Source organism: Grampus griseus (genome assembly GCF_964374135.1).
Source record: "Grampus griseus genome assembly, chromosome: 16".
Classification (NCBI taxonomy): domain Eukaryota; kingdom Metazoa; phylum Chordata; class Mammalia; order Artiodactyla; family Delphinidae; genus Grampus; species Grampus griseus.
In genome coordinates this window covers 23997443-24230409 of record NC_139010.1, presented here as the reverse complement: position 1 = coordinate 24230409, position 232967 = coordinate 23997443, and the positions used below count along the sequence as shown (strand labels likewise).

General features: G+C 49.1%; 2 protein-coding genes across 3 annotated transcripts; one reads left to right on the top strand and one right to left on the bottom strand.

The window, feature by feature from the left end:
- Window positions 1-14583: 14583 nt before the first annotated feature.
- FAM241B (family with sequence similarity 241 member B) lies at window positions 14584-142094 on the bottom strand. 2 transcript variants are annotated; one of them, XR_014297904.1, is made up of 5 exons: window positions 142044-142094; window positions 140753-140902; window positions 139745-140036; window positions 132955-133094; window positions 14584-14646 (listed from the first exon to the last, which is right to left on the bottom strand). XR_014297904.1 is itself a non-coding variant. In XM_082674078.1 (3 exons), exons 2-3 carry the CDS (start codon window positions 140843-140845, stop codon window positions 139767-139769), a joined length of 363 nt encoding a protein of 120 aa, XP_082530204.1. In that variant the 5' UTR covers window positions 140846-140902; window positions 142044-142094; the 3' UTR covers window positions 139276-139766. The 2 variants fall into 2 exon arrangements, 1 of the variants encoding a protein (XP_082530204.1); XM_082674078.1 differs by lacking the exons at window positions 14584-14646; window positions 132955-133094 and having other exon boundaries at window positions 139276-140036.
- Window positions 142095-181196: 39102 nt separating this feature from the next.
- Window positions 181197-181844, top strand: NEUROG3 (neurogenin 3; the record flags this gene model as incomplete). The annotated part of the gene is made up of 1 exon (XM_082673691.1): window positions 181197-181844. The coding sequence occupies one exon, from the start codon at window positions 181197-181199 to the stop codon at window positions 181842-181844; it is 648 nt and encodes a 215-aa protein (XP_082529817.1).
- Between the last annotated feature and the right edge of the window lie 51123 nt (window positions 181845-232967).

Here is a 232967-nt window from a genome sequence, read left to right as displayed (position 1 = left end):
CCAATGGGCCAGGCAGTCCTGCCGCCTGCCAGTCCTCATGCCTCCTCTTCTTGTCTGCCATCGACCTGAGACCTGTTCCAGCCCTCCGCTGTCAGACCAGCCTGCCCCAAACATCACAGCCATTAAAGGTGAGCAGTTCTCTCCTCTGCTCCCTCCTGCTGTCATTTCCTATGCTCCAGCTGAGAACGCTGCCTGAAGGGCATTTTGTAGCTTCCTCTCTTCTCTTGTCACCTCTCCCATTTTAAGTAACATTTGTATCCCACAAGACTTTATCTCCTTGCACCTCTTGACATTCCTGCGGATGAGGTGATGGGACGGAGTTTATGGAGAAAGCCTACTTCCCAGGAACAGTGCGGGGGCGGGGTAGGGCATAAAAGGCGGGTCCCTGAAATGGAAAACTGAGGTGGGTAGGGTGACAGGGGTGTTTCTGTGATTCCATTTTATAATAACAGGGTTGCCAATTTCACGTTTTATATATTGACCTGATCAGGCTTAATATATAATCCAGTATCACAGCACACCTCAGAGTGTGGCATATTTAATAGAGTAACATAGCAACATAGTACTTGTATCATAAATAATAAATGTTACAACACTGCCTGCCAGGTCAGTTAGCCACTAGGGAGGACTACAGGGATAGAAAGTGATGCTGCGGAAAGGACTGGTGGCCAGGAGCTCTGGGTCAGCTCCAGCTCTAGCATTTCCTTGACATGGGACATTGGGTAAGCGTGCCTGTTTCCTTACCCTGTGAAGGATATCTCAATTGAGCTGTAGAGAGTAATCCTTGAGAGAACACAGTGGTGTTGATGACCACCAGGGGACGCCAGAGAATTTCTGCACTGAGAGGTACAAGCCCCGGGATCCAGGGACTTTGATTTGGCTCCACCTTCACACACACCCCCACACCCCCGGCAAGGGTAGCGGGAATGGAGGAATTAAACTAGGAGGGTAGTTTCATTCCTTCCTTATTCCACAAGCTGATCTTTTCCCTTTTAAGACTTTGGGACCCTCAGGAATGCTACGGCAGTGAAACCTAAAAGATTTGGGGCTATAGCATCCTCTGTGATTGGGAGCTGAAGGGGGAGGGTGCAGCAGTACTAGCCTGACCCTTGCATCAGAAGTGACATGTCTGGTGGCTTCCCTGCTGGCGCAGTGGTTAAGAGTCCACCTGCCAATGCAGGGGACACGGGTTCGAGCCCTGGTCCGGGAAGATCTCACATGCTGCGGAGCAACTAAGCCCGTGCGCCACAACTCCTGAGCCTGCGCTCTAGAGCCCGCAAGCCACAACTACTGAGCCTGCGTGCCACAACTACTGAAGCCCGTGTGCCTAGAGCCCGTGCTCCGCAACAAGAGAGGCCACCGCAATGAGAAGCCCACGCACCATAAGAAGAGTAGTCCCCGCTCGCTGCAACTAGAGAAAGCCCGCGCGCAGCAACGAAGACCCAACGCAGCCAAAAATAAATAATTAAAATAAATTTATAAAAAAAAAAAGAAAGAAATGACATGCCTGAACCCTGAGGCATCCAGGGGGCTCTGGGGTCACAGAAACTCGGGAATTCTCTGTCAATGTTGGATCAATGTTCTGTCAATGTTGGAGTTAACATCTCTAGAAAACAGAATTTCTTGCTTGTAGCAAGAAGATAGACTTTCAGTGCTAACCCAAAGAGTTTGACTTTAATCTGTGGTCATGATTCCACTCCTAGATAAAAACAGATACTCTTGGGTGCCAGAATGGAAAGCTAAGAAAAAATGTCCCTGCACACACAAGCTGTACTGTTCCTAAAGTACTTTCTGTGTTTTTCTGCTTCCACATATTTGCTCATGCTGGTCCCTCTGCCAGTGAAGTCCATCCTTCACTCACCTGTTCTCTGTACCTTAAAATCCTGCCAATTGCTCCAAGTTGAGTCCCTGTGGCTCTAGTGGGGTTGACCCCATACCTGGCTCTAGGGTATGTGAACTAATCTAACCAATTAGCATCTCCATCTCTCCTGGCTACAGTGATTGGGCCCAAGATGGGTATGTGGCCCAGTTCAGGCTAAGGAGAATCAGGCTGGAATGATTGAGAAGGGAATGCTATTTCTTTGCAAAGGGTTTTCTTAAAGAGTAACAACTACCGCAGTGGGCAACTTGCCTGTGTTCTTAAAGATCCTGCCTGAGAATGAAACCAACACAGGAGGCAAGCAGAGGCGGAGACACTGAGTCATGAAGACAGTATTTGAACCCTTGGATCAAGTCCCGAGTCACTACTCATCTGCCTGTTTGTTTGGCCCTCAGTTCATTCTGCCTGGAACTGCTGTTCTCTTTCCTGTGCATATAGGTTCCTACACAGGCCCCATGGGACTGCATGGTCTGTGAGCACCTGACACTGGGTCTTGTTCCCACCAGGAGCTCAATGGTAGGTGTGGACTGACTGATGGATCAGTGACCTGCACCATCCCTCCCCTCAGTTGCAGGAACACAGAGTTTGGGAGGAGATGTGAACTCTTGTTCGGTCTTTGCTGTATGTCCCCAGTCTCTGCAGCTATGATCATGGCAATGATGGGCTGTGTTGAGTACCGACATGGCACTCAACATGCACCATCGCATCCAATACTCACAGTGGCCCTAGGAGATAGGAATTGTTCTCCCCATGGTTCAGATTTTAAAAGCAGGTGCAGAAGTGGTTAAGAATCCACCTGCCAATGCACGGGACATGGGTTTGATCCCTGGTCCAGGAAGATCCCACATGCTGTGGAGCAACTAAGCCCGTGCGCCACAACTATTGAGCCTGCGCTCTACAGCCCACAAGCCACAACTACTGAGCCCGTGTGCCACAACTACTGAAGCCTGAGCACCTAGAGCCCGTGCTCTGCAAAGAGAAGCCACCACAATGAGAAGCCCGTGCACTGCAACGAAGAGTAGCCCCCGCTTGCCGTAACTAGAGAAAGCCCGCGCACAGCAACAAAGACCCAACACAGCCAAAAATAAATAAATTAAATTAAATTAAATTTAAAAAGCAGGAGCAGAGAGGCTACACAATTTGCCCAAGATCACACAGCTAGTAAACAGTGGAGCCAGCACCTGAAACCACTCAGAACAGCCTCCAAGTGAGCAGGAAATGGGTTCCAGAGCTGTCCATGAAATGAGGCCAGGTAGGAGATTTGTGCCGAATTATTCTTGAACCACCTGAGACCAGAGGGATGTGAGCTATTTGGAGCCTCCAGCTGTTCCTGCAAGAGGTCATCAGGAGAAAGCTGGGAAGGGTCTGGGAAGTAGAGTGGACAGTTGGGCATGACCTTTGCTAACCACAATATTCCCCAAATTCAACTTTTTAGGGTCAAGTGATTCTATGGACAGGTCCACTAGCCCACCCTACCAGGCATTCTTCTCAGGCTGGGGTAGACAGCTACATCTGTGGATTCCATCTGGAACCAGGTTCATAGGTAGGTCCCTCCCCGACAAGAATCTGGGCTTGGCCAGGTGACTCGTTTTGGCCAACGAGACATTAGCAAGTGTCACACAAGCAGAGGCGTCATAAACACTTGCCACTGGCACTTGCAATCTCCCTTTGAAAGCCAGCCACCATGCTATAAAGAAGCTCGGGATAGACTGTGGGATGATGAGAGGCCACCTAGAGTGGCCCCGTGGGGATGAGAGGCCATCTGGAATGTTCCAACCCCAGCCAAGCTCCCAGCCAAACCTCCACAACACAGCCTCAGGTGTGACCTCAGCTATGTTACTTGGAACAGAAGAATCACTCCACTGAGCACTATCAACTCACAGAATTGTGAGAAATAAGAAATCATCCTGTTTAAGGAACTAAGGCTTGGGGCCATCTGTGATGCTGCTATAGATGCCTGAAATACTGTCCTGGTTACTGCACTCTCTCTCCTAGGCACGGTTGGGGTCCTGACCATTCAGAAGCACGCACACGTTCTCATACACACATCTCGACCAAAGCAGATTGTCCACGGGTAAGTCAGCACACACCCGTTCTGGGCACGTGTACGTACGGGTGCACATCCTCATCCACGCACACGCTGGGGGTGGCTTGGAGACAGCCCAGTTGTGCTGTGGGGCAGCTCTGGTCACCCACAGCATTTGCACTCCCCTGCATGTACATCCTTGTATGTGTGTGCAGAAATGTGCATGATCTCATGTACCAAAGCACAGGAGCAGAAAAAGGCAGGTACACACAGTGAGACCCTAGGTTGAGGGAGCTGGGGGGGGTGGTCACACCCCAACACACGTGCACACAATCATTCATGGCCTGAAACCGTAAGTATCCAAACTCCTCCAAGTGAACAGGGTCCCCCAGCGTTTTCATCAGCGTAGCCTCTGCACTTGGCTCTGCTCTCTACTTAATGAGAGAGTTTGTTTTGGCCCCAGTTAACAAGGCTCCCAGGGCCTCCTGGGCAGGCTGGCCCTCCCCCGCACATCTGCAGCCCCTGTCCCTCGACACCCATCCTCAGCTCTGCAGAGTCACAGCCCGTGAGCTGATTGGCGTGGCTGTGTGGGAAGGAAGTGGGGACTCAGGAAAAGGCATTTCCAAATGTCCTATCTGCAACTCCAAGCAGGGGCCTCGGGCTGGCCCCCAAAACCCCAGTGCACTCTCCTCAGAGACACTGCATGCTACTGTCCTCTAATCTGGGGCAAACTAATTTAATCTCAGAGCCTGTACAAGGGCAAGATTGAGAGCTTGAGACCAAGAGAATGCCTGCCTTGCTCACCTTATTCCTACTCCAGGCCTGGCCTTGGTTCATTCTCTTTGGGATCCCCATCTGGTGCAGGTCAGTACCTCCCAACGCCCAGCACAGGGGCAAAGCCTCTTCAGTGGCTCCCCTTTGCCCTCAGGACAAAGTCCAAATCCTCTGTCCTCCTCAGCCCCTGCCCACCTCTTCAGCAGAAGCCCCCACCCTGTCCCTTTGCACTCCACATTTCAGCCTCAGTGAACCACTGACAATTTCCCCCAAACACCACACTCTTTCTCCCCTCCAGGCTTTTGTACAGGTAGGTTCCCCTGTTTGGTGCGCCCTCCCTGCACCCCTTTATCTGATTAACTGCTCATCCTTCAGGTCTCATCCCCCGAGCACCCTCTCTGTCCTGCATTGTAGCTCTTATCCCTGTCGGCCTCCACCATTAGTCTGCCTTGTTCACCACTGTGTCCCCAGCACCAGCACAGGGCTTGGCAAGTGCTCCATAAATATTTGCTGAATGGATGAATGTTTGAGTTATGAAGACCCTTATACATCCCAGTTCTCCTTGCCTTCCCTTGCCCATCAGTTTCTAAATCTTACAAAAAAAGGAAGTAGATGCCCAGGTTAATGGAGCTGAGAGAGAACCAGAACTAGAATCCATCCATCCATCCATTCATTCATTTGCTCATTCGCTCATTCATTTGCTCATTCACTCATTCACTCATTCAAACCACCATTTCTTGGGCATCTACACTGTGCTGAGTACTGAGCATACAGAGATAAATACGGTCATCCTGATCTCTAGAAACTCATAGCCTAGGGGAGGGAAAAGACACAGGTCACAGTTAGGACATGATTTAGCCTACACAAGACAGACTAGGATAACAGTGGCTCAAATGAAGTAAGTTACTTCACTCGTGTGAAAGTCTAGGCTTGTCTGTCACCTCAACTCCACAAAGTCACCAGGGGCCCAGGCTCCTTCTATCTTGTTGCTCACTACATGCAGGAGTCAGAAACAGAGCTGAGAAGCAGGGCTGTGATGCCCATGATCATAAAGCCTGGGAGAGAAAGAAGGAACAGGGAGTCTGCAGTGTATGGGAGAGATTATGGTAGGTCCCCAAACCAGGCCTCCTTGGGTGAGGTTTCCCAGTTGGGGCTACTGTGTGGGAGAGTTGGACCTGTTTAGAGGACTGGGCATGGGGCAGGCAGCAGAGCAGAGAAATCCAAAAGGAAGGACAGATCTGAAAGAAACTAAGCAGGTGGAATCTACGGAACGTGATCCCAATTGGATGAAGTGGGTAAGGGTGAGGGAAGAGGTGAACATCCAGCCTGAGCCTCGGGACGATGCCTATGCCACAGACCAAGGGAATGAAAGCCAGGCAGTGCCAGGGGAAGCTGACTGTGAGGTGAGGTGGTGGGGGAGGACAGCACCGAAGAGAGCTGCCAGAGGCAGCTGGAGACACGGGTGAGAAGTGCAAAGACCGAACAAGAGTTCACATCTCCTCCCAAACTCTGTGTTCCTGCAACTGAGGGGAGGGATGGTGCAGGTCACTGATCCATCAGTCAGTCCACACCTACCATTGAGCTCCTGGTGGGAACAAGACCCAGTGTCAGGTGCTCACAGACCATGCAGTCCCATGGGGCCTGTGTAGGAACCTATATGCACAGGAAAGAGAACAGCAGTTCCAGGCAGAATGAACTGAGGGCCAAACAAACAGGCAGATGAGTAGTGACTCGGGACTTGGAGAAGGAGAGAAAGGTGGAGACTTAGAGTTGGGTGAAGGTGCAGGATGGCTTCCTGGTAGAGAAGTGAGTACTGAGCAGGGCCCTTGAGCATGGCAAGATCCAGACAGAGGAGAGGACTGGGATAATAGAGCAAAAGTTCCAAACTTTTGTGGTACATCCTTGCCAGAGATGCATCATGTGACCACCTGACCCCCAACAGCCCTAACCATCTGTCCCTTCCATTCCTCTCTTCTCAGGTGGCATGGTCTGGTCATGTTTGGCATACATACCAATACTCCCATTCCCACATCATCAGCAGACATCACTAATCAACTACAGACCACCACTCCTAACACACACACAAAAACACTCTGCTTAGGCCTCTCAAAGCAGGAAGCCATTATCAATCTATTGAGGTTAGCGCTTGGGGTGAAACCATTTTGCTGACTCAGGCTGAGCTAAAACAAAGCACCATCTTTGAAATCCAGAAACGCTGAATCCTGGCCTCTCCATCTGCCAACTGTGTTCCTTTCAGTTAGTGTCTTCACCTCTCTGGATCTCAGCCTCCTGCCTGGGGCAAGAGAATATTAATTCCTACTCAGGGGAGTGCTGAGAGACTCAAACGAGACCATGTGTGCAAGACTCTAGTAAAGCACAAAATCCAAAAGAGATGACGGTGATGGCCACGTTGCAGCCAGACATCAGAAGCCTCGAGCAAATGCATCCATTAAGGCCCCATTTGCAGCTTTTTGGAGGAAGAACAATCATTTCAGGAGTGAGAGTGAGACGTAGCCCCTCTGAGCTGTCAGCCCGTGGAAACAGGGCTTGGAATCTGGGCCTCAGCCTAGGGATGGTGGAAGGGCGCCCCAAGCATGTGCTTGGAGAAGAGGCCTAGGACTCAAGCTCTCCCTCACAGGGAGAAAGAGGGGGGAAGAACTGTCAGAAAGGCAGGCAACTGTGGGTTAAGAGACAGATGTTTTTGGTTGCTGACAGATGGGTAATGAAGAGCACAATTAGTTTACTGAAGCAGATCCTTGTTTACCAGCATCTGGGAACTGCAAGTTATGGTGTTGTATCTCTGCGTGCTCTCCTGTCCCCAGCCTTCTGCCCACCCCCATCGCTGTGGAATTCTTTGTCTTGACCACGGAGCTCTGTCTCTAAGCCTCAACTTAGGAGTGGCTCTCCTGGATTGAAGGGGAGAGTATATCCCTTGCTCAGAAGAACCTTTATAAACCCCCCAAGCCTCCACTGGTATATGACTCCTGCAGAAACTGAGCACAGAGAGGTCAGAATGTGGTCCAAGGTCACACAGCATACTAGTGGCAGCGCTGGATCTGGGCCAGGTCTCTTCCCTACCAGGTATGGCACAGCCCCCAGGTTCAAGTCTGGCCCAGTGTCTGGACTGCAGCTGATGGCCAGTAAATCCAGGGGAGGCTTTGCCCTCCCCACAGAGCTTTGCTCCCTCTTGTTCCTTCACCAGCAGTAGCTGTGAAAGCAGAACAGCCTGGAATATTTGTTCCTGTAAACTTCATTACAAAGGCCTTCTTTTTCTTTCTCCTTTTCCTAAAGCCTGTTGCTTTGTTAAGGTTATTTCTAAAGTTGGGAGGGAAATGCCCCGTTTGTCTTTCCTATATGTCCCATCAGGAAATGAGGGCTCTTGCTTTCCCTGAGTGATCCGTTCCTGACGCTAGCTCGCCAGTGACAGTTGGGTCTGCTGTAGATATATTGACCTGAGTCTTCCTTTGGCTTTATATGGCTCTCGGACAACATCTGGAAACAGATGTTTGCTTGGAGATGGAGCAGGGGCAGGAGGCCTGGATCCAAAAGCAAGCCCCACCCCCCAGAGAAGGGGGGCAGACGTGCTGAGGGCTCCTACAGGCGCAGGCCATGGGCTGCTGCGGGAATTCTGCACACTTGAAGGAACGGCGCCCTCTCTGGGCTAGGCACAGGCTGCTGCTACGCTGGGCCTGCCCAGGGATTAGGGTCAGTGCTTCAGAGGTGCTGGACTCTGTCCCCACAGCTCCCCTCTTTGCTCCATCCCATGGCCAAGGACTAGCAGTCCAGCTCCTTGAACATGTCAACTTTCTTGTTTTCCAGAGATGGAAAATTCCTGAAGGGCTGGAGACTTCATCAGATGCAAATTCGTTGAGGTTCCAAATGTGAAGTGCAGGGCTTGGCGCATTATAATCCTCAGGGCGAGAGTGATGATGGTAGGAATGGTAGTGATGGTGGTGGTGGAGGTGGTGGCAGAGATGACAGGGGTGGTCGTGCTAGGTGGGATAGGTCAATGTGGATACACACTAGGTTATACACCTGCTCGCCACGTTTCTCCCAGTTGCCATGTCTGTGCTTGGCACATGACCAATCTGGGCTAATCAAAAGAGCACACATTTCTAGCCATTGTGATTGGCCCAGAAGGTAACCAAGCTGAACCAACCAGGGAACTTCCCTGGGATTTTTCAATCTGAGCTTCAGAGATGAAAATTCTTTTGCTTTTGGGTCACTGAGCAGCCAGGATGTAAATCCCTGGCTCCCATGGACAGGTGTCTGTCTACAGAAGAAACTTAAATGAACAGCAGAGAGAAGCGGAGATGAGAGATGGAGCATCCTTTTGGTGTTTGAGTCCCTTGGGAACAGTCATCCCTAGGAAGGTCTTGACCTTTCCAGTTAAGCTAGTTGACTTGGGTTTCTGTCACTTGCTACCGAAGGGTTCTGACTGACCCTGAGCAGAAGGTGATCATGGAAGTATAAAGACGATCATGTGAGAGGGAGCCTAACGGTGATAAATGAAAATGAAGGCGGCAAAGACAACATCAATGATGGAGGTGGTTATGGTGATGCAATGGTGCTGCCAAAAATGGAGGTGGTGGTGATGACGGTTCAGATTTGATGGTGACATTGATGGAAATGATATTGGTGATGATGGCAGGAATCATGTAGATCGATCATGATGCTGCTGCTGAAGACGCTGAGGCATTACCGACCTAATCTGGGTACATATCTTAGAAGCATAGGCCCAAAAGACGCAAGAAAGGATTATAAAAAAGGGTGGGAGGAAGAACAAACTCTTCCAGAATGTCAGATGCTGTCCTTTTCCTTAGCTAAATAAGTCCTAGCTGAACCTGGAGAGGAGGGTCCCAGAACGTACCCCATAGAACTTCAGAACCGTGTTGGAACCTTCTGGAATAGAAAGACCCAGGGTCCCCAACCCCATCAGGTCCTTTTGGTCATTGCAAGTGCCTCCAGGGGTTCAGGCAAGAAGAACTTGAGGTGGGACAGCAAACGTAAAAAAGCACTGCGTCTCCTGTCTGGCCATTTATACTTTGTTTATATCTGTGACTATTTATTCATCGTGATCTACTTGGTGAAAATGAGTTACTTCTGGAGAATAATAGCAGCTAATTTCTGTTAAGCATTGACTGTGTGCCAGGGGCTGTTCTACGTGTTTTATATACCTCATCTCACGTGATGAAATCACCACAGCCATAGGTATTTCTATCCCCCATTAAACAAAAGAGAAAACTCAGGGAGAAGAGGCTATATGAATCACCCAAAGTCACACCATCATAAAGGCAGGGTGGGAAGCCAGGCAGCCTGGTCACCGGGGCCCATCCCCTAACTCGTTACACCCCACTGGGAAATGTGCTCAGGGTGGAACCCCACCTCCAGCAATGCTTCCGATCCAGTGCCCTCCCTGGATGCCTCCTCTTTCACCCCCTTCTACCCAAGAAAGCATTTTCCAGAGACAGGACCTGGGGCCAAATGGGGAGGAAGTGAACTGCTGTGGGTCCCATGGAAGAGGCCACCTGCTGTAGGGAGCTGCCTGGTCCTGCTGCCCCCGCTGGGGAGAGCTGACTGAGGAGAGCTGGGTTACTGGGAAGCGCCTGCCTCTTCCTTGGGGTTCAGTTCCTTTTCCCCAACAGAGGGCTCCTGCCTGCAGTAGTGAGCACACAGCTCTCTGCTTCTGATTCAGGCATAAGACTGTCAGTGTGGCGCTGGGGTCAGACAAACCTGTGTGTAATTCTTACTTCACCACTTTGGGCTGGTAACTACTTCTCTGAGACTTGATTTTCTCCCTTGTAAAGTGCAGATGAGAATTCCTACTTCCCAGGGTTATCGGGAGCATTCAGTGTATAAAGCACACAGCCCAGTGCCCGGGACCCAGTAAGCGCTCAACGAATGTCAGCCAGTGGTTTATAACGTTCTCGCTACTGTAATCCCTGGACTTCAGTCCTCTTGGTCATTCTCCTTCTCGTCCATGAGCAAGATCCCTGCTCTGCTACAAGGCAAGGAGAGAGGCCTAGGAGGGAGGAACCCAGGGCTAAAGAAACCCAGATCCGCCTCTAGTACAGGAGGGTCAGCACTGGTATCCTGAGCCGCCTCCCTCCCCCAGAAGTTATAGATCCCTGTGGCTGGGTTTCTAAAAATAAACACATGCCATTTCCACAATGGAAAATTTGCCTTAAGAAAAAAGAAGGAAAGTAAGTAAAACATTCCTTTGTCATCTCCCTTGGCCAAAGAGAACTAAGCCTTTTAGAATGAAGCCTTTTACACAGACATGGGAGGTTCCAGCTCTGGGCTCCACCCTGACGTGGTTCTGGTTTTGTTGGAGGCTCCCAAGGCTTCAGGAGCACCCATCCCAGTGCCCCTGGGAGGCCAAGGGGGGAGGGGGGTGGTTAACAGAGGGAATGTGGTCTTTGGGAGGGGAGTCCCGCTCCCTCCTCTTGGTGGTGCCCCCTGCAGGCAGCCAGCACCACGGGGCCGAGAACCATTATCTACAGCACGCTGCATGTTGGTAACCCCACCCTGAGGATGCGCCAGGTAAAAAGACTGAGTCCGAGGTCACCCAGCAAGTAAATGGCAGAGCCAGGACCAGAGGGAAGTCTTCAGACTCCTGGCCTGGGAACTCTTCTTCCATACCAGCCACTCTGCCCCGTCAAAAGCACATGCTCCAGAAACTCTGACATGAATCTGTTGTTCTGGGGTGTGGTGAGAAAAGCTGTGAGTCTGGAGTCAGAAGCCATGAGCTTTATCTGCCTGCTGTTTGCCTTCTGAGTAACCCAATAAGTCACCGCACAGCTCCGAGTCTCCCTGGTCTGTTCTGCAGGAAGGAGTACTGAGGCTACCGCATGGGGTTTTGTGGGGTGGGGCATGAACCACCTAGTACATGGAAAGGACTCAAAACATATTTTCAAACTCAAATCACAAGAAACCATCATTGCTTCTCATGGAAAGATTTATGGGTATTAATTAACTTGGCTGTTCTAAATTTTCCTACTATGAGCATATATTCCTTCTCTAACAAGAAAAAAAATTCTGCGTTTAAATAAAACACAAACCCGTTGTCTGTGCTTTTCAACTCCATTTCCTTTCCACCACTATTACCAGGAACTATTACACCCAGGAAAAGAAGAATTGGGATCGGGCCTCTAATATCATGCCACGTAGACAACCACCTACCTGACCTAGTGTCATTTGTTGGGTGGGATCCCCAAAGAGACAGACTTTGAGAAAGAGATTTGCATGCAGGGGGTATACTGGGGAACCAGGGCAGTGGGACAGGGCAGGGGAAGAAGTTTAATTGCACAGCAGTAGTAAGGGGTCTCTGTCAACCCCATGGAAAGCCGGGAGTGGGGATGCCCGGCAGAGTTGCCCTGAATTGAAGGAGGATTGGTCTCTGTACCTCCATTCTCCCTCCAGTCCTGGGATACAGGCTACCCCCCAGGGAGGGAGTATGATCTTGGGTGACGCTGTTCCCTTTAGCCAAGTGTGAGCCATCAGCAGCAACGCCCCTGTGGCTGGGGAGCCAGTGCCTCTGTCCTGGAGGGGATCTGGGTGCTGCATCCCAGCATCCACTGCACCAAGGTTAAAAGCTAACCCTGCAGAAGGCAGACTCTTGATGAAAAGACGCCAGTCCTTCTCTGAACTGTCAACTAAGCACACACCTGACTCCTTGCCATCATCTACGTGGCCACCAAGACAGGGAAATTCAAGAATCAGGCATTTCATGGAACTTCCCTGGCAGTCCAGTGGTTAGGACTTTGCCTTCCAATGTCGGGGGTGTGGGTTCGATCCCTGGTCGCAGAGCTGGGGTCCCACATGCCTTGTGGCCAAAATGCCAAAAACAGAAACAATACTGCGACAAATTCAATAAAGACTTTGAAGATGGTCCTCATCAAAATAAAAAGAATCAGGCATTTCAGTGGTTGCATCTAAGCGCCTCCCTTCTCCTCCCCCCCGATCTGAGTCCAGAGCTCCATCCACAGGGTGCCTGGAGGTGCAGGCACATAGCTGGCCAGCGACAGAATTCTAACCCACTTGCCAGGCCACAGAACCTTAAAAGAGCTCTGTATGTCGAGCATACTCCCAGATACCCAGGAACACTGGAACTCTAAAGGAAGGTCTGCGAGGCACTCTGAGGGGAGCCACCCTCCACCTTTTATCTGTCATGACACTCGGAGTAGACAGCCTGTTTACAGCCACTTCCACAGGCTGCCCAGACTTGGAAGCAGCTCAAAAATGTTTAGAATGTTCTGGGTTGCAAGTAATAGAAAGTCTGATTCAAACTGGCTGGAATAATAAAGTGAAGGTACTGACTCACGTGAGTGAAAAGTCCATAGGCGGGTCTGGCTTCAGGTGATGTTTGATACAGAGTTGCAGCATCACTAAAGACTCAGTTTCTTTCTTCCTTCCCTCCCTCCCTCCTTCCTTTATCTCTCTCTCTTTCTTTCACTTTCTATTCCTCTCTCTCTCTCCCTCCCTCCCTCCATCCCCCACCCCTGCTTCTTCTGCTATGACACCCTCAGCCTCACTTCCTTTGTGGTCCCAAGATGGCTGCCCACAGCTCCCAGCACTACATCCTTTCTCATTCATATCCTGTCAAAGAGAAAGAGCATCTTACCCTAGCATTGCCAGCAAAAGTCCTGGTAATGAGGTTCATTCTAATTGGACTGGCTCGGGTCATGTGCTCACTCTGGACCAATCCCGGTGGGCAGGAGGAGGGAACGTGCTAACTAGTTTCACCCCTGGTGTGGAGTGAGTGTAGGGTCCACCCTCCTGAATCATTATCCTCACACAAAAAACAGGGTTATGAGGCTTCCCTGGTGGCGCAGTGGTTGAGAGTCCACCTGCTGATGCAGGGGACACAGGTTCGTGCCCCGGTCCGGGAAGATCCCCCATGCCGCGGAGCGGCTGGGCCCGTGAGCCATGGCCGCTGAGCCTGCGCGTCCAGAGCCTGTGCTCTGCAACGGGAGAGGCCACAACAGTGAGAGGCCCGCGTACCGCAAAAACAAAACAAAAAAACAGGGTTATGGGGAAGTGCAACCAGGTCCTGGCAGGCAACCAATAAATGTCCACATGGTTCATGGTGCTGTGGACCCCATAACCTCTTTATCAGTAAAAACACATTTAAATATTTTAATAGCACAAAAAGTTTTGTGCTTCCTCATGTAGATGTAGGTGTTTCTAGGACCCTAACTGCACACCCATGTAGAATGGATTATGGGCTGCTGATAATGTGGTTTTCTCTTTAGTTGTGTGCTGGATACTTGTTTCTGTTACATCTTATGATCTCCCTATGCTCCTCATGGAACCAGCACCCCAGATTTCCTTGGGGGAACAATTTGTCCTTTTCACTCTGTGTCCATGTGATTTTGAATGGGACCATGCAACGTAGGTTGACCATGTGATCCAGGATTAGCCAATCAGTGCAGTTGCACCCTCTTGGCTTCAGTGATTGGTTCAGGGATAGACACATGACCCAATCTGTGCCAATGACGGCGAGGTGAAAACATTGTTTTCCATAATTAGGGGAGGAAAAGCTCCTCTTTTCTGCTGAGTTTGAGTCTGGGAGAGTGTAGCCTGGAGCTGACAATGGCCATCTAACCACAAGTTGGAGCCTGATTATGAAGACAACCAGAAAAGAATAGGACTGAGAAATGGACCAAGACTGCTTCCTAGTGACAATCTGAAACCCTGGAACGTGCTGCACCTGAAGCCAGAGCTATCTATGTTGGATTTTTCAGGAACATGCCCTAATAATTCTCTTTTTGTTCAAGCTCAATGAAATGGGTTTTCCGTCACTGGCACCCCGATGTGTCCTAACAGAGTATGTGTTTGACTTAGCCCCAACCCCACTCACCGTGGACTAAAAGCTCCTGATTCATCTTGAGCAGAGCCCAGGCTTTCAACGAGGACACTATTTCCGTGTCAAATGCTTCTGCTCCGGGGTGTCGAAACATGGGGCCTGTTAAGAAGAAAAAACATTTGTCTACAGTGGGTCCAAGTCACAGTGTCAGGCCATCATTACTGTGATCATTACTGTGAAATGCTGGAGAAAGAGGTGCTCCAAAGGGAGAAGAGAAAGGCACCCTTACAGAGGCATCTCAGGAGGCCTAGAGGTCACTCCCCAGGGAAATGAAGCCCGGCTGGTGGGAATGTTTCCCAAGAGATCGTGCATGGCTTTGCTGCAAACTCCCACTCATGCCTTTCCTCAAATGGCTAAATAATCTGAAGAGCTTTGCCACGTATTTTTCATTCCACATCCATACTCTGCCCGCCTGTCCCAGGCAGCTAAGTTCAACACGACTGAGACGTTCTTCTTGTGGAATTCAAGTCAACAGAATCCCATAACTCGTGGGACCGTGTGTCAACTCTCCCACTGTGTAGATTGATTTTGTCCAATTCAGTAGATACCACCGGGTGTCTTCTCCTGCAAGGCCTGGGTTCGGCTGGGCCTTCAGTAAGCACGGATGTGAATTAGATGCAACCCTTGCTCCTCAAAGAACTCAGTTGGGGGAGGTAGGATGTGAAAAGGCAGGCTATTATACAGGCTAAAAGAAATAAGGGCAAGGGAGAGTTGGAGCCCTGTGTTTTGAGAATGTGCAGGAGAAGGCGGGGGGCGGGGGGAGACAGGCATGACAGGACTCACTGGGCCTGCCTTGGTGCTTACCCTTCAGCAGTGGGGGAACCCCACTCCAGAGAAAGAAGGGAGGCTTTCTAGGGCCAGGGAAGAGTGGAGCAGAGACTTAGAATGATACAAGGCCACATGTTCATCTTTGCTGCTGCCTTCCTTAGGCCATGTCTCTGCATCTAAAGCTCACTGGGGTTTACGAAAACATCGTATCCAATGGGTTAACTGTAGGAACTGAGCCTTCATGGTCACATTACGGCCTTCCCTCTTAACTAACTTCTTGCTTTTTTGGCCAGGACTTTCCTTTCTTTGAGCCAATCTGACAAGCTCAAAGCAAAGCCAAGAATTACGTCTTGGGCTTCCCTGGTGGCACAGTGGTTAAGAATCTGCCTGCCAATGCAGGGGACACGAGTTCAAGCCCTGGTCCAGGAAGATCCCACATGCCACAGAGCAACTAAGCCCGCGTGCCACAACTACTGAAGCCCGCACACCTAGAACCCATGCTCCGCAACAAGAGAAGCCACCGCAATGAGAAGCCCGCGCACCACAACCAAGAGCCCCCACTCGCCGCAACTAGAGAAAGCCCGCGGGCAGCAACGAAGACCCAATGCAGCCATAAATACATTAAATAAATAAATATTAAAAAAAAAAAAAGGATTACGTCTTACGGCATCATGGTGGTTTCTAAATCACCTCCTACATGAGAACCCAATGGCACAAACTATAGCTGCAAACTTTACCTGTCGCGAATTGGCTGCATTAGATCACGAGCCGCTGGTTGTTGCCATTTCCACGTTGTAAGGGTTTGGTTTTTGAGTGCAAAGGATTTGAGAAGAGCAGAGGAATGAGTCAGTTTCCAAAAGAGGTGATGATGGTGGAGGATGGGAGCATGGGCTAAATGAAGATATGGGCCAGGAAGGAGAGAGGTGAGGAAGAGTGGGGGAGCAGATACAGGAGCTCTATCTGGCAGCATAGACACTGAGTATTTACTGCTCTGTGGTTTGGAACCACCATTCAACCCCCCTGTGCTTCATTTAGGAAAGATAAAAATATTGGAACTTCTTAGAGTGGGTGACTCGCTCCTTTGCTCAGGGGTGTGGGGGGAGTGGAATTCCAGCCCACCATCTCAGGAATGACAGAAACAGAACTGTCCCCAGTCTTTGCTACTCTGTTTCTATTTCAAGGCCTTATTCTGCCACAGTAGTAGTGGTATAATCCCAGCCAATTTGGAGTCCTCTCCTTTTTAATTTCCTGGAAGCTTAAGTGGTATCCAGGCATCTGGTCTTCACTGTCATTTGTGATGTCCATCACTATGCCTGTCCTTGTTCATTGGTCCCTCAAGTTGCTGTGGAGATGGCCTTTGTCCCCTTGCAAGACCCTTGCCGGTCTCTCTCTCTCATCTGGTGCCGTGCCACTCTTGGGTCATTCCTGTTCTTTGGGGCCATCCTGGTGTGGGGGAACTTTCTGCAAATTTGAGGAGTGGAAACATTGCTCAAGTTTTCTTCTGAATTTTGCTGGTGTGAGCCCTTTATGCTGCCTTATGCCCAAGAATTTTCAACTCAAAACCAGGAAACTCCTTTCCCTGCCTTCCGAGATCACAGTCCTCCCCTGAGACAACAGCACAGGACAGAATTTGGGTGCGGGTGAGAGGAAAGGAGCAAAGTATGGAAGGGGGAAATACTAGAGAAGTAAAACATTAGTTAATATTTCAAAACACTAATCTGAGGTGTTGCCAAGGCTCCCCTGAAATTCAGAGAGGTTTAAGTGACCCTATAAAGATAACACCACGCTAGTCACAGATCCAAAATGAGAATCTGGAACCTCTTTCTCCAGGCCAAAATGCAGGATTCGATCATGCTCAGGGATGGTGAGAAAACTTAAAAGACCACCAGTCTGACTGAACCATCCTGGGAGAGAAAGAACTGGAGAAGTTTCCAGCAATCACCCATAAGCATTAGGTGGTTGTGAGTTGCTGGCATTCATCTAAGCACTTTGAGCGCTCAGAAGAAAGCCACGGGGCCAGGTCACAGCTGAATCTTGAGGACCATTGTTTTCTTGAAGGAAATCTGGAGGAGAAGGTGGCTCTGAGGAGGGGTCAGAAAACCCTGCTATATGAGGGAGGGTGAAGAAACAGGGAAGATTTATTCTAGAGGAGAAACATCTCTGAAGGCTGTCAGGTGGGAGAAGGACTTGATCTGGGACTTCCTGTAGGACCTGAGGGACACAGGGAGTCAGACTTCGGCCCTGCTGAAGGAAAAGACCTAAGGATTGGATTGAAAATGGAAAGACTCTCCCTAGAGGTAGTGAGTGATCAGGCAGAGGATGGACAAACCCTTGATGGTAAGACAGACTTTTGCATGGAACGTTCAATGAGACCTTGGAGGTTCCTGCCCTGCCTAGATGTCATGATTCTCCACACCCACTGAGCTATGGCATCTCCCACCCTCATACGTTTCAACCCCACTAATCCATACCTTGTGGTAACTCAGACAGGTGCTATCTGAAGACATCACCAACTATGAAAAATGAGTTTGCTGAGAGATAGAAAGTGAAATTAGATTACAAGGGAAGGGCTTGCCCTGTCTATGAGAACAGACTGTTTCCAAGCCTTTCTGCATCTGTAAGCAATCACCATGGTAAATGACATCACTGTTCACTCTCTGCTCGCTGTGACCTTGCCTCATACCTGAGGCCATCAGCTACGAGTTCTCAATTCCCAGGCATCCTCACCCTCAGGTCTTGCACTAGTCAGACGTCCTGCCTCCCTCACTGAATGCCTCAGAGGATGAGGTGTCTCTCTGTGTAAAGGCAAGCATCCCACCTGTGTCTTTGACCTCTAATTCTCCTGCCTCCTCCAAGAGGCTACCCCATCCGTCATACTGTCCTCTCCTGGATCGTCACCTCTTCCGGTCCACTGGCTGCTTCTCCTCTGCCTAAAACTCTACTCACGCCCCTTATATTCCCCAAAATGAAATCCTCCATGTCCTCCTCTAGCCTCTGTCCAAATCTCCCCTCCTTCTCATCCAACCTTCTCAAAAAAGCTGTCCACACTTGCTGTTTTCCAATGGCTCACCACCCACTTAAACCTCAGTCCACTGCAAACTGGTCAACTGAAGCTGCTCTTAATGTTCTTACTGACCCTGACTGACAAATCCAATGGATATTTCTCAGTCCTTAGCTACTGGTTCTCACTGTTGTCTTGAAAACTATTAAACACTTCTCTTCTGGAACTCTCTCTGTTGGTCTCTGTGATATCAACCCATCTCTTTTGATGTCTTCTTCTCTGTCTCCTTCAAGGGCTCTGTGGTGGCCAGTCTCCAAGATGGCCCCCAAAGATTCTCACCTCCTGGAGTTCATGTTACATAATCACTTTCCACATTGTACCAGGGTTGGACAGTGTGGCCAATGGAATATAGCCTAAGCGATGGCATATCACTTCTGAGATTAGGTTATCAGACAGCGTGGCTTCCATGTTGGTCTTCCTCTCATTCTCTCTCTTGGACCACTTACTTTGGGAGAAGCCAGCTGCCATATATTGAGGACTCTCAGGCTATCCAAGGAGAGGCCCACTGGGTAAGGAACTGAGGTTTCCAGATGATAGCCAGTGAGGAACTGAGGACTTCAACCAATAGCCCTATGAGTAAGCCTTTGTGGAAGTGGATCCTCCAGCCCAAATCAAGGTTTTAGGTAACACAGCCTCGGCCAACAGCTTGGTTGCAACCTCTTGAGAGATCTTAAGCCAGAACTACCCAGATAAGCTGTTCTCAGGTTTCTGCCCCTCAGAAATTGTGAGAACATAAATGTTTGTTGCTTTAAGCTACTAAGTTTTGGGGCAACTTGTTACTCAGAAACTAAGACTCTCTTTCTTTGACCACGTATATGGAGCACCATGAAATGTTAGTTGTCCCCAGGACCCCACTGTTATGACCTTGTTTCTCACTCTTAGTGCTCCTGGGGTGGGGTAAACACTATGGGTTGCCTATCCAATAGTCTTCCCACAAGCCCTATTTCTCCCCTGCTGGTAGAATCCATCTCCCATAATTGAGGCTCAAAATACCAGACACCAGCCTCCCTTGCAGCTAGAATTTGGGCATAAGATCCAATCCTGGCCCATAGGACCTGAGGAGTAGTCTGTTGGGTGTTCTGTGAAAGGTTTCTCTCCCTGATAAAGAGGAGATTAGTGAGAAACTCTCCTTTTGCCTTCCAGCTTTTAAATGTCTTGTGTGAAGCATGATTCTTGGGGCAATAACAACTGCTGTTCTGAGAAGTGCATTCCATCTCCCATCCCATTATCCTCCTCAGCCACATCTACAGTGAGCACTGGAGAATATGCCCTCCTTGGGGGATGCGCAGTTTTCTCAGCCTGTTTCCTGCCTGTAGAATTTTGCACTCCCAAGAATTAAAACTTGAACAGTCACAAGACTTTTCAGTCCAGAATTGGGATGAGTTTGACAGTACAACTCAAAGACATAGCAGTCTTCTTATCTATTTGATTCTAGACAACTCTATTTACCAATAGCCACATTTATTTATAGTTTTTATTTTAGATATACATTTTAAATTTGCTGAATTTCTTTCCTCTCTTATTCCCATTGGCCTCCACTTCCTTTAAGACACTAAGTTTTGGGGTAATTAATCACAGTTAAGTTGGGTCTCTCAGGCTTAGATGGGAGAGCACCCCTTCAAGTCTCTGTTCCCTGAGTCAGTTTGTCCATTTGAAAAGATTCACCTCTTAGTTCATTCAGAGTTTTCAACAATGGGTATGACAGCCATGTCACCAATTTGATCCTTACCACAGGCTAAGATTTTTCTGGGCCTGAATTTAAGGGTTTCTTTTTTTTTGCTTCACATTGGTTTTCAGCAATTTGGTTGTGATGTGCCTTGGTGTGGTTTTCTTTGTGTTTATCCTGATTGAAATTCATGGAGTTTCTTGGATATATGGATTTATATTTTTCATCAAATTTGGAAAATGTTTGGTCATTATTTTTTTTCAAATACGCACACCTTCTCTACTCTTCTCCTGGGACTCTAATTACAGGTATGTAAGACCAGTTGTCCAACAAGTCACTGAAGCTCTGTTAATGCTTTTTCTCTCTTTGTGCTTCAGTTTATCCTGTCTTCAAGTTCACTGATCTTTTTTTTTTTCTGTCATGTCTAATTTGCTATTTAGCCTATCCAGTGAAATTTTTATTTCCTATACTACAGGTATTAGTCAGGATTCACCACAGAAACAGAACCAATAGGATATATCCCTATCTATCTATGTATCTATCTAGGTATCTAGGTATCTATCTAGGCATCTATGTATCTATCTATCTATCATGAGATTTATTTTAAGGAATTGGCTCACACAATTACGGAGGCTGAGAAGGTTATGATCTGCCATCTGCAAGCTGGGGAGAACCAGTGGCCTGAGATCCAGCAGCACTGATGCTCTAAGTTCCCAGGCAGGCAAAGACTGCTGTCTTAGCTGGGCAGTCTAGTGCAAAGAGAGAATTCAACCTTTTTTGTCTCTTTGTTCTATGTATTTGGGCTCTCAGTGGGCTGGATGATTCCCACCCACACTGGGGAGGGTGATCTGTTTTACTCATTTCACCAATTCAAATACTAATCTCTTCTGGAGACACCCTCACAGACATATCCAGAAATAATGTTTAACCAGATCTGTGATATCACATGGACGAGTCAAGTTGACACATAAAGTTAACTTTCACGCTGTATTTTTCAGTTCTAAAGCTCCATTTGGTGCTTTTCAAAAAAAATGTTCCATTTCTTTCCTCCTTATATTAATATTTTCCTTTAAATACTTGAATCTATTTATAATAGCTGTTTAAAATTCTTGTCTGCTAATTCCATCACATGTGTCCTGTGTCTGAATCAGTTTCTATTGATTGATTTTTTTTCCTCTTGGTTATGAGTGTCGTCTTTTGCTTCTCATATCCAGTGATCTCTGACTAGAAGACAGACATTTTGAATATTATCGTATTGAGCACTGACTTTTGTTATCGTTCTTTAAAGAGTGTTAAGTTTTGTTCTGGCAAATAACCTGGAGATCAGCTTGATCCTTTCAAGGCTTGTCTTTATGCTTTGTTAGGATAGGTTTATAATAGCTTTTACCCCAGGGCTAGTTTAGTAGACTAGTTTAGCTAGTAGTTAGTAGACTAGTCTAGCTCTACTCCTAAGGTGTGGCCTTTCTGAAGTTTCCACTAAATACTCTGGGTGCTCAACAGTCTCTCCACCTTGGTTAGCCTGAACTTGAACATCTCCCAACTGTTTCAGCTCAGAGAGTCGCTCAGTTTACAGCTCCCCAGTAATTGTTCTTTCTCCAGTATTTGTCACGTGTCCAACCTCATGGAGCCCCATCATACACATACACAGTTTAGTACAGTAAGTCCCCGACATACGGACGAGTTCCGTTCTGAGAGCTCATTTGTAAATCCAATTTGTTTGTTAAGTCCAACAAAGTTAGCCTAGTTACCTTACCTAACACAGTCGGCTATATAGTACTGTACTGCAATAGGTTTATAACACTTTTCACACAAATGATAAGTACATAAAAAACAAACACAAAAAATAATACATTTTAAATCTTACAGTACAGTGCCTTGACAAGTACAGTAGAACAGTACAACAGCTGGCATACAGGGGCTGGCACACACATCCGCATCTTTGAAAGTTTGCAACTTGAAGGTTTTTATGTAGGGGACTTACTGAATTTAGCCAAAGACTCAAAAGCCAAAGGCTCCTATGTGATTTTCTGAAGCTCTTTCTCTGACTAGCTCCCTCTTCTCCACTATTCTACTTTGCAAATTCCAGCTGCATTAGTTTTCTGAATTCTGATCTGTGTCTCCTCAAAACAGTGAGATTTCTGTGCTCTGCTTGGGTCCCCCTTCCCAGGGCCATGGTCTGGTAAATGCCTCTAGGCAGAAAGTCAGGTTGATCATAGAGTTAATCTTATTTTTCTTCCCTCAGGGAACACAGTCTTCTTCAGCTGGTTATCCAATGTCTGAAAACAGATGTTTCATATAAGCTACCCACTTTTCTATTTGTTTATGGTAGGTGGGGGCTAGTCTAGTATCTGTAACTCCATCATAGCCCAAAGCAGAAGTCCACACAGGGTAAGTTTTCATCAGCCTTTCTCACTGAAAGCATTTTTAAACTTTACCTTTTACTGTTTAGGGTTAAGAAGCAGCTGCCTCAGGGGCTTCCCTGGTGGCGCAGTGGTTGGGAGTCCGCCTGCGGATGCAGGGGACGTGGGTTCGTGCCCTGGTCTGGGAGGATCCCACATGCCGCGGAGCGGCTGGGCCTGTGAGCCATGGCCGCTGAGCCTGCACGTCAGGAGCCTGTGCTCCACAACGGGAGAGGCCACAACAGTGAGAGGCCCGCGTATCACAAAAAAAAAAAAAAAAAAAAAAAAAAGCAGTTGCCTCTTCCAACCCCATAAGTACTAATTAGCAGACATTTAATTCCCTCTCATTCCTGCTTGTCAACCAGCCAGTTCTTCCCTGAGCCTATCCCTTTTTTACCTCTTTCCAAACACAGCCAAAGGCAGGCATCACATCTATTAATCAATTGTTTTCCACCCACCTTCCCCTGGGTTCCAAGTCCTTTAGGACCCTCGTCTGTCTTCACGTTACTGCAGGACATACAGTTATGGATGGACAGAGGTGGCAGAGCTAAAATATATAAAGACCTGGGTCCTTGATGACATATTAAGAAGCAGCCCAGGACCTACCTCCAAGCTTATTAAGTGAAATAAATAAACGCCTTCATTGGTTTTAGCCACTTTTAAGTGTATGTCCTGTTCCTTGAAGCCTGGAGCACGCTGATGAGCACATGAATGATCCCACCCCCTCTGTGGTTTCTAATGCTCATGTCTCTCAGAGCTCTGCCTCCAGCCCGTATCTTCCTTCACAGGGGCAAACTCAAATATCCACCTAACTGCTGGTCTCTCCCTGACGTCCCACCCACAAGGTCCTCCAAATCAACATCAAACATTGATCCTATTTTTTCCCCTTCTAAACTGCTTTCCCTCAGAATTCTCAATCTCAGCTGAAGGTACCACCGTGTACTTTATAACCCAAGCTGCAAACCTAGCTGTCATTCCGCAATTTTCCTTCTCCTGCTTCTCTTTATATCCATAAATCACCAGGTCCTACTAATTCTGCCTCCTAAGCATTTCTCAAATACATCCCCTCCTCTCCATCCCTCCTCCTGCTACCAGGGAGAGGCCCTGCCATCTCTCTCTCCCAGTCTGTCCCAGCTGATCCCCCTGCTACCACCAATGCATCCTCTACACTGCTTCTTTTTTTTTTTTTTTTTCTGAAACACAGATTTATTTGTATCATTTCCCTACTCAGAACTTTTTTTATGTCCCCCCCACCCTTGTTTATATGATGAAGTCCAAACCCTTACCAAGGCTTTTAGGCCTCCAAGGTCTGGCCTCTGCTGATGACAGGTAGCAACTCTTGCTACCCCCCATCTCCATGTGACATCCTAGCAACACCAATCTGTGGTCGATTACTCTAGTCATCCTGCTTTTTTCCCCTGTGAGCCTTTGTGCATACTGTGCCCTACCTGAGATGCCCCCTGATGGCTCTGCCCCATCCCCCAGCTTTTCCCCTGCAGGCATCTATTCGTGCTACCCAAGTAGGAGGTCCCCTTTTCTTCCCTCTAGAAGTCTTCCTTGGTGACCCCAACCTCCACTCTTGTATGGTTGCTCTTTTCTGTGCTCCAGTAATCTTTGTACACATCACTCTCGCCACACCTACCACTCTGCTTTATGGTTATGTGTCTGTCCCCCGCTCCAGACTGAGCTCCTGGAGGGCAGACACTGAGACTTACTTAGCCTTGAATCCCCAGCCTCTGGCCCATGGTGGCTGTGCAATAAATGTTTAATGATTGAAGGGGTCACCCAATAAATCCCTTATAGCAGGTCCCCCTACAGACCATCTCTGTGGAATGCATAGTGGTTAGCTCACTCAAGTAAGTGTATTAATTTTAAAATAATAAAACTATGTTTCCTTAAAATCATTTTTCCACCAGCGCTTTCCTTCAATTAGTACAATCAAGGACAGAAGTGTGTTTGTGGTGAGGTTTCCATAGCACTTCTCTCAGAAGGGGTATTTACATGTTTCCAGAAGCAAAGAATCATGGCTTAGTAAGAGAAAATGTGAAAAGAGCATGGCGTGGGTATGAGAAACTGCTGGAAAACTTTTCTAGGCCATTATAATCAGAATGGGCCTTGACCATCCATGAAGGGGGTGACTACAGATGTGGATGTCTGATAGTCCCTTCTCCCCCAGGTGCTATGCTTATCAAAATTCCACCATTAGACAGTCACTCCTTTCGACTACCCTCACCCTCTCCTGTGGAACCCTTACAAGCCAAATTTCCTGTGGAAGGAAGACCCTCTCTCCTTCCAGGGATTGCTTTCTTCTGCCTGAAAATCATCCACCTCCTCCTCCGTCCACCCCCGTTTTTCCTATTCTTTAAAATGTATATGAAGTCCCTTCTCTCCCACCAATCCTCCCCAGATCTTTCTTTTAAGGTTGGGAGATCCTCAAGAGCAGAAACCATGTCTCATTCAACATTGTCTCCTGGGTGCCTGTCACAGGGCCTGGCACATGGTAGATGCTGAGTAGGTGAAGGGTAAACGGGCCTGATCTCACTCAATGCATAGTCATTTTCCCGTCTTCACACATTCTGGATGCTTCTATCAATGCTGGTTCACTGGTACGCTGGTGATTGACGGAAGGTCTTGTGAAAGGTCTATTGTTGCTCTAATGAGATGTTCTTTTTGAAGTGGATTTAAAAAAAAAAAAAATTCTTCCTGAATACAGATTAGTTTCCTCACCTGGGTGGCTCCAGGTAGGCAAGGGTTGTGCCTTTGCCCTTCTGGGTTTGCCCTGTGGGTGGAGATTGGGGCTGGGTCAGGGGGAGACACCTTGTGGACAGAAGTTTCCCAGCTTGGATCAGATGGTGAGGATAAAACTTCTAGTGTATAGTATGTGGGACACTATTTGTACTCTTATTCTAGACCCCCAAGATGATGGGGCAACCGTTCATGGGTACCCAGGGGTGGGTGATGGGAATTTTCTCACAGAGTCATCAGATAGGCACTCAACAAGGTCCAGTGGCCAGGGTGGTGGTTCCTCTCTGGCCTGATGATTGGTTCATAGGGATGAAGTGAAGTCACGTGCCAACTAGTGTTGGCCTGTGCACCAGTGATGGGAATTTCTCGCTCTTGGGTTGGCAGGTGGTAACTCAGAGCCCGTGTGGTTCCTGGGCCCTCAAACATGGCTCTTCCACGAAGTCTCTTGCCAGATCAGCTCACTTGACTCTTTGTGGGCCATCTGCCCCCACTCAGGTCCCAAACTTTCCCCATTTATACTTTTCCCACAGCCTCACCTGAGACTCTCGGGGAGTCCCTCTCTAATCCCCCTTCTGGTCTGAGATCTATTCTCTTCCATTCTTTCACCTAATAACCCTCAACTTCCCAGTGACTGAGAAACTGGCTTCCTTTGCTTGAAGATAGGGAGGCCTTAATCTCAAATCTTTAATCCTTAAATGAGGAAGGGAGGGGAGATATGTGCATTCAGTCCGTTCTAGTGCAATAGAGAAAGTGGGGGAAAGTTTAACTTCCCTGTTAAAGGGAGCTGAATCATTCTTTTCATGCTGAATTGGCTGATAGGTTCCTTGGCAGCCAAGCCTTGGCATAACCTCACCCCAGGGGAGAGCTTCTCTCTGTCTCTTTACTCTGGGTGAGGTCGTGTGACTTACTTTGGCCAATGGCTTCAGGCAGAAGTGAAAAGGCACTGGCTCCTTAGGGAGCTTCATGTTTCTCTGCTTCCCTCTTACACCTCTACTGCTGTCACAAGAGGAACAATGCCCTGCCCACCCCCTTGTCCCAGGAGGATAAGAGACACAAGGAACAGACCCTCCCCAGCTGACCCACAAACCTGCAGTGAGAAGTAGGGTAAGGCAAGCCCAGCTGAGATCAGCTGAACCTCTGTCAACCACCTCAGGAGTAAATGGTTAATGTGGTAAACCATTGAGTTTTGGGCTCTTTTGTTATGCAGCATTATTGTGGCAATAGCTAGCTGATATACCATCCTTCTAGAAGGCCAGAGTAAAGCACTGAGCACTTAGTGGTTGCACAGCACAGGATGAGTGCTTAGTGTTTTGTTCTCCATTGAGCCTTGCCAGCTGGCATCATGAAAGAATACAAAAATATCAGACCTGGAAGAGCCTTTAGAGAGGTTGTCTCCACTCCCTCTTTGGCCACATGGGGTAAGTAATCCTGGCCTCACAAAGGCACTATGAGGATTATATGAAATGCCGAAGGCGGAGCACTTGGCCTGCACCTAGTACCCAGGGCTTGTTACCTCTACCTTTCTCAAAACTCATTGTTCATGAGAAAGTAGACTTTCTGATCTCTGGTTTAGCATGACCTTGCAAAGGAAGGTTGATTTTATTCAAGGAAGTGTTGGCCCCATCCTAAAGTATGAAGTCTGAGAATGCTCTCTCCTGCTCCTCCCCTGCCTTTTCTGGCTCATTCCCCCTCAGGTGACCCCTAGCCCCTGTAAAAGTGACATCCTTTTTCTTGGAAACCCAGCATTCTCATGTTCTTTCCCTTCTTCGTAGCCAAACCCTGCCCTTGGAAGAAGGTCAGATGAGCCATTTACATTAAAGTGTAAATGACTGGTGTGGCTGGGGCTTTGCCTCTTGTTAGGGGTTGCATTTCGGAAGGAAACAAAGCCATCAGTGGGCACAGTGTTAAGAGAGTCCTTCGCGGGGAAAAATGTACAAATGATGGAGTCATTTGCAGGTTGGAGAGACCTCCCCAGAGGAGGGCTAGGATTCTGCTCTTCAAGACTTGTCTTTGAGCAAATCAGCTCACAGGGCACCTGGCTCCAGGTGACCTCAGCCCACCCCTCTGGCCTCTCTTGGACCCTCCTTCTGGTAGCATATATGGACCTAAGAGGCAGCTATTTCAGAGGCTCCCCAGGAACCCCACAGACCAACCATGACTCCAAGCCCTGCTCACGTCCCTACCTGAGCCACTGGCCCCAGCTGGCCGTGCAGCCCTCTCGTCCCTTTGCTCAGATCCCAGCTTCCAGGAAAACATGTTCTTCCTGGGGTTTGGGAACAAGATGGCCTGATTCATGCTAGGAGATTCTTTGTTTACATTCTCCAGGGCCTTTCTACCCTTAAGAAAAAGGAGAAAGAAAGAAATGAAAGGAAGGAAGGAAAGAAGGAAGGAGGGAGGGGAGGGTGGAAAGAAGGAAGGAAGAAAGCTTGTGCTTTGGTCAAAAGAGTTTAAAATGGAATTTTCCCTCTTTCTTTCTTCTTCCTTTTTTTTTTCCCCAGCAGTAAACTACCAGACTCTGAACTGAAAGGGTAGGGACCCCTCTGGCTGTCAGAAGAGACGGGGATGCCAGCCCCACCCGGGGGAGCGGGGCAGGGGGATGCCAGGACCAAGGCCTCGCCCACCTGCCCTCATGCAATGGACGGTGCGTCCCGCTGCGCTGAGCGGGCCCAGGAGGGACTTACACACCCCTGAGCATTCTTGGAGCCTCCTTGCTCCCACACCGCACTTGCATTCCCTGCTGCAGAGGAGGGGCGGGGAAGGGCAGTGTGCACCCCGTCCCCACCAGAGGCCCCTACTGCCCTTGATTTCTTCCCACCATGGCTTGTTCCCTGAGAGCACCTTGTTGGTTTATGTGGTGTTGCTGTCACAGAACGTGAGTTCCCTGAGGGAAGAGGTGAGGTCTTCCTCACTCACACTGTCACTGCTGTGCCCAGAACGGCGCCTGGCTCTGGGACCACGTAAATGGAAGGAGAGGGGGAACGAGGCAGCTCACCTGGGATCCTCGGTTCCACAGTCCTCCCCACCCATGCACACACGCACAAGTACACACTCATGCACACGCACAGGTGCCTATAATGGGAGGGTCTCTCTTCTTCAGAACTTCTGAGTTGGGGGGTGGAGGAGAACAGCGGGTTTCTTAGCACCTTGGGAACGACCCTGAGGCCAGAGCCCTGCGCTGGGGGCCTTGCCTGAAGAAGAGGACGGTGACTCAGTTCTGTCACCTGGGGAGGGGTGGGGGGTCCCTTAGCTCAAGGACAAAGGTGTAGAGCCACCTGAGCTGCTATGCCCCTCTTCCCAGAGGCCCAGGACGCTGGAGGATACGTAACTGTATCACTGCTTCCTAGCTGGCAAAACCTTTGGCAGCGATACCGAGCGATACACCCAAACCTGGAGGGCAGGGCGCGGGGAGTCAGGTAGTCTCCCTGGCCCTGTCAGCACCCTGGCCCGCCTCTTGCTGCCCTTGGCTGGCAGAATGACATTGTTCTGAGGAGAAAACGGGGTCTCTGCCAGAGGCCGTCTGGCTCAAGCTAGGCTGGGTTTGGGGCCCCAGGAGCCCCTGGCCAAGAGTTGTCTGGGCAGTCGCCAGCTTCTACCACGAGGGCGCTAGAGGGACTGGAGAGGTCCCGCCCCCTGCTACCTGCCCCCTAGCCAGCCGTCCTCTGCAGGATCAAGTTTCCCTCCCCAGGCTGAGGCCACCACACCCACTACTGGCCTTTGTTCAGTGGTTCCACGGTAGATCCCGGCTTGCTGAGTGTCCACTGCATCGGCGGGTTATCCCAAATCCTCCCAATGTGAATGTTGAACACAGGTTGTTTTACAGATAAGAAAACTGAGGCTTAGAGATGTTGTCATGTGTCCAGGGTTACAAAGCTAGTGAAGGGTGGAGTCTGAAGTCAGACCTGAGTTGGTGACGCCCCTTGGTCCACTGGCCTCCACCTACATAAGTGTCCCCCACCCCGTGGGAGATTTCACATCCTGCTCTGTGAGGCCCCTCCCCCAGCACAAGCTGAGAAGGGAGTGGGAGAAGTGTCCACCCCTTCCTGCCCCCATTCCAACCACACTGGGCCCAGAAGTTGGACGAGCCCCTTGGAGCCCAGCAAACATCTCTAACCCTGTCTCTCATCCAATACACCACAAGGTCCTGAAAGATAATCTTTCCTTCTATGTCTGCAAAACATAGATATACTCAGAAGTTTCTGGCCCCAGAAAAAAAAATGCTGTTTAAGCAAACAGATTCTGGCACAGCTCCACCCACCATTCCAGTCTCACCCCTGCTGGACTCCACTAACACTACCTCAAAGGATGAATGGACAAGCCCCATGGAAAGCGATTAAGACTAGGGTCTGGCCCACAAATGCTCAAAAGTCATGTGCCCCTATCATCATCACCAAATGACAACGTTATACAGTGAAAAGAAGGCCAGCTTCCGACCCCAGCCTTCTTCATCACTGGCTGGGCCTCAGTTTCCCTACTTTTAAAGCGAGGCTGGCTCGCTGGACGCTTCTGATGGTTATCAATGCTTCAGTGTACTCTGAGCTGAGCAATGCCTGACCCCCGGAGATAACATGTGTTCCAACCGCTGTAAGCATCTGTTTTCCCAAGTCAGTGTTTTCCAGACACGCTTTCCTCATCTCCACAGAGTAGGGGGGAAGGCAGGGACCAGGAGTTCCTGCTGACAATCAAAACAGATAGCTGCCCAGAGAGGTTATGTGACCTGCTCAAAGTCACAGAGCAGACCCCACACGACAACCCAGCTTTTCTTTCATTGCCTTGCAAGGGCCGTAGCGGTTCATTTCACACTGAGAACTGGGAGAAGGAATCACGGGCAGAAGAGTGAAACACATCTAGAGAAAGGAAGCCATGTTCGGGGGCTGAGCAACATCCTGTCCCCTCCCCCCAGGAGGACTGCTGGCTATTTAGGGGAGTGAGAGGAAGGCGGGCAGCAGGATAGGTCTGGGTCTGAACGCAGGCTTTCGCCAGGAACAGGGAGCAGAGAGCGCCTAATGACTCCAAGCTGTCCTGGAATGTTCCCCTGGCCGGGGGAGCCGCCTCAGAGTCTGACTGCTGTGCGTGGCAGCTGTGTGAAGCACTTGCTGGCTGCAAGCCCGGCCACCAGGGACCACCGGCGGCCACAGTGATGGGGCCACCGGCAGGTGGGGCCAGGGGAGGGCAGCTCCCTCTTCCCTCGACATACAGGTCTCCAGAGTCAACCTGGTTAGCGAGGGGCAGGAGGGGCAGCGTTTTGTGGCCAGAAGGGGTCAGGTCGGGCTCCTCCTCCCTTCCTGCAAGCTGACAGGACAGGCCCAGCCTAGGGCCAGAGGGCACTCACGGCACCTCTCCTGTCTCACTAGCCCTCAGGACCCATGCTGAGCCACAGGCTCCTGTCTTCCCTCCCATCAGCAGCTAAGTGCTTACATGTTCCACCGAGACTTAGGTAACTGTGGGTCAGGCCTTTGCTGGGTGGTCTATGTGATAAGTGCAAGGCCATCAGGGGGCCTTGGCAGAAATGGTCCCCTGCACTGGCCTCGGCGGTCTCCCTTTTCTCTGTGGGAGTGGAACCCGAGGCTCGGCCAAGCCCCTCTTTATGGTGTAACGACATTAATGATGATGATAATGACATTAATGATATCTAATGACGTGACCGATGATGGTAACAGTTAGCGCTCATTGAATGCACCCTATGACGAGCCTTGCGCTGAGTGTTGTATGTATTAACTTAAACGAACTCAGAGTCACCCCAAGATGTTGCTACTTTTATAGTTTCTATCTTATAGATGAGGAAACTGAGCCCCAGAGAGACTAAATAACTGGCTCAACTAGTGGCAGACTTGGGATTCCCATCCTGGCCATCTGGCTTCAGACCCATGAACTTTTTCTTTGGCTCATTTATACTTATATCTGTTCTGTAGTTTTTCACTAACACCTGTTTCCCCAGAAGCTTAGGAGTTCCTTGCCTGTGGAGACCTAGTCTACCTCCTTCACTGCTGTGTTGCAGGGGGGCCTGGTACCTGCAGGTACTTGTAGCAGAATATATCAGTGCCCTACCAATAGCTCCTGTGCCTTCCAGCACTTGTGTCGCTTTGCCTGAGGCTTCCCTCTGGCCACCGGAGCCAGCTCTGCCCACAAGTAGCTCTCAACCAGTGACTGACGGAGTTGTGGATAAACACCCAGGTCCCTCACCCTTGTGGGGAGATAACTCTGTGTCATGGGTCCTGCACAGGCTCCCAGAGTTCTCCAACAAGATGGAGCCCCAGCTGCCCAGAGTGATGACCTGCTGGAAACATACCCTCTCCTGGCTGTCTTCCACTCCCCATCTCACTTCCCCACTCGACTACTAATAAACCATTCCCAAATAAACCTCACAAATAAATCACATCCTTAACTCAGAGTCGGCTCCTAGGGGAGCCCAAACTAAGACAGTGCTTCACGTTTGTGAAACGATTGGTCCTACCTTACACGGTAGGGTTAGAGAGGGTAAACCACTAGCCTAATCGTTCTCTACAGTTTTCATTGTTATAAAAACATGTATTTCTTTTACCATCACATTAAAATATATTTATTTAGAAAACAGTAAACCCCACTTTATAAAGACAAGCTCCAGCCACAGAGAAGGGAAATCCCCTTCCTCCCCAATGAAGCATGATAAAGAACACCAGGAAGACCCAGACAGGAAGGTTATAAGTGTGTTCAGGGGAAAGAGAAAAGAACAAATGCCTGGGAGTGGCATGAAAGATCAGGGAGGGCTTCCTGGAGGAGACAGCAAGGGAACTGGGCCTTGAGAATGGTTTGGAGTGAAATAGATGGTGAGTGAAGCTTTCAGATGTCAATGAGGGTGTGAGCTCCCTCTACAGGAAGGAGCAAAGGAGAGGCGAGGTCTGCTTGTGGGGTCTTGGGAAGCCCAACTCTGCTGCTGACCAGATAGGTGACCTTGGGCACTAACTCAACCTCTCTGAGCTTCCACTCCTCATCTGTACAGTGGGCATCATGACTGTGCTACCTCAGGGGGTGGCTACGACGATTAGACAAGGTGATGTGGGCCAACCAAGAGCATGACACGGAGAGTGTGACCAGGGCCAGATGGTTCCTGGTGGTAGTGCATGTGGGGACACTGAGTGGTTCAGTCTGACCCACTGTCTGCACTTTGGACAGCTCAGGAGTTGCTGGGGTGACATCTGGAGAGGCAAGATGCCAGCTCTACTCAATTCCAGCCTCCTCTGTAAGTGGTTTCACCTTAGTGAGCCCCACGTCCCTCATGTAATCTTGTGCAAAACAAGATTTGAATTTCAGCTCCACCTGCATCCAGAGCTATAGGGCAGAACTAGAAGAAGAAACAGATGTGAACGTAGTTTATAAACTGTTAAGTGCCAATACTTTGGAGACATTAGAGTGACAGCCACAGTGATTCAAATTCAAGATGAGACTGGTCAGAGCAGAGATTTTATTATGGGGCAGAAGTTCCTAGAAGTTTCAAGCTGGAAATGATTCTAGATAATCAAGTTCAGCACGCCCCTCATGCCCCATTTTAAGATGCTCAAACCAAGGTCCAGAAAAAGGAAAGATTTACCCAAGTCCAGACAGCTGGCAAGAGGTGGGGCTGGGAATTGAACTGAGGACTCTGGTGGCCAGCTAGTCCAGGGCACCTTCCTCTTCACAGTGGCTGCCAGGAGCACAGCCACCTTCTAGGCACCCCCCCTGCACCCCACTTCCGTCCTCCACTTTGCCTTCCCAGGCTATGCCATCTGTCTGGCTTCGCTCTCTCCCACCGCCTCCTGTCCCCACCTGCAACCCACACACACTCTGCAACTGCCCCACCCCCTCCCATTCTCACCTGGTGACTTGGCTCCCACGTGTTTACCTCGGAGAAGCGGCATTGGCATGGGTCTCTGTTTGTAAAACTCCCCACCTCTGCTTACTGGTGTTTATCCGGTTGTATCCTGTCTACCCTCCTAGCCTGGAAGCCAGAACTGCTCGTCCTGCCTGCTGAGTGCCATCACCCACTCCCTGTGGGCTCGGACCTCTGCATGCAGCAGACACTGTGAGGTGGCCAGTAGCCAGCTGACACAGTGCTTGGGCTTGGGCAGGGCTCGGTGGCTGACACGGGTAGAGATGTGAGGACACCCCAGAAGAAAGAGGGCTGTGTTTCTGGAAACAGGGTCCAGATATTAACGATCGTATTCTCGTAATATAAAGTGTCAGTTTATTGCCTTTTACACTATGTAGAGACTGTACTAAGTGCTTTGCACGTATTGTCTTGCTTAAGCTTTACACCACCTGTCAATAAGATTAGTTATTGTTACTCTTATTTTTCAGATGAAAAGGTTCAGAGAAATTATATTTGCTAGAGATCACAGAGCTCATGGATGGTGGAGCCAGGATCCAAACCCAAGTCTTAATGGCTCCAAATCCCCTGCTTGTAATCACTGTATTATATTGATTACCAGGCACAACTAGAGTCCACCTTTCCACACTGCTGCCAGATGACTTCTCCAGAGGGCAAATGGGTCCCAGCCATCTCAGAGCAACCTGCCAGGGAGCCCTGGACCCGGTCAGGTAGGAGAACTGCTGCCTCAGACTATGATATGGGATTAGTGAGATGCTAAATTGATTCAGCCTTTTAGAGGGCAGTTTGGCAGAAGCTAGCAAAAATAAAAACTGTCACGCTCTTCAACACACCAATTCCTCTTAGAGAAAGTAATCACCCAGGGGTACAACGATACCAATACATGATGTTCATTGCAGAAGACCTATGTGTTCATCAATGGAGGAGGAGTAGTTATGTAAGCCCTTGGACATCCATAGGGTAGCTATGAGGCAGCAGTTAAACTGAATGAGGCCGACTTATATGAACTGATGTGGGAAGATCTTTAAGACATATGGTAAGCAGAAAAAAAGCAAAGTGCAGAACACTACGTGAGGTGTGTATATAAAATGCCCCAAACAAGTCCAAATGATATATATGTGCAAATAAATGCCAAGAAAATGGACAGCAATGATACATACGGAACTGTAAACAGTAGCTACCCCAGGGGAGAGAATAGGTTTGAGAGGGCGGAGGGAAAGTAGAATTGTTATTGTTTACTCTGTGCATTTGTGTATTTTTGTTTCTGAGGGCAGCTGGGGGCAGCTGAGCAGACGGTCCAGAGGCTGGACTGAGCCTGTGGGAGTTCCCTGCAGTGTCCCCAGGGAAACCTTGGCCTGACGCTCCCCAGGGCAGCTCCCTGTCACCCCTGCAGCGGTCTGCAGCGCCTTACGCCTAACCAGCCCATTGACTTTTGACCTTATTCGGCCTGTGCAACCTCTGCAAGAGGAGCTGCCTGAAACTTACGAGGCTCATTTGGTGGATGAGAGGACTCAGATCACGGCCGACAGGACCGGCCCAGGGGGATCTGGGAGCATATACTCCCACAGCAGGGGAAAAGGAGCAGTCTCAGGGACCACTGGGGGTGGCAGTCCCTGCTGGATGAGGGAAAGGGGCAGATGCACATGGGAAGGAGTGGCTTGGGAAGAGTGTCCCTTAGCTGGAGAGTGGAGCTGAGTATCCCTCACCTTCTCCAGGACCTTGTCCCTGCATGTCACCCCTCCCAAGAGAGCCCCTTCCTTGCACCACGATTTCCTGGTCCCCTGCCTGGAGCACCGACTCTGGAGTTGATCAGACCCGGGTTGAATCTGCCTCTTATTGGCTTTGCCTGTATGAGCAAGTCACGTACCTTGTGAGCCCCCATCTCCCCATCTGTAAAATGGGAAAATCATAGAAATGTCTCACAGGCCTGTTGGAAGGTTACAATAGATAATATTTATAAAGCATCATCACAGTGCCTCATGCACAATAAGAGCTTGATAAATGTGTTGATTTAATTATTCCTGGGTCACAGCTAAGGCCTGGGCAGTGAAGAGGGGCTTTTAAAAGAGACCTCAAATCCGGCACAACTCCAGACCTTTTTAAAAAAAAAATCTCCTAAAACCACAAATGAATTTCCCCTTCATTTCCAAAAACAGGTTGACAAACTCCTTCCTAAAACCCTTGTAGCTGGATGTGTTCCAGCATTCAGAACTTTTGGGGTTTGAGATGTCTATTTAAACACATGAAACCCCTAACAGCGTCTAGGGCAGCACCTCATGACCAAACATCATAATATTTTTGTGGCAAAATATGTGGATATGGGCTTCCCTCGTGGCGCAGCGGTTGAGCGTCCGCCTGCCGATGCAGGGGATACGGGTTCATGCCCCGGTCCGGGAAAATCCCACATGCGGCAGAGCGGCTGGGCCTGTGAGCCACGGCTGCTGAGCCTGCATGTCCGGAGCCTGTGCTCCACAACGGGAGAGGCCACAACAGTGAGAGGCCTGCGTACCGCAAAAAAAAAAAAATATGTGGATATTCACACCAGAGAGGATACATAAATTCAATAAATAGTCTCATATCAGTTTAGCTCAAGTCTTGCTGTCAAATGGGTTACAAAAAGCTTTGGTTCTCAGAGCTTCTGGAGGTTGGAACTATGGATGAGGGCTGGTGGACTGCTTTGTAAGTCCATTGTCCACTTCCAAAAGCTGCGCTGCGACAACTCCGAGAAAAAGGCATTTTTATCATCACTTTACAGATGAGAAAACTGAGGCTGAGAGGTGATGTGACTTGCCCAACATCACACAGCCAGTGAGTGTCAAAGTCAGAACTAGGATCTGGGATCTTGAGTTTCTGGGGACGGCAGAGAGAAACAGGGCTCAGAGGTGGGTGGCACGGAGGGCCTTCTGTCCCTTCCCCTGCTCCCCCTCAAGCCCCTAGGCAGCCCGCGTGAGTGCCTCTCCAAGACACGAGTGTGCTGCTCCTGGCTGGTCTGTGCCATCCTCCGGCACACGGAGTGCCAGACGCTGGCCTCAGAGGTCTCCCCCTCCATCCACGAGTTTCCCAGGAAGATCTTAATGAAAATGTAACAAAAGAGTTTCCATCACACCCATGTTTTCACTTCAGCCGTACAACCAAGATATTTTCTGGCATTTGGGTTCAGCTGCAGGTGGACTTGGGCGCTGGCGGTGGTGGAGGAGGAGGGGGCAGAGGGAAAGCAAGGCTGAGGCATCCCGTTCCCACGGCAGATGCGCCGGGAGCTATGGGGGCTGCGGCATGCACTCTCCTTGTCCGCTCGCTACCGCCAAGACCAGCCAGATGAGGTGGATAACCGGGGTGGCAGGGAGTGGGGGAAATAGAGTACAGAGACCTGTCACATTCAGTGGCCGTGCTGATCCGTGCGGGATGTTTGTCTCACGGGGAGGGGTGATTGTTCAGTGGAGGCGGCCAGATCCTGACCCAGAGTCTCTTGGGTAGATGGAGTTCCCAGGGATGAATCCTCCCTGTGACCTCTGAGCCTCAGGACAGTGTTTGGGTCTCTCTCTGGGAGCTGGGCAGCTCAGCTCAGCCAGACCTACACTCTCCCTGGAAGCTCCAGGAGGCTCAGACACCTAGTTTGGACTAAAAGCACTGGTCTTGCCCCAAGGGCAGCTGAACCTGTGCCCTGTGCCTGCCCTGTCCCAGCACTGGAAGTGACAACAGGCTTGGCTGCCCTGTGACCCCACAGGCTCTGGGGGTTAAGCCCAGCTCGTCTGGGAGGGTGCATCTGTCTTGCTTTACTCTAAACTATGAGCTGGTGACCCTGAGCCAAGGTCTTTACTAGCCCAAGTACAAGATGCCCTCCACATCCTGGTGTGTGCTCTCCCAGGTCCACTGACATTCACTCCGGCAGTCGGTGGCAGATGGTGTAGTGTAGTGACCAAATACACAAGCTCTGAACTTATACAGACCTGAGTTCAAGTCCTGATTGTGTCATGCACTGCCATGTGACCTTGAAGTTACCTAAATTCTCTGTACCTGAGTTTCCTGGTCTATAAAATGAGAGGGGAAATAGCACCCATTTACAGGCTTGTACGAGTTAAATGAGCTCATTTACAGTAAGTTCTCTATAAATAGAGGCTATTACAGAGAAACAAAAGCTGAAAGAGTTTCTGGAAATCTACTGGCCATTCCCCTCACCCTGCAAATGTGTCTCACTGAGACCCAGACAGAGGTAGGAGACCTTGTTAGTGATCAGGGATAAGGTCCAGACTTTCCACCCAGGCCTGTGTGTGCTCCATCTTTCTCAGCCCTTGGGTTGAGTCTGTCTCCATGCCTCCTGGTAAGGCTGTGTGTGTTTCATCTTCCCACAAAGCAGTGGTTATCTGCCATTAAATGAAAACAAACACACAAGGAAGTCTCTTTCTCTGAAAGAGTGGTACCATCTTTGAAAAAATAGACGTATGATATTACATATCTGCACATACTTGAAAAAAATCTAGAAAAAAAATCTAGACAGAAATACCCAGTTCAAGATGGAGTGAATACTCATGCTTATTCTTTTGTCATGGTGAAACCTTCCCCATGATTGTGCCACCTTTGTAAAGTGGATGGATGGATGGATGGATGGATGGATGGTTGGATGGATAGATGGATGAATGGGCAGACGGGTAGATGGATGGATGGATAGATAGATAGATAGATAGATAGATAGATAGATAGATAGATAGATAAAATGCAAACCTTTAGAAAGCCTTCAGGTTGTTGGTCAGAGAATGCCCAAGTCACCACCATGGCCCAAGGGCTGCAAGCTGAGGAGTGGGCTTTGGCTTCAGACAGGCCTGCATTCAGAATAACTAGGACTAGAGAGGCAGGGGAGAGGGACACGACCTGTCAGGGATGTGTCCAGGAGAGGACAGTGAGGGCTTTTGCCTAGCCTTTGCCATCGGGGGGAAGAAAACCCATCTTTACTCTCCTGGGTGCCAAGCAGCCTGGTCTCTGGCTGCCAGCCTGTTGGGTGTATTTACAGGGTTGACTTAACCAGAAACACTCTGGAACCTGGCTACTTCTGGGCACAGGTGTCACGTGTTCCCAGAACAGGTTGTAGACGGCATCGCTAGACTTGGAGGGGCTGGTGAGGGGGTCCCTCTTCCTTACCATTCTGCTTTTGACTTCCAAGCTCAACGTGTGGCTTGGCTCCTGTCTTATTTCTCAGGGTGGGACAGAGTATGCATGTGTGGGTAGGTTTTGGGGGGCTGAAAACTGAATCATTTCAGTGTCAGAAAGACATGTCTCCAAGAAACATGTAATTGTATTCCTGGGACCCAAGCTCAGAGGAAGGAATCTGAGGCAGGCAGCAGCTAGTACAACGCCAAGAAGCCATTGATGTCACTCAGCCCATGACTGAACACCTCCTTTGGCTGGAATCTCACTTCTGCCTGAGATGGCCCGTTCTGTGCTGATTTAACCAAGGACTTCCATTCCCCTAGAAATGATTCTACGTAGCTAAGAAAGGACAAGGGAGTCCAAGGTCCTTCCCCACCCATCTATGCCCAATTATTCTGCACCTCTAGGGAAAACACCATACTTTCCCCACTGTCCTGCCATGCTACCTGTATCATATATCAGAAAGGGTCTGGATGTGAGTCAAAAGATGCAAGTTCAAACCCTGACTTTCTCACTCTAGCTGTGTGACTGTTGGCACGTCTTTGAACCTCTCTGAGCCTCAGTGTTTCCCACCACCTATAGACGGTAGGAAGAATCTCTGCTTGTCTGTTTCATTTGGGTTGCTGGAAACTAAAGTCATTAAGAAATTGTAAAAATGAAAACATATGATGACAACGACAAAGATGATTCAGAGTGGCCAGACATGAAGGTTTCCTCCATTCTCAACACACAGGGGGAATGACTATTTCAGATTAGCTTAGCCTAGTGATCTGAAAGAACACCAGGGGTTACACAGAGTGAGGGAGGATCTATAGGGAGGAGACCCCAGGGAACAAAAACTAGATGGGGGTGGAAAGTCCTGGAGAGTCAGGGGCAAGTGGGTCCTGGTGCCTGTGATGGGGCAGAGGACCTGGAGTGGGGGAGAAGCCCCACCTTGAATGTTTGGTTGGGCCACAGCTGGGGGGGGTCAAGGCCAACTCACCTGAGCTTGGGAGGAGCCCACAGACTGACTAGGCAGCCCTCTCACCCTCCAAAGCCTTCACACAAAGCAGCCTGACGGACAGGCCTGCCCAGCTCCTCTGACCAGCACCTGAATTGTGAGTGGTTCATCTAGGCTTTACTACTCTGTATTATGGGATGTTTTCACATACCATCAGCCTGGAACTTCCAGAGTGTAGGAAGCATAAAGCCTGGCACACAGTAGGTGTTTAATAAATGTCTGATGGTGAAAAAAAGAATGAATAACTGGGGTTAAGCCACAGGTATGGGGATCCTAAGTTGACCTCACTTGGCCTCAGCACTGTCCATCCTGGATCTGAGAGGAGGTTTGTTTCTTCCTTTAAACATGAGCCACCTCGGGCTTTCTCCCCTGTGACTTCCACGGCACCGCCCTCCCCAAAGCCTCCTTTCTCCTCAGATCGGAGTGTCCATGCTCCCCTGAACTCTTTCTCCTGGAACCACTCTTTCTCTCCCCTGCTCTCTGAAATGGGCCCCCCCTTCATCTTTCTCAGCTCCCTTCTCCAGAAGCTTTCCAGCTCTCCCACAGTCTCCTCTCCCTCTCCCCAGGGTTCCTCTGAATTCACCCACTTAGTAGTTACCTATATGCTCAGCTGTGGGTTTAGTCAAAAGCCAGATCCTTTTGTTTCCCTTTGTGGGGTTGCCATCTGCTCACTGACCTTTCCTTCGAGGGAGGAGAAAGCCTAAAAACCTCCCCCCCATCCCCACCCGAACCCTGCTCTTGCACAACGGAGACCCCAGAGTTCTTTGCAGTGCACTGTGTCTGGAAAAATCTGAGCGGCCCACACACAAGGCCAGTGTTCCAAACTGGGAGAAACAATTTCCATCCTGTGAGCCACAAACCACCCCCGGTGCACCCACCACCCCCGGCACACAGAGGCCAGAGCCCAGGACATGGCCCGGCCCAGGATACGCTCCTGCCTCGGCCTGGTGGAAACGGAGGAGGGCGAAGTGGAGAAAATGGGGAAATTGGTGGTAGGGTGGAGCCAGAGAGAAACAGAGAAACACAATGGGAGCCCAACTTGCAAATATCAGAACACCGGGCCATAGCTGCCTGTCTTCACGCCCTCTACCTCCCACTCCCACTCCTGTACTAGACTGGCTCCATAATGCAGATTCCCCCACAGTATAATAAGTCCTGGAGGAGTTCCCTTCTTCGCTAGGAGCTGGGTCACGCCATATGCGTTTGCTAGATGCTCCAAAGCTATTTTCCAGGGCATCTCCGATGGGCCAAGCCTTCCTGTTCTAGGCTTCCTGTTTATAGACGGACCCCAAAATGTAGAAACACAATGCACAGAAATGTGCTTTTGTCTTATTACTAATCTAGAGACTAATTCTAAATACAAAACCTAGAGCCATACCTTCTAGATTACTCCATGGGGCCCTTCTCCCTGATTCCTCCCTGCAACCACTCATTCCATCAGTTACTTCGCAATTTGCCCCTCCCCCACCTGTTCACCCGTGCCACCTTTGGAACGACTGCTCAACTTTACATCAGCTCCTCCACCTGCCTTTGTTTAGAGGAACCTGGATCATAGCTCCCAGTGTGCCCTGAAACGCAACCCAGGCAGCCAAGAAACACAGCGCTGTCTGCTGCTGTAGGAAATTGAGGAAAGAGGTTTATGAGCCTTGTGTTCTGCTCAATTAAGCTGTCACTGGGTGTTTTGAAACTCTGGGCCAAATGCAAACACACACTTGTAATCACTTTGTATTTATGCTTGGCAACTTACTTTCAATATTACCATTATTACACTGGAAAATATTTTCCCTTTAAATATACAATTTAGTTTTAAAAAAAAAAGTCATTTCATTACATCTTGGAATCAAAATTTTCCCTCCAGAGGAATCCATCTCCAATTTAACAATTAAAGTCAAGGAAAAACTAGGGTACAATATGCAGAAACTACTCTTGAAGTTGATTTCCCTCCCTGCTAATGTCTGTTGCAATCATCCCTCCTCCCCTTTTATTCTCCAGGTCCTCTGGCATTTAGGGCCACCTGTTGTGGATTTCTGTAGTTCTAACACAACCATGAAATCCTGAGTTAAACCCCTGAGAGAAAAATGGTCTGGGGAAGAGATCAGAGTTCACGGTACTTTAAATGCAGCCCCCAAAACACAGACTCACGAGGGTCTGCAGTTGTCAACTCAGAGCTGGGCCAATACTGGAAGCTCATCCACCTCCAAGTAGACCACGATCTGTTTTTCAGAACGACCATCTCTTTGTCCTTCTGAAGTTCTCAGGAGGTACCAACTCCACAGGCACCTGTTGCAGGGTTTTGTGGCAGAGAACCCTTCTTCTACAACCCACTGCAATCTCTCCAGCTTTAGCCACATGGCTAGGGTTGCCAGATTTAGACAAAACAAAAACAAAATAAAGGACATCCAGATACATTTTAATTTCAGATAATCAACAGAAAAATTTTAATGTAAGTATTTCTCCTGCATTATTTGGGATATACTATGCTGATAATAATTTGTTGTTTATTTGAAATTCAAGTACAACTGGGTGTCCTGCATTTTATCTGGCAACCCTTGGCATGACCATATCTCAGGCTGACCCCAGCCCGTAAGTGCGTAACTCATGCCCAGCTAGGGACTGGCCTTGAAGCACTGACTTCCCACTGCAACTTGAAAGGCCCTACCCTGTCCCACAGGAGAGAAGCTGCTTCAGATGCTACCCCCTAGGCTGGACAATAGTCCACATCGGGGTCAGTGGAATTGGGGTCAGTCCACATTGAATTCAGAGTGAAAGGCCATGATCCCTGATGACTGATGGCTATCACATGTCAGGAGGGATGAGCGAGGGTGCTCCCATCAGCTGGGCAGGTCCTGGCAGCCAGAGTCGGACATGAGGCATTGGCCCTTCTTACCTGCACTGGTGACGAGATGCCACACACAGTGCACTGACAGCCCTGGGAAAGCCAGAGCAGAGACTGCCAAGAAGGGGCTAGGCAGGAAGCAGTAGCCGAGGGCCAGATCCCAAACAGGGAAGAGGGAAAGGGTGCAGAGAGGTGGGAGGAGCGGTGGAGAGGAGGGGGCAGAACCAGAGCAGAGCCCAGACTTGGGCAGCTTGGGGAGTGGCAGGAATTTCCCAGGCAGATGCTCTACAGTTGAAAAGGTCTAAGTGGGCTGCAGGCCTGGAAGGCTTCCCAGAGGAAGAGTGGGATCCGCTGGCACAGAGCTGGGTGGGCTGGAGCCCTACTCTTTGGATATAAATGTCCGAACCAAATATGGTCAGTTAATAGTGCTCTTTCCTGCCAGTCTGTCCAGGATGGGTTCTCAGGAGAGGTGAGGTTGGCCCTTCGCCAGCCAGTGAGTACAGAGGGTCTCAGGAGGCACTGAGTGTGCGGGGTGCTGCCAGGAAAGGCAGGGACGCTGCTAGTGGAGCGGTAAAGGCAGAAGGAGGAGGGGCCCTCTGAGGCCCCAAAGAGAGAAAATGTGGGTTTTTGTGTGTTTTTTTTAACACTTTATATGTTTTGGCTACTGAATTAGCATTCTCAGCTGCCAGTGAAAGAAACTCAAGCCAAGCTGGCTTAAACCACAAGGAGAATTCATTGGCTTGAAGAGGCTGGAAGGAGAGTTTGCCTTACGTCGATCTGGATTGAGAAGCCCAAGCAGTGTCAGCAGGCTGTCTCTCACTCTCTGTCTCCTGGATCTCTTTTTCAGTGTGTTGACTCATCAGATGCTGACTCCCTATGGCTCTGGGCTCTTCTATCAGCTCAGAAGCCCCAGGAGTGTGTGGACGACAGCCCCTGGGCTCAGTCCCTTGGTCTGGCTTGCTTCACGCACTCATTCCCAAACCATCATTAGGCCAGGAGGAGAGAACACACTGATTTGCCAGGCTGGGGTCAAGGGTGAGGGCCTGGGGGCGGGCTGGGGAGGTCAGCCACGCCCACCTCTGGGGCTGACTGTGAGAGATGTGGTCTCTCAAAGGGAAATTGGATACACTTAGCAGAAAGAGTGAGCGGTAAGGAATGGATGCTAGTCAGGTAAAAATCACCAACGTCCAAGCTAGCGAGCTTACATATCAATGCTGATTTCATCTGATCCTTGCAGTGAGGGTGCTGGGTGGGAATTATTCGCTTATTTTACAGAGAATGAAACTGAGGCTCAGAGACTGTGACTTGTCCAATATCATACAGCAAGGTGGAGGCATAACAAGATTCAAACTCAGGTTTCTGGGCCCTGACATGGCCACACCAACATAGCCAACCTAGCCAGATGCCCTCCCAGTGGAAACGTGAGGCCTGGTCCCTACCCTCCAAGGGCTTCACCCGCCAGTGCCAGACCACGCCCAGCCACTGTGAGAAGACCGCTTCCAAATTCCACGTAAAGGAGCGAGAACTTCTCAGCACAAGCCACGTGCATGCGGAAAGGGGTCCGGAGAGCAAGTTAGAGGCCTCAGAGAGAAACGGGGTGACTGCCGCTGGGTATTTACAATAGCAGGAACGTTTACCAGGAGTGGCAAAGGAACAGGGCCCCCTAGCTGGGGACCCAAGGAGTAGGGCTGGGTGAACAAGCCGCTCAAATGTGGGAACAGCTAGGAAGAGCTTCCTGTAACTCTTGCAGCCCTGGGAGGACCCACAAGACCTGGAGCCCCATCACCAGGGAAGTGGCCTGAGCTGCACCTACAGGCCAGGGAGACCTGAGGCTCTGTCCCGCCCCCATCCACTGTACGACCCTGACACATCACACCCTCCCCTGGGCCTCAGTCTTCTCATCTGTAAAATGAAGCATACAGACCAAATCAATGCCTCCCTCCCTTCCTGCCTGCCTTCTTTTCCCTCTCTCTGTCTCTGTCTCCCCCTCTTTCCTTCTTTCTTTCTTTCCTTCCTTTCGCTGCAATCCAAAGTAAGAAACACCTTTGCCACTGACTCAAAAACACCCACAGACAAATTTCACAAAACAATATCGATCCTTACCACAAGCACTATGCTCTGATATTTTCTAGTTCATGTACTGCATTTTTTTTTTAAGCTGGATTTTATCTGCTCACTCTTGGAAAACTACACTGGACTAGATGATCTCCAAGGACCTTCTTAGAGGCCAAGTCTTTTGGGCAGGGCTTTTGATGCTGCAATATCTGTTAGGCACTGCAGGGCACAGGGAGGAAACAGAGGTGGGCGTTGGAGGAGCTGATGCTTAAGAACCGCCCCCCCCATGCCCCCTCCAGTTCTCTCCTTTGCTCTTCCAGCTTCCCAGGGAGGCTGTGGATCAGAGGCGAGTCTAAAACACTTTGAACCTGGACAGTTCCCTTCCTTGGAGCTCCATTTCTTGACCTGTAAAATGGGCTAGTAGACAGTATAAGGCCGGATCGTGGCCAGGAGCACAGGCGGCTCTGCACTCTGCCCGACACGGACCTGTGACATTCTGGTCATCACAGCGACTCTGAGCTCCCCCGGCTCGGCTCCAGGCTCCCTCGTTGCTCCTGTCCATCCCGCCTCATGTGTCCCTGAGCGTCTTGTAAATGGTTTTAAGGAGAGCAGCTGCACTGCCGATATTTGACAGGCGGTTTAATCAGACTGCAGTTTCTGTTTGAAGAATGAGGGAGGACTCCAGAGGGAGGCCCAGCGAATTTGCAAGGAAATACCGACGGGTTGACTTTCTGTCTGTCAAAGACAGCCCTGCTGAAAGGGCTACAAAGCCTTAAGTGATCAGCTCCCAGCTTTTTTCTTGGAGCCAAGAGTCACTCAGGCAATTTCCTCCCTCTTCTCCCAGGGGCCCCCCGAGTTGAACTTTTTGGAGTAACAGGCCAGGTGACTGCCTTTGCTTCTGCAGTGTTGGGCTGGGTTGGGATTAGGCCAAATTTAGGTGTGCTGAAGCGGGCCTCTGATAGGACTTTTAAAAACTAACTTTTAATTACATAAGTGGTACATGAATACAGTCTCTTTTTTTCAGCCTTCCTTTGAAAAGTTAAAAAATTGCAGGTAAAGTCCAAGGCCCCTTTGAGTGTCACACCCAAGTCCGTTCCTTACTCCCACACCCCTGCCCCATAACCCCCTGTGTGTGTTTGGTACAAAAACAGAAACATGGGTGGGTTTTCTTTTCCATATAAATTTTACCTGCAGCCAACACTGTCCACCACCCACTCAGCAGGTGACGGCACCCATTTCCTCCCTGCTAATGAAACCTGGATGTACTCAAGTGGTCAGCAAAAATCTCCTGATATCAGGGAGAATAGATGAGAATGAATCATGATAGGCTCTCTGACTTCACACTACACTACAAAGCTACTATAGTCATCAAAACAGTATGGTCCTGGCACAAAAACAGACATATAGATCAATGGAAGAAGATAGAAAGCCCGGAAACAAACCTATGCACCTATAGTCAATTAATCAATGACAAAGGAGGCTAGACTATACCATGGAGGAAAGAGAGTCTCTTCAATAAATGGTGCTGGGAAAACTAGACAGTGACATGTAAGAGAAATGAAATTAGAACTTTCTTTAAAACCATAAACAAAAATAAACTTGAACTGGATTGAAGACCTAAATGTAAGACCGGATACTATAAAACTCTTAGAGGAAAACAGAGGCAGAACACTCTGACATAAATTGCAGCAATATTTTTTTGAGCCGTCTCCTAGAGTAATGGAAATAAAAACAAAAATAAACAAATGGGACCTAATTAAACTCAAAAGCTTTTGCACAGCAAAGGAAACCATAGATGAAATAAAAAGACAACCCACAGAATGAGAGAAAATATTTGCCAACGATGTGACCGACAAGGGATTAGCCTCCAAAATTTACAAACAGCTCATGCAACTCAATATCAAAAAAACAAACAACACGATCAAAAAATGGACAGAAGACGTAAATAGACATTTCTCCAAAGAAGACATACTGATGCCCGAGAGGCACGTGAACAGATGCTCAACATTACGAATTATTAGAGAAATGCAAATCAAAACTACGAGTTATCACCTCACAACAGTCAAAATGGCCATTATCAAAAAGTCTGCTCTAAACGATTTTTGACAATCTCATCCCTTTAAGCAGAAAGGTCTAAAGGTTAGTGGATGACCCAGTTCTTCATAATGAGATATCAGGGGAATTCTACTGGGGAGGGCTTCCCCTAACAAAGAAAAAGCCACAATTTTATGAAGAGAAAACCCTTTCACTTCTTCCTTCTTCTTGCCTTGAATACAAATGTGATGTCTGGAACTGCAGTAACCATTTCATGACATGAGGCAATGAGCAAAAAGGAAAGGCCAAGAGAATCCCTGAGATGTATTACTGAGCAGCTGACCCAACTCCAGCAATTGCTACTTTTAGACTCCTTGTTATTGGAGAAAAAATAAACTCCTCTTCCTTTAAGCTAGAGAAGGTTGGGTGCTTGGTTACTTAGGGCAAAAAGGAATCCTGACTCCTATGTCAATCTATGACTTGCTTTTTTCCCACTCAACAATGATTCTGAGATCTAGCTGCATAAGTATATAGGGATCATCTTTTAACTAGTAAACTGTGTTCTGTTGTGGAATAAATCATACTTCAGTGAGCTTTTACTGATTGGAAATTTAGTCTGCTTCACATTTTTATTTCACCATTAATACTGGAATGAACATCCTACACATGTGCTAGTATTTCTTCAATAGTTTCCTAGAAGCAAAATTGCTGGATCATACACGATGCACATTTTCAGGTTTAATACATTATTACAGCTGAATTGCTGTAGAAAGTGGTTGTACCAATTTACACTTCTGCCCTGGTGTGGATGAGTCCCTACTTCGCATCCTTATCTACCTTTGTTTGACCATTAATAAGGTTGAGGTTTTGCCAATATGATGATAAAATTATTATTGTGTTTTAATTTCCCTGATTACTAATGAGGGTGAGCATGCTTGACTGTATTGGACATTTGTGTTTCTTTTGCAAATTGTTCACAATTGCTCACTTTTCCATTGTGTCATTTGTAAGCATTCTGTTTGTAACATGTTATAAGAAACATTTGTGTATAAATGAAACATTACTGATTTGTAACCATTCCTGATATGTTATGGATGCTGATGCTTCCTGGGTTGTGTCTGTTTCAAGTCTTTTCTCCCAGTGAGTTACTTGTCTTAACCCCAGCCCTGGGGCAGTATTCCTGCCACCCATCCACGGGCACAGAGCACGCAGTGGTAGAGCAAGGACTTGAGGCCAGGTTACCTAACATGAAGAGTCTCATTCCCTTTCCCTCAGTCCTGCTGCCTCTGCCCCTGGTGCTCTGTAATAACGAGCTGCTTCTCCTCCTCTCCGACCTCCCTGGGTGCTTCCCTCTCCTTCTCCTTTGTCTGAAGGTTCCACCATTTGGGTCACTGCTCTGGCTTAGGCATCAAAGGAGAGGCACCATTTCCAGAGATGACCTTGAGTTTCCCAGAAGAGGATGAAAAAGCATGGGAAGGCCTAATGTGGGGGGATGGGGGAGCCCCTTTCTCTCTAGGGTCACAAGGATCTGGGGGGTAGCCTCACTGTCCACCTCCCATGGTCCAGTGAAGTCGGCTGCCCCATTTGTTCCTGGGGTCTTTGGCTGCAGCTCCCAGGACCACGGTTCCTGCAGTTCACTCCTCCTGCCTCCCTGGGCCTCCCCATCAACGATCCTTAGGGTCCTCTCAGGGGCCCTGCATGGGAGTGGGCTCTGGTCTCCATAGCCTCAGGTGTCACAGACATCCTTCTCTTCCCAGCCTAGGGGTCTCTCTAAAACTCTGTCTCAACAAGTGCTCCCACCTTTCCCTGAGGTATCCTCTGTGTTCTCCCCACACAGGGCAGTCGGCACAAGGACCCTATAAGAGCCCGCGCTTTGCAAACAAAAGCTTCCAAATGGGCTTCCAGCCGGCGCTGCCCATCAGGCCCCTATATAGCTTTTCCTCCTCGGCCCTACTCTCAATCCTCCCCCACAAGATTAGGGTCAAAAAAAGCTCCAGAATTCCCAGCTCTGGAAACTCTCCATTCAGTCTCTCCTTGGCCCCAGATTTGCTGTGTGCCCTTGGGTGGCCTGGTTGATCTCTCTGGCATCTCTGCAGCAGCCCCTGGCCTGGGTCTCAGTCCCAGAAGCAGCAGCTGAGGTCAGAGGCCTCACACCCCTGCCCTGCAGGAAATCCTCCCATGGTTCCCCGTCTGCTGAGGGTCCTACCGGGCTGCAAAGCTCCTGACCCTCTGGCACAACCGCCCCTCAGGCTCACCTCTGTGGTGAAGCACAGGCACCAGTCACACCAACGGTCCTGTTGTCCAGACCTGCCATGTGCTTTCACACCCTCAAGTCTTTCCAAGACTGTTTCCTCTTCCCCAAAGACCCTTCCAACTCATCGTGTCTACCTGGTAAACTCCTACTCATCTTTCAGTACCTTGATTCCCAATATCCCCAGCCCCAACAGTTAATCTTTCCTTCCTCAGCATCTCCAAAGCAGTGTGTAGAATCCTGGCCCTAACCACGCTGTATTTTATTATTTGTTGACCTATATGCCTAGATTAAGCTGAAGGCCAGAGACGGCAACTTTTCCATCTCTGTACCTCAGTGCATTCAAGAATATGGCACAGGATAAATCTCAATACATGTTTGGAGAGAGAGAAAGAGAGAGAGAAACATATACTTCTTTAAAATCCTCATGAAGTGGGTAAAATTTCCCCGAGTTTTCAAATGAGGAAGTGAGTCTTAGGAGGGCTAAGTCATGTGCCCAAGGCCCCACAGCTTGAGAGTGGTGGCAGCAAGGTCTGGGACCAGACAGCTTGACTCCAGGGCCTAAGCACTTGCCCAGAGTGCTCCACTGCTCCCATGGGCAGCCTTCTGTAGACTCCGGAGCCCTGGCATCTCCAGGCTTCTCTGACGGTGTCAGAAGGCATGATGTGGAGCCAGTCTCGTAAGGCTGTGTGTCCTGGGGTGAGCCACTTAAACTCTCTGGTCCAGCTTCCCCACAGGCAGAGCAGCAATAAGAATCTTGCATGGCCTTTTTCCCAGAGCCTTACTGGGTTCACATCGGATGCCGGATGAGACAGGGCCTTGAAGAGTCTGCAGGGCCAGACTCCTGTTCATAAACACACAGAGCAGAGGCGCCAAGCCCAGACTCTGCTTCCCCTTGGGGGACTCCACCTCCCCACTCCTCACCTGCCTGCTTTGGAAAGAAGCAGGTGGTGAAGCCCCGCCAGTGGGGGCTGGCGAGCAGCCTCCCTCCCCAGCCTCCTCTCCCTCCGTTAATGCACAAGTGTTGTCACATTCTGGGAGCAGCCTCAGGCCCCAGACACCCCAGAGGTTTCCACGGTCTAAACACTGTGTTAGCTAGCTGCTGAGTGGGGAGGGAGACAGCGTCAAACAGACACGCCCCACCTTGCTAAGGACAATGTTACCCCACGAGGCTCTGGCCAAAACAGGAAGGAGGACACTTGGACAAGGTCTGGGAGCGGCGTTTGACTGCAGTTCTCCACACCAGGGGCCTTGGGTCTGCCTTCTGAGGAGCTGTCTGTCCCAAAGCCAGCCTCCTTGGAGCCCTCAGGCCTGGGCTAACTTATTTCAGAAAGGAGGAGTAAGGAAGCATGGCCTCCTTCCTGGATAAGTGGAGGGGGCTGGGCAGAGATGGGAGGATGTGTTCACTTATGCAACGGACGTTTCTGGAACAGGCCATGTGTGCTAGGCTATGTGTTGGGCGCTGAGGGACAGGCACGGTCTCTGCACACAAACTGCTCTGGCTCCTTGGTTTAATTCTCAAGAATATTTAGGAAGGGAGCCCCCTCCTGACCTATCAGCAGCTCTGCATGCTTGCACAGTGTAAAAACAGACTCTGTACTTGGATTTGATTTTAGAGCACGTTCCCTTCACCCAGCTACAATCTTGCTTTATTCCCTGAGTGACCCTGTGAGAAAAGCTGGGCAGGCGATAATCCCCACCTGGTACCAGTTGATTGGAAACTGGAGTGCTGTGTTCAAAGAGATCCCGAGGTTACATTTGGGCTCAGTGTTACAGAGCGCTGTGATTGATGAGCAATGTCTACAGTGAGTGCAGGAAAGGAGAGGAATAGTACTGGTGTAATGGAGTGGTCATCCCTGTACCAGAGTGTATCTTCCTCAAGGGCATAGGTCAAGTCTTGTTCACTAATGGTCCCACAGTACCTGGTACGGTGCCTGGTACAAGGTAGATGCTCAATAACTATGCATTGTATGTAAGAGAACGAAGAACAGTGAAAATGCTGAGACCCAGAGTGAGGGATGGGACTTGTCCAAGGACACAAGGTGAGTCTGGGTCTCCTGATTACCCACCCTCTGCTATCTTGTCAATCCCCACACTCTCTCCATTCCCAAGGTATGTATCTGTACTTCCATCTGAGGGCAAGGATTCAAAGCCTCCATTCCCCATTCAACACGTGTCTTTGAAAGCCAGAGCTGCAGGTAGCCCAGGCTGGGGTAGAACCTGGCTAGAAGAGAGGGTCGCTGTGTCCTATGTTTTCAGGGTAGGGTACCAGGATTACACATTGGGTCAGCTCTGGGCCAGAGAGAGACCAGAAACCACAGACTGGTCAGCCCCTGTGCTGGGCTCTGCATCCAGGAAACCTGAAGAAAGGGAAGGCCATCCTCCTGGGTGTGTGTTGGGGGAAATCCATCCCAGGACACCATCTGCCCCGATCAGAAAGGGGGCAGACCTTCTCTTCTTTGCACAGATCACCAACAAGTATTTCAGGGGGTATCCAGGCCCAGATTTGACCAAAATAATCCTAAAACTGAATTTTTAGAATTCAAGACTTTTTTAAAGAATCCTTCCCAGCAGCTAAGGGGTGGATCCCTATCCCCCAACATTGTGTTAACGGGCATCTCTTGATGGGGTTCTTTATTCTTCTCAAAGTGCTCTCATAACCACTCTCTTAGATAGAAGAGAATCACAGGATGTTAATACTGAAAGGATCCTTAGGGATCCTCAGAAGCTGAGACCCGGTGAGGGAAAGTGACTTGCCCAAGGTCACACAGAGGTGGGTAGAGCTGGGCCAATTCCTGGCAGGGGCTCCCAGGCGTTTTTCATGGCTGTGACCAGGTGACAGTGCTGAGGAGTCAGGCCTCTCTGGGAAGGTGGGAAGGACTGGGAAATGTGACTAGAAGGAGGGCAGCTGGAGAGAGCCTTGGGGTCAGGCCCCAAGCCCACTCAAGCGTTTAATCCCCAGGGTAATGCCCTGTGGCCACCCCATCTGCCCCAGGCCCTGTCCGTGCTACCCACAAAAATTTCTCATTCATTTGCTTATTTTTAAACATCTTTTTTGGTTTTGTTTTTCCAACCTTTGTGTTTATAAGGAAAGCTACATAAACAATCCCAGAAAGAGGCCACCAGCTCCAACCAGCTGCTTGGGTTCAGGGACGAAATCAGTATTTTTGGGAAATGGGTCTTTCCTCTGCCTCTGCCTCCATCTAGAGCTGAGGCCCTGATGTTTAACTCAAGGGCAGGGAGAAGGGGCATGCAGGGAGGGCTGTGCTCTACACACTGGGTCCCAATGTCCCTAGAATCACCCAACACCCCCATTTTGCCACTGGGGAAACGCACTTGCCCAAGATCACATGACCGGCAAGTAACGGGTAGATCTGGAATTCAAACCTAGGCAGTCTAGAGTTTAAATGCTCGCCACTTTGCTAAGGGGCCTCCTAAAATGAAGACGGGCTACAGGGAGGGGGAGGGAGGTGGGGGATATGGGGAGACAAGTGGGGAGAGCAGGGCTGCAGTTTCCTTCTAAAGAAGGGCCCACAGGGTGGAAACCCACCCCCGTCCATGTCCTGGGAATACTGCACAGTGTGTATACACATTCATGCAAACCCACACGCACGCATGTGAGCACACACACATGCTCACTCACACGGAGATCAGCCCCACTGCAGCAGGGCAGGGGCTGCCCGACCAGACCACATCCTAGGACACATTCTTTACCCATCGACCTGAAGAACGCAGACCTGTGGGACCAGCTCTCCCACAGGCAGCTCGTAGATGCTGGCCCAGGAAGCTGCTCACTTGCCCTTCACTTTGACAGATCGTCCCTTCTCATTCTGGTGCCACTGCCCACTGGCCACGTGCAGTTGAGAGAACAGAGATCAAACTGGGAAAGCAACTTATCTAAGGCCCCACAGTGAGTCTGTGGTAGGCCCCTGCCCACCCGGATGCTTCCTTTAACCATATTTTAAGACTTTCTAGCTTGGGATCCTCCCTGGCCTAGTTGAGAAGGATTAACAGATTCCCTGGCAGTGAGGGTGAGTCGGGGGCCCCTGTGAATGTTTGCTGAATGAAGGAGTGAGTGAATGAATGAATGAATGAAGAGATGAATGGATAAGGGAGTGAATGGATGAATAGATGGATGGATGGATGAAGTGAGTGAATGTGCAGGGAAGGAATGAATGAATGAATGAATGGATGGATGGATGGATGGAGGAATGAATGAATGCATGGATGGATGGGTGAATAAGTGGAGTGAATGAATGGGGGAAGGAAGGAAGAGAGGAGTGAATGAATAAGTAACATATTCAGGCCCTCCAGGGCTTACAATTCATTCAACTGGAAATAGCAGACACAAGACTAGACTCTGTCCTCATAGAGTTTGCATTTTCATGGGGAAATCTGAAAATTTTTGGAAAATGTACATAAGGAAAAAGGGCCCACAAAAGGCCACACTCCACAGCATCCTGAGAGTCGCCCTTTTGGGAAGATCTCCAGGTAATCACCCCTGCCACCATCATACTAACCTGGGGTGGGGGCAGGGGGGGAGCGCTGTCTCCCACTTGGCATCTGACCCAGGGGGCGGACTCACTATTCCCTTTTAATTTCCTGTAGTGCAATGAGAGAAGGCTCTTTTAAATGAGACTTTACTAAAGGCTTGAGGGTAACAGTAGGAAAATAAACCCAGAGGTCCAGCTCCTGGCATTCATGTCCCCTTTCCCTGTTCCCAATGCAGACATCACTAGCTGATCTTGGCACTTCCTCCCTGAGCACAGGATCCTTCTCTGAACCGTGCTCCAGGCAGCCACGAACAGTCAGTGGGTGCTGACATGTGAAATGATGCCTAGTTGCCCTCCCTGGGCTACAGAATCTGGCTGTGGGGATGTTGCTGACATATCGTCCTCTCAGGGAGTCCTTGGAGAGGTCTCCCTGTCTACTTTTTCCCTGCTCAGCACAGAGGACCATACATGAACCATGCACCTGGTGGGGCTTGGTCAGTGGATGAAGCAGGAGCCCTGCTGTTGGAACAGAGTGCCAAGGACAGAGTGGACAAGCAGCCTGGCCAAGCTCCTGACAGGGACTCTCCAGCCCAAGACAGCAGTGGGGCCAGAGGCTGGGGAGGTTAGATGTCATCGCCTTCAACTCTCACTTTACTGAAGAGGCCCAGAGGGGCCAGGTGACTTGCCCGAGACCACATGGTGAGTGACATAGTTGGGTCTAAACCCAGAACCCCTGACTCTCATGGTGCAGGCCCCAGATCCTCGCCTATGGCCCTGTCATTACTCCACGCTGCTTTCCTTTCTTTGGAACTTAGAGAGATAAAGAGTTCTGTCCATCTATCCTGAATTGCATTTGCTGGTGACACCTTCAGTTGCCTCCTAGTTTTTGAAACTGTCTTTCCAACGAGGTTTTTCAGTAGAAGGGGTTAAGAGGTATGGAACCCATCTCATGCTCTCCCAGTAGGGCAGTACTTGCACTATAAGGGGGAAAGAAGCAGTTTCTTCAAGTGCCCCAGCCCTACCTGCCCTGCTCCTTTGAGACCTGAGTAGAAAATACCTCTGTCCAAGATGAGGCCTCTAATACAATTCTTGGACAGTCCCAGAAGAGCTGGTGAATCACATTTATTAGCGCCTGAGGGGCGTTGGGTCCAGAAGTAGTGGCTGTGATTTATGAAGTGTGGGCTGGGCATTAGGTAAGTGGGCAGGTGGTCGGTTAACGTGGATGGGCAGCGAGGGGCTATGTGGGCAGGTGAAGTTGTCTGGGGGAGGTGACGGTGCAGAGCAGGCTGCCCAGCAGTTGGGTTGGTAGGCTGGGTGTCAGAAATCAACAGGCCTGGTGAAAGGTGAGGAGATACAGGCCAGAGATGACCCAGGTAGGGTGTGGATTCAGGGCAGGCCAGCTGGGAGGCATGGCTCTGGGCTTCAGTGAGTAGGGTCAGCATTGTAGGTCCAGATGGGGGTCAGGAGTGTGTATTCTGAATGTTACGTGGGCTGGGTACTAGCTGGGTGGCTCAGTAGTGGCACGGGAGGTAAGGGGTTGGCTCCTTAGGTGGGTGGGTGGGTAAGCCAGTGGTTGGGAAGAGGTTGGGTATACAGACAGGGACAGGGCTTGGGAAGGCAGTTTTAGGCTGAAGATCTGTAGGCTCCACTCCATCTTCTCTTGGCATTTGCTATTTGAGCCAAATGCCTGGCTCCCCTGTGGCTCCTTCAACTGCAGACCAGCTTCCAGCCCTCCACGCCTCCCCACCCACCAATTAGCGGACCCGGGCGGGACGGTGGCTATTCAGAGCAGTGGTCGGGGCCCAGCCTACTTGGGCCAGCCCAGAGTGACCTCTGCATGCTTTCTGGAAACCTCTGGCAAGTAGCCGCCCCTCTCACATTGCACAGGCTCAGCTGTTTGGCCTAAAAAGATCCACTCGTGTAGATCCTTTACAAAAGAGTTCAGATGTGAATCTGGGCCGGCATGGGCTTTTGTATCATCCAGGGAGAAAGAGTAGGTGGAGCCAAACTAGGACTAACAGGATGACAGAGGGACCACGGAGCTACCTAAGAACCCAGAGGCAGTCTGCATAATCGCTCCGGAGCAGGGGCCATGCGGCTAACCTGCAGATACGCAAACCCCACCTCTGCTACCTCCTGGCTTTCCTCACTTTCCTCATCCATGAAATGGGGATAATGTGATAATACCTACCTCATAGGGTTTTGAAGATTAAATGAGTTAGCATGTGAGAAGTGCTAAAAAGAGTGGCAGGCAAATGGTACGTGGTATATGAATTAGCTATTATTGTTGTTACTTTATTGTTAGTATTATGGAGACAGACTTGCCAACCACTTCTCATTACCCAGCTGCCCCCTGGGCTTGTCTCCGCACTCATCTTTCCAAGGGGAGGCCCAGGGACAGCCCTGGCAGCTCTGTTAGTATGGAGTCAGCCACTGAAGAACTTTAGAGAGCAATGAAAGTGCCTTTACTCATTTAGATATTTCAGGCAGAGCATATTTCATCGAGCCCTCCTCGGCATCAGGAATGATCCCTTCGTTCCCAGTATCCACCCCAAGTCAAGGAGCATGGGCAGAGGGGGACAGAATGAGAATGAATGGTGCTTAATGGAGGAGGCCCTTCCTGGTTTGGGGGAGACTAAGGAAGAGAGCAGGCTCCTGCCAGGCCCCTGTCCCCAGGCATGCCAGGGGACAGGTGTGGAGACCACACGCCGCTGTGGAGTGACTGCAGGGGCGTGGATGAGGGCAGTGGATGGCCTCATTGCCAGGCCCTCTCACCCTGCAAAGGCCTGGGCATCAGCTGTCCCGCCAGAAGTGGCTTCAGTAGAAGGGGCTGGCCGCCGGAGAGGAAGCCCAGTGCGTGCCAGGCTCCCCAGGCTGCAGGTCAGGGGCCAAGGCGGCTCTCAGGCCACAGCTGCTCCACTGGCTCATTCCCACCCCGGGAACTGGCAAGTACACAGTCACCCCAGCTAGGAGCCGGCTGCTCACTCTGGGGTCTTGCTCTGCGCCCAGCCACTTCCTGCTTCTGGTCTTGGCCCTTTTTCTGTCCCTGGCTGGGCCTCAGACAAAGGACAGACCCTGGGTCCTAATGACCTGACTCTCAAGGCTTCTCAAAGGCTCGGGGAACAGGGGTGTGTGGGGGGCAAAGGAAGCTGAGTGAGGGCAGGGCAGCGGGATGCACTGTCCTCTTCTCAAGACCAATGTGGAACCATGGACAAGTGAATTCACCTCTCCATGCCATCTTGCCCTGAGCTCTAAAGCTATGGGTGAACTTCTTTCATTGGGATGGTGGGCTGGGGGGCGATATTAGTAATGTCTCAAAAGACTGAAATCAGGGCTTAAACATGAGCTGATTATGGAGTCACAAAACAACAACTTCCATTCCCTCTATTATTATCACACACAGAGCCACCTTCACGGCCAACACAAGCATACCACTGCCTCAGCACAGGTCCGCCCAACTCCTCCAGTAACCTGGGGTGTCTTCTTAGGTATCAGGTATGGAAAAATGTAACTGAATTGGCAAAACTGGAGGAGTTAAAGGGAATACAGACTGGTGTGTGTGTGTGCGTGTGCGTGTGTGTGTGTGTGTGTGTGTGTGTGTGTGTGCGCACTTTGGTGTGTGTGCTGGGTCTCAAAGCCACATCATAGGGCTTTGGATTGATCTGTCTATCCTGTAACACTTGTAGCACCTGAAATCTATAACACAGTTGATCGTAACTCCCATCATTTCTCCTCCCCTTAGAAGCGGGAGAGTGAAGAGGAAAAGAAAAGACCCAAGCATTTTTCTTGCAATTTTCCCAAAAAGAAACTCGGGCCCAGAGAAGTTAAGTGACTTGTCCAAGGTAACCCAGTGAATGAGAACTAAATCCAGGCCTGGAAGCCAATCTGAGTCCCTTACTGGACAGTTCCCAACAGGAGGTGGGGTCAAAGGCTGCTGTTGGCCCGCCTCCTTGTGTCTCTTCCTGCTTCTGGGGCATCTCAAGGGGCGTCCTCCCCTCTGCTCGGCCGGGGCCCCAGGAGGAGGGGCATTGGCCAGTGGGCTCCATGTCCTGCTCGATGGGCCTTCCCTGTGGGACTTCACAGATCAGGAATGCTCGAGGCCCTGGCCTTCCTGAGCACAGGCCAGAAATAAAGCCATGAACTAGACCCACCCAGTCCCTGCCCTCATGGAGCTTACGAACAGTTTCTCACTCAAGGAGTCTTGCCTTGACTTCAGAGCAGGGCAAATGAAGGGGCGAGGTGAGGGGCAGGACAGCCCCCAACCCCCAGAGGGGGCATGTGAGGGCTCATCCCCATCTGACAGCAAGGAGGGATGCCGGAGGCAGTGACAGCTGGTCCCGGCTACACTGTGGCTGCAGCAGGCAGGCTGAGCTCTGCAGATGCAAAGTGTGGGACAGTGGACCCCTCTGGTCACCGATGGCCCGAACTGAAACATCTACCTTCCTCCAAGGCCCAGGTGTGTCTCCCAGGCCGACCAGACCCTACAGTCACTGGTTCACAAGCTACAGAACAAGGGGGCCCCTTCAGGTGGTCTTGTGCAAACTGTTCACCGTACAGAGAAGGACATGGGGTCCAGAGAGGAGGAGAGCAGAGGCTGCAGCCTTGGCCCAGACAGCCATGTGGACAGCCTCACAGGAGGCCCTTCCAGAGGCAGGAAAATTGCTGGCGCCTGCATCGATGTGGAGCTGTCAACCCACACTGGGGAAGGGGCTCAGTGCTGGCCTCATTCAGCTCAGGACAACCCAGAACCTTCTTAACCATAGGAAGCTGAGGTGGGGTGGGGCATTCTAGGGTCCCACAGACAGTTAGTAGGAGAGTCTAGGTGGAACCAGGCCTCCTGATCCTTAGTCCCTTCTGCCATCTATCCCCTCCTCCAAGAAACAGCGTCCAGAAGGAGGGAGGAACCCCAGGCACGAGGAGAGACAGAACTCAGAGAGTTCTAGGGTTCACCTTCTCTCAAGACCCTTCTGTGCCTCAATTTCTCTCTCTGGAAATAGAGCCAATTTTTCTTGACATTCTCCTGGCTGCGTGTTCTGGAAATGATTCATTGCAGAGCCCTGGCGATCTCTCCCTCCCTGCTACACCCCAGCCATGCTGTCTTGGCTCAGCCTGGCCAAGCTTCTGCCACCGCAGAGCCTTTGTCCGTGCTGTCCCTCTGCCTGCAGCACCGTGCCCTCTTCTCCCAGGTGTCCCTGATGGATGAGTGTAGCGGGGAGACAGGCTCGGGACAAGCCCTGGGCTCCAACATCAGATGGGAAGGATGGGGAGGCAGCAAAGGAGAGCAAGAAGGGCGAGAACTGGAGAGAGCAGTCCCAGGAGCCGGGCAAAGAGAGTCACGGGTCAAACAGTAGTCAGTGGCGGCGGGGGCAGGGGGGCTCCAGCCAGATGCCCTGGTTTAAAGTCCAACATCCTGTCCTCCTTGCCCATCACCCCAGACCACAAGATGATGCTGGTGAAGGGTCTCGAGAAGAAACAAGGATGTGGACTCTCTGTGCCACTCACCTCTGAGCCTTTGTTCAGCCAGTTTCTCCCTGGAATGCCCTCCCCACCCTATGTCTCCTTGCAAATCCAGCCCATAACTGAGAGCCGAACCTGAGTGCCTCCCCTCCCTGGCTACAAGGCTGTCCTGTATGCCCACTCAGTGGGACCTTTCCCTCCTCTGAGCCAATATCCTCCTTCCAGGTCCTCTGTCCCTCTCCCCTGCAGGATCCAGAGAAAGGAGGACCCTGAAGCTCTATCTCCCAGGCTCCCTCCGCATTCTCTCCCTAAGTCCCTTCTGGAATGAGATAAATATGGCCCGTGAATATCTGTCCAGGCTGCCCGCCTCCCCACACCTCTGCCCGCCCTGGGTCCGGCTCACCGTGTGGCACTCGTGGGTCACACAGGGTCTTCCTGCCTTTCGTCTCGCCCCTCTGGATTTCTCTCTTAATCAGCACTGTGATGCTTTCGCTGCAAACCCTCAATGACGCCCCACTGCCTGTAACTCTGTGGGGACACCCAAGGCTGCTCCTGCCCTAGCTCCAGCCCACCTTTCTGGCCTCGCCCTCCCAGTTGGTGGCCCGAATGCTCTGTCTGCTCTTCCTCACACAGGCCCTGAGTTTTGGGCTCCTGATTCTTGCACACACCGGAGTTCCCGCTCTCCAGCTGGGGAAACCACTCTCCCTTCTACAGCCACTTCAAGTGTGACCTCTTCTGCAAGGCCTCCCTCGGATGCTTCCAGACCTTCCTCCCGCACATGAGGCAGACAGCTGTGTGAGGACATCCACGGATTGCTCCTTGTGCTTCCAGCTCCCCTGCTCCTTGAGGCCAGAAATCTCTTCTTGTGCATGCCCTGCCCCAGAGTGCGGCTGTCCTAGATCTTGAGACATGTTTATGGAATGGAAAACCCAGAGCAGCCTTTAGAAGCAGAGCCTGCCTCTCCCAGGACCACAGAGCCCAGGAAAGCCTCCTCACTTCATTCCTGGCCTGTTCCCTATATCCCCTTCCCTGGATGATGTCTTAAGAGGGAACACAGGGCTTCCCTGGTGGCGCAGTGGTTAAGAGTCCGCCTGTCAATGCAGGAGACGCGGTTCAAGCCCTGGCCCAGGAGGATCCCACATGCCGCGGAGCAACTAAGCCCGTGCACCACAACTACTGAGCCTGCGCTCTACAGCCCGCGAGCCACAACTGCTGAAGCCCTCGCGCCCAGAGCCTGTGCTCCGCAACGAGAGAAGCCACCTCAATGAGAAGCCCACACACCACAATGAAGAGTAGCCCCCGCTTGCCCCAACTAGAGACAGCCTGCGCGCAGCAACGAAGACCCAACGCAACCAAAAATAAGTAAATAAATAAATTTATAAAAAAAAAAAAAGGAGGGAACACAACAGGGAGAAGGAAGGCAAATTCTCACTAGGGTGTAAATGGCCGATATCCAGCTGCTCTTGAGAATCTGTCAGGTCCTACAAGCCTGAGGACTCCAGCGGGGGCTGGGGAGGGAGGGTGGAGGGTGTTGTCCAGGGCTGGTCAGCATCCTGGCCACAGCCCTGAGTGCAGTGTCCCCCAGTGGCCCTGTGATTCTGGCTCCAGAGCCTCCTCCACTGATTCTAGGGGGTCCCTGGCTCAGCCTGCAAGGCCCAGCTTGTGGGGGAGGGAGGGTGCTGGGCAGGGACACGGAGCCCAGCTCCTTTCCTCCCTGTGTAAACAGATGACTTAAAGGCTTAGGGGCAGAAAAATAAATAGCCCTGCTGGCCACAGCTGGCCTTGGCCCCAGGGAGCTCACTTTTCCTTCAGGAAGCAGCCTCTGCCTTGGACGCTCTGGGACACTTGGCACCCACCCCCTCCCCAGCCACCCACCAGCCTGGGAGGAGGGCCTGGCTTGGCTTCCTACTACTCCCCCTCCCTAGGTTCCAACGACAAGGAAAAGGGCCCTTCCTAGATTCCCATCCTCTCTATGAAAAATCTCACGTATGCAAATGATGTTGGGGAAAAGAAGGGCACACTGGGACTGGCCCCTAGAAATCACTGGGGGTGCACATGAGATGGCATAGGTGTGCAGGGGTGACCTGCACCGGCTTCCGTGTGAGTCCAGCACTGCCACTGGCTCATCGGGTGAGCCTGGCCCAGTGACATGATCTCCCTGCATCTAGGCTGCCTAGAGAATGGGGACAGTAATAGTACCTGTCCCACAAGGTTGTTGCCAGGGTTAAATGAGATAATATGTGTAGAGCACAGCTGGCACGTAGTGAGTGCTCCACAAATGGTAGCTATTACTGTTATGATTGTTAATGCCACCTGGCTGCTGCCCTTGGGATCTGAATCCTACCCAAAGAAGCCAGGCCTGGCCCACTTCACACCCTGGGGTGGGAGGCTGAAGACCCCAGGCTCACCCCCATGCCCAGCTTTTTTTTTTTTAATAGATCTTTATTGGAGTCTAATTGCTTCACAATACTGTGTTAGTTTCTGCTGTACACCAGAGTGAATCAGCCATATGCATACATACGTCCCCATATCGCCTGTCTCTTGAGCCTCTCTCTCACCCTCCCTATCCCACCCCTCTAGGTCATCGCAAAGTACTGAGCTGATCTTCCTGCGCTACGCTGCTGCTTCCCACTGGGGCTAAGTGAGAGTAGCATTGACATATATACACTACCATGCCCAGCTTTGTGCGAACACTACCCTGAATCTCTGAACAAAATGCACCCTCTCCCCTCCAACATCAACATAACCTCCACCCAGATGTCTGCTCTCAGTTGACACCCAGCACTGAGCTTTGAAAACATCTGGATGGTGTGTTTTGGCTCTTTCTGCAAAGTCCAGATGTTTGGGCAGCATGTGAACTCCCCTTTCCGGCCTCCCCGAGGAGTGGAGTGGGGGGCTCAGCATGAAGTGGCGGACATCTGCGACCGCAGGGAGCCCAGCCCTCCCCTGCCCTAAGCCGGGCCTCCCGACCGACCGGGGCCCTCACACGGGAAGTGGGGATGGGGTCAGTCTGCCTGCTGTGGGCCACCCCCCTGCCCAGTGTGAGAACCAGATGGCCCCCTTGCTGGGAGTCTGGGAGGCAGGCCAGAAGGGGCGCTTAGGGCTGGCAGGGGGCAGGAAAGGGCACAGGGTCTCTGCAGACCTGAAGCCTGGGGACCGGGAGTGAGGAGACCTGGGTTCTAACCCTGGCTATCCTATGCAATTGCTGTGTGACCTTGGGCAAGTCACTCTCCCTCTCTCGGCCTTGGTTCCTGCACTGAACAGTCAGGGGCCTGGGCTAGAGCAGGTTACTAAGTCTGGCTGGCATTGAAACCCCCAGAAGGCCTGTGAGATCCCAGCCCTCCCACCCAGTCACCACCCCCCACCACCGAGGTTCCAGTTCACCAGGTCTCAGGTAACAATTCCTGGGAATTTTTAACAAAGGCCCCTAAGGTGTGCCTCCAGGTATGGGAGCCACTGGCCCAGATGGTGTGTAAGAACCTGCTGACCTTCTGGTGGCCTCTGCGTGATGTCCCCTGGACCTGGTTCTCACAGTCACTCTGGAAGGCTGACGTCAGCCTGCCCTGGCCTCAGACAAGCACAGAAGCAGAGCCCGCAGTCGGGCTGGGCAGTGTCAGCAGGGGGTGTGCGCTAGATGAGGCACACGGCTGTGGGTGTGTGGTGGGAAAGGGCTGTGTGAGTGGGGAGTGAGAGTGTGTCTGTCTAGAAGTGTGTGCTGCGTGTGCATGTCATCAGAGTGTGTGTGTGTGTGTGTGTGTGTGTGTGTGTGTGTGTGTGTCCACTCAGCACCCAAGGCTGGGTTCTGCATAGCGAACTGCTCTCCTGTCACCTCTGTGTTTCTGGGGATGGACAGGTGCCGAAATGGCCCAGGAAGGTCCTCTTGCCCCTTACCTGCCCTCCGGGTGAGAGTGAATGCTTGTCCCCAAGGGGAGTTGCAGAGCTGGACACTGGCCTGGAACGCACTGCGGTCAGTGGCTAGGAGGGGGCAGGGGCTGGGTCAGGCGAGAAGCAGGCTGGACAGCCAAGCCCAGCTATTCAGCTCACCCTGCACTGAGGCCTTGACAAAGCTGGAGACTTGGGGAGGCAGCAGATCTACAGAGATCCCCCTCCCACAAGACTTCCAGAACTTCTGAGTGGCCTTAAGCCTGGGCAGAAGTCCCATGGATCCTTCAATTCTACCTGTTTTCATTCAACTCACTAATGGTCTGAACTGAGGGACACCTCCTCCAATATCCAGGCTGCTGTTGCTATCTTGTCCTCTTCATCCTGTACGGGACCCATTTGCTCTTTCTTTTCCCCGAGATGAGTCGGTCTCATCCAGCTAACACACACACACACACACACACACACACACACACACACACACACACACACACACACACACACACACACACACACACACACCTCTGCAGGTAGGGAAATCCCAGGATCTCCTGTTTTCAGACCCCCCTCTCAGCCCCTGGCTGGTAGGCCTTCTGCTGTCTCCTGCTGGGGTATCACAGAGCCCCAGCCTGACAAGGCACGACAGCTCTGAGTCAGGAGATCAGGTGTCTGCTCCCAGCACAGGCTTGGCATTGCTGGGGGATTCTGGGCCAGAGCGGGGCTAGGTTCAGTTGCAGGCAGATCCCAGCAGCCTCCATGGAGATTAAGCAAATAGGAATAACAATTAGGATCTCACTGAGCATTTCCTATGTGCCAAGCACTTTACATGTAATGGCTAAGTTGATGTCACAAGGACTGTGAGAGGTAAATACTATTATTATTCCTATTTTGCAGGAAGCCACTGAGGCCAGAGAGGTGAAGCAACTTGCCCAAGGTCACACAGGAAGTAAGCAATGGATATAGAATACAGAGCCACCACGTAAGTCCTTAACTGCTGAATCAGGTTACTTAACAGCGCCTTTTTCATTCCTGAACAATAACAATGTGCCAGGCCTGTGCTGAGCACTTTCCATGCATTCACTGATTTTGTGAGGGTCCTGCTTCTTTAAGGAGCAGAGCTAGAGGAAGAGGAAGCAGGAAAGGATGCGAAGAAAAGCTTGGGCAAAGGGCTGTGGAAAGCTAAGGAGGGAAGCTCAGGATATGGCAGCAGTTAGCAAACTTTCTCTGTAAAGAGCTAGACAGTAAACATTTTATATGGTCTCTGTTGCAACTACTCAACTCTGGCTTGCAGTGCAAAGCAACCACAGACACCATGTAAGCGAGGGTGACTGTGAGCCAATAAAACGGTATTTATGGACGATGAAATCTGAATATATGTAATTTTCACGTATCACAAAATAGTCTTATTTTTTTCCTACCATTTAAAAATGTAAAAAGAATTCTTAGCTTGTGGGCCTTACAAAAACACGGGTTGGGCTGGATTCGGCCCATAGGCTGTAATTTGCCAACTCCCGTTTGGGTTTAGTTCACAAGGGCTGTGCTCTGTGGCTCTGTTGGCTCTGTTGGTTCCTGCAATTCTTCAGGCAGGTTGGAGCTCCTGTCCCAGGACGCTGCATCCTGACATCGAGCTGATCGAGCGTTCTGAATGAGAGTTGGACAATGGTTACTCCTGATCCTGAGCTGGCATCCAGATCTAAGCCAGGAATTCCTTTAAGGATTTGAGTTTTCAGCACCACCATTTCCTGGCTGAGTGATGTTGGGCAAGTTTCTTACTCTCTGAATTAAATGGGATTCCCTTCAGGTGCAAAGGAGAGAATTTCAACTCAACTGCTTAAGCTAAGAAGATTCATTGGCTCCTGTAATTGAAGAGTCCAGGAGCAGACATGAGAGCTTCAGGTATAGTTAGATCCAGGTGCTCGAATAACACTTTCTGAAGCCTGTCTCTTTCTACCTCTTGGTAGAAAGAAGATTCATTGGCTCCTGTAACTGAAAAGTCCAGGAGCAGACATGAGAGCTTCAGATATAGTTAGATCCAGGTGCTCGAATAACATTTTCTGAAGCCTGTCTCTTTCTACCTCTTGGCTCTGTGTTTCTGGGTTAACTTCATGCTCCATTATAATCACCCTAAGAGATGGTAGAAATGGACACCAGAGAAGCTGGAGGCTCCATCCTGTCTGCTTATCAACCCCAGCTGAAAGCAAACTCTACTTCTCCTAACACTTAGCACATTTCCAAAAGATGCTCACAGGCTCTGGTTGGCCAGGTCTGCGTCACGAAACTCCTGCTGAATTAATCACCATGTCCAGAGGAAGTAGAATCCTTGTTTGCCCCTGCAGCCAAGGGGCAGGGTTGGCCCCCACTGAATCAGCACACACTGAGAGTAGGGTAAGGATGGCTTCTTAATGGAAAAACCAGAAGGAGGTGAATGGAGGCTGGGCAGGCAAGAGCAGCAGCTGCCTGCCATAGAATCAGAGGCTCAGCGTCCTCTTCTATAGCAGAGGAATTATGACCCCGCCTCACAGTCAGTGTGGCAGTGGGAAACCAGAGCATCATGACAACCTAAGCCACCGTAGAGAGGAAGGAAGGAAACTAGGTGCGTGTGGTAGGCCTTTCATCTGGAGGCCCTCTGACATTCACACCACAGCCTCCTACTAAAGAAAGACCCACAGAATGTAATATGGTGCAACTGCTGTGGGAAATAGTATGGCAGTTCCCGAAAAAATTAAAAATAGAATTACTGTATGATCCAACAATCCCACTTCTGGGTACACACCCAAAGAATTGAAAGCAGGAACTCAGATATTTTTACACCTATGTTCACAGCAGCATTAATCACAATGGCCAAAAGGTGGAAGCAATTCAAGTGTTTGTGGATGGAGGGACAGATAAACAGAATGTGGGATATACACACAGGGAATATTATTCAGCCTTAAAAAGAAATAAAATTCTGACACATGCTACACCATGATGAGCCGTGAGGACATGATGCTGAGTGAACTAAGCCAGTCACAGAAAGGACAAGTACTGTGTGGTTCTACTTCTAAGTGCCTCCTCTAGGAAGTGATCAGACTAGTCCGATTCGTAGAGACAGAAACTGGAATGCTGGTTGCCGGGGCTGCAGGAAGCGGGGAGAAGGGGTTACGGTTTAATGAGTACAAGGTTTCAGTCTTGGGGGAGGAAAAATTCCTGCAGATGGATGGCGGTGAAGCTTGCACAACAATGTGAATGTGATTAATGCCACTGAACCACACACCTAAAAATCATTAAAGTGGTAAATTGTTTGACCACAATTTTTTTTAAATGTTTAAAAAAAGAAGAAAGTTCCACAGAGGACAATTCTTAACTCAAAGATGATTAACTCAAAACTCCTTTCAGCAGTCGAGTGAGGATGTCACTGGGGTAGACTCCTGGCCAGAGCCTCCAAACCACGCCAAGGGAGCGGCTGGGTGCCCCCCTGCAGACCAACGGAAAGAAAGGCTAAAAGCCTCTCTGTTCTGCATTTTAGGGCCAGTGGAGTTTGTCGTTGTTGTCGTTGAACATTTTCCCTCCTTCCCTCTCCACAGACATAGAACAGAAGCTTCCAGCACTGCCGTTTTCCCCACCCAAGATTGGGGGTCCTGCCTCTTGCACCCCTCCCACAGGGCCTCTTGCCTGGGTAGAGGCAGGAGGTTCAGGAGGACGAGCCTGGGGTCCCACACCTGTTGGTGGCAGAGCCGGGCCTGGACACTGAGATAGCCTTTCAAAGGCGGCACTCAACTACCGCAATCTATTCACGGGGTGACCATTCTGACCTTGAAAACTGCACCTCGACTAAGGTCACTCCTGCTTCGAACCCTCAGATGCCTCTTAGAATAAAATTCAAACTCCATCCCACCCAGAAGATCCTCAGGCGCTGGCCCCTGGGGCTCTCCAGCCTCACCCCAGCACCTGCTCCAGCCGCCCCAACACGTGAGCACCTGAGGGCCTCTCTTTGCATTGCTGATTCCACCGCTGTGAATGCCCTTCCTCCAGCTTTCCTTAGGGCTCCATCTAATCCTTCAGGCCTCAGCTCAAATAACATTGTCCCAGAGGCCTTCTCAGATGCCCCATCTAAAGTGGTGTTTCCCAGTGACGCTCTGGCTCTCCCCGTTTGTTTCCTTTTTAGCTCTCATCAGCTCAGCCTCCCAGAGGGGTGATGGTGGGTGAATAGCCAGCATCAAGCCGGCCACAAAGGAAACTATGGCAGCCACCGTGCTCAGGTTCAACCCCATAGGACTCACCAAGCTCTGGCTTCCCCAGCAGCTGCCAGGAGGGGCCAGGCAATACAGTCCAGAATTACATAGCAGTCAATTACATGGTGGATGGGGAAGGACCAGCAAAACACCATCTGTTCTTTCTCCCCCCCGGCAGAAGCTTGTTCTGAGACACAGTGGTTCCACAGGACCTCTCCAGGGACAGTCCGCATGACTGAGCAACCAGCTGTGTTTTCTGAGAAGCTGAGGTCAGCTCGGTAAAACATCACCTTGGTTTTGCTTTCCTTCCTCTCTGCCTTACTTGCCTCCCCTCACTCTTGCTTCCTGGGATTGCACCCCACAATCAAGCATTAGCACACAAGCACTGCTGCAGGCTCTGTTTTCTGGGGAACCCAGGCTAAGGTGTTTACCTTGGTAAAAACCAGTACAACACCTAGCAAAAACATGTGCTATAGAATGTTGGAGGGATGGGTGGATGGGTGAGTAGATGGATGGATAAGGGGGTGGATGGATGGATAAGGGGGTGGGTGGCTGGACGGATAGAGGGATGGATAAAAATCTTCACTAATAGAGCACAATAAGGAACTTCTTCTTAGAGATGCAAATGTAGATACCCACATATTCAAGCTAAAAACACTAATGCACACAACCAGGGAAACACTGCCCTATACATGCCGTTCCCATTCTCCTTCCATATATTAAAAACGCACACTCAGACATTCCCCCCTGACCTGTGTATAGTTCTGTCTCCTCCAGAGCAAGCCTCTTATGAGTGAACCAAGACTGCATTTGTAGATTTGGAACAGAGGTCTCTGACACATAGAAAAACTTACCAGTGCATAGACAATGCTCTTGAAAAATGAGATCAGGCTGAACACACGTGCTCTTGCATTCCACACACTGCTCTAAGAGCTCTGTGTACAAACTCACTGGATCCTCTCAGCACCCTCGGGGGTAGATACGATTACTTCTTGCCCCTTATAAGAAACGAGGTAACTGAGACACAGAGAGGTCAAGTACCTTCCCTAAGTCACCCAGCCAGCAAGAGGCTGAGATGGGATTTGAACCCATGGCTGTATTGCTCCAGCAGCTGTGCTCCTACACACTGTTCTTCTAGGGAGTAGAGACAATTCTGTTGTTCTTCTTCACCAGCCCAACCTAGTGATCCTGGTTTCCCCATCATCCCAGCCAGGGCAGCCTTTGAGTAAGCCGAGCAGGCACTTGCAACATCTCTTAAAGGTGACCCTCGCATATCCATGTAACAGCTGGCTTGGAGGGGAGACCCACCACAAATAACCACTCACAGAAAGACCTGAAGGACTCCTTCCTCTGCCTGGGTCTACCCTTCAGTCTGAATGGATTTATGAGCCTCCACCTCCGTTCTCCAGATACGCCACTGGGGATTTTTCTCTCAGGTGAAGGGAAGTAGAGCGATGGACTAGGGAAAGGGCAAGGAGTGATGAAGGGAGGCCAAGAGTGGGAGGTGGCTCACCCCTTCCTGGCCCGCCCAGTGTGAGGACACCCATGTCATTCAACTCAAATGTCACCTCCCTAGAGACGCCTTCCCTCACCACCGTCTACAGCGGCCCCCTCACTTCCCCACACCCAGGGCTCTCTGTAATTGTCTACCCTAACCCTCTTGGACACTGCCTTGCCTCTCTCTCTGCCTGTCTTCTTATCTGTCTCCTCGAACTCTAATGCACACCCCGTGAGAGCAAGGACCTCGGCTCAGCTGTATCCCCGCATATCCCATGGTGCCTAGCCCATTGTAAGTGTTTAATAAATATTTGTTAAATGAATGACTGGGAATGTCAACAAGCCCTTGTTGAATTAAGTCTCAGGCAAAAGAAACCAACAGTAGAACAACCTTCCAAACTTAGGAAATGACAAAAGGGGGAAAATCAGATAAGTGTTATTTTGTTTTTTCATTCTTGTTTGAGCTGGTTGATGTTATACTTTTTTTTCCTGCTTTGCATAAAGTCAGGAGATGGAGGTTAGGTGGGTCATAAGCAGGCTAGGTTATACAGCTGAACAGGTTGTACACTGCACAACTCCAGGGAATGCCATCCACGGTGAAGTCTTGGGAAATAGCACTCCCAAGGGTTGTGCAATACGCAACCTGTGCACCTGAGGGGGCAGCCCTGATAGCTGAATGGGAGAGAGGAAGATGATAGCAAGGGAGAGACAAAGAGATGATTCAGTTTATGGAAAAAAGCGTTGGAACAGACCTGGGTGATCATCCACTTTAACTGTTCTCCCTTTCATTTAAAAATAAGGAAAATGAGACCATGAAAAGTGAAATAACTTTACAAAGCAAGGAAGGAACAAAGTCACTCAGAATTCCACAAAATGCCAATAACATCAATACCATCACATCTCTGGTTATATATTTCATCACCTTGTGGTGGATAAAGGAGACCTTTCAACTCCATGGAGAGAAAGCAGGGCCCTGGTCTAAAGCTGAGACTGAGAATTTAAAATTCTCTAGGGCAGCAACTAAATCTCCAACTGAATAAGCTACAAAAGGTCAGATCCCATATCTGCCTAGTACACCACTGCAGCCCCTGCCCCCTCCCAAGCTCAAGGCTGAAATGCAATAGACATTCAAATAATAACAGCTACCCTTTACCAAGCCCTCACTACCTGCCGGGAGCTGCTTTAGGCACTTTATAAATATCAATGCATTGAATCCTCTCAACACCCTTATTAAGCAGGTTCTGTTATTACCCCCATTTTACAAATGGGGAAACTGAGGCACAGAGCAGTTAAGTAACTCACACACGGTACACAGCTAGTAATGAATAAATAAGTGAACAAATGAATCTGTTATGTCACCACTGAGTCTTCCTAAAACATCCCACCCAGGACCTCAGGGAGTGCAAAGCCCACCCCCAAGGGATCAAGGTGCTCCTCTCCCTGCAGGAATCAGCATGTGCTACGGTCTGGGGAGGAACTTCAAGAGTGTCCCAAGATGAGACAGGACTGGAAAGGCTGGTGGTCAGCGGGACCAAGAGCGGAGCAGGGAACAGGCTGGTGGAGGAAGTGTATTTTGTTTGTTATTTGGAGGTGCTAAGTGGGAAGGTGGCAGGGGCCTTATACACACACTCACACACACACAGTGTCTGGGCTGACAGGAAGAGGAAATGCCTTGCATTTTCCAGCCGCTTGTCCCCAGGCCAAGCCTAAATGCCAGCCCTAAAAATACTGCCTGGAAGCAGAGCTATGCTAACAGCTCCCTCCTGTCTCTGTCACCCTCCTCCCCTCCTCTCCACAGGTTTATTTTTGAATGAGGACGTTGTGTGAAAGTAACTTGATGCTGGCAAAACCTGAACCCTTTGCTTTCATGTCTCCTTCCATTCACGTTTCTGGAGGGGAAGAGAAGGAAAGGAGGGAAGTATGACTGCCTTTGGGTTAGGAGGAAAGCAAAGGGGATGGGACAGAGAGGGACACATACAGACCCTTTCTGCAAGATTCTGCAAGATTCAGTGACTTGATTGGCAGCTGAATTTGTCAAGCTGACCAGCCATGTTAGGAACAGTATGAGGAACCAGAATCAAATATACCATCTCTGCCCTCAAGGCACTTGCAGTCTCCATCAAGCATGGACCAAAACAGGGGAAAGAAAAGCACACCACCCAAGGCTAATTCCAGGGTCCTCCAACCAGTCCTAAAATGCTACCCCTTTGAGCTTGTCCAAAACTTACCAGGGCAAATAAAAGCCAAGGATGAGTGAAAGACTGAATACCTCCCTGCTATGATTGGAAAGAAGGCAAGGAAGCCCACTCTTACCATTCCTATTTAACATGGTACTGGAGGTGAAGCCAGTGCAATTAAGCAAGAAAAATAAATAAACAGCATCTAGATTGGAAAGGAAGAAGCAAAACTGTCTTTATTTGCAGATAACATGATCACTTACACAGAAAATCCTATAAAACCTACAAAGAAGCTACTAGAATTAAAAGTGAATCAGAAGGTTATAGAATTCAAGATCAAATACACACAGGGAACTATACTCAATATTTTGTAATAACCTATAAGGGAAAAGAATCTGAAAAAGAATATATATATATATATGTATATGTATACATATAACTGAATCATTTTGCTATACACCTGCAACTAACACAACACTATAAATCAACTATGCTTCAATTAAAAAAATAAATAAATATGATCAATATACAAAAATCAAGTGTATTTCTATATACTAGCAATGAGTAATCAGAAATTGAAATTTAGGGACTTCTCTGGTGGTCCAGTGGTTAAGACTTCACCTTCCAATGCAGGGCATGTGGGTTTGATCCCTGGTCGGGGAGCTAAGATCCCACATGTCTCATGGCCAAAAAACCAGAACATAAAACAGAAGCAATATTGTAACAAATTCACTGAAGAATTTTAAAACACATCAAAAAAAAAATCTAAAAAAAAGAAAGAAATTGAAATTTAAAACACTGCCATTTACAAGAGCATGAAAAAGTATGAAATACTTAGAGATAAATCTGACAAAAGATGTGTAGGACCTGTACACTGAAATCTATGAAGCACTGCTAAGAAAAATTTACCAAAAGAACTAAATAAATAGAAAGATATGCTATGGATTGGAAGATTCAATATTGTAAGGATGTTGATTTTCTGCTAAACTGATTTATAAATTCAGTGGAATCCCAATTAAAATCCCAGCAAGCTTTTTGGAGAAATTGACAAACTGATTCTAAAATTTTACGGAAATAAACGATCTAGAACAGTCAAATAACTTTGAAAAAGAACAAAATTGAAAGACTTACTCTGGTTTTATGATGTATTATAAAGCTATCATAATCAATGCAGTATGATAGTGGTGTAAAAGATCAATGAAGATAATAGTCCAAATATGGTAAATGAATTTTGACAGAGGTGCCAGGCAGTGAGTAAAGTATAATCTCTTCAACACACAATGCTGGAGCAATTAGATACCCATATTAAAAAAACAAACTTGGATTCATAACTTGCACTATACACAAAAATTAACTCAAAGGATCATAAACCTAAAAGTAAGAAATAAACTTACTGAGCTTCTGGAAGAAAACATAGAAGAAATCTTAGTGACTTTGCTTTTGTCAAAGATTTCACAAATAGAATGTAAAAGTACAAACTATAAAAGAAAAAAATAAATACACTGGGCGTCAACGAAATCTTAAATGTTTGCTCTTCAAAAGATATGGTTATGAAAATGAAAAGGTAAGTCACACACTGGGAAAACTATTTGCAACAGTTGTCCAACAAAGGCTTTGTATCTAAACTATATACTATATAAAGAATTCTTACAACTCAGTAAGAAGACAACAAACAACTCAATTCTTTAAATGGGCAAAAATTTGAACAGACACTTCACCTAAGATCTGGAAGACAGATAAGCAAGTGAAAAAATGCTCAACATCACTGGTCATTAGGGAAATGCAAATTAAGAGCAATAGGAGATACTACTACCTCATCCACTGGAATGGCTAAAAATTACCTAAAAAGACTAATCATACCAAGTGTTGTCCAGGATGTGGAGCAACTGTAACACTCATACCCAGCCGGTGGGAATGCAAATGGTACAACCATTTTGAAAAACAGTTTGACAGTTTCTTTCCATTCCTAGGTATTTACCCAAGAGAAATGGAAGCATATGTCCACACAAATACGTAGTTATGAATGTTCATAGCGGCTTCATTTGTTATAGCCAAAAACTAGAAACAACTCAAACGTCTATCAGCAGATTCATGGATATACAAACTGTGGTACATCCACACAATGGAATACTACTCAGCAATAAAAAGTAATGAACTACTGATACACACAATAACATGGATGAATATCAAAATAATTAGGTTGAGTGAAAGAAATTGGACCCCCCCAAAAAGTACATACTGTATGATTCCCTTAATATAAAATTCTAGAATGTTATAGTGACAGATAGCAGATCTATTTTGAGGGTGATGGAAATGTTCATTATCTTGAATGTGGTGATCATTTCACAGTATATACACATGTTGGAATTTATCAAATTGGACACTATAAATACACAATGTATAGTTTATTGTCTGTCAGTTATATCTCAGTAAAGCTATAATTAACATAGGTTTTTTGGGGGAAAAAAGTGCTAAGGATAGGCCTAGGCAAGGATTCTTAACTACTTTTTGGATTATAGCTCTCTGAGAATCCAATGAAAACCACAGAAAGTCCCACATGCAGAAAGTGGACATGATTCCGGGTGGGTCTGTGGATCTCCAGAGACCTGTGAAGCCCACACTCAGACCCCAGCTTTCATATCCCCAGTCTACAGCAGCATCGATTACCACATGTGTCCACGTGCTGATTCTCAACCCCAAAATAATGCTGGATGGACCCCTTTCCCTCAGTATTGCCCACCCTTGCCTAGTCTCGAGCATGTGTTTGTGACAAAGCCAGCAGAGATTTGTAATCTGGGCCCTGGGCCCTGAGATGGAGCCAAGGGGTTGGGCCCTCCGTGGGTCATGCCCAGGGGGCTGGCCTCTGATGCACTGTGCACTGATCCCTGGACCCTCAGTCCCTAAGTATGGCAAAGAGCTGGAGCAGCCATCCTGGGAGAGCTGGGGGAAACTGGGCAGCTCCACTTGCACTGTCTTCCTCTCTCCTGCCTGGGTCTCCCAGACACAGGGCTCGTTCACCACAGGCAGACGTGTGGCCATAGCCTATAATGAGATGGACCTGGCCACTGGTGCCTCCCTGGTTACTAAGCCTCAACCCTGGACACAGCCTGACCCCTACTCTGCCAGGATGACCCTGGACCCCAGCCATTGGCTGGCCCCTGGCTCCATACTGAATTCTAACTCCCATCGCTGCTGATCCTGACGCTGACCCCACACTGACCTCTGTGTGTTATAAACCACAGAGGAGTCCAGACAAGGAGCTGTGGGTGCTCAGAGCCGAGCCCCTCTTGGGGACACAGAGCAAAAATCAACGTTTCCAGTCCTCTTACCTCTAAATATGAGCCACTGCATGTCACCTGATGATGATGGTGGTGATTATGATGATAAGAATGAAAAGGTGGAAGAGCCTTGGCATGATTTCTCTGTGTGAGCATCGGGAGACAGAGAAGAGACACAGAGCAGCCTGGCCTGCCTTGATCTTCCCCCGTTTCGAGGGGTTAGAGGAAGCGGGTCTCAGCACCCCTTCCCACTGCACCCTCCCATCTTGGGTCTCCTCTTCACCCTGGGAGTCCCCGGGGAGAAATAGCTCAAACCTCCCAGCAGAGGGCACCCCATGCCTTCTAACTCCACACAGTAGCCTGTTTCCTGGGTGCCAGGGCGGGAGTCCTTTGGCACGAACTGATGCAGCTGGGCTGCCCGGCAGGAGGAGAGAGCTCCTGACAAACGGCTCTGTGGGATCCCCTCCCAGCAGCCAGTCCTTCAGGTTCAGAGATGCCTTTGGGCTGGGCTGTCAGGCATGGGTGCTCTCCCTTGAGGCTCTTGTCTAAGCATCCTCGGACATGGTGCTGGCCCAGTGACTCTCAGCCCTGGCTGCCCATCAAAATCACCTGAAGAGCTTTTTAAAAATACCAGTGCCTGCATATGATATCGCTTATATGTGGACTCAAAAAAACGGTACAAATGAACCTATTTACAATACAGAAATAGAATCACAGATGTAGAAAACAAACGTATGGTTACCAACAGGGAAAGGGGGGCGGGTGGGATAAACTGGGAGATTGGGATTGACATATACACACTACTCTGTATAAAATAGATAACTAGTAAGAACCTACTGCATAGCACAGGGAACTCTACTCAATACTCTGTAATGGCCTATATGGGAATAGAATCTAAAAAAGAGTAGCTACATGTATATGTATAACTGATTCACTTTGCTGTACACCTGAAACTAACACAACATTGTAAATCAACTATACTCCAATAAAAATGAATTTTAAAAATAAATAAATAAAATTAAAAAATAAAAATACCAGTGCCTGGCCTGCCCACGGCCAATAAAAAAGAGACTCTGAGGGTGGGGCCCAGGCATAGTATTTTGTTGTAAGCTCTCAGGGTTGAGAACCTAGGGGCTAGAGGCTCTGACAGATGCCTTGGTCCTCGCTGCTCCAAGTGTGGTCCAAGGGCCAGAACAGCAGCATCACCCGGGTGGCTGGTCAGGCCCCACCGCATCTCAACGAATCCAGATCCCATTTTCACAAGATCCCCAAGTGAATCGTGGATGCATTAAAGTTTGGGGAGTGCTGATTTAGAAGCAAAACCATGGCTTCCTGACATTGAGAGGTTGATTTTGTGACTGGGCTGCTGGGAGGCAGGCCAAAAACAGATGCCACGTGGCATGTGAAAGAGGGCCAACGGAACAGGGATAGTTGTAGGATGTTCAAAAGTGAGTGCCCCTTTAGGGCTTCCCTGGTGGCGCAGTGGTTGAGAGTCCGCCTGCTGATGCAGGGTTTGTGCCCCGGTCTGGGAAGATCCCACATGCCGCGGAGCGGCTGGGTCCGTGAGCCATGGCTGCTGAGCCTGCGCATCTGGAGCCTGTGCTCCGCAACGGGAGAGGCCACAACAGTGAGAGGCCCGCGTACCGCAAAAAAAAAAAAAAGTGAGTGCCCCCTGAGTGCCTGAGTATTCTGAAGGCTTCTGGGTGGAGGTGGGATTTCAGCAGACTTGAAGGACAGTTTGGTGGAGAGGAGGAGGAGGCAGGGGAGGCAGTTGAGGTGGGTGAATGGCTCAGCAAAGGCCCATGGGGGGGAGGCACATGGCTTGTCCCAGGCACAGTGAGGAAGCAGCCTGGTGGAGGACAGCCTCCTTGGAGATGAGGAGGAAAATCCACCTGGAGAGGCAGCTTGGAGCCAGTCCTAGAGAACAGTGACCAGCGGAGGAAGTGGAGTACTTCCTGTAGCAAATGGGAACCCTTGCAGATTCTTGAGCAGCAAAATAACCTGTAAATAACAGCCTAGAAAACCTGGAAGAGCATGCAGTATGAAGTGGAACAGAATGCCTTGCTCTCCCCATGGCCCCAGGAGGAGTGATTAATAATGAAAATAATAACGAGGAAAGGAATAGCTGAAATCTGTTGGTGCCTACTGTCTTCCCAGCATGATTCCAGTATACACTGGCTTTGGTTACAAGTAAAGTGGACGTTCAGCTGGTTTGTACTGGGCAGGCTCCTGGGTGGCATCTTAACTGAACGGGCAGGGTCCCCAAAGCCCCGGTTGTCAAACACGTTGATGCCATTGCTGGTTACGTCCAGGCTTTTGTCAGACAGATAGGGTGCAATCCACAGCGCAGTCATGCGGCACAGCCACCTAGAGCCTCTGTTTCTCTTGTGTTAAATAGAATGACAGTAACCGCACTGCATGGAGCTTTAGTGAAGATTGGATGAGATTGTTTATGGGGAGTGCTTAGCAGAATGTCTGGCACATAGTAGGGTCAATAAATGGAGCTACTGTCACTTGGCGCGGAGACCCAGGTGTGGGGTGACGCTCGAGGCCGGAGACTAGGTGTATAATCTGCACCCCAGTTCAGACTTGTGTGCACTGCCCGCCTCCCCAGCTGGCCGTGGGAGAGGCTCCAGGCCCAGTCCCACCCCATCCCCTTCGCGCCAGCTGAGCAGACCCATCTGCTCAAGGATGGCACCCTGCTCCAGGACGTGCGTGCCTGAGTCTCAAATCTCCCTCTGCCTTTCACATGTCACTGGACTTAGGGCCTTCACTAAAACCAAGATGACCTCATCTCGAGATCCTTAGCTTAATTACATCTGCAAAAACCTTTTCTCCAAATAAGGTCACATTCAAGTTTCTGGGGATTATGATGTGGATGTATCTTTTGGAGGTCACCATTCCACTCTCTACACCTCTGTCCAAGCCAGAACTTCCCAAACGGATTATGGAACTGCTCCCCCACCCCCCCACTCCATGTTTTTCATGAACATTTGCTAATTTATAAAGCACAGTCTGGAAAGTGCTGTCACATATCCAGGAGGCCTGGAAGCCGGTATCTGGATCGTCCCGGCCAGCGCCGACTCCAGCGGTACAGATGGAGTCAGCGAGGCCTGGAGAGGGGCTGCTCCTCACCTAAGGGGGGCCGTCTCCAGGCTAGGACAGCAAGTCCTGACAGCCAGCCCGCTGCACCCCACTTCGGTGTTAATTCCTGAAAGGTTACCTCACTCCCCAGCCCCAGATGAGCCTCCTGTGTCTCCTCTGACCCAACAGGCCCAAAGCCCCTTCACAGTGGTCCTCTCTGAGGACAACGCCAGCGGGGCCATCCGCGTGCCGGGACAGCTGCCGGCTGGGTCTCCAGGAGACCCGGGAAATAAATGATGAGGATGGGCTGGGGGACTCGAACCCCCGGGGCTGGAGATTGACGTGGCTGCATGCAAAGCAACATAATGGGCCTTGCGGGCCGGCCAGGCAGGAGATAAAAGGCCAGGGACATAAATAACACAGGCAATAAAGGGTGGGAAGCTGGCCCAAAGGAATAAATCCCTGCTTCTCGACAGGCTCAGTGTGGGAGCTGGGGCAGTGCTGGTGGGCAGGGGAGGGGTGCAGGAGCCAGGGCAGTAGGGTGGGCTGCCAGCTGCCCCCTGGGGCCTCTGGTCACACTCACCCCTCCCACACACACAACGCTCACAGAGGCAGTGGGGGAGGGCGAGTCCTGCTTGGATCACCAACTCACACAACTGGCGGTCCCCCTCTCTGCCTCTGTTTCCTCCTCGGTAAAATGGGGTGGGGTCCTAGGCCAGCGTTTCCTGAGAGGGGTCTAAGGGCCACCTCCATCAGTATCACCCAGAAAGCTTGTTTAACATGCAGTTTCCTGGGCCCCACCACAGACCTATGAATTAGGGTCTCTCTAGAGGGTCCAGGATCAGCACAGCTAATAAGCTCCCCGGGTCTGAGACCCACTGGACCCTTCCACCATATAGATTAGATAGATAGATAAATGCATGAATGGATATATATATATGTATGCATGGATGGAAGGATGGATGGATGGATAACAGATGTTTGCCACCATTTATTAGCTGTTTGCTATATACTAGGCTGGATGTTTTGCTTGTGTTTGCCCAATCCAATTTTTACTTCGTTGCCCCTACTTTGCAGAAGAAGAAACCAGCTCAAAGGGGTTCCATGACCCACCTAAGGTGAACGCAGGGCCAGGCTCCTGGCCACCACAGTGCGCGGCCCCCATGACGTGGGGACATTATATACGCATGTAGTGGTGATCCTCTGGTCAGCAAGCACTACAAGTTTGTTGTCCTTAGGACCCTGACATCCTTTAAAGTAGAACCTGATCCCAAGAGCCCCGTCCCCACTCCACAGGGTCCTTGCTCTCTCTCTGTGCCCAAGGGCCTGGGTGAGAGTAAGAGGACCCTGGAGGTGTGGCTGAGCTCCCCTCTCACCAGTCTGACAGTGAGGATGAGGATGAGACTGGGGCACTTTGAACGCTTGCCCTGGATGACCTCGTGGACGGTCCTCACAACTCAGGTGGAGCAGACACTCTCACTTCCCCTGATGCTCATGTGCCCTCCCCTTTCTTTTTAAATGGCCCCAAACTTGCTCACTTCCCTAATTCTCCAAGGAAACAAAACACATGCCAAATCCACTGTTTTGCCCTCCCCTCTAGCACGGGCCTACGTGCTTCCAGGAGGTCGTGGGGAAGAGAGAGCAGAGGGTCTCTCTCTGAGGAAGGATTCCCAGGGGATTGAGGATAGAGGGTGGCCTGAATCTGGCCTTCGGAGCTGATCTTCCAAGAGATCCAAAGAGAAAGGCTCTGCTCAGCTGGGCCTGCAGCAGAGGGAAATGGAAACCAGATGTGTGGGCCTTGGGGGGATCTACTCAAGACCGGGGGCGCTAGCACCTCATTCCCACTGTCCTCAGCCATGGCATGGGGTCACCAGAGGGGAGCACGGCCTTCTGTGTGGAGGGGACCCCCAGCTGCCTCTTTCACTCAGATGAGATGGGGGGAAGAGAACACCCCTGAACCGTGGAAAGCTGCAGGACCTCTGGGAATTCTGGGCTGAACAGACAGACCAAAACAGGAGTTCTGTTGCTCAGGGCCAAGACACGAGGCCCGAGGCATGAAATCACTGGAACAAGATCACAGGCATCGCTATTTGGACAAGGTATGACCCGGTCGTTTATTCTTCCCAGGAGTTCTGCCATTGCCATTCCTCTGTGGCCAAACAGACCCCTGGTGAAAAGGCAGACGCTCCTGGGAAGAGGATGATGTTAAACCGTTTTCCAGCCATTCCTCCTTGAGTGCCAGTTATTTGGTCATGGCCCAGCATTTGAAGGTGGGGGACCATTTTCCACAATCCAGCCCAGTGGTTCTCAATCCTGACTGCACATTGAAACCTCCTGGGGGAGCAGTAAAGAAGAAAGCATGTGAGGGCCCCAGCCACTGCACAGAGATGCTGATTCAATGACAGGTGTGTCTTTTGAAGCTCTCCATGTGATTCCAGGGAGCAGCTGCACCCAGCCTCCAACACAGTGGTCCTTTAAGGCCAGCAAAGCCCTTAGCCTCCCCACCCGTGACCCATGGACCAGCAGTGTGGGCAAACCCTGGAAGCATATTAGACGTGCAGCCCTCAGTCCCCACCGTAGCCCTCCTGATCAGAATCTGCCCTGAGCAAGACCCCCAGGTCATTCGCAGACACATTCAAGTTGGGCAAAGCTCGGACTTACAGGAAATACAGGCCTTTGCTCTCGCCTTATTCCTGAGATGGCTGAGCAGAGCAGACTTCACATTCTCTCACCCACCCCCAGAAGCACCCCGACTGCTCCACCTCCCCCCCAAATCCTTTTCAGCTACAGAGGCGGCTCATCTGTGGTGGGAAGGGGCATGTTTGTGTGGAGCGCCCCCTTTCTGCTCAGCCCCAGGAGGCCCTGAAACCTCGTGCCCCTCAGAGAGAGCGTGTGGGTGATTTACTGCTTCAGACACTGGGATGCAGGGACCGGGGTGGGGTGGGGGGGGCGGGGCCGGGAGACAGGTCAAGGGCTGGCAGCCAGCCTGACCAAACACACGAACAGCGGCAGCCGCCTGGGCCCTTGAGGAGCCACAAGCCTCAAAGATGCGTTAAGTCTACACAGAAAAAGATGGGCTGTTTGGTTTTTCTCCTTTAACAAGCGAGGCTTGTTCCAGGGACTGTGAGCATATGTTGCCAGGCCTGTTCTGATCAGGGCTGCACCTGCTGACTCTGTTCTCAAGACCTAAACACCCCCGATGTGTCCCCACCCCAATTCTACCCACCCCTGCCTCTGTCTCCTTTCCCTACAACCTCATGAGCTTCTGGAGTTTCAGGAAAGGAAGCCTGGACTGGAGCTGAGGCTGCAGGTAGATCCGTGACCATGTAGAGGAGCAGGAATGGGCTAAAGGGGGAGACAGAGACCCAAGGTCCAGAGTGGCCCTGGGCCCACTGAAGTCCAGGTCATGGGCAAAGCCAAAAAGGAGCCTTCCCCTCACTGGGAGCCACTCAAAACTGGGTCCTGTGAAGCCAGGGTCAAGCATAGCCATGCCAGAAGGAAGGGCTGGCAGGTGAAGAAGAAACATTTTGAAAGAGGGTCAATGAGTTAGAGATGCTTTCTCAACTACGTCACTCCTGAAAGGGAAGGACCTTCTCTTGTTCTCTCTGAAGCATCTTGCAGGGGGCTGGGAACAGTATGGTGGGCAATAGAGAATGAGTACGGAATACAGAAAAGGTCAGTGGGTGGACAGATGAAAAGACGAATAGAGAATGAATGACCAGGACTTCTGATTCCAACATTATGGCAAACTAGATACTGGGAAAGGCCTTCTTGCTAAAGAACTGAATCCTGAATAAATTATAACACACATTTTTGAACACATTTCTGAGCTTGCAGAATGATAGGGAAATATTCAAAGGAGGAAAACACAGTCACAAGACGCTGAAACCCAAAGGTGATATAGACCTGAGGGTAAATATATTTATTGGCAACACCAAAGGGAGCCGCCTGCAGGCTGGGGGGAGCTGAAATTGGTACTCCTAAATTAAGTCTGGGATTCTTGAAAGGGTTACCAGGTCGGTACCAGACCTTGAAAGGGTCTGGATTCCAGACAAGTACAAATCCTCTCTGGAGAAAGGTGTTCCCAACAGAGACCTTTGGGACTGATGCCCAAAGATTAAGAAAATGTGAACTCACAATCAAAAATTACCAAACACACAAGGATATGAGTCACCACAGATTTACATTCCTAAGGACTACAAATGTTGGAATCCTCAAATATAGACAATTAAACAACTGTTTTCAGACACTGGACAATATGAAACTCAAGACTGAGAGGCGAAAGGCGGGAAAGTGGCGGGGTGGGTGGTGGTGGTGGGACAAATTGGGAGATTGGGATTGACATGTATACACCAATATGTATAAAATAGATAATAAGAACCTGCTGTATAAAAAAATAAATAAAATTAAATTAAAAAAAAAAAAGACTGAGAGGCAAGAAACAAATGAGATCAAACCAAACTGCAATCTTCTGCCTGGAGGGAATTTCTGGAATGCAGAGCAGGGTGGGTGAACCCAAGCAGAGTTCAGTAGCCTCAATGAGTTGAAGAGATAGAATTTGGAGTTTGGAGAGGCCAAGGTGCCTAGAATTTGCAGGACAGAATACCAGAGAAAAGAGAGTTATGAAGAGAAAGGGCTTCTAAAATCTGCATGGTCCCCTTAAATCTTTGGCTGGATTTCAACCTATGCAGCACAGAGTAAATACCCAAGGCCGAGAAAAGAACATCTGGGAACAGAACAAGTACCAGGGAGCTGTATGATGAAAAATTCCCAGAGCCTGCACAGGAATCACTAGAGTTGTTTGTTTGTTTTTCACACAGCTACCCAATTGTTTTAGCATCTTTTATTGAAAAAGATGTCTCCTATCATTATCTCTATTCAAGATTTTACTGGAGGTCCTAGCCACTGCAATAAGTTAAGAAGACATAAAAGCATCCAGGCTGGAAAAAAAGTACAACTCTATTTTTAGGCAACACAATTGTGTACATAGGAAATCTTAAGTTACCTACAAAGAAGTTACCAGAGTGATAAGTGAAGTGAGCAAGTTTGCAGGATACAAAGTTAATATATTAAAATCAATTATATTTCCATATACTAACATGAATAGCTAGAAATTGAAGTGGAAAATACCATTTACAATAGTACCCCAAAATACTTGGAAATAAATTTAGTGAAGTATGTGTAAGATCTGTACACTGAAAACTGCCAAACAAAGGTTGACTATATCACGCTCATAGGTCAATACTGAACATATGTCAATTACCCCCCAATTGATGATCTACAGATTTAATGCAAATCTAATAAAAATCCCAAAAGGCTTTTCTTAGGGATAGAAATTAACAAGCTGATTCTAAAATTTATATGGAAATGCAAAGAACCTAGAATAGACAAAAGTATATTGAAAGAAAGAGCAAAGTTAGAAACTTATACTACCTGATTTCAAGACTTATTATTAAACTATAGTAATCAAAACATGTAATACTGGCATAAGGATAGACGTATTAGAAATTCCAGAAGTAAATCGACACATATATGGTAGTAAGTATGTATTTTTGATTTGACAAAGATACAAGGTATTTTAATGCAGAAAGACTAGTCTTTTCAACAAATGGTTCTAGAACAATTGGATAGCTATATGGAAACAAACAAACAAAAAAACCAAAAACAAAAAAACCTCTCAAACTCCGTATACAAAAATACTCAAAATGGGCAAAGACCTAAACATAAAAACTAAAACTTCTAGAAGAATTGTGACTTTGAGGTAGGACACAAAAATCATGAACCATAAAAGAAAAAAATTCATAAATTGAACTTAATTAACATTGAAAATTTCTACTCTTGGAAGGACCCCGTTAAGAAACTGAAAAGTCAAGCCATAGACTGGGAGAAAATAGTTACAATATATATTATACCTGACAAAGGATTCACATCCAGAATATATAAAGAAGTATCTAAACTCATAAGATAAGCAACCCAATAAAATATGTGTAAAAAAGTCAAGCGAACATTTCACCAAAGAAAATATGCAATGGTCAACATGTACATGAAAAGCTGTTTAACTTCATTTGTCATCACATCAGAGAAATGAAAATGAAAACCACAAGTTGAGTTACCACTACAGATTTGCTCAAATGGTTAGAATTAAAAGCTTGACAATACCAAGCACTGATGAGGATGCGAAGTGACAGGAGCTCTCGTGATCTGCACATGAATGTTACGGAAGGCTTTATTTCGTAACAGCCCCAAACTGGAAACAGCTCATGTGTCCACAGCAAGAGAATGGATAAACAAATTGTGGTATATCCATACTATGGGATACTATTCATCAACTAAAAGGAGCAAACAGGGACTTCCCTGGCAGCCCAGTGGTTAAGATTTTGTGCTTCCACTGCAGGGGGTGCGGGTTCCATCCCTGGTTGGGGAACTAAGATCCCACATGCTGTGCGACATGGCCAAAAAAAAAAAGAAGAAGAAAAAAGGAGCAAATACTTATACACACTGCAGCATGGATGAATTTCCTATCATCATGCTGAGAGTTGTGGGTTGGATTGTTCCTCCAATAGGATACATAGAAGTTCTAACCCCTTGTACCTGTGAACGTGACCTTATTTGGAAATAGGGTCTTCGCAGATGTAATCAAGTTAAGATGAGGTCATAGTGGATTACAGTGGGCCCTAAATCAACATGACTGGTGTCCTTATAAGAAGAAAAGAGACACAGAAAAACACAGAGACACAAGGAAGAATGCTACGTGAAGAAGGAGGAAGCAATTAGAGTCATGTTGCCACAAACCAAGGAATCCCAAGGACTGCCGGCAACCACCAGTAACCAGACAAGAGGCATGGAACAGATTCTCCCTCAGAGCCTCCAGAAGGAACCAACCCTGCCAGCACCATAATTTCAGACTTCTGTCCTCCTGAACTGTGAGAGAATAAATTTCTGTTGTTTGAAGCAACCCAGTTTGTAGTGCTTTGTTACGGCAGCCCTAGGAAACTAATACAGTGAGCCAAAGAAGCCAGGTACAATAGAATATATACTGTACAATTCCAATTTTTATGAAACTCTAGAAAAGACAAATCTAATCTATAGTGATAGAAGACAGATCAGCGGTTGTCTGGGACTGGGATGGGGGTTTATGGGAAAAAGCCATGACGGAACCTTCTGGGGCGATGGAAATGTTCTCTATCTTGACTGTGGAGGTAGTTACATGGGTGTATATACATGTGTAAAAACTCAAAACTGGTACCCTTAAAATTGGTGACAGATCTGCAAATGAACAGATTGAAATTTTGGAAACAAAAAAAGTATGTATAATTGTCCAAATTCAAAACTCAGGGTATGGACCCTGTTGTGCTGGGTTGGAATCTGAGATATTGGTATAAATGCACATTTATTATAATATAGATGGATGGATGCAAAGATATATAGATGTAGATAGATGTGTGAATACAATGGATTAGTATACATGCATACACTTCCTAGCTCTGTCCACTAAGAGAATCTAGAAGCGCTGACACTCAGTAGTAATAAGCACACTTCATGCCTAGATCTTGGTTTCTAAATATCATTCTCCAATAAAAGGAACCAGGCTCCTTGATGAAATGCCTGACTCTACGCTTGGGGCAGGAAAAATGCAAAATGAACCTAAAGCACCTTGTGGTGCCAGGAAGTAAGAAAGTGCTTTTAAAAAAGTCAAAAGTCAGAGTCGTCAAACTGAAAGAACTTCCGATGGCCAAAGCTACAACAGTTTGACCAACAAAACAAATCCCCATGAAGCCATAGTGACATAAATAAGGGACACTTTACAATATGCCTGACTAGTATTCCTCAAACGTATCAACACCATAAAGGACAAGGAAAGACTGTAGAACTGTCACAGATTAGAGCCTAAGGAGACATGGTAATTAAATACAATGTGGTATCATTGACTGAATCTTGGAACAGAAAAAAGACATCAGTGGAAAACTGAGAAAACCAAATAATGTCTTTGGTTTAGTGAATTGTATTGTACTGATATTAATGTCTTAATAACCGTACCATGGCTATGTAAGCTATTAACATTAGGGGAAACTGGAGAAAGGGTATAGGAAATTCTCTGTACTATCGTTGCAACTCCTCTTAAGTCTAAAAACTATTTCAAAATAAAAAGTCATTATCAATTAGGTATAACTCTTGAAATACATATATAAATGAGGCATAAGCGTGAGATTAATCACCAGGTAGTCTGTATTCAGGTAAAAGCAGATGATCACATATATTCCTAGCATTCTCTATCAGCTCCCAATGTAATAGGGGAGAGTGACTAGATGGGGAGATGTGAAATAGCTTATACTTTAGCATACTATGAAAGCTACTGTTACTTCACCCTTAAGCTAGAGTACATTGTGGCATTTATTCTACATATACAAGTATCCCCCACTTTTCAAAACTTGGCTTTACACCACTTCACTTTTTTTATTTTATTTATTTTTTTTTTTTGCGGTACGTGGGCCTCTCACAACTGTGGCCTCTCCCGTTGCGGGGCACAGGCTCCGGATGCGCAGGCCCAGCGGCCACGGCTCCCGGGCCCAGCCGCTCCGTGGCATGTGGGATCCCCCCAGACCAGGGCATGAACCCGTGTCCCCTGCAACGGCAGGCAGACTCTCAACCACTGCGCCACCAGGGAAGCCCAACACCACTTCACTTTTATGAAAGACCTACATTAGTACCTGGTTTCACTATCTGAAAGAAATCTGAAGAGGATTTTCGCTTTTACAAAAAAAAACAAAAAAAGCGAAAAGCGAAAAAGTGTTTAGCATTTGGTTTGCAGTGAGCCGTAACAGAGGCAGTGTGCACCCAGAGCAGCGAGAGTAGCACTGCCAAGCTCCTTACCCGGGCACCACACTCAGCATCTCAGCATCAAGTCTCCAGAGATTTGAACTGTCTGTGAGCATCTGTGCTTTATCTCGATTTGTTTTGTACATCTTAGGCAAGATGTATTTTAAGGGAGTTGCTTCTTTGCTTTACACCATTTCTGCTTACAAAAGGTTTCATAGGAAAGCTCTACTTTCGGATAGTGGGGGAAATCTATATCTGAATTGTCCTTTAATCTTTCGTTCTTCAAACTTACAGATTTTTATATTGTTTTCCCAAATAGATTTAAACTCCACAATGCCTAGAGATTATGTTTTAGTTTTAGTACCTTCTCCTATTTATCTAATCGTAGCTCTAGGTTCATACTTACATACCAAGAAGGGATATGTAATCTTGCATGTGTCATGTATTAAAAGTATCACTTTAATTTTCATTGTTATATGGATTGAATTGTGTCCCCCCAAATTCATGCTGAAGTCCTAACCCCTAATGTGACTGTAGTTGGAGATGGGGCTTTTAGAGGGTAATTAAGGTTAAACAGTTAAGGTCATATGGATGGGGCCCTAATCCGATAGGATAGGTGGCCTTATAAGAAGAGGAAGAGAGAGAGAGATGAAAGATGGAGGGGGCTGTCCCAGACTGGAAAGGAGGCAGATGCAAGAAGAGGTGGCCTGGTGCTGAGATTATAATCTCTTTCTTGGCATTCTCCTTTACTGTGCCTCCATCTGAACCTCCAGCAATAGCAGTTCAGTCCATGACCATCTCTGAGCGCTCCCAGAGGCCCTCTGAGCCTCCATTTCCAAGATGCTACCCTTGGAAGTCCAACAAAGGAAGTCGTGTGTGGCTCAGTCGCCTGATGTTCTCAGAGGGGCAGGTGTGCACACACACGACCACAGGCAGAAGCACAGCCCCCATCTTTCTGGTTTCTGATTTTTGGCCATGCCATGCAGCAAGCAGGATCTTCGTTCCCCAACCAGGGATCAAACCCACGCCCCTGCGCCCCCTGCAGTGGAAGCACGGAGTCTTAACCACTGGACCTCCAGGAAACTCCCCCCATCTTTCCTTCTCTGCATTTACTTGGGCAGCTGGAGCAGCAGGTGATCCAAGCCATGTGGCTGAAAGGACAGGTACAGCATCAATAGGAGAGACGTCATGTTTGAGAGTCACTGCAAGCACTGTCAAGTAGGAAATTTAAAACCAACTGCAGTTCTGCCGCTGCCTCTGCTGGCCACTTACCCCCAGGGAAGTCTTCCTGACAGCGTTATCTTCTGGAGGGATTCCCTGTTTTCCTGGGAGCCTGTTATCCTCCTCTCTGCCAGCAAGGAGGCCAGTCAGTGGAACAGTGAATGGTCTTCCTTCCAGGTAAAGGTGGACTGTGAACATGGTGGAAACTCTGTGGGGATGTTTCCCTGGGAAGCTGGCAGCAGGTTGGGGGTGATGGATGCCTTACAGCTTCCCAGCTTAGAGTCTTCCCTTCTGTCATCTCATCCACCTTTTCTGAGGGGTTTGAGATTTTTAAAAATACAAATCTTGGGCTTCCCTGGTGGCGCAGTGGTTGAGAGTCCGCCTGCCGATGCAGGGGACATGGGTTTGTGCCCCGGTCTGGGATGATCCCACATACCGCGGAGCGGCTGGGCCCGTGAGCCATCACCTCTACCTGGTTCTGATCTCTTTTAGAGCATTATGTGCTCATTATTAAAGAGATGGGGGGGATGGGGGCTTCCCTGGTGGCGCAGTGGTTGAGAATCTGCCTGCTAATGCAGGGGACACAGGTTCGAGCCCCGGTCTGGGAAGATCTCACATGCCACGGAGCGGCTGGGCCCGTGAGCATGGCCGCTGAGCCTGCGCGTCTGGAGCTTGTGCTCCACAACAAGAGAGGCCGCGATAGTGAGAGGCCCGCGCACCGTGATGAAGAGTGGCCCCCGCTTGCCACAACTAGAGAAAGCCCTCGCACAGAAACAAAGACCCAACACAGCCCAAAACAAATAAATAAATAAATTTAATTTAAAAAAAGAGATGGGGGAGAAAGTATCAATATAAAGGAGGAAGTAAAAATTACAGAAAATTCCACTCCCTGGGGATAACCATGAATAATACTAAGGTGACAGCTCCCAAACAGTGCACTGAGGCATCAGGGCACAATAACAGATCCACTAAGACACTGCAAGGGTATTTTAAGTTTTGAGGGAAGCACAGTGCCATCTGTCGGGTGCTCAGCAAACTGCTGGCTCTAGCAGTCCAGTTTCCACATTAGATTATGAGGCATTCCTTCCAACAATGTCATATCTTTGTGAAGTTCGTTTTTTGGTGGTTGCTGTGATTAAAAGCAAATGCCACGTGAAAACCACTGTGGCGCAGGACACGAGTGATGGTGTCCAACATGGCTTCAAGGTTTGAGAAGCTGTGCAGCGCCCCAGGCACATCCATTAGTAAAGAACTGTGGTTATTTAAGAATGAAATATAAATTTTTTCTTTCAATTTATGTGTACTTTTCTTAGATGACTGCAAAATAGCCTTTGACTTATATAGACATAACTACTTAATCAAAGGATCTCTATGGTATTTCTTTTGGCCTAAGTGCACCATAGAAAATTATTGACTCTAAGGGTGCTACGAACAGAGAAAGTTTGGGAACCGCCGTTCTAGGGCATCTGCTTCTGGCATTTTGGTGTATATAAACAAATGTGTATATTGTCTTCATAACTGAGCTCATATGTATACGCAGTTGTATAATGGGTACTACGATCCATCATTTTATAGTTGAAGAAGCTGAGCTCCAAAGGGGAAGCAGTCACACAGCTAACCAGGCCCCTCTTTGTCACACCCTGCTGCTTGCCTCTCTGAGACCCCCAAGGTGGTGGCCCTCTATGGTTCTGACAAGTGCCAGCCTCACCAATGAACGCTGGCAGGGCCTCAGGCTGCTGGCATGGAGTGGTGCCTGATTTGGTGATAAATCCCAAGTGCCCCAACCTTACCTCATTACCCACTTTGCTGATGCCTAAAAATTCATCTATGCTTTGACATAAGATTCTCATAAACAGCAGATGACTCTGGGAAAGGGAAGCCACTGAGCTATTATCAACCACTGGTACCTCCATGTGATTGAGACTTTCTGAACCTTTCCTGAGAGAAGTTTTGATAAGAAAAAAGAGGTTTCTGAGAGAAGTGGGTAAGGTGGGTGTCTCAGATGGGGTTCCCTGGAAAGACTGATTCGGAGAGCTGTGCGCAGAAAGTATTTAAGGGAGTGTTTGCAGGAGATACAAGGAACTGAGGAAGGCAGGACTGGGCAAGGGGGAAGTCAGCCTGCAGTATGTTTATAACTGAGGCGTCAGCCAACCTATGGAGCGCTCTAGAGCTGAGCTGGCCCTTCAGAGTTGTCTCAAGTCGAGGCAAGCAGGCTGTGTCTCTGTATCCCAGCATTAGCCAGTCACTGTCTACGGGTCACCCCTGGAAGGACGTGTGACCTGGAGTGCGCAACTCCCTGCAGACCAGGCAGGGCACAGTGAGGGATGCAGTTGGGAGCCATTTGTGGCTAAGAATCCCAGCAGATGGACACTAAACAAAGAGTTAGTTACAACTGTGCGAAGTGCCTTGAAGGAGAAATCTAAAGAGGTTGAGTGTGTGTAATAAGGGAGAAGAGTAAGTATCTTAACTTAATCTGGAAATGTGGGGGTGGGAGGCTGTGCACAGCTTCGAGGAAGACTCCCCTGGAAGAGTGACATTCAGACTGTGAGGGCTTTCGCTTAAAGGGTTGCACAGGTAGAGCTGGGGAAAGCAATAATGGACAGCATGTGCAAAGGTCCCGAGGCAGAAGGAACAGCCTTTAGCTGAGGTTGGGGCGTGAGGGACCATCACAAATCGAGGCTGGCATGCAGCCTGGGTCAAACAGGGCAGGGGTGCGGGGAGGATGTGGGACCTTATCTCAATGGAAGCCACTGACCAGGGAGGTGGGTAATATGATCAGATCTCTCATTTCCTCTCTGGGATCGTTTCTCTCCCCTCAGGCTGCCCTTTGATGATTAGACTAACCAATGTCACCTGGATGTAAGTGTGGTTTGTCCTAAGTTCCCTCTGAGCCTCTCCAGAGAGGTCCTACCCCAGACAACCCCAGGGTCTCTGTGGCAGCCAGCAGCCTCTCCCCTGGAGCTACCCAAGGCCCTGGAAAGAAGTGGCTGCCCTTGTCCTCCTCCCAACACCCTTTCCTGTCCAGAGCAGACAGAGCTGCTCCCGCTAAAAAAAGCCTTGGCAGGGGAGTGAATAATCCCTTTGCCAAGCTCCCCCAGAGGAAACAAGGCGGAACGAATTAGCAGAGCTCAAAGGTCCCATCTGGGAAACCACTCAGGGTTTCCAGGATCTGACCCCATGGCAACTCTGAGGGCACCTGAGCAATCCAGGAAACACTGGCGGCGAGTCCTCCGTCTGACGTCTCTCACCTCCGTGGGAACTTCTCTTGGAAGCCCTGGTTGGGGGTGGGGGGTTGGTGCTGGAACCAATCTGATCACACTCCAGCCTCCCCACGGGCACAGAGGTGGCTGGCCACCCCATGCAAGAACGACAGCGTGCACCACAATCTGATCAGTATTTCTAAAAATATTCCAAACAGTTCAATCAAATCTACCAATTGCTTTGACTGTGTTTCTTTCTGACTCATTAGGATGATGCCATTTAATCATTCCTTTAACCAAGGCAACCATTTAAATCAGCTAATGCATGGTGCAGTCCTCAACAAATAGTCAGCCAGGACAGGGTGGCCTAGCGCATGACACTGATTTATTTAGCACTTCTTACATGCCAGACATTGTTCTCTGTGCTTGACAGACATTCGCCCGTTTCATCCTCACAATTCTGTCAGGCAGATAATATTATTGTCCCCTTTGTATAGATGAGGAAACTGAGGCACAGAGAAGTTCCTGGGGTCACAGTTGGTAAGTGGCAGACCTGAGATTTGAATGAGAGTGTAGTTCATGGTTTGTAACCCGGGCCCAGAGGCACCTCTGGGGCTCCGTGGAACCCGTTCAGGGCAGCAGGATGGTTACCTCCAACCCGTTCCCTCAGATCAAAGGATCTGTTTCATTGGTTTTCTCTCTAGCATAAAGATTTTTTTAAATAAAAGATTCCAAGGCTCTGAACAGATTTGCAAATCACTGGCAAGTGAGCTTTGTCTGAAGAGGCAGGAGAATTATCATCTCTTCTCTGAAACTCTGATTTAAAGGTCTAAATTAGAACTCAGAAATGAGCATTTAATAAACATATCAAGTGATTCTCATCTTTGGACAAATTTGGAGGAAAAAAAAGAGAGACTTGCCTTTGGGTTCCAGATCCTCCTTAACTTCAGTGGGCCTAAGGCAAGCCTTGGGACTCAGTTCTTTGGCTGTAAAATGGGCACAATTCCTGCCCTGCCTCTTTCCTAGAGCTGCGATGAGGTGCAATGAAATCAGCACTGTGCTCTACAAGGTAAGGGACTGTCACAACATCAACAATGATGGGTCCCTTCCAAGCCACAGCTGTGGGCTGGGTCTGCTCCTGAGCTTGTGATAAGGACAAAACAAAAAAGTAGCTGGGGAGGGATGTGCTGGGGCTGGGTTTATGAAGAATCCAGACGTTGAGATTATGGAGAACACACAGGCTGGAACAGAAGGTTTTGACAAAAGCATGTGTAGACCCCGGCTAAACACCGGGGTCTGAAGCTAAGATGGTTAAATACACCTGTGTCCCCCAAGGTGGGGCAGTCCAGGGAGGGGAAGGGAACCTGCCAAGAAGGGAGGGCATGCAGAGTGTGGGCTTGGGAGTCAGATGCCGGTTTGCAACTGGATCCCTGAGACGTACCAGCTCTGTGACCTTGGGCAAGTGGCCCCGTGCCTCTGTGGCTCAGTTTCCTCATCTGTAAAATGGGAGGAATCACAGAGTGTGCCCCATGGAGCTAATCATGAGGATCAAAGGAAACATTACCCGGGACCTGTCTGTGAGTGTCAGCACAGCAGGAACCAGACTTGGGCTGCAGCTAGGCTGTGCAAGGCAAAATAATTCACCTTTCCATAGTGATTTAATCTTGGGCTTGAGCTCCCCCACTCAGCTGTGGGGATGGACGCAATCTCAGAGAGATTGGGGCAACCCGCTAATGTCTCCCAGGATGAGTCTGAGTTACGGGAGCTCATATAACCCCAGGTACTGGGGGAGTTAGTGTGTCTCCGAAGCATTTGCCCCATGGGGTCCTCTGGGACATCTCTCAGTGGAGCCCTCGAAGAACAGGTATGAATCCATGAAGCATCTCCAAGACAACCCTCATTCCTGCGTTTTCCTGCCCTTGCCTGCAAGGTGCCAGGGCCCGGGGGCCATTTCTCAGGTCTGGGCCTCACCTGGGCATGGAAGCCAGGCAGAGCCTGAACTTGCCACCAGCCCTTCCCTCCCAGGTCTTGCTGTCTCCTGGAGCTCTCTAGGGAATCTCTCCCTTCAGTGGCCATGCCTGCTCTCACTCCAGACCTTGCTCCATTTCCACTAAGCCCCTGCATCCTCTCATTTCTTCAAAGGTCCAGGGCTGGGGGGTGGTCCAAGCCAGGCAAGCTCCTTGTTTCCACCCACCATCTGTCCCATCCCTCATCCTAGCCACACAGGCCCAGTGTCTTGAATGCAGAGCACAGAGTGAACTCCTGGGAGAAAAAAGTGATGTCTCAAACAAGCGCATCCCACCTCATTTGCTGAGACCATGACCATTCCCTAGCAGAGGAATGTGACGCTGTGGGGACGTGGCCCCAGCAGAGTTTGAGCAGGGCTGGAAGGATGGGGTGTCTGTCTCCGGAAAAACATCTTAAAGAAGAAACTGGTGAGCAGGGACCAGATGCTGGAAATGGAAGGAGAGCTGGGGGGATTCAAAGTTGCCCACTGTGACTGTGCCTGGGACATCTGGGTATGGACTGTTGGAAAGAGCTTCTGGTGCTTTGTGAGGGAGATGGGGCTGGACAGGAGCAGGCAGAGGGAATTCTGACTAGGTACACAGCACCGCCCCCCCAACACACATATACACACTCCTCAAAGTGCTCAGACCTCTGGGGCTGCCTGGGGCCACAACTGGTCCTTCTTCAGCCCCAGACTTCCAAGCAGCACCCCTAAAGGAGAAACAAAATAAGTTCATATTCCCTCCCTGTGCACAGCAGTTGCTTTGATGGCTGAAGAGAGGGCAAAAGGAAGGGAGTAGAAGGACAAGAAAATGGAACTGAGGTCAATCGGGCTCCTCTATCCAGGACCCCTCCCCCTCACCACTGTTCCAAAATGTTTTACAGCTCGTGCTCCCATTACACCCTTGAAATTGCCCTGCAACATCCTGTGGGTGTCCCATGCTAGCATGCTGTCCCAGCACCCCAGGTGAATTCAGAGAAGTGACAGAGGTGTGGCCAAGGGCAAGATCACAAGGCTATTAGACATCCAACTCCAAGGAGGACCTTCCCTCCCTCTGACCACACTTGCTCTGGAGGAGAAGGGAAGCTCTGGCTTGGCTGGGTATCCTCACCCACTCTCTCCCTTTGCCCACGAAGATGCTGCTGGAGAGGTTCCAGGGGCTGTGGAACCCTGGGTTCCAGTCCCAGCTTAGCCACCAGGTCAGGGGCCCTTCCCCTCTCTGAGTCTCCGTGTAGAAAATGGAGATCCGCAGCCCTTCCAGGACCAAGATTCTAAATCACCACCTGCTGCAGCCAGATGTCATCACTGAGAGCAGACAGGGAGCCTGCTTTGATCTTCCAAGGCGGGGCAGGACAGGCTCTCAGAGCTACGTCAAGGGTGTGGCTTGGTGGAGCCAGGAAGACAAGCTGGCGGGGAGACCGTGCACATGGGAGCATTCCAGGTGCCTGGCACTGCAGACATTCACGCCAGCTCCTGGGCACGGGTCTGTGACAGGATGGACGAGGGGTAAAAGCTAAGAATCCCCAGGACATGGTTCAGTCAAGGGCTCAGAAGTGGATCAGCTGTGCCTCTGCGACCAGACAAGCCTCTGGGCTGGAGGTGGGGGGGGGAGGGGCTGGGCGGGAGTGCAAGGAGTGCAAAGAGCCTGGGCGGGCACGTGCTTGTGGATTTCGTGGGCATCTAGAAGTGCTGGGTGTCCAGGGAGGGCATGTACACACACACGCGCACGCACGCACACATCTGTGTATGTGTGTCTTCAGGTTTCACAGTCAACAGAAGCCTTTCCAGGAAAGGCAGAGGCAGAGTTGAGACAGGCTCCAACCCAAGGTGAAGGTTCAGCTGGGGCCTCCAGGACCGCCAGACTGGCTGCTAAATCATTAAAATACTTTAATACCAGGGTAAATAGGTGCAGCCCCAAGCCCCTGGAGCGTCCCCCACTCCCACCCCAACCTAATACTCCAGTCCCAGGACTAAAGACTTCCCATAGGCCTGCAGCCAAAGGGTGAGCACCGGACTCAGCAGGGACGGACGCCAGGAACCCACTCCAGTGCCACGTCTGGCACCCCCACCGACCGATCGGCCCGTTTGTCACCGGGGATCACGTATGTGGATCAGCCTCCCCGCTCCCACCCCGGCTCCCCTCCCATCTCAGCTGTCTCCTGCTTTGCTTTCATCACATCCCTCTTAGCTGCAGTAGGAACTCTGGGTTTAGGAGAGAGGGTTCAGATGGCTGCGCGTTCCCGCCTTGAGACCTGGGGTCCCAATGCCCAGGCCAGACACTCAGGAACTGCTCCAGAGGCTGCAGCTGGGCTGAGGGGCAGACAGAGGCGTCTCCCACACTCGGGCCACCTGCCCCCCACACCCCCTTACCCAACAGCCCATGAGCTCCCGGCCCCTCCAGCCAGCCTTCTGATGAGTATTCCACACCAGCTCAGCCCCCAAAAGCAGCAAAGGCAGCCCCTCCCTATGGCTGTGTGCTGACAACCAGGAAAGGGTTTTAATCTCAGAAACAGTCAAGGTGGGGAAGAGGAATGAGGGGCGGCTGGAGGGCCATATGGAACCTGTTTGAGGAGCTGGGTCAGAGCCCAGCTACACCTCCATGCTCTGGGGCACCAGGCCAGCTCTCGGCTTTGCCTGCCCAGCTACAGCCAGAGAGGGGAAGGAGCGTGGGAGAACAGACAGGCCGGCCATGAGGGGACAGGCGCGCTACGTGTGTTCACAGGGCTGTGTCCTGGAGGTGATGACACCCTGGTTGGCTGCCTGTGGCTGGATTGGGGCACTGGCTTTTGAAGGCCTGAAAGCTCGACCACATGCTAGGTTCACAGGGACCAGCAGAGTGGCATTTCGGGTCTCCTCGAGGCAGGCACAGGGGCGTGTGTGGGAATGTCACCCCTGCTCAGCCTGCCATTTCCTCGGCCCAGCTCCTTGTAGAGATGCTTCCGGAAACCCCCAACGGCACCATTTCGTCGCCACTTTGGCTCCCCTGCCTGCGCCCGCCGCCAATCCTCTGTCTCTTGGTCTACCCGGCGAAAACCCAGTCCCATGACCGGATGTTGGGCCCACGCGACGCCAAGTGGCTGGGGGGACGTTATGTGTATTTGACTACACTGCTTGGACCTCAGCCTCACCACACTGATCTCGGGGCTGATCCGGATTTGGGACTGACCTTGCTGGATTTGGGACCGACCTCACCAGATTTCCAGCTCACCACCTCAGTACTCGTGAAGCCTGCCTGAACTTCTGTCTAGACGCCCAGGACTTCAGGATGAACCGATCAAGCTTCCGATTGATTTTGCAGAAGTCAAGACAAAACCCGACCTAAAGCAGTGTGGCCTGAGCTTCCCAAATTTTCAACGCACCTGACTGGATTTCTGAGTTTCCTGAATTTTCAGCGCACCTGACTGGACTTCTGACTGGTTTGACTGAAAAGTTTTAACCGACTTTACTGACGGTTATTTGAAAAGCTGAGCTTCTCCAGCGTTTGAATGAGCTCTCGGGATTCTCTTACCCTGAACTGGCAAGATGATGGGGGTACTCTCCGAACCAGACTAAATAACAGGAAATCGTGCAGAGAGCCAGCTGAGCCATCTGCAGCCCACCCCACCTCACACCCACGTCGCACCTGGAGCCAGCCCATCTCGTCTGAAGAGGGGACGTGACAAGAGGTGCCCTTGGTCCATTAACCCCCCTCTGGAAACATCTAACAATCTAGCACCTGTTTCTTTACTGATGCTTCCATCAACCGTTCTCTGCCTTCTCCTTGTTTCCGACATTGCCCCAGCTCTTGGAACTGGGCATCAGCAGTTCTAGGAAATGATGCTCTGGAGTCAGCCTGATCTGAGCTCCCATGTCCTACTAAGAAGTCATATAAAACAGAGCTCAAAACCGAGGGCTCCGCGTCAGCCTGCCCAGGCTCAGGGCTCAGCTCTGCCGGTTCTAGCAGTGCCATCCTGGGACATGTTCATAACCTTTTCTGGAGTTTGGTTTCTTCAGCTCCCAAAGGAACTGGCCAGTCATTTGTTATGGCGTGGCTCTATATTCTTTGGGGAGCACTGAATAGCCAAGGCCCTCCCAGCTGCCCCCAACCCCCAGCCCAGTACCAAGCAAGCCGTGGACGTTTTCAAACCCTCCAGGTATGTCAGAACCACAGGGCTAGTTCTGCTTTTTGGGACCTTTGTCCATCTCCTCACATCTGGTCTGATTTTATCATGAGAACTTCCTGGGTTTCTTTACTGACACTTTAATGGGAACTAGATTTGCAAAGCGTCCCCCAGTCCATAGGGTGGGTCGGTGATTGCCAGGCTGTGGGCTGTGAGGTGTGGACAGTGACAGTAGAGAAACTGAGCCCTGTTCGTGACCGTGAGCGATGCCAGTGGCAGCACTGGTTTTCTTGTCTCTCCAGGGTGGGAGAGGAGGCAGGCGCTTGGGGAGACGTGCAGACGATAATATTCATTCCTCACTCTAAGGGAAGTTCTTCTTTCACGAGGAGAGTGGGTGAGAGGTGCTGTGGGCTGCCCTGTTCAGTAGTCTCTGGCTTGTGTCCCTGTGTGCCTCTATTTGTGTTCCATCCAGACAGATGCCTCTACTCCCCTTCATTCCCACTCTTCCTTGCCTTTGCACGGGCTGCTCTGTTCCTCATTTGTCCTCCTCCTTTATACACTCATTCAGCATTCATTGACCATCTTCTATATGTTCAACGTGATTCAGAAGCTAGAGGCACAAAGACACAAGCCCAGTCCTCAGTGGCTCACAGTGGCAGAGACATGCAAAGTATCAAGGGATCACAGGCCTGAACACCTAGGCCAACGGGGGCAGGACAGGGGAGAGAATCAGGAAGGACCTCCCTCCTGCGGGAGGGAGCATGTAACTAGACTCTGTCTTGCCTACTCATCCTTCAACACCCTGCTCAAGGAGCACCTCTTGTCTGAAGGGCTCCCAAATCCCCACAAGCAGAATAAATGTCTCTCTCTCCAAAACTCCCTTGGCTTTGCACATAAAAGAGAAAGCAGTGACCATCACATTGTTTATGCCAATTCTGCCCACCCTGCCCTGGACCACAAACTCCCTGAGGACAGAACTGGATTTGCTTTTGCATTGCCAGCGCCCTAGAGCAGTTTAATAAATGTTTGTTCAGAGTAAGTCTGTGTATCCACATGTATTGTATCCACAAGTGTATGCACGTGTGTATGTGACCACACATCTGAGAGAGGGGCAAGATGGTCACAGGGGTGGGGGGAGTTCTTGGGTCTCATTCCTCAACATATCTGCTTCATTAAGATCTCTCAGCTACTCCCCATGACTCCCTCCTCTCCATGTGGACAAGAAAGATAGTGAGCTCCCTCCCTGGTGTTTACAAGTTGAAAGATTGATTCCCAGGGGAGGATGAGGGGGCTAGGACTGGGAGACACTGATGCACCAGCCTCCTCAGCCAGCAGCCAGGCCTCGGGGAGCACACAGACAACTGGCCCACCTTAGCCGAAGGGACCCACCTCTTGACTTCCTACCCCTCTGCGCCCAGAAAAGGCCTCCACTGCTCCAACCCACAACTGAAGCTTGGTGGGAGGGTCCCAAGGGGCCTTAGTGTCCTGACCATTGAACATTCTGAACAGAGACTTAAGGCTGGATCATAGGTTAACTTCCATGTAGAAACTCATATCCCAGCTGAGCCCTTCCCCACCTGGGGAGAGCTCAGTTGTATGAATTGTCTAGTCCAAGCTGGGCCCCAACCTGACAGGCTCAGACGGCAGGGAGAAGGTCCCCCAGGTACAGAAACCCCACAGGCTGCCCAAAGTACCCCATTGCCTGGGTCTGATGGTAACAGTCCTCGCATCTATGTGGGCCTTTGTAATTTCCAAGGAACCTTCCATACATTGTCCATCCGATTAACATTTGTTGAGACTTTACCTTGTGTCCGGAATTGCGCTTTGCTAATAATAACATGAATGGGTGCTGTGCTAAAGCCTTTCACATGTATCACTGTTTGGTCCTCCCACTGACCCCTCTGTAAAGATGAAGACAAGGAGACTCAGTTTATCCATTTCTCAAGGACACACAGTGCTAAACAGTAGAACCAGGGTTTGAATTCACCTGTCTCAGGTGACCCAGACCCCCCCACACTCCCGCACTCCCCCATCTCTAGCCTTTTCACCTTCCCCCAGTAACACTAGACAATCTAGAGCAGGTATCAATGTCCCATCTTAAAGATGAGAAAACTGACCCTTGGTGGGCTTAGGGGACTTTCCAGAGATCTCCCAGAAGGCTGGGCCGGAGTGCCAACCTGGCTCCAATGTCCCCACTGCCCGCAAGAGAACACTCATCCCAACACTGCCCTCACATCCAAGCCCACGTCTAGTGCCCACTCTGCCTGGCTTTGCCCCGCACCCAGTCTCCCTCCCAGACCCTGCTGTGCAGGATGCCTTGACAGGCAGGAGACAGGCTCCCAGGAATGGGGATGTCACCCACCACGACTGGCCCATGAGCCATCAGCATTGGTGGCCAGATGGGCTCCGGAGCAGCCACCCCCCAAGTGCTGGCCCTGCGGGCTCCTCTCCCCACAGGCTCCCTCCTCCAGGGCGGGAATGACCAGCCTTCCTGGAGGCTGAGGCACAGAATCACTCTGAAAGTTCTTGCCTAATCCCCACCCACCCACCCATGGGCTTTGGGCTCCATGACAAGGTCAATAGTTGCCCAAATATCATCAGATCAGATCTATTTTCAGTCTTCAGACTGGCCAACACCAACTGGCCTATTTCTCATCCATCCGTTCCCACTAAAATGCTCGTGTCTCTCACTCAGAGCTAAGGACTCTCCCCGCGCTTTGAGACCTGCTCGGGGGTAAACTGCCCCCTAGAGCAGGGTGCAAAGTTCCAGGAGGCAAACACGAGGCAGGGTTTCCAGATCCCTGAATTCCACCCCCAAATCATAAGAGGGTCAGGTGAGTCCCAGGGAACCCCCAAGTCCATAGGCCCTTGCCCCCTGTCCACTGGGGGAGGTGGTCCCATCGTCCAGCCTAGTCCCATAGAGGTCAGCTTCTCTTGGGGCCTGGAAGTTTGAAAACTCTAACTATTCAGAAACTTGACAAGTATAGAAGAAAAACAGTTGCAGTAAGACTTGAGTTCAAGTCCCAACTCTGGCCACTCATAGTGTGGCTCTGGGCAAGTTTGTTTTGTCCCCCAATTTGTGCCCATAATTATTTTGACTACTTCACAGGTCACATAGGGCTTTACCAAACAAACAGCCACTGATCAAATGGGCTCTGGGCACCTGTTTACCCACTGTTTTAATGAGAGGCCAGGACTTGGACTCTGAATATAATTCTAGCTTTGGAAATGGTCACATTCTTCAACATGACCAATCTAGGAACATCCTTCTGATGAGAAAGTTTTTGTTTTCAAGGCACTATTCTATCATTCCATCTACCCTCCCGTTATCTCTGACAACACATGGAATTAATTATCTGTGTGCTACTTAGAGGAACAATCAGACGAAGAAGAGATCTGCCATTTATGGAGCACTTACTATGTGCCGGACCCCCTTCTAAGCGTGTTCTCTACGTACTAACGCACGTAATCCTCCATCTAGCCTGTAAGACAGGTGCTATGGTTATGCCGCCTGGAGACTCAGAGATGTAACACGACGTGCCAAGTGCGTGTGGGTAAAAAGCAGCAGGCCAGGCTTTGAAGCTGGGCGGCTGTCTCCAGAGCACTCGTGTTTAATGACCGCGCCACATGGTCACAGCGAGATGAAAGAGGCCCAGCCCAAAGGGAAGATAGGGCTTGTCCATACATTTTTCTAGTGCAAGTTGGGGAAGTGATAAGTGACCAGAGGGAAACAGATAATGTCCCCTGGGAGTTCAGAGAAGGGCAACATTGCTTCCAGCTGGAAGGAGTGGGAGGCTTTATGAAGGAGGTGACATTGTAGCCGAGCCTTGAAGGACAGGTAGGATTTAGAACCATGGAGATTTGGGGAGAGGGAGCAGTAGGGTTCGAGTTTAGGAAGAGCTGCTCTGCCTGGGAGCAACAGACAGCAAGGAAAGCCGCAGATCAGAGAAGAGAACATCAGCCACGTTGCGGTGGGTTGTAAACGCCCCTCTTACACTGAATGAGGACAACGAGAGGCCAAGGTGTTTGGGATGGGAGAGACACGGTCAGGACTGAGCTTTGGGAATGGTGTGCAGGCAACAGAAGCCGGGAGGGGAAGAGCCTGGAAGCAGGAACAGCAGGAACACTCAGGGCTCTGGCAGGAGACAGTGCAATTCAGGGGGCTCAATCCATGGGTGAATGAGCCCACTGCTCAGGGAGGGGTGGGTGGGAGCGATGAGGGATGAAAAGGCCCCCAGAGATGGGCAGCAGCGGGAAGCCTTTACCCCCGTTAAGCTAGGTCTGCCGGGCGAGGGCAAGAAACTGCATCACTGGCCCTGGTAAGAGCCGGAGGTGCAGAGCTTAGGAATGCAATCGTGGCCAGAAACTTGGCCCCAGGAAGGACTGGAGCAAGAAGAACCCATCCTCAGATCTCCTCCTGGGGCTCTCCATGGGCAGAAGCCAGAGCCACTGGCAAGACATGAAGGAGACTGCAGGGGTCGGTTTCTGGGGACACGGAGCAGGACAGAGAAGGATGGAGAGAAGATTGGGGTGCGGGGGGAGACAAAGAGAGGAGACTTACCAGCCCAGATCAGATTTAGAAGCTGTTGTCATGGTTTGGGAAAGAGACACTGAGAGACTGAACCAGGGCAGTTGCAGAGAAAAACGCAGTGTTGGGGACAGATGTAGGGGAGTTTAAGGAAGTAAGACCGGCAGGATTTGGCGAGCAATTATCTGCAAGGCAAAGAAGAGCTTAGGTACCTGCTACATGCCAGGTGTACATGCTGCCGACCTTCTATATGAATGGGGGAAAAAACACACAATGATCTGTTCGGGCATGTTGTTAATGAAACACTTGAAATCAACCCATGGTGATGAATGATACACCAGACAGGTTCTCACGGAAAGGCCAGGACAGCAGGCTCTCCTCCGCGTGTGGTCACAATCACCTGGCACGTATCCCTGTGCCTTGGCTTCTTGGGTGAATTACCGTCCCCATTCTGCAGAGGCGGGAACTGAGGCCCCGGAAATTCCAGTGGTTTGGAGAAGATCACAAAGCAAGACTGCCACAAGGCTGAAATTAGAAGCTGCCACAGTCTCCACCCCCGCATCGGTCCCCACCACCTGTCTAGCTGGTGTGTCATAGAAGATAACAGTCAGCCCAGTCCAACGAGGACTGGGGAAATCAGGGCACTTCTATCACCCTCTGCCTGCGATGGGCTTCGTCCCCTCTATACCCACCCTCTCTTTACCCAGCTCCTTTGCATCCAGGGCATCAAGATCCTTGCCTTGGAAAAGACATGGGAACTAACCAAAGATGGTGCCGGCCAGGCATCCCGAAAATGAACTCCCGGCTCTGGGTTTCTGTGGCGTTGTCGCCATTCAACAGGTAAGCGGGGCAGCAGAGTGCAATGACGGACTGGGAAGGAAAGATACCACTCAGACCCTGTAAAGCAGCTTCATTATCCTGCTGCATATTTTTGGCAATTCCTCAAGTCTGGCTCGTTTTATGTCTAATTACATATCACCATGCATATCCCCTGTATGTTATGTTTCACATAATAAATACACAGAAAGTTATTCTCTTTTTCTATTAGCCCCTGCCCAGAAATAAACCAATTTCTGGTGAGTGCTTAAGCAATAAAGAAGCAGTTGTTCCAGACACTGTGACACTTCATAACTGAATTTTTTATGGGCTCCCATCGCTCTGATTCAGAGGGCTTGAGAGAGGGACCTGGGTTTTCCGCCTCCTGTTTCTGCTCTGGAAGCAAAGGCCACTTGTCAGGAGCAATGTCCTGGGATGGCTGGAAACCCAGCCAGCGCCTCAGTCTGGGGAGACAAAGGACTGTCGGGCTATTGCAGGGAGACGTGCTGACTTCTGGAGATGAGGCTTGGCTGCAAGGGCTTTCCCGTAGCTGCAGTGTCACAAAAAATGCCAGTGTCTCCTAAGTATTGATCAGTCACAGGGTACCTCATCCAACAATCAGTCGACATACATTTATTAAGCACTTTCTATATACCCAGGTCTGTTCTAGATGCTGAGTTGGAGAGGGAAAGGGTAGAGCATAGGGAGGAGAATACCAGAGAGTAGAGGTGTAGTTATGAGAGCAGGATTTGGAATTGGACAACCTGGGTTCAAGGCCAGGCTCCACTACTGACCAGCTGTGGGATGTTGGACAAGTCACTGAAAACCTCTCTGAACCCGTTTATACATCCATTACATGGGGATGCCAAGCTATGGCCTCAGGGGGCTGTCGTGAGAATTACATAAGATAATTCAAGTCAAAGGGCTCCCTGTGTCTGTGGCCCAGAGTGTGTGCCCAGAGACTGATCATTATTATAATCAGTAATTATTATCTTTATTCTCTTATCATCTGCAATGGGGTGGCGCAGTGGCGGGTTGCAAACGCAAAAGAAGTAGAAGACTTGGCTCTGAAATTCACCGTCCTGGGTTGAAGCCCAGCTCATGGCTGGCTGAGAAGGAGAGCCTTGTGGCACACCGGGGACAATGGGGAAACAATTTGGTCGTGGGCTGGAACGAACTGTCATCAGTACAGAAGGGCTGGGCTGCTGCGGGTTGCAGCCCATAAAGACAACAAGACCTGGGAAAAGGATAAAAGCAGAGCGTGGCCAAAAGTGGGAAGAAAGAGCACAATGTTTTGTGAGGGCATAAAACCATTGATCCTCATGCTTCAAATGCCTATCGAGCATCTACTGTTATGAGTACTTAGTAAGCGCCAGGTAGCCTTCGAGGCATGGGGACACACAGCTCCCTAGTGGGGTCACAACCACACCGGGAAACTGCAGGACACTGACCTCTATGCTAAGTAAAGCCTTGCAGTGCAGGGGGGCAGGATGCGTCATGGTCAGGGTCAGGAAAGGGGCAGAAGGGTGGCAACCTTCGACCTGGCCCACTTGACTACTGATGAGAACGTGCACTGGGGGAAGGAGGTCAGGAGGGGCAGATATTCCAAACTAAACGGCCCTTCCAACTTTGGGCCCAACAGCCCTGATGTCACCCCTAATACCATGACCCACTGCATGTTAGTTTCGTGAGGGCAAGGACTTTGCCTGCCATGCCTGGACATTAGTTGGCACACCACAGATGCTCAAAAAATATGTACTGCGTGGAGGAATTAATGGTAATTGAATCACATCCTGGCCAGTGACATCTGTTTGCCCTTCCAGGTCCACTCTCTCCCTGTGTCCACCTTGCTCTCTGCCCAGGAGACTTATGGGCATGAACCACCTCAGTGGGCTCCCCTGCCCTCTGGGTCAGTGGGGAGCCCAGGTAGGAAACTGGAGGGAGGGAGGACAATGGGATCCGCGTGCTTGGCTACATCACTACAGAATCCCCTCTGCTGGCTGGGGCCCTCCACAGAAGTTCCTCTATTACACAAACCATGACCTCTCCTGGGCACTGGCAACCTCTCCCTCTTATCAGCAAGCCTAGGGATGGTAACCCAGATTCCTGCACCATCCATGGTGGTTCCCCTTCACCCTGGCCACACCTCTGTAAATATCTCTTTGTAAATTAAACCTCCTCGAATTCTCCTAATTTGTGTGCCATCTGTTCCTCCTTGAGACTGACATAATTCCCAAATTTCAATTTCTTACAGCAAAGTTCCAATATAGTGCTCTCCTTTTCATCTCAATTCCAGCAGTTTGGTGGAAGATGTAGGTGTCTGATGGACTCTTGACCAAGAATAACCTCCCTAATTCAACCTTTTTTTACTCCACAAATACTACAGAACAGAAGAGGACCTCAAAATGCAAAAGTAGAACGTGCAAAGAGAATTCAAGTGAGCGAAAGCGCTCGGCCATGCTGATTTTGAATCTTTTCTTCCTTTCCCCTTTGTTCCACTGGTAGCCTCAGGGGCCAACCCCTGCCCACATAAATGGCAACAGAAATCAAAGAACATAGAAGAGGAGCTCTGAAAGGAAACCTGAGACCATCTGGACCAACCCCTCCCTCACCACCACCTCTCCTTCCATCTCCACCCTCACCAGCTCTACTGTCCCCACCACCTCCCTGCCCGCCACCAACACCTCCACCACTCCCTACACCACCTCCACAACCATTACGCCCAACCTAACACCAGCACCATCCTGCCCAACACCATCACCACCACCACCTTCATCATCCCGTCGACCACAGCTACGATCATCTCCACCGCCATCACCATGTTCAGCCCTACCATAACACCTCCAGCATTCCTAACACCCGCACTGCATAGATAGAAAGAATGAGGGCTGGGAAGACGTGATTTGCAAGATAGGACACTTAGTGGCTTAAACAGAACTAGAGCTCAAATCTCTTCAGTTTTCACCAAAGAAGCTGAGTCTCAAGGAAACAGTTGACTTCAACCACAATCTAAAATTTAAAACAAAAGTAAGTTTTGAAGAGGAGGACAGAATGGTATTGGAAGACAATGTTTGTCTCATGTTGACTTTTTAAAAACAGACTTTACTTTCTGGAGCAGTCCTACATTCACAGCAAAATTGAGCAGAACGTACAGAAAGTTCCCAAATACCCCTAAATATGCAAGCCTCCCCCACCCACTATCAATTTCCTGCACGACAGAGGTACATTTGCTACAACCACTGAACACATGGACACATCCTTATCACCCAGGGTCCACGGTTTACATTAGGGTTCACTCTGGGTGTTGTACATCCTATGGGTTTGGACAAATGTATAATGATACGTAGCCACCATTAAGTATCAAACAGAATAGTCCTTAAAAATCCTCTGTGTCCCACCATCCGTCCTTCTCTCTCCCACAACCTCTAGAAACCACTGACCCTTTTACTGTCTCCACAGTTTTGCCTTTTCCAGAATGTCATACAGTTGGACTCATACAGTAAAGTAGTATTTTCAGCTTGGCCTCTTTCCCTTAGTAACATGCATTTCCGTTTCCTCCACGTTGTTCATGGCTTGATAGTACATTTCTCTTTATTGCTAAACGATATTCCACTGTGTGGATGTACCAACAGTTTATTTATCTGTTTACCTACAGAAGGGCATCTTGGTTGTTACAAGTTTTGGCAATTATAAATAAAGTTGCTATAAACTATAAACATCCATGTGCAGGTTTTCATGTGGACATAAGTTTTCAATTCATTTTGGTAAATACTGAGGAATATGATTGCTGGTCATATGTCAAGAGTATATTTAGTTTTTTGGGGTGTTTTTGTTTTTGTTTTTAATTTTTATTTATTTTTGGCTGCACTGGGTCTCCATTGAGATGCGCGGGCTTCTCACTGCGGTGGCTTCTCTTGCTGCGGTATGCGGGCTTCAGTAGTTGTGGCATACGAGCTCAGTAGTTGTGGTGCACAGGCTCAGTAGTTGTGGCGCATGGGCTTAGTTTCTCCGCGGCATGTGGGATCCTCCCGGACCAGGGCTCGAACCCGTGTCCCCTGCATTGGCAGGCGGATTCTTAACCACTGCGCAACCAGAGAAGCCCTATGTTTAGTTCTGTATGAAATTGCTAAACTGTCTTCCAAAGTGGCTGCACCATTTTGCATTCCCACCAGCAACGAATGAGAGCTCCTGTTGCCTCACATCCTCATCAGCACATAGTGTTGTCAGTGCTTTTGATTTTGGCCATTCTCATGGGTGTACAGTGGTATCTAGTTGTTTTAATTTGCGATTCTCTAATGCAGTTCTCTGTGATATTGAGCATCTTTTCATATGCTTATTTGCTGTCCATATATCTTCTTTGGCAAGGTGTCTGTTCAAGTCTTTGCCCATTTTTTAATTGGATTATTCATTTTCTTATTGTTGAGTTTTAAAAGTTCTTTGTATATTTTGGATAACAGTCCTTTATCAGATAGGTCTTTTGCAAATATTTTCTTCTAGTCTGTGAATTGTCTTCCAACTCTCTTGTCCGTCTTTCACAGAGAAGGAGTTTATAACTTTAATGAAGTTCAACTTACCCATAATTTCTTTCACAGATCTGGCCTTTAGGGTTATCTAAAAAGTCATTGCCATACCCAAGGTCATCTAGAGTTTCACTGCTGTTATCTTCTAGGAGTTTTATAATTTTGTACTTTACATTTATATCTATGGTCCATTTTTTAAACCATATTGTTTTTTTTCAATGATTTACCATCAGATTGTCTTCAAAGGACAAAATTGGTATTAAAAACCACAGAGTCCTATATTTCAGTTATATGTTACCTAACTCTGGTGAGCTTTTGTATAACAATCACAAGTTGGTACAGTCTTCTAGTTATGTTCCAATTTCCAAACCTAAGCTTTATTTTCTTCAAATTCAGTTTTCTGCCTTGATTGCAGGGGTTAGGTTGTGGAAGTAAATAAAACGTTCTTCCTTGGGTTGAAGTATGAGCTGTTAAATTCACACACAAGTTTCCATCAAGAATGGTCACAGGCATAATCCTCAGAGGTGAATCGCGTTTGGCTTGATGTGTAAGTACAAGTAACTTCAACTACTTGCCAAGTAATAATACTACTGGCTTGCTTTTATATTTTTCAAAGAACTTTTATATCCATTATTTTATCTGCTCCTCAAAATAATCCCAAGAGGATGCAGGTGAGGGACTGACATGAGAATGCTCGTGGTCACAACACGAATCAGTGGCAGAGACAAGCTTAGAGCAAGACCGACTATGATGACAACAGTGATGATGATGACGATGACAGCTGACGTTTGCTGAGTGCACCCTCCGTACTGAGCACCTCACCTGCCTATCACTGTTAATGAGGACCGGGTGGTTTGTCTTTTTTAGTTGCCCTGAACCCATATAACAACTGTGATAGTCTGCCACTCATACTGCTAAATCAGGCTCAGCCCAGCAACTCTGGGTCCTGTGAAAACAAAGAGCTACAAAGAACTCATGAGTGGGAAGCAGAAAAGTAACAGGAGTGGGGTTGACATTGCTTCTAAAATCTGTCTTGATTGCCCTTTGCCTAAAGAGATACCTGCTGATTTCTTTCAAAGGAGCACAGAAGTGAGAGCCAGGGCTCTCTGCCACCTTCTAGCCATGTGACAAAGGAAGACATTGACCCTCTTGGGGCTTTGCTGAAACCCTATGATGAAGGATACAATGAACCAACTGGTTCTGTTTCTCTGGTGAATCCTGACTGATACAAGGACATTTCAGGCAAATCAGCTCCATGAATGAGAATAAAGCCTGGACCCTCTCTCTGGTGAGGACCCTCAGGTCCAGGTGTGTGTAGAAAACCCCACATTCAACCCTAAGCTGCCTTTGAAAGGCTTTGACCAGGGTCCTTTTCTGCAAAATTCTTCTGTTGACCCTGATCAAGCTGCCCCTGCCCAGACAACATGGACCACTCCCAGCCACTGTGCTGCCTCCCTGGACTCCAGAGTAGGAGAGGTGTAAGCGTGGGCCTCCTTCCAGAGGCAGATCTGTCACTCTCTCGGGCTTGGTCCTCCCCACGGCTCTGGCGAGCTGTCTGAGGCATCTCTGTATTGTCCCAGGTCGGGCAGGACACACTGAGATCCATCTTCCCAGCGAACGCTCTACGCTCACCGAGTCTAGGCGGTGCCAGCCATCAGGCCAAGGGCTCCAGGGGCTCAGCACAGAACCGCAGGGGCTTGGGGAAAGCAAGAGAAATGTTCACGGTACGTGGGGGAGATTGGGGAGCGCCAGGAGCTGAGCGGGCACATACTCCCCGGAGTCACAGCTGCCCACCTGAGTGCCCTCAGCAGGGAAGGAAGGTGGCTAAGAGCCTGACAGCCAGGGCTGGGCTCGGCACCCCACCTGGCTCTGGACCTAACACACTGATCACAGGGTATCCATATTGGGTTCGGCAGCCAGGACCTGCTACATGCCAGGGACCTTGCTAATCCCCTTGCGTGAATTTGTAGCAGGCACCAATCTCACACAGTCCATAATTCAAGTGGGTAAGAAATACTTTCATTATTTTCTATGACTCAGCCTTATTTTCATTTCGAATCCCCATGCCAGTGGCAGCCAAATCTTGATCTCAGACAACTCAAATTTCATGCCATTTTGCCCAGGAGGATGTCCCAGTTCCCATGGGTGAGAGTAGGGTCATCATTAGAGACAAGAAGACATCAAGTGAGACCACGATGTCATGAGTCCACCTGGTCACCACGGAGGTGCCCTGTGATCCTGTCTGCATGATGCCTCCAATCTGGGAGGGGATGCAGGGTGTGGGGGGGTGTCTCTCCACTTCTTCTGGGCCACGGTTACCCCTGGGACCCATGTGCTGCTTCCACATCCTGATGGGGCAGGAGAACTCACAACGGGGCTGTTTAAGGCCATGACCTTGTCACGCTGCACAGTCCTTTCCTTTCTCTGGCCCTCATTGCCTCCCCGGGTTCTCCCCGGGAAGGGAGCCTAGGTCCCCTCTGCTCCCAGATCCCATACCTCAAGTGGAGCCGTGGCCCTTCCCCAGGGCCCAGCCTCGACTCACAGCTCCATCTCCTCAACCCCGCCCAGCCATCCTCCTTTTCCTCCCCATCAGGGAGTGGTTTTATAGTTGGTGGTGTGGGGTTGCACTTACTCACTCAGGATGTTTTTTTCCTAAATCTTTTCAGTTTCCCCTACAGCCAAGGCTTTGCACACAAACGTCCGGAGGAGACCCTTTCTATTTCCCTTTGCCTCCTTCTGTCACATCCTTTCCCTGAGGCAATGAGTACAGAAGAGGCTGGCTGCAGGAATGGGAGAAGGGTGGGGAAGGGAGGAAATACAATGGGGAAGAAATACCAGTCCATTTTTCAAAGTGCTATGGGGCGGCTGGTAGGTCATTAAACCGCAACAACGTTGTGATGTAAATATCAACACTACCATTATGCCCACTTTATAGATGAGGAAACCAAGGCTTAGAAAGAGTAGGGGACGTGCCCAAGGTCATCTGAACCCCGGTGCTTTGCCTGGCCGGTGCCCCTAACCCCAAGGCCATACTTCCTGCCTGCCGCCTGCTCTCCTGCCTCCCTGAGGCTTCCCAGGGGTGTGCAGGCAGCAAGAGCAGGGTCTGCAGGATGTCTGGGTCTCCTGCTGAGTCCTGCAGGTCCCGAGGGGGAGGTTCAGAGCCCAGCCCACAGGCACTAACACACCATTCTTCTTAAGAAGCAGATGTTTGATCTGACTGGGACTTCCTGCCTGGGTCACAGCCAGTAATCAATAAGACAAATCTTGGCTACCATTGTTTGTAATCTCCTTTGGGCCTCGCAACTACCTAGTGAGAAAGCTATTCTGACATTCTGTTGACAGAGGTTAAATTACTCGCCCAGGTCACAGGCAGGATGGCTGCGCTGAACCCTAGCTCCCTGGCGGAGCTGTGTCTACCACCCCAAGCAGCACCCAAAGATGGAGCCACTCGGGGTCATCCTTCCCCGTGATAAGGCCACCAAGCTGCCCCCCTCAATAGCCCTGGGTAAGGGAGGGTCATCTCTCCCGCATCCCACACCCCCCAGCAGGGGATTCCCTCTTTGGAAGCCTTTGCTTTCCGTGGCCTTCCAGCAAGGACAGACCCTTGGAAATGGGACTGTTGGTCCCCTGGGTCAGGGAGAGTCCCCTTCAGGCCTCAGGGAGGATCCTCCCACCCAAGCTGCCGGGAGCCCTGGGCACTTTGCAGACTGACCTGAGGCTCATTCCTCCCCCTCCCAACCCGCCTCTGACTACAGAATAATCAGGTGGCAGGTTCTGCCAGGGGAGACCTGGCAGCAACGGGGCTTGGGGAGGTGGAGAGGGGCACTGCCACCAACCCCTCTCAGACATCCCAGCTGGCCTCCCATGTGCTCCTGACAGGGTTTCCTGGCCACTGTGGGTGCTCGGAGAACCTGGAATCTGGAGCTGCCCCTGGCCACAGCTGTGAGAAGACCCTGCCTCCAGCCTCTCATCAGGCCAGACTTTAGGGGCTGGTACTTTGGCAAAGCTTTCCCACAGAAGGCTTTGGCCCTCCCAACCCACGCTGCTGCTCAACTGGGAGGGAGATCTCCTAAGGCCTTTCAGAGCTGAGGTCCCTGTCCCAGCTGCAACCCCTCCTGCCTCCCGCCACTCATCTCCCCCACCCCCGTTGCCCATCATGCCCAGGCCAGCCTTCCCCAGAGGACAGAGGACGGCCCTACCCAGCGCCTCGATGCAGGCTGCTCCCAGCCCTCCCTGCAAAGCACCAGTCCCAGATCAGTTCCTCACAGGCCACAGGGCCAGGCAGTGGGCTGGAAGGGAGCTCTGCCGGCCAGAGGAGCTCCCCAGTGGCATCTGTGACTCCGCTCCAGCCCTCCGTTGCCAGGTCTTCTGATTTTTCAAGAGAAGCTAGAAATCTAGATTTGTTTGTAAAAGATTCTCCAATGTAAGTGCCAACTGATAACTCAAAATGAAAACAAAATGAACAAAAATATTACCGGGTGGGCCTATTAAAGATAAATTTTGTGCCACAGGCTACTTACCAGTGGAGAACCTGGGGGGGACCCTCAACAGCCCTGAACCCATAGCTTGACCCAAGCACCAGCAGGGGCCTTTTGTCCCTCAAAGGGGCCTGAGCCACTTCTCTTCCAGAAAGCTCAGTGGACTCTGGGAATGGGACCTAGCCTTCCTCCATCCCTCTCCCATGCACCCCACACACCCCTGTGCTTTACCCCTTGTGAGGTAACGGCTTCCCTTGGCAGAAAAGGAAGGCCTGCTGCTTTCCCACCTGCCAGGGGAACCAGCTAGGGGGCGACAGATCCTGCCACCATCCTTGTCCGTCCACAGAGTGCAGGGTGGGATGAGAACCCATGGCTGGGGGTTCTGGGTCTCCCCACTGCGCACATAGGGCCACCAGGACATCAGTCCCTGACCTGGTCACGTACCGGAGAGGCTTCCCCATAGGCTGGGGAGCCATATAAGGAGCCACATTGCAGAAGTGGGGGTTAGAATCCAGCCCAGCCCGCCCCTGACACATAGAATTCTGTGCATCCAGCGTAAGCTGGGTGGCCAGCCCCGCCACTGCGGGTCCCCAAGCTGGCTGTCATCACCCCCACACCACACTCTGGCCGGACAGCAGTCAGAAGGGGCAAGCACTAACTACCGGCCCAGCCCATCTAAGGCCCCAGGAGAGCCCCTTGCAGGCGGACTGGGGTCCTGGCACAAAGGATGTTTGTCTATATCCAAGCAGCCTGGCAGCTTGGGTGTGACGTGAACACATGGCAGGGCCCTGCAGCTCCTTATATAAACCGAAAAACTGCAGACTGCGAGACAGAGCTTTTTCAGCGAAAGCAGGACTAAAGCTTGCCTCTGATAAGCAAACACTTTCTGCTGAGAGTCCAGATCCTTACAAACAAGATCCTCAGAGGGAAGATACTTACAGATACTATGGAGAGCAAACAGATTGTAAGCACTCTGACCCAATAAAAAAGCCTCAATTACCTTCTTTTTTTTTTTAATTGGGGTACAGTTGTTTTACAATGTTGTGTTAGTTTCTACCGTACAGCAAAGTGGAGTTCCCTGTACTATACAGCAGGTTCTCATAAGTTATCTATTTTATACATATATATGTCAATCCCAATCTCCAACTTCATCCCACCCACCCCCTTCCCCCCCTTGGTGTCCATACATTTGATCTCTACATCTGTGTCTCTATTTCTGCCTTGCAAACTGGTTCATCTGTACCATTTTTCTAGATTCCACATATATGCATAAATGGACGATATCTGTTTTTCTCTGACTTACTTCACTCTGTATAACGGTCTCTAGGTCCATCCATGTCTCTACAAATGACCCAATTTCGTTCCTTTTTATGGCTGAGTAATATTCCACTGTATGTATGTATATCTTCTTCAATTACCTTCTGATGATATTTTTAAGATGAGAATGGCAGCCATTCTCTATTTCTGACTCACATCCTTCAAAGACTGTGAGTGCCTTGCTTGACTATGTCATTCAGTGTATTTTCTTTTCAACAGGACATTCTCTAAATCAGACTGACCTTCCTTTCTGTTAGTCAGTCAACAAATATTTTGGGAGCCTGTCCAAATGGCCAACCAGGGAGAGGTCTGTTGACCTACTCACCCCTAGCCCGGGGCCTACTTTGCAGAGACTTCCTGCCAGCCACCTGCTGAGAAGACACATGTAGTTCTGGAGCCTGCAGGTCTCCCCCTTCTGCAGCCCCAGAAAGCTCTAGAATCCCAACCCTCCAGCCAAGACAGGCAGCTGGGAGGGCTGGTCAAGTGGTTCATGAGAACCTGATAGCTGTGCGGCTGACATCTGGGAGCGGCCATCCGGGTGCCGGGCACCACTCGATCCCCGGCCAGCCCCTGATGAGGCCAGGGCTGCCACCTCATCCCTTGACCAGCCTTTGGCTGGTCTGGCCCACACCCGCCCCCGGCCTTGGCCCCTTTCACATCTTTATGTCCCAGGAGCTTCCTTTCCATTCGGGCCTAAAACACACTACAGAGCCCCCCATCCCTTGCAGCGCCGAGCTCTGATGCTGATTCGGCAAGGCAAGAGGCGATCTGGAGTTTGTCTGCTCCTGAGGGTCAGCCTCCACTCCCCAAGGCTTTATTACGGGCCTCCAGACCAGACTTTAGGCATCTGGAAGAGCGGCCTCCTGGAGTGCTTAGCAGGGGCACACCTATCTGAGGAATCACAGGAACCAACAGGAAGAGATTCAGGGGCCTCGATCAGGGGAGGGGTCACTTGGTACCCAAAGCCCTAAGGCCAAGTACGGCTGGCCTGCAGCCAGATGGAAGAGCTGCAGCCGAGGTGCTCGCTGGGCCTGCAACACCCTGAGCCCTCTCTGAGCCTTGGCTTCCTTATCTTTAAATGGGATAAAGTCTGGAGCAGTGGGGTAGACTTAGGCGGTAGAGCCATACAGGCCTGGATTCAAACCCCACTTTTGAGCCGTGATCTTGCATGAGCTCCTTAACCTATCTGAACCACAGATATATCATCTGTAGAGGGGGAAGGATAACAGCGCTCACCCTCTGTGGCTGTTGACAGTGCTAGAGGACATGTACATAAAGTACCTGGCACAGAGCAGGGCTCAGTAAGCAGGAGTTATTATTACGTCATAGGCCTGTTTTGAGGATTAAGTCCAATGAGATGATGTGTGTGCAAAGGCTTGGTGAAATACAGTGAACAAATGGTAGCAATTACCACTTATCAGTTTGTCCTCCTCTCCCTGGGCCTCTTCCCCCTCCTTGCCTTTTCTCTGTCTGGTTTATTTTTCCTTCTCTGCCTTAACCTTCTCTTGGCTTCTCTTCCTCTAGTCCCTCCCCCCTCCCCCTGGTCCCACAGACTTAAAAACCAGCCTCCAACACCAGCCTCATCTTCCCTCACTCCAGAACCTACAATGGCGTCCCAGTCTCCCCAAGCCCAAATTCAGCAGCACCGCCATCCCTCACCACCAATTTTACCTCACATCCCACCCCATCAAATTAAAGTAGTGGTTATGGGAAGGAAATCCAAAAAAGAGGGGATATAGGTATACATCTAGCTGAATCACTTTGCTGTACAGCTGAAATTAAAACAACATTGTAAAGCAACCATACTCCAATAAAAACTAATAAAAACATTTAAAAATAAAAGAAAATGGAAGTAAAAAAAATTAAAGTAGTGGTTTGTAAAGTTTCTAGCATAGTGTTTAGTACACAGAAAATGATTAATAAATAGTAGTGACTTTTGTCATCCTGGTTCTTGGGCATATAAAACAAAGCGACACAGGCAGGCAGGGAGTGTTAGGTTTTTGCTGTGCATTTAGCGATCCTTTGGTTAAAATCAGTCAACTCTCACTCATCGAGTGCCTGGCCAGGCTTCCAAAGCTCCGTGTCACAGTATCCTCAGAGTTCCAGTCATTCAAAACTCACTTACAGGGCTTCCCTGGTGGCGCAGTGGTTGAGAGTCCGCCTGCCGATGCAGGGGACACGGGTTCGTGCCCCAGTCCGGGAAGATCCCACATGCTGCGGAGTGGTTGGGCCCGTGAGCCATGGCCGCTGAGCCTGCATGTCCGGAGCCTGTGCTCCGCAACGGGAGAGGCCACAACAGTGAGAGGCCCGCACACCGCAAAAAAAAAAAAAAAAAACAACTCACTTACAGTCGACCCGTCTGTGCAGGGAGTTGTGCTAGGCATGGGACAGGGGTGACACGGGGGGCTGGCACAGCCAGAACAGGTTCACAGAAGGACTGGAAAGCAGGTAATAAGGACCCAGGCCCCCATGCCACCTCGGAACACAAGGGCACTGGGTGGACTGGGACACGACCCAGCTTTCTCTACACGGCCTGCCCTATCTACCCTGGGGCGGTCCCTTCTCTAGGCCCCAGTTCATTCTCCCAGCCCTGGCACTCCCTGCCCTTGCCACCCTGGCCTCCCTTCTGTCTGGTAAAGGAACAGCTCTGGCCTGGCGTGGAGTCTTTGCACATGCTCTTCCTCCTGCCCAGGATTTGCTTTCCAGCCTAGACACCTCCAGAGGTGTAAGAACTCCTCCTAGAGCCCGCCTCTGCCCATGCTTGTGGGATGGCTGGCTTTCTTTTAGGTTGTTATGAAAAGAGCTGGGTTTGAATCCAGCTCTCTCACCTCCCAGCTGGCCTTAAGCAAGTGGCAGCCCCTCACCTACACCAAGGAGTCCCATGACCACACATGTCAGGGCATCCGACCTAGGCCAGGGGCCTAAAAACAGCAGCTGATGATGAGAGACAGGAACACACCCCATTTTAGAGGCTGGAAAGGGAGGTGGGAATCAAGTGGCTTCAATGCCAGTAAAGAGCTGGCTCTGTAGCCCAAGCTAGAGGGACGCAGGCAGCATTGAGGAAGGTCAGGCAAGGTCTGTACAGGATGGATCCTTGGAGAGAGCAGGCAGGACCCCATGCCCAGATCTTTAGCCAAACGCTCTTCACCCTATGGTCCACGGGTGCACCCTTATCTTCTGTACCAGGTCAAGGGCAACTTGGGAGCAGAGGCCATGCCCCATGCCTCTGAACGCCTCTAAGCTCTAAGGCAGGCTGGGCACCCAGGAGGTGCCCAGTAAAGACTGTCACCAGATGCTGTGGTTGCATGGTTCTCAGCAGGCCACCTGGCACGGGCTTTCCGGGGTCTCTAACTCCCCTGCCCAGCATCTCTCCCAGTTAAAAAGATGGTCCCTTCTCCCTGCAACCCCACCCCTTTGCTCCCCTCAATTAGATTATGTCTGTAAAGCACCCTGAGGTAAGTGGGCTATAAATACAAGGCATTTCTATTAGATCCAGGCTAGGGAAGCTGTGAGGAGGCGGGCAAAGGACAGGGGCTCCGGGGAGTCTGCGCCAGCTGAACTGAATAGGGTTTCTTGTGGCCCAGATGCCATTAGTCAAAACTGACGGCTGCCGCCGGTTCCTCGGAGTTACTAGTAACCAGGGAGGGCAGAGTTGGCTGAGATTCGAGCATGTTGAGTGCTTCGGACTATCTGCCTAGTATTTGCAGCTGGAGTAAGTCCAGGGACCGTTCAGCCGAGCCCCTTTAAAATCCATTTCTCGGCCCACATGAATTTAAGGGTTTGGGGGGTTCTCCGGGTTCTCACTTTGCAGACTGTTCTCTGAGACCCCTTTTGAGACGGGACTGTGATGTGCTGGACCGAGGCTAAAAGGCCCCACAAGCTGGAACCTGACCCCAAAGCTGGGCAGTCGTGGGTCTCTGGCTGAATGCTTTCAAGCACACTCCTCTTCCCATTCTCTCCTTCGATGACCTCTCCCTGGGACATAAGGGGATCTACAGTCCTCATCAATCCCCTCTTTCCTTACCAGCCTCTGAACATCACTGTGGCTTTTTATCCTTGCTGGTTTGGTTCCCCACTATGGGGTACACAGCACATGGGAGCAGGACATAAGCCGGGCGTTCAACCCATCTCGTCTTCAGGTAGACGCGCACAGTAGGAGGTCCCGCCAGCTGACTGATATCCACTGGTAGAGCTGAGCGTGACCTGGCAGGTCTCCCGATGAGTCCCTCCTTAGCTGACCACCACAGATGCAGCCACACCCCTGTTTACCTCCCCATCACTGCCTCCACCACCTCACCTCGCCCACCACCACCTCCCACCTCCCACCCTCAAGGAATAGTCAAGATGCTGATGAAGTCAAAAGGAGACCTTTGTCAGGAAAACTCCACGGAGGAGCAACTGAAACCAGAGATTGCAGATGATCCTGGGAAATTTAGAGTCCGAACAAGATCTGCAAAGGGTGCAAGCGGGCAGCCAGCCCTGTCCGTGAAAGGACTGAATTCCATGTCTCCTATTTCACGTCCCCCACAGCCTGAAGGTTGGCAAAGGCCGGCCTGATGGATCAGTGAACAGCCATTCACAGTGTGCCTGGATTTCGAGCAGCCCTTTGTCCTCCAAGAGGAAGAGGGGTGGAATTATTCATGGTGTGCCCACGAGGATGCGCCCTTTCCTCAAGGAGCTTGTAATATCTCGGAAGAGACAGAGTATAAAAATAGTAACGGCAGGAATAAGTATAAAGTTGAATGAAGGAAAGGTTGGGGTGCTGCAGGAGACGGGGAGAAGGGGGTCTGACCTCACTGGGTGTCTGGAAAGGCTTCTCTGACGGAGCTTCCCGCCTGAGGCCTCCCCTCTCCTGTCCCCACGGCCCTGGCCCTTTTCTGAATGCCCTGCTCCATGGCCCTCCTACAGGTACCATCTGCTCTCGAGATGCCCACAATTGAAGGCTCCCCCCAGCACCTGGACATCATGCTCATCAGATGTCACAACCGGAAGAGGCCTTAGCAGCCCACTGCCTGTGATGCAGACTCTCCTAGCAACACGGGAACTCTGTGATGAACCCACTTAACTTCTGCACGCCTCAGTTTTTTAATCTGTAAAATGGGCCTGCCTTAGATGATTAGGACGTTTAAGCAGGACAAGGGCAGTGACAGTCCTCTGTGGGCTGGGGGCATCGGGGGTGAAGTGTTTCTGAGGTCTGAAGGCAGCAGATAAAGGCCAGGACGATTTTCTTTCAGACAACTCCACCCCCAGAGGCGCCAGTCCCACTCAGGGATATCTCTGACTCAGGAGTGTGACCTCAGTCAAGGTTCGTGGGATCACACGGAGGGTCTGCGGAGGGTGGCGGGGAGGAAGGGGCTTGTTCCCATCCTGGGACGGGCCTGGCTGACTTTCCATCAGTAATGGCTTCAGGGTGCAGACAGCTGGAGACAGCGAGGTGGGGGTGGCTGGGAGAGCGAGAAGCCCAGACGGGGGACAGGAAGGTGAGCGCTCAGTGCTGTGGCACGGGGCCGGGCCCCGGCCCCGCGTTAAATATAACCCCGGCCCATTGTTTTCTCAGTTATTGTATTTTGCAGTTTTCCCTCTTGAGAGGCAGCCTAAATGAGGACTGGCCGAGTCAGGGGCCGCCTGGAAGTTCTAAGAACACAATTGTTTTCGTGATGAAAATTAAAATTGTATATTTTCTAAGCTTAAAAAAGCAAACACTCCAAGGTCATACACTGGACCTGTGCCTCCTGGAATCCGGCTGGTTTGCTATTTGTCCTCAAGGTGCCTGAGTCTGGGGGCCCAGAAGGGTGGGTCAGCAGGGGGCCATCGCCTGGAAGATGGCTGAGAAATACACCCAGTGGGACACTCAAGTCCTTAAGAAGCAGCTCGTCCTGGCCCGACAGCTCGTAGGCACCACGGGAGGCTCAAAGGGCAAACAGGCAGATGAGTCCGGCTCAGAGCCCTCATGCTGGGAGACCTACTCACTGCCTCACTTCTAGGGACCCAACTGCCAAGAACAAGGCTTGCTGGCCTGGGTGACCAGGCCTGGAGGAGGGGGGATGCACCTCTACTTCGGGGCTCGAGACCCAGAGCTCTCCTCTCCTGGAGCAAGTGTGCAGCAAGGGGGCGTCAAAGCCCCTCCAGGGGTGCACCTGATCGTGCACGGGGTCCTCGCGCTTCTGTGTTCTCTCCCTTTCTCTCTCTCTCTCTGCTCCCCTGACTCTCTCTGCTTCTGTCTCTCTAACTCTCTTGCTCTCCCTCTGTCTCTCGGTTTCTATCTCTCTCTCATTCTTTCTCTCTCTCCCTCTCTTTCTCTCTTGCTCTCACTCTCATATTCTCAGTCCTCAGAGAATCTCTGTTGAACTAAGGAGCCTTAATCCCACTTGACAGATGATAAAGGAGCCCCGAGGGATCCCTGAGAGACCAGCTTGGGGTCAGCCAAGGGCAGGACCGGGCCAAAAATCCAGGGCTTGGGTGTCCCAAGTGGTTTGAGCACGCCACCTCCCCGCCAAGCGGGTTGGCCCGGAGGAGGCTGTGGAGACCACCTAGTGAGTCGCCATTCCCCCCTCCTTCCCTTCCCCACAGCTCTCCGTGGCACGGCCCCTTCCTACCACGGGGGCGGGGGAAGCGCCCTCCGTTCTTTCCCTCTACTCCCAGCACCCACTCCTCCCTCAGCTGGGGTGGTATCGGCCTACACGTTTACCCTCTGACCCTCCCTCTGACAACCTTGGCAGCCTTCCCCAGCTCGGCGCTCCAGGGAAAATGGCTCAGTGGTCGGACCAGCAGATCTATGAGGCTGAGTTCCCAGCAACCACAGCTATGTGCTCCTGACCAGAGTGGGTCCCAGCTCCATCAGCGCTGGCTCACCCTGGCCTGCTCCTGGGGAAGAGGTGAGAGGAGGCTGGGTGGAGTGGGTCCCGGGAACCCCTCCCGGCTTCCAAACACGGCAGTCCTCTTTGTGTCACTGGGCAGCCAGAGCCTGGACGGGGCAGCTGGGGAGGCCCTGACGTGAGCTGGGAAGCTGGAGACAAATTTTCACCCTAGAAGGGCGTGCGTGTAAATAATAACAGCAAACCCTTGTGTAACCTGTTCTAAGCAATTTGTGCATTAGCTTGTTTAATCTCCACAATGGCCCATGATTATCCCCATTCTACAGATGAGGGAACCAAAGTCTGGAGGGGTTAAATGACTTGCCAAGATCCCAGGACCCCAGCCCTGCTGGCTCCAAAGACTGCTCCTGGGCACTTCCCCGGGCCTGCTCAGGGACAGTCTAACAGATCAAGCTCTTTCCAACACTGAGATGCTGCGGGATGTGCAACCGCAGTCACACCAGGCCCAGCCCACGCTGGTTTAATGCTCTGCAGCTGCCATCCTGAAATTCTGAGTAATTTTTGAAAAAAGGGCTCAGCGTTTGTATTTTGCACTGGGCTCTGCAAATCATGTAGCCGGTCCTTGGAACAGAAACCATGCCCCCAGAGGTCATTCTCTGAAGGGAAAGCTGGCCGCTGAGCTCTGCCTCTCCACTTCTTGTTCACTGGTCTTTGCTTGGACTTTCTCTAGCTCCTTCTGGGTATATGCTGGGGGCCAGGTGAGCTCTCAGTTTGTGTCTTTCTCTGAACAGTGCCAACCCGAGAGATCCGAAACACTCCATACCTCTCACCAGCCCTGGAGAGAGAAGCTGGAGCAGGGAGCAGCCTGGGCCGAGGTGACCTGGCCCCGGTCCCCAGGGCAGCTGGGAAGGGAGGTTTCTGGAGCTATTCTGTTCCATTCCACCTCCTGCTGATGGATGTGTATCTACAGCTCTCCTGAGCCTGGGGCAGGCTGCACGGCTGTGACCTTGAGCTCAGCCCAAGAACCCCCCACGCTCAGAGCCAGGTGGTGGGCTAAGCTCGGCCCCCTTCTAGGTGTTTTCTTTCCCGACACCCACCCTCTTGTGGGAAGTGATTCCAGGGTCCAGGGCCCTGGGAGGCTGGATTCCAGGCTGCAGTTTCCACAGTTCCAGCAGGCAGAGCCCTCTCCCCTCAGAGAGCAGGATTCCTTGTGATTTAATGCCTGAATGTTTAGACCCTGGGCCAGTTTCATTCCTGCTGAAGCTGAGAAGCTGGACAGGGACAAGAGGAGACCCTGGGTACAGTGGATAGAGGGCAGGGGCACGCAGGACACTAGCGTTCCATCCAGCTCTGCCACGGCATAGCAGCGGGACGGGAGGAAGCCAGGCAACCCTCTGGGCCTCTGTTCTCTAGTCGGTCACATTAGAAGACTGGACCTGAGGGGCTTTCTTTGAGGTCCCTCCTTGCTCTGAGAGTCAACACTTTGAGGACTCAAGAAGATGGACTTTTTTCTTTTTCTTTTTTTGGCCACGCAGCATCTCAGTTCCCCAACCAGGGATTGAACCCGTGCCCCCTGCAGTGGAAGCGTGGAGTCCTAAGCACTAGATCGCCAGGGACTTCCCTGGACATATTTTAAAGCCAGCCCACTAAGACCAGAATTCTTCTGATTGGGAAGCAACCCTGACATGATCCCCAGCCTCAACTAACATCCTATCATCTCAGCATCCCCAAGACTCCAGCAAAGGCCCGTATGACACCTTCATTCATCTTGCTTGGGGTCAGAAGCCAACTCTTGAGTGAGCGCCATGGGCAGAGGGAAGGAACGCTCTGGTTGACCAGGCTGGTCCCACCTGAACGGCCAGGAGTGAGCCGGCAGTGCGGGAGGCATAGCTCTCAGAGAGAAGTCAGGGGGAGGGGAGTCAAAGCTGCTCAGCCATCATGACAACGAACATTCGCGCCGCACAGCCTCACTGACCACCCAAGAGGGGCCACCCCTCCTCTCTGGGGGCACAGAGCCCTCCACGTACCCCTCTATCGCAGCACGGCACACGTGCCCACCTGCATCCTCTCCAAGGCAAGGGCTTCTCCGGGGGGCCACCCCTCCTCTCTGGGGGCACAGAGCCCTCCACGTACCCCTCTATCGCAGCACGGCAGACGTGCCCACCTGCATCCTCTCTAAGGCAAGGGCTTCTCCGGGGGGGCCACCCCCCCTCTCTGGGGGCACAGAGCCCTCCACGCACCCCTCTATCGCAGCACGGCAGACGTGCCCACCTGCATCCTCTCTAAGGCAAGAGCTTCTCCGGGGGGCCACCCCTCCTCTCTGGGGGCACAGAGCCCTCCACGCACCCCTCTATCGCAGCACGGCAGACGTGCCCACCTGCATCCTCTCTAAGGCAAGGGCTTCTCTGGGGGGCCACCCCTCCTCTCTGGGGGCACAGAGCCCTCCACGCACCCCTCTATCGCAGCACGGCAGACGTGCCCACCTGCATCCTCTCTAAGGCAAGGGCTTCTCCGGGGGCCGCACCTCATTCACCTGACTGTCCCAGCGCACTGCTGAGGATCTGGCACAGTCGCGGCTCAGCACGTGTTTGCTGGGTGACGACTCGAGTCAGAGGGCTCCAGAAAATAACGCTATGGAGTGTGTCCTAGAGCACATGCTTCAAGACCCATCTCCAGTGTCACCTTCTTCAGGGAGCAAGAGCCTCCATCACTTCGGACTTCGTGTTGGAAGTGACAACAATGAAAGCTTTCTCAAATGGATTAAACAAAAAGGGGATGCAGTGTTCACCTAAGGCGGCAAGTTCAGAAGTAGAGTGCATCTCAGGACTGGTTTGACCCAGTGGCTCAAAAATGTCACCAAGGACCTAGTTTCTTTCTTTTGCCTCTCTGCCATTCATGATGCTATCTTTATCCTAAGGCCGACTTCCTTTGTGGTCTCAAGGTAGCTTCCAGAATCTCCCCCAAACCACAGACTTCTCTCTCAGATCCAGAGAGAGAGGGAGTAAGCAAGCAACTCTGCCTCAGCAATCCAGGTAAACTCCTGAGCCTCACTCGGACGGACCACATGTCCACCCACCAACAAATCGTTGTGGCAGGGGACGGAACATGCTGACTGGCTGACTCCCAACAGGGTCTCTTTCTTCCCGAAGCTACAGTGGAGTCCACTGTGTCCAGAGAACCTCATAAAGATTCTCTGAGCAGGCGCAGTGGATGCCCAGTTGAAGACAGGGTCCTGTCGGGAAAGCAGAAGGGCAGGTAGAGGCAACCATCGAAATCCCACTACACCTGCCCTAACTCTGCTCACCCTGAGGCTGAGCTCCCAAGAACCCTGTTTCCTGCTTTATCTCTACACGTATCACACTAGACTGTAAAGTAGATGTTTACCCATTTGTCTGCCACATGAGACCATGAACTTGCTGAAAGCAGCCACCACATCATAGCCACCCCTAGGGCCTGTTTCAGGCCCTCACTCAGGGTTGCATACTCAACAGGTACTCAGTTTACATTTGTTCAGCGAAAAAGCTGCCCAGAGTAAAACTCTCATGAAACGGATGTCCCCCTGTCCAAGGAGGCCATAACAACTTCCTGTTTGTTTTAAAATAAGTGTGTGTAGTCTTTTCCTTGCATGATTTCTTAATGGGATCTCTTGCATCCGGAAGAATGGCGCCCGTAATTCCAGGAAGCAGGTTTGTATGTGCCACGCCGCCTGTGCTTCCTGTTGCAGAGACAGGAGGGGCTGGCACACGGGTCCTCCAGGTGCCTGTTCCCCCCTTGGGGTGGCGGGTGGACATAAATGTGCCCACTCACTGGTCCAGTCACCACATCCATGCACCAGAGGCGCTGGGACGGTCACAGGAAACCAGAGAGCTCAAAGCTCTGCACATCACAGGCCCGGACTGGGGGCTAAAAACGGCCTCAGGAAGACCAGCCATGGTGGATCAAAGAGTTCTTCCTGCTTTGGAGGAAACCCCCCAGCACATGAGCTCATCACACGCTGCTCCCAGGAGGATTCCAGATCTCCAGATGGGAGGCAGGCTGGATGACCAAACTGCCCTGTCTCCTTAGTTACGTTCTTTGTGTAATCCCTGCGGTTCCAGTTGTGACTGGAGAGCGGCATCTCGGCCCCCATCCCACCGGCCTTGCCAGGCCTGTCCCAAGGCCCAGGAGGACGGAAAGGACCAGGGTCCAGCTCCTAGCCTCTTCCAGCCCACCAAGCAAGGCCTCAAAATACAAGCGAGGATGCTCGGTCACGTGTCCAAGGGGACCTGCAGCTTGTGAAGAGCCACTGCCCAGACCTCCCTCGTGTAAACCAGCTGTGTAAACCTGCCCCTCTGGGGCTGGTTGGCGGAAACTGGGTCAGAGCACAAGAAACCGTTAGGAACCGAGCAGCGCGCAGCCCCGAACAACACTCCTGCTCTTCCTCAAGGAAGCTGAAGCCTCCACCTAAGAGTCAACACATCTTCGTTTTGTTGCTTGGAAAGTATAGACAGGGAGGGGCACCGCGGTGTGAACCCCAAGGTGGGGGAAGCAAGCAAGGGCTGAGTCTGCGGGAGGCCAGCAGCTGGAGCAGGGGCTAGTGGAGTCAGGCTTCCAGCTCAGCACGCCCAGCCCAAGCACACCCCATCCCTACCCCCTTCAGAAACCCACACAGCCAGGGCCTGTCGGGCCTTGCATTTTTCCTTGGAAGATTCCTTGGTTCACTTTGCGTTTATCCTCATGGGTTGCCAACACCCAACACACACAAACACACACTCTCATAACACATAATCATGAAACACACACACAAGCCCTTTTTAAACCTCTGTGGGTTCCCTTCCCTCCTTCCTAGTGTATACACATTCCTTTTAGACATTCCATAATTTTATGTATTATGTATAAACATTATATATGTATTTTTATTCTGCCCTGTCTACCTAATATATCACATACAGTATAAACATAGTTTGACGTATAAACAATGTATAAACATTGTTTGATAGCACAGCTACTCTAAAAGAGAACAAGTGCAGAAGGCCATGTATTGCGGTCTGAGGGTAGGGGTGGAGGGAGACACGAGAAGCCTGGAAAGCCAAGTCCACAGAGCTTTAAGCATTGAACACACAGCACAGGATGCACCCAGCGGCTCTGGCCTGGGGGACATCCCCTCGAGCACCCATTAAGCTCCTCTCGCCTCAGAGGAGGAGACAGACGGGGGCAGATCCCAGATCTACAGCTGGAGGGCAGAGGTTCCTTAAAGAAAAGAATGCAGAAATCCAAAAACAATAAATAGGTACAAAGGTGAAAACTTATTTAGAATGAGAAAATCAAAACAAATTACAAGTTTTAAAAAGCTGACAAACTCCACAAACATCACAAAACGCTATTCCAGACCAGCTTCTGCCTTTGCACAGTTCAAAGCTCATTTCCCTCCCCTCCACCTGCTCTGGGGCCCTTCACATCACCCCAGGAGGCACCTCTGTGCCAGGAACAGGGGGCGGCAAGAATGCACAGGAGCCTTTCCCACCCCAGGACGGCCAGCCACGAATGCCACAGCCGTGGTAACACGTCTCCTTAAAGCCAAACAGACTCCCCCCAACTCCGTGTCCCTTGAGCCAGACCCCAGTGATGCGCTGACAGGCCCCTGCAAGTGTCAGGCAAAGTGAAGGGAGAACGCAGTGGTCTTAACAGATTGCAGTTAAATTATTTTATTTATGCAATTATTACAAATACCTGTGGCCATGGCGACACATCGCAAGGGTCCCTGCTGGGCCTGGGAAGGCTCTGGTGCACTGGGGCGCCCTGGGTTTGAAGCCTCATCAGCTTCTGGTGGCACCACCTCTGCTAGAGACCTTCACCCTTCACCCTTCACTTTGCCTGGTGGACTTTGTCACAGTATAAATGTCACTTCCTCCTGAACCCCAACCTACAATAGGGCCTTGCTATTCTCTCTCGCAGAACCCTGCTTTTCCCCTGTTGAGTATTTTTCATAATTTGTAGCTATATTTTTGTGTGTCTATTGATTGGTGTCTGTCTCTCCCAGCAGATGTCATGTCCCAGAGGGCAGGGACCACATCTGTCCTGTCTACTGTGTGTCCCCAAAGTCTAGTACCCACTAGGCCACTATCCACAATGACAAGGAGAGTAAACAGCGTGCTGCCGCGCGGTACACTGTGTAGTGCCAGAGTGCCAAGCACCAAGGTGCTAATGAGCTCCTTCCTCTGCTCTCTGCCGGCTGAGTTACCCCTTCCCAGCAGCTAACTGCCTGCTAAGTCCAAGCAATGCTCAGAGATGCACAAGGCCTAAAATAAAACAAGAGAAAGAAGGAAACGATACCAGGGGAGGTTATGGGGACTCATCCACGGAGTATCACACCTCATATACTGTTTATTAAGGACATGAAAAATATCACACAAAATGTGAAAACACAAAAACAGTGTGTTTTGTGTGTGTGTGGGGTTGGTTTCTTGTTTTCTTTTGTTTCGTTTTTTGGGGAGATTTTTTTGTTTTGTTTTGTTTTGTCTTAGAGAAGGACAGCTTGACTGCTTTGCCAGGCAAAGAGGGACATAGCGGGCTCCTGCTGTCGAAAACTGTGTGTCCTTTGTGTGTGTTTTGTTTTGAAAAAAAATCAGAAAATTCTGGAAGGCTCAAAAGGAGGCAAGACAGACACACAAGATGGAACGGGTTAAACCTTTTTTGTCACACAAGAAACACATTACATCACAGATCCTCCTCGATTTACACAATGAAGTTACGTCCAGATAAACCCATTGTGAGTGGAGAATGCATTTAATACACCTAACCTGCCACACATCATACAATAGCTTAGCTAGCCCACCTTAAACATGCTCAGAACACTGACGGTAGCCTACAGTTGGGCAGAATCGTCTAATAGCAAGCCTATTTTAAAGTGTTGAATCTCTCGTGTAATTTATTGAACACTCTACTGAAAGTGAAAAGCAGAATGGCTGCGTGGGTACAGAATGGTTGTAAGAGTGTCAGCTGTTTATCCCCGTGACGGCATGGCTGTTGGAGCTGCAGCGCTGCTGCCCAGCATCACATACCGCTAACCCGGGAAAAGATCAAAATTCAAGATTCAAAGTTCAGTTTCGACTAAATGTGTTATCGCTTTTGCACCATTGTGAAGTTGAAAAATCGTTAAGTTGAACCATTGTAAGTTGGGGACCATCTGTATATGAATATTTCCTAGAAATATGAAATTAGGCTAGAAAACAGACTGGCCAAAGAAATAAGAGAGGAAGAAAGATTGAGGGATGGAGAGAGGGAGGAAAGGAAGGAAGGAGGAAGGATGGAGGAAAACAGGGAAGGAAGGAAGGAATCATTAAGACCTCAAAATTAGGCAAAATGAGACAAGTTACCTAAAAGACTGTAACGATTCTCAGCCTGAGCTAAAACTGGCTTGTCACATCTGCAGTGAAGTACACCTGATTACAGAACTTTCAGGGTGCACCACCAGTACCTGTGCCGTGCAGTGAGTTGGTTTTAGGGAGGGAGACCAGAGCTGGCCACCAGCCCTCACCCAACACCCCAGAAAGGGCTCCTGCCTGCAGTCACCAGGACTAAGGGAGGTCTGGCCATCACACATTCAGAGGACAATCCAGGAGCCTCCAGGAGTGGAGGACTGATACTCCTTCGTGTCCCCCAGACCTGTTTCCATGGTGACAGAACCCCTCATGCCTTGTAAACCAGGATGGGAAGCAGAGCAAGCTCTCCTCCTCCCCGCCCCCAGCCCCTCTGCCCCCTCCAGTAGGTCCTTTGTCTACAGCTGTGTCTGTAAACACCTCTCTGCACACCCCCTCCTCTAGCCCCCGCTTCTCCTGTCTGCAGTGTAGCACATATTCCCCACCCCCCAACTGATCTATTTGGGGAGAATGGGGGAAAACGACTCTTTAATTTCCTGCCTTCATTAATTATTGTAATGGCTTTCAACTTGGGGGAGGGAGGGGGCACAACGCACCTAATATGTTTTTATGTCGACAAACACATTCTCTCCTTGGCAGAGAAAGAGGCCTGCTTGGGGTTTGGGGATGTGGAGTGATTTACAAGGAACATTAACACCAGAGAAATTCTCCTGCTACAGATTCATGGGCTGGCTTTCTGTGTTGACTTGAACTCTCACCCTCACCCTCTCCCTCTCCCCTTAAGATCCCTGTCTCCTCGCCTCACTTTTCCCCCTATCCTAATACTCTTCTTCTCTCTCTTAATCCACCTCTTTTCCCCCATGTTCACATCCCTCTTTTCCCCACCACACCCCTCTTGCTGCCTCTCGCCTTCTCGCCAAAGCTGAGGACTCTTGGGGAACATGGCTGATGAGCGGAAGCTCTCAGGCTGACATCATTTGCTGCAAGCAATGGGGCCAGCGTACTGAAGGGCGCTGTGGGCAGGAAAGGTGGGAACCGGGTCTGCTTTGCCCTGTTTCTCTGTGGAGACCCCTCACCCCAGCCTCTAGCCGTGTCTTACTCTCCCCATTAGAACGGGAGAAGGTTACCAGGGGAACCCTGAGTAAACAGAATGCTCTCCAGGCCTTTGTGGCCCTGGGCGGGAAAGCCCACTGGAGAAGTCTTCCAGGTCTGCCATCAGTGGGAAAAAGCCCATTTGGGTTGGCAGAATTTCTGGAGAGAAGGAACGAGATGAAGCTAAGAAAAACAGTTCCACAAATCACTCTTCAGTGAGGTGAGTCTCCACAGCAACCTGCCCAGGGCTGAGAACCACAGAGGCAGGAGATGCACTGTTGCCATGGAAACCACATCCTAGAAACCCACTGGCATTGGTCCCTGTTTGCGTTTGCAGATAAGGTGCTGGGGGCAGGGGCTAGACCTGCAGGGTGCCTCAGAGGAACAGGATGGAGGAGAGAGGGAGAAAAGAGGGGAGAGAGACGAGGGGCAGGAAAGAGAGGCAAGAGGGGAGAGCAGATGGAGAGAAGAGAGAGAGAGGGTGATAGAAGGAAGGAGGGAGGAGAGGAAGGTTCTAGGAACCAGACAGCCTCTCAGGGGGATCCTGAGTTCTCTGGGCTTTGCCCAGAAGAGAAGGAAGCGCCCTGTGCACTGAGTATGGGCATGTACAAGTGAGCTGAGGGGAAGGGGACTGAGCTGAAGCCCAGGCTGAACCTCACGTCAGCCGAGGCACCCACTTGTCCTCATTGCTTTTACTCCATCATTGCTCAAAATGAGTAAATGAAGCATACCCTGGGGCGCCTGCTCACTGACCACAGAACAACCCCCCAAAGGGTCTGGAATCAGAGGAACCCCACGTGGGGCCTCCTGTCCCTCCTCCCCCAGGGTGCCCAAGCACAGGGGTTCCAGAGGGAAGGTGATTGGAAGTGGCCCCAAAGCCAGCCTCTTCCCTGATTACTCCCAGACACGGGTCTGTGGTTCCCTTTTTCTGGGAGTTAAGTGGCCACTGGGTGCCTAGCGCCACCTGCTGGTGACCACTGGGAGCAAGACAGCAGTGACTAGAATTGGCTGAGCCCACTGTTGCCCCCACCACTGAGCCTCAGCAACCTCTTCAAGCCAGGGGTGAAACTGGTACCCTCCTCCACGCCCCCTCGGACGGCCTGTGGGCCAGATGAACTCTTCAGTCAAATGAGCCACAGTCGCATTCGGTGTCTGATCTTGGCAAGTCAATTCCCTCTCTGGGCTCCCACGTCCCATCTGTGCAATGAAGGTCTAGAAGGGCTCTTTATGGCTTGGATACTCTGATTCCTTGACTCAAGCCAGAATTTAGCCCCTATCTGGAATATTTCTTTAAGTCTGAGGGGAGATACCAGAACCCCTCCCCCAATGTACTGTTCCTTGGACTGGGGGCTCTGTAAGCCCCACGTGGTTCAAGGGCAGCCTGGAAGGCACCAGAGTTTCCCCGTCACCCTCCCTTTACCAAGTGGGCCCCGCTGAGAGGGAAGCAAAAGCTTAAGCACCGTAACACACAGCACCCACTACAAGACATGTCCCAGGCCCTGCAATCCCACCTACCCCTCCTCTGTAGTCTGAGAAAGCTCCCGGGTCCACAAAGGCTCCTAAAAAGCTGTTAGAGGGGAAGGAAAGCTGGGGAACCAGCATGCTCCCAATCAGTGTTGGTGCCTACCACATCTGCAGGAGAGATGCCACTTTGGGACACGGTGCCAAATGCAGAAGGCTTCCTGAGTCCCTGTGATGGCATCAGTGCCTGCTGAGCTGTCTGCTGCAACCGAGAGAGCCAGGGCTGCCGTGGGGGAGGTCTGGAGGCAATGGTGGCTTCCCAGAAAGGCAGGAAGTGAGTGAATACAGGACTCGCGTCAGGAGAGCCAAGTCCAAATCACAGCTTTCACGTTTAGTAGTTCCATGACCTGGTGCCATTTTCCCATTTGCCAACCGTAGGTAATAGCAGTATCTACCTCCCAGAGTTCTGGTGAGGATTAAAATGAGATAATGCATGGGAAGCCCTTAGCACAGGGCCTGGCCCATAGCAGCACTCATCATTACAGACTCAATTCAGAAACTCTGGATTTGGACCAGGCCAACTCTGACTCATCATAATATTAACAACATGTAAAAAGTTCCTCCTATTAATAACTATTCGTGGAGCACCTACTATGTGCCAGGCACAGTGCTGCACAACAGGGCTAGAGCAACAGAGGAGACAGACATGATGCCAGACTTCATGGAGTTTCTAGTCTGGTGAGAGGTAAGGGAGAGTGGTAGACGGTCATCAAACAAATAATGACACAAAGAATAAATTACTCTCCATTCTGAAAGGGAAGCAAAAGTGCCAAGGGAGCATATGACTGGAGAGATGACCTGATCTGGGTGGTTAGGGATGATTAATCTTTGCCTCTCCCTCCTTCATGCTGACTGGAATGAGGACATGATGGCTGGAGCTTAGCAACTATGTTGGACCATGAGGCAGGGCTGCTGGATAAGAGGGACCTACATGCCTGATGACTTTGTGAAGGTGTCCAAACCCTCTCTGTATTGTCTAATTCTGATGTTTTTATTCATTTTCTTGACAGAAAATGATTTTAATCTTCTTTAAGAACAGTATTTTTTAGTTTTTAATTGTCCTTATCCTCAAAAAGCTCTGAACCACTGGACTGGGATTAGTAATGAACATGCTGCCTCTTCATTAGACTGTAAGAATGTTGGGGGCAGAGGGAGTCTCCAGCCCAGGGCTTTCTTCATAGGAGAGTGTTTGTAGAGTTTTGTTGAGTGGGAAGGAGTTAACAAGAGACAAAAATCATGGACAGATAAATTGAAGCTGGATGTAAATCTGGGGCGAGAAACCCAAACCATTTCAAGCAGTGTCTGAGGACAGAGCGAAAGGAAGGCGGCACAGAGAAATTCAGCAGCCAAGGACAGGACCTAGCAGAACAAGAGCTGAAGGACTTGAACCCAGGGAAAGAACTGACCGCCAGAACAAAATACTTTTGGGGTGTTAGAGGGCTCCTCAGGGATGGCTTGAAGTTGACCCTGACCTTGAATGTCATGTCTAGGGAAGACAGCAGAGACCTGGGTTTAAATCCTGCTGTGTCGCTTACTAGCTGGATGAGTTTAGATAACTTGCTTGGCCTCTCTGAGTTTCCGTTTACTCAAAGAACAGTAAAAATAGATGGAATGATATGTATGAACTCCCCCCGCCGGACCCCCGCGTCACTGCCTGGCATGTGGCACCCAATTAATCGTAATGATGTCCAACAATCTTTCAGCTGCTGTGGCGGATGGACTTTCAGGTGGCCACGTGATCTGGCCTCCTGATGTTCATGTTTTTCTGGGATCCCCTCCCCTCGAGTGTAGGTGGGCCCTGGGACTTGCTTCTAACCCACAGAGTGCGGCACAGGTGACCGGATGTCTCTCCCATGATTGTATTACATTATGTAAGACTCGGTCTTGCTGGTGGACTTGCTTAAGAGTCTCTCTCCATTGCTGGCTTTGAAGAAAGAGCTGCCACGAGTCCTCCAGTGGCAAGAAAGTGCGGTCTGCCAATAAATACCCCGAAGAGCTTGAAAGCGAACTGTTCCCGGTCGAGCCTCTAGATGAGAACCCAGTCCTGGGGTTCCTGTTTGCAGCCTTGCAGAAGACCTGGCTAAGCCATGCCCAGAAACTGAAGTGATAAACATGTTGCTTAAGTGCTAAGTGTTTGGTAATTTGTCACATGCAGAGAAAGGGAATACAGGTGCTATATCAAGAGTATTTTACGCAGTATTTAAGGAATGTATCACTTTACTTTCGTCAGCACATCAACTCTAATAGGGGGTATTATTACCCCTACTTACAGAGAGGAAACAGGCTTGATTTGCCAAGGTCACACGGGCAACTGGGGAAGAGGGAGCTGTGACACAGGCGCTAGAGACTACACAGTGAAGAGCCCTGTGACTGGCCTGCTGGCAGCATTAGCTTCACCCTGCACAGTGCTGTGCAGCTACATGAAGGCCTTTAGGCAAATGCTCTCTGCCCAGTTCTCCACAGACCCCACCCCTCCCTATAGCCTGGTCCCCAGCTGTTTCACATGGTTCTCTCAGCCACCTGCCAGGCTCCTGAAGGCATTTGAGTCTCCAACCCCGTATAACTAGGGCACTGGGAGTTAGAGGCCACATACAGCAGGTCCTGTTTCCTCAAGGGTTTGGGAGCAAAGGGCAAGAGCCGAACTACCCGGGGAATGGCGCAGAGAAAACAAGGTAGCAAGCATCCCCAGCGCAGTTCCCTTCCTGAGCTGTGAGGCCACAGTGCATCACTTTCATGACATCTGTGTATGGTGACGTCAGGGTCGCTGCACCCTCCACACCCCAGGGCTGGGCCTGGTTTAAGGACCCCACCCCAGGGAGCAGCGCAGCAGAAGGATAGGGATGCATGGAGACTACAGCCTTAGAGGGGACCCTCAGCTCCCGAGGCAGGGGCAGCGAAGGGGCCAGGGGACTCGGGGAGTCCTCATCTGGTGGTCTCTACGGGAGGGTTACTGCTTCATTTAGAGAAACACAGGGACACAGGCAGACAGCACAACAAGCCCCAGGAGCCCTGACTCAGGGCTGCACTTAGACTGCTGACCCAGGTTCTTTCCTTCCTTCCTTCTTCCCTCCCTCCTGCCCTCCTTCCCTATTTCCTCCCTCCCTCTCTTTCAACCACTTGTGCTGGGGGTGGACAAGGGGGGACTGTCTGTATTTATAACTTGAGAATTAAGGCCAAGTGCACAGGTGATAGTTTTTTTTTCCCGATCCACCGGAAGTCACAGGATCCACCCAGCCAAGGCAGGAAGGGTGAGCTCTGCCCTTGGGTCGCCCTTCTCCTTTCAGTTCGGCTGGTCGCTTGTACCTTCCCATGCAATTCACTCAATGATCCCTAAGCTCTGATTAGGGCCCAGCCTTCATCAGGGGCTGGGAGCACAGAAAAGAACCAAGTAGTGGGTGAAAGGACAGGCACCACAGACCCCACTCCCCATGGCGAGAGAGGCTTCTGCCAGGAGCAAGTCTGGCCAGCCCAGTCCGGCTTCCAGGGCTGGACCCCACACTGCAAGTTTTAAAGCTGCCCACCCAGGTGAATCTATTGTGCGGCAGGGGTTGAGAATCACTGTCACAGGGAAGGGAACACTCTGTCTCAGGCATCTGTGGTTGCCTTGTCCCTTCCCTTGCGGAAAGCATCTGGATTTTAGTCACTTCATCAGAAGAAGATGCTTTCTCAGGATTAGGTGAGCTCAAAGTTGCAAAAGAAACACCTCCCCTAGGCTGCAGCGGGCTCTAGCCCAGGCCAGTGCCTCAGAGGCAAACTTCGTAGCTGCTGTATACTGGTAACTGCCGTATTGGAAATGTTCTCAGTTTTTTTTCTCCTGGAATTTCAAAAGCAAATTACATTCTGAACACTGTTGGCTAAGGACAGCCAGTTTTCACCAACGAGCACTGCAGGAAGGGATCCAATACAAACCATCACCACGGCACGCTGCTACACACCAGGTACTATATACGTCTACCATCTGGACCTCACAACAGCCCTAAATGACACCTTCTCCCCATTTCACAGATGAGGAAGCTGAGGCACACAACTAGCAAGTGGGAGATCTGACTCCCTCACTCCTTGCCTCCTACGTAAAAGACAAGCACTACACAAGGGACACTGTGTCCTGAATGACACCAGATCACGAAATCACATTCATCAAAGGAAACTGGGCGGAATGAAGACAGGTGAGTGTGGAAGTGCTGGTGGGCACTGCACTGGGCGGGCTGCACTAGACACAGCTCCCCCCAGACCCTATCTAGAGAGAGCCCAGCCTTAGAGAACAAGTGAGTCTCTCTCGCTGGGGCCACCTCCGTGATGACAGCAATCCTGGACTAGAAAATCACCCAGTGTGAGACTTCTCATTCCAACTCCTACCCTGGAGGCTTAAGTACCAGGGGCTCTTCTTCAAAACAGGCCCAAGGCCCTTGGTGACAGAGTCTCTTCCTGGGGGCCTCAGCCACCCTGCACCCTCCCCCCTCCCCTCCCCTAGGGGTCCCAGCCCAGATCTGCCATCTCTGTGCAACCACGTGTGAGTTGCTTTAACCTCTGCAAGCCTCAGAGTCGCTATCCGTAAAAAAGGGAAAGACGTCTATTTTTCTTTGCGGGAGGATGAAACGAGACAAGAGTCTTACCCCAGGATGAGACCATAGTAAATTAATTCCAGTGGAATCGCATGTACTCTCCACGAGAAACCCGAGTTCTGCTATCACGGAAATGCAAGGCAATCGTAAGCCTGGGCTGGCTGAGCGGAGCACTCACCTGGGCCAGGAGGAAGGATGATTCGATGGAGGGATAGAGATCATGCTCCTGCAGAGACATTCCACCAGGTGGCGCCATGGTACAACATTCACAGCCCTTCAGGCCAACACACCAAGATCGCTGGGGTCTCCAGGGTCTTCCTGCACAAGAACAGGACTTCATTCAGTCAGAGCTAAAGAAAGCCTGAGGCTGTGTCATTCTTCACAGCTTCCCTCCATCTCCTTCATCTAGATCTTCATCAAAAGTGTGGTGGGAAGGGGGTGGGGGCACAGGGACAGTGACAGTGGCAATGCCAGGCCATGTCAGCAGCAAAGTCCACCAAGCACCTACTATGGGCAAGGCCCTCTGGCAGGTATTGTCGAGTTTTAGAGCTGAGAGGGGCCTTCAAGGAAATCCACCTTTGCCCCTTTGTTTTTCCAGAATGGAAGGAGGCCAGGGGAGGGTCACGCCTGTCTGTTAGAGGTGGTGGAGAGGCCTGCCAGGCTCACCTTAGGGTGCAGCCTGACTCAGGAGGACAGGTTTCAGGTGAGGCCACCTCGCCTCCTCCCCTCCTCCTTGCTGAGCTGAGCCAGACAAAGCCAGGGGAAGACAGGAAAGGCATCCCATCCGACTGCAAAGGGAACAGAGAAAATGAACTGGGTGTGACTTCCTAGGCTATTCCTGCCTCACCCTCTCCTGGGACACAGGACACTCTTCCTGAATGTCTGCTGAACAGACTGCAGACCTAGGACCAAGTTTAAACCATCCAGGGAGCTTCCTCCTCCAGCCCTGAAGAAGGGGGACATTTCTCTCAGGGTCCCCTCATTTCAGAGAAACAGCCCCATGGAGTGGTTCAAGGTCAGTGCTGCAAGGCCCTTGGGGGTCAACTGGGTCAACCCCCTGTGGTACAGATGATTCCGTTGAGAGCAAAAGAGGGTCAACAACTCACCTCAATACCAAAACTCTACAGAATGAGGCAGCTTTCTATGCACTAATATGAAATGTGTCCAGGATACTGTTAACGTAAAAAAGAGAGGGCAGAAAACGTATCTAATTTTCCATTATTTATATTAAAAAAGACAAAATTAGTATATTTGTGTTTGCACATAATTGCATAAATAAGTTCTGGAAGGATTTAAAAGATGCTAAAAACAGTAGTTATAGGGTTGGAGGGGGGATGCATGGATGGATGGATGGGACAGGGGAGGGAGGGAGACTTTGTCCGTATGCATTTGTACATCACTTGATCTTTGAACCACGCAAATGAATTCTGTTTCAAAGACTAAATTTTAAAAACAGTTTGCCCAAGATCATACAGTGTTTCCCACAGTTGTAGGTAGGATGCTTTCACATTGTAGGATGCTTTCACGTGAAATGATCTGGGGTGCACAAGGTGACTGTAAGCAACTCACAAACAGCACTGAATCATTCAGTGAGAAAGCCATTCCCTTTTCATTTCTCTTCCGTCTTCTGAATCCGTCAGGGGTAATGACTCAGTGAGATGCTAGTAGGTCTTTAATACCTTTCTAAATCCTGGTAAACTGCCTTTTTAACAAAGAAAAAAGGCATCAGGCTTAGAGCCTTGGTTGACAGCGGCAGCTAGCTAAAGGGTGAAAATGGAATCATGTTATTTTCTCTACACTCAATTTACTTGTACTAATATCTACTAGGAATGGCAAGTAACATTGGTCTTCAATTTGCAATAGCAATATGAGTCTTCCTTTTGGAAATATTTTAAGTAAATTGTATGTTGCTCTAAAGAAAACTATTACATAAACCCTAATGCCATTGCTTTGTGAATATGGTATTATCAAGTGCTAACCTTGCACCAGAAACTGCTAAGTGCTTCCCATGAATTAATATACTGACCCTCCCATCCCTGGGAGGTGCAGATGAGGACACAGAGAGGCAGGGAGGATGTGGACCTTGCCCAAGGTCACTGGTTGACTGGAGGTGGAGCTGGAATTTGAACCCAGGCATCCAGCCTCCTGTAGGGCTCAACACCGGAGGGACTAAAAGCTGGTGGCCCAGTGAATGCAGACCAGCCCTCCCCCCTCCAGCCATTGGCAGCCTGCACTTTAGGTAGTTGCCCTAAAGGCTCAGCCTCATTTGGACAGCTTTATCTTCCTCCTCCCAAGCTCTGGGTCCCTAAAGCCAAATGGTTTCAGCTCTCCCTCCACCCCCTAACCAAAGGATTATAGACACACGCACGCGCGCGCACGCGCGCGCGCGCACACACACACACACACACACACACACACACACACACACACGCCCTCTGCAATTCCACTGAAGCACTCCATCTGCTTCCTGAACTTTCTCGCTCTGTGGGGTCCCAGGCAGCAGCACAAGGAGAGCTAAGCTCTGCTTTTCCCACCGTCGTGCTCTGCTAGACAGGTTGCAGGCTTCTCTCTCCATCTAGTTTTGGGGGAAAAGCCCTCTGCCTCCCTCACCCTCACCTGTACCATCCTTCAGGGACCCTACATGAGGTAACTGGATTTCTCCCCTTGCCATTTTGCTGTGAAACGTCATGCATTCAGGAAAGCAGGGAAGAGGGCTGCACCCTATTCAATGGCTGTGGCCCAGAGCTGGGAAGCTAGGGAGGCCACCCAGCCGGGCAGCTGCAGCCAGCATCCTCACACCTACCCTGTGCCCTCCGCCCTCACAGAGCTGATCTAGTGGTCACAATGGGTCCCAGCAGGTAGTGAGGCCTGTTCCTGCCCTGTTTCTCTCCTCTCTCTGGGCCACAGGCACCCTCTGCACAGTCAGGAGATGAACTACCCCTCACTCACAACCCTCCATCAGAATCACTTGGAGGGCTTTGTAAGAGGCAAGCTCTGGAGCACATCCCTCAGCGCTTCTGAGAAACTCTATGGTGAGGCCTGGGAATCTGCACCTGAAACAAGTCTGGAGGTGATGCTGACATATACCAAAGGTGAACAGAGGCGTGGTCGAACATGTGGGCTTGGCCTCAGTCTGCATCCTAGCTCCACCCCCGACTCACCTGGGGGTGGGAGGGGTGCGGGAGTCCTGGGGGCGAGTCATAAATGCTCTACAGTGTGCTCAGCAGTGAAATGAGGAGGACAGTGATTGTACCTCGATCATAAAGTTCTAGTGACAATTAAATGACACCAAGTGCTTAGCATAGTGTCAGACACACAGCACACTTGGCAAATTCCTCCTGTCCTAACACTCGAGACCTGCAACAAGCCCCTCAGCTTCCAGGGGTGAGAGAAGCAGCTGCATTTCTTCTCCAACGGGAGAAGGTGGGTGGATGGTGACACTGGTCTTAGAAGCCCAGCATGACCCCAGCTGGGGGTCCTAGGAGCTTGGGACATGGTGGCTGCTCTGGCTAAGCCCACAGCACAGGAGCTGTGGTCCAAGGCAGAGCATCCGAGGAGGAGGTGCCGGAGCTGGAGCAGTCCTCCCCATGCCCTCTGTCCATCTCCCTCACCCACTGCACTGAGGGTGATCCCTGAGGCTCCGGACGGCAGGAGGGACCCAGAGGGACCATCATCCCTCCTTAGAGATGAGGAACAAGGCCCTAGAGACTGAGTGAGCTGTCCAAGGTCATGGACCCACAAAGGAGAGCAGGGCCTGCAAGCTTCCTCCAGGGTCCAGCCGGCCAGGGTTGGGGGGCCTTCTCTGCCCTCAAGGTCAGGTGTCCTTGGGCAGAGGCTCTGACCACCACACCAGGGTTTTTCCTCAACTCACAGAGCCAGAGTCCCCAGTCAGGGAGCCCAAGTCCCTGCCTCTGCCAAAAGGCCCAGGAAGAGCCCTGGAGGCAGCAAATCATGTAGCTCTCTCTCAGGCGCAGCGTCTCTTCTGGGGATATGGAACTGTGGACCCCACCGGCAGGCTAGCTGGAGGGCGGGGAGGGGTAGGGCGTGCAAAGCAAAGGGCTTGGAACTTGTGGAAGGAAGGGCCCAGGAGGCCGCTCGTCCTGGGAGATGGAGTAGCAACACGCAGTCGGACCCCAGCAGCTCCTCACCAGGTGGCCCCAACCAGGGAGTCAAACAACCCCATGGGGGGTGGGAGTTATTTCCAGCCCCATGGAGGCGGCGGAGGCCTGGTGTGAACCCCGCTGTGGCTCACGAGGCAGCCAGGCCGCAAATCCGACCTGACACGGAGACACAGGGCTCCGAGGATTAGCCCTAGAGATTAGCAGAAACCTCCCTTGAAATCTGCCCCCAAGGTGGCCCAGTCTGGGGGGTCCCGTCACGCAGCAGGTAGGGTGGGAAGGGGGGGGCAGAGGAGGCAGGGCCCACCCTCCTCAGCAAGCCTCCAGCTAGGACGCACACTAGGCCAAGGTGGCCCTTGGCCTCTCTCAGGGGCCCGTCGGGCTCTGCATCTGGCCACCCAGCCAGGCAACAAGCCTCTACCTGCTCAGAACATGCCTGCACCATGATTTCTGAGCGCAGGCGGGCGAGAGCCCACTGAAGGGCATTCACAAAAGAGGTGGAGACGCGGCCCCCAGACGGCTTATAGCAGCTCCACAGGCTGCACAACCCCAGGGGGCGCCTTCCCTCAGCACGCTGCTTCTGCCAAGGCAGACTTTCAGACCCTGGACCTTGAGAAGTGAGGCAGAGCATTGCTTAGCAAACTGCCCAGAGCCCGAGGGGGCATAGGGAAGGTTGGCTGAGGAAAGAAGGGTGGAGAGGTGGGCCCCTGGGCCCTCGCCCCGGGCCACTTCAACCAGCGCAGCTCTGTTGGGTCTGTGTCATGGGTGTCGAGCTCAATCAACAAAAAGCACTTCTTTCTTGAACAACTCACTTCGTCCGGTCCGAGCCCCCAGCTGCTTCCCTTAGGCTGGCTAACAAGTCCCTGGGGCGGTGCCCAGGGCTCCTCCTGCCCGCCAGGGCCTGCCCCAGTCTGTCTCCTAGTCAGAAGCAGGAAGGAAAGCCCTGCCTTCTCTAAAGCACCCTCAATTCTCCTCAAAGGCCTCAGGCTTTGGGAATGGAAACTGAATTATGGAAAAAGACACAGTTCTCAGCCCTGAATTTGTGGACTCAGATTCATACCCCTTCAAGGAATTTTATATATTGAGGGTCCACTTAAGATTTATTTCTTCAGAAAGTCCCACAGCTTTGCAAGGCAAAAAGAAAGGGAAAGCCCAGCCGCAGAGAGATGCACTGAAGGGGGATGTCAGGAGAGGGAGTGCTGTGGAGGATCATCCCTTCCCCCACGGCTGCTGGGCTAGAGCCACAGGAGCCTGGGGGTTGGGGGATGTGCTGGGCAGAAGGAGATGCCACGGGGAACAGCTGGGATACCAACCAGGCCTGGGCACCACCTCCCTTGCCCAGGCCCCAGAGGAGCCGCCGGGAGCCAGACCCTCCCTTCCCTGTTCTGTAGAAATAAAGACACAGAAAACCCTGAAATAGGAGTCCTATCTGAACAGTATAAAGCTTCCCCGGGAATGTCTATGATAAAGGCCGCCAGCCCCCTCAAGGGCAGCGGTGGGCACAAGGGCAGGGGAAGAGGGTTCTGTTCCCCCGGAGCACCGCAGGCTCTCCGGAGGGACGGAATCAACCTCCATCTCTCTCCCCCATCCTCCCCCCACATACACCCCATGATGGTTTGCTGCCCTGGCCCTGGCTTTCAAGAAGCACCTCTAAAACCTGCTTTCTTCCCCCAAACCACCAGACCCAGAAGGCTCTTAAGAGGAAGGTGAGGTGAGAAATCTGGTCCCTGAGCCGGGGAAGCCCTCCAGCTCACGCAGCCTCTCCCTGACCTTGAACTGTAGGCCCAGAGCCCTCAGCCATCCGATGCCACACCCCGCCGCCCAGCAGGGTCTCCACACAGACCCAGGGCTCAACCAGCCATAACTCAAGGCCTCCACTCACGGAAAGCAGGGCATCCTCAGCCCACGTGCACAGAGTAGTCAGCGCCAAGACCCCTGCTTTCTAAGGAGAGTGTGCCGAGGTTAGAGGCTATGAGAGCCTCAGGAGACTGAGCGAGGTTGAGCAGCCTCTGGTCAGAGACCCTGGGAGGGGAGGCCAGCACCCTGGCTGTCCTGACCCCACAGCCTCATTGGCCCTTCTGGTCAGAGAAACTCTCCCACACCACCCCGGACAAGGCCAACATCTCAGAGTAAGCCAGAGTTATCCAGGCATCGGTCAAGGGGCCCAAGCACAGGTTTCACCTGGCCCCCTGCCCCTGCTCTCAGAGCCCATCAGGAAGAGGTTAGAAACCACCCTCCAAGGTCAAATGCCCCCTTCTACCTGGTCCCCAATCCCAAACCACTTTCACCACGCCTTCCAGATCTACATGCAGTTGTACAATTATTTACGAATGTCTTTACATGGACTCACTTTTACTTAAATTTCTTTATTGAAAACGCCACCACAATAAGGAGAATACCAGTACCACCTGTCGTAAATAAAAGGTAGCCAATAAAAATATCCCATTAAAACAAAACAGAGCTATAAAAGTCTAGAAACCTTTCCCACCTGCCCTAAGCTCGAGGCCTACTCCCTAGTAACGGGGAAGTCAGCCCGTGTTCCAGACGCGCAAGAACGTATTGGCACACAGCAGACTTTCTTCGTGGCATAAAAGGGTTGGGTGAGAATTGGAAAGGGAATCCCTTTCTCGCTCTGACTTTGTGCTTAATGCCTGATACGACCGAAATGCATCTCCAGGGAATGAGGGTATCACCTGATCCTTTGGGAACGTTGGACTAGAGGCTCCCTCTGCCTCATGCTTAACACAACATGGAAACATGCTCTCTGAGCACACGTTCAAGGCACCAGTGAAGCTCCTCCCCAGGTGCCCGCTCTCACACCGAGGCCCAGCAGCTCCCTCTCCCACACACCTGCTCCAGCAGCCCCCGGAGGTCACCGCTGGCTCAGGTGGGACACCAGGTAGACGAGGCCCACCAGCAGGAGTCCACGCACACCAAGCAGCATGAGCAGGAAGACGAGCAGGATGGAGGTCACCGGCTCCACGGCGTGGTTGCCCAGATGCCACTGGGGGAAGCCCATGTTCAACAGCTGCCGGTTGAGGTCACTGAAGGGGGACTGAGCGGCACCCAGCCTGGCGCCCGCCTGCTGCTGGCGAGGGCCGGGACCCCCCAGTGGGGCGCCATGGCCCCTATTGAGAAAGCTCTGGAAGGTGAAGACAGAGAGAGACGAATGAATCCAGAGAGAGCTTCGCTGGAGTTGAGGCACCAGAGGCAGGAGGGAACCCTCTGGGTGGGGCCCTGCTCTCCCCTACGGCCACCCAGGGCCATGCCCTCCTTTCTCAGCAATCCTCACATGCCACCCGTGGGGATCCCAACCACTGAGTCGCAAGCTCTCAGAGCACAGAAAATGCCAGTCTAGGTTCCCTATGTCACGTCAGGGAGAAGCTGCCGGGGACAGAGAAGAGGAAGGGGGCAAGGACGGTGGGACTACACCCAGGGCACAGCATCTGAGCAGGCATTTTTAACACTCCTCACTCCTTCCTTTAAACTCATCACTGTGTGGCCGTGGGTTCCTCTTCTCCACTTACTCTCCAGCTTCCCTCTCATCCAACAGACTCTAAAAGATGCTGGCTCCAGTGGGGGTTGCTGACCAGGTTAAGGGAGAGAGAGCTCTTGGGTTTAAAGTCTGGGAAGGCTGCCTGGAGAAAGGAGAGCTGGGGAGGCAGGGGGCTGGGCAACAAATCTATTGGGGTTTTCCCCAAGTCTTAAACCCCCATGCTGCTCAGCCTGGCTCTCTGCAAAGAGGACTTCGGGCTAGAGAAGGTTAATCACCAGAAAGGGAGCTTCTGGGAGCTAAGGAGTAACGGGTACAGAGGACGGGAGGCCAGCTGCTCCCCTCCACAGGGGCGGGGCGACTACCTGTCGAGGAGTGCTGCTGCGTGGTTGGGTAGTGTTCCTCACACGGGGGTCATCGTCCTGCACAATTTCCCCATTGGCCAAGATCCGAACCATCCTTCCAGGAGCTATGGGTTCCAGCTGGGCTGCACCTTTCCCCAGACCTCGAAACACCTGAAGGAAAAAATTTACCAAAGTTAAAGAGATGCTTGCTTTCAGTGGGAGAAACTGCAATTCTGGGTGCTCACACTGGTGACCCATGCTGAGTAGGCAGTGTGTCTGACTAATAAAAAGGAGAGAAATAAATACAAGTTGTTTGCGAAACAAAAATCTTTCAGACTTCGAGTCCACTAGGAAAACTATCAGAAAGATTCTTGGAGAAGGAAGTTTTATTATTAACCACCACCTCCAGCAACAATAGGGATGACAACCCTTGCTGGGGCGCAGGCCCTGCGGAAAGTCCACCCAGGCTCATCTCACTTACACCTCCCAACACTCCTCCGGGGCAGATACAGCTAGGGACCCAGAGGGGCTTACTTCACTCACCCGGGACCATTCATCCATGGGCAGCAGAGAACGAGCACGAAGCCAGGAACTCTGGCCCTAGTAGGGAGTCCAGGACACCAGGATCCCCAGTGTCTCCATTTCCCTTCCGTTAAAAAATGGTCCAGGGAGATGCGAAGGACTCAGGCCTTCTCCCCGCAGGAGATCGGGGAGAGCTACTTTCCTGCAGAGGGCATACTCTCACTTGTCCCTCACCTCTCAGGTAACACCTGGGCGGGCGCGGCCAGCCTTCCCGAAATACGGTTTGAGGGACGCTGCGGAGGCCCCACTCACAGACCACAAGGGGGTCCACGGGCTGGAGATGGGGGCCTTTCCACGCCTCTCCCGAATCTGGGTAAAGGCCATCATTTTTCTCAGAAGATGAGGCAGTTTTCGTCTAAATTCTCAAAAGCACTCGTGACGCACACGCCAAAAGAGATTAAGAGCCCTTGTTCTCACGCCCGTGGCCTGGGCCGGCGGGTCCCTATTTTGAAGCCTGCTGGCCCTTGCAGAAGGCCAAGCGTGTCCAAAGGGTCCTCCGCAGTCCTGTTGTGCTTTGTTATCCCGCCTCGCTGGGTGGGCTGAGGGTGCGGCGGGCCCTCCCTGCACCTGACACTAAGGGGGGATGGGGGCGGGGAACGGGGATGGGCTGGGCTTGCTGCCGCGGTGGGACAGGCCGCTGCCCGGGCCGCGGAGCCCGACTCCGAGACCAGGCCCGGGGTAGGGGAGGGATGCGCCCTCGTTCCCCCGCGCCCAGGGCCCGGACACTCACCTACGGGCGACGGCGTCCAGTCCCCGCGGCTCCCAGGCCGCTTCCTCCCACCTGACCTCACAGGAAGCGCGCGCCGCAGCCGTACGGCCCCGCAGGTGGCGCAGCAGCTCCCTCTGTAGGCCTCTGGGGGAACTGCAGCTTCCGGACCCTGGGCGGCGCAAGGAGCGGGAGAAAGAGGGCGGGAGAAGAACGAAGATAGGACCGGGTGGACCACAGGGCAGGGAGGGAGGAGACGAGTGCGGAGGAAGAAGGAAAGCAAAGAGAAGGGAGAAGAAGAGGAGGAGGAAAAGCCTACGGGGTGGGGGCGCCTCTGGCCTGGGTGGCACAGGCTCAGCCCACCCGTATGAGTTTGCTGAGCCCGCTCAGCGGATGCCCCTTCAGTAGGACCCAGCCCTGTACTCAAGGAACTCCAGGTCCTGTTCCACTGTGGAACCTCCCAGTGGGGAAGACAACACATGAACCACAGGGCAAGTGCAACTAACTGCAACGTGAGGGAAGGCAGGCTTCCTAGAGGAGGTGGTCTTTGAACTGGGGCAAGAAGTGTAGGTAGGAGTTTACCTGTCAGGCAAATAAGGAAGGGCACCTGGCAAAGGAGTGAACGATAAACCTCTGCCTCTTTCCCAGTGTTTTCACCCCCCACCCCCGCCCACCTTCATAAGCTGCTCCCTGTGGACCTGTTCACCAGTGGAAGAGAATAAGCTCGGCAATCCCACAACTTGAGTCAGACTCTGGCAAGTTCCAGAGCTGCTCAGTCTCTTCATCTGCAAAATGGGGCCAAACATAGCAGTTACCTTCAGGATTGCTGTGAAGATTAAGAATAAGAGTCTCTGGCACATGGCAAGTGTTGATAACCATTTGTTATGATTATCAAGCAGTAGATGTTTCTGGGAGCAGATATTTATTAAGCATATATAGACCTAGATGCTCACTAGCCCCTGGGTGGGGGAACAGAAAGATTGAGACTTAGACCTTGCCTCAAGGGCTCATCTTCTGCCACCACGGTTTAATTATTTGATTATGAAAACTTATCAGTAAAACATGTTGAGCAGGACCCCTGATATCTGTACCTCATTTGTGTATTATTTAGTTGTTTGTTTATAAATTATACATGTGTGCTATGAGAGCAGATTGGCATTGTGGGTAAAAGGTGGATGCTAGAGCCAGCCTGGGTTGGAATCTGGCACGGCTGCCTTCTGGTGGTGTGATGGGCCAGTTAGTCAACCTCTCTGGCCTCCGTTCCTTCATCTGTAAAATGCGGATAATAACAGTACCCACTTCATTAAGTTTTTGTGAAGCACTAAGTGCTTAGTGTAAAGTGCTTAGATGAGAGCCTTAGATGAGGCCGCAATATGTTCTCAGTAGTCACTGTCATTGCTACTGCTCCACTACATTAAGTACTATATTGTAAAGCATATACATTAGAAAAGAACAGGATTTCAAATAAATATAAACTGAAATCCTAATACTTCCTTCCTACACTCTTGCTGCAGGTGGGTATAGTGCATACATTGAAGGGGTAATCCCAAGGCAGGATGCCCAATTTTCAGAGGTGGTCTGTGGATCTCAAAACTGTCTGCAGGGGCTTCCCTGGTGGCGCAGTGGTTGAGAGTCCGCCTGCCAATGCGAGGGACACGGGTTCGTGCCCCAGTCCAGGAGGATCCCATATGCTGCGGAGCAGCTGGGCCCGTGAGCCATGGCCGCTGAGCCTGCGCGTCCGGAGCCTCTGCTCTGCAATGGGAGAGGCCACAACAGTGAGAGGCCTGCGTACCGCAAAAAAAAAAAAAAACCTGTCTTCACATTGAAATTATCTGTGATGTTTAAAAACAATCCCAATGCCTGAGTCCCACCCCAGAGGTGACAGTGCCATTGATGTGGGATACAACCTGGGCATGAAGAGGTTTTAAAAAAACAAATTCCAGGTGATTCTAATGAACAGCCAGGACAGAGAACCACTACCTTCCATGAACTGAGCTCTATACATGGGGCTCATAACCCAGGAACCCCAAGAAGGGAGAGACCTCTGTGGGCTGGGGAAACCAGGGAGGAAATGAGAAGTTTCTAGGAAGGCTTCAGCCAGTACCACAGCTGCCAAATAGACACAGTCTAGCCAGAGGTAGCCGTGAGAGCCCATTGGAGGAAGTAAGTCCCTCCAGAGGGGGTCAAGAACCGCTTTAGGAGGCAGTAGTGTTTGACTGCACTTAGAAAAGTCCTATCATTACCAATTAAAACAACTTCAGGAGGCTGCGAATCACTTTTCCTACCTCTCCACTTCCTTCAGGTGTCTCCCCTACTCAGCAACCTGCAATGGTTCCCTATTGTCTGCTCCAATAAGACCCACTCATTGGCAGGCTCCAACAGCCCTCCAAATCTGGCCCCAGTACACTCTTACCAACTCCCTCCCTCAGCTCCGCCTGCCAGGGTCTCTTCACTCTCCCTGAAGTACATCACCCGAAGTCCTGCTCTGCTTGGGCCTGACTATCTGCCCAAAGGCCCTCCCCACCCAATCTAAATCCCACCCCATCCCCAAATTTTAATGCCAACAATATAAACTTCAGTTCTGATTGTTCCATGTCGTAATGATAACCTCTATGTGTACAGAGTCCTTACCACTTCCAAAGTGCTTTTCCAGAAACCACATCATCCTTTTCGGATTTTGAAATAGGAAAGGTGTAGGCTATTGTTCCCCTTTTGCTAATAAAGAGACTCAGAGGGACTCTGGGTGACCATCCCGCGGTCAGTGGCAGAGCCAGGATCCCCCCAGCTCTGCACTGTAGGCTCTGTATCTAGCCACCACCAAACAGCCTCCCCCAGCATTGTCCCATCTCTGCTGCCTCTTTACTTGGTGCTCTCCCATCCAATGCCATTGGCACAAGACTGGCCCCAGGTCATGTCTTACTCCCAGAAGGTGCCCGGTAAAAATGTGCTTTTGGTTTTCCTGGTCTTTGCAGGGTTACTCTTACATACACTGAAGTTTGACAAGCACTACTTTGGACCAGGGGCTTTTCAAGCTCTTTTGATGGCAATACATCTTACATCACAACCTAGTAGCCCCTCCCCACACACACACGAAAAAGAAGTTTCAAAAACAATATTATCCTTTCTATATTAGCTATACGGTGACATTTTCTATTTTGTAAGGGAAGAAAATGCCAATCGAGACCTCACTCGATTTCTCTATCCACTAATACAATGGTTCTCAACCCTGGTTGCACATTAGAATCACCAAAGGGAACTTTCATAAACCACTGGTGCCCAAACCAATTGAATCAGAACTTCTAGGAGGTAAAGCCTAGGCACCTCCATTCTAGGTGACTGAACAGGCACTCAAGGCTGTGAACACTGACGTGTAGTCATTTTTAAAACACTGTGGTAGATGCCCCTCAAACTTAAAGCCTCTTCGGATACAAAGCAGCAAATTCCACTTTGCTAACAAAGATTAACTTGTATAATAGCCCAGGCCCCAGACGGGGAACATTGCCCAAGGTACATCATCATAATTACAGTCACTTGCCTCCTTTGAATATCCAAATGCCAACAATAAAGACCAACACTGAGCCCCCAATATAGCTCCAATTCTTAAGGAGACCCTCCGGCTAGTTGATGGCAAGTTGACTTCACTGGGCCCCTCCCAGCCTGGCAGGGCCGGAGATTCCTTCTGGCAGGAATGGACACACACTCCAGGTGTGTGTGCCTTTCCTGCCTGGAGGGCCTCAACTAGCACCATACATCTTACAGAGTGTTTAATCTACTAGTATGGTAGTAGTAGACCAGTGGTCTACTACTGGTCTAGACCAGTGGTCCCATTTTACAGCAAAACAGGCGCAGGATCATGCTCATGACCATGGGATTCACTGGTTATATCACATATGTCACCGGCGAGAAGCTACTGGCCTGAGGGACTTCCCTGGCAGTCCAGTGTTTAAGACTTCGCCTTCCAATGCAGGGGGTGAGGGTTTGATCCCTGGTCAGGGAGCTAAGATCCCACATGCCTTGGAGCCAAAAAACCAAAACATAAAACAGAAGCAATATTGTTACAAATTCAATAAAGACTTTAAAATTGGTCCACACACACACACAAAAAGAATATTTAAAAAAAAAAAGAGGCTACTGGCCTGATAGAACACTACAACAGCCCACTGAAGGCACAGGCAAATGCCAGCTCAGAGGCAGTACTCTGCAAGGATGGGGTGTCATTCTCAAGTATGCATTCAATACCTTGAATCAAAGACCTTTACAAGCTGTTGTGCCTCTAATTAGAAATGGATTCAGGAACCAAGGGGTGGAAGCAGCAGTAACTGGAACCAGAGAACACAGCAAGAGTCCTGTCAAGCTAAGAGTGCAGCCTGAGTACTTTTTTTTTTTTTTTTTTGCGGTACATGGGCCTCTCACTGTTGTGGCCTCTCCCGTTGCGGAGCACAGGCTCCGGACGCGCAGGCTCAGCGGCCATGGCTCACGGGCCCAGCTGCTCCGCGGCACGTGGGATCTTCCCGGACCGGGGCACGAACCCACGTCCCCTGCATCGGCAGGCGGACTCTCAACCACTGCACCACCAGGGAAGCCCAGCCTGAGTACTTTGAGTTCCTATTTCTGGAGTCTCGCAGGCATGAAGAGGAGTCACTGTCCTGGCAGGAGAAACTGGTCCTGATCACCAGGGGAGGTAGGGCTGCTCTTACAAAATGGGGACAGGCAGACCATGTTTGGCACCCAGGTGATCCACTTGGATGTCTCTGGGTTCTCCTTTACCCAAATGTAATGGTAAAGGGCAGGTGCAGCAACTCTGTCCTGAGAAGGGCATGTGACCAGGAGCCCAGAGCCCTCAGGGACAAGGGTCTGGGTCATGCCACCAGGTGAGCCGCTAAAACCAAAAGAGGTGCTAGCCGAGGGGTAGTGGACGGACCATTTGCAGCTACAACACAGGGGACTATAGTTGGTCCCACTAGTATTTCTCAGAAAGACCCACCAGAATCCTTAGAAAGGAGATCTGAGTGGTACAAGAAGTGGACTGTGGGAGACATGAGGATTGCTGGCCAGACCCCCTCCAAGGAAGGATTTGTTGCCCTAATTTCTGGGAGGCCATCAGGGCAGCCTTCAGCCATCAGCCCCTTCACAGATTGCTTCACCACAGAGACACTTCACCCAAGGTCAAGCCCTTCCAGAGGCTGCCCACACTCAATGACTGATGGAGGTAGGAGGTATCCATGAGCCATTTCAGCTCCAGAGTTCCTCTTGAGGTTGGCTGAGGCTGGAAGGTGCTTTTGGAGAAACTGGTGCATTTTGTCGAAGTTGTCGAATTTGTTTATAGAGTTGTTTGTGGTGTTTCCTTATTATCTTTTTAGCGTCTGCAGGGTCTGCAGTGATATCCCATTCTTCCTTCCTGATACTGGTATTTGTGTCATCTCTCTTTTTTTCTTTCATTCTTGCTAGAGATTTGTCAATTTTATTGTTCTGTTCAAAGAAACAGCTTTAGTTTTATTTTCTCTATTGTTTTTTTTTTGTTTTCCATCTCATTGATTTCTGCTCTTTATTATTTCTTTCCTTCTGCTTGTTTTGGGTTTATTTTGCTCTTCTTTTTCTAAGCTCTTGAGGTAGAAGCTTAGATTATTTGTTTGAGACTTTTCCTATTTTCTACGGTAAACATTTTACTGCTATAAATTTCCCTGTCAGCACTTTTCATCTGTGCACCATAAATTTTGATATGTTGTGTTTTCATTTTCACTTAGTTCAATGAATTTTTTATTTTTTTAAATTTTTATTAGTTATTTATTTTTGGCCGTACTGCGCAGCATGTGGGATCTTAGTTCCCCAACAAGGGATTGAACCCGTGCCCCCTGCAGTGGAATGGCAGAGTCCTAACCACTGAGCAGCCAAGGATGTCCCTATCTATAGTACTTTTTATTATATCTCTTTATATATCTTATTTGGTGGTTACTCTAAATATCATATTACATATACATAACTCATCAGTCTTCTGGTGACATCATTTTACTAGTTTGAGTGAAATATAAGAACCTACTTTCTTTTATATCCATTTACCCTCCCAATTTTAATGTAATTGTCTTAAACATTTACTCTACATATATTTAGAACCACATCAGACAGTGTTATCATTTTAGTTTCAAGGGTCAAACATAATTTAGAAAACTTAAGAGGAGAAGGAAAGCCTATTTTATTTACCCATATTTTTGTTTAGCATGTTCTATGCATGGGCAATCCATGCTGGGGAGTCAGAGAGGCACCCACCAACAGTGAAATCAAGGGCTGACATCAAGACCCGCAGCAGCACAAGCCTGAGGAGAGACCTTCAGGTTTCACCTGCAGAAAACTGGTCAAAGCCAGCATGGAATGGGTACTAAAGCAATCGCTGGAGAAAGGGGTCAAACCAAGAAAATTTGCGAAGGTACATTAAAGATACTTATCACACACCCAGAAGGAAGATAAAGAATGGCTGTGCAACCCAGAAAAGAGCTGCTCACCCGGGGCTAAGGGATCCGTAATCCTTCTCCAGCTCCTCCGATTTAACAAACTGCCCTGACTTACAAACTCCTCAGGCTGCCTGAGGAGAGGGCCTTGACTGCCCCACAGCCTCCTACAGCGCTGACGAGCCTTTCCAGGTCATCTGACTATACCACTGTAGCCCTATCTTTAAAACTACATAAACCATGCTAAAAGAAAAACATACAATAGTGAACAAAAGATGCCAGAAGCAAAATGAACCTTACTGCATGGTTTCATTTATATAAAAATCAAAAGAAGGTAAAATTGAAGTATATTATTTAGGGATGCATACTTGGGTGATAAAAGTATAAAGAAAAGCAAATAAATCATTACCAAAATTTAGTGGTTAGCTCTAGGGGAGAGAGAGGAATTGTGCATGGCAAGGGGTATGCACATGGTAGGCAGCGGAGGCTATAAGGGGCTGACAATGTTCAACTTCTTGACCTGGTTGGTAGTTTCATGAACATTCACTTTATAATAATTTGTTAAACTGCACAGGGAAGTGGGGGGGACAGAACTGAGGAAGGAGTCAGTCTATCCAAGTCGTGGTCAAATGGGTCTATTCTTTCATTAGAGGCTGCCTAGGTATGGATTAAGCGTATGGCCTCTGGGTTCAGTTGACTTGGATTTGAATTCTCTGGCTTTGCTACCTACTTGCTGTGTGACCTTGTGCAGTTTGCCTAACCTCTCTGTGCCTCAGTTGTCTCATCTGTAAAAATAAGGATAATAATACTACCTAATGTGAAGATTAATAGCTCTCAGGCGTGCAGTAAACTGGGCATGAGCTTTGTTAAATAAGTAAAAAGTTGTACATTCATTCAACCTAAAAATTCCTCGAGGACCTGTGCTCTTGGGCCCATCAATAAGCCTTCACAGGCCCGTGGTCTTGGGCCCAAGAACTGGAGCTCCACCTTAGAGGCAATGAGGCCACCACCCAATAAAATCCAGACCAGATTGCTGGCCCAGGCCAGGCTGAGCCGAGGGGTTATCCAGAGGGTCCCGGCTTGGGGCACCCCTTCAGGGACTGGAAGCCAGGCAGGCCCTCACTGGCCTCCTGCTTCCGCAGCTGGGCTGGGCATGGGGGCTTCGGGCAGTCTGGCACCAGAACCAGCGGCCTCTTCTACTCCAGGGCTCAGAAGAGCAGAGAGAGGTCAGACTGTGAGAAAAGACGAGCAGGGAGAGTAGAGGAGCCGGGAGGGTCCTGGACGCCTTTCATCCCTTCCACAGAGGGAGCAGCAGAAACAGAAGTGCGGGGGTGGGGTGAGCAAAAAAGGAACCAAAAGCAGAGAATGAGGCCAGCCCAGCCAAGCGCTTTTTGTGGGGTCTTAATTAAGCCCATTGTTCCTTTCAGGGTAGAACATATGTTCAGGGCCTGGCTGAGGTTTGGGACTGAAATTTCAATGGTGCTGGGCCCTATGGCCTGCCGGGGAGGGGAGCCAGCAGGGGGGGAATTGAGGGGGACCATCCCTAAGCCCTACAAGAACCGACAGTGTCTCCCAGAGTCACCTTCCACTATTTCCAGAACAGGAAATAAAACAACCAGAAAGGGTAGCAGAGCCCTCACCCCAGTGTGGGGAAATGCCTGTGGGGTAGGACAGAGCTATGGCACCCGAGCAGGCTGTGACCCTCTGTGGGACTCAGTTTCCCAAAGTGTGCCATTCAGGTGAGGCTGTCTAGGACAGCAGATAGTCACCAGTACCTGCCATGCCCACGAGCAGGACCCACCCCACTCACCCACCCCCGACCTATCCCCATTCCCCCCACCTGGTCCCAGCAGCCAGACAGCCCAAGGGTGAAGGGCTGAACTCAGAGTCAAGCTTCCATCTGAATGCTCACTCTGCTGCTTGTCAACTGGGTCCCCTCGAGGGAGTGACTTAAGCTCTCTGAACCTGTTTTCTTATCTGTAAAATGGGGTGATAATTCCCATCCTCTGTGTTTGCAATGGAAATTAATGAGGATGAGCCTTGTCGAGCCCTTAGCACATCGTGCCTTGTGCAGGTTTACTGTCATCAGCAACCCATCATCACACATGTGACCTTCCCCTCCTGCAGCCCTGACACAAGCCCAGGAGGACACTCAGAGCAGAGTGAGGAAACAGACAGTAAAAAACGAAGACAAAGAAATTTCTGAAGATATGGAAGTGGACTGTGAAGAATTTTTAAGAGACTTGTAAGCATGCTAAGCATTTCCTCTACATTCTGGGACGTCAAGCCAAGTTAAGGGACCTCAGGAAAACCATGTAGAGTTTGACATGTGCTCCTTGGAGTTTGAAGGATGCAGGAACTGGTGTCCAACTCACATCTGAAAAGTCTAAAGAAAAAAGCCAGGTTGCGGCTGCCCTGGGATAGCTGAGGGGAGAAAAGCAGAAAGTGGGCAGGCAAAGAATCCGTGAGTTCCTCTGGGTCATATGTGGAATCTGAAGAAGGAAGCCAGGCTGGGTCACCTTGAGAGTGTGAAGGGACTAGGTGACCCCCCAGAAACCAAGGGGCAGAGAGAGGTCATATACAGAAACAGCAAATGGAGACAATGTCTGTGCCAAGGGAGCTATAGGTGAGAAATCCTTAGTGAGAGAGATGGTCTGCGAAGAACCCAGGAAGCTACTTCTAGAGTGAGATGATGAGCATTTGGAAAGAACCACAGCCACAGAGCAGCAGCACCAGGTGACAACTATAGCAGTCAGGCAAGAACTTTCCTGATTCTTCCCACTTTGGGGTAGAAACCAGCAGCTAGGGAGGTGGGCAGGAGAAGGAAGAGAGAAGTTGATCACACCCCCCATAAGCTCACGTGTCCCCCTGCAGGGCTCCCAGTCTGCTATAGGTCTAGGCTGAGGGAGGCGAGAAGCCCTAAGTAAAGTTGGAGTTCTTACAGTACACTGGACTGGACATTCTAAGATTTGGAAAAAGATGCTATTCATTACCTGTTAGTGATTGGGAAAGCCCTGAAAACAGCCAGAGATCTCACCCAGGAGCAAAGAAGAATAAGATGGGAAAGCCAGTTTAAAAGGGCTGGGGAGAAATGATATATACAGCTGCTTTCTATTTGCATCCTAGCAAGTCTAGCTCATTCAAAATCCAGTTACAGATACACAACTATGGAGTGATAGTTGCCAAGTGAAAAAGGCAAGGTACAGAACAATGTATAGAGTGGTGTCTTTTATCTAAGAAAAGGGAAAATACAAACGCAAACAACTAAATACATACATACATACATACATAAATAAATAAATTTCCTTATATATTTAACATGGAAGGATAAACCAAAAACTAATAAAAATGGTTTCCAATAATGGGAGAAGGAGACAGGATTGGAAATTAGATTTTGCTGAAAGTAAAACCCAACCATGTTGGCACCCTGACCTCAGACTTCCAGTCTCCAGAACTGTGAGAAATAAATATTTGTTCTTTAAGCCATCCAATCTATGGTGTTTTTGTTATAAAAGCCCAAACTGACTAAGACAGATGCTTAACTTAAAAATTACTAAATTACTCTTGATGAAGCTCAATATCTTTATTGCAATGATGAATTTTCAGTTTCAGGTTAACATATGATGATGATGTAATGTTCTGTTTCTATGAGCCCTTTTTTTGTCTTTTAGGCAATTGATCACACAGGGAAAGCTGCTGTGTTTGTCACACGTCATAATCACATTGATGTACTTTAAAGCTTAAGATCACCAGTGTAAAGTTACTACACACACATTCTTTGCTTCTAGCTCTTTATGCCATGAGCCCATATTCCTGTTCTTCTCCAGAGTCTGACATAAATTGTGTTTAGGGCTTTCTTAGAGCCCTGGGTTGTGATTTTCAACTGTATCCTGGACGCTTTGGCTATTTTGCCTGTAAAAGATCTTTGAAAGGTCACCTGTTGCTTTAGCCGGCCCAGCATGTGTTCTCCCTTCTTCTGATATCAGCAGGCCAGTTTCTCCTGAGTGAATGGGCCCTTCTCCACTGTTGGTCCATTTAGTTCAGCTGGAGCTAATCCCACTCCCAGGTCCAAAGGTGGCCATGTGGACCAGACCTGGTCTGACAGTATACCCTATCCTGCCAGCTCTGAGTCCATACTGATATAAATAAATGATTGAATAAATAAATGAATAGTAAGAAAAGACAAATTTCCCACACAGAAGAACTCCAAATAATTTATGTAAATATTTACTCCTCCAGAAATGGGAAGTTAATTCTCCGTATCATAAGTGTGGACAGCACTTAGTGACTTGCTTCCAAAAATTATAGTGTGGAAAGGAAAAAAGGAATTACAGCAGAGAAATCTGACAAACACTATCTCACCCAAATGATCGTGATTAATACTATCAGTGATAAACCATGCTGCTAATGTCATGTACTTTTGCTATGATGTGATAAGAATGGAGACGGCAGCAGAAAACATCAGGGAAATAAGTCAATCTAAAGAACAGAGGGAAAAAATACTGGAAAAATTTGAACAAAATCTCAGAGACTTGCAAGACAATAACAAGTCATTTAACATGCATATAATTAAAGTCCCAGAAGAAGAAAGTAAAATCGAGACAGAAAAACAATTTGAGGAAATAACAACCAAAAATTTCCCAAATCTGATGAAGAACATTGACTTGCAGATCCAAGGAGCTCAGCAAACTCCAAGTAGGGTAAATACAAAGAAAAACACACCTAGGCACATCATAGTCAAACCAGAGATAAAGTGAAAACCAAAGATAAAGTGAAAATCCTGAAAGCAATTTGAGAAGACACATTATGTATAGAGAATCAATGATATGAATGAAAAGTCATGTGACTTTTCATCAGAAAAAAAATGGACACCAAAAGACAATGAAATGACATCATTAGAGTGCTGAAACAGAAAAATAAAATGCCAACCAAAAAATCCTAAAGCCACCAAAAACATCCTTCAAGTTGAGTATAAAATGAAGACATTATCAGATAGATGAAATCAGGGATAATTTGTCTCCAGTGACCTGGGTTATGAGAAATGCTGAAGGAGGTTCTTCAAGCTGAAGGGAAATGATACCTAATGATAACTAATCTACAGGAAGAAATGAAGAGCGCCAAAAATGGTAAATAAGTAGGTAAATATGAAAGGCTATATTATCTTTTATTCTTGGGATTTCTTTAAAATAAAATAGACTGGGGCTTCCCTGGTGGCACAGTGGTTGACAGTCCACCTGCCGATGCAGGGGACACGGGTTCGTGCCCTGGTCCGGGAAGATCCCACATGCCGCAGAGCGGCTGGGCCCATGAGCCACGGCCGCTGAGCCTGCGCGTCCGGAGCCTGTGCTCCGCAACGGGAGAGGCCACAACAGTGAGAGGCCCGCATACCGCAATAAATAAATAAATAAATAAAATAAAATAGACTGTTTAAAGCAAAAATGATAATCATGTAAGATAGGTTTATAACTTATGTAGAAGGAAAATATATGACAAACATAGCACAAAGGATGGAGAGGACAGGTAAATGGCATCATACTTTTGGAAGGAAATAATAAAAGTAGTGAAAAGGTATAGAATTAAGAGGCCAATAGAACAAATGAGTTAGAACACTTAAAAACATTTGATTGACCCAAAAGAAGACAGAAAAGGAAAAATAGAGGAACAAAAAGTTGAAGGAACAAATGAAAAATAAGTAGCAAGATGATACACTTACACCCAACCACATTAATAATTACATTAGAGGTAAATGTATTTATGCCATCTATACCATCTATATTATAAAATAATCAGTTATCTAGGTTTCCACATTAAGAAGCTAGAAAAAGAAGTAAATAGAAGAAATTCAACCCTAAGTTAACAGAAGATAAAATAATAATTAAGGGCAGAATTCAATGAAATGGAAAGAGAGAAATAAAGGAGAAAGTAAAGACAAAAGTCTGTTCTTTGGAAAGATTAATAAAGTTGATAAACCCCTAGCTAGACTTATCAAGAAGAAGGAGAGAGTACAAAATACCAGTATCAGGAATGAAATGGGTGGTATCACTACAGATCCTACAGACTTTAAAAGAATAATGAGAAAATATTGTGAACAAATTTTAAAAACGAAATAATATCGATCTTAGACACTCTTTTGGAAAATAGAAGAGAAAGGAGCACTTCTGTATCATTCAGGGTCCAATCAGGAGACAGAAACTACATGGTAATTCAAATGGTAATTTGAAGTTTAATATAAAGAAATATTATCAGGAGGTTGGGGGGGAAAGGGGGAAATTGTCTAGTAAGAGTGCAAGAGAACCCTAAAGAATACTGGAATAGCAAACATAATGAGTAGCCGCTATTCCTAGGGGCTGAGCTAGGGCAATCATAAATATCCCCCTCCCTGGACTGAGATCCAGACTTCACTGAAGAGGACATGGCACAGCACACTGGACAGTGGAGAGGGCTAAGGTGCCCGAGGTACCATGTGACTTGATGGAAACCTGTCCTCTGAGGTGCAGAGGGAAGTCATCCACAGTGAGGTGCTGTGCCTTGGAACCTGCTACAAAGTTGCTGGGGTGGCCATTTATGGGGAAGTACCTCACCAGCACCACTCCACCGCCACCTGAGGAGGTACTCAGGAAGGCTGCTGGCTGCCACGTGCTGCAGGAACAGGAAGGTGGGGGAGCCACCATGCTGATCTACCTAAGCACTGGGAGCTCATGCTACAGGAAGAAGAGAAAATCCTTCTCTCCTCCAGTGTCCCTCGAGCATCCTCTACTGACTTAACGTGGTGCCTGCTGACCAAGGTGAAATATTTACATGACCATCTCCTTGATCACAGAGCAGGCAAAGAAGAATGGATTTGGAGTTGATAGGCAATAGACTGATAACTGGCACAGCCTGTCAATTCCTTCTGTCCATTTTCATGTGGCCAGAAAAACTCTGAAAACAAAACTGAAAAAACTTACAAGAAAATTACAGACCAATATCCTTCCTGAGCACAGAGGTAAAAGTCCTTAACAAAACATTAGCAAATCTATTACAGTAATGTATGAAAAGGATAATACATCATGACCAAGTAAATTTTATCTCAGCACTGCAAGGCTGGTTTAACATTTTTTAAAAATCAATCAATAAAATTCACCACATTAAAGAATAAAAGACAAAAAGTACAAAATCACCTTGATAGATGGGCAAAAAGCATTTGACAAAGTTCAACAGCCATTCATGATTTAAAGTCTAAGTGAGCTAGGAATAGAAAAGAACTTCCTCAACCTGATAAAGGCCATCTATGAAAAACCTACCAATAACATCATACATCGTGGTGAAAGACCAGAGCCATGGAAGGGAAGTAAAAAAAAACTTAGCTGGTAAATTTGCTGCTGGAGATGCTGCCTTAGATAGACAGGAAAGGTGAGAAATAGCCTGGTTTCTCTTCTTCCCACCCTTGAATCTCCCACCAGTGTCTCCTACTGGCTGATCCCAGGCGGAAACCACAGCCTAGGAAACATAACCCAAGGTCAGCTCCTTGCAACTTCGAGCAGAGCCAGGGAATAGCAAAGAGGGGATCTCAGGGAAAGCAGGGACTATTCCAGAGATGCTGCCGCCTGCTGGGAAATCGCCGTATCTCATGGCAGAAGAGGGCGGGCTTGGCCCTGCACGGCTAGGGCAGCTCGTGGTAGTCCAGCCATATCGTCTATCTTGGCTCTGGAGGGCCTCCTGCTGCTAGTATGGACCTCTTCCTCCTCCTATAACCCCTTTTCACATAGCCATCTATTGAGTCACCAAGTGACCCCAAGTCTGATACGCTTGGCAACCCAGCCCCACCCCACCCCATGCCCCCTCCTTCTTGCCTGACACTGAGATCACCCAATCAGCCACGCTACCATGTGATTCTGTCTGAACTCTGGGTCAGCCAGGCTCATCTGGATTTTCTGGCCAAGTCCTGTAATAACCCCCATGTTGCCAGTAGAACTTATGATTTGAGTCGTCTTCCCAGCCTGGAGACAAATCACCTCTGGCCCCTCTGTGTTCTCACCACACTCTGTTCACACTCTAATAGGACACTGACCATTCCTTCTGGTAACACTACAGTGGCTTGACTACGGGGGAACTCTTCCTTCCCATTCTGAGTCCATTTGATTCAGATGAAATGGACCCCTCATTTCCCCTCCCCATCCTCATACCCAGTATTCCAGGGATGGAGCATGTGGCCCAGGCTAAGCCAGTCAGAGCATCTCATTTCTCTTGTCCTAATAACTGGGTCAGAGATGGACATACAACCCCAGTCAGATATGAATCAGAGCTAATGAGACTCATAATACTAATTTGAGCTGCAAAGGAAGCAGATATATCTGGCAAGGCTTATCCTCAGACAGAAAAGAATGTTTCTTTATTGGGACATAGGCTTATCCCAACAGTCCCTAGAGCACATCTTTGACTCAGACCCATTAATCTGACCATTTTCCCTGTGACTTGCCCACAAATAGGAGAGGACCTGTAGGGCCCAAGCAGGGCAAGTCTATGGGGCATAGGACTATTTCTGTTGCTACCCTACTCCTTCTGCCAGGCCTGGGGAGAACTTGAGACAGAAGCTAACTAGCAGCTCTAACATTATCCTGGTCTATGGGGCAGGTCACTGTGTTTCTATTTCTCAGCTCCTTCTATACTCTGCTCTGCTGTGCTGGAACTGAGTGTGCAAACCACATACCTGCTTTACCTGCCAGCTTCCTGTAAGGTTTGACCACAGGGGTCACTAGAGGGAGACTGGCAGACAAGAAGAGGTGAGAAGGGACTTGCTTCTCCTATTTGCTGGAGTTTCCTATCAGCATGGCCCCAACAATGGCCCTGACAGTGGAAACTGATTCTAGGCAAGAAACTTCCAGCTTCCTTTGGCAATCTCAGCACCAGTCTCGTCACTCCTCCTTAGCCAGCAGTAGCAGCACCAGCCAATGCCCCTCCTCAGAGCTCTGAGCTCTGGCTTCAAGGAAACCCTGCTCTGAACTTGTAGATTCTAACCCCCATTCCTAGAGATAGTAGCTGCTTCCTGCAGTTATTACTCTGTGTTCCCTTGGCATAAACTTTTTGCTTTTTCACCTTCAGGTAATTTTTGCTTCCAACACCTGCTTGACCAATTTCCTATATTAAATTCCCTCAGCTGAAGTACCTAGAGTACTTTCTCTTTTTCTCACTGGACCTTGACTGATTCATCTGTTAAAACATGTCAGCAAACTTTCTTGTAAAGGGCCAGTTAGTAAATGTTTTAGGCACTGTGGGCCATAAAGTCTCTGTTGTGACTATTGAACTCTGCTGTTGTAGCACCTAAATCAATGAGCATAGCTGTGTTCAACAAAACTGTATTTACAAAAACAGGTGGCTGGCTATAGTTTGCTGGCCCTTGTGTCAAACCAAGATTTCAAAGGAGTCATAATAGGTCAAGTCAGGAAGCCAATCCTTAGACAATCTGGGAGTGATTAGATCCAGCAACTAACTCTGGGCAAGGCTACTCTTGAACTTTGGGGTCTTCATTTAAAAGATGAAGTGGTTGAGGTATTACTAGATTATCCTTACATCCCTTCCACCTCTAAAAGTTCAGTGGTTCTATTATTATCTCCAAAACACTAACTCTGCAAAGCGATGTCTCAAGTCAGCTTCCCCAGGCAACAGACTCTGACGTGGAGATTACTGTGCAGGGAGTTTATGGGAGAGTTCTCTTAGGACCAAACCTGTGGAGGGGACAGGAAAGGAAGAAAGCCTGACTGGGAAGAGGGTGAAGTTAGGCTGAGATATGTTCTCAACAAAGGTCTCATTCTACCCAAGAAAGCTCTGAAGCTGGGATGGTCCTTAAGGTTATCCCAAGTTGGGGTGATGGGGATGGATATCTATACCCCACTTTGATCAGTCATCAGATGCAGGCTGTGCAAGAAGGAAACATGACCTTGGCCATGGCAACTACATTGACCTGAGGCAATCTCTGAGGAGGGTTAACAGCCAAAGGCACTTCTAGCATCTAAAAGAGTAAATCCTTTATTGCTAAAGAGCAAACTGGATAGAGCATCACTGTAGCATCCACTACAATCTACCCCTTGTGCTGCTCAGATCTCAGATTAATTTCTTTAGATAAGTTCAGGGTGCAACTTCTCTAGAATTATGGGACGGTTTATTTACTGGGGGATAACTCAGAAAATGAAGGCATCAGCTAGAAGAAAACAATACCTGCTATGTATCTGATCTTGGGCTACAACTGATACACATAATCCCCCTCATTTTCAATCCATTCTAGATTTCCTTCCCCCATAGATATTATCTCTGCTGGGCTCAGTGGTTTACCTGATGGCATGACCCTCATCCCTGAGAGGTCTGAGCACCTATCACCATGCCCTACTCAGGTTGTGGCTGCTACACTTGTCCGTCTTTCACCAAGATTCATCCAAGTAGATCATCTGGGTAATGAACATATTACTCCCCGCCTCCACTTTGCATCAGTTGTCTACATCATTCTGGGGATTGAAATCAACTACTCCTGCCAAGATGATGACTCACCTTCCTGCTTCAAGGAGCTTGATATGCCAAGGCTGCAACCTAAACTTGTAGTTCCATGCACTCATGTTCTATCTCCTGTTGGAGCACTCTCCCTTTGGGTTTCTAGGGTCTGCACACCCAAAATGGTGGAGGCAGAGAGCTAAATTCCCCAAAAGGGTCATTGAGTGTGATAGAGAGTGGGGCTACTCCTGCCTCCACTCTATTGATTCCGGGACTTGTGTGTTCTATCCTACTGAGTATACAGCACCATATAGATTGTTGATTTAGAATGTACACTATGTCTGCCAAAGAAGACATACAGATGGCCAAGAGACACATGAAAGATGCCCCACAACACTAATCATAAGGGAAATGCAAATCAAAACCACAACGAGGGCTTCCCTGGTGGCGCAGTGGTTGAGAGTCTGCCTGCCGATGCAGGGGACACAGGTTCGTGCCCCGGTCCGGGAAGATCCCACAGGCCACGGAGCGGCTGGGCCCGTGAGCCATGGCCACTGAGCCTGCGCATCTGGAGCCTGTGCTCCACAGCGGGAGAGGTCACAACAGTGAGACGCCCACGTACCACAAGAAAAAAAAAACCATAACGAAATATCACCTCAGACCTGTCAGAATGGCTATCATCAAAAAGACAACAAATAACAAGTGTTGGTAAGGATGTGAAGAAAAGGAAACCCCCATGCACTATTGGTGGGGATTGTAAATTGGTGCAGCCACTATGAAAACCGTATGGAGGTTCCTCAAAGAATTAAAAATCAAATTGCAATACGATCCAGCAATTTAACTTTGGGGTATTTACCCAAAGAAGACAAAACACTAATTCAAAAAGACATATGCGGGGACTTCCGGGAAGATGGCGGAAGAGTAAGACGTGGAGATCACCTTCCTCCCCACAGATAAACCAGAAATACATCTACGCATGGAACAATTCCTACGGAGCACCTACTGAACGCTGGCAGAAGACCTCAGACCTCCCAAAAGGCAAGGAACCCCCCACGTACCTGGTTAGGACAAAAGAAAAAACTAAACAGAGACAAAAGGATAGGGACGGGTCCTGCACCAGCGGGAGAGAGCTGTGAAGGAGGAAAAGTGTCCACACACTAGGAAGCCCCTTCGCGGGTGGAGACTTCGGGAGGCGGAGTGGGGGAGCTTGGGAGCCGCGGAGGAGAGCACAGCAACAGGGGTGCGGAGGGCAAAGCGGACAGATTCCAGCGCAGAGGATCGGGCCGACCGGCACTCACCAGCCGAGAGGCTTGTCTGCTCACCCGCCGGGGCGGGCGGGGCTGCGAGCTGAGGCTCCGGCTTTTGTCGGAGCGCCGGGAGAGGACTGAGGTTGGCGGCGTGAACACAGCCTGCAGGGCGTTAGTGCACCGCGGCTAGCCGGGAGAGAGTCCGGGGAAAAGTCTGGACCTGCCGAAGAGGCAAGAAACTTTTACGTCCCTCTTTGTTTCCTGGTGCACGAGGAGAGGGGATTAAGAACGCTGCTTGAGAGAGCTCCAGGGACGGGCGCGAGCCGCGGCTAAAAGTGCGGACCCCACAGACAGACATGAGACGCTAAGGCCGCTGCTGCCGCCACCAGGAGGCCTGTGTGCGAACACAGGTCACTAGCCACACGCCCTTCCGGGGAGCCTGTGCAGCCCGCCACTGCCAGGGTCCCGGGATCCAGGGACAACTCCCCCGGGAGAACGCACGGCGCGCCTCAGGCTGCAACGTCACACCGGCCTCTGCCGCTGCAGGCCCGCCCTACACTCCGTGACCCTCCCTACCCCCCGGCCTGAGTGAGCCAGAGCCTCCGAATCAGCGGCTCCTTTAACCCCGTCCTGTCTGAGCAAAGAACAGACGCCCTCCGGCGACCTACACGCACAGGCGGGGCCAAATCCAAAGCTGAGCCCCTGGGAACTGTGAGAACAAAGAAGAGAAAGGGAAATCTCTCCCAGCAGCATCAGAAGCAGCGGATTAAAGCTCCACAATCAACTTGATATACCCTGCATCTGTGGAATACCTGAATAGACAACGAATCATCCCAAATTAAGGAGCCCTGTGGATGAAAGGCTCTTGGTGCTGCAGCCAGGAGTCAGTGCTGTGCCTCTGAGGTGGGAGAGCCAACTTCAGGACACTGGTCCACAAGAGGCCTCCCAGCTGCACATAATATCAAACAGCAAAAATCTCCGAGAGATCTCCATCTCAACGCCAGCACCCAGCTTCACTCAACGACCAGCAAGCTACAGTGCTGGACATCCTATGCCAAACAACTAGCAAGACAGGAACACAACCCCACCCATTAGCAGAGAGGCTGCCCAAAATCATAATAAGTCTACAGACACCCCAAAACACACCACCAGACATGGACCTGCCCACCAGAAAGACAAGATCCAGCCTCATCCACCAGAACACAGGCACTAGTACCCTCCACCAGGAAGCCTACACAATCCACTGAACCAACCTTAGCCACTTGGGACAGACACAAAAAACAACAGGAACTACAAACCTTCAGCTTGCAAAAAAGGAGACCCCAAACACAGTAAGATAAGCAAAATGAAAAGACAGAAAAACACACAGCAGATGAAGGAGCAAGATTAAAACCCACCAGACCTAACAAATGAAGAGGAAATAGGCAGTCTACCTGAAAAAGAATTCAGAATAATGATAGTAAGGTTGATCCGAAATCTTGGAGATAGAATGGACAATAGAATGGACAAAATGCAAGAATCAGTTAACAAGGACCTAGAAGAAATAAAGATGAAACAAGCAACGATGAACAACACAATAAATGAAATTAAAAGTACTCTAGATGGGATCAATAGCAGAATAACTAAGGCAGAAGAACGGATAAGTGACCTGGAAGATAAAATAGTGGAAATAACTACTGCAGAGCAGAATAAAGAAAAAAGAATGAAAAGAACTGAGGACAGTCTCAGAGACCTCTGGGACAATATTAAACGCACCAACATTCGAGTTATAGGGGTTCCAGAAGAAGAAGAGAAAAAGAAAGGGACTGAGAAAATATTTGAAGAGATTATAGTTGAAAACTTCCCTAATATGGGAAAGGAAATAGTTAATCAAGTCCAGGAAGCACAGAGAGTCCCATACAGGATAAATACAAGGAGAAATACGCCAAGACACATATTAATCAAACTGTCAAAAATTAAATACAAAGAAAACATATTAAAAGCAGCAAGGGAAAAACAACAAATAACACACAAGGCAATCCCCATAAGGTTAACAGCTGATCTTTCAGCAGAAACTCTGCAAGCCAGAAGGGAGTGGCAGGACATATTGAAAGTGTTGAAGGAGAAAAACCTGCAACCAAGATTACTCTACCCAGCAAGGATCTCATTCAGATTTGATGGAGAAATTAAAACCTTTACAGAGAAGCAAAAGCTGAGAGAGTTCAGCACCACCAAACCAGCTCTACAACAACTGCTAAAGGAACTTCTCTAGGCAAGAAACACAAAAGAAGGAAAAGACCTACAATAACGAACCCAAAACAATTAAGAAAATGGGAATAGGAACACACATATTGATAATTACCTTAAATGTAAATGGATTAAATGCTCCCACCAAAAGACACAGATTGGCTGAATGGATACAAAAAGACATATGCACACCAATGTTCACTGCAGCATTATTTATAATAGCCAAGATATGGAAGTAACCTAAGTGTTTGTTGATAGATGAATGGATCAAGAAGATATATATATACACACACATACATACACAATGGAATATTACTCAGCCATAAAAATGAAATTTTGCAATTTGTGACAACATGGCTGGGTAGAGGCTATTATTCTAAGTGAAATCAGACAGAAAGACAAGTATCTCACTTACATGTGGAACCTAAAAAAACAAAACAAAACAAAATAAAAACAGACTGGTAGATACAGAGAATAAATAGATGGTTACCAGGGTAGGGTTGAAATAGGTGAAGGGGATTAAGAGGTAAAAACCTCCAGTTATAAAATAAGTCATGGTAATGTCATATACAGCATAAGGAATATGGTCAGTAATACTGTAATAACTTTGTATGGAAACAGATGGTTACTAGACTTATCATAGTGATCACTTCATAATATATACAAGTGTCAAATCACTGTGTAGTACACCTGAAACTAACATAATATTGTAAATCAACTATATTTCAATAAACAAACAAACAAAAGAATGTATGCTGTGTTCTGGAGGATGGTATCCTATCCTTTCTGACTCATTGGTACCTTCAGCAGCCCATTCCAACACTCTGTTAGGCAGCAGCTTCTCAAAGATGCCATATGTGAAATAACCAGTGGATGCCATGAACCTGTATCCAATTCCTCACCTTCTTTTCTATGACATAAATCCCTTGATCATACACAATGCAATGCGGGCATTCTAAGACAGGAGATTTATGTTGGAGCTGAAATGCCAGGAAAGGCCTCTGGAGAAGTGGAAACAACTTTTTCCCCTAAGACACGGATTTGAAAAAATTGCATATTTTAATATTTCAGGACCATCACCTCCTGCTTTCTCCTAGGCTTTTCCCCTCATCCTCTGTCTCCAGACTTTTGTCCTCATGGCATTTCCTGAGGTGTAAAATATGGACCAGCAAAGACTGGCTAATGAAACAAGATTAGGGATGAATTCCATAGTGTCTCCCTGCACTGTAATGTGAGTTCTCACCACACACCTCACGTGGCTAGTCTCATGCGTTTGCAGAGCCCTCTGCTGTTTGTAGAACACTTTCACTCACAGCACTACATTTGTAATGACAATGCTTTCTTATATCCATATGGAACATTCAGCTCTCCCTCAAGCTGGTTCATACCTTGTGTCCTACTCCAGGCAGAATTAAGAGACCCTTCCCTTGCCTTCAGGACAACACACCTTCCTGGTGGTCCTCCTTCCTTTCTGGCCACTCCTCCTCAATCTCCTTAGCTCTTCCTCCTCTCTTATGCCTTTAAAGCCCGGAGTTCCTTAGACTCCCAGACCCTCCTATTTTCACTCCATGCTCTTTCCCTAAACTGTCTCATCTATTCCCAAACACTGGCTATACCCAGATGGCTTAACAAATGTGCATCTCCAGCACACACTTCCACCAAGACCCGTCTTGGACATCTCAAAGGCACCAAATGCAACATGTCTTCTGGTGATCTCCATCTCACTGACAAGGGCCCCATTATTTCTATTATCCCTTCCCTAATGCCCCATACTTGATCTATTGCCAGACTCTGCCCACTCTCCCTCTCTCAGCTAGATCCAGCCATTTCTCTCCATGCCCTGGCCCCAGTCAAGCCCCATCCTCTCACCCGTACAGGCCCCTTGGCTTCCCATCTGTGTACACCAATCTGCTCTTCACATACACACTGATCTCTCCATAAATGTACATTGTGAACATGCCAGTCCCCAGTTCAAAACCACTCAGTGGCCACCTACTGCTCTCAAGGTAAATACCCATGAAGCTATGCAGGGCCCAGCCCTACCAAAAGGAGCCCTGCCAGCCTTCCAGCTTCATCTCAAACCTTTCTCCCTCCTTTTCTGTGCCCCACCCACAAGGCCCTTTCACTAGATCAAATGTGCCATGCTCTTTCCTGCTTCAGGCCTTAAATATGTTGGTCCTTTCTCTAGAACACCTTCCCTGATTGCAAGCTTCCATTGCACTCTAAAGCTTGTCGCTCAGCTCTCACCAGGGTTTGTCATCATCTATTCGTATGACTGCTTTGTTAACATCTGCCTCCCCCAAGTAGACGGGCTGTCAGCCTGTAAGAGACTGTGTGTTTTGCTCTCCTGTGCATCCTTATCATGGACCCAGTGGCCAGCACCCAGTAACCCTCAATAAAGCATTGCCCTTGCTATGAGCTGGGCACTATTCTAAGTGCTAGACATCTATTAGCTCATTTAAAACAAGAACAATCTTGGATGTGAGCACTGTGGTTGCATCCATTTTTAGATAAAAGAATCAAAGCCAGAGAAATTAAGTAATTAGTCCAACATTACAAAGAGATTAAGATCCGTCCATAGCCTGTATTCAGACCTACCTAGCTGACTCCACAGTTTACTTTTTGTTTTTTTGAATTTTATTTTTTTTATACAGCAGGTTCTTATTAGTTATCTATTTTATACATATTAATGTATGCCTGTCAATCCTAATCTCCCAGTTCATCCCACTATCACCACCCCTCGCCACTTTCCCCCATTGGTGTCCATACGTTTGTTCTCTACATCTGTGTCTCTATTTCTGCTCTGCAAACCAGTTCATCTGTACCATTTCTCTAGGTTCCACATATATGTGTTAATATACAATATTTGTTTTTCTCTTTCTGACTTACTTCACTCTGTATGACAGTCTCTAGATCCATCCAAGTCTCAACAAATGACCCAATTTCGTTCCATTTTAGGGCTGAGTAATATTCCATTGTATATATATGTGCCACATCTTCTTTATCCATTCATCTGTCAACGGGCATTTACGTTGTTTCCATGACCTGGCTATTGTAAATAGTGCTGCAATGAACATTGGGGTGTATGTGTCTTTTTGAACTATGGTTTTCTCCGGGTATATGCACAGTAGCGGGATTGCTGGGTCATATGGTAATTCTATTTTTAGTTTTTTTGTTTTTTTTTTTTTGCGGTACGTGGGCCTCTCACTGCTGTGGCCTCTCCCACTGCAGAGCACAGGCTCCGGGCACACAGGCTCAGCGGCCATGGCTCGCTCCGTGGCATGTGAGATCTCCCCGGACCGGGGAACGAACCCGTGTCCCCTGCATCGGCAGGCGGACTCTCAACCACTGCGCCACCAGGGAAGCCCTATTTTTAGTTTTTTAAGGAACCTCCATACTGTTCTCCATAGTGGCTGTATCAATTTACATTCCCACCAACAGTGCAAGGTGTTCCCTTTTCTCCACACTCTCTCCAGCATTTGTTGTTTGTAGAGTTTCTAATGATGCCCATTCTAACTGGTGTGAGGTGATACCTCATTGTAGTTTTGATTTGCATTTCTCTAACAATTAGTGATGTTGAGCAGCTTTTCATGTGCTTCTTGGCCATCTGTATGTCTTCCTTGGTGAAGTGTCTATTTAGGTCTTCTGCCCATTTTTGGATTGGGTTGTTTGTTTTCTTAATGTTGAGCTGCATGCGCTGTTTATATATTTTGGAGATTAATCCTTTGTCCGTTGATTCATTTGCAAATATTTTCTCCCATTCTGAGGGTTGTCTTTTTGTCTTGTTTGTAGTTTCCTTTGCTTTGCAAAAGCTTTTAAGTTTCATTAGGTCCCATTTATTTTTGTTTTTATTTCCATTTCTGTAGGAGGTGGATCAAAAAAGATATTGCTGTGATTTACGTCAAAGAGTGTTCTTCCTATGTTTTCCTCTAAGAGTTTTATAGTGTCCGGTCTTACATTTAGACCATTTTGAGTTTATTTTTGTGTTTGCTGTTAGGGAGTGTTCTAATTTCATTCTTTGACATGTAGCTGTCTAGTTTTCCCAGCACCACTTATTGAAGAGACTGTCTTTTCTCCATTGTATATCCTTGCCACCTTTGTCATAGATTAGTTGACCATAGGTGTGTGGGTTTATCTCTGGGCTTTGTATCCTGTTCCACTGAGCTATATTTCTGTTTTTGTGCCAGTACCATATTGTCTTGATTACTGTAGCTTTGCAGTATAGTCTGAAGTCAGGGAGTCTGATTCCTCCAGCTCTGTTTTTTTCCCTCAAGACTGCTTTGGATTTTCGGGGTCTTTTGTGTCTCCAAACAAATTTTAAGATTTTTTGTTCTAGTTCTGTAAAAAATGCCAGTGGTAATTTGATGGGGAGTGCATTGGATCTGTAGGTTGCTTTGGGTAGTATAATCATTTTCACAATATTGATTCTTCCAATCCAAGAACATGGTATATCTCTCCATCTGTTTGTGTCACCTTTGATTTCTTTCATCAGTGTCTTATAGTTTTCTGAGTACAGGTCTTTTACCTCCTTAGGTAAGTTTATTCCTAGATATTTTATTCTTTTGGTTGCAATGGTGAATGGGATTATTTCCTTAACTTCTCTTTCTGATCTTTCATTGTTAGTGTATAGGAATGCAAGAGATTTCTGTGCATTTATTTTGTATCCTGCAACTTTACCAAATTCATTCATTAGCTCTAGTCATTTTCTGGTGGCACCTTTAGGATTCTCTATGTATAGTATCATGTCATCTGCAGACAGAGACAGTTTTACTTCTTCTTTTCCAATCTATATTCATTTTATTTCTTTTTCTTCTCTGATTGCCACGGCTAGGACTTCCAAAACTATGCTGAATAATAGTGGAGAGAGTGGGCATCCTTGTCTTGTTCGGGATGTTACAGGAAATGTTTTCAGTTTTTCACCATTGAGAATGATGTTTGCTGTGGGTTTGTCATATATGGCCTTTATTATGTTGAGGTAGGTTCCCTCTATGCCCACTTTCTGGAGAGTTTCTTACTATAAATGGGTGTTGAATTTTGTCAAAAGTCTTTTCTGCATCTATTGAGATGATCATATGGTTTTTATTCTTCAATTTGTTAATATGGTGTATCACATTGATTGATTTCCGTATATTGAAGAATCCTTGCATTCCTGGGATAAATCCCATTTGATCATGCTGTATGATCCTTTTAATGTGTTGTTGGATTCTGTTTGCTAGTATTTTGTTGAGGATTTTTGCATCTATATTCATCAGTGATATTGGTCTGTAATTTTATTTTTTTGTAGTATCTTTGTCTGGTTTTGGTATCAGGGTGATGGTGGTCTCGTAGAACGAGTTTGCAGGTGTTCCTTCCACTGAAATTTTTTGGAAGAGTTTGAGAAGGATGGGTGTTAGCTCTTCTCTAAATGTTTGATAGTATTCACCTGTGAAGCCAACTGGTCCTGGACTTTTGTTTGTTGGAAAGTTTTTAATCACAGTTTCAATTCCATTACTTGTGATTGGTCTCTTCATATTTTCTGTTTCTTCCTGGTTCAGTCTTGGAAGGTTATACCTTTCTAAGAATTTGTCCATTTTTTCCAGGTTGTCCAGTTTATTGGCATAGAGTTGCTTGTAGTGGTCTCTTATGATGTTTTGTATTTCTGCGGGTCCATTGTAACTTCTCCTTTTTCATTTCTAATTTTATTGATTTGAGTCCTCTCCCTCTTTTTCTTGATGAGTCTGGCTAAAGATTTATCAATTTTGTTTATCTTCTCAAAGAACCAGCTTTTAGTTTTATTGATCTTAGCTATTGTTTTCTTTGTGTCTATTTCATTTATTTCTGCTCTGATCTTTATGGTTTCTTTCCTTTTACTAACTTTGGGTTTTGTTTGTTCTTCTTTCTCTAGTTCCTTTAGGTGTAATGTTAGATTGTTTATTTGAGATTTTTCTTGTTTCTTGAGGTAGGCTTGTATTGCTATAAACTTCCCTCTTAGAACTGCTTTTGCTGCATTCCATATGTTTTGGATCGTCGTGTTTTCGTTATAATTTGTCTCTAAGTATTTTTTGATTTCCTCTTTGATTTCTTAAGTGATCTCTTGGTTATTTAGTTACGTATTGTTTAGCCTCCATGTGTTTGTGTTTTTTACATTTTTTTCCCTGTCATTGATTTCTAATCGCATAGCGTTGTGGTCAGAAAAGATGCTTGATATGATTTCAATTTTCTTAAATTTACCGAGGCTTGATTTGTGACCCAAGATGTGATCTATCTTGGAGAATGCTCCGTGTGCACTTGAGAAGAAAGTGTAATCTGCTGTTTTTGGATGGAATGTCCTATAAATATCAATTAAATCTATCTGGCCTATTGTGTCATTTAAAGCTTCTGTTTCCTTATTAATTTTCTGTTTGGATGATCTGTCCATTGTTGTAAGTGAGGTGCTAAAGTCCCCCACTATTATTCTGTTACTGTCGATTTCCTATCTTATAGCTGTTAACAGTTGCCTTATGTATTGAGGTGCTCCTATGTTGGGTGCATATATATTTATAATTGTTATATCTTCTTCTTGGATTGATCCCTTGATCATTATGTAGTGTCCTTCCTTGTCTCTTGTAACTTTCTTTCTTTCTTTCTTTCTTTCTCTCTCTCTCTTTCTTTCTCTCTCTCTCTCTCTCTCTCTCTCTCTCTTTCTTTCTTTCTTTCGCGGTACGCGGGCCTCTCACTGCTGTGGCCTCTCCCGATGCAGAGCACAGGCTCCGGACGCACAGGCTCAGCGGCCACGGCTCACGGGCCCAGCCACTCCGCGGCATGTGGGATCCTCCCGGACCAGGGCACGAACACATGTCCCCTGCATCGGCAGGCAGACTCTCAACCGCTGCGCCACCAGGGAAGCCCCATTCTTTATTTTAAAGTCTATTTTATCTGATATGAGTATTGCTACTCCAGCTTTCTTTTGATTTCCATTTGCATGGAATATATTTTTCCATCCCCTCGCTTTCAGTGTGTATGTGTCCCTAGGTCTGAAGTGGGTCTCTTGTAGACAGCACATATGTGGGTCTTGTTTTTGTATCCATTCAGCGAGCCTGTGTCTTTTGGTTGGAGCATTTAATCCACTCATGTTTAAGGTAATTATTGATATGCATGTTCCTATGACCATTTTCTTAATTGTTATGGGTTTATTTTTGTAGGTCCTTTTCTTCTCTTGTGTTTCCCACTTAGAAAAGTTCCTTTAGCATTTGTTGTAGAGCTGGTATGGGGGTGCTGAATTCTCTTAGCTTTTGCTTGTCTGTAAAGCTTTTGATTTCTCTGTTGAATCTGAATGAGATCCTTGCCGGGTAGAGTAATCTTGGTTGTAGGTTCTTCCCTTTCATCACTTTAAATATATCGTACCACTCCCTTCTGGCTTGTAGAGTTTCTGCTGAGAAATCAGCTGTTAACCTTATGAGAATTCCCTTGTATGTTATTTGTCTTTTTTCCTTTGCTCCTTTCAATAATTTTTCTTTGTCTTTAATTTTTGCCAGTTTGGTTACTATGTGTCTCGGTGTGTTTCTCCTTGGGTTTATCCTGTATAGGACTCACTGCGCTTCCTGGACTGGGTGGCTATTTCCTTTCCCATGTTGGGGAAGTTTTTGACTACAATCTCTTCAAATATTTTCTCTGGTCCTTCTTCTCTCTCTTCTCTTTCAGGGACCCCTATAATGCAAATGTTGTTGCATTTAATATTGTTCCAGAGGTCTCTTAAGCTGTCTTCATTTCTTTTCATTCTTTTTTCTTTATTCTGTTCCGCAGCAGTGAATTCCACCATTCTGTCTTCCAGGTCACTTATCCGTTCTTCTGCCTCAGTTATTCTGCTATTGATTCCTTCTAGTGTAGTTTTCATTTCAGTTATTGTATTGTTCATCTCTGTTTGTTTGTTCTTTAATTCTTCTAGGTCTTTGTTAAACATTTCTTGCATCTTCTCGATCTTTGCCTCCATTCTTTTTCCGAGGTCCTGGATCATCTTCACTATCATTATTCTGAATTCTTTTTCCGGAAGGTTGCCTATCTCCACTTCATTTAGTTGTTTTTCTGGGGTTTTATCTCGTCCCTTCATCTGGTACAAAGTCCTCTGCCTTTTCATTTTGTCTATCTTTCTGTGAATGTCCACAGTCTGCTCTTGATCACTCTCTGTAACTGCTCTTCATGAATGAGTGAGCAGTCTACAGAGGAGCTGTCTACAGTTCCACAGAGCTGGAGTTAGAACCCAGAGCCCAGGACTCTTCCTGCCACCCTCGGTTCCTGCATCTTTGCCTGCAGTGACCTCCTCAAAAGCTTATAAGCTAGTCATCTGTGGCCTGGCCCCAACTCTGGCTTCATATCAAAAGCACCTGGGGTACTTGTTAAATTTTCAGACTTCTGGGCTACCAGAGGGCCTGATCTGTGATAGTAGGCACAGAAGAGTTCTGTAATTCCTAGTCTAGGTGCCTGTTGTCTCGCCACTAGACTCTGAGCTCTTGAGGCAGGGACTAGATTTATTCCTAGTGCTGACCACAGTGCTTGGTCCACTTCAGGTTTCAGTGCATATATGCTAAATGACTGAGAGACCTTCATTTTGTTTTGCCAGAACTTTATTCAAAGCTCTTTATTCACTCAGAGCCTCAGCACATCTCTATAGAAGAGAAAAGAATTCTCAAAAAAAAAATTCAGAGAGATTGTATGACTTGCACAAAATTTCTCAGCAACCTTCAGACCATAGTAAATTCTTAATGCTTGGGGCAGAGGGCCAAGGACCCCTTGATGACCTAATGAAACTCAAATTTTCTCAGAAAGATGCATGCATACACGGAACATTGCCTACTAACTTTGGGGTTTCACAATCCTTGGGAGCCCCCAGGCTGGGGGATGGACACTACATTAAGGATCTCTACTGAAGTCCAAGGAGGAAAAGTTCATCTTTTCTAATAACTAAGTGTGATAAAGACTGTTGTTAATAGATTTCCAATTTATAACTAGGCATATGGTGACCTAGACTTCAGACTACATTTCCCAGCCTCCCTTGCAGCTAAATGAAACATGGGATTAAGTACTAGTTGATCCGAACATAAGCAGAAGTAATGTATACCACTTCCAGGTTGTGCCCTTAAAGGGAAGAATGTGCCTCCCTTTTTCTGCTTCCATCATCCCCACAGCCTCAGCTGCGTTACCTGCATCAGAGTTTACAACAGCAGACGGGGTCTGATCAGCCCCTTCCACTCCTTCCATATCCTGCCAACCTCCGGCTGGCTGCCCAGATACTCAGGTCTCACATAACCTTCACCTGCCTGGGCCCATAAAGCTGGTCTCTATTGGAGACCCACCATTTACAACATCCTTGCTAAATTCTCAACATGACACAGCCCCTGTCCTCAGGGAGCTCATCCTCTACTGAGGGAGACACAGGACAAGGGACCTCCACACACCAGGCAGAGAAGGGTGGGTACCAAATGAGAACAACACAGAGCAAGGGCTCTGGGACTTGATCATGGAATAATAGTGGAAAGAGACCTGAGTTCTGACTTGGCCACACTTGTAGTGTGACACTGGACAAGACAAATTTCCTTTCTGTTCCCAATCATGTGTCAACTTAGTGTTGGGGACCACATACTAGTGAAGGTATTCCTCAGCCCCAACCCTCTGGTTCTTGATATTTCTCACAACACCTAGCATATCATGGGTTTGTGCTATTGTTCTGTAATGCTTCAGAAGGGGACTGGTATTACTTCCAATTCACTCAGGTTAAGAACTATAGTAATAAATTCCACCCATGATCTTGAAGGACTTCTGTGGCAGGTGACTTGACTCCCCAAGTGTGTTCTATAAAACTGAATAGTCCCAGTGGAAAAGTCATGGGGATGGATACGGTCTCCTGGGATCATCCAGGCCATCCCCCTGCCTCTAAGCAGACTATATAACCATTCTATGCCAGGAATGGGAGGTCTTTACAGAGAGGATTCCACCTCACCTGAAGAGGACTCTTACCATGTTTATCTATTAGGGAAGACATGGTCATAAATAGCCTATATCCCTGCCTTTTCAACTCAAACCACTTCCCCTGAGTCTAATCTTTGTGACTGTAGGGAACAGCTGGCCACCACTGTCTCCTGATGACCCTTCATAAACATTTATGGGACAAAGGTAAGGTGTGCCCAATTAACCCAGGCCATCCTGGTATCTGGGCAATTGCATTGACAGGAATTTGATTTGCTGTTTCCTGTGCAGACTTGAAGCTCTGCATAAAAGTGCTCCCTTCTACACTTAACATCTGCAAAGTGTACCCCACCCACCAAATAAGGTCACATGCCAGGGGCCTCCAAGCCCACTACGGTTTCTGCTGGACATGAGTGAATGAGCCATATGCACACACCACCAGCTCATTGATTAGCCCACACCCCCTTCCTTGGTAGTTGTTCTGCAAGAGCCTAACTGGGTTGGGTTTACAACCAGCTCATAAGTGGGATCCACAGTGTAACATAGAGCCAGGGTGGACGAGGCACAGACGTGGGGTCAGAAGACTTAGATTCTTATTCCCATTCCACAGTACAAATTGGTTGCCCTTGGGTGAGTCACATCAGCTCTGTGAAGCCTCAGTTTCTTCATATGTAAAACGGGATTAAGATCTCTGACCTTGTGGCCTCACTGGTGTGGTGAGAAATAATAACGGGTGATAAAGTACCCATCAAATATAAACCTGTGTCATAACTGTTGATGATACTGCTACGGTGGCTGCGTAACACAGCAGCCTTCAAAGTGGGTTGCCTGGACGGGGGAGCATGAGGAGAGTCACGTATTAGGACTTCTAGTTATATTTATTTTTATTTCCTGGGTGCAAATTTCTTTGAAGGTATGTTTTATAAAGTACATATTACATTGTATTCATAAAGACTGAGCACTCACTACCTGCTGCTGTTGATCACTTTAAACAAATCCGATCATTTAAGCCCCATGAGGTAGGTACTCTATTATTATGCCCATTTTATAGGTGAGAAAATGGAGGTGGCTCAGAGAGGTTGAGTCAATTAGCCAAAGTTACACAGCTGCTAGGCACAGAAATCCAAAATGGAACCCAGGGTGTCTGGCTCAAATCACATTCTCTTTTCCACTACTTGCCCTGTCTGGTACAGAAAGACATCTATCATTTACAATAAATCATATTTTGCATATGCTTTATATTGTACATAATACGTGAAGAATTATAAGTAGCTAACATATCTTGAAGAGTGTGCCTAAAATAGTTTTCTGAGAGTGCCACATAATCAAAAAAACTTGGGCCCGTGGGAGGGAGGGAGATGCAAGACATATGGGAACATATGTATATGTATAACTGATTCACTTTGTTATAAAGCAGAAACTAACACACCATTGTAAAGCAATTATACCCCAATAAAGATGTTAAAAAATAAATAAATAAAATGATTTCAAAAAAAAAAAAAAAACTTGGGCCCACTTATTTTACAGTCTAAAGGGGGGACAGGAAGCTTATTGCCCTCACAGCAGGGCTGGGGCTGCAGTGAGGTTAAGTGAGGTGCCTTGGGCACACAAATTAAGAAGGTGCGCACTCTCAAGGGCCTGCAAGCCTGGCCCTGCCTCCGTAGCATTGCCAGGAGCTAGGGGAGGCTCTTGGAAGCCACAGGAAGACGAAGACAAGAGAGAAGGGAAAAGTCTGCCTTATTTATTGTTCTCAAACCCCTCAACTCCTGTGCCCCCAAAGCCCTGGCTGAGACCTGCCCATCTCCAAAGGGCTCCAGGGGGTGGCAGGATGAAGATCCTGGAGTGTGGGCAGTGGGTAGGGGGCCAGGAGGGTGACTAAATGAAGATTCCCTGCCAGCTGGCTGGAGGGGACACAGGGAAGAGGAGTTCCAGACTCGGCTCTATGACCTTGAGCTTCAGACTGGTGAGGCGTAAAATGGGAACAAGAAAAATCCCTTCCTGGAGCCCGCACAGGTTGTGTGAGAGGGTGCTCTGCCTCCTTCAAGGTTCTATACGGATAGAATGCTATTAAGTGCTTCGTAGAAAGCTGCACTGCATTACATTCTGTGGCTTCTCCACTGAGTTACTCTAGAATTAACTCTTGACCCTGCCCACCTTCTACCCCTGTCCCTTTATTAGGTTGCCTTCCCAATCTGATAACTGGAGGTGGGGTGAGTATCTCATCTATGGTGACCTCAAAAAGTGAGGTGCCCTCACCCCAACTCACAGCAGTTCTGACACCCTTTGGTTCTGACTGCTGTTGCCTATACAGAATCCCCACAGGGCTGGGGGTGGTTGGGTAGGGGACAGCAGGACAGGGGAACAGAGGGACCACCAGGCAGAGGGCTCCCCTGCCAGCACCAGCCCTGACTTCTACAAAGGAGATTTCTCCCAAAGGAGACTGCCCCCTGCCCTGGGCCAGTGGACCTCAGAAAGGTCAGAACCCCTACAGTCAAAAAAAAAAAAAAAACCACGCACACAGAAAATAAAGACAGTTTGTGAAAGGCTGAGGGAAGCTGTCTCTCTCTTTCAGAACGAGCAGAGTTCATCCAAGCTCACAATGGAGGTGGGAGGGGCATGTTCTTCTCCAAAAACAGGCCTGGAGACACTAAAGGGCTTAAGAGCCTTACATCCACCACCCAGCTTCCCAGCTCCATCCTGGCACTGGAAGAAATGAAGGTCTGAAAGCCTGGTTTCATCAGGCATGCCTGACTGTCACCGAATGTCAGTGGCCCAAAGGTTGCCTATGCCCTGAGAGTTGAAAGACAGAGGGACAGAAGACAGCTTCCTAAACCCCTCAGTGTCTGTCTTTCTCTACGACCAACACTGCCCTCAGCCACTCAAATGTTGGTGAAAGACTCATCCAACCAGAAGCTCACATCTGGGAACCAGATGGGTGTTGGGGAGCGGAGGATAGCTACACTGCCTCTGGGTTTCCTCCACTCACAGCCTAAGGCCCATTGCTATCCAAGACTTCCAAATTTTGCAAAACTTGAAAAGAAAATTACAAAGTATTTCCTTCACAGCTTTTTCCTTTAACAGAGGGGAAACCGAGGCCCGTGTAAAATAATTTGCTCAGGTGGCACAGGGATATTGGCAGAGCCAGGCCCCCTCTCCCCCATCCACTGCTCTCCTTATCATGCTCTGTTAGCGCACCCGCCAAGGAGATAAGTGGGCTGGTGAAGCGCGCCCAACGGACTCCTCCGGCCCTAGTGCGCCTCAGGTGGATGCCCACCCAGGGAATCCTGTAAGGACCAAGGCGTCTTCACCACTCAGGAGTTTAGAAGCCCAGCGGTCAAGTGAGGGCCAGAGGTCAGGCAGTGCCGAACCCGCACCTGCAGAGCTTCCAGCCCTCATCGCTTCTCCCAGGGGCCCCTTTCCTGCAGCATTTCCTTCTGCGCTCTGCGTCCACACCTTGCGCTCTCCTGGCCCCCAGCGCCGCGCAGTGCGCCACCGCGCCAAGGGGCAAGCGCGAAATTGGAGGCGCCTGGAGGGGCCTCACGGCCCCCCGGGCGATTTCCGTTTCTTCCTTTCTGGGGAGGGAAAAATCACACAGCCCTGTTTGTTTCCCCAGTCCGCGCGGGCGCGGAGCCCGGCATATGGACATTTCGCGCTCCGCATCTGTGTCATTTGTCGCGTTTTCTGTGGATGCCTGCGTGTGTGTATGTGTGTGTTTGAGGCCCGGGCGCTGGGAACAAACGTGCATCTGTTAAATTTGACAATAAAGTCCTACAGCGAAGCTGCCAAGACTGGGACAGCGGGTGGGGGCGGAAGGCAGAGAGGGTGGGGAGAGCTGGAGTCTCAAAAGGCTACGCCAAAGCGCCTGGCCCAGGTATTATGTCGGGAGAAGGTGAGGAGAGCAGCTGCTCCTTCTCTCGGGGTGTGTATGGGAGCGAGGGTGCGTGTGTCCCTGTGAAGAGTACACACCGATCTGCTCAACATATGTCGCCACAAATCACAGTATCTCTCCCTCCTCCCACCCCCCACTCCCTCCTAACTGAAGGCAGAGCAGAGAGAGGCGCTGAGAAGAGGCGCCGCTTCAACAGGTGTCTTGGTGCGCAATGCACCTTTTCACGCATTCACTGTCTCCGTCCGCGGCGGAGATAATGTAGACACTTTGTTTCCAGGCGCTGCGTGCGAGCTACGGACGCCCGGGGGGGAAGCGGCCCTAGGCAGGGAGGGGCATCTGCAAATAAAGACCTCGGATGCTCCTGAGGTCCGGGGCCCTCTCTTCCCTTTGTTCGAGGACTCCCCGGGCCGGAGCTCCCTCGTGCGCCCTGGGGGGTGGCATATGGCGCCCTCTCACCTACCCAAGAAAAAGAACCGGCTACCCATTCAGGAGCGCACGAGCTCCCTGAGTCGGGGAGGGGGAGTCTCTGGGGGAACAGCTTCTCTCCCAAAGCAAATGAGGAGCCCTCCTTATCTCTCCCCACCCCACCTCCGCCATCCTTTCAGCTGGCGCAGCAGCCGTTGGGTGGGGAGCAGAGCGCAGGGCAGCACCAGCCTGCGGAAGCGCCCCAGCTCCCGGCAGATGAAATATGGGGCTGGTGAGCCCCTGGAGACCATATGCTTTCAATAAAAGAAGACAAATAGGACCGAGATAGGCCTTGCAGCCAACCTGTTATAAATGGGTGGCAATTGGGCCAATGTACACGGGGGAAGGCCAGGGGAGGCGGGGGAAGGCCTGCTCCGTGCCAGATCCATGTGTCAGCTTCTGGGACAGGTGTGCCCAGGGGCCAGGGGCCAGGTCTCCCCCATCTGGGTTTATCACGGCAAAGGTAATATTGTGCTAACTATGAGTAAACAGTCACTGTGAAAACGAGAGAGGGTTTATCAGAGGCAAACTAGTTGGGGGGTGGCTTAACAATAAAGTTGCCCGCCTTGGGAGCAGGTGACGGCTGGCTGCGGGACTCCCGCAGTAGATGTTTTCCAAAGCACTCCACTTTACAATCTCTTGTAATTATTTATTAAACGAAATCTATTTATTATTATTTTAGCAAACACTGGAGACAGGTGGGGCTTTCTTTTCGTCGTCTCCTTTTGTTTGAAGGGCTGTTTGAAGTGGCTAGTCTCGGCCTGGGCAGCTCGCTCGCCAGATTTTTGTCTTGCCCTCTTTCAGTGTGGAGGCGAAGGCGAGAGAAAGAAGCCCCCTCCTCTGTCAAGTCATTAGCTATTCAGCCTCCTGTGGCCCCCCTCCCTTCCCCTCGTTTCTCAAAGAGCCCCCAGGCACTGCTAAGATTCCCCCCGCCGACGGGAAGGCGGCAGGGCAGACCACTGCCTTCCTTCTTTTCCAATCTGCCCGCGGTCTCCAGGCATCAGGCTGTCGCCTCTCTCCTGGGCCCCCTCAGCCTCCAGGCAAGCCTAGGTCTCAGAGAGTTGAGGGGTGCGGGGTTCCCAAAGGCCTTAGAGGCGGTGGCCGGCCGGGGGCTTCAGGAACAGGCTCTGCTCCCGGCTGGAAGAGCCCATTCACAAATACCGCCAGCGCACACTGAGTTATCACAGCCTGCGCCTCCGCCGCCAAAAGTACAGGAATTAACTTTGGAGAGGGGGCTGCGCATCCTCTACAGCTGAAAGGGAAGACGTGGATCCTTGATCTCTAATCCCCCAGGACTCCTCGACCTCCGGCCCCACCCTCCAGACCAGAGGAAGGGCTGCGGAGAGTTCTTGAGTGCCTCAAGGAGATCGCTGCCCCCCGGTCGCTGCGCGCTCCTCGCCCTGTGTTTTGCGCAAAGCAGGAGTGGTGGCAGCCCGCAAGCCCTGGAGAGCCCTGAGCTGGAATGACGCTGGGGAAGCTGGATAAGAATTCTCAGAAGGTGCCAGATTTCTCTCCCAGTCAAGAAGATTCCCAAATATCCCCAGAATCTTCCCTGGTGCAGAAAGCTTGCCCTGCGGCTCTCATCAGTACACATGGGCCACCTGAGGCAAGACTGAGCCAAGGCGAGTCCCGCCTTCAGTTCTCATCTGAGGGCCACTGCAGGATGAGAGCCCTGGTTGTGGGCTGCTCTTCAGGCCTCCAGGGACCCATAGGGGTGCTTTGATCCCTTATGGCCAGGGCTCCCTCCTCGGAGCCAGGCTGGGTCCCCTAGCCCTAGGGAAGCACGCTTTGGGTTTCCTCTCTCAGATCCTAATTTGCAGGATAGAAATCAAGCAAGGCAGGTGTATAGGGTGTGAAAGTAGAGAGACGGAGCCTGAGTGCATACTGGCTCCCCTTGGCACTGGGAGATGGGGTCACTATCCTTTTTGTCCTCTGACTCTGTCATTCCTCATAGACACAGGACTTCTATCTTCTACATTTGGGGATGTCTGGTTTTGCCTTGAAAAAAAAAATTTCCCCCAATCAAAGAGAGGCAACAGCTGCAAGGGAGAATCTAGGACTAGGAGTCTTAGGACCTGAGTTCTATGTGATTCTGCTAGAACTTGCTGTGTGACCTTGTGTTGAGTCACTTACCCTTTCTGGGCCTTGACTTTCCATTTGTAAAATGGGCCTAAGGGGCTTCCCTGATGGCGCAGTGGTTGAGAGTCTGCCTGCCGATGCAGGGGACATGGGTTCGTGCCCCGATCTGGGAGGATCCCACATGCCGCGGAGTGGCTAGGCCCGTGAGCCGCTGGGCCTGCGCGTCCAGAGCCTGTGCTCCGCAATGGGAGAGGCCACAATGGTGAGAGGCCCGCGTAGCGCAAAAAAAAAAAAAAAAAAAAAAAAAAAAAAAAAAAAAAAAAAAAAATGGGCCTAAGGTTCTTACGACTAGAAGACAAGTTTGGAGCAAGTTGTGACCTAAGGGAGGAGCAGCAGCAAAATGTGGAACTCAGGAGTCTTGGCAGGGTCCCTTTGTTGGTCTGGAGCCTGGCTCCTAGCTTCAGTTCCCAAGCAACAAGGGAAGGAGCCTCTGCCAACAGCACAGCAGCTGAGATCCTGAGGACAGCACCGTCGCCTCCACGCAGACCTAGAGCCCTGGCTCCCTGGCTCCCAAGCATATCCACCCTCTCTCTGCCTCAAGGTAACTTCGCCCTCCGAGCAGACTGGGCAAGTGTCAAGAGGCTGTCACTAGGGCAGATATGCAGACTTACTTACCTCATTCCCTCACCCTATCCCCTCAGTTTCCCTGCCGGGTCCTGCCCCCCTCTGCCAGCTTCCAGAGGCTCAGGTTATCTGGTTCCGCCAGAAAGTGAAGCCTTCGGGGCCTGCAGGGACTTAATCCAGACCCCGGTCTTCCCAGACTCGGCTTTCTCCCCGGGGGCACACTCACCCTGACTGACCAGAAGCAGAAGACCACAGGGTGTCCAAAGCAGAGACAAAGGGACAGGCGGGGGAAGAAAGGAGGGATGGTGTGTTCAGGCTCACTTTTATTTCCACACATTGCTAACTGGGGGTCTTGAAGACACCCTGCCTTGTGCTCACTGCCTGACCCCTGCCTAGGGGTTTGCACCAGGTAGTGCAGGCAGCCCCTGCCGGCCTGTGATTGGACAGGAGGACTAAGGGGAGAAAGAGTTGATCTGCTTCTTGAAGCACCAGCACTCCAGGGGCATTTAAAATACACAGGGGCTCGCTGTGAACTCCTGGCCCTCTCCTGACCCCTTCTCATCTGAGCTCTTCCCCCACAGGCCCCGGCAGATTGCTAGGGTACTGTCCACAATTGGCAGTGGTGGAATGCCCCTGGAGGTCCCACCATAGCCACCCTCCAACTCTGAGGCACGATAAAAATGTCTTAGGTTTCTGATGGGTGGTGGGATGAGGGGAGAGGTTCTAAGCACCTACATCTGAGCATGGGGCATCATCTCAGGGCATGGTGGGGGGCTCATCATCCCCAGGCAAAGGTCTCTAAGTGGCAGCGACATAGGCAGGATCTCTCTCTGTGGTCACCCTGTGCCTCCTCCCCAAATAGAAAGGGTCAGTGAAACATCACCCTCTGTATTTCCTAACCTGACCCATAGAGGAGGAGAGCAGAATGGCACTAGGAATTAGTGGCTGCTCCTCCAAGCTGACAGGACACCTGGCTCCTTGTCCTTTCAGAGTGGTTTGGGGGCAAGCTGCCTCCTTTCTGAGCCTCAGTTTCCCCTTGTGTAACACACGGGGATTGACCTACCCTACTGACTTCTCAAAGCCCCCTTCAGGGTACCAAGAAAGGGTCTGGACAGATGCCAAGGAAAGCCAGAATGGAGCAAAGCGGTTTGGGGCCGCCAGACGCGAGCTAGACAAGGCCCTTCTCACTGGGCGAGGCTCTTTGAGGAACCGAGAGTTGCTGGGACAGAGCCCGCGGGGAGAAAGCAAACAGAGCGGCATTCCCCTCCCCCGACCCCATCCATCCCTTTGTCCGGAATCCAGCTGTGCCCCTCGAAGGGCGGAGCGGGCTCGCGTGGCGCGGCCCCCTGGCCCGGGCGCTGATTGGACGGCGGCGCGGGCAGCAGCGGGGCAGGCACGCTCCTAGCCCGGGCGCAGCAGATAAAGCGTGCCAAGGGGGCACACGACTGGAGGCTCAGAAAATCTGCAGGGTCTCGCAGCCGCGCCAAAAGAGAGCAACAGAGGCCCGGGGCCCCCTTTACACTTTTCTTCTCTGGGGCCGAAGAAACTTTCCAGCGGCAGCGCCTGCTTCTCAGCTGAACTTGCAGACGAAAAAGCCAGCGCAGCTCACCGCTGCTCTCACTGCCTACGGCTCTCTACCCCTTTGCGCCCTACAGCAAGGTAACGCCTGGAGCCACAGAGCGATGAGCAGAGGGGAAAGGGGGTCCTCTGGTCCGGCGGGGGTGGGGGGTGGCTTTCTCTCGATTTTTCCCACCTGGCCCCAGGATTGGGAACTGCGCTCGGGTGACTGACCCACTCTTACCCTTACCTCTTACCCCGCCGCAGGATGACGCCTCATCCCTCGTGTGCGCCAGGTGTCCTAGTGACCCACGAGACGGAGCAGCCCTTCCCGGGTGTCTCGGACGACGAAGTGACCTGCGTCGCATCCGCTCCGCCCAGCCCCGCTCGCTTGCAGTGGAACTGCGCCGAGACGGAAGGGGGCGGTTGCCGAGGGTCCTCAAGGAAGCTCCGTGCGCGACGCGGAGGGCGCAGCCGCCCCAAGAGTGAATTGGCTCTGAGCAAGCAGCGACGGAGCCGGCGCAAGAAGGCCAACGACCGCGAGCGCAATCGGATGCACAACCTCAACTCCGCCCTGGACGCGCTGCGCGGCGTCTTGCCCACCTTCCCGGACGATGCGAAGCTCACCAAAATCGAGACGCTGCGCTTCGCTCACAATTACATCTGGGCGCTGACGCAGACGCTGCGCATAGCGGACCACAGCCTCTACGGGCTGGAGTCGCTTGCGCCTCCCTGCGAGGAGCTGGCCAGCCCGGACGGCTGCTCCCCGGGAGACTGGGGTTCCCTCTATTCCCCGGTCTCCCAGGAGGGCAGCCTGAGTCCCGCCGCCTCGCTGGAGGAGCGCCCCGGGCTACAGGCGCCTGCTTCCCCTGCCTGCCTGCACCCTGGCGCCCTGGCTTTTTCAGACTTTCTATGAAGGGGCTTATCCGCTGCTGGGCAGTGGGTGATGGTAGAAAGGGAAGGGGCGGAAGCCATCGGAGACGCCCGGTGGAGGCCCTCAGGCGTACTTGCTCCTGCTGCCTCTGGCTCGCTGACCCCTGGCGGGCCCAGGCGCCCAAGAGGGTGGCAGGCCGGGTTCAATCCCTTGGTCCTCTGCGCCGAGCCAACTGCAACCCTCTGCCGCTGCCCGCGCGAGTGGGCACTGCAGGCTCCGCGCGTTTTAGGCCCTCTCCCTGTGGCCACCCCAAAATCTCGTGCAGAAAAGACGAGGATGATAGCACTACACAGCAGGTGACACCCACTGTCTCCGCCACCCTACCCCCACTGAAGTCTGTCTGCCCGTCTCTCTCTTACCACTCCTCCCCCAATGCGGCTTAATCCAATATTTGGTTTCTCAGCACTTGCTCCTGTTGCCCAGCGTGTCTTCTTCAAGGATGCCGCCGACCTCCTCTAGTCCCTATCAAGCCCCGGGGTTTGGGCCTCTCTACTCTGCCTTAATTCACGAAGGCGATCCTCTGCCTTCTCCTTGTGCAATTTCCTGGAGCCATTGCCCTCCCAGGGGCGGGAGACGAGGCTATGAACAGGGGGAGCGCCTCCACCACCACCCTGCAAACTGAAGCACCCTTGTCTTAAAAAAATCAGTTTTAAATTATCTGATATCTTTTGAAATGAATTTTTGTCTGGTAAATTATATGGCCCCTCCCCTGTTTTACACGTTTGTATTTATTGATGAGATTTCACAGTGGGAAAAGTTTTTATGTTGTACATAAGATGATTTAGGGACTGGTGAATGAGATTTTGAACCAATAAAAAGAAGCCTGAGCAAGGTAACTTGATGGTGCAGAGGGGAGGGGCCAGCCTCTGTGGCTGGGGTTGGGGGAGGAGGGCCCTGTCCAAGGAGAGGGATGAGAGTTTTTCTGGGGATCTGGGGCCGCTCCTGAGGCCTGGTCTGAGAAACTATGGCGCTAGGCTGGAGGCCAGGCAGACTGCATTCTCAGGGCAAGTCAGCTATACACACTTGGAAAGGAAGAGCTGGAAGGCTCTTAAAAATCATTGGCTCAGCCCCCTTGTTTTATTTATGGGGCAGCGACTTGTCTTTTTCCAAACAGTGGTTTAGGAGAAAGACAAGCCTCCAACTAGGGTTACTCACTGGTGGTGCTGACCCTTTCCCCTATGCCACTAGCCTGGATTTAGAGTGACTGTTGCATTGGGGGAAGGGAGGGAGTAATAACCCTGCAGCAGGGTCAGAACCCTCAGAAATGCTGGTAGGCTGGGCATCCCAGGAATTTTCCCAAAGTGCTTAGAGCCCAAGCCCATCTTCTGAGCTCATTTTACGCTGCCGCCGGTGCTGAGGCTGTGGCATTAGACTCATGGAACTAAGCAGCAGGGAGTAGAGAAAGTGGAGGGTCCGGCTGCAGTCTCTGACACCTCCCAACACCCAGCAAACTTGACTGAATAAACTACTATTCTTTTCAAGGAACTAGTCAAGGTTTCCAGCCCCATGTTCTCTATTACTTCCAAGGTAGAGTAGGGCTGATGCACAGTGACACTGACATGTCCCCAGAGCACTGCTGGAGCAGCCCTACATTAGCTTCCAAGACCCCCAGGACCTCTGGGAAGCAGGTTTGAGCTCTAAGAACCCAGGCCTGACTCTCAGGAACAGGAAAATGGAAGGTGGGCACACTACGCTACGAGTTGAACCCCGGAGGCCTCCTTGGATTGGCCCGGGGTGCCAGGGGAAGAAGCGAGCCAACCCCAGTGGGGAATGCATGGCACAGTCAGCAGCTGGGAGTGGTTGGGTAGGGTAGGTTGCTTTCCAGTGTTAGAGTGCAAAGGTGGTGGCTTTGCAGGGGTTAATGCCTCTTGTGTCTGCCTCTTATGCCCTCCCGCTTCAAATTGAGCTATTCCTTTCTCCTCTATTCCTAGGTCCCTAGAGGTGGCTCGGAGGAGATAAGTCTTAGTTATCAGGGCCTGGATTGGGGGGGGCGGGGACGGGGACACTGCAAACGAATGAATGAGGCTGTTGTATTTCATGGCTTTAATCTGGAAGGAAAAGATTAATGGGTTATTGGTGACTTCTGCAGCAGCCAATTTTCCACCTGGGGCACCGCCCTGGGGCAGGTGTCGGCAGGTCCAAGTTGCACAGACCAAGCCAGGGTCTGCTAATTACTGGGCATTGGGGGGAGGGGTGGAAAGACATAAAAATCAGGAAGGTCCATCTCTGTCCTCCGAGGACAATAGCAAGTATATAGACAAAATCATTCAAGGCTAAAAAACATTGGTGCTGAGTGGAGGTAGGAGCCACAGAAGGGACAGTGGGACTGTTATCTGCAGCCAGATTGGGAAGCTTGCCAGAGAAGGTGGCATTCTGGGCCAGGACTAAAGGTTTGGAGAGGAAGTCCTCAAGCAGGAAGATCATTCTTCCTGTGAAAGGCTGTGGGAAGTAGTGTTCAAATAGGCAAGGGACTCCTTTGGTGCAAACGACTTCCAGAAGCAGAAAAAGTGTTGACCCTGTGTTCCAGGTGGAGACACCCACTGCCCAGTCCCTCTCCTGCTTGTGAGGGTGCTCATTAAGGAGCTATTAGTCACCCAACACACGGAGACTCGTCCTTCACCCCACAAATTAAAAAAAAAAAGTACTATTTAACCAACTCGAATGCTGGGCTGCCACCTTGGGTTGGGGTGGATTTGATCCCCCAGAGCTGTGAGCTCTAGTCTCCAAGTCAGGAGGAGGTGGAGGAAGGTTTAGGGCTCCTTGCCCAGGATGAGTTCCATCAAGGCGCATGGAACCGTATTGAGATGGGAAACCTCATCCACGCCTCTTTCCAAAGAGCCCCTCATCAAGAAGGGCGAGGAAACATTTCTGGGTGGCACCTACAACTAGCCCAGTGGCATCACCACCACGCCCCCCCCCCACCCATCCTCGGGCATTTTGCATTTGGCGGCTTTTACAATTGGTCAGGCTGCTCTGGGTCTCAGCTGGAAGCCCACCCACTACACCTCAGCTAGAGTGGCTGCAGGGCCTCCCGTGGTCTGAGGTCGTCGCCTGCGCCCCAGCTCCCCAAAACCTAGACAGGGTCCCAAGCGGGGCCAGGAAGGATGCTCCGGTCAAAGGACTCTTCCCCCTCTTGTGCCTTTGTCTGAGCCCTGGCTTCCAGAAAAACAGCACATGAATCTTGCGGCCACCCCATCCCACCCCGTCCGCACACACAAGCAGGTAGATTTATGGTGTCCTGCCCCCATCCCACCCCATCCCCAAGCCGGCTGCAGGCGGAGGACAAAGCGTCCCAGGGCTATTGGAATGCTAATGTCTGGGAGCCTGGCCGCAGGGCTGGCACAAAGGCAGGCGGGGCCGGGGGAGCACACAACCCCACAGACGCCCTCTGCCCCTTCTCTCACCCAAAGGCCACACTGCCCGGCTGTGTGACCTTGGACAAGTCTCTGAGCGTCAGCTAATTCACATGAGAAGCTGGAGAGAGTCCCTAATACCCTTTCACTGGATTTCTGGGTGCTTAAGAGAAGGCCTTGCTTATGATGGATGGAATTATAGGCCCGGGCGACCCCGGAAAAGTGACAGTGGGAAAAAGCCTTTAGACCCAGGGTAACAGTGTGTGTACAGTGTGTGTGTGGGCGAGAGGGAGAGGAGATTCGACTGAGAATGCGGTGCAGAACAAATGCTGAGTATATTATAATTACATTTTACATATATGTAATTAAGATTCTCTGTCATGTTTCTTTTCCCTCTCCTCCCCTTTTAAATATCTGCAGACTGTACTCAAGAAGGAGTGGGGGGCGTCAGGGACACTCACTCACCTTACTTGCCTGCTCCACCTTCAAAGGGCCAAAAGCACAGACTGTGGGAGACTTGGGGCTGGACACTTCTTATCTCAGGTCCCCTCCTACAGCCGGTGAGGGGGGCAAGGCAGGATGGTGACACCCATGGAAATAGAGACCCAAAGTCTTGGAAGTAGGTGACGTGCCCAAGGCCCTCAATCACTCAGTGAGTTACTGGAGCAAGCTAAAAGTATGACCCTGGCTCTAGGCTAGTAGTTTAGAGCTCTCTCCCTCTGTGCCAACTCAGTCTCTAGGTGTTTATGTACTGACTTGAGCTGTGTCCTCTGGGTCTTGTAAGACCAAGAGACTCCCTCGCGCTTTGGCCGCTCTCCGGAACCCTAGCGAGATTCACAGGCTGCTGTGTGCCCCCTCTGCTTCTGCGATCCGAGGACCAAAGCGGTGGGAGAGAGCGTATGCCTGGCTAACAATGTCGGGCACCGAGGTCCTGAAAAGCGGCGGCGTGCCCCTGACCATGGTGCTGAAATGACTGCATCGGTTCAGAGGAGAGACGCTCCTGGGAACTTGGCGTTCTCAGTAAGGAAAACCACCTATCAACAGCCTCTGCCCACCTTTCCAGTGCTGAGTCCCTAGGGAGCCCCCTGTGGATATGTAGACCCAGAAGGCTGTCGGTTTCCTTGATATGGTGGTGAAAGCACAGACTCTGTTGCTAATAACTGACTGTATGACCGACCCCAGACAGGCCCTTTTCTCATCTAGGACAAAGAAAATTCCCTTATAAATGATGGAGTTAGAATTGAGTTAGTTACCAGCTGAGGAATTTCTGACAGCATATGAGAGGTCTGAAGTGGAACAATATTGGAAGTTTAGGATGCAGCAGCCCTAACTGGAAAACTGGTTTGGAACTTTGCCCTCGATAATTTTTGAAGACAATCTAGGTTAAGCAAGAGCAAAGTGCCATTGTTTGCCTTTGATAGGGGGGTGGGAAGGGGGCATTCTCCATACATATTCTTTTTTAACTTTGCACCTTCCTTATATAATAGTTTGTATTTTGGTTATTTGCTGCCCTGGATACTTTCAGGAAGAATGAATTAAATACTCAGGGTGAGTGAGTTCGGTCTAAGATCTGAAGTTTTCAGCTATGAAAACAGGAAAAATATACGACATTTTAACTTGACTGTGGATGATGACGGTTGCATGTTTCTAATTTGTATGTGTTTCCATCTTTGTGACAAGATGCTTTAATAAATCTCTTAAGTATTAAAAGGGAGGGGTCTCATTCTTTGGGTTAAAATGAAATTTTAGTTATTCCAAGAACAAAGACGAAAGGAAGCCCTCCAAACACATACATAAATGGCAGAGTGGTTAAGAACAGTTACTTCAGAATCACACAGACATTAGTTCAAAGCCTGGTACTGCCACTAACTAGTGGGTTTCAATTATACCCCTTTGCCTCCCTAAGGCCCCTTTTCCTCACCTGTAGGGTTGGGACAATAAGTAGTAGCCACTTAATTGGGCTGATTAAATGTGCTTGCTTTTAGTGCACATTAAGCTGCCATAAATGGTGATTATTATTATTATTAACATCTTCATTTGTCTCAAATTCTTCTCATTCTCCCAGGATATTTTGGGATGGAGGAGGTTGCTTTTGTATGAATTTGAATCTCCTGTGCAGTGCAAGCTGGCACAAAGGTCAAGGGCCACCCACCCCTTCCCGGTGACCCTCCCCAGCTGTGATCTACCTTTCCCATGCTCCAGGATTATACATCCAGATGTCACTTGGGCACCCCAAATGAGACATGTTCAAAATGGAATTACTCTCCCCTAACTCCAAACTAATGCTGCCTCTTGTACCTGATCTCACTAACTAGCATCACCCAGTCATCCGTACTGGAAATCTAGGGTTCATCTTGATTCTTCTCTCTTACTACCCACAACCGATTAACCTTTAAGAGCTGCTGATTTGTCCTTCCCACTATTTCTTGAACCTGGCCTCTCCTTTACCTCCTTATGATGACGTCTCTAGTTCAGGCTCTCAACTTTCACATGGAGAGACTGCCCAACTGATTTCTCTACCTTTTTTTTTTTTTTTTTTTTTTTTTGCGGTACGCGGGCCTCTCACTGTTGTGGTCTCTCCAGTTGCGGAGCACAGGCTCCGGACGTGCAGGCTCAGCGGCCATGGCTCACGGGCCCAGACGCTCTGCGGCATGTGGGATCTTCCCGGACCGGGGCACGAACCCGTGTCCCCCGCATTGGCAGGCGGACTCTCAACCACTGCACCACCAGGGAAGCCCCCTGATTTCTCTACCTTTAATCTCAATACTTGTCCCTATATCCTCCATGCTGCAGCCACAGAAACATGCAAATATAAGACTGTCACTCTCCTGTTTAAAATTTTCAAATGGTTCCAATCATCCCTGGGATAAAGCTCACGTTCCAATAGAGAAGGATGTTGTAATGTGAGCTTTGATGTGATATGGATCTGGGTTCAATTCCCATCTGGTTCACCAATTATCAGTATGACTCATGAACAAGTTCCTTAGCCTTTCTCTCAATCTCTTCAACTGTAAAGCAGGGATAATAATATTACCTTATGGAGTTTAGATTAAAGTAAACCCAGGCTGCTATACCAGACTCACCAATAATTCATTCTGAGGTGAGCATTCCATGTGAGTGGATAACTCTGCTCTGTGGCATCACTCAGGGACCCACACTCCTTCCATCTTCTTCCTCCCCCAGCTCCTAGGTCCCTGCCATCCACATGATTGAGGCTCATTGCCATGGGTCCCAGCCAGTGGGAAGGGGAAATAAGTCATGGAGGAGCCTCACCCGCAGTCTTAAAGCTTAGACTCAGAAGTAGCATGTTTCACCTCTGCTAACACTCCACTGGGAGTACATGATCGTATCCCCTCAACCTAACTGGAAGAGGGGCTATGTGCCTAGGAAGAAGTGAAGAATGGGTTCTGGCAGGTGATGAGCAGTCTTCACCACAGGACTGTTGTCAGGATTACATTGGATTATATGTGCTAATATTTGTTTTTATCATCACGAATCACTCGTGCTTATGACCAGAGTCCTGCTGCAACAGCCTTTCTTTCATAATGTCTTGCTTGCCTTGGCATTTACCCTCAGAAATACTGACCTGCTTGAAGTCTTACCCTTAAACACAGTCAGTACCACTTCCATGCTTTTTTCCCACACTGCTGTCCCTGCCCAAACCCTCATTTCCCCCTCCCCAAATCTCCAACGTGGATATCACCTCTTCTCAGAATCTTTCTCTGAACTATTCCTCCCTCCTTGCTCCTGCTTCCATAATATCCTGTGCATAAGAATATCCTTGCACTTTCCAGGTAGCATTTGTGATTATCTGTTTGCTATTTGTGCCCTCCACTGGCAAAAGGAAGTGTCCTTCCTGTCTCCAGTGAGTACCCATTCTCAACCATATGCCACATGTTTTTAGAATGAATTAGAGTAAATGAATTGACTGACTGAATGAAAGGTATTTCAATTATATGTTAGAAATTTCTATCCTTCCCCCGACTGGCTGCTGTATAAAGGTCAATGAATATTTGTTGAATAAGTGAATTAATAAATTAATAAATTATACAGAGACCCATTACCCTTCCTGCATCATACCCTCCTCGGCACCAAAATAGCCTGTCTTTGGCTGCCAATAGGTTTATTTTAGAAGATGCCCCAACTGATTTGGTGAGACTGGGTTATCACAAGAGTATCACTGTTTCTGAGATCACCAGTAACAATTCCAATCCCTCCTAAGATAGTCCATTAGAGCATGAAGCTTGGCATCTATCTCAACTCCAGCACTTCCTAATTCTATCACATGAGCAAGTTACTTAGCCACTCCAAGCCTCCATATATAAAAATTTCTCCAAATAACAACACGAAGAAGACCACACCTACCTCATAGGGTTTTATGAGGATTCAGATGAGATGACAGGTATGTCCATACACTTCACGTGCCTGCCTGCAATTTAAAGCAGACCTCATTATAATTCCCACCCCATCTCCATCTTAAGCCTACAGAAGGCTAGCTAAGAAGGCAGAGACCAGGACTGACTTTCCCACATTAACCAGGGAGAGTTTATATGACTTGCCCAAGCCTGTTAATTATGGAGACAAACTGATGCTCCTGCTATTCTAACATCATCACCAGCTATAGTACCTCTGTCCTACTAGTTATCTATTGCTGCATAACAAATTACAAAAAAACTCTATTACTTAAAACAAGAAACATTTATTTTGTGGGTCTTCTGTAGGTGAGGAATCCAGGCATAGCTTAGGTAGGCATCCCTGACTCCAAGTGTCCCATGAGGCTGCAGTCAGGGTGTCAGCCAAGAATGTAGTCTTACCTGTTGGATTCGCTGGGGCCGGATCCACTTCCAAGCTCACTCATGTGGCTGTTAGCAGGACTCAATGCCCCGAGGGCCATTGGACTGAGGGCCTCAGTTCCTCAGTGGCTTTAGACCAGAAGCTTTCCTCAGTTCCTTGCCACGTGGCCCTCTCCATAGGGCAGCTCACAACATGGAAACTGGCTTCCTTCAACGCAAACAAACAAGAGGTAGAGGGACACCCAAGACGGAAGCCACAGTCTCTTTGTAATCTAATCTCACAAGTGACATCTCATCCCTCTGCCACATTCTATTCACTAGAAATGACTAAATCCAGGCCACAGCCAAGGTGAGCGGATTGCACAAGGGCACGAATACCAGGAAGCATGGATCACTGGGGTCCATCTTAGAGGCTGCCCATCACAGCGGCAGTAGCAGAATATTTGCTGCCTGCCTTCTACACCCTAGAGACAGACAGACAAACACACATGTGCACGCACATGTGTGCACTCACACACATATACCTCCCTAGGACCAAATATATCAAAGTTCAAAAGAAGAAAGCCTAGGTGATTTGACTCCTGGGCCTAAAGCAGATGTCTCTCTGCCTCCCGGTGCTGGGTCTGTTTCCAAGAAAGGCCCAGGAGGGGCACCATTAAGTGAGCACTGGAGCTACCCCAGCTGATCTCTGACATCCGTTTACTGCTTTCACAGGCCTTCCCACCCCCACTCTCGGAGGCAGAGATTTAGGACGTCTGGAGCCTGGACACCGTACCCACTGAAGGGAAATTTACTGCCTCTAGAGAACCAGAGCCTGACTTGGGGTCTTGAATGCATCTTTTTCCCCTTTGCCTCTGCTTTATTAGGTTAATCATTGCTTGAATCGGTTGCCATGGTTTGGGCAAACCCATGGTGACTCTATAATGAAGCCTGAAAGACTTGGACCCCATTTATCATCCCCAGTGTTTGGGAGGCCCAGAGTCTCATTTGCCTGCCCCAGGGTCTGAGCACCACCATTCTGCCTGGGGCCCCTATGCTCCTTTTGAACAAGGAATGAACATGTGGCGACTTGGAAGAGAAGAGGATACCCACACAGGTGGAGTGAGCAGGGCATTGCACATTCCCCACCACACACACACACACACACACACACACACACTTATATTTTCCACTCTAGGAGTCCAGACACAGACCAAACACACAGGCAGCTCTGCCACAATTCTTCTTTCTGGAAAGTGAGAGGCAGAGAGTGATGGTCAATTAGAAGGGATCCATGGCTGTCCTTAGAAACAGGGGAGCTTGTGTCTCAGCAGATCCAGATTCCACACCCCTTAATCCACGGGCACAAATTAAGCAGCGCTGCAGTCCTGCAATGAGGTAGGAACAGATGCAGCAAGGCCCAGTGGGAAAACAGAGGTTCAGTAACATGTTCAAGGTCACCTAGTGATGGTGTAGCCAAGGTAGAACGCAGAACCAGTAAAATTTATTTTGAAAAAAATCACAGATAGAGGTGCATAATGAATTCTCATGTATCCATCACCCAAATTCAACAATGATCAACTCAGAGCCAATTGTTTTTCACCCACATACCTACCCACTTCCCCCAGCACTACCTCTGTGGATTATTTTGAAGCAAATCCAAGACATCATACAATTTCAACCACAAATCCTTCCCCAGTTTCAGGGGTTTTTTGGGTTTGTTTGTTTGTTTGTTTTTTGCATCATAGAGCGTAGCAGCTGAGAGCTGCTCTGAAGACAGACACTCTGGGTTCAAATCCCAGATCTGCCCCTTCCCAGCGGTGTGACCTTCAGCCAGTAACCTAATGTCTCTGAGCCTCAGTTTCCTCAACTATAAAAGGATACAATGATATCTCAGAGGGTAACTGTCAGAATTAAATGAAATTTTACAAGACAAGTGCTCAGCATCTGTGCCAGGGGCAGAGTAAATGGAGGCTTTCATTGTTTCCATTTTTGCTACCACTGTACCATCAGCAATGGCTGTAGTCTGGCAGGAAGTCAGCTCTTGGCCTCCAACATCCAGGTCTCTTGGTGCTGTCTCCTGGCATAGAGGCAAGTGGCTTGTCACTACTACTCTGTGCCTGGCACTGCACTATGAGAACACAGACCTCAGCAGTGAGCTTGGTGTCAGGTGCTGACGGCCCCCAGCCTCTACCACTCACAACCCTGCTCAGCTCTGCACTATGGACCCCCAGATCAGCAAGACCAGGACCCCCTTCTCTTCTCCTTGCATCTTTAGGCCTTCTGACCTCTTTCCTGATGGTCCCACTTGTGAGCAGGTGTCAATCTACCTGCCTTAAGGTTGCATGTATATGTGTGTGCATGCATGTGCCCATGCTTCTGTGTGTGCATGTACATGTGTGTCTGAGTGTGTGCTGTCCCTCTGTGTGAACTAGCATATTCTCATGTCTCCATGTGCTCAGCCTTTGAGAGAGACCCCAGATGGAGACTAAAACCTGCCCTCTTGCAGTTCACATTTGACTGACAGAGACCAGAGTCAAACTGGTCAAACAAAGGCATGACGGCACAAGCATGGTACTGAGACCTCCTGGAGGAAGCAGGGAGAAACTAAGGTCTACCAAACACATAAGATTGGGAACAGAAGAGAGGGGCAGGGAGGGGGCTCCGTGGAAGCCGAGGGTGGGGGAAGGGAGCCAGCCTACCGAGGTTCGTTGTATAGAGGAGGCCCGGGTCCTAACAGCTGACCTCTCCAAAAAAGGTTATTCCAGGAAATCACCCACACCCCCAGGATCAAAGCTCCAAAGAGTTCTCTTGGGCGGAAAGGGCCCCCCAAACTTCCCTTTTTCTGGATGGCAACTAATTTTTATTGAGTGTTTACTATGTCTAAGCAGAGTTCTAGTGCTTTCTGTTAATCTATGAGATCAGAATTATTATTCCCATTTTACAAATGATGAACTTGAGGCTGAGAGCCATTAACATGTTACACGTTACCCAGCGAGAGGTGGAGTTGGATTGAACTCAGGGTCCTTTGCCCTGGAGGCAGTAGACCTAACCACGGCTACACTGTACCACTGCCATGCTCTACTTTTCCCCTTTTTAAGTTCTGGTTTTGGACATTTTCAAACATGCATAAACTAGAATAGAATCCCGTGTCCTCATGGATCATCACTCCGCTTCTGCAACCGTTAAGTCATGGTCAACCTTGTTTCCTCTATTCACCCCGCCCCCGTCTGCCCCAATCCTGCACACACACTTCTATATTTATTTGTGTGGAATTTTTAAAAACACATCCCAGATATTGATCATCCCACTTGTAAAGACTTCAGTGTCCATTTCTAGGTGATAGAACGTTTAAAAAAAAAAAAAGCCATTTTTTATACTTAATAAAATTAACAATTCTATAATATGATCTAACAGCTAGTCATATTCAAACACTTCCAATCAACTTTTTTAAAATGTGCAAAGAATCTCCATCTTAGAATCTCCTCTCTCCCAGCTGAGCAGGTGAGCCAGGCGGCCAGCTGGTGGCCAGGACCAAGGCCAAGACCAAGACCAGGCCAGCCTTGACTCCCTGGCTTAGTGGGACTGGCCTTGGGCAAGTCAGTTTCCTCCCCGCCCCACCAGTCTCACCCCAAAGTTTGGTGACCAATCATTCTGGTTTGCCCAGGACTTTCCCAGTTTTAGTACTAGAAGTCCTGTCCCCAGCAAATCCCAATGGTTGGTTACCCTACAAGGAACCAGAAACCTGTGTCCACCCCAGCCCTCCCTCCCCCTCCTAGCTCCAGTGTGGTGTCACCCACTGAGAGCAAGGGGAGCCTGCCACCGAATTTCAAGGGCCCTCGAAATAATAAATAATTTACCGAAAGCTTTGACGGGCCCAGGCGTGCCTAGCTCCAGGAAGAAGAAGGCCCAAGGCCCCCCCAGCTGCCAGCAGAGAATCAGGATCTTTTCACACCCAAGGGGCCAAATTCAGCAGTCTCCTTCCTCCGTCTTTTTCCCCTCTCCAGATCTAATGACAATCCAAAGAGTTCCTGATAGGGTTTTAAAAGATGCTCTTCATTCACTATCCACCAAGCATGAAAATCTAGCTCGTTTGTCTCCATTCTTTGCCCTAAAGGCCTGGCCGGCCTCGGGCCTGCAGCCTCAAACTTGTCACTCACTTTTCACTTCCTTTTGTTGGATTCGCCTTTATTTCATTCTTCTGTCTCCCCTGTGCACCCTCCTCTCCCCCTCCTCACTCCATCCCTGTCCTTCCCCTCCGCCCTCCCCCAGCACTCCCCAGTTCCTCCATCCACACAAAAAAAGCAACAGATCAGTCTGGGAATTTCTTTACAGTCCCCATGTCCCCTGCCCCCATCCCAGCCTCTTCTCATTGCTTTTAAAGAGTGGGAGCAAAAAGCTAGCAGCAACTGAAAAAGGACTCGGGATCCAGGAACAGAACTGCCTCTTGCTCTGGCTGGCAATGGCCTCATGGACCCCTGAGTCCTGAACTTTGGCTTCACAGCTGTGGAAACTGAAGCCCTGAAAGGGGAAGAGCCTGGCCCAAGGTCACACGCAGAGTTAGTGGCAGGTCCGGGTCCGGAGCTGAGTGTCCCAGTTTTGCAGCCTAGACTCGCTATGCAGAATTGAGGCTACCCCTCCATGCCCACGGCACCAAGTTTATTCTCCTTTTATGTCTCAGCTGTCTGGCTAAGAGAGGGTCATAGCTCGAAAGCAGGGGCCATCACAGTGTCCAGTTCATCGCAGTGTCCCCTGAATGCTTGGCATGTGGTAGGCATTCAGTGGTAATGTTTTTAATGAAACTGAACTGAATGAATGCAGGGGCCAGGCTGGCCCCTACTCTCTGGATCTCGTATCAGCCACCTTCTGGGCTGTGGTTTTGTTGCCAGGCCCAGGGTGTTCCCTTCCCTGGGCCCAGCGAGCAGGGAGGATACATAAGAAAGAGGTGTACGTTTAGCAGTCAAACCCCTTCTAGCCATTTCCCCTTCTAGGAACAGTCAACACTGGCGGAAAGGAGAGAGGTGCTCTCACCCTTCTCCAGGGGCAGGACAAATAGGTTGGAATCCTCAAAGCCTCAAGCAGGGAGGGAGGTGGCAACAGGCATCTCACCAGGTCAACATGAAACAGGAAGGAGTAAGAGAGAAGGAGGAGGGGAAAGAGAAGCAGGCAGGTTTACAGGGGCTCTGGCTCCACCGGTCCTCAGTGCATGCCAGGCCCTGTGTGAGTTGTGTGAAAAGAGAGCCCCATGGGCCTCAGCAGGAGGGGCCAGTCAGACCCACAAGCACAGCCCTAGCAGAGCAGAGCAAGGCTTCTCCTCTGTGACCTGGTCACACCTCCTCCTTGAGGCTCCACTCCTACAAACAGCACCACCACGAGCCACGCACCTCCCAAGCTAGAAACCTGGGTGCCAGCCTCACCTTGGCTCTGTTGATTCTGCCTCTGCAATGTCCGTGGAGCCGCCCTGGCTCTCCTTCAACTCTTGGCTACACTATGGCAGAGGTCCCTGCCGGGAGACTTCTTGTCCCCTCTCCCTCTGGTCCAGCCTGCACACCACAGCCTATCTTCCCACTGCAGCTCCTGTAGCTCCTCCGCACAGAGCTTTCCACGGAGGCGAGAGAGCCACTTAACTCTCTGTTGTAGTGGACAAGAGCGCGGCTTAGGAGCTGGGCTGCCTGTACTTGGATGACAGATCTGCCACCTACAGCTTGGTGACCTTAGGCAAGCTCTTTAAGCCTCGATGCCATTTGTGAAATAGGAATAATGATAGTGCTTCTCTCATAGTATCTACAGTATAATACAATATCCAACTATACACTATATAGTATACACTATATATTGTATATAGTATACACTATATACAATATAATAACATACAAAAGTAGGAGACTGCAAGAGATCATCAGTGAAGGTTAGCTGTGGCTACTGTCATGATTAGTGTCCTTCTGTACTTAAAATTTTTTTATAATGTCCATATACTACTTTAATTATTTTAAAAATTGACCCATCCTTTCTTGCTGGCAGTATTATCAAATGCCTGAAAATGGTCAAACATCTTGGCCCAGTAATTCCTCCTAGAGAAATCATCAGAAATTGCATAAGGGACTTCCCTGGTGGCACAGTGGTTAAGAATCCGCCTGCCAATGCAGGGGACACTGGTTCGAGGCCTGGTCCGAGAAGATCCCACATGCCATGGAGCAACTAAGCCCGCGTGCCGCAAGTACTGAGCCTGTGCTCTAGAGCCCGCGAGCCACAACTACTGAGCCCGCATGACACAACTACTGAAGCCCGCGCACCTAGAGCCCGTGCTCCGCAACAAGAGAAGCCACCGCAGTGAGAAGCCCGCACACCACAACAAAGAGTAACCCCCACTCGCCGCAAGTAGAGAAAGCCCGCGTGCAGCAATGAAGACCCAACGCAGCCAAAATAATTAATTAATTAATTTTAAAAAGAAATTGCATGAAAATGTGTCAACAAAGGCATTCATAACACCATCTTTTATAATGGCAAAAAAATGAAGATGCAAAGGAAATGTTCTATCATGGAGAACAAATTATATTACTATATATTAGACAGATTATATTTCAAATTACACATTACATTTAAATATTAGATTATTAGATATGTGTCTAAAATATCAAAAACAAAAGAAATGTTCAACCACAGAAGACAGATTAGATTATTATATATTCTAATATATATTAGATTATTATATATATTCAGTGGGGTTACTATGCCCCATTGAAAATTGTGTTGTAAAATAATGCTTCTTAAAAGGGGAAATGTTTACAATATATTGCTAAGTGAGAAAAACTGGAGTTTAAGCAAGACGGCAGGCAAGGCAACTTGCAAACTACTACAAAATATCTAGAGACCTGTGGCCTGTGGGGCCAGTTATCCAAGCTGAGTGGGATTGTGTGCAAAAGAAGAATAAGTGGGATCTAAGTTAGGAACTCTTCCTTTTGAGCGTATGAGCTTTGAGTCTTGGACTTCGTGCCATCAGGATGATGCCAGAGGAGATGGGAAGGAGGGCGGCCTCATCTAGTGGGGTCGGGGCAAAGACCTCATGGTACCAGCTGGGGGCTCTCAGGAGTACAGACATCAGGCCGAACACAAACTTGCTGCGGTGGGCAGTGTCCAGCCTAAGGGCTCGTCAGAGGAGAGAGTTTCTAGAAGACTGAGGTGGCCCAACCCTGGTTGGGGGAGGAGTCCCATGAGGCCACCTGGAGGAGGTGGAGCTTGAAGGAGGGAAGACCCTCACGACAAAGAGGCAATGGCAGACAGTGAAATGGCAGACAGTGAAATGAGCATGGGATGTGAGCCCACACACCTGGTTCAAACATCAGCTGTGTCACTCTTAACAACTGGCAGATATCCTTCCATATATATGTTACACAGGAAAAATGATGCTCTACTTTTGTCGAACCATGCTTACTTCACTTTATATATTACAAATATCTTTCAATCTCAGTGAAATACAGATGTACCTTGTTATTTGAATTGCTAGGTTAATTGCTTCCATTTTCTCATCTATAAAAAAGCTAGTATCTGACTTGCTATGTTCTCGTGCTTAGGGGAGGTTTAAATGAGAAAACCTGTGGTACTGCAGAAGTGTACTTGTGGAGGGGTCTGTGTGTGGGTCGTGGACATCTGCAGGTTGGATTTCATTAGCCATCCTGTCTAGGGCACTAACACTCCAAAGAACAGCGTGGGCCAGGGGAGGTGGGGCAGTGGTGGCAGGACAGAGTGGCCTTCCTGCAGCTCCCCATCCATCAGTGCTGACAAACCTGGCCCCCTGTGAGGGCTCCAGGCTCAGCTGCTGAGCAACGGCAGGTATAGAACAGGAGCCCCTCCCTGAGCCCTTGGCACCCTCCGCTTAGGTCAACAGACAGAGTGGGCTCTGTCGGCCAGGTTGGGACAGGGAAGATTAATGGAGCAGGTGCAGGCTGGGGAGGGACAATCACCTGGCTACAGGGTGCCTCCTGGAGACTGAATGCCCCACCCAGGCCAAGAACCAAACCTGATGTCATTCGGCCTGGCTCGTACTTGACCAGAGGTGAGCTGGAGCCAGCTTCGCTGCCCCTGCTACCCACCCTGTCCCCAATCCCACCTGGCCCCACCTGGCCTCATTCGGTCTCTAATGGGGGGGGGAGCCTGCAGAGACTCCTAGAGCCCAACCTGTGACATGCAGCTTTAAAATAAATGTTTTTCCTGCTTCTTCAATCTCCCAAGTAACCCACTGCAGAAAAGTGTAGATTAGCAAAATATTATAAATCACCCATTAATCTCACCACCAAGAGATAACTCTGTTAACATTTGGTAGATTTTATATCTATCTTTATCTACCCACACACAGACATCTCACACACACAAACACACACATACATATATGAAGAGAGAGAGATCACTCTCATATACTTTTCTTACCATCTTTTTTTTACACTTAATACATTATGATGCCAATGAAGTACAGATCTTATCTCATCATTTTAATTGCTACACATATTCTAAGTATTCAGGTATAGTATCATAATATATTTAACCCCAAATCCCCTATTGGATATTTAAGTTCTGTCCAATTTTTGCCCTTTATAAATAACAGTTAGATGAACATTTTTACACATATATATTTCAATTATTTCTTTAGGAAAATGTCCTAGAAGTGGAACTTTAGGTCAGAGTATATGTACTTTTTCAGGCTTTTGATATATACTGCTAAAGGGTTAGACCTGTGTTTATTGGAGCCTGTGGACTGTCCAACCGGCACCGGGGTGAGAGGCAGAGGTAGGAGGAGGGTGGCCTGTGGACAGAGGTTGGAAATAAGGCCAATCTAGCATGGACCCCACCCCACCAGGGGGGTTGTCATCCAGGCTTCCACCCAGGAAGAGAAGTTGTTGAGCAGGCAGGTAAGGAAGCCCACGGGTTTGGGAGGTGAGTACTGGAAGCACCATAGAAGTCAGAGTAGAGAAGGAGAAAATCTACAGGGGAGATGACGTCAGAGGGGGTGACACTTCTGCCAGCCTTGGAAGGTGAGAAGGATGTGGCTGCTCAGCGGCAGTAGTCCACGTGGGGCAAAGGGTTGGGGAAGAAGTGCGCCACCTTTCTAGGGGAGGTGGGAGATAGAGGCAGCCAGGGCCTGCCCTCAGCTGTGGCAACCGTCCCCCACCATGCTAGTTGAGTCTTTGGGAGGGCAGAGCCTTGCCCCATGGCCAGACCTAAACTGACAACAAGGGCTGCCTCCCACACTTAGCTTTGTGACCTTAAGCAACTCACAGAACCACTCTGCCTCTCAGTTTTCCCATCTGCAAACGGGGATGATAGTTATATCACTCTCACACAATGGCCATGGGGACTGAGGGAGAGACAGGGGGTGGGCCTTTGTAAATTGTGACTAGTCTAAGAGATTAATTTTTTTTTTAATAGAAGCTGCGTTCTAGTTTTCTGTCCTAAAAGCTAAAGTGCATCATATTTCCATGCTGTCATTTCTGGGCTATCTTGTCTGCCTATAGGACACACAGCCCCAATAGCTTAGCGGAGGACTCCCAGGAGCAGTTCCACGGGGCTCAACAAAGGGAGAGAAAATTAATAATTATTGAGAGCCTACCAAATGCTGCCACTCCACGTCCACCCTCCTTCTGTCATTCATTGCATCTTTACAGCATCCCTGAGGAGTAGGAGTTATTATTTGTCCCAGTTGACAGGTGAAGGAACTGAGGCTCAGAGCATTCAGTAATTGACCTCGGTGGGCACAGCTGGTGGGTAGCAAGGATTCAACTCCAGGTCTGTCTGACCTTCCCATAGCTCTTGAGCCTTCCCTGGGCCAGGCTGTCACCAGAGCTGGGATTACTTCTCAGCATCACTTAGGGCAGGTGCCCTTTGGATTACAACAAGGGTCTGCAGCGCTGGGGAGTGTGGGATCCGGGGCTGTGGAGATGGAAGGCAGGGACTCCCACAGGCTCCTGCCCCAACACCACCAGTAGCCTCCTCGGCATGGGGCAGCCACCTGGTGACCCGACCTTGTGCCTCTGACAATGATTTAACCACACTGGTGGGGGGTTGGGAGAGATCTATAAAGCTGTCAGTGGGGGAGGGGCTTTAACTCCAGCCTCTTGGCTCAGCCACCAGCTGGGAGTGGGAGGAAGAGGACCTAGGGAGAGGCCAGGGACTTCTGACTGCACTTGTGTTTCCTGCATTGGGGTCCACTGTGGAACACCAGGACCCACGGAGCCCGTGAAGTTCTGTGCCTTTCCTGCCCTAAGTCCAGATTCCCTGTAACCTCAGGCAGCTCTGAAATACTGTCACTCCTCTCTCCTGTCCCATCTGGGCAGAGTCAAACTGGCCACAGAATATAGCAGAAATCACCCTGGCTTAAGAATCCAGAGATCAGGGTTCACATTGCAGCTTCCCCACTGTCCCTGCAGAGGCCCCAGAACAAGTGCTTCAGGGCAAGCAGGCAGCATCACGATGGTAGTGGCCAAGTGGGGACTGTAGTCACCTGGAGAGGCCACGTACCCCTAAAGGAGCCAGCTGCTGCTTAAGTCCAGCTTATTATTTCTATGCAACAACGAAGGCAGACTTTTTCAAGAGAAGCTAGAAATTCAGATTTGTATGTGAAATCTCCCCAATGTTAGCAACTACCTCGGGAGAAAAAAAAAAATCTAACACGTGGTAGGCCAAACGAAATAAGTCTAAATGTAGCCTTAGGCTGGAGTCTGTCGTCTGGACACAGACACCATAAAGACCAGAGGGGGACTTCCCTGGTGGTCCAGTTGTTAAGACTCCGTGCTCCCAACGCGGGGGGCCTGGGTTTGATTCCTGGTCAGGGAACTAGATCCTGCATGCCGCAACTAAAAGATCCCACATGTCACAATGAAGATTCCGCGTGCTGCAACTAAGACCCAGGGCAGCCAAATTAATTAATTAACTAATTAATCAATTTTTAAAAAGACCAGAGGAGCCACTATTAGATACTGCCTTTTTGTTTCAGATGGGGAAACTCAGGCCAGACTGGGGAGAGAGGCATAACTTGGTTAAGGTTGTGCGGTGAGTTAGTGGCCCCCTGGGCAAGGAATCCAGGTCTTCTGCCCCCAGTCTGTGCTTCTGCCATAACTTGCTTAGTTGGGGGGGACCTGGGGAGACACTGGAGACTCTGAGCAGGGAGTGAGGATGGGAAAACTGAGGACTTTCCTCCCTGCCAGCCTCACCTGAGGCCCCTCCAGTCCTCTGTGAGCCCAGGGGTCCAGCACCAAGGTGTTCCTCATCACTTTTTCCACCACTGCTCCCTGCCTGCTCCAGGTCAACCGCACAAGGCGGGTGGGGAAGGGATGGCGCACCCTTGCTCCCTCAGGGAGTTGACTGATAAATACTGATTTCTAAACCAATTAAGAAATTAGACAAAGAAGCAAGGCAGATAGAGAACAAGTAGCACATTTACTACACATGAAGCAAATGCTGAAGAACATGGCTTATGGCTGTGGGTAGGTGGGCATCCTCGCGGAAACCTAGAACTAGTTAGACTTAAGTCACAGGCAACTGGGGACCATCACCAGCCTCTCCAACCCACTAGGGCACAGCAGAAACGTGTGTTCCCTGCAGGTAGCTTGTACCTAGAGAAAAGGGCTGGGCTACCCAAGCCTAGCTCACCAATCAAGTAAGCCACTCACTATTTCCTGGAGCAGAACAAGGGAGAGACAGCAGAGACGCCAAGTACGTTATGCTGATGGGGCTCCCCACACACAGAAGAAAACATCAAGATTCCACTGTAGCTCTGCTTTTGGCTTAGTATCTCTACTTGTCATTCTCTTCATGCTTGCTCTATGGTTTGCAATATGCTTACTGCATATCACATATCGCAGTCTGCCATCATGTATAACGTAAGAACCTTCCAACAGTACACTTCCATTCTCCCCTTCCATCCTTTGTGCCACTGTTGTCATACATTTTCTTTTCTCTTTTTCTTTTTTTTAGATGGGAGCCAGGAGGCTTCCCAGGGCCTGAACCTGGTTCCCTGGGTCCGTTTACCGCACTGACACTTGTTGCAGAGCCCAGAAGACATTCCCAAGACAGCAATTTCAACATTTTCTACATATATTATAAACCTCCAGATATTGCATTATTACTTTTGCTTTATACAGTCAATTATCTTTTTAAAAAAATACTTTCTATTTACCCAACTGTTTATCATTCTTGCTCTCTTCATTCCTTCATGTAGATCCAAGTTTCTACCTGGTATCATTTTCCTTCTCCTGGAGAATTTCCTATAACATTTCTTACATAGGTCTGCTGGCAACAAATTCTATCACCTTTCATGTGCATGAAAAAAATCTTCATTTCAACTTCTTTTTTTTTTTTTTTTTTTTTTTTTGCGGTACGCGGGCCTCTCACTGCTGTGGCCTCTCCCGTTGCAGAGCACAGGCTCCAGACGCGCAGGCTCAGCGGCCATGGCTCACAGGCCCAGCCTCTCCGCGGCATGTGGGATCCTCCCGGACCGGGGCACAAACCCGTGTCCCCTGCATCGGCAGGCAGACTCTCAACCACTGCGCCACCGGGGAAGCCCTCAACTTCATTTTTTAAAAATATTTTTTAATAGATCTTTATTGGAGTATACTTGCTTCACAATACTGTGTTAGTTTCTGTTGCACAACAAAGCGAATCAGCCATATGCATACACATGTCCCCATAACCCCTTCTTCTTAAGCCTCCCTCCCCTGCTCCCTATCCCACCCCTCCAGGTCATCGCAAAGCACCAAGCCGATCTCCCTGTGCTATGCTGCTGTTTCCCACCAGCCAACTATTTTACATTCGGTAGCGTATATATGTTGATGCTACTCTCACTTCACCCCAAATACTGTATGCTAACGCATATATGCGGAATCTAAAAAAAAAAAAAAGTGGTACTGATGAACCTAGTTGCAGGGCAGGAATAAAGAGGTAGTCATCTTCATTTTTGAAAGATATTTTCCCTGGAAAGAGAACTCTAGATTAACAGGGTTTTTTTTTCCTTTCAGCACTTCAAAGATGTTGTTTAATTGTCTTCTGACCTGTTTCTGATGAGAAGTCTGTGTAGTTGTTATCTTTGTTCCTGGGTGCATAATGTCTTTTTTTATTTCTCTGACTGCTTTCAAGATTTTGTCTTTATTGCTGGTTTTCAGCAATTTGATTGCAATGTTCCTTGGTGTGTTCTTTGGTGTTTATCCTCCTTGGGTTTCATTGAGCTTCCTTGGTCTGTGGATTTATAGTTTTCATCAAATTTGAAAAGAGTTTTCCTATTATTTCTTCAAATGTTTTTTCTGTCTCTACTCTCTCCTTCTGGGACTACAGTTTCATGTATGTCAGACTACATGATGTTGCCCCATAGGTCACTGAGACTCTATTGATTTTTTTTCTCAATTTTTGTTCTCTCTTTACTTCATTTGGACAGTTTCTAAGGCTACATCTTCAAGTTTACTAATCTTCTCTTCTACAATGTCTAAATAATTGTTCATCCTGCCCAGTGAATTTTCATTTCAAATATTTTTCATTTCTAGGAATTCATTTGGGTCTTTTTATCAACTATTTCTTTCCTCATTATGTTCACATTTCCCTCTAAATCACTGAGCAAAATAAGTATATTTATAAGAGTTATTTTAGTATCTTTGAATACTAACTCCATCACCTGTCATTTCTCAATACACTTCCATTGATTTATTTTTCTCCTAGTAACAAGTAACATTTTTCTGCTTCTTTGCATTTCTATTAACTTTTGATTGAATGTTGCACAATGTAAGTTTGTTTTTGAGTACTGGATTTTGTTGTAGTCCATTAAAGAGGGTTGGACTCTGCTGTGTCATGTCATTAAAAGAACATGATGATCTTTTACAGGATTGTTTTCAAGCTTTTAAAAGGTAGGACTAGAGTAGCTTTTCTTCTAGAGGTAGTTTAGTCCCACTATGAAATATGACCCTCCTGGCATCTGGCATCAAATATATAGACGCCTCATATATTCAACAATGTCTTTCTACCCTGCCTAGTAGGAAATCAAATGATTCCCCATCCTGTGTGAGCTCTGAGAATTTTTTATCTTACAGCTTCCCTGGAAGTTGTTTTTTGACTAGCCTTGTGGAATTTCACTCTCCACATGCACACATTTGTATTCAGCCCAAGACTCCAGTGAATACTACGCACATTTCTGGGGTTTTCTCTGCAAAGATCCCTCTTCTCCATGAGTCTGCCCTGCAAATCCTAGCCACATCAACTTCCTGAACTCTGTTCTCTGTCTCATCAACTCACAAGACCACCAAGCTTTGTTTAGTTTCCTCATCTTTATACCACAGATCAGAAATCACCTCCAAGCAAAAAGCCAGGGTGCTGACAGGGCTCACCTCATTTGTTTCCCTTCTCTCAAGGATGATAATCCTGTGCTGTCTGTTGTTTATTGTCTAAAAACTGTTGTATCTTACGTTTTGTCCAGTGTTCTAGGTAAGTCTTCCTTCCCCTATTACTCCCTCATGGCTGGAAGAAATCTAGAAAGAAATATTAGGAGTGAGGAAATGTTTCTACCATTAACAGTTCCTGTACAAGGATGAGAAAGAATGAGAAACTGGACCATTTTAGGGTCCTACCTGTGCTCAGGGATGTTCTATTTGATCACCTAGCTGCAAGGCTGTGTGGTGCAATGGAGAGAATCATGGAACGGGGATATCGTTCTGCCCCCTCACTGTCTGTAGTAGAATTTAAAGTTTTTGTCTGCCCCACATCCTTTTCCTCCTTCTCCTGGTCACAGCACCCATCTTCTTTTGGAGAATTCCATACAGTTCTGCTTGGGCTGCCTATCACATCACCTGCCTTCCAGGTGACAGTGATGGGTATCTGATCCACACGCAGCAGGTCAGAGCTCTGTAGCCCTCTGCCTTGGTTATTCATTCAGGGATGAGTACCTGATCCAAGTCGGGCCAATCACAACACTTCCTTAAGATTTTTACATGGATGCTAGGAGAGAAAACTTTATTCTAGGGGCATCGCTAATCTGGATAGAGGTAAGCCTACAGTTTTCTGCAGCTACATCCCACTCCTCTCCCCATTCCTGCAGTAAAAAAGACCAGGGCAGAAGGCTCGAGTAGAGGAGCAGAGGGAGTCCTGGCAACATGAGTGACATCCCTGCAGTCCCAGAGGCCAGCTCCACCTCTGCACTTCCTGTTTATATGAAGCAGTAAATTCCCTTTTCTACTGGTTTGAGTTGGTTTTCTGTCACTTTCAGCAACAACAAGAACAAAACCTACCTAACTGTCCTATTTCTACGTCTTGATCCAGGTGTCTTTACAGTGCACTGTGTACACTCCAAGGGGGCACAAGATGATTCGTCAGTGTGTGGGAAGGAAACATAAGATCTCCTGTTTATGAGCGGGCATTTTCCAGATGGAAAAGGCATACATCTACGTGGCAGAATAGTATGTGCAATGGCATGAAGACTAGACTCCAGCCTCTGTGAAGGCAGCGCCAGGATTTGCCTCGTCCTTTTCTCCCCCAACACTGAGCTCAGGGCCTGACTCATAGCTGACATCAGATAAATGTTGGCTTTTCCACACAACTTATAAAGGGGTCCCTATAGCATCATTCTGGGTTCCCGTCATAACTTAAAGAACAACTTTCACAATGTCTGGAGCCCCAGGTGGCATGAACCTTGACAGCCAAATGAAACAGTACATTTACAAAGGGAAAAGTGATGGCATCTACATCATAAATCTGGAGAGGACCTGAGAGAAGCTTCTACTGGTGGCCCATGCCATTGTTGCCATTGAAAACCTGGCTGATGTCAGTGTCATATACCCCAGGAATACTGGCCAGCAGCCCGTACTGAAGTTTGCTGCTGCCACCGGGGCCACTCCTTTTGCTGGCTGCTTCACTCCTGGAACCTTCACTATTCAGATCCAGGCAGCCCTCCAGGAGCTGTGACTTCCAGCGGTTACTGATGCTAGGCTGAACACCAGAATTCCAGAGTGAACGGACTGCTCCAGCTTCTAAACTTACTGCCACTCATTCTGAAGTCGCAAGCTGCTCTGAAGGCACAGGGCCCCTCCGTGCCTATTCAGTTCCCGACAGAAGACAGAGCCCTCAGCCCGCGGCTCAGAATGGGTCTGCAGCTCTCACTGCTCAGGCCACTGAACGGGTAGGAACAACCACTGAGTGGCCTTAAGCTGTTCTTCCCCATCCTCTTAAGTAGAAAATAAAACTAAAATTGATGAAAAATGAACAGTTTCTAAAATAAAGAAACAAATATTTGTTGGATAAACAAATGAATAAAGATGAAAAGACGGGAGTGTATAGATAAGTGCTTATAGTGCAATGTAGAGTACACAGGCAAGTGAATCCATAAGAGAAAGTAATATGCGTTTTTGGTGAGGGGAGGGCACAGGAATCCGTAAGCAGGGAGATTTCTATGCTAAACGGGTTCTCTTTGCAGGAGAAAGACTGAGCAGTGCCACCTGTTAGGAGTCTTCTTCAATAGTCTTATGAGATGCTGGTAGAGAATGAGGGAGGTGCTGACACAAGAGGGATTTAAGAGGCAGAACTACCTTGGTCACTGGGTAGGATGACAATGGGGCCTGGGGCAGGTTTCGGTCACAAAGGGGGATGAGAGGTGTCAGGACAGAGGTGGATCAATGAGGACCTAGGAGTTTCCACTTTGGGGGCCTGGGACAGAAGATTTCATGGTGAGAAGAAAGTTTGGAGGAAACACGAGTTCAGTTGATGGTCTCTCGTGTTTTTGAGTTGAGATGTCCAGGTGGATGTGTCTTATAAGCTGTGGGATTTGTCAGCGATGGAAATAAATTTGGGAGTCATCAGGGAAGAGATAAGATTAAAACAATGAGACCGGTTATAGATGAGTAGGTTAAGGAATGAACCCCAGGTACATTCAGTGGATGGTACCAGCCCTGCCGAATTACAGTACTCCAGTAGGCTAGAGACTATGTATTTTTAAAATATATATATACACACACACACACACAACCCTGGCAGCAGATGCCCAGGATGGACTCATAGGAAGATGGACATTGAATGCTCAGAGAAGTAGGAAGAGGCCAGGGAGAGAGCGTAGTCCTGAAAGCAAGAAAGCCTGAGTATAAAGGGGAGGGGCTGGGCTTCCCTGGTGGCACAGTGGTTGAGAGTCCGCCTGCCTATGCAGGGGACATGGGTTCATGCCCCAGTCTGGGAAGATCCCACATGCCGCAGAGTGGCTGGGCCTGTGAGCCATGGCCGCTGAGCCTGCACGTCCAGAGCCTGTGCTCCGCAGCGGGAGAGGCCACAACAGTGAGAGGCCCACGTACCGCAAAAAACCCCCAAAAAACAAACAAACAAAAAAAACAGGAGGGCCTTTCAAAAGGGTCAAATGCCATAGGAGGTGAAAAATAGGGACTAGAAATGGGTAGATGGCAAGGATATACAGGGTGAACTTTGCTACTGACTACCTGATGTTCTTAAGCCAGCCACCCAGCCTCAATACCTCCTAGACTATTGAAGTGCCTGGCACCATGCCGAGTATGCTTAGGGAAAGCTTTATTAGTGTTGATTACTCTCTTTGTAATCAAGCTTCTCTAAGCTTCTTTGACTGCTTCAGCCTGTGCAGACCAACCTCCTCTTGGACTTCCCTGCCTCTGCCTCCCTCCCCAAGCATCTGACTGACTGGAGAGCTCCCTGAAGACTTGGGGTGCCCCTGGGTCTCTGGATCAGACTTGCATTCCCTAATCTCCTCTCCTGCAGCATTCTGAAAGCAGGGATGGCCCAGGAGAGCAGGAGGGAGCATCCAGTCCCCAAAGTGGGGACTGTTCAGTGGTGAGTGGGTGGGGCTTAATCTGAGCCAGTCCCCTAGCATGCACTGCCACTTTCCCAATTTGCTTTAATTTCCCCAGGGTTTGGGGTGGCAGTGAGAGTGAGAGCCAATGTTGTCCCACCCTTGGGCGCAAACTCCCCTGGGACCAAAGCTCCCCCCCACAAAAGCCTCCATTTGACAGAAGAAACAGGCAATGTCCCCAGTTTGGAGAGGTCACTGGCAAGGGCGTCTCTAAAATCCCAAATCCCCCGCAAAGCTCCCAGGTCCCTCTGCCTCGGAAGGCTACCTTTCAGGTGTTCTGGGCTGGAGAATTCAATTCGCCAGTGTAGAGAGAGAGGGGACAGGGAATGAGCCACAAAGGGTCGCGCTGTGTGGCCTCGAGGCAGGCCAGCTTTTCAAAGCTGATTTGCTCTGGCTGAGCTGGAGGAAGCGAATGCTAATTTCATCCCAAAGGGGGTCTGCAGCTCTTCTTCCCAAGTCCAAAGTAAAAGCAGGAGACTAGACTTTCTTGCCGTCCTGGGACCACCATCATCTTCCACCTCCCTTAGGCCCCTCACACTTTCTGGGACCCCAGTGACCACCCCACAAAGCACAGAAAGCAGGTCTGTCCAATAATACAGTAGATCCCACTTTGCCCATATTCCCCACTAAGCAGTTGGGCAACCAAGGTTCAGGGCAGCCAGGCTGATGCCGCTACACCCACCACTCCAGGGCCAGGGCTGGGAGGGCCTAGAGGAGAGGTGGTTTTTTTAATCCTCTTAATCCTCCTGGATTAGGCCCAGGGGAAATCAGGGTTTGTTGCAAACACTTGCTAACACCCCACCCTACCCCCCGCTTACCACTCCCACCCCACCCACCCCTAGATTTTCTCAGCTTCCAGCTCCAAAGCCCTTGGCCACCCCAATACCTAGCTGAGGTTTAACAACATTGGGTTATTGAATCATATTTCACTTTAGAGTTAGCTTCTACTTTTTCTATTTGCATTTAGGATAGAAATTTTTCTTTTTAAATCTAAACTTTAAAATAATGCACTCTAAATAAATTTAAAGAAAAAGGATTAATAGTTTAACTGGATGTGGCAAAGTATGCAGTGAATTCCTGATGATTCAAGTCTGGCAAAACCCAGTCTGATAGGCAGAGAATGGGGTTCAGAGAGGCTGGGGCTTGCCTGAGGGGTGCTCTCTCCTGCACCACCCACGTGGCTTGAAAGAAGGAGGTCTGGCTGCCCAGAGGCTCCAGGGACCTGGAGCTTCCCTGGCAGACCCTCTGGCAGAATGGAATGAATTAAAACCCCCAGTACCAGCTCTCCTGCCTCCAGGCCTATCCCCCATGCCCCCTAGGGCTTTGTTTCTCCTGGCTTGGGTGGGAGCCTACACACACACACACACACACACACACACAGACACACACACACACACACACACACACACATCCTCTCCCTTCCCTTCCCTCTCCCCCTCTTCCCCTCCCCTTCTCTCTAAGCTATGAGGCCCCTTTGGAGCCCCTTTGTAAGGTAATTGGATTTCTCCCCTTGTTAGTTTGCAATGAAAATGTCATCTATTCTGGGCCACCGCCAGGGAGGGGTGAGCTCCATTCAGCGAGCCAGCCCAGAGCTGTGAAGCTATTCAGGCCTCCCAGCCTCCAGCCGGGCAGCTGCGGTTCCCTGACAACGCACCCCTTCGCCTCTGCCCCACCAGCGTGCCCAGCCAGAAGCGGCCTCAACAGGGCCAGGGCTGGGGGACTGGATTCTGAGGCTCCAGGATCACCACCACCCGCCCCCAGCAAGTAGGCACTGCAGGAATTTGATTTTAAGAGTATTCCCCTCACCTTGGCGGGGAGGTTCTGTAAGTTAGGAAGCCATGGTGGAGTCTCGGAGCTACCCAACCTCAGCTGGAACCACGGACAAGCAGAACCTGCTCATCCTCACGGTTCCTAGTTAGAAAGATGAGATGGGGGAATGGATCACAATGTACTCGGATATCCAGCAGAATACTTCCCTGGGACCATGCGAGCAAAGCGAAAAATGGGGGGGAAATGAGATGGAAAGGCAGTCACGTGAATCTGTAACCTTGAAAGGCTTTCCCCAAAGGGAGAGAGAGAAATCCCCCCATCCTTACCCTCACTACTCAGATGTGGACACTGAACTCAAGATTGCGTGAGTACTTGCTCAAAATTACACAGCTGGACTTCCCTGGTGGCGCAGTGGTTGAGAGTCCGCCTGCCGATGCAGGGGACAGGGGTTCGTGCCCCGGTCTGGGAAGATCCCACGTGCCCGCGGCTGTGCCCGTGAGCCATGGCCGCTGAGCCTGCGCGTCCGGAGCCTGTGCTCCGCAACGGGAGAGGCCACAGCAGTGAGAGGCCCGCGTACAGCAAAAAAAAAAAAAAAAAATTACACATCTTACAAGTGGCCAAGAGGGGATTCTTGTGTGTCTGGACTGTTATGCTTACTGCTTCAAAGAGCAAACGCAACTTTGAATGGCATTAACATTCACACGAGGGCCAGGAGAGTGCCACAGCTGGTGCTCTGGTCACAGCCCAGCTGAACAGCAGGGATGCAAATCCCGTGTCTGCAGAACGGAGGGCTCTAGGGCACTTCCTCTCCATCTGGGGACACTGAGGGGCCACACTAGGCAGCTGGAGTCCAGTCCCCCAGGGCCTCAAGGAATAGCACAGAAGTTACCAGGAGACAGGTGAGGACTCAGATCAAGGAAGTACTTTCTGAGAAAAGATGGAACGGGTTGTCTTAGTGGGGAGCAGGGGTTGTGAATGGAGGCTGGACTACCACCAGCTGGGATTCAAAACCACTTTAGTCCAAAGTGCCATTTGGAACTCTGGAGCCAGCTAATCCCCCCTCCTGGTCCTCTCATCACCAGACACAACTGCGAGCTTCTCCATCCACTTGGCCTCTCCCATGATCTCCCTGCACGATTTACCCTCCTCCCCCCAAAGCCTTCCTGGATAGCCTCTCCACCCTGAACTGCCCCCAGTGAGGAGTCTGCTGGGTGGAAGAGGGCACTGGCTCCTCTGGGCCCTCAGGAGATTTCCAACCATCATTGCCCTTCCCCCTTCGTACGAAACCTTATCTTGCTTTGAGGTACACGGTCATCGTCGTGGCCATCATGGAATGTTCTGATGACCCCATAATTTCAAGGACATCGGCATCTGGATCACACTTCCTCCTCCAACTCAAGGTCTGCCATTATTCTGGGGAACTTCAGCACCCCTTGGAATCTTCACCTGGCACCTCTGTTCCTCAGCCCAGCCCAGGATGGTCACCTTTGAATCGCTTTGGCCGCCCACACCCTGGAGCTTGGCATCTCCAGAGCCATCCGACTCTGAAGTTGGAGACTCGCTGGCTGTCGGCTCCTGGCTTCCCAGTGCTCCCCCTGAACTTGGGACACAGCCCGGTTGACCTCCTCTCGTCTTCTCCAAGACCCACCCCACTCCCTCCTTCCCTCCCAGTCACAGGGCAGAAAGCAGGGAAACTGCAGATCCCGGATCCCAAGGTCCATCACTTAACATCTTTTGCCACATGCCCAGATCCCCAGACACTTGTCCTCAGCCCACCTCAGACAGCCCTGACCTTGAGCCAGCCATCCCCTCCAGGATGTGAACGCTGTTGGGGTAAACTCTCCACAGGCAGGGTGCTGCCCCTGTGGATACACGGAGCGCAGTCTCCGCCAGGCCTCCAGTGCCCCTTGGCAAGCCTCTCTCTGTCTCAAAGCAGCCTTGCTTCCCATTCCTCTTAGAAAAGTTTAAAACCTCAAGTCCCTTGTTCTACTCTCCCACCACGTTACATAACTGGGGACCTCGCCTCGTAATTCACAGAGAGAGAGAAAGAAATAGAAGCCATCTGATTGGAATCTCCTCACTTTTATGCCCCCATGCCTATAACCAGTGGCAAAGATGACTAGCCATCCTCCCCCAAATCCATTCTCCCCTTTTCCATCTTAGGAGGATTGTGAGCTATATATGTGGCTTCCAGAATAAAGACTGCATTTTCTAGTCTCCCATGCAAGTAAGTGTGGCTGTATGCTAAGTTCTGGCCAATGGGAGAAAAGGGAAAGTAATCCGTATGTTTCTGGGTCCCTTTCCTGGGGGTTTGACCTCTGATCCCTTCCCCTTTTTCTTACTAGCCAGAATGTGAACATGATGGCTGGAACAGAAGCAGCCATATTGGTCACGAGGTAAACTTGGGCCTGGAGGTCAGGTCATGCTGTAGATAGAAGAAATCTGGGTACCTGACCTCATTGAATCAGCCCAAAACTCATTCCCCCAGACTTCTTCTGCATGAGAGAGAGACTGTTTTGTGAGCCCTGTTGCTTTTCTATTATTTGATCTTGCAGTAGTGGCTGTGCCCTTCCTCTCCTTCACAGCTGTGTGCTCTGGGACATTTTCCTTCTCAAGGGTCCTCTTCTGCTGCTCATTTCTTCTCTCTCCTGTATCTTATACCCAGCTCCTTCTAGGAACAGATGCCCTTGTCTCATCCACCTTACAGGGGCTTTCAAGCTCTCCAGCCCGTGTCCCATTCTACCACCTGCCCTCTGGCTCCCCTCCTTTCAGAGACTAGATTCAAAGAGCATCATGCATCGTCTCCCCGCCATGCCCTCTTCAATCCACAGTGACAAGAATTTCTTGCTCACAACTCCTCCAGGAGGCTGAATTCACCAAGGTCACCAAGAACCTCTACTGGCTAAATTCGGGGGCCATGTTTCCGTCCTCATTTTCCTCCAAGTCTCTTCAATATTGGATGCCGTTACCCACTCCCTTCGTTGGGAGTCTCTCCCCTTCTTTGCTCTTCTACCTTCTCAGACTAGTTGGCCTCAATCTCACTGTGACTCATTTCTCTTTTCCTCCCACTGCACACTCCTCCTGGTGAGTTCATCTACTGCTGAGGCTTTCACTCTCAGGCTGACCATTCTCTCCAGAAGCAGAATTCCTTTCCTCCCAGATGCCCATGGAGCCTCTCTTGCTGCATCATCGTAATGATGATGATGATTGACACGACTGAGTGCTTCCTGTGGTCCAGGCTGCCCTGGCCCTCTGCGTGGGCGCTTGCCCTCCATGGAATCTCCACTCCTGTGACTGAGGTACCGTCACTTCCCAGGAGGCACAGACAAGTGAAGGGACCTGCCCGAGGTCACCACAGCTGGTAAGTGGGGGAGTCAGGATTCCCACCCAGGCAGTCTGACTGAACAGCCTGTGGCCAAAACCACTCAACGGCTTCAAAACAGACCTCCTGCTCCTCTGTCAGCCCTGAGCCTATTAAAGAGGCCACCATTCACCCCCTCAGAAAAGCCGGGGTCCTGGGAGTCATCCTCACCTCCCACTTCCTCCTCCTGCCCACATCCAGCCATCACCAACCCTGTCAAGCTCCCCCCCCCCCGACCCCAGTACCTTTCAAATCCATTCTTGTTATGGACTGAATGTTCATGTCCCTCTGAGATTCATGTTGAAGTCTTAACCCCCAACAGGATGGTATTAGAAGCTGGGGCCTTTGGGAGGTAATCAGGTTTAGATGCGGTCAAGAGGGTGAGCCCTCATGATGGGATTAATGTCCTTTTAAGAAAAGGAAGGGACACCAGTGCTTCCTCTCTCAGCCCTGTGAGGACACAGGGAAAAGGTGGCTTGCACTGGTGGTAGCAAGCCAGGAGGAGGGTTCCCACCAGAACTGGACCATGCTGACACCCTGCTCTCAGAGTTCCAGCCTCCAGAAATGTGAGAAATAAATGTCTGTTGTTCAAGCCACCAAGTGTGAGATGTTGTTACGGCAGCCTGAGCTAAGACAATTTGCTTCCTCCACTCCCAGGGTCCACACGCCCCTTTCATAGTCTGGGCCTCCATCAGATCATGCCAGGATTACTGCCAGAGTTTCCTCTAGTGGGTTGAATTGTTAACACCCCCCACACACAAAAAAAATTCATATGTTGAAGCCCTAACCCCTCAGTACCTCAAAATGTGACTTTATTTGGAAATAGGGTTGTTGCAGATGCAATTAATTAAGATGAGGTTACACTGAAGCAGAGTGGGCCCCTCATGAGTGGTATCCTTATAAAAAGGGCACGCACACAGGGAGAATGCATTGTGAAGATTAGAATTATGTTGCCACAAGCCAGCAACTACTAGAAGCTGGGAGCGAGGCCTGGAATAGATCCTCTCCTGAGGCCTTCAGAGGCAGCATGACTCCTGGATCTCAGACTTCTAGCCTCCGTAACAGTGAGACTATAAACTTCTAATGTTCTAAGCCACCCATATTTGGTACTTTGTTACAGCAGCCCTGCCAAACTAATACACTTCCTAACTGGTTCCCCTGCCCACACCTTGCTCCTACAATCCATCTCCTCACAGCTGCCAGAGGGATGGGCAGCAACATAGACCCGGCATTGTAACCTTCCTGCTTGGAAACTCATCGGTGTTCCCACCACCCTCAAGTCCAAATTCCACAGTATGATTTAGCCCGGCTTGCTGCTCCAGCACCATCCACTGTTGGCCCCTTCCTCACACGCTGTGCCTCAGCCACCAGCTACATCCTGCATGTGCTATGGTGCTCTTCATACATCAGTGTCTGCAAGGCTACAGAGCTCCCCCACTGCTGCGGCCACTTGTTCTCCTGAAAGACACCTGCTCATTGGTCTAGTGTCCCTCCTTTGGGAAACTTGCCAAGACTTCCCTCTCTGGACCCCACCGCAGTGTGTCTATGCCTTTATTCCATTTATTCTACTTTTTCTCTATGTCTGTTTCCTTGTCTGTAAAGTGGGCAAATAATCGCAATCACCACCAAGGCATTGTTGGAGGAGCCAATGGATTGGTGGTAGCTGGTCTCTGAAGATGGCTGCCAATGATCCACAGCTCTGGACAGTCCCCCTGCAGTGCTGAACCTGGGCAGGCCTGGGACTAAGAGGATGTGGAAGGAGGGTTGCTGCGCTGGTCCCAATCCTAGTCTTTAAGAGGACCAGCAGTTTCTGCTTTCCCCTCTTGGAAGGCATGGCCCTGAGCTGCCATGGAAGAAGTCCTGCTGTCCTGCTGGAGGAGAGGCCACCTGCACACAGGTCACTTGAAGAGAGGCCCTGAGACGACATGGAGAGGGAACGAGGACCAGCCATCCCAACATCTGAGTGTCCCAGTCGAGCTACCAACTGAGCCTTCCTTCTCCAAGGAAGACCAGAAGAAGAACTGCCTAGCTGAACCCAGTCATCCTATGGAAGTGTATTAGGTAATTAAGCTACTACATCTCCAGATGGTCTGTTATACAGCAAAGAATAATTAAAGCAGAGTTAAACAAGTAATATGCTTAGGACTGTACCACAGTAAACACTGAATTGCTGGTCCATTGTCAATTGTCCTAGAATCCTTCTGGCTCCCACGTATGCCCAGCTCTCTAGGGTAGGGGCAGGAGGCCAGAGAGGAGAAATCTGGAATCAGGAAAGGCTCCCTGGTGGAAGCAGTTCTTGAACAGGCTTGATTCGCGGGTTGATGCCTTGGTGCTGCATACCGTGCAGCTGGGGTTTACCCTATTCTGAAGTGGGGTGGAGGCTGGTCTCAAGGTCTCTCCCATCCTCATTGGCCACTATGATGCCCCAAGCCCCTCTCCCCAGTTGCATGTTCCTTTACTGACCCCAGCCCACCATATCCACCAGATTTGAGACTTTCTCTCCTGGGGGCCATATTCTGGGTATCTCCAGGTATCTCTGGGTATTCTGCAGGGCATGTGCCAGCCTCCCTCAAATGCTCTGGTACCTTGGACCCAGGGCTGGTTTCTTATGGAGGCATTTTGGTTACTGAGCAAGCTAATGGGAAAAATGTTCTGTGGGGAGGAGGCCCTCAGATCACACCAGATATTCCATTTTATCAGATGGAATAATTTTATAAAGCAATAACTCCTTTCATGTATTATTTGGTTACTCCATAGTACTAGTTATATAAGAAAAGCAGTATGAATGCTTCTTTCCCTTTATTTATCAGGTTTTAAGACAATAAATGGTTTCTCTGTCATCCAAAAGAGACAAATTAGTTTTGTGGAGTTTTTTCTTTTATTATCCTTATGAATTCATGCATTAAACACTTGATAGATTTGAATTCATTATCATTATTATCCTCATTGAAGCTCAAATTGTCCCACTTTGGCCAGTGGAAGCCTCTTTAAGTTGGCTCCTCGGTCCATAGGACACAACTTTAGTAGCTTGATAACTTCCTCCCTATCTGGTATGAGAAGACATTCCAGATTAATCTTAGATGTTTCCTGTCCCAAACTGGAATCTTCTATTTTTCCAAAGTCCTCTTTTCCTTTCATGGGAAATGGCACTACAACATTTTAATAATCTGGGATTTTCTTAGCATTTCTCCTAGGAATACTCATTGCTGCTGGATAAGTCGTTGTTTCTAGGTCTTTTCAGTGGGCAGGGATAGAAAATATAAATAAAAATACATAAATATTTTAAGACGAAATACCTCAACAGTTCATTCTGGGTCTTCCAATTCAAGTCCAATATTACAGAGGGTTTTTTTTTTTTTAATTCTTTTTCTTCTTTTTTTTGGCTGCACCACGCAGCATACGGGATCCTGGGCATGCAGGATCCTAGTTCCCTGACCAGGGATAGAACCCGTGCCCCCTGCAGTGGAAGCACAGATTCTTAACCACTGGACCTCCAGGGAAGTCCCTACAGAGTTTTTACGTAACCTCTAGTATATTACATCTATACCTCCTTTCTTTCGAATCGAGATACCTGGTTACCAATACCAGGCTATGAAACGATTAGAATACCCCATAAACACTCATTTGCTTTACCCCACTTTGTACACAAACAGTATCAGAATAGCAATACTAATACTACCACAACTGAGATAATTATTGAAAATGGTTACACTCTCCCATTCTCCTCCAGCCCCTGTTATTTTGGAGACTGCACTATAATTACCCAGTCAGATTATATAGTCATTGCATTCTACAGATAACTATGTATTTAACATTCACCAACAGTCCTTATGCTGACCTGATGCCTCTCTGGTCACTCTGCTTGTCTGAAGCTCATTCTGTAGCAGATTCCCAGGAAGAGGTCGTGGGAACAATACTCTCTGAGTTCTTGCATGTTGTTAACAGTTTGTCTCTGCTTTAAGACTCTAAAGTCAACTTTGCTGGATATAAATCCTTGGCTCACATTTTCTTTCCTTGAGTATCTTAAATACGGTACTGAATTTTCTTCTGTCCTAAAGTTTTGCTGTCTAAAGATCTGATAATAATCTAATTTTCTTTCCCTCTAACGCACTTGATTTTTTTGCCTAGTTGACCAGATCATTCTTCTTTTTCTTCAAATCCAGTAATTTTTTTTGAGTATGTTTTGGTATAGTTCATTCCGGGTTGACACTCAGATGTGTGGTGTACTCTTTCCCACACATAGCTTCTAATCTTTTTTTTATTTCAAGAAAGTTTTCTTGAGTAATAGTTTTAAGTATTCTGCACCCTTATTTTGGTTTTCTTCTTCAGGGATATGTTGGATCTTCTTTTTCTGTTTCAATATTTGTCATTTCTGTTTCTCTTAACACATTATCTGTTTTCTTTATTCATTATGTTCCTTCTGTTTTAGTCTTAATTTATGAAGTGATGTTTTTCCTTTTATTTCTAATTCTTTCCTGGAGTTCTGCCATCACATTTCATATTTTTCTAATTCTTAAGTTACTCTTTCATGTTTTATATCAGTTTCTTAATGTATTTTTTACCACTGAGATAATAGGTTACAGTTTGATACTTTTCGGTGTAGGTTTGTCTTTCTGCTATACTTTCATTGATGTGGCAACAGTATTCTGCTCCTTAGTCCCTCTTTTTTCTTATAATAAATTTGTAAGTAAGATTTGACCTCAATATTTCTTGATTGTTTGTTTTTATGTGAACTTAGTTTTCCTGAACCTTATGAAGAAGGTATGGTTCAAGATGTTTTTTACTACTGCACAAATCTCTCTTCTATTGTTTTTACACAGTGTTAAAAATATGGTGGGTTGCTTACTCAGATTTTCTAGCTCGGTTTCCCTCACCCCATTTTTCCCTGGATCAGCTCTTTACTTCATCTCTATTGTTCCTGTCCTGAACAATTTTTATTCCACTCCAGGCCTTTATCATGTCTAGTGATAGTCTCTAACAAATGTTAGAGTTGTTATTAGGGATCTCTATGGAATTTATCAGTAGTATTTTTAGCAATTATTGATCAAATTATGTGATCTTTGTCTTTTAAATTATTCTTCACTTATGTTGACAAATTTCCTAATTTTAAATTTTGTATACTCAGAATTTTTGCATTTATATTCTTAAGTGAAATTGGTCTATAGTTATTTGGTACCATATTCATCAAGTTTCATGATTAAGATCATGCTTGCTTACAAAGTGGATTGGAGGGGCTTTCGATCTTTTTTAATAATCTGGAATAGTTTGAGTAACAGAAACCTTCATCGTTTAAAAATTTGGTTAGAACTCAACATTTCTTCCTCCTGGGCCCACACTAGACCACATTTCTCAGCCTCTCTTGTTGTTAGGGTACCATGTGACTGAGTTCTGGCTAATGGAATGGGGCAAAAGCAGACCCCTTCCAGTCCTGGGCCAGAAAAACCTCCAATTTTCCACCCTCCTTGTACCATCTTCTTTTGCAATGACCTCAGAAGCTATCTATTGAAGATGGTGGAGACAGGATGGAAGAAACATGGATTCCTGAATTACCATTGGGAAACAGCCAACAACCAATGAGGAACACCTGTTTTGGTCTCTATGTGAGTAAAAGATAAACTTCTGTCGTGTTAAGCCCCTAAGATTTAAGGAGGGAAGTTATAGCAGTTAGTAATGCCTACTGATACCATAATCAACTGTAAAATCATCTAGACCTGATGCGTTTGTAAGTCATAGTTTTTTGTTTGTTTGTTCTTTAATTTATTTATTTTTGGCTGCATTGGGTCTTTGTTGCCGTGCGCAAGCTTTCTCTAGTTGTGGCGAGCGGGGGCTACTCTTCATTGCAGTGCGTGTGCTTCTCCTTGCGGTGGCTTCTCTTATTGTGGAACACGGGCTCTAGAGCGCAGGCTCAGTAGCTGTGACGCTCGGGCCTAGCTGCTCCGCGGCATGGGGGATCTTCCCGGACGGGGGCACGAACCCGTGTCCCTTGCATCAGCAGGCGGACTCTCAACCACTGCGCCACCAGGGAAGCCCATGACTGTTTTATATTCTTTGTGAGGAAGAAGTTTTTCTTCTAGAGATGGGTATTGGATTTGATCTATTGACACAATATAACTAAATCTCCTAATACTGAACCATCAAGTGAAGCCACCCTGGCTTTGTTAATTTGTGGATAAGCTTTATTTTTTACTTCTATTCTTAAGAATTCTTTATGACTTGCACTTAAAACCTCCACCGGGCTGTGGATTTCCTTCTTAAATTTTTGCCTAGTAAGGAGTAAATTCTGAGTCTACCCATCAGCCCTGTCCCTTTTCTTTTCCTTTTCCTTTTCTTTCTTTTTTTTTTTTTTTTTCGGTCATGCTGGCATGCGGAATCATAGTCCCCAGACCAGAGATCAAACCCGCGACCCTTGCAGTGGAAGCGTAAGTCTTAACCACTGGACTGCCAGGGAAGTTCCTCTGTCCCTTTTCTTTTCTTTCTTTCTTTTTTTTTTTTTAACATCTTTATTGGAGTATAATTGCTTTACAATGGTGTGTTAGTTTCTGCTTTATAACAAAGTGAATCAGTTATACATAAACATATCTCCTCCTTCTTGCGTCTCCCTCCCACCCTCCCTATTCCACCCCTCTAGGTGGACACAAAGCACTGAGCTGATCTCCCTATGCTATGTGACTGCTTCCCACTAGCTATCTATTTTACATTCAGTAGTGTATATATGTCCATGCCACTCTCTGACTTTGCCCCAGCTTACCCTTCCCCCTCCCCCCCATGTCCTCAAGTCCATTCTCTACATCTGCGTCTTTATTCCTGTCCTGCCCCTAGGTTCTTCAGAACATTTTTTTTTTTTTACACTCCATATATATGTGTTAGCATACAGTATTTGTTTTTCTCTTTCTGACTTACTTCACTCTGTATGATAGTCTCTAGGTCCATCCACCTCACTACAAATAACTCAATTTTGTTTCTTTTTATGGCTGAGTAATATTCCATTGTATACATGTGCCACATCTTCTTTATCCATTCATCTGCTGATGGACACGTAGGTTACCTTATCTTTGATAAAGGAGGCAAGAATATACAATGGAGAAAAGACAGCCTCTTCAATAAGTGGTGCTGGGAAAACTGGACAGCTACATGTAAAGGAATGATGTTAGAACACTCCCTAACACCATACACAAAAATAAACTCAAAATGGATTCGAAACCTAAATGTAAGACCGGACACTATAAAACTCTTAGAGGAAAACATAGGCAGAACAGCCTATGACATAAATCACAGCAAGATCCTTTTTGACCCACCTCCTAGAGAAATGGAAATAAAAACAAAAATAAACAAATGGGACCTAATGAAAAACTTAAAAGCTTTTACAGAGCAAATGTTCCTTTTCTTTTGATAAGTTAAAAAGTACAGAAAAGTGACCCCACAATACAATCTTGAAAAAGAAGAACGAAATTGAAGGACTCACACTTCTTGATTTCAAAACTCACTACAAAGCTATAGTAATCATAACACTGTAGTACTAGAAGAAGGACAGATATACAGACCAATGCAATAAAGTAGAGAACCTAGAAAAAACCCTCTCATATATAGTCAATAGATTTTCCACAAGGATGCAAGACCATTCAGTAAGGAAAGGACAATCTTTCAGCAATTTATTTTTAGAAAACTGGATATCCACATGCAAAAGAATATCCCTCACACCATACACAAAAAATAAACTCAAAATGGTTTAAACACCTAAATATAAGAAATGACACCATAAAACTTCTAGAAGAGAACATAGGCAAAACATTCTCAGATATAAATCTTAGCAATATTTTCTTAGATCAGTCTCCCAAGGCAAAAGAAATAAAAGCAAAAATAAATAAATGGGACCTAATCAAACTTAAAAGCTTTTGCACAGCAAAGGAAGCCAGCAACAAAATGAAAAGAAAACCTACAGGAGAAAATATCTGCAAACGATGCGACCAACAAGGGGTTAATATCCAAAATATATGAACAGCTCATACAACTCAATATCAAAAAAACCCCACAAACAACCTAATCAAAAAGTGGGCAGAAGACCTAAATAGACATTTCGTCAAAGAAGACATACAGATGGCCAACAGGCACATGAAAAGATACTCAACATTGCTAATTATTAGAGAAATGCAAACCCAAACCACGATGAGATATCACCTATACTTGTCAGAATGGCTATCATCAAAAAGTCTACAAACAATAAATGGTAGAGAGGGTGTGGAGAAAAGGGAACCCTCTTACATTGTTGGTGGGAATTTAAATTGGTACAGCCACTATGGAGAACAGTATGGAGGTTCCTTAAAAAATTAAAAATAGAGCTATCATATTATCCAGCCATCCCACTCTTGGACATATAACCAGAAAAGATGAAAACTCTAATTTGAAAAGATACATGTACCCCAGTGTTCACAGCAGCACTATTTACAATAGCCGAGACATGGAAACAACCCAAGTGCCCATCAACAGATGACTGGTTTAAGATGTGTTGTACATATATACAATGGAATATTACTCAGCCAAAAAAAAAAAAGAATGAAATATTGCCATTTGCAGCAACATGGATAGACCTAGAGAATATCATACTAACTGAAGTAAGTCAGCGAGAGAAAGGCAAATATATCACTATACGTGGAATCTAAAAATTAATACAAATGAATCTATATACAAAACAGAAACAGGGACTTCCCTGGTGGCGCCGTGGTTGGGAGTCCTCCTGCCCTGGTCAGGGAAGATCCCACATGCCGCGGAGCAACTAAGCCTGTGCACCACAACTACTGAGCCTGTGCTCTAGAGCCCGCGAGCCACAACTACTGAAGCCCGCGCACCTAGAGCCCATGCTCTGCAGCAAGAGAAGCCACCACAATGAGAAGCCTGCACACCGCAACGAAGAGTAGTCCCCGCTAGCCGCAACTAGAGAAAGCCTGCATGTGCAGCAACAAAGACCCAACACAGCCAAAAATAAATAAGTTAATTAAAAAAAACAAAACAAAACAGAAACAGACTCGCAGACAGAAAACAAATTTATGGTTACCAAAGGGGAAAGGGGGAATGAGGGATAAATTAGGAGTATGGGATTAACAGATCCAAAATACTTTACATAAAATAGATAAGCAACAAGGAGCTACTGTATAACACAGGGAACTATATTCAATATCTTATAATAACCTATAATGGAAAATAATCTGAAAAATATATATATATATAACTGAATCACTTTGATGTACACCTGAAACTAACACAACATTCTGGATCAACGATATTTCAACTAAAAAAAAACCAACCAAAAAAATACAGACATAACACAACATAAATTTTCATCTACCAATATCCTGAATGGACAAATATTCACATTTGAACATTTCCCTTTACAACTTTTAAAGAAAATAAATAAACCATACAGATAAGATTGAATTCTATTCAGTCCCCAGCCCCATTTCCCTTGTCCCCTTACAGAGTCTCATGATTTTGACCTATCTCCATCCATTCCTCATTTTTATACTTTTACTTCTTATATAGATATCCATCTGCAATATATCATTTTTAAATAAATACAATGACATCAGAGCAGAAGCAAGTAGAACTACAATCCTGCAGCCTGTGGAACAAAAACCACATTCACTGAAAGAAAGACAAGATGAAAAGGCAGAGGGCTATGTACCAGATGAAGGAACAAGATAAAGACTCAGAAAAACAACTAAATGAAGTGGAGATAGGCAAGCTCCCAGAAAAAGAATTCAGAATAATGATAGTGAAGTTGATCCAGGACCTGAGAAAAAGAATGGAGGCAAAGATCAAGAAGATGCAAGAAATGTTTAACAAAGACCTAGAAGAATTAAAGAACAAACAGAGATGAACAATACAATAACTGAAATGAAAACTACACTAGAAGGAATCAATAGCAGAATAACTGAGGCAGAAGAACGGATAAGTGACCTGGAAGACAGAATGGTGGACTTCCCTGCTGCAGAACAGAATAAAGAAAAAAGAATGAAAAGAAATGAAGACAGCCTGAGAGACCTCTGGGACAACATTAAACACAACAACATTCGCATTATAGGGGTCCCAGAAGGAGAAGAGAGAGAGAAAGGACCCGAGAAAATATTTGAAGAGATTACAGTCGAAAACTTCCCTAACATGGGAAAGGAAATAGCCACCCAAGTCCAGGAAGCGCAGTGAGTCCCATACAGGATAAACCCAAGGAGAAACACACCGAGACACATAGAATCAAATTGGCAAAAATTAAAGACAAAGAAAAGTTATTGAAAGCAGCAAGGGAAAAACGACAAATAACATACAAGGGAACTCCCATAAGGTTAACAGCTGACTTCTCAGCAGAAACTCTACAAGCCAGAAGGGAATGGCATGATACACTTAAAGTGATGAAAGGGAAGAACCTACAACCAAGATTACTCTAACCCGGCAAGGATCTCATTCAGATTCGATGGAGAAATCAAAAGCTTTACAGACAAGCAAAAGCTAAGAGAATTCAGCACCACCAAACCAGCTCTACAACAAATGCTAAAGGAACTTCTCTAAGTGGGAAACACAAGAGAAGAAAAGGACCTACAAAAACAAACCCAAGGGCTTCCCTGGTGGCACAGTGGTTGAGAGTCCGCCTGCCGATGCAGGGGACATGGGTTCGTGCCCCGGTCTGGGAAGATCCCACATGCCGCGGAGCGGCTGGGCCCGTGAGCCATGGCCGCTGAGCCTGCGCATCTGGAGCCTGTGCTCTGCAATGGAAGAGGCCACAATAGTGAGAGGCCTGCATACCACAAAAAAAAAAAAAAAAAAAAAAACCCAAAACAATTAAGAAAATGGTCATAGGAACATACATATCGATAATTACCTTAAACGTGAATGGATTAAAGGCTCCAACCAAAAGACACAGGCTTGCTGAATGGATACAAAAACAAGACCCATCTATATGCTGTCTACAAGAGACCCACTTCAGACCTAGGGACACATACACACTGAAAGTGAGGGGATGGAAAAAGATATTCCATGCAAATGGAAATCAAAAGAAAGCTGGAGTAGCAATACTCATATCAGATAAAATAGACTTTAAAATAAAGAATGTTACAAGAGACAAGGAAGGACACTACATAATGATCAAGAGATCAACCCAAGAAGAAGATATAACAATTATAAATATATATGCACCCAACATAAGAGCACCTCAATACATAAGGCAACTGCTAACAGCTATTAAAGAGGAAATCGACAGTAACACAATAATAGTGGGGGACTTTAACACCTCACTTACACCAGTGGACAGATCATCCAAAATGAAAATAAATAAAGAAACAGAAGCTTTCAATGACACAATAGACCACATAGATTTAATTGATATTTATAGGACACTCCATCCAAAAACAGCAGATTAAACTTTCTTCTCAAGTGCACATGGAACATTCTCCAGGATAGATCACACCTTGGGTCACAAATCAAGCCTCAGTAAATTTAAGAAAATTGAAATCATATCAAGCATCTTTTCTGACCACAACGCTATGAGATTAGAAATTAATTACAGGGGAAAAAAACATAAAAAACACAAACACATGGAGGCTAAATAATACGTTACTAAATAACCAAGAGATCACTGAAGAAATCAAAGAGGAAATCAAAAAATACCTAGAGACAAATGACAATGAAAACACGACGATCCAAAACCTATGGGGTGTAGCAAAAGCAGTTTTAAGAGGGAAGTTTATAGCTATACAAGCCTACCTCAAGAAACAAGAAAAATCTCAAATAAATAATCTAAACTTACACCTAAAGGAACTAGAGAAAGAAGAACAAACAAAACCCAAAGTTAGCAGAAGGAAAGAAATCATAAAGCTCAGAGCAGAAATAAATGAAATAGAAACAAAGAAAACAATAGCAAAGATCAATAAAACTAAAAGCTGGTTCTTCGAGACGATAAACAAAATTGATAAACCATTAGCCAGACTCATCAAGAAAAAGAGGGTGAGGACTCAAATCAATAAAATTAGAAATGAAAAAGGAGAAGTTACAACAGACACCACAGAAATACAAAGCATCCTAAGAGACTACTACAAGCAACTCTATGCCAATAAAATGGACAACCTGGAAGAAATGGACAAATTCTTAGAAAGGATTACCTTCGAAGACTGAACCAGGAAGAAACAGAAAATATGAAGAGACCAATCACAAGTAATGAAATTGAAACTGTGATTAAAAATCTTCCAACAAACAAAAGTCCAGGACCAGATGGCTTCACAGGTGAATACTATCAAACATTTAGAGAAGCCCTAACACCCGTCCTTCTCAAACTCTTCCAAAAAATTGCAGAGGAAGGAACACTCCCAAACTTATTCTATGAGGCCAACATCACCCTGATACCAAAACCAGACAAAGATACTACAAAAAAATAAAATTACAGACCAATATCACTGATGAATATAGATGCAAAAATCCTCAACAAAATACTAGCAAACAGAATCCAACAACATATTAAAAGGATCATACACCATGATCAAGTGGGATTTATCCCAGGGATGCAAGGATTCTTCAGTATACGGAAATCAATCAATGTGATACACCATATTAACAAATTGAAGAATAAAAACCATATGATCATCTCAATAGATGCAGAAAAAGCTTCTGACAAAATTCAACACCCATTCATGATAAAAACTCTCCAGGGTTTCCCTGGTGGCGCAGTGGTTGAGAGTCCGCCTGCCAATGCAGCGGACACGGGTTTGTGCCCCGGTCCGGGAAGATCCCACAAGCCGCGGAGCGGCTGGGCCCGTGAGCCATGGCCGCTGAGCCTGCGCGTCCGGAGCCTGTGCTCCGCAACGGGAGAGGCCACAACAGTGAAAGGCCCGCGTACCGCAAAAAAAAAAAAAAAAAAAAAACTCTCCAGAAAGTGGGCATAGAGGGAACCTACCTCAACATAATAAAGGCCATATATGACAAACTCACAGCAAACATCATTCTCAATGGTGTAAAACTGAAAGCATTTCCTCTAAGATCAGGAATGAGACAAGGATGTCCACTCTCACCACTATTATTCAACATAGTTTTGCAGCACTATTTACAATAGCCAGGTCATGGAAGCAACGTAAATGCCCATCGACAGACGAATGGATAAAGAAGAGGTGGTACATATATACAACGGAATATTACTCAGCCACAAAAAGGAACGAAATTGGGTCATTTGTTGAGACGTGAATGGATCTAGAGACTGTCATACAGAGTGAAGTAAGTCAGAACGAGAAAAACAAATATCGCATATTAACACATGTGTGTGGAACCTAGAAAAAGGGTACAGATGAACCGGTTTGCAGGGCAGAAGTTGAGACACAGATGTAAAGAACAAACGTATGGACACCAAGAGGGGGAAAGCCACGGGGGGTGGTGGGGATGGTGGTGTGATGAACTGGGCGATTGGGATTGACATGTATACACTGAAGTGTATAAAATTGATGACTAATAAGAACCTACTGTATAAAAAAGTAAATAAAAAGAAATACAATGACATCGTATTCTACGTATCATTATGCAGCTAGCTTTTCCATTCAACATTGCATTCTTAAGCTCTGATACGTAGAGCTTTGATTCCTTCACTTGAAGTGCTATATAATATTCCACTGGAAGAACATACCACCTGGTAGGGATTCGCTCCCTTTTGGCAAACACTCAGGCGGTTTCCCATGTTTCACTATTACAAACAGCATGGTGATGGACATCCTGGTCACCATTCCTAGTGCACCTATGTGCATGTCTAGGGTTCACCCATGTGGGTGGGCCACGGGCAGCGGAGATTCTGGTTCCCGAAGCCCAGGGCCTGGGTGCCCCCTCCCTTTACCTAGAGAACCCATAAATATTATCACTTTCTCTATAAGCACTGGAGAAAGTGAAACAAGTGCCATAATCGCACATTTTCAGCTTTACTGTGTCTTTTTCTTTTTTAATCAAGAATTTACTTCCTTTATAACTTTACTGCCTCTCTTTCCTTGTATGTGTGTCTGTGTGTGTGTGTGTCTGTGTGTGTGTGTGTATCTGTCTGTCTGTCTGTCTGGTGGGAGGCAGAGAATGCCTGTCCCTCGGATGAGGTTTCTGTGGCCCTTGTCCCTGTTTGTTCTCATAATGCTTTGTCTTACCCTTTCCCTCTGCATCCTGCGAATGCCTCTCCACCTGGTCCTCTGTACCTCTCATTTGATTTTTGCACTTTCAGGTCGACTATTTATTGCAACCAAAGCAAATTGTAACTCAGCTCCTGTATTTTTTGTTTACCATTGTCTCCTCCCATGAATTCCCCTCATTTAATAGAAGCTGTATTCTCTTGCACCTTATATAGAGCCTAAAGTACAAATATTCTAACTTTGCTGGTAAAATCTATTGCTGAGGAAGGTTATACTCTGAGTCACATATTCATTTGACATATTTATTGAGCATCTGCGTGTGTCTTGCGAGGTGCTAGAGCTACAGTGATTATAAGATACAGCTCCTGCCCTCTCGTCCTCCTTTCCCCTTGGCTGCATCTTTTTTCATAGGCCCATTTTTTTCCCTGGCGACTCTTCCTCTAATGAAGAGTTCTTTCTGTGGGCCTTTGTTGGATGCATGGATTGTCCCAGCTCCCACTTAGGGCCCCCAGACCCAGATGGAATCTTCCTCACAGATCTAAGGTGGAAGATGTTGTGCTATGTGGTACCCAGCCAAGCCCTGACCAATGTTCTCCACGTGCAGGTTGCCCTTCTGGGTGTGAGACCCTGTTCTAGTTCTCCAGGCAACATGGCGCAGGAGGCTTCGGGTGCCTCTTCACAAGCGAGTCAGTTTCTGAGACCCATCTTTGCTGCCAGCAGGGTCCAAATGATTCTAAAGGGGCCTCCACTGCCAGAGGCTCTCCAGCATCACCTTGGAGGGAGGACAGCAAAGGCTAGTCATAAAAACCCCATCCGGGCCCTCACTAATGGCGTCTTAGCCTGAGTCCTTGCTAGAAGCTGCTACAAGAGCGGCCTCAAGCACAGGCTTAGTTTCTTAAGTTGATGCAGACATTTTTCTATTTGCAGCGATTTCACTGGGGTTTTCACTGGATACTGGAAGGGGGAGGGGCAGCCATGGCATGTTCACTTTGGCAGATGGAGGAAAGAAGCAGGGAGAAGGAGGGGGCGGTACAGCCATGACAGGGCAACAGGTGCATTGCATTGCCACCCCCTGAGCCACCACACCTGGAAACCCTTAGATGCTCCTCTGGAGAGGAGGCGAGAGAGGCCCTCTGGGGTACAAAGATTTGACCAGGCTGACAGCCTGCAGAGCAGGGCAACACGCCAAGCCTGGCCCTCTGGGGTTCACACGTGGGTTACAAGGGGCCCACTGAGTCCCGGAGCCCCGCCCAGCGCAGGTACCCCGTGTTCCGGGCCACTTCCGTTCCCTCCGCCAGCGCCTGCTCACTGAGCACCCACCAAGCTTCAACACCAGCACTGAGTGCCGGGGAGACAGCAGTGCACGGAGCAGGCAAAATCCCGCCTGTCAGTGGCTCAGTGGGCGAGACGGATAACAGCAAACCAAATCAGGAAAATATTATAGATAACACGTGCGGTGGCCGCTATGTTACGATGGTTGCTCGTCCACACGGCCTGCTCAGGCCCGCTCAGGGCCGGGGCAAGGGCTTGGGGCAGGGCTGGCTGCGGAGCCCTCACAGAGCAACAAGTGGACCTGCATGGCTTCCTGTCAGCCCACGGCGACCCGCCGGGCAGAGGTGCTCATCCTCCTTCCAGAGCCAGAAGCTGCCCTCCAGGGCCCAGCTGCCCCACTGCTCCGCCACCCTCCCAGCCTCATTCGAGGCCCCTCTGCGGCTGTCCGAAGGCCGAGGCCTCCCTCTGGTGGTCGCATGATGCTGGGGGCTGAGGCTGTGCTGGCTGAGCAGGGTAGCGGGCTTTCATCCCGGGCTCCCGCTCGAGGCGGACGAGGAGGCGGCACTGGACCAACAGGTGATCCCGACAGGATGTGGGCAGAGCGCTTCAAATCCTGGTTCTTCCCTCTATTCCACGAACCGACCTAAGCCCCAGTTTCCTCACCCGCAAAACGGGAATAAAGCACCTGTGACGACTAACGAGGATGAAGACTAGAATGTGCTAAGCATGGTGTACCTCCGCCCTCCACACACACGCCCTCACACCACACAGCCACCTAGGGACAGTCAATAATAGTAAGCTACTGTTAGTATCCAGCCTCCGTTTCCCAGTAACAATCACTTATTGAGTGCCTACTAGATGCAGATACCGATAGTATTTTAGCCTCACCTTTGGGCCCGCTCCTTGGGGTACGGTCTGAACGGCACACTCCGGCGGCAGCCACAGCGCCGGCCCGGGCTCTGGTCGGCGTGGGGCGGGGGTGGGGGGTGGAGTTTGCGTTCTGGGCGTCAAGCCGCGGGCCGGCAGCGGCACCTAGTGGCAATATGCAGCCATGCCAGGAGACGTGCTTTTTGCCTTCCTGGGCTCTCAGGATTGCAAATCAGGCTCCCTCCAAGGGCTCAGACTGTGGGAGGCCATCGCCGGGAACCAGCAGCCCCATATTACTGTGCACGTCCCAGGCCCCAGGCGGATGGTAGGCAGGGCAGGGGCTTGGAAGGAACCAGGTTCTGGGGCTGCTGGTGGAGCCACTTGGTATACAATTTACTAGTCTGGCCTCAATTTTCTCCATCTGCAAAATAGGCAATCATAAAAATAAGTCTTTCCACACACAGAATTGAAGTGAAACTCAAAGGAGATGGGGAAAGGGAATGTGGAAGAGTTGAGAGCTGGATCTTTCTCACGAGATGATAGGTAGAACCGTGCGAGCTAAGAATGAACTGGGTAAGCCCTGCTGACAGGAACAAGGGACATGGATGAGGCCAGAATGGTAGGTAGGACCTCCAATGCCAGGCTAGCACGTGGGGGACCAAGGGCCTTGGAGTCAGACATGTTCTCAAATCCTGGCAGTATCACTTACTAGATGGGGGACCCTAGGCACGTTCCTCAACCCTTCTGATCCCAGTTCCCTTTTCTATAACATGGTTATTATGGACCATCATTATAGGTGAAAATAGATGAGCATGGAGCCGGTGCACAACAAGCACGAAAAAGGGGGGCAGCTGTTACCTGATTGATTCTGTAGGACAGTGGAGAGAGGTCACCCAAAGAAGGGGTCATCTTCTCAAAGACAGGAGTGGAGGAGGGATAAATTAGGAGGTTAGGATTAACATACACACACTACTATATATAAAATAGATAACCAACAAGGAGCTACTGTACTGCACAGGAAACTCTACCCAATATTTTGTAATAACTTATAAGGGAAAAGAATCTGAAAAGAATAGATTTATATTATATTACCAATATATCATCAGTTATAGATATGTAACTGTGCTGTATACCTGAAACACAACATTGTAAATCAACTATACTTCAATAAATATATATAGATAGATATATATACACACACATAGATAAAAAAGGAAATGCAAAGTAAGATCACAACGATTTATCACCACACACCCACTACAACGACCAAAATTTAAGAGACTGGCCATACCAAATGGCCAGGATGTAGAGGAACAGGGACTCTACACTACTGGTCAGGATATAAAATCATGCAACCACTTTGGAAAATACTTTGGCAGTTTCTTATAACATAAACCTAAACATACACTTACCATATGATCCAGCTATTCCACTGCTAGATATTTACCCAAGGGAAATGAAAGTATACTTCTGTACAAAGACAGGTACATGGATGGTCATAGCAACTTTATTTGTATTAAAAACAACCCAAAACCTGGAAGCAACACAAATGTCCATCACTAGGTGAGCGTATAAACTATGGCAAAGCCATACAAAGGAATACGACTCAGCAATACAAAGGAATGGACTACTGATCCGTGCTAGGAAATGAATGAAACTCAAAATAATTACGTTAAGCAAAAAACGGCAGACAGAGAGAAGAGTCCATGCTGTATGAATCCGCTTACATAAAATTTTGGAAAATATAATGTATAGAGACAGAAAGATCCATGGTCACCTGGAGATGGGTTAGCGGGTGCTGAGAAGGGCTATAAAGAAGGCATCCCCAAGGGGCAAGAGGAAATTTCTTTAGCATGGTGGGGTTGTTCATTATCTCTATTGTGATGATGGTTTGACAGTGATATACTTGTCAAGTTAAATGTGCGTGGTTTATTTTAGGTTGAATATACCTCAATATACTGTTAAAACAAAGTTTGGAGAATACTATTTGGAATTTTTTTACTAACCCAGTCTTCCTTAATGCATTTTATTGTTTTGTTTTTCTTATAAATATATGAGAACGAAAAAAGTCCCAAATCAAAGCCTACAGATCTCCCCCGGCTTCACAAATATTGTGGGCTGCACTGATATCATCATTTTCTGTGTGTGCCACGGTGAGGGAAAATGACTCACTTTGAGGGTCATTCTTCCATCCTTGTGTTACGAGGGGTCAGGATGATGTAACTGCTTTTGAAGCACAAAGGGTGCAAAGCAGGGGCATCCCAACCACAGGACTGAGAAAGGCCTCTCCATGGGTTCCGTTTGTTTTCAGGAGAGGTGAGTGGCTGAGGTTTCGGAAAAAAAAGAAGAGCTAAGTGTCCACGGCACTCAGCCTCCTGTGGGCACCAACCTGTGATCCCTGGTGCACAGAAGCAGCAGGGGGAGGTAGAGGGGTGTTGGTGAGTGGTGGTGAGAAGACGGAGGACAAGGTGACCAGAAGTCTCCAGGTTCCAGGGTAATGTGACTTTGGATAAGCAGACTCAGTGCAGTCCCAACCCCTTCGGTGCCTCTGCCATCTTGCTGTCCCAAAGGCAGCTGCCACACCCTCTGGGCAGAGAGAATCCTCAGAGAACAGCCAGAGCCAGGGTGCCACGAGGCCACCAGCCAGACACAGAGTTTGACCTGGCCTTGAATGCACTGGTCAAAATGGGGACCAGGCAGAGGCTCCAGCAGCGGCTGCAATGGCCACCCCATGGGGACAGCTACAGTAACAGCCATCCCAGGTTTTGCACGCTTAGTACCACGTGTCCATACGAGTCAACAGAATCGGTACAGCAGAGGGGCTGCATGCCAGGGAGATTCTACCCAGGTTCACATCACGGCTTTGTCACTTACCAGCTGTGTGCTTTGGGCAAGTTACCTAACCACAATATGCCTCAGTCTCTCCTCAATAAAATGGAGATAACAGGATTTACCACATACAGTTGTAAGGATTAAAGGAGTTAATATCTATGTTTAGACAAGTTTCTGAGACAGAGTGTGCTCAGTGATGTGCTTGCTATTGTTGCATTATTCTATCCTTTAAAAAAAAAAATCCCTCTTCTGCTCTTCCCTACACATCAGAAAACGCAGGCTTGTACATATGGCCAACCAGGCATCCTACCTCTTGTGGGTGTGATGGGCAGTTCCTTTAACACTCTTAAATTGAATTCTTCAGGTTTGGGGCTCATGCTGTTTATTTCTATTGCCCTGGCTACTAAGAACCTCACAGCAAATCTAGAACTCAACTCTTGGGGCAGGAAGGCTTGGGTGGACTGATCCACGCAGGTCCTGCCGTCTCCAGCAGGGGGCGACCAGCACCATCCTTTGCTAGGCAGTGAGCACCGTCCAGCCCCACCCCAGGCCCTGGAACAATGGGCTGTTTACAGTCCGATGCTATCCAGGTGCTTTCATCCTGTCCCCAAGAGTTCCTGCTGATGTTGGGGGTAGGGCCTCCCTAGGCCTGCAGAGACAAACCTTCCCTTGCTGGTCAGGCCTCTGGAACCCCCAGGGGCTTTTGAGCCACGTGTAGCCTCTAGAGGAGCAGGTGATAAGTTACCAATGACCCACCCACCTCCAAGGCTTCTGACCTCTGGCTCCTCCATCCTGAGTCATGTCCCCCCTGTGCTGACCCCTGACCCTCCCATCCCCAGCCCCTGTGTACTTCTGCCATGTCCTGCCCACACTCACCAGTTTTTACTAAATAAAGCACGTTTTGTTTGGTTAAAAAAAAAAGAGAGTC

Excerpts from the sequence above, each read along its gene's own strand:
- FAM241B (XM_082674078.1), bottom strand. The coding sequence starts at position 140,845 with ATGGTTCGGATCTTGGCCAATGGGGAAATTGTGCAGGACGATGACCCC. Across the intron at positions 140,037-140,752 it reads GCAGCAGCACTCCTCGACAG|AGCTTTCTCAATAGGGGCCA; the intron begins GTAGTCGCCCCG and ends TTCACCTTCCAG.